General features: G+C 45.0%; 6 protein-coding genes and 2 long non-coding RNA genes across 33 annotated transcripts in view; 4 read left to right on the forward strand and 4 right to left on the reverse strand.

The window, feature by feature from the left end:
- Positions 1 to 588: 588 nt before the first annotated feature.
- Positions 589 to 5,540, reverse strand: LOC308484883. The gene is made up of 2 exons (XR_013990148.1): positions 5,451 to 5,540; positions 589 to 5,075 (listed from the first exon to the last, which is right to left on the reverse strand). It is a non-coding gene; the product is annotated as an uncharacterized lncRNA (long non-coding RNA).
- Positions 5,541 to 12,996: 7,456 nt separating this feature from the next.
- On the reverse strand, positions 12,997 to 50,016 carry INO80D (INO80 complex subunit D). Of its 2 annotated transcripts, none has more exons than XM_081016344.1 (11): positions 49,763 to 50,016; positions 34,740 to 34,814; positions 34,362 to 34,608; positions 30,593 to 31,347; positions 29,314 to 29,422; positions 27,722 to 27,949; positions 27,519 to 27,622; positions 24,251 to 24,384; positions 21,909 to 22,126; positions 19,752 to 19,909; positions 12,997 to 16,446 (listed from the first exon to the last, which is right to left on the reverse strand). In XM_081016344.1, exons 3-11 carry the CDS (start codon positions 34,577 to 34,579, stop codon positions 15,275 to 15,277), a joined length of 3,096 nt encoding a protein of 1,031 aa, XP_080872470.1. In that variant the 5' UTR covers positions 34,580 to 34,608; positions 34,740 to 34,814; positions 49,763 to 50,016; the 3' UTR covers positions 12,997 to 15,274. The 2 variants fall into 2 exon arrangements, with proteins under 2 accessions (XP_080872470.1, XP_080872469.1); XM_081016343.1 differs by having other exon boundaries at positions 34,719 to 34,814; positions 49,763 to 50,015.
- Positions 50,017 to 50,163: 147 nt separating this feature from the next.
- Positions 50,164 to 56,063, forward strand: LOC308484774. 2 transcript variants are annotated; one of them, XR_013990115.1, is made up of 3 exons: positions 50,164 to 50,734; positions 52,313 to 55,230; positions 55,589 to 56,063. It is a non-coding gene; the product is annotated as an uncharacterized lncRNA (long non-coding RNA). The 2 variants fall into 2 exon arrangements; XR_013990116.1 differs by lacking the exon at positions 50,164 to 50,734 and having other exon boundaries at positions 50,793 to 55,230.
- Positions 56,064 to 56,181: 118 nt separating this feature from the next.
- Positions 56,182 to 73,761, reverse strand: NDUFS1 (NADH:ubiquinone oxidoreductase core subunit S1). Of its 3 annotated transcripts, none has more exons than XM_081016803.1 (19): positions 73,604 to 73,761; positions 70,637 to 70,718; positions 69,351 to 69,442; positions 68,641 to 68,748; positions 67,194 to 67,270; positions 66,788 to 66,869; positions 66,565 to 66,695; positions 65,525 to 65,710; positions 64,470 to 64,604; positions 63,880 to 63,994; positions 63,200 to 63,345; positions 62,295 to 62,423; positions 61,144 to 61,273; positions 60,587 to 60,747; positions 59,864 to 60,018; positions 58,074 to 58,249; positions 56,921 to 57,055; positions 56,719 to 56,791; positions 56,182 to 56,525 (listed from the first exon to the last, which is right to left on the reverse strand). In XM_081016803.1, the coding sequence occupies exons 2-19, from the start codon at positions 70,698 to 70,700 to the stop codon at positions 56,434 to 56,436; spliced, it is 2,187 nt and encodes a 728-aa protein (XP_080872929.1). In that variant the 5' UTR covers positions 70,701 to 70,718; positions 73,604 to 73,761; the 3' UTR covers positions 56,182 to 56,433. The 3 variants fall into 3 exon arrangements, with proteins under 3 accessions (XP_080872929.1, XP_080872930.1, XP_080872928.1); XM_081016804.1 differs by having other exon boundaries at positions 64,470 to 64,600; positions 65,521 to 65,710; positions 73,522 to 73,747; XM_081016802.1 differs by having other exon boundaries at positions 73,522 to 73,745.
- A 484-nt stretch (positions 73,762 to 74,245) lies between these two features.
- Positions 74,246 to 85,771, forward strand: EEF1B2 (eukaryotic translation elongation factor 1 beta 2). 3 transcript variants are annotated; one of them, XM_081016882.1, is made up of 7 exons: positions 74,246 to 74,443; positions 76,141 to 76,263; positions 80,171 to 81,532; positions 83,006 to 83,129; positions 83,354 to 83,420; positions 84,072 to 84,197; positions 85,577 to 85,771. In XM_081016882.1, exons 1-7 carry the CDS (start codon positions 74,364 to 74,366, stop codon positions 85,729 to 85,731), a joined length of 2,037 nt encoding a protein of 678 aa, XP_080873008.1. In that variant the 5' UTR covers positions 74,246 to 74,363; the 3' UTR covers positions 85,732 to 85,771. The 3 variants fall into 3 exon arrangements, with proteins under 3 accessions (XP_080873008.1, XP_080873010.1, XP_080873009.1); XM_081016883.1 differs by lacking the exon at positions 74,246 to 74,443 and adding an exon at positions 74,459 to 74,605; XM_081016884.1 differs by lacking the exon at positions 80,171 to 81,532 and having other exon boundaries at positions 74,268 to 74,443.
- Positions 85,772 to 97,651: 11,880 nt separating this feature from the next.
- CMKLR2 (chemerin chemokine-like receptor 2) lies at positions 97,652 to 131,967 on the reverse strand. Of its 12 annotated transcripts, XM_081018845.1 has the most exons (6): positions 131,867 to 131,967; positions 131,048 to 131,131; positions 123,681 to 123,819; positions 118,615 to 118,713; positions 101,734 to 101,824; positions 97,652 to 100,756 (listed from the first exon to the last, which is right to left on the reverse strand). In XM_081018845.1, exon 6 carries the CDS (start codon positions 100,731 to 100,733, stop codon positions 99,669 to 99,671), a length of 1,065 nt encoding a protein of 354 aa, XP_080874971.1. In that variant the 5' UTR covers positions 100,734 to 100,756; positions 101,734 to 101,824; positions 118,615 to 118,713; positions 123,681 to 123,819; positions 131,048 to 131,131; positions 131,867 to 131,967; the 3' UTR covers positions 97,652 to 99,668. The 12 variants fall into 12 exon arrangements, with proteins under 12 accessions (XP_080874971.1, XP_080874966.1, XP_080874965.1 ...); XM_081018840.1 differs by lacking the exon at positions 131,867 to 131,967 and having other exon boundaries at positions 131,048 to 131,246; XM_081018839.1 differs by lacking the exons at positions 123,681 to 123,819; positions 131,867 to 131,967 and having other exon boundaries at positions 131,048 to 131,246.
- Positions 131,968 to 143,429: 11,462 nt separating this feature from the next.
- ZDBF2 (zinc finger DBF-type containing 2) lies at positions 143,430 to 169,874 on the forward strand. 2 transcript variants are annotated; one of them, XR_013989411.1, is made up of 8 exons: positions 143,430 to 143,718; positions 151,781 to 151,887; positions 152,548 to 152,599; positions 152,765 to 152,816; positions 155,436 to 155,535; positions 157,147 to 157,274; positions 162,154 to 168,577; positions 168,631 to 169,874. XR_013989411.1 is itself a non-coding variant. In XM_081016279.1 (7 exons), the coding sequence occupies exons 3-7, from the start codon at positions 152,548 to 152,550 to the stop codon at positions 164,969 to 164,971; spliced, it is 3,150 nt and encodes a 1,049-aa protein (XP_080872405.1). In that variant the 5' UTR covers positions 143,430 to 143,718; positions 151,781 to 151,887; the 3' UTR covers positions 164,972 to 169,874. The 2 variants fall into 2 exon arrangements, 1 of the variants encoding a protein (XP_080872405.1); XM_081016279.1 differs by having other exon boundaries at positions 162,154 to 169,874.
- Positions 169,875 to 201,171: 31,297 nt separating this feature from the next.
- The window catches only part of ADAM23 (ADAM metallopeptidase domain 23), a gene marked incomplete at its 3' end in the record, with an annotated part of 76,020 nt that continues 73,229 nt past the window's right edge, over positions 201,172 to 203,962 (forward strand). For 5 of the 8 annotated variants that reach the window (XM_081016592.1, XM_081016588.1, XM_081016589.1 and 2 more), the window contains exons 1-2: positions 201,173 to 201,654; positions 203,014 to 203,240. In XM_081016592.1, the coding sequence (XP_080872718.1) occupies positions 201,435 to 201,654; positions 203,014 to 203,240 (447 nt within the window). In that variant the 5' untranslated portion in view covers positions 201,173 to 201,434. Of the gene's footprint in view, positions 201,655 to 203,013; positions 203,241 to 203,962 lie in introns of all 8 variants that reach the window. The other 3 variants (XM_081016590.1, XM_081016587.1, XM_081016586.1) reach the window with 3 other exon arrangements.

The following is a 203,962-nucleotide window of genomic DNA, read 5'->3' on the forward strand; positions in this document are numbered from 1 at the left end:
GTGAGGATGGCAACTGGGCAACCACTGGAAATTCAAGATCATTTTGAAACTTCAGCTCAGTATCATACCAGAAATGTGGGGCTGCTGAAGTTCTGCAACGGGAAGGAGCTGAGCAAAACAGACAAGTCTGCATAATGTGTATAAATGTTTCAAGTGCTTTTATTCACCTGGGTTTTAAAAAGAATGTTCATTTCAGCCTTTTATAATCCCTCATGGAGTAAAAATGCCTCTTGCTTTGAACCACTATAGCTAATCTGCATTGTATTACATGCTCCTGAGGTGAGCCCTTTGTGCAAGAACATAAAATTTGCCCATACATTTTCCAGGTTCTTCTCCTGAGGGCTAGAAATTTGGAGAAAAACAAAAGAAAATAATGAAACCCCAAATCCTCAGGATTCTGTGAGGACTCCCACAAGGGAGTTCGAGGCCACATCCATAGGATTCTTTGATATAATCACTTACCAATGCATGCCTTGTACAATATGCATATTCTGAGCACTGCCATCCAGAGCAATACGACTGGCCTTCAAAGTAGCAGCTTATAAATCCTTTAGGTGAGGCTTTCACTCTAATAAAATAAACCAAGGCTACTTCACAGCAAGATTTATTAATACATCCGAAAGAAAGAAAGAAAGAAAGAAAGAAAAATCATTTTCTCACACTATATACAGATAATACATACCAGTGTTTTATACACATATTACATCCGTTTTTACACAAGAATATACATAAAAATGTAAACTTCTGTATACAAAAACCCTTAAACCAATTAAAACAAGGACCAGATAACCAAAGACCAATCTTATAATTTCATTGATTCTTTTTTTCTTTTCTCTTTTTAATGGTAATACAGTACATTCATTGAGAAGTAAGAGGAACATGTGGCTTTTCCAATTTAAAAAGCGCAAAGGGCAGCCTCGTGACCCACCTCTGGAATGCTGCCTTGGAACTTATGTTAAAATGCGGATTTCTAGCCATGCCAGAATTTTTCCAGGGATACAGGTGTTGTTCTCGATTGTTGTCCCCATCCACTCGTATTTAGATTAGGCATCGTATCTGCGGTTTTTTTGTGTGTGTGTGTATGCGTGCCACCTCAACTGAGTAGGTTCTCTTTAAACGGTTGCTTAAAGGTTTTCGTTGCTAAGAAAAACACAAATCAGCATGTGGCTGGGATGGGAACCGATCGGCGTAGGCTGCTAATCCTTGCTACCGTGCAGGAGTAACTCTGGAGGACATGTTAGCGTTAGCAAGCTGGACCACCCACAAGGCGGGGCTACCTCACCTTGCTTTTCCCACTGCAACGTCTTCCGTATTACAAGTGGCTGCCACAAAGCTGGTGTGTTAGGAGGCTTCTTCTGATATCAAGCTGTTAAGGACATTAGCTTTGGAATGACACAAATGCCCACTTTTTCAAGGACAACCTTAAGAATAGACGAGAGAACCCCTTCCCTTAGTTTTCTGGCCAGCCCAATTATTTGATGACTTCCTCCATTCCAGCTTCACCTGGATTGCGAAGGTATTTTGGCTTTGAACGGCTCAAACCGGCCGTGCTTTAAGCATATGTTATTAAATCCCCACCCCTGAACACACTCATTCGTTCTGTTTGGACATAGGGAAAGAGAGCTACATAAGATGGTGTAGAAAACGGGCCCAGAAATTCTTAGAAACGGTTCTCGCCGAAGAACTTTCCGACTGAATAAAAAGTATGACTCATTTCCAGACATTTCTTTGTAAAAAATAAAAAAGTCGCACCCTTGAAAGGGATGTTAATTGCGGTAGAACAATGAGGCAATATTGTTTTCCTGTAGAGGCATCAAAATATACCATCTCCTCAGTGAAACCAATGCTAATAAATGCGCAAGGTATACATTGATGGAAGCATGCCGGTTGTAGGAAAATTTGGAGGGAAACCTCTTCACAGCAAAATGGAAATCTTTACAATTTTAAAAATAGGGTTCAAATGAAAGGCAATTTATTACAATCAACGGGATCCCACACTAAGAAACAGGCACCTTCCCTTTTGACACCAGGCAGCATTTAACAAATCAAATTCCTTGTTAAGAGACAATTTCAAATGGCTTTTGATAATCATAAATATTTTCTTCTTTCATTTATGACATATAACTGCAACTGCAGCTTGGCTACTCCAGAAGGGACAGCATTTTGCTAAATGTCAGAATTGGACCAAAATCCACATAAAACATAGCTATAATCTCATGTATTCATGAATTTAGAATGAGATTGGGGGGGAAGGGAATTGCATACATATATATTTATGCCCTGAAATAGTGTGTTTTTTATATATACATATACAAATACAGAAACATTTAGCCCTACAATATTGACTCTTTTGTTGCGCATGGACACAAGGGGATGTCAGGGGCCAGAAGTTACTTTTAGTGCTGGGGGGGGGGGGGATACAGATTATATGGGAAGCCCTGAGCATTGAAGCCCAGAAAATGTAAAGGGGTAATTGTACTTCAGAAATGGTTATGAATTTTAGTGAGATTTATGTGCTATGGAACGGGCTGGATCGTCTATTGAGAACTACAGAAATCCAATTTAGAGGTGATTTTTCCATGACCGTTTGGCTCAACATTTAAAGCTTAAGGTGAATTACATCTGGCTGCATAGGGAAGTGGTCCATTGGACAGCCAACACAACTGAGCTCTCCTTTCTGCATGCATCCTTTGTCATGTGCTGAAAAATAAAGATGGATAAGCCAGGGACCACTAGGATGAGACCCGCTGTAATGATGTATTCTGAACCATCCCTGACCTGCTTTGTCCTTTTGGCCATGCGAACAGGTCTTTAGTTTAAAACGAACACAAGAGGGTCTAATATGAAGAACATATTTGCAGACAAGCAGCTGTGTAACACTAAACTGAACCATATTAAACATCAACGACCCGGACTTTATATTGCCTCCATTCAAGGTGGAATTTCAGGTCAACTTCCAACATCCCAAGCAATGTATTTAGTAGGTAACTGTAAGAACTGGGAATTTTAAGAGGAAAAAGGCTGCCCTCTTGCACGCCCTGAAGAAAACAAAAGGGAATATAGAAACAAAAACATCTGAAAATATAGATAGATAGATAGATAGATAGATAGATAGATAGATAGATAGATATATGGGTTTATTTATGCTTTGGCATAATAAACCAACAAGACATATGCTTTGAAAATTAAAAAAAAGTTGATTGGTTAAAGTGACTGGCTTTAAAATTAGCTGCTTTAAGAAAGGAGTAGCAAGACTGGACTTACCATATTTTTTGCTCAATAAGACTCACTTTTTCCCTCCTAAAAAGTAAGGGGAAATGTGTGTGCATCTTATGGAGCGAATGCAGGCTATGCAGCTATCCCAGAAGCCAGAACAGCAAGACGGATTGCTGCTTTCACTGCACAGCGATCCCTCTTGCTGTTCTGGCTTCTGAGATTCAGAATATTTTTTTCCTTGTTTTCCTCCTCCAAAAACTAGGTGCGTCTTGTGGTCTGGTGCGTCTTAGAGAGAGAAAAATACGGTAACTTGGACTATACTGAGTGGAAGCTCCTGTCTGGTTTGTCAGGGCAGGGCCAGGGCCAGATGAAAGAGGGGGCAGTGAGGGAAGGGCCAGAGCTATGGAAAAGGAGGGGGGAATCTGGAAAATAGCTTAGAGGGCTTTCATATTAGAAACGAAAGCAAATACAAAAAGAGAAGTCCATGCTAACAAAAGGAGTGGCCATCAAGGAGTTTTAAGTCATCCCAAACCCCTCAAATGGAACTACAATTTCGGCTTTCTACATGTAGAGCTTTATCCCAGACACATACTCATTGTAACATATCTTGTATATGTGTGCCGCATGTATATCTAGCATGTGGACACAAACCTGCACACATCTATAGAACTAGAAGTCTCACATTCATATTATCTTTTCTACATGGAAAGGGCAATTCCACATTCAGCGAAGTGCTGCCACATCTGATATACAACTCTCTGTACACGTATACACAAAAGGAGTCTACACTTCCCCATAAATAAATTTACTCTGGTACTTCCCGTGTTCTCCAACTCACAGGAAGCAAAGACCATAAACAACCCCACGTTTCCTCTTCTCGCTGCATGCATATGTACAAGGAATATGATGTTCATAAAAATAATTGGGGGGTGGGGTATTGGAAGGGGGGGTAATCAGGCTTAAGAAATATATATCTCCTGTTTTGCAATGAAATCTGTCCTCAGAAACCCTGTAATATACATGTGTGTATGAAGAGTAATTTGGGTGAATGGAGATATTTTAATGACATGATTTTCACAGCACCAGAAACTTGCAGCATAAAAGGCATAGCTGTTTTCAGCTTGGGTGTTACAGTTTTGTGTATCCAAATGAGAAAGGGACTGAGCAAAAATGGTTCGGGTCTCTTGCGCACAATTTTTAAGGACCGTGCAGATGCAGTACAGTCACACCTCGTGTTGCGTTAGGTTCATGTTGCGTCTTTTCGGCTTGCGAACGCGGCAAACCCAGAAGTGTATACTTTCGGGTTTCGCTGGGCACGTGTGCACAGAAGCGTTCTGCATGCTTTGCACATGCGCAGAAGTGCTCTATCGCACACGTGCGTAGAAGCGGCGCTCTAATTATGGACTTTTCAGGGTGCGAACGGCACCCCGGAATGGATTGAGTCTGTAACTAGAGGTACCACTGTATTGGCTGCCTGCAAAGTGAAACTAACAATGTCAAAAATGGGCCTTGGGATGCACTTTTCCTCCCCACAATCTCCCTACTCTCTAGAGTGACCTTCTACATCCTTCTACAGCACTTAAGCTGTCTGTCAGCACATAAAGAAGCTCCGTTTCCACAAAACACTAGACCATAATTCATTCTTACATGCACGATCCCCAGGCGTGGCTGCTTCCTTTCCCCCTTTTGGCACAGCCAAGAGTAAATGATCAGAGGTATTTGATTCCACTTTCAACAAACTGTGATTTGTCATCATTTCTGAACCTGGACAAACCACGGTTAGCATATAGTTAATGCAATAAGTCGGTTTCAGACCGTGTCTGAAGTAGTCGGACATGCACTCTGGAGTTTTAAGAAAGCTGATTTCATAAAGTTTAAGGAACTACAAGGTGAAGTCCTGTGGTCAGAAATACTCAAAGAGAAGGGAGTCCAATATGGATGGGAGTCTCTTACAGGTGAAATGTTGAAGGCACAAAGGCAGACAATTCCAACAAGAAGGAAAAGTGGGAGGCAGCTAAAGAAACCAGTGTGGCTGCATAAGGAGCTTAGAGATGAGAGGAGATTTAAGAAGGGCATATATAAGAAGCGGAAGAAAGGGGAAATCACAAATAAGGAGCAGCCAACAGTTACAGGATGAATGTCACGCAGGCTCAGAATGAGCTCAGGCTTGCAAGAGAGGTTAAAAATAACAAAAATAACATTTATTTGGCTATGTTGAAAGTAAGAAGAAGAACAAGCAAGTGGTAGGTCCTCTGCGTGGAGAAGGTGGAGAAATGCTATTGGGTGACAGAGAGAAGGTGGAACTGCTCAACATCTACTTTGCCCAAAAGGACATCTACTCAACATCTACTCTTGACCCAAAAGGAAAGTGATGCCCAACCTGGTGACAACAGAATAATGTAAGGAGGGAGCTGCAGCCCAAGATAGGAAAAGAACAGGTGAGGTCCCTGCAAAATGGAAGCAGGCAAAAGGGGGGTGGGGTGGGGAGAAGACTACCAACCAGTGAGCTGGCCATCGATACCAGGAAAGGTTGTAGAACAGATAATTGAACAGTCTTTGAGCACTTAGAAAAGTATTCTGTTATTAGTAAGGCCCAGCATGGGTTTCTCAAAAATAAGTCATGCCAGAAGAATCTCATTTCTTTTTTACAGAGTTGCATGTTTGGTAGATCAGGGGAATGCTATGGATGTAGTTTATCTTGACTGCAGTAAGACTTTTGACCATATTCTTGTGGAGCCATTGGTAAAATGTAGACTGGACAAAGTAACTCAGGTGGATTTGTAGCTGGTTGACTGACTGAACCCAAAGTGTGCTCAATAATCGTTTCTCGTCATCCTGGGGAAAAGTGACAAATGCAGTGCCGCACAGTTCTGTCCTGGGCACACTGCTCTGCAACATCTTTATAAACAACTTGGATGGAGGAATTGAGGGGATGTACAACCAATTTGCAGATGGCATCAAACTGGGAGGGATAGCCAATGTGCTGAAGGCAGAATCGGGATTTCAATAGGGACAAATGTAAGGTTCTACACTTAAGCAGGAAGAAGCAGCTCACACGTATAAGATGGGGGACACCTGGCTTATTTAGGAAAAGGATCTAGGGGACCTTAGTGGACCACAAGCTTAACATGAGTCAACAGTGTGTGGCAGATGAAAGTGATGGACTACATGGAACTGGCTGAGATGACCGGCAGAATTCGAGACCAGGGAGAAGGGTCGATGGAAGAAGATTGGAAAAAATTCAAAATATATCTTCAAAAGTACTGCAATATAAAAGAATGTTAGAAAGAGGTTGGAAAAAGAATATTAGGTCGTTCTGGTAGATATGATATAATGGACTAAGCAAAAATGAGTTGATGAAATTGATGAATTAGAGGAGGTCTAATCACATTATTTTAATTTTAAAATACGTAAATGAAAATAAGGTTAGAAGGATTTGCTGGAAACACGATCTGAACTAGAATACAAAACTGGGAGGTGAGAGGAGGTCATGGAAATAAGTAAAGGGAAAAGGCTATGTAAAGGTTTAATCTGTTTTTGTTTTATTTTAACTCAATGTATTTTTATATTTTTTGTTAAGTTCTCTTTTTTATTCTATCTTATTGTTCTTGTTCACGAGAGGGGTTAAAAACCGAGATCTTTCATCTGTCCAGTTAGGACAGAAGAGCATTACATGTTCCATAGTCTCCAGGGCCGTGTCATTACAGGTGCATGTTCTATTTGCGATGGGAACTCTTGAATAACGACCCGACAGAACTGCTGTGGGAAAACAGTTGAGACGGGCACAGGTAAAGGCCCTTCGCTTAGCCTCCGAAGAAATTGTGAAGCAATATAGAGGGATCCCTTCAGGGGGTGGAATAGCTAGGGCTAGGCTTGAACACGGCCCTCTTGCATAGGAAGCTGTGTTAGAGAAGTCAAGTTGCTGTAGTTTCTTTTTAATTGGAGGTAGGGCCGCCGGGCTGATATACTCTCCCAATCCAGCCTTGGATAGTGTCCCTTTTTTTTGCAGGATTCTGATTGTTGGATTACCGAGATGACAGCCAACTTCCTGCTTAGTGTGATGAAGAGGAAAGCGGCACTAACCTCTTCCTTAACACCACAGCTGCAGTCGATACGCCGCACAATCGAACGAAGTTCCAAGTAGCCTTATTGTACAAGGACAATGGAGTTAGGACAAATCTGAGGAGCTGAAGGACCCTTTAACGGTCCTCCTCCAGCCTCAGCAGTTTTTTTTTTTTTTTTAAAGTATTTGCCCAGGACGATATCTACCTTTACCTCCCCACCCCCATTTTATGTTGTTATTTCAATGTATATCATGCTATGGCCACACGGCTAATGCAATAAAATAAAAAATAAATATATCTTATTGTTCTTTTTTACTTGTTTATTTCTTGCTTTGTTATGGCTAAAGTTTTCTTTGTATTTTGTATGGTTTTTCTTTTTCTTTTTTGGAACTTTAAATCTGGAATAAATATTATTTAAAAAAAACAAAACATGAGTCAACAGTGTGGTGCAGCAGCAAAAAAACAACCCCTAATACTATTGTAGGCTGCCTCGACAGTGGTGTCCAGATCATGGGAAGTAATAGTTCTGCTCATTTCTGCCGCCTCACTTGGAATACTGTGTCCAATTCTGGGCACCACAATTTAAGAAGGATGCTGACAAGCTGGAATGTGTGCAGAGGAGGGTGACCAAGATGATCAAGGGTTTGAAACCAAGCCTTATAAGGAACGAAGAGAATTGGGTACTAAGCCATCTTCAGATATATAAAGGGCTGCCACATGGAGAATGGAGCAAGCTTGTTTTCCGCTGCGTCAGAGGGTAGGGCCCAGAACAATGGCTTCAAGTTACAAGAAAGGAGATTGCAACTAAACATCAGGAATAACTTTCTGGCAGTAGGAGCTCTTTGACAAAGTAATGGATTCCCTTGGAAGATGATGGACTCTCCTTCCTTGGAGGTTTTCAAGCAGAGGTTGGATGGCTATCTGTCATGGATGCTTTAGCTGAGATTCCGGCATTGCAGGGGGTTGGACTAGATGACCCTTGGGGCAGATGGGGCCCTTCCAATTCTACAGTTCTGTGATTTGATGGTTCATAATTCTGGTTTGATTAAATAGATGATACTTACTATCATTCCAGATTTGAACATTGGCCAGTAAGTCAAGATATAAGTAAGTATTTTGCCCAGGCATATAGCTCTTCCCTTCCAATTTATTGGGGGTTTGTCATTGACCCAGTTCAGATGTCTGTATCTCGATAAGCCAAGATATGAATGTTTTTGTCTGCATCCATAGCCCCATTAATTTTTTCTTCAAGAAGACTCTAATTAAGCATAGTTTCCTGCTTCATTCAAACTGGACAACTACAGTTATTAGCTTCAGAACAAGCCAGGATCCTAAACCATCTCCAGACCATGGTTTAACTCCTCATTTGTTCTGAAGCTGCTAACAATAGTTTCTCCGTGTGGACCAAACAGTAAACTGAGGTTAATTAGAACCTTCCTGGTATGGTTGCTTAATCTGTGGAACGAAACATCTGTGTACATGGGCAAGAGGCCTGTTCATTTCTTGGCTTATTAAGTCAAGATATGATCATCCCAATCAGATGATTTACAAACTGCAGTTAGTTGAAAATTGAATCAGGTGCTTCCAGCCTTGTTCTTGTGCCTGTGCTGGAGGAGAAGAGAGCTAGATCATGCACAAAATGTTAAATTACAGTTTAGTGTGACACGCAAACCACATGTTTGTGTTTAGTGATACGGGCAAACCACATGCTTTTTTGTGGTTAAGGCTATCTGCAGTTTCCTTTAAACTAGAAAGGGTGCCTAGTGAGTTTGAGAACCTGGCTCAAGGCAAATCCTGGATGTGCCTTAACAGTGATCAGTACTGGTGCTGACAAACTGCTTAAATGCTATGAATGGAGGTGAGGCATGCAACTTTTCTCCACGATGGGATGTGTCGGGGGAAAGAAATGTGCACAGTCTTCTGCAAACCATGGTTAGCAAGGAGCCAGAGTTACACACACATTGGCCCAAGTAAGAATTCCAGTCCCCTCAAATTATCAGTAACTAAGTGGGTTTCTTTGGGATTGAAAGTAGCATCAGTCCTGTATAAAAGCCCCAACCAAACATTTTTCAGACACTTTATCTCCTTCTGAAATACACTATATAGAGCTTTGATGTGAACATCTAATATGGAGACAAAAACCCATCTACCATGAGGGTTCAAAATAATCTGATAACAAGGACAGTGTTTAAAAACGGGAGGAAGAAAACTCTAGAACTACCCTGAAGTAGTACAGCAGGTTCCCATGGCTGACATTCCCACTAGATATATATCCATTTTAAATTCTCCTTCATCAGCGCACGCTTTATTTAATCTATATCTGTAAAAGGCTGTCTTGGAAAAATGGCATTTTCTGTCATTTAAACGGGGCTCAATGCAGTTGGGAGTCAGAGATTAGAAAACAAACCAAGCAAACGAGCAACATGATATCAGAGTTAGCCTTGGAACAGAAAACTGTATGTAGTTTGGTTATTTGAACAACGGTGAGCACGAGAAGAGCCCCCAACTAAGTGATCACATTTCCACGATATATTCTATCACCCCTCAACTACTTTTCTCTTTACAAAGCAAAACGAAAACAAAAAAGCCCCGTAACCTACATACAATATACACATTCATGTATCACACATACAGTTCCCCCAATGCATATTTTGTGTGTATACAGTAAACATACGTGCACAAAAAATACCTAAGTTCTATTTATAAGTCACAGTGGGAATTCCTTTGAGAGGAACGGAGGGGGGGGATTTCCTGAATAAGACACTGTGGATCCCTAGATTTTAACATTTCAACCTTTGAACTTCCAACTTGCAGAGCTAACTGGAAATGAATCTATTTGAAGGTCAAGGGGAAGGGAGTCTTACAAACTTGGTTCGCAATTCCCAGCTGCAGTAATTGGATTTCAAATTTGATCTACTTACCCTGTAACTAAAAGCACCTAACCATCATAGGTACAAACCACAGATAAATTATTGCAGAATAACAAACGTCCTCAGAGGAAGAATATATGGGTCAAGAAGGGTTTTATGTTTTGTCAATGCAAGATACCATTTCCCCCCTTATATGTTTTAGATTTTATTTATATATTTATATCTGCAAGGTAGCAAAGAATAGCTGTACACCTTGACACGGCAAAGTTCCAGTGTAAAAAGGTGCTTCGTTGAGGGTAAGGGCAAATTGTTCTTCTTTTTTAAAAAAAATGTGTATAATTTCATAGCTATTAAAACACATATGCAACATAATTCATTACACTCAATAGCTTTTTAGTATAAAACTTATAATTTATGAGGTGATGTTAATAGCATAAATTAATATACCTTTTCTCTTAAAAATCTACAATAAGTATTCTGAACACACGTGGTGCAGGCAGGGAGGAAGGGGAAAGGGGTGTTCTTAAATAAAAGCTTAAAGCTAAGCATTATGGGATGGGGTGGGGGAATATTTTGTACGGTGGACTTGAGCACAGCTTCCACAAGAGAACAGCCACCAGGCCATGAGACCCAGAAACCAATTCACTTTCTGGTGTTCATGCTTCGATGACGCTCTCCTGCAAAAATTTCTTCTTCGCAACTACTTTTATTTTAACTGCCTTTATTTCCACAAGGAATCCCTGAGACATGCCCAAAACTGGACAGTGATAATCACCATTCAGAGAAACTGGTTCAACCCTCTTCTCTCAACAGAAACGAGATACTCCTTAGCATAACACAACTGACCATCTTTTTCAGGTTGGGTCCATTTCCTAGTTTGTTTTAAGATGCTAAAATCCAGGAGTGAGCTGCACTGTCTTTTTTTTGACAACATAGATTTGGGGACAATGACTGTGGGATTAAAAAAATTGGGGGCCCACCAACCAACAAGACGGTGAAGACACACCAGCAGACCAAGTTCAATGTATTAATCCAGCTCATACAATTTAAGAGTGTGTGTGTTTATCTGTGTGTGTGCGCGCGCATGAACACATACATGCATGTGTGTTGTAAGGGGTTAGAAAGGAGGAGTTGCACTGAATTGTTATTTTTCTCTTTTTTTCAGCCCTGAGTTTTCTCACTCTAGTTCTCACATTCTAGGAAAGATATTTCATAATTATAGACTGTGTGTTATAGACTTTCCTTATGCTGCCCTCCAGTGGCAACGCAAAGCTTTCTTTCGCATTACCATTTGTTCTTAGTTCTAAACTGGAAATCTACAATGTACACAACCAAAACAACAGGGTTCACGCAGCAGATTGCTCACAACAGACATAAAATAAAGCAAGTCAATAAGTTCTTACTTTCAAACCTGGATATCAAGAGGAGAGAACCACCGATTCTACCTCTTTCTTTTTCTTAATGCATAAAATACTAGCTTACACAAACAGTAGGTGTGTTAAACGTTACTATTTGTCTTTGTTCATAAGGCAGGGTTTATTGAGAACCAACAAACAGTTAAGCATCCTGGAATAAAGATTTTGGGGGGGGGGGTTTCATACAAGAACCACACCTTAAGCAGGCATTCTTTTCAAGCGATTTCATTAAACTTTCTGAAATGACGTCCCCCAGGGACATTCCTACTTTACGGGGAAATTACTTTTAGAGGATTTTATCCTCGCACATCATCTTGCTTAACCACATATGGAAACATCATGTTCTCTGTTAATGAAAACCATGTCATGACACTAGGTGCGATCAAAACTCCTTAAAAGAAAACGAATTCACAAGAAGAAGAGATGTGAATTAAAAGCGAAGAGTCATAAACCGAATTTTGCTAGGAACCCTGAAAATTCCAGCCTCTTAACAATGCAGAATTTAAAGAAATTATAAATGCAGTATATTTCTGGCCCATAATTTAGCTACAAGAGAACACAAGGGCGATGTTTTGAAAGGGAAGGGTTAGTAACGTAAGCAGCATTAGGAAAATGCAATGGAGAGATAGGATCTGTTGCAGGACACTTTTGATACGAACAATGGTGTTTCCTTAAGGGAAATATGGAAACTGTAAAATCCTGCTGTGAGATCAAAACAGGGACCTGCGCTTCCAAAGCTGACTTGATTATAGTCTCTCTTCCGCCTAGATGTGTACCTGCCGTAGCCTTGTGCATTTTCCCACTATGTCACATGCAGAAGGCTGGCGTCTTTGTGTTAAGTTATGCATGCAGGACTTTGCCCTGAATGTGAGCAAGAACCACGCTGGCTTCTTTTTAAAGACAGGCTGTGAACATCACTGAGAAGGAGCAGAAAGGTTTGCTGCAAATTTTGCAGCTGGTCTGTTTTGCACTCCCAGCCTGTGCATTTAGCCTTCTGGCAGCAACCCCTCAAACTGCATGGAATGTGGTCTTGGAAGGTCCCCCAAACTTTAAGAGGCTGCAACAGGCATGGGGAGGCTGAAAAGCCCTTGCACACGCCCAAAAGACATCAGTCTTCAGATCCCAATCATTCTGCCGTATTTTCAGGTACTGGAATAATATAGCACCAAATGATATTTATAAAGAGGAGTTTTGTAGTTTGCCAAACCAATTTACTTTCCTGTTGGAGCTAATCACTTGTTCAATTTGATTGGAAACAAAACGAGGGAACTGAACGGGGCTTCCCCCCCCCTTTCCTATTTAGCACAAAAGCCAGGGGGTTTTTTGGAGGGGGGAAATCATTTCACAATACATTGTGCACTAAAGTAGAATAAAGAAAAGGCTTTCCTTCATCTCGTTAACTGGCTTAAAACAGATACATTACAAATATAATTTGGAACACACTTAGATGTTTATTATACAGTTCAATTTCAAATGCAGGGAGGGATTTCACAAGGTTAAAAAGCATAAAAATGTTTTCCAGCAACATGTACTTTTATTTCCAGGGGCAAACTCCCTGATCCTCTCAAAATAATAAGCACAGCTTTTTAAAAGAAGGCAATAGTTCAAATTTATGGGATTCAGACAGGCAATTCCTGGAACCCTCCCCTGCCCAAAGGTCTGGGAGGAGGAGGGTGCCTGTACCAGATTCTCACTTGAGCACCATTTGAAAGCAGAATAGAAAAGCTAGACAGGAAACAACTGCTTCAGTCACAAAGAGAAAGTTGAGCTCCCTCTTCATCCCCCATAGAAGCCCAATTAAAATACTCTACTAGAGTGTGCCTGCTTCTCTCTTTGTATCTTTTTAAATATATTATAAAAAGTAGATGAAATTATGTACAGTCCAAACCTCTTACCATAAAATATAACAAAGCCCTGCTCTTAGGAGTAGATAGCCGTTCCTTCCATGTCTACTCCAGAAAACAAGAAATGATTGCAAGGAGTGGCCTCCACTGAGCAGAACTGGACTTCATGAGAAATAAATGTCATAATCTACTTTTCTTTTGAGAATCAGCACAGCTACAAGCCCTGTTTAAGGGGGGGGGGGAGCAGCAGAGACCTTGTAGCTTGCTTGATAAAGAACTTTTTGTGGGGGAAGCAGTCCTTATTCTGACAAACTCCTTACAGTTTGATTGCTGTGGATCTTCAGGGGGCATGAAGTGATAAAAGTAGAATCTCTGACTTTGAAAACGTATTTATTAGCAAGACCACTGATTAGAGATAGGAGAACGCCAGCACTTTTCTTTTTTTTTTTTTATTAACTTCAGTAGCATGTGTTGTTTAGCATGCCTGTTCTTTCTTCTCAGACCTCACTCTGCACAAAAGATTTCTAAAAATATCTAAATATTCCCGAAGTATTATGGAGCACTGTAAGGGCTCACGGCTGCTGTAGGAATCCCCAGAAGCATCAAGTATCTGGAGACGGCTACAACTTTGTAAGATCACTCAGCAGTTCTGATCTCACATTGGTTTGAGTGGGAAAAGGGGCCCATGACACAATTCTGCCAGTTTCCGCTGAGACTTGGCTATATTAAAAGTAATGCTCCATTGGAAAATGCCAACCCAACAACACTACTGTAATAATTGATCAGCTTTAGGAATTAGCATATGTTTTATCTGAGCAGGTACACCATTGCAATTAATTACAGTACTCAGTTCTGCTTTCTGTTCTACATACCAATGATATATATATTTTATTTAAAACTCCACACCGTCATAGATACTCTGAACCAACAAGTACAATCTCATGTCCTACAAATTCATCCTTTCTTCCATCCAACCCAACTTCAAAAACCAAATTAGCTTGCAGTATGAACGGTCGCTGGTTTCAAGGTGGTCTTTCAGAACAGGAAAGAAAGGGAGGGAAACAACCTGTCATTTACCCATCAAATACACGCACACACACAAATACACACACAAACCCCTGCGCTCACAGAGGAGGTTAAGAGCCCAGTGTTAAGCTGACAGAATTAACAATTGAACTATGGTGTTGGTTTAAGTCTGCAGTGCCCAGTTACCAAATCAAAATGATAATCCCCCTTTCATGCCATTTGCATTCTTTGAAATAAATCAGCTCCTCACCTCTTGCCCAGATGCTCACGGGACTGGATACTCTGATTTGAGCCTTAGGAACTTGCATTAGTTATATTTGAGGTATCATCTCACTTTTGGGTCTAGAGTCCATTGTATCTAACTTCTCATTTATCAGTCTAAGGCAGGACTAGGGAGTCTGCGGCCCTCCAGAGTCGCTGGGACTCCTCCCAATTTGCACCGGCAGCAGGCAGGATGGCCATTGGTCAAGGACTATGGGAACTTGAGCGCAGCAACACCTAGAGGGTCACAGATTCCTCATCTATGGTCAGTTACATCCGGGACCTGTGCTGTATTCTTTTATCTGGGATATTTAACTGGCTAAGTATAACAAAATCTGAAAGGGGTAAATGAGCACCAATACAGAAACCAGCACATAAGATCAAGAGAGCAGAGCAGAGCAATGGGGAAACCCTGGTCTGCACTGAATCAGGACTTTTTGCCCCCTCTTTTTGTTTTAAATTTAAACGAAGTCTTTAAAAAGGAGATGACAAAAATCAGGAAAAGAGAAGTGGGCCAGGGTGGGGTGAGAGGGAACGTAAGGTCCCCCCAACTGCCTGAATTTTGCAGACAGACGAGCTCAGCTGGAGGTGGTGAAGGGAGCAGATGCGTTATTGGTACTAGTAGCTGTGGCACCTGTTACTGTGAAGCCTGTGGGAGGCGCTATGGAGCTGTGGCTTGGCTGCAGGTCCTTGGGGATGCCGCTGTGGGAGCTCAGCTGGTGGCCAAAGGCGGCGCTGAACTGAGGGAGCTGTTGCTTTGGGGAGGTGGAGGCCATGAGTTCAGAGGACCCAGGGCCCATGCCGCTGAAACTGGTCTGCGGCAACCCCGGGAGCACGCTGGAGCTGTTGGGGGTGACGGTGGCGAAGGCAGGCTGCGTGGTCTCTGAGTGCGACGTGCTGGGTGGCGTGGACAGGGAGGTGGAGAGCAGGTGTCCGTCGGCACCCAGCAGGTTGCTGAACGGAGAAGGGTCGCCCAGGCTGACGGGGAGGCTCCCCCAGTGAGTTCTGGGGTTCACCACGCCACCGAGCGGCACCTCCAGCTGCGAAGGGAGCAGATGTTGTGCTATGATGGGCATCTCTGCGGAGAAGGTAGCTGCCAAGTTCTCGCCAGAGTAGGAGGCGCCATGAGGGGACGTGATATGGTCACTGTAGGGCGACGGCACATGCTCGCTGTCGTAATGGCTTCCATGGGGTGAGGAGTGTGAATGGTCACTGCTGTATTGCTGTCGTGAGGTGATTAGGTCGTCTGCCTTGCTTAGCAGCTGGGCAGGGTGTGGCCTCTGGGAGGCATGGCTGCCATCGTGAAGTCCTTGAAATTGTCCGGGGAAGGCTCTCTCCCCAAGCCCACTCTGACTGATCAGAGTGGCAGAAGTAAGGCCAACGTTGGCTGGGGCAGAGAATTGCCCCTGAATCTGCCCTGCCAGGGGCGTAGGTGGGTTGGATAAGGTAGCAGAGCGGAGCAAGCTATCCTCCAGGTCCAGGCTAGAGAAATTCTCGTCATGCACTATACGCCCATTCAGCAGCTCACCTAGATCCGTGTTGACTTCCCGGCTCAAGGACTGAATTCCTGAAGTTTCAGCACCCGTGGAGAACACCCCTATACCTCTGTCCGATAGTTCCTGAACCGGCACGCCGTCTGTCTGTGTGAGCACTCCTATAGTACTCAGGCACTCAAGAGAAGTCACAGCCTGCAAGGCCCGTTCCAGCTCCTCTGCCTCTTCGGTCGTAGGGAGGAGGTCTCCATTTTTACCTGCGTTAAATTGAAAATATGTTAAGCAGTTGGCATACCTCTCGTAGGTGCATTCTTCCACAATTCATACAATGGCTAGTATAACATCCAGTTTGACCTTTAAAGGTACGTAAAGGTAAAGGGACCCCGACCATTAGGTCCAGTCGTGACCGACTCTGGGGTTGCGGCGCTCATCTCACTTTACTGGCCGAGGGAGCCGGCATACAGCTTCCGGGTCATGTGGCCAGCATGACTAAGCCGCTTCTGGCGAACCAGAGCAGCGCACGGACACGCCATTTACCTTCCCGCTGGAGCGGTACCTATTTATCTACTTGCACTTTGACGTGCTTTCAAACTCCTAGGTTGGCAGGAGCAGGGACCAGACAATGGGAGCTCACCCCGTCGAGGGGATTCGAACTGCCAACCTTCTGATCGGCAAGTCCTAGGCTCTGTGGTTTAACCCACAACACCACCTGTGTGCCCTAGTTTGACCTTTAGCTGTTCATTTTTTAAATTAACTTTATATGTGAGTGCATGAATTTATTTCCAGCCCATTGGAAGTGTTACCAGCCTGTTAGCATGAACCTACATGTCATAGGGTGGCTGGAGTGTATGTCTACCAAACAAGGCCATGTTCACGCAGACAGGTTGATTACTTGATGACTGCAGCACCAAGTGGCAACTTGCATGTGTGAAAGAGCTGCCAAGGCAGAACTTTCATACCACTTCATTTTGCCTTAACAGCAGGCTCTGTTTCCGCCACGGCGTGCTGCAAGTCATCAAATGCATAAAACAAAATAAAACTGAGCTGTGGACATGCAAGCCCCTGGTCAGAAAACTTTATTACTGACAGGCAAGGCCCACCACAGTTCAGAAAGGAAGCTTAAGTGGGTTTAATACAAAGAAGAAAGCTTTCCCCTCTCAATTGACATTAAGAGCTTCAGAGAATCATTTTGTTTTAGAGGAGATGGCATTCTTTTAACTGAAAATGCAACAGATAAAAACAAGCAACATACATTGGAACATTATTTGTCAGGGCTATGTTTCTTCCATGGGATTGTTGCAAAAAATATGTAATACGCTATCCACTAGAGAATTTGGTATCCTGAGACTCTGTTGGATTTTTAAATGCTGAGGGGCACGGTATACAGAGCCTTACCTACATACTATAGTATAGGCCCTGATAAAGGATGGCCGTACATGGACAGAGCTAAGATAACAATCAAAGACATAAATAAAGGAGCCATAGTAAAAGCCAGCACCAGCTCTAAGCAAATGTTTATGTGAAGTTTAACAATTGGCACTGCACGCCAACCAACAACTGCACGCTGGTTCGACATACTTCTGTAAGGATGCAGGCACACAAACACCCCAGTGTGAGTAAGCCATAATCTCACAATCTATACATCGGAAGTTCAATTTACATGGATTTTGTGGTTTGGACCTACTTCTGTTGGGCTCACTTCAACTTCTAGCCCCAGTCCTATTAACGTCGCTGACCACAGTGGAATGATATGTGATGTGTAATGAAAGAGGAAAAATCCCTATGCTGCTTCCAACAAAAGATTAAAAATGATACTGGACTGCTCATATAAGATATTTCCAGATTGGGAAAGATTTTTTATTATTATTCATAAATGGGTCAGAGAGAGGTGGAGATGCTCAGTTGTTTCTGGAATTGTACACTGCCTGCATTTGTCTCTGAACTGCTTTTATTTATTTATGTAGTATATTTATATCCTGCTCTTCCAACAATGCCCTTCAGGGCACCTGATAATGAAAAAATAAAAACATGCAATGAAAGCCCTCAATAAAATACACAGAAGGATTAAAAAAGAGCGTGTTAAAATTGTATTAACTGATGGTTAAAACGGGCTTGTAAAATGAAAATGGGATGGTATTGAAGTAATGGGAGAAAAAGAAAACACAAGGAGCCTCTAGATTTGCAAAGACAGGGCACTGCAGCTAAAAAGTCCCTGTCCTTAGTCACCCCCACCTTAGTTCAGAAAGTGCGCAAGGGAGGAAAATACCCAGATAAAAGACTGTTGTTCAGATATTTGAGTAACGCAGCGTGGAATTGTTATGTTTTTAGGCAGTGGAGCAACATGGACAAACACTCCTGGATTTTTCAGTTCATAATGTAGGAAGCTTCGTCTTTTAAAAGTTAATATAATTAGATAGTTGTGCTCTCCTCCTTCAAAAGCTGCCCTTCCTAATAGCAAGTTTGTAATCCTTTTCAGTACACTGGGTTGTATCCAACACTGTCGTTCCACTTGCAGAACAAAACTTCCCCCTGCTCTCCCTGTAGGCCCTCAAATTCTGCTTCACGGGGTTGGGGGACCCTCCAGAGCAGATTTTAGGGTTCAGAGAGGAGCAGGAATTCCCATTGCATGAGCAGAACTCCGCCCACGCAGTGTGGGATACAACCTGTGGTTAACCTTGTCATAACTGCTTAGGAGGCTGGAGTTTTTGGGGGGGGTTGCCCTTTAAACATTTTTTTTTTAAGTCTCTTCAAATTCACAACATTTAAAATTCCCCCACAAATACAAAAATTAATCACCAAGTTCAAATTCTGGTGCTTAAACAAACATAAAACTGAAAGCTACACAGTATTTACATTTATGTATTTAAAAAAAAAAATCCTTTCCACAAATGGCTCTGTGGAATAGAAAAGCGTTAAGGGTATATGATCGTGCAATAATTGCACACCTTTGAGTTCTCTGCAAAATAGAATTGAAGCAATTGAAACGAGAAAAGTATCTGCCTGACATTCAGAAATACAACGCACGGTGGTACCTCGGGTTAAGTACTTAATTCGTTCCGGAGGTCCGTACTTAACCTGAAACTGTTCTTAACCTGAAGCACCACTTTAGCTAATGGGGCCTCCTGCTGCCGCCACGCCGCCGGAGCACGATTTCTGTTCTCATCCTGAAGCAAAGTTCTTAACCTGAAGCATGATTTCTGGGTTAGCGGAGTCTGTAACCTGAAGCGTATGTAACCTGAAGCGTATATAACCCGAGGTACCACTGTACAGGCGAAGACCATTTCACACAGGGGTTCTGTTCTCAGTTCCCGAATGTGCATAACTATGCCCTTCCCTCACCTACATGTTGGCAATCACGTGTCATTTGGACACACCTAAAATGGTCACGTAGAATCCTGGCTGACAGTTTGACTAGAAATCTGAACCATCGTTTTTCATCCTTGCACGTTTCGGCATTTTCCTTAATTGTACATTTAAAAAAATAAAAATAAAATGAATGTCAAAAATGTTGCCATTTCCTGCCACAGCACTGAGTTTTGTGTTTAATCGAGAGAGAAGGTACCTTCAAAGAAATCAAAGTCTTGCAAGTCATCCGGCAGCCGTGGCAGGACGTCAGAGAAGTCCTCCTGATTCAATTCGAGGTCGTGTGGAATGTCTGTGATTTCATTGGCGATGTCATCTGGCAGCTCATCTGTACTCAGCTCCGGTGTGGAAGGGCTCCTACAAAAACAGGGAAGACAGTCACCCCCGCCCTTTGGTCTGGCACGTGCTGGGCTCTGATCTATTCTGGGATGCATAGGCCCTTTCTCCACCCCACCCCCCTTTTTTGTTTTTTAAACTGTTCCCTCACAAAACTCAACTCTGAATGTATGGAGCTGTTGGAGCTGCCATAGATAAAGCTACTGCAGGATCTGGTATGGCTACAACTAAGATTTATGTCTCTTTTCTACCTCTGCTAGTGTACAAAAGATGGTATGGGATATTCTTGCTGGTGCAAGAACACGGATGGCACACAATCCTATGAATGTTTACTCTCACGCCGTGCTGGGTAATGGCTTTACTATGACAGAAGAAATCACTGCACAAATGTGATTTCCAAGAGGGGCTTAAACAAGCCTTGAAACTTAAAACAAGTTGCATGCTTCCAATCCTCAACGTTCTTTGGAAAACAGGGAACCCAGGCAGCAGGGATTCCTCCCCCCTGCTTTATCCACTTTTGGCTAAAATATGAGCAGCAAGTGATGATCTGCTGGGATTCCCTAACTCAGATCCTTGAAATGTCTGCATTGCTCTGAAAGCATAGCTCCATCCCAGGGCCCCAATGGTCTTAGTGGTAGTATTGGTTCCAAGGCGGTTCCCTCATTGCGAGAAGTGAGTTTACAGGGAACCAGACAGAGGGCCTTTTCGGTAGTGGTGCCCACCCTGTGGAACGCCCTCCCTTCAGATGTCAAGGAAATAAGCAGCTATCTTCTTTTTAAAAGACATCTGAAGGCAGCCCTGTTTAGGGAAGTTTTTAATATTTAATGCTGTATTGTTTTTAACACTTGATTGGAAGCCGCCCAGAGTGGCTGGGGAAACTCAGCCAGATGGGCGGGGTATAAATAATAAATTATTATTATATAAGGAGGATGCCTGACCCAAGGTTCTGGGAGTTGACCTAGAAAATGCACACACACATCTCTCGATCGTAAGAATTAATTGTTATCTCCAGTTTTGAAACCCAGGATATAGTTTTCCCCTGGATTAAAAGTCTGAGAGACCCACTTTTAAACAATCTTCCTTCAAACCATAGTTTGCGGACAAGTGTGAATACATCCACTGACTTGCATAATGTTCTTCCAGCTCAGTTAGTATTTAGACTGGCTTATTAAAGTACTAGAAAGGAGCCATTAAGCCGAGTTCTTTCACACTAATTTGTTCTACAGACTCTTCTGGAAAGATGTGAATCAGTCACTTATTTTTCACTTTTTCAATAATCTGAGACAGTTAAGGGCTGTAAAAAATGCACCATTCTGGAGCAAAAGTCTTCTTACTTGGTATGTCAATTTATTCAGGTAGAAGAGAGCTCTAATGCATGAAAAGCGCCATTACATCAGTAGCAAAGTATATTACGTCAGGTCATAAAGACTGGCCAAAAATGTCCACAAGTTGGTATGATAAATGCCCCCTGGGGACCTGGCCAGGCAGCAAGGCAGAGCAAATTGGAAAACAAACAAGTGATCACTCTGCAAGTGTGCAGAATGAGTGCGCACAACCTTTCCCCCTCTCTGCCGCCAGCCATAACCCAGCATTGGTGTGAGAGTAAATGTTCATAGGATTATGTGCCATGTAAGACCCACTGTCCTCAAGAGGGCTTGTTTTCAAGCATGTGTGTACAGAACATCGGAGTTGGTTTTCCTATTCGTCATACAGGTAGCGTAGACTATGGCTGGAATTAGAGCTAAGGCAATAGTTCTATCAGCGCAAGTGTTTTTGCTTGCCAGACAGAATTATATACCCTCTCCTCACCCCCATGTGCTGTTCTGCTGGGGGGGGGGGGGTCCCAATCCTGCAGAGCCAATTTAGTGGGGAGCACAAGGGGAGGAAAGCCCTGTCACTCGTTCTGGCTCTTGCTAGCACAACTATTTAGCTGAATCTGGACCAATACTCATTTACTTGGCCTATTCTTTTCCAACACTACGCTGTCAGCTTAGAAAATTAATCATAGCTGGGCTCTGACCGTATATGGGAGATCTCCATTGGCAGTGAGACACTGGTGGGCATACTGAGGTTTCCTTGGGGCACAGCAGGAGGAATCGGTTTTTGGGGACGTCGTGGCCCTCGCCTTCTCTTTTTCTTGTGTTTTTTGGTAAGAGCAGGTGGCTTTGTTTTTTTCCTGGGTTTCCTCTGCTGCTGGTGCTGGACTTTGCGGGAGCTGTCTCCTCTCAAGAAGTTATCCTTTTCAGAACAAGAATGGAAAACACCAACACTGAACTGAGAAGCACTTTTCTTTCCTTGCCATTCCAAAGTGTGAACATCTCTATAGCATGCAAGTCGGAATAGACAACGCCTGACACCTTGAAAAGGGAACCATGATGCTAAGCAAACCGTACTGCCTTTTGTACCACAGACGGGAAAGAATCCAAAACACATTCAGACCAAACTATTTCCAAATTCAAATCATACGAGTTTAACATGAGGCCACCAGGAAGTTTAGGATGGCACTGAATCAGAAAGAATGTTCATCAGAGTTGAAGGCGAGAAATGGTCAATTACTTCTCTTTGAAAACGGCTTGGAGCATCACAATGCCATGTCACCAGGAATCACAGAATTACACACACGAATGCAAAATACAGTGGTGCCTTGCAAGACGAAATTAATTCGTTCTGCGAGTTTTTTCGTCTTGCGAGTTTTTTCGTCTTGTGAAGCACGGTTTCAATTTTTTCAAAAAAATCTTCAAAAACCTCAAAAAAGGCTACCACACGGCGTGCTATGAGTTGCTCCTTGAAGTCAAGTCGCAACTGCACCTCTTCAAGCAATGCACTCTGTATTACTGTAACGGTTTTAAGAAAAAGGAAACAAACTTGCAAGACGTTTCCGTCTTGCGAAGCAAGCCCATAGGGAAATTCGTCTCGCAAAGCAACTCAAAAAACGAAAAACTCTTTCGTCTTGCGAGTTTTTCGTCTTGAGAGGCATTCGTCTTGCGAGGTACCACTGTACAGAGAAGGTATTACTTCCAAATGAGTTAACAACATTCGGATAATGTAATTTTTCTTAGATGGCGTTTGCCTTCTTGATGTTGCAAGGTTTCACAAGGTGCTATAATTCAAAGGGGTGGATCTTCAAAGTGGATTACATTGGGGTGGCTCCCAAGGGCTGTATTCCCTGTGGCCAAGCTTCCATGGGCAGGAGAAAAATGAAAGTGAGTGTGGGTAGAGCATATTGGTGGGGAGGGACCCACAATACACAAACACACACACACCCTAACCTTCCCCCGCCCCTTGCCAAAGTTAGATATGAAAAGCCCCCCGTTAGAGCCAACTGGACCTCCATGAAAATGCCCCATGTTGCATTTAGGCTTGAAAATCTCCTATTGATGGTGCGCAGAGGCAAGGAGGAAACACAGTGGGTATGACGGGGAGCTTCCATGGGTTGAATTTAGCCCACAGGCTAGATCCCCACACGTAGTTTAGGGCAGCCAAAAAACTGAGCTTTGTGCCAATAAGAAACTGTCTGATGACAAAATGTGAGTATCATCTGGGAATTAGCCAAATTCAGATGCCAGCTATTAGCTTGAGGGCTATGGTGTATGACTCTTGTGCCTAGCAAAAGGGAAAGGTAATGTTCAAACCTTTGTGAGGCGGTTTGGAGATTGTCTGGGGAAAGGAGTTAAAATGAGGAGAGCTTCCGTTTCACTGACCGACGCAACTGGCAAAAATAAACTGTGTGAACAAACTGAAATGCTCACGTTTCCACCTTGACAAGGCATTCCAGGAGAATAACCTATAAGCCTATGAGAGGTATCCCAACTAACTTCATCCATCAGTGCAAGGATTTCTGCTTGTGCAACAGAACTCCCCCTACCCAGTCTTCTCCCACTGTGTACTCCCTGAATCCGCCTGGGGGCTACCCAGAATCAGGAATGAAGATTTAGGGAGGGGGTGGGAAGAAGTTCCACAGTGCAAGCTGAAATCCTTGTGCTGATGGAACAAATTAGTTGGACACCGCCAACTATGTTCTCACGGCAGACATGACATCACAAAAGAGGACTGACATCATTCTTAAATGCGATCCTATGCACCCTTAACTGGGACTGTTAAATTCAGGGAGACTCTGTTCCGCATAAGCTTGCATAGGATGAGCGAAGGAGGATCTTTGAAACATTTCCCCATAATCCTTTAGATTAGTTCAGTCAAAGAAAGGCTGCTGATATAGCATTTTTCTTTGGTTATCATCAGAGCTCACCTTACAGCTTTCTGAAGTGGCCAGAAGCGAAAGCTGCATGCTGATGTCATTCCCCGGCTTGCTGGAAATACTGCTGCTGCTGTTCTTCAAGTATTCTGACTAGCAAATATACTTACCATTTTTTTGGCGTGTTCTTCACACAGGGGGGTCTGGTGCGTAATGTCAAAAACTGGCACAGAGCATTGCTGTCCGTCTGCAAACTTGGCTGTGCAGCTTGAGAAAAGCTGCTGGGACCGGTTCAAGAGGATATCTGGGTTTCTCTGTAGTCAGGAATAACACACAAAGGAGGGGCAGGAGACTGCATGATTTACACAGAGAGAGTAAGATACTGAACCTTGAATTCTATTCCCAACTAATATCTCACTTTGAAGCAATTCCTTAAATGTCATTCATGCTGCAGCTACAGAAGATGCAAAGTCAACAGTTAAAAGCAAAAAAACCAAGACACACACACACACACAAAACAACCTGCCATCAAGCAGAATTACTAATGATTTTATAATTTATTAAGATGGGTTTATGGAAGCAGCTATTTTGCTAATGAGTTTGTGTGTCTTGTTTCCTGGAGATTCTTAATCAATACTGTGATTTTTGGGACAATGCAATCAATAGATTTGCTTTCTAACCAACTAATGAGAATCCATACACAAATATTAAAAAGAGGATTTCTGTCATCCACATATGAGAGCACATAAAAATTGTAAATTTCTTCCTGCCTTTTTGACAGATGACGCACAGAGGAAGTCAATACAGTGAATCCTGATTCAAAATTATTTTGTTCAGAAGAGATATATAAACTCAATGTGTTTTTAGTCTCTTTCTCATCTATTCCTCCCCTCCCTAAATCAGCAGTAGGCATTTTCCTTCAACATGCAAGTTTACATGATGCAATTTCCTGAGATACCCACTTCACTTGTTTTCTCCCTGTGTTTATTCACCACCATCGTTCCCGCCATTGAGGGACACGCTCAACTTTCTGCTTAAGGCAACCTTTCTCAACCTTGGGTCCCCAGATGTTGTTGGACTACAACTCCCATCATACCTAGCTAGCAGTTGTAGCCCAATAACATCTGTAGACCCAAGGTTGAGAAAGGCTGACTTGAGGCATTGGTGGGGCACCTACAGCCTTACACTGTTGAAATTCTAGAATGGCCAGTGTTCAGGGATGGTGGCCACTGTAGCCCAGCAGAAGCTGCAAGGTTCCTGGTTCTCCTTCAACTCTTTAAGAAGCAGTCACAGCCCTAGTCACTCACACAGGGCAGGAGTGGGGAGAGCAAGGCTGAGCTTTCGGCCCTACCTCTGATGCTGCAAATTTTTCTTCCCACAGCTGCCTGCAACTTTGTGATGAGGAAGACCAATGCACAAGTCCCTGCTTCCACGTAGGGGCTCTGCATGTTCTGGTCAGCAGCACAATCAGGCGTCCTGAACATGGAGAAACCTCTACTCACCATGAACAGAAACTTCTGCATTGTTTTTTCTTCTCACACAACCAAGCACAACTGGGAGAAAGAAGATACGATGTTGGGTGTGGAACTAAAGGCATGGCTTAATGAGAGCAACGCCTGAATGGAGCCAATGCGATCAAGGGAATGATCATTATTGCAGGTATACAGGGAGCATCATACCCAGGGACTCCTTAGTGGGATAAACACGGAGCAGTGATTTAGGAGAGACGCACTGGTGAATTATCTCTATGGCAGCTCAAGCAAGGGCCTACGCTGCCTCCTTGTGGCAGTGCTGGCTCATTACAAATGGAGCTTCCTGCCTGTGAGCTCAGTGGCCTTGTGTGGTGTCCAATCCCACAGAGGCTGCAAGATAAGATATGTCAGTGGACTAACTCACATAACTCGCCAACTCTAGTCTGCAAACAGCCGTACCAAGACCAGCACTTGAAAGCATAGTCAATATTCTGCATGGCACTTTTCTTTCAAACGCTCTGCACTTGGCGTATCTACAAAAGTCCTTTCATTGATCCCTTTATAATTCTCAGTTCTTCCTCAATGCCTTAGACTAGAGGAACCTTAAAATTAAGGCTAAAGTTGCAATTAGGAAGGGGCAGGGGGAAAAGCTGCAAGAGATTTAAGTGAACTTTGAAGCTGAGGGAGGAGTGGGAAAGAGAAAACTCATTAAAATTCCGAGCTTGCAGCATTTGGAAACTTTCCTTTCTTTCCTCCTGCAATTTCACGTACTCACGTATTTCATTGTAAGGGCTTCTAACATAAGGACTTTCATTTTCCCTGATCTCTGCCTCTTCTGTCGATACTGCAGAATTATAGGTCTTTCATCTCTTATTCATTCTAGGTCATTGTACTACCTCACAGTGCAGATTTCACACCCTGCTGAAACCTTTATATCAATTTAAGCTGTACAGTGGTACCTCGCAAGACGAATGCCTCGCAAGACGAAAGAGTTTTTCGTTTTTTGAGTTGCTTCGCAAGACGAATTTCCCTATGGGCTTGCTTCGCAAGACGAAAACGTCTTGCAAGTTCGTTTCCTTTTGGATTTTCAATGCATTCCTACGGGAAACCGTGCTTCGCAAGACGAAAAATTCGCAAGACGAAAAAACTCGCAGAACGAATTAATTTCGTCTTGCGAGGCACCACTGTATGATAATTCAGACTTTCTGCAGAAACTGACAAACCAACCTCACACAGGGCAATGCCAGGTGCATGTGTCCAGTACAGGGACATTTCTAGAAAGCTGTTTGTTCCTCCACCCTGAAGGTGTACCATAGCCCTAACCAAACAATTCTGACCTGATGCCAGTGATTCGAAGTGGGGACAGATTCAAATGCTGGCTAGGCCCCAGGATTCTACCTTTGTTTCAGGGTCTCTCTGCTGCTTCAGAGCTGACACAACTGCACAGGCTTAAGAATGGATTTACCAAGTCTCTCCCATAAGTTGCTAGCTTGAAAAGAAGAACCAGGCCAAGAAGTTAGCAGGAGCGCCCTCAGAAATACTCGTTGGAAATGGGAGATGGCCATAATTAATTACAGTCGTACCTTGGTTGTCAAACACATTGGTACTCTGACGTTTTGGCTCCCAAACACCATAAAACCCGGAAGTGAGTGTTCCGGTTTGTGAACATTTTTTGGAAGCCGGACATGGCTTCCACGGCTTCCAATTTGAGTGCAGGAAGCTCCTGCAGCCAATCGGAAGCTGTGCCTTGGTTTTCGAACCGTTCCGGGAGTCGAACGGACTCCCAGAACGGATTACGTTCAACAACCAAGGTATGACCAAGGAAGCTCCTGCAGCCAATCGGAAGCTGTGCCTTGGTTTTCGAACCGTTCCGGGAGTCGAACAGACTCCCAGAACGGATTACGCTCAACAACCAAGGTACGACTGTATTACATTTTTAGGAACAGGAACACAGTGAAAAAGATACGTTGAAAACAATGTTTAGTGAACGGAAGAGCCTTGCTGGTGCATGGTTCGCCCTTTGTTGTCCCTCTACATGGTGACACATCCCTCTGCTTCACTTGGCTTGTGCTGAAAGAAAAGGACACCCAAGAAGATTAGGACCAAAAAAACGGAGAAGGCTGGAATATAATGTGCGTGCTGTACTGCCAGGTGTGTGTGGTCCCTCACCTGTTCCGAGTACACGAAGCTCTTCGGAGCTCTCGTAGCAGCTGCCCAGCGCACTCCGGCTCTCGGCTGGCTGCCCGCAGCAAGGCTTTCCGGAATGTATGTTGGCATTTCCTCTGGCGAGATTCTGCCCGCTCCAGCCGGCAGAGGTGCTTGTATTTCTGCTGAAAGTAAGTGCAAAGTTGGGAAATGCGGGAGCTCCTGCCGCTGGCGTCAGCGTCGTCATCTGGCCTGTGAGATTGCGTGGGGAGGGAAAAGCAGGTGATCAAGTGGCTGGCACTCAAAACCCAACGTCATCATTCCGCAAACTTGCACTACTGCTATCTTGTCTGTACAGCGCAAGTCCCGAGTACCTGAAGAAATGTCAGTTTCCACGTCAACTTCCCTGAGCTCTGCATTCATTTTTGGGATGGTTTCCCCACACATACATTGGCTGGCAACTAGGGAGAAGGCTGCGGCACCCCTTTTATGAAAACATCCCCTCTGACAATCTAGCTGACACTAGAGTCCACGCTAATGTCTTTCTATTTTCTGAGGCTTCTAGTATTTGAAAAGTTTTACCGTCTTATTTTTTTGCTGCTTCTGCCCTTCATGATTTAACTGGGGTGTTTTACTGAATTTGTCATTAATTTTGACTTGGATCCGGAGTTGTCCCTCCATATATGGAGCTTGAGCACCACTTTTCATGCTTTTCCAAAGGGTTTCCCCTCCCTCTGGAGCAAATTCTCAGGGGGAGGGAGTCAAGGGGAAGAAAACTGACTCCCCCTTCCTCACACCAGCAGGAGCATCCTGTAAGCAAAGTTCTGCTGATGGGAGAATAGGATCTAAGCACTGACATTTTTTTATTGTCACTATAAAATTGTAATTATTGTAAATATACCTTAAGAATTACAGAACTGATGGGAAATATAGAAAATAAATGGAATCGTACCCCCCACCCACTATGAACAAACTGTTGTTGTGGTGCAATGGCCATACTAGTGAAATACCACAAGTTGTGATACCATGCAACACAGCAGTTCTTGTGACCAATCCTCTGTTTCTTTGCCATGGCAGCTGCTCCTAAGAATGGACTATAAAATGATGCTTCTGAGATAGGCAAAGCAAACACCTCCACCGAGGACAAGATCACTGATCAAGTTTTGTTATTCTGATTCCGGCCTCTGTTTCTACATTATACATATCTTTTTTTCAGGTTCAACGGACAAAGTCCACCAGCCATTTCTAAAATGTTTGGAGTAAAAATTCAGTGCACGAATGAACTTCCTCTTATGCCACGGGGCTTCACCACCCTCTCATCTCACCTGCAACCCACTGTGTACCCCCAAAACCTGCGCCAGAGAGCCCCCAGTGCTCCAGAGAAGATTTTGGAGGGTTTCAGGGGAGGACGGTGAAGTCAAGTGACACAAGTAGACCTCCATTCTGCTTACAGACAGAAAGCTTTGGGGAAAGAAACCCAAGTTTTTCTGAATACCCTCTTCCACTGTACCTACCCTCACCTACAGGTAACAGTTTAAAAAACAGCCTGATCTCTGTATTATTTCATATTCTGCACTTAATTACTCAGTCTTCTGTTCTGAGTTGTATGCACTTACTCATTCCTATCATATCTGAGGGCTTCCCGAATAGACCATGCAACCTGGTATGGCGAGGTTTGTTCCAGTTCTTCCAATTCTTCTCCACTGTCTTCTGACCAGTCCAACCCTGGAAAAGCATGGAAGGAAGTGAATATTTGTATTTTTAGCCAAATAAAAAGCACTGTTGTGATAGCACAACAGAGGGCCTCATCATAAACGGGAACCTCATTATAAGTGCATGAATTAGAACAAAAAGAGATGTACCACGCCTATGGAAGTTTCCCAAACTGTGGCCAGCATGACTAAGCCGCTTCTGGCGAACCAGAGCAGTGCAGAGAAACACCGTTTACCTTCCCGCCGGAGTGGTACCTATTTATCTACTGGCACTTTGACATGCTTTCGAACTGCTAGGTTGGCAGGAGCAGGGACCGAGCAACGCGAGCTCACCCCATCGCGGAGATTTGAACCGCCAACCTTCTGATCAGCAAGCCCTAGGATCTGTGGTTTAGACCACAGCACCACCCGCGTCCTTTTTTGTCAGTTAAAGGTAAAGGTAAAGGGACCCCTGACCATTAGGTCCAGTCGTGGCCGACTATGGGGTTGCAGCGCTCATCTCGCTTTATTGGCCGAGGGAGCCGGCGTACAGCTTCCGCATCATGTGGCCAGCATGACTAAGCCACTTCTGGCGAACCAGAGCAGCACACAGAAACGCCGTTTACCTTCCCGCCAGAGCGGTACCTATTTATCTACTTGCACTTTGAGGTGCTTTCGAACTGCTAGGTTGGCAGGAGCAGGGACCGAGCAACGGGAGCTCACCCCGTTGCGGGGATTTGAACCGCCGACCTTCTGATCAGCAAGTCCTAGGCTCTGTTATATATCCATAATTGCCATTACACTTTCTGCTACTTCGGATTGCCTAACCACCAATGTTTGTACCATAGCAACAATCTGAATATCCTAAATTCCTGGTTTATGTACATGACAAAAGCTAGAACTGGTCCTCTAGACTTACAGCCATGCTCCCTTTTTTCGTGTTTTTAAAAGAACTGCCTTGAAAACAAAATGGCAAACCATGTGATTTTAGTAGTAGTAACGAGCTGAATTTTACGGGACTTAGCTATGAGGCAGGATGCAGAAACACCTGCCCATGGCCTAGTTTGCCCTTTTGCATTAAAAAGCACACACTCGCAAGGATACAGTTTACTCAAGTACTTCACTTGCGCACTGTTACCAATCTACGGCAAATTTACTGGACCGAATGATCAGAACTTTCAGGTACCATTAATTCTCCACTTACCTAAATGCGGAAACAGGTCAGCATCCAGCTGCTGTTTCTGAGTGCACAGTTTCACCAGTCTCTGTAGCCGGCTCATACAGGATGAGTGCGGAGAGAAGGCTGTGGCTTTCATAAGGATCCTGTCCACCCCGGGCGGGTCTGGGCCAGGAGCCCTAGTAGGGTGCAGGGGGGGCAGCGGTCTTTTGTTAGACAGCTGCCTGGCTTGTGCTATAGTGTACGTGGTGGGAGCCACTCCCTGCACTGGTAGGCTGGTGTTCTGAGGTTGAGGTGACTTGCAGACTAAGCCCTGCTGTAGCCCTGCTGGCTTTAGAGAAGTTGGTAATGGCGAGAGATGGGAGTGCTGTTGCTGCTGCTGCTGCTGCTGCTGCTGCAAAGGTGCAGGAAGAGGGCTAAAGTGCTCTTGGCGAACTTTCAGAATCTCTGTTTCTCTCTGGCGCTGCCGGTTCTGGGCTAATTTGCTCTGCAGCTTCTTCTTCACCGTTGCCCCTTTCTTGAGATCTTCATCTTCCTCGTTGAAAGCAAAGGGGTCTTCCAGTTCTGCTTCCAAGTAGTGGAGAGGAAGCCTGGCACCCGGTGGAGAGAGGGACATCCCGTCTAGTCCATTGGGCATCTTCAAGGCCAGTGGAGGAACTGTCAGGCTGAAGGCCACAGAATCCATCTGGTGCCTAACTTTTACCTCCTCGACGGGGTCATTCTTTTTCTTCCTCTCCTTTTTCGGTAAAAAGCCAAGTACTTGCAGATGACTGTTGCAGTACCTTTGAGAAGCAAGACCATCAGAATTATTTTCTCCTCGCCAGCTCTTAAGCATGGTGAAACTAGAAACTAGAATTCATGAGAAAGTAGCTTAAATGGCATAAGTATATTTTTTTTGTGAGAAACCTCAATGGAGAACGTTTAAATGAGTATCTCATAGCCAATTATAAACTTTCAAATATAAAGATATTATTTGAACTGCATATTACATTATCTATATTATAACTATAGATACAATGTACTTTCAATTGAACTGCACATCAGAACATTTGCAGAATTACAGTCTGCATTTCAGTGGAGTCCATATATGGAAAAACTGTGACATAAAAGCACAGCAGACATCTTTCAAGGCGATCTCTTTTCTTACCCTAATAAAAATAACTGTGTTAGGTTCTACACGTTTCTGTGAAAAGCTTGCATCCCTAACACTTCAATCTTATGCTTGAAAAGGATGCAAAGCAGAAATTTTATTAGTAGCCCAAGTGACAGAAAATGGTTTAACAAAGAACAAGAGTGGGTGGTTTTTTCCTTTGAGAATTATGAAGTCAAAGAGCAAAGAGGGACTATGTTTTTTGGCTTGAGGCAAACAATTTTAAAGCTGGAAATATTGGACTTGGGAACAGGAAGACCAGGGTTTAAATCCTCACTCAGCTATGAAAATCACTGGGTGTCTTTGGGCTACCCGCTTTCAGTCTAAGCTTCCACACACAGCTGTTGAGAAGATAAAAAGTAGATAACCTGTACACTCCAGCCAGCCTTGGATGGAGGGTGGGTTGTTGTTATAATCATCACTGTGGAACACTTAATGGGGAAACACATTAATATTAGGCCAGTATATTAGCTGTGCTGCTTTCAGCACCCACTAAAAACTTTTTTGGGTTAGGCAAGCATGCCCCCAAACATATTTTTAATATGTAATTTTTATGTGCATATTCCTTGAGAAAAATGCTGATTTTATATATGCTTCAATACATTTTACATCAATTTATTTTTAACATTTTATTTTATTGGTAGTTTAAATATACATTTTATATTGTTTTAAGTACACCACTTGGAGGCTGGGGTCAGTTAAGCGGTATAAAAATCTTTTTGAATAAATGAACAGATTACACATTGCCTTCACCTCATTCCAATTTTCAGCAGAAGGTGCAATTTAAAGTTCAGTATTAAAAACAGCTTAACACTGACGCTAACTGGGGACTTGCAGAATTCAGATTTCCCAATTTCAGAATTTAGGGTTCTGGCTTACAGATATAATTCATTTCTTTAAAACTGTGTTTCTTTTGAATCCTTTTCAAAATCCTTTGAATCCTTTTGAGTAGGAAGCCCCCGCTTCAATCACAAATCTTAAGGAAAAATAACTCTGAAGGGAAAAACACCATCTTTTTATACACCTCTAGTTATGAATAAGTCCACAGTCTGCTTCTTTAATGTGTTAAACTGATACGCTTATGCTGCTTTCTTCTTGCTGTCCTCCATTTTCCAATGTTGTGACATGATGCTTCACACCTAGTTAACTTCCCTTGCCTTCCCAAAACACACATGTTAGAAAGTTATACACTTCATCTTGTGAGCCACAACAAAGCATTCCTACTGCCTATCGCATCAGCCTCCCCAGAAAAACTGGCAAATTATGCTAATTCAAAGCCCAAAGTATTCGCTGCTAACTAAAGAACAATCTGAACAGAAAAATATAGCGGGGGGGAGGGCTGCTTTGGAACTGCATAGGAGGTGGCACAGAGGGCTGCTGGATAAAAGAGGAAACAGTGAAAATCATTTCCTCCCATTTTATTCATGGGAACCTCCATGGGACCAGAGAGCACTTCCATCACTAGAGGGCCACACCTGGATACAACCCTAGGAAGGCAAGGCTGGAATTCTACTTGGGAGCAAAATTCCTTCATTTTGACAACCTGCAATGTCATATTAGAAGAACTGCTGCCAGGTGTCTACAGAAACCACTGTGTGCTCAGCAGACAGCGTTTCTCCAGTGATTTCCGAAGTCACTTTTATTAATGTTGGCTCACTGTCAAAACTTGTGGTACTCTGCCTCACAAGTTATGCAAATGGAACAACTGGGCAAATATTGCCTCAGTCTGCATACTTTATTCTGCTCCTATTCATGAGGGGCAATGAGATATGAAGGGCTGCGCTACAGTTTCACCCCACAGATACTCTACATCAGGCATCCCCAAACTCGGCCCTCCAGATGTTTTGGGACTACAACTCCCATCATCCCTGACCACTGGTCCTGTTAGCTAGGGATGATGGGAGTTGTAGTCCCAAAACATATGGAGGACCGAGTTTGCCTATGCCTGCTCTACAGAGAGGCCCTGTTTTTAAAGATTTCATCAGGTAATATCCAAGCACTTCAAAGAACACTTAATTCTCTCTTCTGCACAACTAGTGGAGATGTGGTACTTGCCCACTTTCGCATCCGGCACACCAAACACTGAAGTGCCCTGATCTAGTTGTCTTAGCAACAAGGGACATATTCCTTTCCATCCTCCTTAGCAAGAACAATATGGTCAATTGCCCTCAGTGACGTTGCCATGTAAACACATCTGATTATGGCACAGCACGACATTATCAAATTCGCATGTGATTCCTGATTGGCTGGGATCATATGGTGAAGGACAATTTAGAAACATGGGGTGGATTTCAACATATATGTACAGGGTCTGCATATGCAATGGGACTCCCTTTCCCCCTTATTCCCCAACGCATCCCTTAAAACTATTCTGGGTTTTTCTCAATGCTCCAAAGATTGGGGGGGGGGGGGAGAGGGAAAAGTCTCACTGTGAGAGTGGACCTTATTCTGCACACACAACAACTTAAATTGTACGCCACCCAAGGTGATAAAATGAGGCAGTGAGGGGCGATCCAAGTGGTCTCCCATTCAAACTGTTGACCAGATGTTGACCTGGGGAGCTTCTATCATGTGCCTTCAAACCATGCTTCAGGCCACCCCTGAGACTGTCGCTGCTGTTTTCAAAACTGTGCGCCCATTACTTACCTACGGTCCTCAGATTTGGGGATGGGGTTGGTGCAGCGTTGGCTATTGTACTTGGCCACATATTCACATTGCTTGAAGGGAGCAGTCTTATCCTCCAGAACGTGCCTGATACAGAAGGCGTAGCCGTTAAGTCGCCTCTGCTTGCACAGTTTGGGGCTGTACGAGCACAACGGCTTATTGTCAACCTCAGAAAAGTGTATGTGTTTGCCTTCATACATCACGTGACTCTTTTCCTTGTGAACATCAGCTGAAACAAGACCCACCACCGCCAAAACAACAAAGAGTTAAAAACGAGTTTCAAAGTCAATGAAGAAGATAAAAGTTTTAGTTCTAATCTATCTGAAGAGGACCAGTTACCCAATTTTAAATCTTCTCTACCATGTCAATGTCAGCAAAGAGCCCCGCAGACACCACTATCCCGGAATGATGACGAGTCAAGATGAAGCAGATTGTCTAAGAGGAATAACACAGAGAAATTGTGTTAATGAAAATGTATGAAACTGCTCACAGAGCGCAAATGAATCAATTTGATCTCCCCAGAAAAATCATCAGCTGGAACACCAACTTAACAATTTGAATGTGAAATACTCTTTGCACAGGATTATCTCTAAGGATATGATCTCCATTTTCTGAAGAATTTGCTATGGTGAATTCTACCAGCAACGTATGGGAAAGCGTTCACTGATGTCCTCCCTTCTAGGTACACTGCAAGTTTTAGAACTGTTTTAGCTACAGCCACTTTAGCGCCAAATCATGGCAGAAAGCTGGCAAAATGGGGGTAAGCAAATCCCAACACCCTCTGCCAAACCTTCTGGAAAAGCAACGTTGTAAAATTAGCAAAGATATATCATAACTGTGACAATCTATGTTGGAAATGTAAAGAAAAGGAAGGAACCTTTTATCATATGTGGTGGACCTGTCCCAAGGTGAAAGACTTCTGGGAAAAGATTTATAATGAATTGAAAAAAATGTTGAAATATACATTTATAAAGAAACCAGAGGCCTTTCTTCTTGGAATAATAGGTTTGGAATTGCCCAAGAAAGATGGTAAATTATTCTTGTATGCCACAACTGCTGCTCGTATTTTGCTAGCTAAAAAGTGGAAAACCCAAGAATTACCAACGACAGAAGAATGGCAGGTGAAGATGATGGATTTTTCAGAGCTAGCCGACCTAACCGAAAAAGTCCGCGACCAGAAGGAGGAGGAGTATCAGGAAGACTGGATTAAATTTAATGATTATTTAGTTAAATATGTTAAGTTAAATTAACTGAAAACAGCTTGCAGATACTTAATTGGCATAGGATTTTATTTAAGTTAAGTGATGAATTAATATGTTTAATTTCATAATGTGAAGCTCTAAGGATGTTAATGTTTAAGTTAAATTTTATAAGAACTGTGATTTGGAAAACCGTTAAAAGGACATGCAATGAAATTCAACCAAGGGGAAACGAGGAAGTCACTTAACAATGTTAATAAGAGTAATTTTTAATAAGGCTATGATTTTTGTTTGTTTGTCTTATGTGTTTGTTTGTTTATAATGTTGTGAAAACTAATAAAAAAAATTGGAAAAACAAAAAGGAAAAGCAACGTTGAGAGAGAGCAATATGGAGCAGACTGACACTAGGTAAGGGCAGGGGCACTAAATACTTTCCCCACCCATCGCTTCTCAGCTTTAAATCTCCCCTTCAGCTGAATTTCCACCTTCAGAGATCAAAACATGAGTCTATGCTTGACATTATATTCAAATTGTTGCTTTTTAAGGTATTGGTGCAAAACCCAACTATCTATCATTACAAGTGAGCAAAAGAACTTGGCATGAAATTTGGACTGATAGCAAAACGTGTATCCTGAGGTACAGTTAAGCTCCTATTTTACACTTAAATAATAATCTGGTTTCCACACAAAACATGCAGCTGGTGACATTCCTTTTGCAAATCAGCAGCTCGGAGGTTCATAAGAGGTTTAAAATCATGGTCACAAATCGACAAACACCTTGCTCCAAATATGTTTTGATTCAGCAATGTCTATGGTGGCTTGGCCATGTCCACAGAATGGAAGATGGCATGATCCCCAAGGTTAAGTTCCTTGGGGAGCTGGCTTCAATCAGCTGGCCCGTTGGGAGACCAACTGTGTTACAAAGATGTCTGCAAACATGACATGAAAGCCGACAATATTAACACCACCGCGTGGGAATCCCTTGCAGACGACCGCAACACCTAGAGACCATCTGTCAGGTCATGTATCCACAGCAGTTACTGGAGGAGCAATGACAGCTGGGAGGAGCGCAAAAGGAAGAAATGCCATGGTGCATCTGCAGAAGCACAACTGGACGCCTTCATCTGCTCCAGCCGCAACAAAACTTGGCTCTCCCACATCGGTCTCTACAGCCACAGCAGGCGCTGTAATTCTGATGGTTTGACTTCACCCCCAAAGACGCACTCTTCCATTATCTCTTGAGACAGGCGGATGCCAACCAACCAACCCCGCTTGCCCAACCAGGCTTCCTGCCTCCCAGACAGGGTTTGAAATTAGCAGGGTGCCAGGCGCACTTTGCACCTAAAGATTCTCCATTTGTGAGCACCTCTAAAACTCTGGGTGCCATTTTTTGTGCCTGGCTGACACTCAAGGGTTACTGAAATGTATGTGCTTTGAAGCCTCCAAGTATATGTTAAAGATAGACAATATGTTAAGGAGTTTAACAATAGAGAGTAGAGTGTTTTGAACACTGAAGTATGGTGCCAATATTTTTACTGTAAACACCAAATTACACTTATGTATTAACAATTTCTGCTAAAAATGTGATAGTAACAATGTGACTCTTATGTGAATTGTGTATTAGTTCACGCTTAGTTCAAAATAATAAATAAATAGTGTTGCCGACCCACCCCCACCCCCAAATGGCAACTAGACATTCTGTTTTGGTGCCCACAACCCAGGTCCCAGGATCCCAGCCGGCACCATGTAACACCGGTCTTGAAAGACCTACATTGGCTCCCAGTACATTTCTGAGCACAATTCAAAGTGTTGGTGCTGACCTTTAAAGCCCTAAACGGCCTCGGTCCTGTATACCTGAAGGAGCATCTCCACCCCCATCGTTCTGTCCGGACACCGAGATCCAGCACCGAGGGCCTTCTGGCGGTTCCCTCATTACGAGAAGTGAGGTTACAAGGGAAACAGACAGAAGGCCTTCTCGGTAGTGGCTCCCACCCTATGGAATGCCCTCCCATCAGATGTCAAGGAAATAAGCAGATACAGTGGTGCCTCGCAAGACGAAATTAATCCGTTCCGCCAGTATCTTCGTCTAGCGGTTTTTTCGTCTTGCGAAGCAACCCTATTAGCGGCTTAGCGGATTAGCGCTATTAGCGGTTTAGCGGCTATTAAAGGCTTAGCGGCTTAGAAAAGGGGGGGGGAGCAAAAAAAACCCTCAAGACTCGCAAGACATTTTCGTCTTGCGAAGCAAGCCCATAGGGAAATTCGTCCTGCGAAGTGCATTGAAAACGGAAAACCCTTTCGTCTAGCGGGTTTTCCGTCTTGCGAGGCATTCGTCTTGCGGGGCACCACTGTATCCTATTTTTAAAAGACATCTGAAGGCAGCCCTGTTTAGTTTGTAATATTTAATGCTGTATTGTTTTTAACACTCAATTGGGAGCTGCCCAGAGTGGCTGGGGAACCTCAGGCAGATGGGCAGGGTATACATCATCATCATCATCATCATCATCATTATTATTATGCTCCTAGCTTTTTTTACCCCAGTTTCTAACACTGCATTCAGATGCTCTCAGTATCTGACCCATTCACATACATGGAGTTGCAAGAATGCTCCATACAACTGATGATTCCCTCAACCTGCTGCCATCTCATGTGCCCCCTTCTACCTTCCTTCACTGCTACTCTCTCACATGTTGGAAAAGGGAATAATAATAATAATAATAATAATAATAATAAATTTTATTTATACCCCGCTCTCCCCAGCCAAGGCCAGGCCCAGGGCGGCTAACAAGCAATAATAAAAACAAGTTGAATGAATACAACTTAAAAACAAAATTAAAATACAACATTAAAATATTGAAACATTAAAATATTAAAATGCAGCCTCATCACAGGAGGAGAAAGGAAAAAGAAAAAAGAAAGAAGAAAGAGGGGGAGGGAATCAAATTGGCTCCAAGCCAAAGGCCAGGTGGAACAACTCTGTCTTGCAGGCCCTGCGGAAAGAGATCAGATCCTGCAGGGCCCTGGTCTCATGAGGCAGAGCGTTCCACCAGGCCGGAGCCAGTGCTGAAAAGGCCCTGGCTCTGGTTGAAGCTAATCTAACTTCCTTAGGGCCCGGGACCTCTAGGGTGTTGCTATTTATGGACCTTGAGGCTCTCAAGAAGGGTCAGACATCCTCTTATTTCTGAATAGTAAACAAGCAGAGCATGGTTTGGGATAGTTCGGAAAACTGCTCAAACTTTGTCACCAGGGGACATCAAAGCCTCCCTCTCGACTCCTGGCTTATGCAGCGTTACCAGGGTCCAAACTGGAGGCTGGACAAGTAAACTGCGTAGGGGTGGTCTGGAGCAAAAGCTGGAAGGGGAACTCTGGTCCACTGTTGCCAAGCAAATGACACATGTTCCCTGGTCACACAGCAGGTGGGAGGCAGCATTTAAAGGCTACTGATCAGCCAGGCCAGATAGGATTCCTTCAGCGGATGCAAGGAATAAAGAAAGCTCAGGGGTGGCTTAAAAAAAAAAACTCCCTGTCTTGATGTCAGCAGTGAGCACCCTGGACCAAAAATCCTGCACACCTTTCTGAGTTGTGTGGAATGGCCTTAAGTGAGCAGGGCTGGGTAACTAAGAGCGGAAGAAGTCAAGCTGGTTGGCAGCAGCTGCAAGAAGTGGAGGAGGGGGGTGCAGGTGTGCTGTCAAGTTTCCCAAAGGATGGAAGGCAAAGCCCCAAGAGCCTTGGGGTGGTTTTGCTACAAGCCAACTCAACTGCAGACAGCCAAACAACACGGAAGAATGTAAGCCTCTATGCCAGCACAAGGGATCACCTCTACTCTCATGCTGCAAATTCCTGGTGCCATTCTCACAGGATGGTACTTGTATACTGATACTCATTATGTATAAGAATACAAGGAACCAACGAATAATTTTTGATATGGTTTAGGAAGCTTGATGGCAACACAGTCTAATTTCCATAGTGGATGCCCTCTTATTTTCCAACCATACAAGGTTACCTTTCTGATCTGGTAGCCCATGGTTCTTTCTAATGATTGTTTCACCGTGTGCCATGGCTAACCGTGACAATTTGGCACCCGCTCACCTATATTTTAGGGGTTGAATATAGTTTACGCTGCAAAATAATATTGCAATTAGCAATGATTCAAGAATCCAAATTATGAGAGCATTTATTCCACAAACCTTTTAAAAGACTCAGTAGTATAGATACAGCAAATCCAAGCAGCAACCAAATCTCACTTCAGTATGTGTGGTTCCTTAAAATACAGTGGTACCTCGGGTTAAGTACTTAATTCGTTCCGGAGGTCCGTACTTAACCTGAAACTGTTCTTAACCTGAAGCACCACTTTAGCTAATGGGGCCTCCCGCTGCTGCCGCCACGCTGCCGGAGCACGATTTCTGTTCTCATCCTGAAGCAAAGTTCTTAAACTGAAGCACTATTTCTGGGTTAGCAGAGTCTGTAACCTGAAGCGTATGTAACCCCAAGGTACCACTGTATAGCACTTTGTAGGCCACTGTTTTACTTGAAGATGACAGTGGGCTGTTAACATGTTTGTACGGATTTCATGTTTTATATGGACAATAAACATTCAAATCAAACAAAAATCCTTGTCAAGAGAGCCTGGGAGGATAGATAGAAGGGCAATTGCCAAAGTGGGGAGACCAGGCCTGCTTTTCAAAACCGTATACCTACAAATTAAAACAAATTTGTTTCCAGGTCCTGAAAAGGTGAGAGGAAACACTTGCCTCCTTCCCAAACAATATTCCTGGGTGGGGTTTTTTTGCTGGGGGAGGTGTTGGAAACAAATTGCATCTCCTCCACAACTCTTAGAACTGTCTTCAGAAGAGATAGGCAGAACATTATTCTCCCTTGTGGCCTACCTGTCAGTGGTGGCTGTGGACCAGGGGTAGAAAGCAGGATTTCCCTCACTTCAATACTGTCTGCAAGTGCAATGATTTACATTCCCCCAACAGAAACGAACGGCATGCAGGAAAAAGTGATATGATGCACCTGAAGGGGTAGGAGTCAAAACCTGTCCCCTGTCTCTGTGACCACAGCAGCCAATTGAAAGACACATTCTGACCGGGTTCTGTTGCTTGGTCACGCAGGGGTGCTATGAGCTGGTTTTCATATGAACAGATGCTGAGCATTGTTCCTTGATTTAAAGGCCAGAAAGAATATTTTTACTCCTCAATTCATAGCTTTTTTTATTTTTACAAATTATGACAAACAAGATTAGACTAGCTTATGTGTTCTGGGAGTCATGGTTCCACGGTCGATTCTTTTTGGTTCAATTCGTGATTAGCAATTTATTAAGGTTTTCAATCGTACAAAAAGTGCAAACAAAAACTAGGTTATTCCTGCATATAACTGAATCCCATCTCTCTCCTCACCCTCATGCTCATCCTCTATGTATGTATAGTAGGACTGAATATTCTCAGGCATGGAAAAGAACAAATTAAACAAGATAAAATCTTTTTAAAGAGAAGGATAGTACATAAAAAAACCCTGCTTCTCTCCTCAGCCACTATTCAGCTCAAAGTAATTGCCCTATAGTACTGTAAACCGGTCTTCATTCCCCCTTCACATCCATGCCACTCACTCCTGAGTGCCAACGGGAGCAAGTTTTGTAGCTAACAATTCAACTCTGGTGGCTTCTTTGAGTCCTGGACCAACTGCTTCACCACCAAAGTTGCTCTACAGACACACACTTGCCATGTTCAGTCGCAATGCTGACCATAAGCCATAGTTATGCAAATTATTCTATGCACACTGCTCTACAGTCCCTGTTTTGCTCCTCCCTTCCTAGAGCTGGGAGGCAAACCACAGAGTGCCTGGCTTAGCATTAACATCCAAGCCAGCACTTGTGGTTTGTTTCTCCAAAGCAAACTTGCTTAGGCATTAATTGACGTCTTACCAGATGATTAGCAGCAAGGGACAATTCTGCATCATATGGTGCAGTCTTGCCCTAAAGTATCGCAGCAACAATATTTTGGAAACATCTGCAAACTAACAGTACTTAAATGTTGTATGTGTGTGTTTATGTATGGGGTAGTACCTCTGGTGGGGGGGGGCATGTTGTGCCCCTTCTGAGGTAGTTTGTCCACCTCTGGTCCCCACCCTGCACTCAGCTCTCACTTGTGGCTCCTGTCAGCATGCAACAGCAGACACATCCTGGGAACAGCTTCGACCGGCTAAACCAAGTGAGGGGAGCCAACGGGTCTCAAACCCTTGGTGAGCTAGGGCTAGGGACTTCCCCTGCATGCAAAGACAGACTCCAGCAGATTGAGTGGGCAAGACCAATAGTGGGTCCAATGGTCAAGAAGGCAGTTTCTGCACGTGATATAGAGGGAAGTGAGGGGCAGATGGGGCTCATCAACCTGGAAAGGTAACCCATGTAGAAGGAACACGGATCCAAACCTCCACTGTCTTGCAGGTTATCTTTAGAATAAAAGGTTAAGGAGTAATCTCTACACAACTGCAGAGTGGAGTCCCTAAGATGGTTGGATGGCACCTTGCACACCACCTTCCGGCAACTCTTGGAGCCAAGCTGGTTCCAAACGTATTGCTCTGTGTTCCTTTGGACAACATAATCGAGGCCAAGAGGGGTGTCTAGCTGTCTGGTCAGCCCAGGACCTCCATACAAACTGCCCAGACTTGCACCCTGGGGAGGTCACTTTGATGCTGCTAACACATTCATTTGACTTCACCCCCAGAGGAGTACTCCACTGTCTTTCAAGACAGATGGATGCCAACAACTCTCTTCTCTCTACACACGCATACACTTGCCTAAGGCTCTTGTCATACAGCTTGCTTGACTACCAAGAAACGGCGACTTGAACTACAGTGCAATGGGCATCTGAGAGCTTCTGGCCATCATAGTAGCGTTAAATGGCCATGCTGGTGACCAGCCAAGGTAAGCTGCAGAGGGACAGTCATGACAGCCCAGAACAACTCCTCAACAATAATCCTGTCCTTTAGTACTCTTCCCAAACACTGCTTCTTTCCGACATAGTTCAACTTACAACTTACTTTTTAACCTATATGTGTCTCTATATCCAAGAATTGAGTGCACAGGCATCTACTACAATCTCCACCCACCCAACCCCCCAAAATTCGGAGCTCATATAGAATCTTACTACAGTGGTACCTCGGGTTAAGAACTTAATTCGTTCTGGAGGTCCGTTCTTAACCTGAAACTGTTCTTAACCTGAGGTACCACTTTAGCTAATGGGGCCTCCCGCTGCCGCCGCGCAATTTCTGTTCTCTTCCAGAAGCAAAGTTCTTAACCCGAGGTACTATTTCTGGGTTAGCAGAGTCTGTAACCTGAAGCATCTGTAACCTGAAGTGTCTGTAACCCGAGGTACCACTGTATATGGAAGGAAGCAAGGCAGGTCCATGGAAGAATCTTTTATCCTTCCGTGGTAGGAGCATTTCTAGTGGTAATCCCTGCTGTAAATGGTGGAGGAATACAGTGGTAATCCTCACCAGAGATCAAGAGAGTTAGTAAACTATTGCAGCTCTGAAAAAGGAAAGATCTGAATACATTCCCAAGCCTCCACAACTGTCATGTGTGACAGTTCATTGCGCGAACGAGAAATTCAGTCACAGTACATCTAACCAATTGAGATCTAGCTTATGCTACATTCTGACAGCATGATCCTAACTGTGGACAATTAAAGCAGTATCATATCACTTTTAACAGTCATTCCTTCCCTCAAAGAATCCTGGGAACTGTAGCATGTTAAGGCTGCAAAGAGCTTTAGGAAACCTCTATTCCCTTACAGACCTACAACTTCAGAGTGGTTTAACAATCAATCGCTCACCCCAGAAAACTCCGGGAATTATAGCTCTGTATGGGAAATAGGGGGTCTCCCAATCAATGTTAAAAACTCAGGTATATAAGTTTATCACCAAATGGCACTACAACAGAAAGTCTAGGTACCTTTTTTGCAGTGGTATGTATGTATGTATGTATGTATTCTTTTCAATTCATTTCTATACTGCTTTATATTTTTTTTTTAAATATCAAACCAGTGTACAGCACATTAAAACATCAAATAAAACAATCCAGAATAAAACAAACAAATTCAAGTTTCAAAGAAATTATTTCAGATCCTTCTCTAAGAGACAGTTTGCCTTCCCCATATTTATTTACCTACTTAATTTATAGAGCTGCCCCATAGCAGAAGTACTGTGCTCTAGGAAGTCATTGTGGTGTAGTGGTTAAGAGTGTTGGACTAGGACCTGGGAGATCAGGGTTCAAATCCCCACTCACTCACAAAGCTCAATGGATGACCTTGGGCCATTCACAACCTCTTAATCTGCCTCGCAGAGAAATTGTAGGGATTTAACTAAGGAGGGAGGTGAACCATGTACTCCTTGGAGAAAAAGGTGGAAAACTGATGCAATAAATAAGATCTTCTGCTTAGCTGCTTAAGAAAGCTGGAGGGGCCAGCCAGGTGGAGATGTCAGTCGCCAACCTTGCATCCAGACATCTCCACCTGGTTGCAATTGGGCGTGCGTCAGTCACAAAACGCACCTGGCGCCTGGGAAATCTTGAACACTATATCAGCATCCTCCCAGTAGTGATGTATGGAAGTGAGAGCTGGACCATAAAGAAGGCTGATCGCCAAAGAATTGATGCTTTTTGAATTAAGGTGCTGGAGGACTGCAAGGACTGCAAGAAGATCAAACCTCTCCATTCTTAGGGAAATCAGCCCTGAGTGCTCACTGGAGGACAGATCCTGAAGCTGAGGCTCCAATACTTTGGCCACCTCATGAGAAGAGAAGGCTCCCTGGAAAAGACCCTGATGTTGGGAAAGATGGAGGGCACACGGAGAAGGGGATGACAGAGGACGAGATGGTTGGACAGTGTTCTCAAAGCTACCAGCATGAGTTTGACCAAACTGTGGGAGGCAGTGGAAGACAGGAGTGCCTGGCATGCTCTGGTCCATGGGGTCACAAAGACTTGGACACGACTAAACAACAACATATCAGCATCCTGAACAAACTAAACTTCCCAGGGTTCTTTGGGGGAAGCCATGACTGTTTATAAAGTGGTATGATACTGCTTTAAATGCATAGTGCAGATGGAGCCCATGCTTACTAAGAAGATCCACTGAATTTAATGGTGCTTCCCTACTATTTGCTTAGAACGGCAATCTTTGTTTTCAAGGTGCTAGTTATCAAGACAGAAACCCCTTCTACATCATGTTCTAGAGGTGACGTGAGGAACTTTCTCAACCCAAGGGCCACGGTTCCTTCGCCGAAAACTTCCAAGGGCTACACACCTAAACATTTGGGGTGGGAAGTAGAGCCAGTGAGGGGTGTGCTCTGGGAAGCATTTAAGGGCCGAATAGAGATGTTCAGAGGGACACGGGTGGTGCTGTGGGTTAAACCACTGAGCCTAGGACTTGCCGATCAGAAGGTCGGCAGTTCAAATCCCCGCAACGGGGTGAGCTCCCGTTGCTCGGTCCCTGCTCCTGCCAACCTAGCAGTTCGAAAGCACATCAAAGTGCAAGTAGATAAATAGGTACCGCTCTGGCGGGAAGGTAAACGGCGTTTCCGTGCGCTGCTCTGGTTCGCCAGAAGCGGCTTAGTCATGCTGGCCACATGACCCGGAAGCTGTACGCCGGCTCCCTCAGCCAATAAAGCGAGATGAGCGCCACAACCCCAGAGTCGGTCACAACTGGACCTAATGGTCAGGGGTTCCTTTACCTTTACTAGAGATGTCAAGAAGGCTGCATTCGGCCCCAGACATTCCCCACTGATTTCTAGAGATTTATACTGAAATCACATAATAGTGTCAGATATTAATAACGACCTGCTGCTGAGCATTTTATATCCCATCAGCCATGGCCTAGACACAGCATCCCCATTCCCTTTGCCCAGGGTTTCTGCTGAAATCTTCCATGGCGGACGCTAACTCATGTGAATTTAGGGTCAGCCTTTCCTTGGTTTGCTATGTTTCAGGAGGGATCACCTAGGAGCCAATACTGGTGAAACACAAAGCCCTTTGAGCCACCACATTTCTCTCCTCCATGGACCTTGGGATCATGGCGAATCGAGTCCAATCTTATGGACATTGACAGCACTATCCTATGGAATGTTTATTCCAAAGTAAGCCCGGTGCGTTCAAGGGGGCTTGCTCCCAGGTACGTGCAAAGGACTGTACCCCTAATGTGAAAACAAGTTCCCCTGAAAGTCGTTGCAACTTACTTCCACATCCTGCATTTAGGATCAGAGTGAAAGTGACTCATATCGTCTTGCTCTCAGTATTAACACCCACATATCAGAAAGATGTTAATTTAGTCCCAGCAGCATTTTTCTCATTATCATCAGTAATTCTATATTTGAACACTTTGAGCCACTTTTTAAAAAATCTCCAGAAGCTAGATGTGAAAAAACTGCTCCCATTCTGTCTTTCTAAAACTGATACAGCTTTAGAATCTGAAGACAGGGTAGGCTGGTGGAACCAAAATATTCAGTACTAAAGGGGGGGGGGAGCATGTGCTACCTCACTGAGAGAGCTGTCAGATAACCCTTATTTTAGAGTTCCTTCCCTCAAGCCCCCCGCCCGCCCAGGAAATATGATAATACTCATTACTCTGAAATATTGTATTTATGTACCACTTTGCAGAATGAAACCTTCAACTTTAGATTGTCTCTTATTTTAAAATTGTAGTTCTCTCTGCTTTGGAAGAGTAACTACCACTTACTAAGTCATAACATTTCTCAGTGCACATACACCCATGTGGTGAGATTTTTACCACCTCCTGATTGCCTGGATGTCTGATTGAATGTGGATAGTAAAGGTTCTTCGCTCCATGCGGACAGGTGGCAAAAGCAACTGGCTATGTGGTAGTTATTTGCCACTCATGGAAATTAACTACTTTATAACAGTGAACTGTATTCAACCCACATTTTGCAATTATTTAAGATGTACTGGCATTCATGAAAAGCTAGCTTTAATTCTGCTGAAATCAGTAAGACAGGCAGAGCAATTATTTGGAGGCATGCAAAAAGCTACCTAGGTAAAGGTAAAGAGTAAAGGACCCCTGGACGGTTAAGTCCAGTCAAAGGCGACCATGGGGTTGTGGCGCTCATCTCGCTTTCAGGCTGAGGGAGCCTGAATTTGTCTGCAGACAGCTTTCCGGGTCACGTGGCCAGCATGACTAAGCCACTTCTGCTGCAACGGGACACCGTTACGGAAACCAGAGCGCACGGAAACACTGTTTACCTTCCCGTCGCAGTGGTACCTATTTATCTACTTGCACTGGCGTGCTTTCAAACCGCTAGGTTGGCAGGAGCTGGGACAGAGCAACAGGAGCTCACCCTGTTGCGGGGATTCGAACCGCCAACCTTCTGATCTGCAAGTCCAAGAGGCTCAGTGGTTTAGACCACAGCGTCATCTGCTAACTAGGGCCCCCTAGTCAGCACCCTGTGCTGTATTTGGGGTAAGGAAGGGTCTTAACATTAGGTAGTTGTGTTTTAAATCGTAATGTTCATATTTGTATAACTTTTTTTTTGCATTTCCACCCTAAGCTACTTATTTAAAAGTAAAATTTACTTATTTTAATGGAGTAAGAGTCCAGTATGAGGGGAGGGATTTAAAAGGTAGTTCCTATGAAGATAAGGCCATGTTCACTTTTACCAAAGCTAAGTGCAACTACTGAAATACACTTAAGAAACGGTTGCTGCTGGTGATGTTAAAATTGTAAGCTCCTTGGAACAAGAAACTGTCCTCTTATACTTTGGAAAACACCCAAACACATGGTGACTTTTTTAAGAATGTGTAGACTAGGCCTCAGCATTGAAGCACTTACGGTAGTACAGACAAAACGGCTTTAACAAAACACCACCAAATAATGCATAGGGTTATAGTGTCACAGGTTGCAGTTTTGGTCCATCATTCTACAGAGTGACAAAGTTGTTGTTATCTCACTCAGCATAACAGCACTCTTGAGCGTTGGGAAGTCCATTCAAGGTACAGTTCTGTAATGCATTTATAACAGAATGCTTGCATGAGTGCTTTGCAGAACAGACACTTGAAGCCACACTCTTTGCCAGAACTAAAACGAAAATGTCCCACCAATCATCTAAGAATAATGGGAAATTGCCTATATAGGTACTGTATTCCATTGGAATCTCAGAAAAGCTCACCTGACACATCTGATTTCAATTCCCCCATGCAATGGGGCTTCTATTCTGCATACAAAACAAGGACAGAGATCCAAAAACATACTTTGAGTGCAGCCAAGACTTTAAACTCGAGCACTGTTTTGTTTTGTTTTTAAGCCTTTCAATTTCTGTGAATGGCAGGTCCCAATGGCAAGTCCCAAACTGCATTCTAAACTCCTTTCAGTTTCAGAAACTGTTTTGACATGTGGCTTGAAGAGGCACGCTATGAGAAACACAAATCCAAAGCTCCCTTCATGGATACACAGAACTAGATTCACAGCTCTTGCAATCCTGGCCAAAAGTTCACCTGGAGATGGAGGAACTGAATGTACTGTAAGCATTCAAGCCCAAGTTAACTTTTTGCAACATTGGCCTAGGAATCTGGCCATTGCAGACCTCTGCATTGATACAGTCCAGCCTCAAGGACTTGAGTTTATGCCTACACACAATTATCTTAATCTAGCCACATTTCTGAACGGACATTCCCGAAACTCATCTCTTCTGCAACAACTATCTCCTGAAGATTTTACGCTCAAACACTGACCATAGAAACAATATAACAACCATTTACAGAACGCTATCTGCGTCCTTGATTATGTGTTTATGTCCTAACACACCCCCAAGACCCTGGCTTGGGTAGTAAATTGTTTCCAGGCCAAGAAACGACGAGGCTAGCCTTTACAATTCCCACTCATTCACAAAAAACCGGGGTTTCATACAGAAACCCAGCATGCCTTTGCAAGTCTCTGACAGCACCTACGAAAGTACTGAAGTGGTAAGATCTGGTAGCCCTGGCCAAACGGGCGCCAGAAGTATGAAGCTGGGCACACCACCCTCCACCCACCACTTCCCACTCCCCTGGAACAAATCTTAAAACTAACCAAGGTTGTTTCTAGGCTTTTCCCTTTCTTTCTTTCTTTCTTTCTTTCTTTCTTTCTTTCTTTCTTTCTTTCTTTCTAGTGGGACCTTGCAACCAACACCACCTCTGCAGCATGATGATGCCCTTCCTCGCCTCGACTTGCGAGCCTTGAACCCTTCGCCTACCCCGCCAGCACCACGGAAAAGTTCCCGCTGCCCCATAACCATTTAAAATCAGGATTAACGTTCGTACTTGTGGGGCAGGAGGAGGAAAAGGTGGGCTTGCAAAGCAGCGTTTGGAAAAGGGGGAAACGCTTCTCCCCGCCCCCCCCCCCCCCAGCCAGCCACCTCTTTCCCAATGCAATTCAGGAGGGAGCGCCAAAATGTTCTTGCACTCATTTCAGGTCGCATTAAAACCCAAATTGAAGGAAGGGTCCGAGGTGGTGCTGGAGGGGGGCTCGGCGATGTCCAAAAAGCAAAACTTTAAAAGGCCGGTGGTGGCGTCGGAGGAAGCGGGGGGGGGGGAGATCCCGGCGGACGCGCTTCCCCGGGACCCCCCCCCCACTCCCCCAGGTCTAAAGGGGGCGAAGCGCGCCCCAAACTCGGGAGTGAAACCGTAGTGGAAAATAATAACAAATAGCCCGCTTCCCCCTCTCTCGCCGCCACCCCCCTCCACCACCGTCGCGCCCCGGTGTCTCTGATCCGCGGTCCGCCGGCCTCCCGCCGCCTAACCCCCGCCCGGGCTTCGGAGCTCCCTGGCCGAAGCGCCTTCCCCGCCACCTTCCGAAACCCCCTCTCGGAGGCCTGAGCCCGGGGCCTGTCCGGCGCTAGGCCGGGCCTCGTCGCGGGGGGCGGGGAGCCGCTAGGCCACAAGGCCCGTCTCTCTCCCGCCTCGGCCGGGCTCCCCTCCCTCCATCCACCGGCGCCCCTTTCCCTCGGTTCCCAGACGGGCCCGGCCACCCGCGGGTCCGGGAACTCCCCCCCCCCCGTTTCCACCCACCCCCCCTTTCGAAACCCGCGCGGCCCGGCTCCCTCACGCGCATCCCCGGCCTCGCGTAGCCCACCCGGCGGCTGTCCCCGCGCGCGCGGCGCCGCCTGCCGCCCTAGGCGAGCCCGGGGATGCAGGCCGGGCCTGGCTTACCTTTCCAGCTGGCCCTTTTTTTTTTTCTCCTCCCTCCTCTTCTCGGCTCTCTCGTCTCTCCCCCCTTTTTCTCCCCCTCTGTTGGGCTGGCAGAAGCAAGAGTTTCCTCCCCAGCGGAGGGAGCGGGGAAATGGGTCTCGGAGCTGCTGGAAGCGCTGAGGAAGCTTCGCTGCTTGGGTTTGCTGCTGCCCCCCTGGCTCTGAGGAGAAAGATCCCTGCTTTTTCTTTTTTTTTTTTTCTTTTTAGGCTTAGAACGGGAGCTCTTTTATTATGAGGATGATTTAAATAAAATAAAAAAAAATTTATTTTTAAAAAAAGCAAAATAATAAAATAAAACAAACAAACAAACGCTTACGAAAGTGCTCGGAGAGGGTAGGTGATTATGAAGTTGGGGGTGGAGGTGGCGGGGGGGGTGGGTGGAAATTCCCTGAATATATTCTCCAGCAAAGAAGGCAGGGCTGCTGGGGCTGCTCTCGAGAAAGGAAAAAAAGAGAGCTTTGCAGCCCTCCTACAGCACCACTACAGGCACTGAGAGGACATAACACCAGAGAGAGAGAGAGGCTCCTCTGCCCGGCCAAAAAACGACAACTTCCCTACCATCTTGGGAGGGTCGCAGGACAGAGAGGAAAGAGGGGAGGTCATGACCAGGGGGAAGAAGGATGGGGTGCTCGGGGTTCCCCTTCTTTTGGGGGGGGGCGTGGAGAAAATGCAACATTTTGCAAAGGCTCGATCAATGCAACGTTTGGGAAAGGCGAGGCCAAATGTCGCCGGGATGGTGGGTTTCCCTCCGAAGAAAAAAGGAAAAGGGGGTGGGCAGCGTTTTAAGGTTTTGTTTTTCCCCCCCCTCCCTTTATTTTTATGAATTTGTGTGTTTTAAATTAAAAAACCAGGGGCAGGTGCCTCGCCATCTTCTCCTCCATCCTTCTCCATCGCATCTCGGAAGTTTTGGACGCCCCAGGAGGTTCTGCAAAGGTAAGTCCCAAAAAGGGGCGCACGGTGGGTTTTTTGGGGGGGTTGAGGGGCACAGAAAGAGATCTTTTCTTCCATGGAGGTGAGGCAAAAAAAAAAAAGGATCGGGCTCCAGGTGAGGGGGAAGATAGGTCGGAGAAGATTAAATATGTACTCAAGTGCAACTTAAAAAAACAAACAAAAGTAAAAACAAACTGCTTATTTTTTGTTCATAGCAGTTTTGTTTCCCCCTCTGGTTGCACTGGGATCAATAACTTAAAAAAAGAGAAAAGGGCTTTTATTATATTTTCGGGGTGTTGTTGTTGTTTTGCAGGTGCTTGAGCCCTTATATAAATTTTATTTAATCTGACTTACGGTGTTGTGCCTGAAGTTTGAGCCACTAGTTCTGATGTCTTTCTCATAGTTAGCTTCCTGAACTTAACAGAGGCTGCTTTTTCTCAGAAACCAAACTGAGGATGGTTGTCTGTGGTAAGAATGTGTGCGCAAGATATAACATTGCGAAATACTCTTATATCGTACATTTCGACTTAATCTTTATAGGTCGAAGCACTGCAAAAGCACTTCAGACTGTTTCCAGAGATTTCTAGTACACAGTTGCTGATTTTGTCACTTTTTTAAAAAGTGCTGCTGATTTAGCTGAAAACCACGTGGTACATGCAGTAGCAACAGTGCAGTGGTTTTAAACTGGCATTTGCGGCAAGCTCATCTATCAGGTGTTCTTTTTTCACCAACTCAGCATTGACTTAATGTTTCAGAATTTCTCAGATGAACTATGATTATAGATACTGGATTTTTAAAATACGCCTTTTTTAAAGCACTGAATAGGACACCTAAGATATTTGAAATTACTTCACATTCATTCCCATGAAGCTTTCTTTGTGTCTCAGTATTCCGAGAAAGAAGCCACTATTCTGCAAACCTGGATTCTTCTCCTGGAGCAGAAATCTTTTCCCTCCAAATTTGGCAGTGTTACCTGTTACTGCTGAATATTCTTGTCAAAGGAACTGACAAACTTCCTTTCAGTTCTGCATGTTTGGCAGGAGTACTATTCCTTTCCTTGATAGTTTTTGTCCATTTGAGGGGAAATTCTCTTACTCCTTAGTAGGATTATAGTGTCTCTACTTTTAGGCAGCACTGGGTTATTCTAACTTCATATAATGTGGCCAGGCAACAAATATCTGGGGACAGACTTAACTTTTGGAAGCTTTTGCATTTTCTGTATTCGGATCCATTAAATACAAACTGGATCTTTCAGATCATCTTATTATTCTTTAAACTAGAAATTTGCCAAACACTTACTGACTTAATTTAGGTTTAACAAAATCTACCATCTGCAGTATTTGTCTGCTGTATATAGGCAGTCTGCGCACTGTCATCTTCATTGATTGTATGTGATCTGCAAAACGCTGTCTGTGCTGTGGCTCTTGGTAATATAATGTTCAGTAGTTCTCAGATATTCCAGATCCACTATTTGTTAGTACCCTCTGTTGAATGCGAACAATGTAAACATAAGGATAGTTGAAAAAGTGATGTAACCAATTTTTAAAAACAATTTTATTGTTATATTATTAAACTTTCTAGCCAAGACAGTTAACATCAAACGCCTCTCATTTAAATTGGAACCAGTGAGGACGGTGAGTGTCTGAAGGCAGTCAGAGGATGAATGATGGCTAATGGATTGAGGTTGTATCATGACAAGACAGAAGTCCTGTTTTGGGGGGACAGGGTGGGGAATGGGTCCTGAATGGGGAAACTGCCCCTGAAGGACCAGGTGCACAGCCTGGGGGGTCATTTTGGACTCACAGCTGTCCATGGAGGCGCAAGTTAATTCTGTATCCAGGGCAGCTGCCTACAATCTGCTGGTACACCGGCTGAGACCCTACTTGCCTACACACTGCCTCGCCAGAGTGGTACATCTGCTGGTTATCTCCTGCTTGGACTACTGCAATGTGCTCTACATGGGGATACCTTTGAGGGTGACTTGGAAACTACAACTAATCCAGAATGTGGCAGCTAGATTGGTGACTGGGAGTAGCAGCCGGGACCGTACAACACAGGTCCTAAAGGATCTACACTGGCTGCCCGTACATTTCCAAGCACAATTCAAAGTGTTGGTGCTGACCTTTAAAGCCCTAAATGGCCTCAGCTCTGTATACTTGAAGGAGCATCTCCACCCCTATCATTCAGTCCAGACACTGAGATCTAGCTCTGTGAGAAGTGAAGTTACAGGGAACCAGGCAGAGGGCCTTCTCGGTGGTGACACCCACCCTGTGGAATGCCCTCCCATCAGATGTCAAGGAGATAAAGAACTATACAACTTTTAGAAGACATCTGAAGGCAGCCCTTTATAGGGAAGATTTTTTTGATGTTTTATTATACTTTTATATTTGTTGGAAGCAGCAACCCAGTCAGATGGGCTGGGTACAAATAATAACATTATTATTATTAATTATTCAGCTCTGTGAAACTCAATGAACCTTATTTCTGAGGAAATATGTTTATAGGATGTCACTGTAAAAACTGGGTGGAAATCAATGTTGTGCTTACATATGTTCTGTCTATAGAAGCCTTGCAGCTTGCTAGACAGAATTATTCCCCTTTTGTTCTTTGGGAGGTTGTCAGTTTTATGGGGCGGAGGTGTTGTTGTCAGGAAACCCCACTGCACAAGTGGAAAGAATCCCACTCATTGTGCAACTTACAGTTCTTGTTCCAAAGCATTTACTTGACTAGATTATTAGATAAACAGAATCGAAGTCTTCCTGTGCTTATAAGATATTCCTAGTTGTTCAGAGTAACAGTCAGTCAGTTTCCCACAGTAGTAAGAGTAACAAAGTGCTTCAGAAAATTATTTTGGCCCACTTGTAATATTTGCAATCTAACTAATTAAAATGTTGGACAACTAAATTATGGTGCAACAGAGATTTTTCCTCATATTCCCTCCTTTAAACTCAGGCTTATGCCTATTATCTACTTAGTGGTTACATCGTGAGCCTGCAAGTACCACTCTGCATCCTAGCATGGGCACAGGTGCCCATTTTCATAATCATGCAATACTCTGTAGATAAGATTAAAAGGAATTCCTATACATGAGCAATGTCTATGTAGTATTTTGTTCATTGTAGCCCTCTGGTGCTGTTATTCATTCATTTGTTCCCCGCCCTAAGGTACCAGGGTGGGTTACAACATGTTAGCCTTATGGAGATTAGAAGGGGTAACACTGCTACTACAAATGTGGGGAATAGGGAAGATTCTACTTTCTATAATGAAGATGGATGAAATAAGTTGTATAATTGGGGTGGTAGGGATCTTTCTCTTACAATACTTAAGGACCACCTTCATGTTTTTTAAAAGTACCTGTAGCACATGATGGGATATAGGAAGCACATTGGGATAATATCAGAACCTGGGCTGGCTGTAGCTGCTTCAACATACTTGTTCTTGCTGCTTTTTTGAAAAACAGCTTAAATTTATGTTGACTTGTCAAGAGGCAAGATAAGAGGTAAACCAGTCCTTTTAGTAGCTGGTGAACTAAGCCAATGCTTCCTGGCTGTCTTTTGACAGCACCGGTTTACATTGCCTACAAAGCAACATACATCCCCCACAAAAGGAACAGACAGACATGCTTTAATAGGTCTGTAAGCACGTGATTTTTACTTTTTTTTAAGGGTCTTTCCAATACAGTACTTCTGCTGTGTGGCCACAAGCAACAGTGCTGGCATTGGGTGAGAGAATATGGGGCAAAGGCAGCAGGGAGGGAAATTTTGGGCTGGCATTTATCCATACTCATATATATTTCTGCAGTTTATTGGGCTTGTACTAGTAACTGCAAAAATTAAACTGTCACATTAGGGCCAGTCTAAGAAATAATTAAACCTGTGGGCTGGCACTTTTAATCCTAAATAACATTCAGATTATTGTCAACGAGTAGTACATAATTTCATAATATTACGATGTTAATATTTAGCATTCAAACAAATTATCTAAGAGCTTGCCGTTTCTTCCTCTAGTTGTTTCCAGGGATTTTTGAGAAAGTAGTCACCAGTACAGCAACTTTTATGAGAAAGCTACTTTAAACCACAGTTATTTGGCATGTCAGTTCTTATGCTGGACGGTTGATCAACAAATAGTGCTAAAATTAAGTGTATGTTTTGGTGCAAATAAGAACCACTACCAGCTGGTAGTGAGAACTTCTAGTAACAACTACAACTGGGATTCTAGACACTGATTTGTGCATCACTATTTCCCACCTTACAACCCCCCCAAAAAAAATTTTTTTTCCCAAGAACGTGTTAAAATGGTATGCTTGGGGATGTGCCACCCCCTAGACTGCAAATAACACAGGACACTTATGGACCTCAGCCTCTCTTACTCAAAACAGTAATTCAAAAATCAGACAGGTTAAGGTCTAGTAATGCTAAACCAGAGAGCAGCATTACATAGATGAGTCTACAGATGCCTGTACAAGCTGAAGTTGGCTAAAACTGACCATTTAAAATACAGTGGTGCCCCGCAAGACGAATGCCTCGCAAGACGGAAAACCCGCTAGACGAAAGGGTTTTCCGTTTTTGAGTTGCTTCGCAGGACGAATTTCCCTATGGGCTTGCTTCGCAAGACGAAAATGTCTTGCAAGTCTTGAGGTTTTTTTTTCGCTCCCCCCCCCCCTTTATCTAATCTGCTAAGCCTTTAATAGCCTTTTAGCAGCTAATCCGCTAAGCCTTTAAGCCTTTAATAGCCGCTAAACCGCTAATAGCGCTAATCCGTTAAGCCGCTAATAGGGTTGCTTCGCAAGACGAAAAAGCGCTAGACGAAGACTCTCGCGGAACGGATTAATTTCGTCTTGCGAGGCACCACTGTAAGTGGCTTTTTGCATTTTTGAATTTTAAATAAGTTTCTGCAGTACCCACAGTAGATAATATTAGAGCTGCCACATTCCCGTTGTGCCTTAGGAGTAAGCTATTTAATGTGTAAGTCTTATTTTTGGTTAGATGGAACAAGTCCAAACTACTAGGTAAAGGCTACCATGTTAGTTGAAGGATATTAGGATAGAATTAAGATTGTGCTGCACGGTCAAAAGCCATCTCTTGTTCTGCTGTACTTTTAAAATAATACAGCTGTGAGCCATTGTAAAACAAAACTCCTATATCACTTTTCCTTATTTTCAAAGTTTTAAGACGCACCCAAACTGTAAAGTCTAAATTTCCTTTGAAATGAAATAGGACTGGAAAGGAGGGGGGAGTACTTCTAAAGGAATCTTTAACCTGTTGGTGAGTTAGTTGTACAAACCCACCAATGTCACATTAACTAAATGTTTCTGCAAAAAAAAAAGGAACAAGACGCTTGCTACATTGTTTCACATTGCAAGATTTCACCTCTGTCCAAAGTTTGCCATCTGTACTTTGAGCGAATTTTATATTTAACTTACTGGAGAAACACAGTGCAGAGAAACAGTATTACATATGTAAAACTGCTTTAATTTTACATCATGTTTGTACACAATCAGTATACATAATATGTATTTCTAAATACATTTAAGCTGTGCTGAACATAATTAGCAAATGAACACTGGACAGCTGGCTTTAAATAAACTTTCACCCGCATTCATAAAGAAAGTGGAAACCATTAAATAGACCACCACAAAATTATTATTTTTGGGAAAAAGTCATAAGAATGCCTGATCCGACACTGGTAACTCTAGGATTTCCTTAGCAGATGGAGGGTTCTTCAATAGCCTTGGCCCCTTCGGTAACAGCTTTAACACATTTAGCCATTGTCTGTGATGCTCTACTAATGGGATCTGCAAAGAAAAACATGTCTATTACCTCTAGAAGTTTTAAGACTTACAAGTCTTGTTCACTGAACATGGTATCTGCAATTAAAGTATTTTACACAGAAACAAAATTGGTATGCCTCTCAACTGAAGAAACGGGAAATATTATGTATCCATGTATCAAGTAAGACACACTATTGAGATCATGTACTGCTGTTACCTGTCATATAGAAGTCTTTAACTGTGAGCTGGGGTGGAACAAGAGGATCACCAAGAAGTTTCTGATTAACTGCCTGTATTGAAAAAGAATAAGCAGTCATCTTTATGAAAATAATTGTTCTCACTTGCCCTGTGGTACCTTTTTCAGCAGGACACAAGACACACTTATTTTGCTGTCGCTGCATAAATGTGGAACCCCATACCTTTGACAGCTCATTTGCTTGGCTAAAGTAGTTTGCTTCCTCCACATCATCATATCTGACCAAGTTAGGAGATACTTCTTCTAATCTGCTCCTCACTTGATCAAGTGTGTCATAGGGGAGGGTCATGCCAGCTATCTGAAAGAGAAAAGTGGGAAGAAGAACCTCAAGACTGGGTTCAGATTTGTTCCTTGTTGGAAAAGACACTACCTTTGCAATGAACATGCTTAAAAGGATACATCTTGAAAGGTACAGGATTGTATCCAACTTAGTTATTCAGAGTAGGATGCCCCCTTGAAATCAATGGACCTCAGTTAGTCACATCCATTAAGTTCAATGAGTCTACCTTGTGTAGGGCTAAGAAAAGATACAATCCGAAATTATTAGGATAAATAGGGCAACCATTTATAAAGTAGGATTTCTGATTGGCTCAAGTACAAGAGAAAACGAAATGGCTGGCAAATTTGTTTATGCCTAGCATCCCACGCAGGTTTGTTAGAATTTGTGCAGTTCCTAACGGTGTGTCTTAACTGATTCAAACCACTGAGCAAAATCAACAATATGTTACCATCCTTCTCCAGACAGTCAAGCATGCAAATAAAGTCAGTCCACACACACTTTTAGCAGGACTTGCCAGATTCAACCGAAGTCCTAATTCAAGAAAATATATTTCACATAAATGGTCTATTTCTAATATTTGCATTTCATAGCAATTCATTTCGGAAGACTGCAGTCCAGTGGAGCCTGCAAATCAATATAGGATGTCCAGGCCACAGTGCTCATGCCAGAGTTTGGTTTGTCATGACATCTGAACAAAGGCATGATTGTGTTCCTCAAACCAGCCAGAAGCATTAAGCTAAGAGCAAACTTGGTTACTGGTCTCTGGATGCTTGGGGAGAGAGAAAAAACACAAGCCTGGGTTCTGGCATCACAACAAGTCAGACTAATTTGTTTCCCAGCAGTACCAGGAGCAGGAGAGGAATCAATTGAGAACCTCTTAGCAACATATACCAGCATACTGCTTCTTCATATTCAACCACAGCTTGTTTTAAAATGTGTAGTGACATGACATGAGAACCAAGCCGGTATACAAATGCAGTATAATAATAAAAAAGACTGTTACTGGAAAGCTCCATTTCTGCTATACTTGCAGTACCTCAGAGATTGCTCTAATTATTCTCCAGTCTTCTCTTGCCAGGCCAGGCGGTGTTACAGCTACTCTGGTTTGCTGAGCTCTACCTTCAGTGTTCACGTATGTTGCAGCCTTTTCTGTATAAGCTGCTCCTGGAAGAATAACATCCGCCATAGGAGCGCCTACGTCACCATGGTGCCCTGAAATGGAATCCAGTAAAAGTGTCAGTAGCAATGGGAAACTTCACAGTGTGACTGTACTGTATGTTTAAATTTCTGTATCTATAAAAGTCTAGATTATGTTTCGATAGTTAGGTGAAAATTGCACTCCAAGAACTTCGCTAATTTCTCTTTTCTGCTGTCTTGGCTTGATTAGTCTCCTTCAGTTCTACTTTTGACTGGCTGAAGTTTGCTTTTTCGGTATTGTGCTTGGATATCCTGTTTTTATCTCTAGCTACAGCTTTGAAGAAATTGCTATACAAACTACTATTTTCAAGCGATATGCTTGCTGACATCACCTTACAGAGACAGAATGCCTTTTAATACTTTGTATGTATTTATATATTAAAGCCATACTGTGCCCGTTTTCAAAATGAAGTTCTCAGTTTAAATTTTCTCAGTTGTGGTACCAGAAACTTCCCCAGTGCCAACAGATATACTTCCAATATCATCATGTATCCTAACTTTACACCATGCACTGCTAAGTACTCTTTTTATTTTGTACTCTTATTAATCTTGTATTCTTTTAGCTCTTTCTATCTTTGGGTTACAAACTGCACACTTTTGATTCAGCTTTGGTTCATGGTTTATATGTCTTAGCCAGGACATTGTAAAAGCGTATACATATTCCCTCAAGAATTTCCCCATTATCAAAGGCTTATCATTTTACCTGCTGGGATTATCAGACCATTTCTTCCAGGTTAAATAGCTCTTCACTAATTTGTTCAAGGTAACTTACATTTTAAGCAACTATAAAGAATTCTACCAGTTTAGACAAATTAACTGTGCTAGCTGATAGGATTCATGTAAGGATTCTTTCCTGGTTACACCAAGTTTCTATGTTGCTTAAAATAACTTAGTTCTCCCAATTTAAGAAGTAATCTGGCTCTCAAACACGAGCCACCCACTCTAGTCATCATAGAGGGCACAGCGCAAACACTGACATTTAGGTTTAGTTTATTAGGGATAAAGTCCCCTTAAAACACAAATCAGCATTCAACACTTTCCATTTCTTCTGTGCCAAAGTATACTTCTACTTAACAGCTACTTCTGGCCTTCAAACCAGGAAACAGAACAGAAAATGTACAGCTTTAACATAAAACAAAAATCCCTCAAACAAGTTTTTGGGAAAGGCAGAGGGCTGCGAAAATGATGCTTATTTTCTACGCACTTATTTGATGCCTGGTATATTGAGCCTGAGGCAATAGGTATGTGTAAAGGCAAACATTTCAAACAACAAGTAGAAACATCTGTAATAAGCACAGGTACAACTGGGAGTTAAGCCATTCACCTGAAACATGACACATGTGCGCATTGCTTTAGGTAGCTTACTCCAATTCTTCATTTCTTAGGGATGGATTCAACTAAATAGTTGGATGAGCGGGAGCCAGCACAAGGAGTCCTGCTAGTGAAAAAGGACTCTCCCCACCACCACCAAATTGGCTTGAGAGGTCAGGAGAACCCTCACAGTAGTGGCGGGGGCAGAGAGGGGAGATAATTTTACCAGGAAAGCAGAAATGCTTGTGATGAGGAAATGATCCAAATAGAGCAACATTAAATTCCTCCCTTGATTTGTGATCAAATGGTGCTACTTACCCTGATAAATTATAAAGCAATTCTGAGGCAAATCTTGCCGAGTAACACAGCCTGCATCAGCCCCTAAAAGGTACAACACTTTAGGAGGGTTCTTCCGGATCGCATCCACTCCTGGCTTGTAGCCTAGGTCAAGGGCAGCTACTTGGCTTGCAACCCTGTCGAGGAAGAGATGACAATTTCACCCGATTATCTAAAATTCCTCTCTCAAAATCCAAGGATTTTCTAAAATATCCAGGGGGTATAAATCCTAAGTTATTCATTCAGATCCACAGCTATAAAACATGCTGAAAGTTACCAGGGCAAAGCCCAATTATTTGAAGCACTTTCTAAACTGTAACAATGCATGAAAACACACAATCACTGAGAAATGTGGGGGGGGGGGAGGCTAATTTGGGACATGTATGTATAGTGTACACACACACAAATGAGCTTTTACCTGGAGTTAGTGTTCCATGCTCAATTCTGAAATAAGTTTCTATTTGGCTCTGAATGCATATGTGCATGTCCTGCTAATCCCATTACCGGACAATACCCCCTTTATAGATTAAGTTGACAAAATGCTAGGTTCTACAAACAAGCAACCCTTTTGCGACACTTGTTTCCCAGTAAATCTCTATCTTACACTTGAGCCAGATGAATGAAGCCAACAGCTTTGCCCTAGGAAGCCTTTAAACCTCACCATACATAGACAATAAAAAAGGGACAAAGACATGTTGAGCAAACCTATGAAGAATGTTCATGACTTTCCAGCTGGGATCAGCTCCACTTTTTGTACTTGCATTTTGTGCAATGGTGGAAATGGCTGCATGAATGGCTGCCCCATCACCACGCTGAAGTGCTGCACTGCCAACCACGACCATTGGCTTTTTAGCCTGGTTCAGGACCTGTGTGGAAGTTGCAAGAGAGCAGGATGTTAACCTCAGGGCTAACATACTGAATGAAAAGGCCAACTACAGCTTTTAAAAACAAATATGTGGCATCATTTGCAAATGCGCTGTTAGTAGGCAGTTCCCCTATCTGGATGAGGGAGGTGGAATCTGTTTTAGTTGGGGGGTCATGCTCCCCCAAAGGTATCCAAGCTTGGGGGTGGTCCTGGGTCCTTTATTTCCATTGGAGGAATAAGTGGCCTCTATGGTGTGGAGTGCCTTCTACCAGGCTGCTCTCAAAAGCATACTAAATATGAACCCATACATGAGTACTAAATATCACCACCATTTTACAAAATTTAATACCTTGATTATAATCTACCACTCCAAAGCACTGCATTTTTTTAAAGGTACCTTGCTGAATGGGTGTTTTTCTGAAGCAATGTCCAGGAGTATCTGTGGGGAATCTCCCAGGTGATCATATGTGTAAGTCAAGTCAACTGGGCTGCCCACAAGAGCCACTTTAAGTTCATTGTGTAGCCAGCTGAAAATGGAGCACGAAAAATGCTATTAAGGTTTTATAATGTGCAGAGAAATCAGTGCATGGTCATTTTATTTTTGCACAATATATTCTTGCAAAGAGTTCCTTGTACAGAAGCTGCTGAAACTTAACAGATGCGCTGCACCCCAAGACAGGTACCAGAAGTGCTTTTTTTTTAGGGGGTTCTCAAGGGTACGCAGTACTGGCACCTTTTTTTTGTTGTTGTTAAAAAGTGTGGCCCTTGCTGTAACAACTTCATGGTGAGTACCGGTACCTATCTTTCTAGAAAAAAGCACTGAGTAGGAGCCCTACTTTTTAAGACATAAAACAGATGCAACACCTTAAATGTATTCAATTGACTTTCTCCTCTCCTGATTCATTGCATCACAGAATGTTGTGCTATTTCCCAGATTTTCAGGGACAGGTTGCTAGGCAGCATGAAGACAACTCTAGCAAGGAGATTGCATCAACTGCTTAATGAATTGAAGATCTATGATCTTATGAAATGCAGTTTTGGAGCCCTTGCATTTTTTTATTCTGAAAGTACTCCTTTTTCTTAGTACAATAACCACAACAGTCACAGTCCCTTAATGTGTATGTTGCATTAGCACAATGCACAGCAAGTGATATAACTACAGTGGTGCCCCGCAAGACGAATGCCTCACAAGACGAAAAACTCGCTAGACGAAAGAGTTTTCCGTTTTTTGAGTCGTTCCGCAAGACGAATTTCCCTATGGGCTTGCTTGTTTCCTTTTTCTTAAAGCCGCTAAGCCGTTAATAGCCGCTAAGCCGCTAATAGCCGTGCTTCGCAAGACGAAAAAACCGCAAGACAAAGAGACTCGCGGAACGGATTAATTTTGTCTTACGAGGCACCACTGTACAGCCATCAAGACATTGTCCAAATTAAATAGTTCCCAGTTTAAGTTCATACGTAGCAGGACCCAATATTCCACTTTCAAGATGCAGTTTCTCATTTGCATAGAGCAAGCCATTTAACATCTGCTACTTTCATGAAGCTACAAACCTCTTTCGGATTCTGGCGTTGAAGAGAGGTGCCTCAAAGCGTGGATTGGTACCAACCAGGAGCAAGACATCTGCCTCTTCCACTCCTGCAATCTTGGTATTAAGCAAGTAATTAGATCGCAGGTCTGTTCTGTAACAGAATACACACAAAAAAGGAAAATATGACTGGGGTATTCCAATGGGAAGGACTCTGAAATACCTCTGTTAAGAATACTTTTATTTCATAAAAAATACTAGATCTCAAAATAATAAATCCAAATCCTGGTCCTGGATTCCACTGTGCATTAAAATAAACTAATAGGGTGATATGAGCATTTTCACTTTCTTCTGTGAAAATGGCTCTATGCGTACTTTATACCTGCCTCTACTAAAACTTATGTGGCCCTCTTAATATATACAGTTCTGATATGTCAAAATTGACAACTCACAGGCTGATCTGACATCTAAAGGCAGCCCTGTTTATGGAAGTTTTTAATGTTTGATGTTTTATTGTGCTTTTAATTCTGTTGGGAGCTGCCCTGAGTGGCTGGGGAAACCCATCCAGATGGGTAAGGTATAAATAATTTATTTAATTATTATTATTATTATTATTATTATTATTATTATCTGAGAATATGCTTTTCAGGGCCAGCCCTACCATTAAGCAGAATGAGGCACTCCCCTTAGATGGCAAAGGCTGGGCAGTGGCAGCAAGGAGGACAGCCCAGCCAGTACCCTCTAAGCTAGCCTGCTGCCCTCAAAAAGACACAGCCTTATCAATGTCAAATAAAGATTCAGCTGCCTGTCCAATCAGCTTCTGAACATGATATTGGCCTCTTATCTTGTCCTAGTCTCAAGCAGAAAATGACTTGGGCTGTCCCTGAGGCTTTTAGTCCAGTAGCAGTACAGCCGTTAGCATTAACTTACCCAGCTCCTGCAGTAGGGAAGACCTCTTCAGTACACAAGTTGTCAGAGTTTACTCTATTCAGCAAGTCTTTAAGAGATACAAGTGCTTCTGCATCCACAAGTCCTCCCGCAATTGCAGCTACATCATTACCTTGGCTCCCCTGAAGCTGCAAATGAGGAAACAGAAGATGATATGAGATATTATATTAAAATTTTAGCAGCAAATTTGGTATGTTTTGTTTAAAAAAAAAAAAAGTGGAAAAGCTTTCATCTTCAACAACTAGAAAAATAGAGAACGGTAAGCCAATTTCCTCTACCCCCCCCCCCAAAATGCAGGTGGGACACATTGCTTATTCTTTTAAATATTCACAAGATTGCAGAGGAGGAAGCAAAACTATCCTGATATGTAAAGATGGCATTCAAGATATAATATGGCTCTTCATAGTCCACAATGCAAAACAAGTTCCTGAGCTACACCTTAAAATTACAAGATGTGTAATGCAATTAACCCCTGAATTCTAAAGTGAAGAAAGCATGACTTGAGTTCAAATTTCACTCCCCCAAATTATAAGAACTTTAGTTAATGATTGCAGTGTAGTCATTAGTAATGATTTCATTAGGTTCAGTACTACTGTGAAAGCAGTCGGTCGAGCACCTTAGCTATGGTCAAGAGTACACTGTAAGAAACAATATTTTCTTACCACTCCTGCCACACGGCTCAAGGCCTCTTCCCAAGACACGTAAGTGAACAGCCCTTCTTCATTCTTTATCATTGGCTCAATAAGACGCTGACGTTTCAAACCATCATAAGCAAATCTGGAGTGAAGATCAAGATAATGATGAAGCAACTGCTGAAGGAACAACCCAGCTATCAGCAGCTACTTCATTAACTGAGATCTATCGGCATACCACCTTTTCAGACAGTTTGAATTACTTTGTCATTTTCTGTGGCACATATACTTAAGTGTTTTGTTCATAACCAGCCCTTCTTAAGTGGAAATGGCCAAAGAAAGTTTTTTTAATCTACAATTTTAAAATTAGAAAAATACAAACATATTAGGCATAATCCTATTGAAGAATATGCACAGCTAAGCCCCAAAAATTTCCAGAGCAGATAGCAGTGATTTTTTTTTTGTGCTGCAACAGAAGATGATCAACATCCATTTGCAAGTAATTCTTGAACTGTTCCTAAATCTTCAAACATGGAATGAAGAAAGTGTTGTAACTGTATATTTGTGTACTAAAATTCTCTTCTGAGAATATCATGTTTTACATACATGTTAAAGCATACCTTGTTTTATCGGATATCCATTCCTCATTGATATCTTCATGTAGTCTTGGCAAAATCCTCATCACTTCTCCAGTTCGAGTGCTTACCACAATGTTACTCCCTACTGCATCAAGAACATCAATGGATTCTGTCTTCCTAAGCGAAAAGAACAGAGTCCTTCAATTGCAAAACTTCAGGATGCTGTTATCTGGAAAACAGATCTCGCACTAAACATTCCCAAATGCTCCCAAGTTTCTAACAAGTCTAATCATGGACGACAAGTATGACTAACCTCCCATAATATATTGCAAATCAGAAGTCAGCAGCTACCAGCACTTAATATAAATTCAGCCTGTAAAGGACTACTGCCTATCTCATTACTACCATTCTTTCCTCACCCTTCCTTTCTGTTCTGCATCCTGAACAGCCTATGCCAGCAGCAGCAATTTTTTGTGCCCCACCCACCTGACTGGGTTGTCCCAGTCGCTCTGGGCGGCTTCCAACAGCATGTACAGAAACAACACAACAGAACATCAGGCATTAAGTGTCGTGATACAGGGCTGCCTTCAGACATCTACGAAAGGTCGTATAATTATTTATCTCTTTGACATCTGATGGGTGGATGTTCCACAGGGCAGGCAGGCATGGCCCACTGCCTGGTTCCCTGTGGCAAGCAATTTTGCTTCAAGAATGGCTGAACTGGAGTACCAGAGCACTGTTGCTGGTGCCACCATCTGACATGAAGCAGAAGCTACATGGTTCTGAAAGAGACCAGAATTTTCCAAAATTGGTGGAAATGCTTATTATGGGCAAGTTATCCCAGGTCAACACACCACCAATGAATGTGCTCTATGGACACATTCCTGAACCATGATAAATTTTATTTATATTAGCTTTTGTATTATTAGGATTCTTAGGACCTTCAAAAGGTTCAAGGTTACAAATCCAGTCCAAAAGCCATGGGGGAAAGCTACATTCCCATGTCTGAATTAATCTGAATATTTGACACCTAACATATAGCACAATAAAATAATTATATTTAAAGTGACACTTCAAGTGCCAGTAAAGACACATGCCTTGTCTCCCAGGGTCGAGATGTAAAAGCATACGGCTTGGAGGTAAGGGCACCTACTGGGCAGATATCAATCACATTGCCGGATAACTCTGACATGAACATTTTCTCAATATAAGTGCCAACTTGCATCTCATTTCCTCTTCCTGTGGTTCCTAGATCATCAACTCCTGCAATCTCACTTGCAAACCTGACAAATGAAAGCAAAAAGAAAACACAGCAATACATGAAATGTCAGTTTGTCTTTCCAAGAAAAAAAAATCTTTTAAAGAAACAATCAAAAAGAAGGATTTATAACTGAGCACTTCTGAACTAGCAATTGTTCAGATGAATGAAAAGCATTTCTAGCCTCACATGTACAAGTAATTTTCGGCAGCTCTAGCCCCTGTAAAGTGTTTATTATAATGCAACCCACACCTAGCTATCTGACCTGCCTCAACTCACAGGTTCAGGGAAAGTAAAACTTAAAAGGAACTATGAAGTCTACTAAGTTTCCGTTCAGTGTAAGCCACTGTACCACATTAAAATCTCTCTACATTAATTTATCTTAGCCTTGTGGTGCTTCCACAAACAGTTCAGGCACTCCTGTTCCTCTACAACAACCCAATGAAGACTGAGCATGCTAAGTGGGTAACTGACTACTGGGAGATAAAACAGAACACTGGGGGGGGGGGGTAGAGAAGAGGGAATGAAGTGTCTGGAATCCAAACAGGGAGCACTCCATAGCGCACTTTGTTACAGCAGCCAGGTATCCTATTTCTAACAAGTGACCCGACACAAAGCTAAAATGACAGATTTTCACACAAGTACATTTTTATTCCAGATCCTTGTTTGTGCCCACCTGATTTTACATTATGCAATAGTCAGCTGCTCATGTGAAAAATGTGTGGACTCCTTCGGTGCTTCCAGAGAGAATTCAGCAGTGGAATAGAACTAAAGAATGATCTTTCATAAGCAACTGAACACAAGCAACGGGCTGATGAATGTCCCCGATAAATAACTATGCATACACGCTGTTTGTGTACAAAACAGGGTAGCAGTTACCTAATGCATCGAGTACATTGTATGCACCGGGTCATAATAGTTTTCACTAGTGGGCCGAGGTTCTTGTCTTCCACTGCACGTTTGCCTTCTAGGAATCTGCTCCTATCACTGCCAAACATCATTGACTGGTCCTAAAGACAAATAAACCCAAATAAATGAACATATGTGACTGAGAAGCAAAGTTTTACCCCAAAGGCCATTTTTAAAATCCAAGACGCTATACCTGAAGGTCACATTCGCCTCCCTGATCACAGATGGGGCAGTCCAGTGGATGGTTTGCCAACAAGAACTCCATTACGCCTTCTCTGTTGGAGGTCAGTAAAAGAGAAACCACCATCTATATTTAGCATTTAATGTACGCTAAAAACACTTTATAGACTAGTAATACATGAATTCATTTATTTTAATACAGCATGCTATTAATAATTATGTCCTCCATTGAAAGTGTGTTCAAGCATTAACATTTCTGTTAAAAACGAGTCTTAAAAAAACAAAACATGCCCAGCTTACTGTTGTAATGTTGAAGACTAAAGATGCACCCTGCTGCACACTTACTTGGCAATAAGTCACACTGATCTCAGTTCTGAGCAGCATACATTGCAATTTGCACACAATTGGATGGAGCTTACCTTGCTTTCCTAGACTTCTCAGAATTTGTCAGAATGTTCCAACCCTTCATTACTGGCATGGCACAAGCAGCTACTGGCTACAAACGCATAAGAAAGCTACATCAATAACAAATTTGTATACATGGATGCTCACATAGTGGCAGGGTATTATCAATTAAATGCCTCAACTGTTTGCCTTAGTTTCATAATAAACTTATTGATAAAAATCAACACCAAGGCTTAAGTTCAAAGCAAAAATAAGGAAGTAACATTCACGTAATACATAAATTAATGTAGTCACGGCCAGCAGCTTAGAGGGCTTTAAAATCTGATCCAATTCATGGACAGTAGGATTTATCAGAAGCTAACAGCCATTGTGATTCCATGGACCCTCCATTTTAAGATGCAATTTACTACTGAATAACAGTTATGGGGGAAGGTGGAGGGTAACAGCATGAGATGACAACTGCCTTATCATGGAATCATAGAATTGGAAGAGAGCTGGAAGGGACCATGAGGGCCATTTAGTGCAGTCCCCTGCAATGCAAGAATCTTTTGCCCAATGTGGGGCTCAAACCCACAACACTGACATTAAGAGTCTGATGCTCTACTGACTGAGCTATCTTTCATGCTCTCCTTCTGGTCTTCCCCAGAAACATCTGACTGACGTTTGCAGGAAAACAGCTATCCCTTCCTCCAAGGGCTGGACATGTGAACACTGCAAGCATTTATCAACATATACCATAGAAATATTTAGATGTTTTTGCCGATCACATGGACTGCCGGAACAAGGAAAGGCTTTCAAGAGACAGTAAAGAACATATCAACCTTAAATGTTCTAGTCCAGCTGCTTGCCTGTATTTTTTCATCACTGAGTGCTGAGAGATTAAATTCTCAGGCACCAGACATGACACACAAGGTAGGTAGAGCTGCAATCCTATAGGGTTCTCAAGCTCTGGAAAAATGGCATAAGTCACAGTATAGGAATTACATTGTTTGGTTAGGTTGGATTCAGCATGTTGCCACCCTGCAGTGGGTAAAAGCCCATGTGCGCATGCCAGCGCTATATGTTACTGAATGCCCTAACTGCCTGTTTTCTCAATGGAAACCAAAAGCTGATGCTCCGCTATCATCAATGTGTTTGATAGGATGTCTACAAATATGAAAATAAATGTGTGTAAAATGGTAAAGGACCCCTGGATGGTTAAGTCCAGTCAAATTTGACTATGGGGTGTGGTGCGCGTGCACAAACACACTATGCCAACAGCTTTATGTAGGCGAACACAACATTCACAATAATGTCAAAAAGCAACTGCTAGCAGTGGGCATATTGCAACTTGTAATTTAGATGCCAGCAAGGTTGTCATTAGCTGTTCTGCTAAGCGCTTTACACTTGTCTTTAACTGTCCTGTTGGCTCTTTACACTTCTAGAACACAACAATTTATGAAAGATAAAAGTATTAGCAACCTTGGGAGCTTTCTCTATCTCCACGAGACACATCCTACAATTTCCAGCCACTGACAATCTGTCATGATAGCAAAATCGAGGGATCTGCATTCCAACCTTTTCACAGGCCTACAGAAAAGACAAAACAAAAGAGAAAAAGTGTCAATGTACATGTTAGGAACTTTTTAGCATGTTCCATACAAATATGACTCAGGCTGCAAGTCTATAAGCATTTACCTAAGAGAAAGTCCCATTGAACTCATCATTAATTATCATTATTATTACCCTTCCCTTAACCTTAAGGTCCCAAGGCAGGTTACAATTAAAACACAACAGGTCTTACTTCCAAGTAGATATGTTAGGAAAGCACTGTCAGTCTCTCATTTATAAAGAAAAGCTATTATTTTTATCCAAGTACAGTGGTACCTCTGTTTTTGAACGTAATCCATTCAAGTTCTGAAACGTTTGAAAACTGAAAACTCAATATGGAAGCCACGTGGCATGTTCGACTTCCGAGGCATTTGAAAACCAAAATGTTCATCAACAGAGACGTTCAAAAGCTGAGGTACCACTGTACTTATTTTTCTTTGCAGTTGGTTTGCAATGCTATAAAGGAATGGAGCCATGAGAAGCAAGGTCCAATGTGCTTTAAAGAGATATTACAGCAGGTACTGGAGGGGATGTGAACAAAATGTGAATAGAAAGAGACAGTGTATACAGATTTATTCTACCTGAAGTACTGTGGTTCCTGGAGGTACTAATACAGAATTCCCATCAACGAAAACCTCTATCAGGTTGCTGGCTGCTGTTGCCGTTGCACGCACTGAAAGACAAAAGAATAAAATATGGAAAATGTGATCATTTATTGCTCAGAAGTCAGATTAAGTATTTTGGATTCATTCACTAGTAACTTGCTGAAAGGATAAACAGGGCACACAAGCTCATACAGGGGAATCCCCGCTTACACAAGGAGTTCTGTTGTTGCACACGCAAATCCCATCCCTCCCCTCCCCTCCTGCCCCGCCCCCTTTCAGCACACATGCTGATCATGTGAGAGGAGCCTGTCCTGCCAAAAACCCCAAAGCATAATATGAATTTAAGTTGTCAGTCATTTAGGTGCTGGAATATAATATTTTATTCATTTTAACCTATCAAACTGACCTTACAAAAATAGAGAAAAAACATTTAATTCCCTAGGATGGAATTATCTGCACAGTGTGTTTTATACCACGGATTGTTCAGACCATAATTTACCATTACAAGAATGAGCCACAGCAGGTCCTAGGTTTCTGCGCTCCCCCACTGTGATGAGAGTTCAGTTTTTATTTCCTTTTAGGATTAACTGGAGCTTGCCATATAATCTCAACCTGGACAAACTGGATTAATCTTAATGGTTAGTTGTAATATGCCAACATCAATTCATACTTTTTAAAGCCTGCTTATTTGAACCAACCATTAAGATTAGTCACAGTTTAGGGTCTGACTGATATGCTAAATTGCAGTCAATCCAAAACAAACTTGATTCCTTCCTTGCCAAGGGGACGTGGGGGATGCATTACATTCATATACAGCAAGAAGCTGATTCCAAGCATCAAAATGAAGTATTTTCTCTAAAAGGAGGTGTGTTTAAAAGCATGACATACTTTTTAAAATTTCAGGTATTTTTTTTAAAAAGGATTCCTGTTGGTGTGTTATTTTTATGACAATTCATTATAGCCTTTACTTCTCCTCTAAATGACTTTGATAGAAATCTTTTTAAAAAACAATACAGTACACTGCAGACAATTTTTTTTAGAATTCAGTAAAAAGCCAACAAGTTTGTATGAACTTCATTAAGACTTCAAAAAAGCCTTACAAATTAAACAGAATGGATTCTCCTTCCCCAAAATGGAATTTGTCTTCATTCTAAGTCCATAATTAAACTTCAGACATCTGAATTATCGAGTCTATAATGAAAATTACAACAAAAACTGGAAAGAGTTACTATATAAATGGACTGGATCTAAAGGCAACTTACCACATCCTTTAGTAATCTGAGTGGCACCAGCTAAGGCCTTGTGGACAGCAGGGAGTCGCAACATGGTGCCGGAAATAAGGTGCTGGCGATAAGACATTAAAATTTAAAATTTAAAACAAGGTTCAAACAAGAGCTTGTTAAATTTAAAATGAATGAAAAATAGTTTAAATTTATAACCCAACATTTCTGACACCCAAGCATATGAACACTTGCAGATATGGTCACACATGCAAGAATTACATAAGTCCCATTCAGGTGCTCACTCCCACATTACTGTCACATTCCTACTGCCCTCCATGCATTGTAAGGAAGGTCTGAAGCAGGGAACATGCTCTGTACCTGAAGGTTCCCCGGCCTCCAGCCTCTGGGCCTAAGGTTCCCCACCTCAGCTTACAGCTTTTACAAAATTTAAAAAACCTTAAGTACAAAATGTGAAAGGTAAGCAGAGTACATAAACGTTTCACACAGTATACATTGTGTGTAGGTTGTCGCCGCACCTACTGAAGAGACTTCTTCACAGCTCTTAAAAGTGCAGGAGCTCCTTTGCACTCAGTCCCTAAATCTGCACACTAACACAGAGAAGGATCATAAGAAAGATGCTAGAATTACTGTGGACACTCCCCCGGGGCAGAATATGGTGACAATTACTCCACAGTAAATGGCAAAAATCCTAAGGAGGTAGATTTTGAGTCTCAAATAGTTCCATAAGCATTGCCACTAAATCTGTAACATAAAAAAGGGAGGTAGCTTGTAACTGTGCTGTCTATACATGTAGTACTTCTGTCAAGTGATGCCCTGCAATGCTCTTATGCTGTCTTCATAAGGGGAAACGGGCTGGGAAAGCATATAAAATTGCAACATAAGCAGGGCTAGGATCACATTGTGAACCTGCTGCTGTTCTTGTAAACAGGTGGGTTTGGTGGGCCTCTTTTCATAGAAATTTAGAGTTGGAAGGGATCCCAAGGGTCATCTACTCTTGCAATGCAGAATGCAGAAATCTCAGCTAAAGCCTGAAGCCATTGGTTTGGGTCCTACCCTCTGCGGAAGCAGAAAACAAGCTTATCGCTTCCTTCATGTGACCGCCCTTCAGATAAGATGGCTATTGTATCTCCTCTGTCATCTCTTTCCCAGCCTAAACAGACCCAACTCCTTCAATTGTTCCCTCATAAGGCTTGGTTTCCAGCCCTTCATAACCTTGAGCAGCCCTCCTCTGCACACATTCCAGCGTGACTAAATTCTTCTTAAACTGTGGTGCCCAGAACTAGACACAGTACTCCTGGTGTGGTCTGACCAAGGGAGAAAAGAGTAATGCTATGACTTCCCTTGATCGGAACACTCTGCTTATGCAGATGCCACCTACAACAGCATCCCTTTATTTTTGCTGCTACATCACACTGTTGACTCAAGTTAATTTTGCGGTCCACCAAGACCCCCACAAGAGACTTTTCAAATGTACTACTGGCAAGTCAGCTGCCCGCCCCCCCCCCAATTCTTATACTGCTGCATCTGGTTATTCCTTCTTAAGGGCAGAACCTTTTTTTAGTTCAGGCCCAGTTCTCCGATCTGTAAATGCCTTATTGAACCCCAATTCTCTCCTCTGTGCCATATTAGCCACGGCTTGGTGTTATCTGGCCCTTTCCCTTTCTTGTCCTTTTTTCCATGTTATGCATGCCAATCGATTGGAAAGTTGAATGGGTGGGATGGGAAGATTGCCGGAAGAAATATCAACAACCTCAGATATGCAGATAACACAACCTTGATGGCAGAAAGTGAGGAGGAATTAAAGAACCTTTTAATGAGGGTGAAAGAAGAGCGCAAAATATGGTCTGAAGCTCAACATCAAAAAAACTAAGATCATGGCCACTGGTCCCATCACCTCCTGGCAAACAGAAGGGGAAGAAATGGAGGCAGTGAGAGATTTTATTTTCTTGGGCTCCATGATCACTGCAGATGGTGACAGCAGCCACGAAATTAAAAGACGTCTGCTTTTTGGGAGAAAAGCAATGACAAACCTAGACAGCATCTTAAAAGGCAGAGACATCACCTTGCCAACAAAGGTCCGTATAGTTAAAGCTATGGTTTTCCCAGTAGTGATGTGTGGAAGTGAGAGCTGGACCATAAAGGCTGATCGCTGAAGAATGGATGCTTTTGAATTATGGTGCTGGAGGAGACTCTTGAGAGTCCCATGGACTGCAAGAAGATCAAACCGATCCATTCTGAAGGAAATCAGCCCTGAGTGCTCACTGGAAGGACAGATCCTGAAGCTGAGGCTCCAAGACTTTGGCCACCTCATGAGAAGAGAAGACTCCCTGGAAAAGACCCTGATGTTGGGAAAGATGGAGGGCACAAGGAGAAGGGGACCAGATGGTTGGACAGTGTTCTCGAAGCCACCAGCATGAGTTTGACCAAACTGCGGGAGGCAGTGGAAGACAGGAGTGCCTGGCGTGCTCTGGTCCATGGGGTCACGAAGAGTCGGACACGACTAAACAACAACAACAGAGTTGAAAGGGGTCCCCAGGAGTCATCTAGCCCAACCCACTGCTCGAACCAGCCACCTGCCTGGTGAAGCAGCCAGGCGCCCTCACCAGCTGCGCCACCTGGGCACTGGCTTATTTCTGCCGCTGCATCGCGATGCCCGGCTCCTGCTTACGGCCCCCTCCCTCTCGGCCCCCTCTGCCAGCTCACGAAAGGTGACCTTTGGGCGCCCCTGAGGGCGACGGGACACCTGCCTGCTACTTCCCGAGGCCCGGCTCGTCTCCAGTGCAGTAGGGAACCCGGCGTGGGGAAGAGAGGGAAGCCGGCAAGGGGAGTCTCGGCCGCGGGGGCGCAGGCAGCCCGACGACCCGCTCAAGGGCGCCGCGAAGGCGAAGCGGACAGCGGCCTACCTACGCGCCTCCCTTCGGAAACGGGACGGAAAGCACCGCGGAGGCCCTTTTGCCCGCCGCGCCGCGACCTTCCTCCCGTTACCTCCTCCTCTTCGGCCCGGCGTGGGGGGCGGGCGGAAACCCGGTCCGGCCTTAACGACCCAGGACGCCTCCTCCGCCGCTGCCTCCTCAGAAGCGGCCTCCTCAGCACTCAAGATGGCGGAGGGCCGTCGGCAATTTCCGCGACGCGCTCGGCAACATTCGGCGAGGACGCCGCCGACGTCCCGCGGCCCGCACGCAAGTTCCGCCGTCAATTGAAAACAAACGAGGCGAACCAACCGTCGATTTCCCTCCTTGATTGACGTGAGCGATGACCCGCCTCCTCCTAGCGTAGCTTCCGGCTTTTAAAACCTGCGGAGGGGCGGGGCCGTTCCGTTAGAAACAAACGGGGAGAAGCACCGCCCCTTCCTTGATTGACGTGAGCGATGATCCGCCTCTTCCTAGCGTAGCTTCCGGCTTTTAAAAACCTGCGGAGGGGCGGGGCCGATCCGTTAGAAACAAACGGGGAGAAGCACCGCCCCTTCCTTGATTGACGCGAGAGCTGATCCCGCCTCCTCCTGTCATAAATCTGCAACTTTCCAAACCGGCGGGGCTGGGGCGTGTCCGTTGTTCCGCCCTTGAGCGGCGGAAGGACACGTCGGCGGAAATGAGTCCCCGTGGCGGAGGGATTTGCGTGCGTGCGTATATATAAGCGCAGCGCAGGCCGAGCGCCGCCCTCTTTCCCCGACGGCCGTTGTGGTGGCTGTTGTGCGCGCGCAGCCGGTCTCTTCCCCGCCTCCCGCTCCTGAAACTTCGGCGCCATCATGGGCTTTGGGGATCTGAAATCTACCTCGGGGCTCCAGCTTCTCAACGCCTTCCTAGCCAGCAGGAGCTACATCGAGGGGTGAGCCGCCCTCCGCGCACCCCGAAATATTCACGGTTTCCGTATCCCTGTTAAACGCCAGCAGTAGGTTCCGCTTTTCCCATTCATTGGCCTTCGCTTCTTCCCGCGTAGGCCCCACGTTGCTGCACGAAGAGGGCGATTTGAATGAGGACTAGGAACTTGGCAAGTCTCTTTTGGAAACCATGCTGTCCTTTGCGCGCGCGCGCGTGAGAAAGGAGCGATAGATGGTCGTAGGTGTATCTCTTTTACACCCTACGACTGAAGCCACGTTATTCTGAGTTATTATTTTAATGTATATTAATAATAATAATTTTTATTTATACCCTGGCCAGAGCCGGGCTCAGGGCGGCTAACCCCAATAAAATCACAGTAAAAGCATAATGGGGGAAAGAGAAAGGGGGGGGGGACCAATTCAAAGTACAGGCTAAAATTCAATTTAAAATGCAGCCTCATTTTAAAGTAGCCGATAAATCTTAGCCTCTAGTCTTCCTACTTTCTGAGGGGCATCATAAGGCAAATCATGGTTACGAATACCAGTCCTAGGAGTGGTATTTGCTTTTCAGGTCAAGCTTGTCTCCCGCAGAGGCCCACATTAGTTAAAAAGAGAAGAGGGGCTTGCAGGCACAAAGGAAAGGAGAGTTCTTCAAGGCCCCAAAGCAGCCGCCTTCTAACAATGAATTTATATATGAATAGCTGCTGGTTCCTGTTCCTTTGGGTGGTGCAGGGTGCAGGCTGGTCTTTACCCCCTTCCTCAAAGATAGGCAGCGAGGCCTTGCACTATCTCTTGTTCCCCCTGCCTTCTACTTCCCTTCTGCTCTCTAGTCCCATAAATTATTCTTTTGCAGATTTTGGGCTCTAGGAGAAGTGGCTTGCCTAACAAATTGATGGTTTATGGGGCATTTGAACCAGCAGCCGTCTGATTTGCAATGCTCTTTCCAAGCCGTTGCCACGTGCCCTTTACTAACACATTTGGCCGTTGTTGGGTGGTTTTGGGATAAAGCTATTCTGGTTCTGACTTGGGCTGGGGGGTAAAAATGCAAGGATGGGTTAGAAAAGTGAATGGGAGAAAAATACAAAGATGGGTTGGAAGAGTACATGTGAGAATATGTAAGCTTAAAGTAACTTGTTCCAAGACCACATGGCAGTCTTTGTGTGTGGATCATGGGATTTGCAACCTGCCATAATGCCCAAAAGTGAGACTTTACATCATTTAAAAAATACATCAGTGCTAGATGTGTTGGGCCTACTGGGAAATGACGGGCTTTTGGAGATTCTGTATGGGCTTTTGTTGTGGTTCTTGGGTGGTAGAGTATTAAGACTCTAATCCAGAAGTAATGGATATGGTTAATTAACCATAGTTAACCATTTTGTTCAAACTGGGAAAGTGGCGGTTATCAGTTCTGGAACAATGCATGATATGAAAGTTTGAAGTTGGTCTCTTATATTGCTGGAAGCTGGCTTGTTCTGAAGCTGGTCTGGTAACCATAATTTATTGGTTCAGGGGAACAGGAAATTATAGTTAATAAGAACCTTCCTGGTTTATTTGTAGCTTGCACAGAGGGGCTTTAAACTCTTGTTCATACCTGCTTATTTGGGAGACATCTGAGTGGCTTGCTGAGATGGATTTCACTTTATATCTGTGGTGCTTCTCGTTTTGCTGAATGAAACAAATTTTAACCTGAACATGTTTTCTGTAGGTATGTCCCATCCCAAGCAGATATTGCAGTTTTTGAAGCAGTTGGTGCACCCCCTCCTCCTGAGCTGTTCCATGCCCTCCGCTGGTACAACCACATTAAGTCTTTCGACAAACAAAAGGCAAGGTAGGGCTCAATTTGCTGTCATTTACAGGTTTGTATTCAATGTAGCATTAAGCAACAGTGATTTCTCTCTTATTGCCCCCCTTTTTCTGGGAGTTCCCCCAACTCTCCAAAGCAGATTTGGAGATGGCATAAGAGGGGTGGGGAATCCCATTGTGCTAGTGCAACTATGTAATGACACCCAAAAGCTTTAGAACTCTTTTGTCCTGGACAGCCATATACAGCAGGTGGAATTGAGCTATTACAAATGTTTCATCTGCACAAGCATTCTAGCTTTTCAGACAGAACTAGTCCCCTTTTTCAGGGGGAGAGGGGAAAGTTTCATTGTACAAAGGGCTACCCATCTTGCTGTTGGATAATAATAATAATATAATTTTATATTTATATCCCGCCCTCCCCAGCCAAAGCTGGGCTCAGAGCGGCTAACATACAAGTAAGACAATGCAAAATAACGAGCAATCAATAAATTAAGATACATCCCACAGTTAATTCAAACAAGTTAAAATTAAAACTGGACAGGTTGCAATCTTCAGGTTAAAATTGAGGGCAGTTACCAACTGTTTCCACTGACATTATAAGCACCTGTGAGTGGGCTGGGAACCTCCTTCATGCTTGTTCTTATACAAGGAGAAAATGAGTCAGACTGAACCCTGACCAAAGGCCTGGCATAACAGCTCTGTCTTGCAGGCCCCGTGGAAAGATGTCAAATCCCGCAAGGCCATAGTCTCTTGTGAGAGCGCGTTCCACCAGGTCGGGGCCACAGCCGAAAAGGCCCTGGCTCTGGTTGAGGCCAGTCTGATCTCTGGGGCCCAGAATCCTTAGGATGTTGTTATTTGCAGACTGTAAGGTCCTCTGGGGCAAGGTTAAAACCAGCACCTTAAACCTGATCCTGTACTCCACCGGAAGCCATTGCAGCTGGTATAGCACTGGGTGAATGTGATCCCACAGCGAGGACCCCGTAAGGATTCTCGCCATGGTATTCTGCACCCCCTGGAGTTTCTGGGTCAGTTTCAAGGGCAGAGTTACAGTAATAAAGCCTGGAGGTGACCGTCACATGGATCACAGTGACGAGGTTGGGGCGAGAGAGGTAACGGACCAATTAGTACATCAAAAATGTTACAAATTTTTACAAAAATGGTACAAAGCGTGTCATAATGGCCAGTTACGTGATTAAGTTTCTGTTGCCTTAATGGACCTTATACTTGCTGTAGTGTATATAGGTGGGACTATGGTCTAAACCAGGGTTAGTCAACCTTTTTATACCTACCGCCCACTAATGCATCTTTTTTTATGGTAAAAAATCCTTACCGCCCACCAGTGCTTGATGGAAGGATTAGCTTGTGCCATAGAACCCCTACCGCCCACCTAGAAAAGCCCACTAGTGGGCAGTAGGGACCAGGTTGACAACCCCTGGTCTAAACCATTGAGCCTCTTGGTCTTGCCAACCTGAAGGTCGGTGGTTCGACTCCAAGGGACAGGGTGAGCTCCCGTTGCTCTGTCCCAGCTTCTGCCAACCTAGTAATTCTAAAGCACACCAGTGCAAGTAGATAAATAGGTACCACTGTGGCGGGAAGGTAAATGGTGTTTCCGTGCACTTGTCATGGTGTCCCATTGCACCAGAAGCGGTTTAGTCATGCTGGCCATATGACCCAGAAAAGCTGTCTGCGGACAAATCCTTCTCCCTTAGCCTGAAAACGAGATGAGTGCCGCAACCCCATAGTCACCTTTGACTGCACTTAACCGTCCAGGAGTCCTTTACCTTTACTTTTATATAGCACACATACACTGTGTGAAGTGCATAAATTAAAACCAGACTAATTCAGCATGATTCAAATCTGCTAAACCTCGGGGAATCAGGATGTTTTTGGAATGGCTTAGTGAAAACATTCAGATGGCTCACCCCATGATCCCTGGCTGAGCATTATGTTTGAACCAGGAATCATGGTTTGTTTTGCTCCAGACTAGATTTGCCTGAGTGAAACAACAATCCCTGGTTTGGACATAATGCTAAGCTAGGGAAAATGGTTGGTTACTTGCACTAGGGGCAGCTATGTATGCATTACTGTAGCATGCAAACTGAAGCAGAATCTTGTAGCACCCTAATTTATTTGTGATAATTATTGTGAAAATAATAAAAAACAAAGCTAAGCCACAATAATGCCAACTCCAAATCTCATATGTAAGGGGAAATGTGAAAACCATTTTACCCATTTTTTTTTATTTTTTTTAAGAATGTTATTGCGCACAAACAATGCTTCTCCTGGAAACAGGTCTTCACATACAGTGACTTTTCTCTGTTCCCGCCATGTGTTCTTCAGTCCCTTTTTAAAAAAGCTTTCTATCAATGAAAAGTCAGAGCTGCCAGACAGATTTTGTTGTTGTTTAGTCTATTGTGTCCGACTCTTCGTGACCCCCTGGACCTGAGAACGCCAGGCACTCTTGTCTTCCACTGCCTCCCGCAGTTTGGTCAGACTCATAAACAGGTCTCTTAAACGGGTGACGTGCAAGGATTAGAGTCAGTGTGATTATCGCCAAAGTTTTGCAATCTGATTTCCAGAAATCCCACCCTCTTTGATGTTGTTGTTGTTTAGTCGTTTAGTTGTGTCTGACACTTCGTGACCCCCTGGACCAGAGCACGCCAGGCACCTGTCTTCCACTGCCTCCCGCAGTTTGGTCAGACTCATGCTGGTAGCTTCGAGAACACTATCCAACCACCTCGTCCTCGGTCGTCCCCTTCTCCTTGTGCCCTCCATCTTTCCCAACATCAGGGTCTTTTCCAGGGAGTCTTCTCTTCTCATGAGGCGGCCAAATATTGGAGCCTCAGCTTCAGGATCTGTCCTTCCAGTGAGCACTCAGGGCTGATTTCCTTAAGAATGGGTAGGTTTGATCTTTTTGCAGTCCATGGGACTCTCAAGTGTCTCCTCCAGCACCACAATTCAAAAACATCAATTCTTCGGCGATCAGCCTTCTTTATGGTCCAGCTCTCACTTCCATACATCACTACTGGGCAAACCATTGCTTTAACTATACGGACTTTTGTTGGCAAGGTGATGTCTTTGCTTTTTAAGATGCTGTCTAGGTTTGTCATCGTTTTCTCCCAAGAAGCAGGCGTCTTTTGATTTCGTGACTGCTGTCCTCATCTGCCGTGATCATGGAGCCCAAGAAGGTAAATCTGTCACTGCCTTCATTTCTTCCCCTTCTGTTTGCCAGGAGGTGATGGGACCAGTGGGCATGAACCCCCCCCCCAATAGTTTGCTGTGGTCGACAGAGTCAAATGCTTTTGCATAGTCAATGAAGCAGAAGTAGATGTTTTTCTGGAATTCTCTAGCTTTCTCTATAATCCAGCGCATGTTTGCAATTTGGTCTCTGGTTCCTCTGCCTCTTCTAAATCCAGCTTGCACTTCTGGGAGTTCTCGGTCCACATACTGCTTAAGCCTGCCTTGTAGAATTTTAAGCATAACCTTGCTAGCGTGTGAAATGAGTGCAATTGTGCGGTAGTTGGAGCATTCTTTGGCACTGCCCTTTTTTGGGATTTGGGTTTTGACTGATTTCCAGTCCTCTGGCCATTGCTGAGTTTTCCAAACTTGCTGGCATATTGAATGTAGCACCTTAACAGCATCATCTTTTAAGATTTTAAATAGTTCAGCTGGAATGTCATCACTTCCACTGGCCTTGTTATTTGCAGTGCTTTCTAAGGCACATTTGACTTCACTCTGCAGGATTTCAGGCTCAAGGTCAACAGCCATACAATCTGGGGTGTCTGGGACATCTTTTTGGTATAATCCCTCTGTGTATTCTTACCACCTCTTCTTGATGTCTTCTGCTTCTGTTGGTCCTTACCACTTTTGTCCTTTATCATATCCATCTTTGTGTGAAACATTCCTTTCATGTTTTCAATTTTCTTGAATAGATCTCTGGTTGGAGAAGTAACCAGCAACCCCCTCCAGTATCTCTGCCAAGAAAATTCCATGGACAATAACATCAGGCATATAAAAGTCATGACGTTGGAAGATGAGCCCCTCAGGTCAGAAGGCGTCCAACATGCTACTAAGGAAGAGCGGAGGACAAGGACAAGTAGATCCAGAGCTGATAAAGCGGGTGGGACAAAGCCAAAAGGACACTCAGTTGTGGATGTGCCTGGAAATGAAAAGAAAGCCGAACGCCTTAAAGGAAAATATTGCATAGGCACCTGGAATGTAAGATCCATGGACCATAGTAAGCTGGATGTGGTCAAACAGGAGATGGCAAGAATAAATATTGACATCTTGGGCATCAGTGAACTAAAATGGACCGGAGTGGGCGAATTCAGTTCGGATGACCATCATATCTACTACTGTGGTCAAGAATCCCATAGAATAAATGGAGTGGCCTTCATAGTCAACAAAAGAGTCGCGAGATTGATACTCGGATACAATCTCAAAAATGATAGAATGATCTCGATACGATTCCAAGGCAGACCTTTGCACACCACAGTAATACAAGTTTATGCACCAGCTACCGATGCTGAAGAAACTGAAATTGACCAATTCTATGAAGACTTACAATGCCTTCTAAAACTGACACCAAAGAAGGATGTTCTTCTCATTATGGGGGATTGGAATGCTAAAGTAGGGGATCAAGAGATAAAAGGAACAACTGGCAAGTTCGGCCTTGGAGTCCAAGACGATGCAGGGCAAAGGCTAATAAAGTTCTGTCAAAAGAACAAGCTGGTCATCACAAACACTCTTTTCGAACAACACAGGAGACGACTCTACACATGGAAATCACCAGATGGGCAGCATCGAGATCAGATTGATTATATTCTCTGTAGCCAAAGATTGAGAAGCTCTATAGAGTCAGCAAAAACAAGACCTGGAGCTGACTGTGGTTCAGATCATCAGCTTCTTATAGCACAATTCAAGCTTAAACTGAAAGCAGGGAAAACCACTGGGCCAGTAAGAGACAATCTAAATCAAATCCCTTATGAATACACAGTGGAAGCGAGAAGCAGATTTAAAGATTCAGATTTGGTGGACAGAGTGCCTGAAGAACAATGGATGGAGGCTCGTAACATTATACAGGAGGCAGCAACGAAAACAATCCCAATGACAAGGAAATGCAAGAAAGCAACGTGGCTGTCCAATGAGGCCTTACAAATAGCGGGGGAGAGAAGGCAAGCAAAATGCGAGGGAGATCGTGAAAGATACAGGAAATTGAACGCAGATTTCCAGAGAAAAGCAAGGAGAGACAAGAGGGCCTTCTTAAACGAGCAGTGCGAAAAAGACAACTTAAGGCATGAATTATATACTTGTATCAGTGCAGGCTATTCCTTGTACAGTAAAGATCTAATCGAGAATGACATGAAATTGCTGTAACTCCTGCTCCTCAGAAATAAGTTGGTGCATATAGAATAAACCTGTGAAATTGAGTGTTGTGTACCCTATTCAAATTTTTCAGGCAGCAGGTGGAGCTCTTCCAATGTTTTTCAAAAGGTTTTATTCCCTTTTCCCCTCCCCCAAATTAAAAACACTTCTGGCTAGCGTTGCATGGGAATATGGCTGTTTTAAGAGAACTCCAGGCTTGTGACAAAACACTTAATCATACTCAGTGGCTGGGCTTAATGAACTGACAGGCAGCGGTGAGATGGAGGGCACCTCAGGTTGGCCATTTATGAAGAGTCAGGCTTAGAACTGCGGCTTTTGCGTGGTGATCCCTTGGCCGCAAGCGCACAAGCAGTTTGCCAGAGCAGCTGCGAATCCAGGTTCCGGCCAAAGATTTATGATGGTTGGGAGAGAATACGGGGGGGGGGGGGATAGCAGAAGGAAATATTATATCCCGGTTAGACAACTTGCTTAGGTCTGGTCCTTTTCATGCGGCAGACTGATGTGAAGGAATGGACTGTACCACTTTAGGCTCCGGGGGGCGGTATCATCTTCGTTATTCCTCTGCTAAGAACTCCCTGGAATTCGACGTGGAACATAGCAGGGACAGGGCTGAATTGGAATCTTTCTGCTCTAAGAAAGATTTATTTGCAGTGAGTCTTTTCAAAAATGGGAGAGCACATACGCTTCATTATAATATAATAATAAATGAGCACATTTGGGTAAAAAGATTTCAGTTCATTCTATCACCTTATTCGAACCTCATTCTGTGGCAGGCATAAACCCAATCTCCCATGCTTGCATGTTTGATTTAGTGACTAGCCCGTTGGGTAAAGTAAAGGGGCCCCTGACCATTAGGTCCAGTCGTGACTGACTCTGGGATTGTGGTTCTCATCTCGCTTTATTGGCCAAGGGAGCCGGCATTTGTCCGCAGACAGCTTCCGAGTCATGTGGCCAGCATGACAAAGCCGCTTCTGGCAAACCAGAGCAGCGCATGGAAACGCCATTTACCTTCCTGCTGGAGTGGTACCTATTTATCTACTTGCACTTTGACGTGCTTTGGAACTGCTAGGTGGACAGGAGCAGGAACCGAGCAACAGGAGCTCACCCCGTCGTAGGGATTCAAACCGCTGACCTTCTGATCGGCAAGTCCTAGGCTCTGTGGTTTAACCCACAGCGCCACCCGCATCCCTGCCCGTTGGGTAGCAGGTGCTTTTTCAGCTGGCATCTGGTATCTTGCCTCTGAAATGTCTCCATGGTTAAGTGGTGGCTGGTTTGTTAATTAGTTGCCCAAACTGGGACACACTTTTGCAATTTAATTCTGGGTCGTATGTAGTTAGTAGAAGGGCACCATATAAGTTCTGTCTGGGTTTTTTTTTTCCTAGTCTGCCTGGAGTGAAGAAGGCGTTGGGAAAATATGGCCCTTCAGATGTTGAGGACTCAACAGGCACAGGCGGAGACAGCAAAGATGACGATGACATTGATCTCTTTGGCTCTGATGAAGAGGAGGTATCCAGAATGTTTTTTCTTTCAGTTTCCAGTTGCAGAGAGGTCTCATGAGCCCACATGCATTTAAACAAAAAAGAACCTGGCAACATGATGAACAAAACCAAATCACCATCTTTCGGCTGAAAACATGATGATTTGTTTTACCTGACCTGTCCAGTTATACTTGATCACTGTTTGGGAACAGTTGCTTTCTTTTGTCCAACACAGTCTCTTTCTTTTCATAGGAAAGTGAAGAAGCAAAAAGATTAAGGGAGGAGCGGCTTGCTCAGTATGAATCAAAGAAATCCAAAAGTACGTTATCCAACTCCTTCGCCTTTGAATTTATGCACTTTGAATTGCTTTTTTGATTAAGGTTATTGTGAATTAAAATCAGTATAAATAAGTGACAGCGGAACTTTCTTCCAGCTATTTCCAAAGTGTCCTAATAAGTTTTGAGTTAAAATTCCTAGTTTTGACCAATGTTTTTTCCAGGCTGTGGAATAGAAGCCATAGGAAACAATTGTTTACAATCAAATCCTGTGCTGTGTTGCTGAAGGGGAAATTCTGACTCCTAATTCTAACCAATGCAGGATCCCACAGCTACTGGCCTGAAACTGCTCTGTACTGTAGCAGTTGCAGTATTCCAACTGTGGGAGATTAGCAGTTACACTATGCAATGCTCCTTTCTCCACCAGGGAAGAGAATTTCAGTGTAACAGACAGGACCGTGTCTTCCACACTTCGTATTCTTGTAATAGCCTAGTTGGATAGAGAAATCAATGTTCCGTTTAGCAGTACTTAACGTTTCTGTAATGTATTACGCCTCTGTGTAATCTTTTTTTTAATGCTTTTCTTAACCAGTATAGGTTAAACTTGCAACTAGGTGCATTTGTAGAGAATTCCTGGTTTTAATCGGAACACTCTGTTTTGCTGCTTTTCCTGAGCTATCCTTTGGTTTCTCTAGAGCCAGCGCTCGTTGCCAAGTCATCCCTCTTGTTGGACGTGAAACCTTGGGATGATGAGACGGACATGGGCAAATTAGAAGAGTGTGTCAGAAGTATTCAGGCGGATGGCCTTGTTTGGGGATCTTGTAAGTAACTGGCCGACAATAGGAGGCTCATAGCTCTCTGGCAGAGCACACAGTTTATATGCATAACATCTCGCTCGATTCAGATGGCTCTTAAATTGTAGTCCGAAGGACTTGATGGTGCCACTTACTTCAATTCCCAGGGCAGTGGAACCTTGCAAGTAAGAAGATCTGGAGAGCTTCCAGTGGGTGGGCTTCAGACTGCTACAGCTGCATACGGCCTCCCAGTAGTTCTCTGAGTTTGAGAGAGTAAAATTTTGGCGTTCCATCACAGCTGTTGAATAGATCGTGGGGTCCAGAATGGCTGACGTAATGGGCTCCACAATCACATTCCATTTGTGCATTTGACAGGCGGGGGGTTGCATCTAAATATTTGCCCCCTTGGAGGAAGGTTGGGGAAAAGGAAGGGTAAGAAACCATCTCCACTAGCGGAGGGGTAGCACTGCCAGGGTGGTGCTTGTATGTAGCAGGCACCGAATACATGTGTGCAAAGCAATTCTTCTAATGCGCAGCCCTTTGAAACAGCAAGGATTTTGCCCTTTGCAGAAAAATCTAGAAAAACCTGGTGAACTGGATGAACTCTGAACTCCCACAAACACCCTGTCCTCATTTTCTTTGTGATGTATTCAACAGTTAAAGAAGTGATTTGATGAAGGTATCTGTGGCTGGGGAAACCCAGCCAGATGAGCGGAGTATAAATAGAATTATATTCCCTCAAAGATAATAATGTCTCACTTCCCCACTGTCAGTCTAGGAGAACGGACTCCTTTAATCTGTTCCCTTTATGGTCAGGGGTATGTAGCTTCCACTTTGAGGGCCTAATCCTGCCCCCCCCCCAAAGATCCTACCAATTTTGGCAGCAACTAGAGCAGGCAGATGCCAGCACCCTGATGGGGATGCAAATTGCCCCTCCCCCCAGTCAGATTGAGCATTTGATGAGCAAGGAGGAGGCAGTGATTCTCCTCAGCTGATCTGCATGGGAAAGCTGGGGGGGGGCAAGCAGGTGAATGAGAGTGTGGGGTGGCAGCACCCACTTCTGGGCACATCCATTGCTGGGTGGGGCCTCCACAGGGTTGATCCAAGGGTGGACGTGGTCCTTGAGCCAAAAGTTAGATGCCCCTTTTCCTTTTTTAAAAAAGTCTACTTTTTCCCCCTTTTGCATTCCACCGTGGGGGAATGTAAATGTTCACAGCTTGCTTGTGTATTAGCTGTTGCAGAGAGGTCAGGTTTAGGCCACTGGCTATGCTTTCTCCCCATCAGAAGCCCCGACAGCAGCCAAGATTATGATGGGGCGAAATTCTTGTCAGTCCATAACCCTGAGTTTGCCTAGATAGAAAAGAGGCGGAACCTCGCTTCTCACAGCTCTTTTGATTGCTTTCTAGCCAAACTGGTTCCAGTTGGTTATGGAATCAAGAAACTTCAGATTCAGTGTGTGGTTGAAGACGATAAAGTTGGAACCGATATGCTGGAAGAGAGGATCACTGCATTTGAGGATTATGTTCAGTCCATGGATGTGGCTGCTTTCAACAAAATCTAAGCCCCAATAGCACCAGGAATAAAACATTTGCAACACTCGAGGCTTTTGTGTGTGTTTTGTATGTCCCAAACTGCCGTTTAAAATAATGGCCTTGTAGCTAGGGGTGATGGGAGTTGTAGTTCAACATCTGGGGACCCACAGGTTGAGAAAGGCTGGTGTAGATCATGGATAGGCAAACTAAGGCCCAGTCGACTTCTCAATCCGGCCCACTGACAGTCCAGGAATCGGCGTGTTTTTACATGAGTAGAATGTGTGCTTTTATTTAAAATGCATCTCTGGGTTATTTGTGGGGCATAGGAATTCGTTCATTTCCCCAAAATATAGTCCAGCCCCCCACGAGGTCTGAGGGAGAGTGGATCGGCCCCCTGCTGAAAATGTTCGCTGACCCCTGATGTACTAAGCTAGGTGGAGGAAAGGGCCTGATTTGGTATAACACGGCTTCCTCTTGTTCCCACTGCTCAGAGAGGAAAGTGAACTCCACTGTGCTAGGACAAGATAACAAAATTGGGGGACGTGGGTAGCGCTGTGGTCTAAACCACTGAGCCTCTTGGGCTTGCAGATCAGAAGGTTGGCGGTTCGAATCTCTAACAGGGTAAGCTCCCATTGCTCTGTTCAAAAGCACACCAGTGCAAGCAGATAAATAGCTACCACTGTGGCAGGAAGGTAGATGGCGTTTCCGTGCACTCTGGTTTCCGTCACGGTGTCCCGTTGCACCAGAAGCGGTTTAGTCATGCTGGCCACATGACCTGGAAAGCTGTCTGTGGGCAAATGCCGGCTCCCTCTGCCTGAAAGGGAAATGAGTGCCGCAGCCCCATAGTCGCCTTTGGCTGGACTTAACCATCCAGTGGTCCTTTATCTTTTACCTTACAAACTTGGATAGTTGACTAGGCTACAGCAGTGGAATACTCCTGGGAGGATACTTTCCAGGGATAACATGAGGGAGACCATTGTTTTAGGCTTGATTGTCTAGAGCAAGACTTGATGTTACCATAGTGGGTTTTTTACCATGGCATTGCTTCTTCCATTTGTAGGGTGTTTGGTGCAAAACGACACAATTCAAAGGGGTCTCGTGCAACTTTTGGCATTGGCTCCAAGGCTCTGGGTGCTAAAGAATTCAGGGTCTTGATCAAGCGTGTGCCCAACCTGGTGCCCTCTTATCTAGCACAGCCGTCTTAGTACTGTAGAGGTACTATGTGGTTTCTCAGTTTGGAATGGAGGAAATACATCATTCACGCATCCTTGCGGTCTCATGCCTGCTAAAAAGAGGATGGCAAATGCTCCTGTTCATAAAATCAGTGTGTGCCTGCAATCCAGGCTGCCCTTTGTGATAAGTCCAGTATTTGAGCTTCTCAAGTAATATGGTAGCCTTTTGGATTGAGGTGCTGGTGAAACACAAAATGACAACTAAACAGGCTTCCTTGGATATCTGTTTTGAGTATGCCTGACAACCTGGTTCTCTGGTGGCAACCCATTAGCTTGCACAAAGTGTGATAGATATAGTAATAATAATAATAATAATAATAATAATAAATTTTATTTATATCCCGCCCTCCCCAGCCGAAGCCGGGCTCAGGGCGGCTAACAACAATAAAACAGTACAAAAGTACAGCATAAACAACAGTCTAAAATCATTCGTTATAAAATTAATTAATTCAAGCCACTGGCAACTATTGGGCCAGAGCTCCGCGAAGATTGCCGAGGGAGGGAGTCAGGCTGTGCCCTGGCCAAAGGCCTGGTGGAACAGCTCTGTCTTGCAGGCCCTGCGGAAAGATGTCAAGTCCCGCAGGGCCCTGGTCTCTTGTGACAGAGTGTTCCACCAGATCGGAGCCACAGCCGAAAAAGCCCTGGCTCTAGTTGAGGCCAGCCTAACTTCTCTGTAGCCTGGGACCTTCAAGATGTTTTTATTCGAAGACCGTAAGTTTCTCTGTGGGGCATACCAGGAGAGGCGGTCCCGTAGGTACGAGGGTCCTAGGCCGTATAGGGCTTTAAAGGTTAAAACCAGCACCTTAAACCTGATCCTGTACTCCACCGGGAGCCAGTGCAGCTGGTATAGCACCGGATGAATGTGGTCTCGCAGCGAAGACCCCGTAAGGAGTCTCGCTGCAGCATTCTGCACCCGCTGGAGTTTCTGGGTCAGTCTCAAGGGCAGCCCCACGTAGAGCGAGTTACAATAATCCAGTCTGGAGGTGACCGTCGCATGGATCACAGTGGCTAGGTCAGGGCGAGAGAGGTAAGGAGCCAACTGCTTAGCTTGGCGGAGATGGAAAAATGCCGCCTTTGTTATAGCTGCAATCTGCGCCTCCATGGAAAGGGAGGTGTCGAAGATTACACCCAAACTCTTAACGGACGGTGCTGGCACTAATTGAGCCCCCGCAAGAGATGGGAGTTGCCCTCCCAATCCCATATCGCCCCGTCCCAGCCACAGGACCTCTGTCTTCGAAGGATTTAGCTTCAACTGGCTCCCACGTAACCATCCAGCCACAGCTTCCAAACATCTGGTCAGTGTGTCTGGGGCCGAGTCAGGATGGCCATCCATCAACAGATAGAGTTGGGTGTCATCAGCATACTGATGGCAACCCAGCCCAAAACTCCGGACAAGCTGGGCGAGGGGGCGCATAAAGATGTTGAAAAGCATCGGGGAGAGTATCGCACCCTGAGGTACTCCACACACCAAGGAGTGGCGCGATGACAATTCCCCCCCAAGCGCCACCCTCTGTCCCCGACCAGAGAGAAACGAGCGCAGCCATTGAAGGACTGTGCCCTGGATCCCCACGTCGGCAAGGCGGTGGTCCAGAAGTTCATGATCGACCATGTCAAAAGCTGCTGACAGATCTAGAAGAATCAGCAGCCCCGACCCGCCTCGATCCAGCTGTCTACGAAGATCATCTGTTAGGGCAACCAGAGCCGTCTCGGTCCCATGACCAGCGCAGAAGCCGGACTGGAATGGATCCAGAGCCGATGTTTCATCCAGAAAACCACCAAGCTGTTCAGCAACCGCTCTCTCAATCACCTTACCCAGGAACGGAAGATTCGAAACCGGGCGGTAATTGGATAGATCTAAAGGATCTAATGATGTTTTCTTTAAGAGCGGGCGCACCACTGCCTCCTTCAATTCCCCTGGGAATGTCCCCGTGCCAAGGGACAAATTGATGATATCCCCCAAGAGGGCCCGCACCTCGTCTGGACATGCTCTAATCAGCCAAGACGGGCACGGGTCGAGAGGACAGGTGGTGGGCTTTCCAGCTCGGAGGAGTCTGTCCACATCGGCTGGGGATATCCGGTCGAAGTGGTCCAATACTGGACCCGAGGACAGTCGAGTAAATATTGCAAAGCATGCCTTCTATTGAAAAATGATTGGGGGGGAGTAAATCTACCTAATTTTAATTGCAGCCAATCTCCCTGGCTATATTCGAAGGTTTCTTCTATGTACGTATTGAGTTAATGCTGTTCCACACCCCTGGATCTCTAGGAAAGTGGAAAATAGTTTCTGAACCAGCCCAGCATTTGGGAACCTTTATTGGGAAATAACTTTAGTTGCACAAATTCAAGATTCCTTCAAATGCACATCACAAATGCAAGATTCCTTCAAAGATTTAAATGTACAATACTCAACCCAAACTAAAGTTGATGTGTTATGATTAGCCCTTGTAAAATTGTTGTGGATGACCTGATTCAGACAGCATGGGAGTAGCAGATATTCATAGTCCCAAGCCAACCTTTTGTGGTCAAGGGCGATATGAGCTGTAGCCCCAACATCACCTAAAGAGCCACAGGACCTCCTGCCTCACTAGGTGCTGAATGGGTCTCAAGGGTCATTGGACAGCTGAATCGACATTTTAAATAGGTATACTGCGCATGCTGCTGCTCTTGGATTGATGGACAATTGGGGGGGCATAAATGTGCCTTGGTGTGGATCAGAAATCTGTCCCCTAGAAATGGATTCTTACCAGCACATAGGTTTTTAAGTTGCAAAGGAGTTGAGAAAAGCTGTCTCACACTGGGATTTTGACAGTTTTGAAAGCGGACTGAGCAATGGGCAGTAAATCTCCATAATGCTGTAATTCAGGTTTCGTGGAGTAATGGTTTGCTTGACAAAATGTGTAGCCTTTCTGTTCTGTGAAGATAACTTGGAAGCCCTAGGATGGGAACAATAGGGTTTGTCCGTTTGAATTGGGGTGCTAAATGTTGAATCCTGGACATACTGAATTCACAGTGGCTGGCTTGTTTTAGCAAAACTATCTCCTATCTCCATGTGCTACTCTGGGATGCTTTTGTTTGAAAGCAAGAAGGCACTGTAATCTTGCAGGTGATGTCATGTTTTGATTGATGAATGAGCTTGCCAGCTCGCAGTCGATGCAAATTAGCAAAACTTTCGTGTGCGTAACCTTTTGCTTCCTAGCCTCGAGCTGTTGAGAAACGGTAAGTGCTTGGTCATGGCTCATTAGCCTGGTTATATCCACGGCACACTTCATCTTTTGCTTTTGTGGCCGCCAGTTGTGTTTCCTGTCTCAACTACATGAGAGAGCGAACACAACGATTTTCATCAAGGAAAGGCAGGTTCAAATGCTTTGCCAGCTGGGCCATCACATTCCTTGGATGACCTTAGAGTAGGATTGTGAGACCTTTGGCCTTCCAAACGTTGGATCTGAGTCCTAGCCAACATGGCTGATGGTCAGAGATGATGGGATTTGTAGTCCTTTTCAGTGCTTCCTTTGTGTAAACAATGAGAGGAAGACAAGGAGAGACTAGCACATTGGGAGAAGCTAAGGAGATTCTAGCCCTCTGTTGTATTGGCTTTCTCTTTGTATTCTGTTTTAAATGCAGGGGGGTGGCTTAAATGTAATATAACCTATTTATAGTGTGGATTGGTGTGTAGTCCATGTTTTCTCCCCATACTCTGTGCTAACAATTGTACATTTACAATATCGTATCAAACTGCGGGAGAAGTGTGAATTGACCTAAAAGTATGAAACTGCATGATGACAAAACACTATTGTAAAACTGCCCACCTGAGATTCATGCCCACTGGTATTCAGAGACTTAGTACCTCTGACAGTGGCGGTGGAAAGTAGCTTATTGCCCTGAATATAATGTCTGCAGGACGCGGGTGGCGCTGTGGGTAAACCACAGAGCCTAGGACTTGCTGGTCAGAAGGTCGGCGGTTCAAATCCCCACGACGGGGTGAGCTCCCATTGTTCGGTCCCTGCTGCTTCTGCCAACCTAGCAGTTCGAAAGCACATCAAAGTGCAAGTAGATAAATAGGTACCGCTCCAGCGGGAAGGTAAATGGCGTTTCCGTGCGCTGCTCTGGTTCGCCAGAAGCGGCTTAGTCATGCTGGCCACATGACCCGGAAGCTGTACGCCGGCTCCCTCAGCCAATAAAGCGAGATGAGCGCCGCAACCCAGAATCGGCCACTACTGGACCTTACGGTCAGGCGTCCCTTTACCTTATAATGTCTGCACTTAACCTGAGGGAAACCGAGCTATGGAACTCTTTGCCACAAGGAAAACACTGCATCAGTTCCCAAAGCTTATGGATTAGATCTCGGTGGAAAATGGTGCCCGTAACTGCCAGCTGGCTGCCAAACACTCCTTCCATCTGCCACCATTCTGTGATGAGCTCTGCCTCTCCACCAACATTTTCTGACTGATTTCAGCCATCTCTGGTGGACCTTGCAGGGTAGAACGTTCTGGGGCGATGCATTAAACAAGGTGACTGCCATGTGTCAAAACATACAGTGGTGCCTCGCAAGACGAAATTAATTGGTTCCGCAAGTTTTTTCTTCTTGCGAGTTTTTCGTCTTGCGAAGCACGGTTTCCCATAGGAATGCATTGAAAATCAATTAATGCGTTCCTTGGCAAACCGCTTGCCAGGCTGGCGGTGCGGAGAAGGGCTTTTCTCCCCACCGCAAGACTTCAGGACAGGTACGGGAACAGAGGGGAAGGCGTGCAGCGCTTTCCCTCTGTTCCCGGGGCTTGCGTGGGAGGAGGGTTTTTCCTCCGCACCGCCAACATTCAGAACAGCATTCTGAATGTTGGCGGTGGGAAGGAAAACCCTCCTCCCACCCCAAGTCTTCAGGAAAGCCATCCGAAGCTGGGCGGCGGGAGGAGGCGTTCCCCCCCCGCCCGGCATCGGAGCTTCGTTCCGATGCCGGGCGGGGGGAGGAGGCGTTCCCCCCCCCGCCCGGCATCGGAGCTTTGTTCCGATGCCGGGCGGCGGGAGGAGGCATTCCCCCCCCCCCGCCCGGCATCGGAGCTTCGTTCCGATGCCGGGCGGGGGGAGGAGGTCCGAGGACAGTGGGGAAGACGCGCTGCGCTTCCCCGCTGTCCCGGAGATTTCCCTATGGGCTGTCGTCTTGCGAAGCCCGCCCATAGGGAAATTCGTTTTGCGAAGCGCCTCCAAAACGGAAAACCCTTTCGTCTAGCGGGTTTTCCGTCTTGCGAGGCGTTCGTCTTGCGGGGTACCACTGTATTTTTTGAACAGCTTGCCTTTGGCTTTTGTTTTAATTACTTGCATATTGCTGCAAAACTTGGTGTTTCTTTTTAAGTCCCGATAAGTAGTGAAAATGTCCTCCTGAGAAAGGTGCTGAGTTGAGGCATGTGAAGAGCCAGGTGCAAGGTGTCTGCCTCAGCAGTTCTCTTTTTCAAGCACCAGGAAACAGTTTCTCAAACACCCAACTGGGGGGAAAGGAAAAGACATATTCCAGCAATTTGCTTAAGCAACTGCCCTGTTGCATAAGCTTCGTGGATCAGTATAACGGAAAAGCGTACAAAACAAATAGCATTTTAGTGAATGTGGCTTTGCAGGAAACAAATACTTGTTTGAAGGAAGTGCTGCTCACCTCAATGGCTCTTACTTTGCAGTCCAAATGCATAGGACTGCACTGGGAAAAAATGCTTTCAAAATCTTCCTTTGATATCAGTGGTTTCTATTAACCTCACAGAAATGAACAAAACGTGAAAATGAGTATCCTTTGCAGGGCCTTGTTCAGGACACTGGTACCACCACGTCACAGCCTATAACAGGGATTGGGGGAGCCCGTGGTCCTCCAGCTGTTGTACTTCACGTTGGGCAAAAGGTTCCTGCATTGCACAGGGTTGGACTAGATGATCCTCGCAGTCCCTTCCAATTCTAGGATCTGTGAACTCCCATCAGCCTTGACTCTTGGGAGATGTAGTTCAGAAACATCTGGAGGAGCAAAGGTTCTATACGCCTGGCATAGAGGCAATGGCCCTTGATCTATTGCTCAGCAGCTGAGCCGTGCACATAGTTATCATCATAGCTGTCAACTTACAGATTTGAAAGTAAGGGACCAGCAGCCTCGAAAATAAGGGATCAGCAGCCAAAATAAGGGATTTTCCAGGCACAGGTATATTCATCTTCTGAGCCCCTCCGAGCCAAAGGCAGAAAGCCCAGCCAGCAGCCAAACGAAGCCTCAAGCGGTGGTTCCCACAGCGCAGCAACCCGGCAAAGGGGATGCAGCAAGATAAACCACCGTCACCTCTCTGCTGGGAAGCGCTGAGCAAAGGCGAGTCCCCAGGCAATGCAACCAATTTGATTGGCACAAGGCATGCAAGCTCCACCCCCCAGTCGTTCTTAGACTCCTTATTGGGTGAGCAACGCAGCCAAGCAACACAGTTGGAGCCTCCCTCCTCCCTGGCCGGCAGGGAGGGAGGGAGAGGAGCTGCTTCCTTTGAAACCCTGGAAATTTAAGGGACATCATCAATAAGGGACAGCAGCGGGACACGGCGCTGGGATAAGGGAGTTTTCCGCCAAATAAGGGATGGTTGACAGCTATGGTTATGACTAGTAGCTTTTGATCCTCTATAAGCGGCAAAGTATTACTGTTACTAAATATAATAGTAAATTTTTATTTGTATCCATCCCTCCCTGGCCGAGGCTGGGCTCGGAGCGGCTGACATCATAAAAACAACACAATATGCATAAAAACAGACATCAATTAATTAAAATACATCTTAAAATTAATTCAGACAAGTTAAAATCTGGGCAGGTGGCAGTTATCAGGTTGGAATTGAGAGTGGCTGATACTTCCCAGGACCAACTGTTTCCACTGATCATACAAGGACCTGTGAGCGGGTTGGGGGCATCCTTCGGGCTTGTTTTATACACAGGAAAGTAAGTCAAACTGCATCCTGCCCAAACTCCTGGCGGAACAGCTCCGTCTTGCAGGCCCCACGGAAAGATGTCAAATCCCGCAGGGCCCTGGTCTCTTGTGGGAGGGCGTTCTACCAGGCCAGGGCCACGGCCAAAAAGGCCCTGGCTCTAGTCGAGGCCAGTCTAATTTCTCTGGGGCCCGGGATCTTCAAGGTGTTGCTGTTAGCAGACCTCCGCAGGGCACACCAGGAGAGGCAGTCCATAGGTACAAGGGTCCTAGGCTGTATAGGGCTTTAAAGGTTAAAACCAGCACCTTAAACCTGACCCTGTACTCCACCGGGAGCCAGTGCAGCTGGTATAGAACTGGGAGAATGTGATCCCGCGGCAAGGACCCCATAAGGAGTCTCGCCGCGGCATTCTACACCCGCTGGAGTTTCTGGGTCAGTCTCAAGGGCAGCCCCACATAGAGTGAGTTACAATAATCAAGCCTGGAGGTGACCGTCGCATGGATCACAGTGGCAAGGGCAGGGTGAAAGAGGTAAGGAACCAACTGCTTAGCTCGGCGGAGATGAAAAACATGCATGCTGGGGACGTTTGGAATTTTCAGCTTTGGCCTGTATTGGGCCGTCTCTTCCTTCCACCCCTTGACATGTAGCTCACACCAAAATGTTTTTTAAAAAGCATGGCAGATGATGAACCAAGCTGAAAAGGGTTACTGAAATTAGCTTGAGCCAAAAATTAAAGCATGTCTAAGGATGATCCGGGGACGCGGGTGGCGCTGTGGGTTAAACCACAGAGCCTAGGACTTGCTGATCAGAAGGTCGGCGGTTCAAATCCCCGCAACGGGGTGAGCTCCCGTTGCTCGGTTCCTGCTCCTGCCAACCTAGCAGTTCGAAAGCACGTCAAAGTGCAAGTAGATAAATAGGTACCGCTCCAGCGGGAAGGTAAACGGCACTTCCGTGCGCTGCTCTGGTTCACCAGAAGCGGCTTAGTCATGCTGGCCACATGACCCAGAAGCTGTACGCCGGCTCCCTCGGCCAATAAAGAGAGATGAGCGCCGCAACCCCAGGGACTGCCATGACTGGACCTAACAGTCAGGGGTCCCTTTACCTTTAAGGATGATCCAATAGTCTTTGTTCACAGCATCTGCAACTGAGACCTTCACACCAGCACACCAAATAACGACAGACAAGGGGTGGAGGAATCTCTGGCCCTCAAGTCCCATCATCCCTGACCATGGTCTGTACTGCCTGAGGCAAATGGGAGGGGGAGACCAACAACATCGGGGGGGGGGCACAGGTTAGCTACCCCTACAGAAGAATAAGATCATCCAAAGTGGCAGTCGGCCAGGGCATCTGAGGTCCCACACTGCTTTCAAAGAATGTGCCCTAGAACCACCATGCAATAGGGTGTTTGTGTGCATTGGAGGGGTGCCTTTGATAATGCATGCCTCCATCTTCAGATATTGCATAACCTTGCCTAGGAATTTACTAGCAACGTATTCTGTGATCTGTTAGGCGAACCTTCATGGAGGCCAGGCCAGCTCCCAAAACAGCCCGATTCCAGTTTTGCAAACACTCCACAGTAAGTTTGGCATGCATTTTGTTTTCTGCAAAGCCAGTTGCTCAGTCACGAGTGCCAGCTGTTCTGCAGCCATTTGCAGCCCACACACACTTGCAGAAACAAATCACGTATATTTCACTAAAGTACTTTTCCACAGTACATAAATTTTGCTGGTGTTATTTCTCCCATAAGAAGAAAGGAGCGAGGAGCTGTGAGCGAAGGACAAACTGAACGTGACACACACAGGCAGGTGTGTCTGAACACGGGGACTAAATCTTACAGAAAAAGCGGGCTGTCCGCACAGATCAACCTAATACAAATCTATTTGCGGGCACACGCGCTAAACCCTGTCTGTGGTGCCTACCCCTTTCCCCAAATGATAAGACAAGAGACCAGAGTATGGGTTCAAATTGGCCACAACTTTATTGAACTTCAGAAGTGGGAAACTTGGCACACGCCTTGGCAGGTAACCCTCTCAGCCCACCTGGCTAAGGATATGCAGGCAGTTGAGGCCCAGTGAGAGGGGACTGCAAAGCGCAAACTTACACAGCATGCCCTTCCACTGACCTTGTCCAGGGAGTTTGACCTACATGCTGCCACTCTAGGGCCAGTGACTCCCGGTTTTGCCCTTTAACGGGCCCTGCAAGCGCCGCCGCATGGGGAGGGAGAATGAATGCTTCCTCCCCAACTTGATGTTAGACTAAAGGCTACCTTGCCAAGTCCCACAACCGAGGACCAATCAAACCCCACCATCTATCCAGTCCCCAAGGGCTCGTCGCAAGTCGTGGAGCCAGAAGTCATTGCCCAATGAAGTCATTGATCCTGGAAGGAAGAACGGCAAAAGAGGCTTGAGCCCAGGAGTCACTCTCTTTTCTTTTGGCCTTAGGCCCGCCCCTGGCTGGCCGTAAATTGTCCTCCCTGGCCAAGGGCGGGTCAAAGGCCAGCTCAAGCAGGTGGGTGGCACCCGCCCAGGTGAGCCTTGCTCGGTGCCGCAAACCCCGCCCACCTGTGGGGAAAGGAGGGCGGATATTCACAGACACAAAGCAAGAGCTTAAATGCAACTCAAAGCAGGTGAGCCCGGCTGTACAGCACACGACAACATGCAACACACGAGGCAATTCCATTTAGAAGACATTCTTGAAACCCATTTTACAGATGGGAAACAACTGAAAGCTAGAAACTCCGATCAAGAGAACAGATCACTAAATCTAGGACAATTAATTCAAAACACAAAGCAACCCGCACCATGACTACAACAAATTCATTGAATTTATGGAGAAAAGTCATCTGTCCCAACCAATACAGAACCCATGAAGAAATGAGCTAAGCCACATGAGAATGCATGGTGAAATAATAAAATAAGGTCTTATGTATATAATAAATGTTCATAAATGTACCAAGCAAACACGTACATATATAAACCACATGTCTGAAGCAGCACAGGAGAACAGCCATGAAGTTGTTTTGACTCCCAAACTGACCAGGTGTTTTCTCTGCAAAGTCAAATGGAAAAGCCTCCCCATTGTCTTTTCCTTCACAAATCCTGTCTTAAGGGTATGTCTGTGTATGAATAGGGTGAGCCTGTGACTTGGCTCAGGAACTAAGTATTTATCATTACAAAAGTCTGGCCAGGCTCCCCAGGGTATCAATCCAGTAAGCATTAACAGGTAACTTGCCAGACAGGAGGTAAACAACCCACTCAGATTTCTGCTTTAGCCCGCCCTTTCTGTGATGTATGTATGATGTTTCTGGAGGTGGTCTTGGACTCCAGGGCTGGCAATTTTAAATGTCTATATAAGGGCAGACACACCTTGGTTCTGGGTCCTCCTCCTTTCCTGCGTGTGAGGGGAGCACCCTGATGCAATAGTTCAATAAAGATCAGGCTTACAAGCTGCTTTGCTTCTCAGTATTCTCTGGTTGGCCTCTGTTCTTTCCTCCGACCGATGGAGAACCTACAAAGGACTCTGTAAGGGCTCTTGTGTCCCCCATAAGGAAATAAGGGCAGATTTTCATTTATTACAGAGGCAAGGAACACAAAACATGTACAGAGCTGATTGCTCGAGAAAGCAAAGCAATTAAGTATAATGTGGCCAAGGAATTAAGTATCTAGAAAGCTTTTGCTCATTTCACATCCCTCGCCATACATACAAACACCATTATTTCCTACCCAGAGAGGCTGGCAAATCTTCCCAGCTCACCACATTTGTAATGGCATTATGAGTCAAAACCAAACCAAACAAAATTAATCTGAAGTATTTATTTCAAATGCTGTTTCCTTGCTTTGGCAATATTATGATTTTAAAATATGGCTACAACACATTTGCAGCCTACATCAATGTAAATAATTTCTACCATACGTCGCAAAGAAATGTAATGCACAGTCAATTACATGTGAATTGTTTTCTACAAACAGGATCCAAGCATGCTTTTACAAACAAGTCCCACTGGAAATATACATTCTGTCCTCCTTTCATGGATCGCTACTGCAGTGGCGAAGCCCCTCACACCTTTCCGAGCTGCTATGATATCCACAAACGCCCCTCCCTGCTCAGGGGAGAAAGCTGTCAGCATGTTTTCCGTCCAGAGTTTGCGAGAGGAGGGGAAGTTGGGATTTTGAGGTGAAACGTTAATCTAGAGGGGTTTCGTAGATGAAAACATTGCAAGGGGAGCTTTCCGGTGATGCGAAAGACTGGGAAGACCTTTCAGGAGACAAGGCAAGGGACAGGGAGCCCAGAGGAAGACAGGATGGGGCACACAAAACAAAGGGGAAAACAAAAACCCGAGAAAAAGATGTGTTAAAGAAAGAGTTGCGCAGTAATAAAGCAAAGGGAAGAAGGGATCAATTGACTGGGGTGGCAGTGCTGAAGAAACCAGCAAATTTAAGGTCAGAACAGGCAGTATGCTATAATTTGAAAGGAATACAGTGGTGCTACCACTAAATATTAGGCAGCTAGGCTAATATCTGACTGAGATTAAGTGAAATCAGGTAAAGTGGCTTGATCTCTGAAAGCCAGTCTTAGTGAATGTATTGCTTTGCTTTTGTAGAACAAAACTGTTTGCCTAAACCCTCTGGAAGTGCAAAATACCCAGATCAATGTGTCTCTGTGCAAATCATTTCAGTGGACCAGAAACCTCACGTGCAAATGTCCTGCTCTGCCAAATTCTATAACTGGGACTGGTCCTACTCGGAGTAGACCTACTGAAATTAATGGGTTTAATTAGTTCTGCCTCTTAATTCCAATGTGTTGAGCCTGAAGAGGACTATTGTTGGATACAACCTATAGGATTAAGGAGCCAGGTTTACTGAAAATGTTGATAAAGCTCACTAGCAGGCTTACAGATTAACCTGCCTCATTGGAAGCAGTGCAATCCTTGCATTTAATATATATAATCTTAGACATCTTCAGCAGAAACTAAGCAAAAAAAACCATAAGCAAAGGGGAAGAGAAATTGTCAGTTTTGTTCAGCAAGGCTCTGTGCGCCAAAAATATATATATAATAAAGTATACTTGACTACTTTACAAGATTGCAAAGGTACTATGTTTTTAAAAGCACATGAAAAAGTGCATTTGCATGTTGTTTTGTGTGGCATTTCCTTATGCGGTTACTTCAAGGGGGAATCAATGTCTTTGTTTAGAGTCTTTGAAGGACAATGTTTTGATACTGAAGAACTATAAAATAAGAACCCTCCATGACACACACTGTCTTCCATGATCCTAAGTCCCTGCACAAACATCTTTCCTCCCTCAGTAGCTTGAATTTGGGGTGGGGGAGATTATCAGGCCTTCTATTGTGTCTTTTAACAGTAGCTTGATGTGCAGAAATTGGCAGATAAGCTTTAAATGGCTCTGGGATAAAGATCACAACATTTTAATGATGGCTCCTCAGAAGCATGTAAGTTTTGGATGCCTAAAAGTTTGGCAACCCTACGAACAATTGAAGTTGCTTATGAACTTCTGTTGTTTTGACCTCATTCAGACTTCCAACTTCTATCATTTGTGGCCAATGGTCAAGGATGAGGAGAGTGGCTGTACGCAACATGCGGATGACATCACAGTGGCTACTAAACATGTGTCCTTTTACTAAAGAAGTTTTACCAGAAAAAATATGCAGCTCATGGCAGCTGAATGGGGTCAAAGGAAAAGGAGTTCCACCTGGGGAGCGCCACCTTGGCTACTCTTGTGTAGTGACGGCTGGGTTACAAACACTTCTGATGTCTAGATCTTAATAAGGTGGGCATATTGCAGAGTGAGTGCCGGTCAGGGAGAGATTTCACCCAGAGAAGTCTCCAGCTCAGACGCTTCGCCCTGCTGTAGACTCAAAGAATTCCAGACTTGTTCGCTGACTGTCCCAGACCGGCTGACTTCCCAGAGGGTGTGCTTCACCAGTTCTGAAAACGTCACACTGAAACAGGACTGGAGTTTCTTGCTGAGGAGGACGTAAAGAATGGGGTTAAGGCAGCTGTTGATGAAAGCAAAGCTGACGGAAAGAGGAATGGCGTCGCGGAGCAAGTCATGCCAGTAGTTATCGTGGTGAGCAGAGAGCTCAAGGATGCTGAATATTTGGTATGGGGTCCAGCAAACGAAAAAAACCACCACCACAGCCAGAACAGTCCAGAAGAGCCTGCTGGAGGTCAGCGTGGCAGTTTTCTTCACCTGGCATACCAGAAGAGAGTAACAAACAATCATGGTCAGCAGAGGAAAGAGGTAGCCGCAAATGAACCTTACCCAGGTCAGAACATGGTGTCTGAGGATAATAAGATTAACGTCCGTGGGATGGAAGTTGTTGTAGCAAATGGTGACATTGTTGTGTAGCGTAAGGGTATCTCTGAAGTACAGCGCCGGGCTTCCAATGAGCGTGGCCAAAACCCAGATGAAAGCAATCATAAAGAAGGTGTTTTTGAGAGTCCGGTGCCGGTAGGAGAAGACAGGGTGGATCAGATGGACGTAACGGTCAAGGCTGATGGCTGTCAGGAAGAAGACGCTGGCAAACATGTTGAAGAGAGCAATGAAGGAGTTTGCTTTGCACAGCCACTTCCCAAAGGGCCAGTGGAAGCCCGTGGCCACATAGGTGATGTAGAGAGGGAGGAAAAGGACGAAGATGAAGTCCGCAATAGCCAGGTTGAGGAACCAGAGGGAAGTGACGGTCTTGTCCCATTTAAAGCCCATAATCCAGATGACGATCGCATTGCCAGGCACCCCCAGGAGAAAAGCCACGCCGTGGAACACAAGCGACGCCACCTGTGCGTGAGTGAGGTGGGAAACGGGGGGATCGTCCTCTTCATAAGTCCCAAAGTATTCCGTGAAGTTGTCCTCGTAATCCATGAGATCTGCAGATGCCACGGTTGCTATTTGCTGAAAGGAAGGGGAGTGAAAAAAGGGTGGGGAAAACAAGAGGGGAAAACTAGCGCTCATCAAAATAATTAATTTCCCCTTGAATGCGCATAGCAATGGCCTTTTATAGCAACCTGCCAGCATCGATCTGCCATCGGTCCCGATCAAAGACCCAGCAATTCATAAGCTATTTTACCCATCAAAATGTTGCTTTCCAAACCGAGACTTTTGGGTGTTTTAGTTTCACCCACACCACACATTTAAAGCACTTTGGGTTCCCTCAAAGTATTATGGGAACTGTAGTTTAACAAGGGTGCTGGGCATTGTAGCTCTGTGAGGGGTAAACTACAATTCCCATGAATCTTTGGGCGAAGCCAAGTGGTTTAAATGTATTGTGTGGATGTGACCCAAATCAGTGCAAATGGCCAGTGTCGGGATGGGCTAGTTGGAGAACTATGGTTGTGCAAGATGTGTCCTCCAACAAGATCATAAATAACTGGTGCTTTGACCAGGTCAGGGAAGACAATTCAAATTGAATTGTGGGATATGGAGATTTGGGGTTGGTTGGGGAAAGGCCCTGTACCTCCCTAAAATTCCTTGCCTTACTGCCTAGAACAAGGGTAGGCAACCTAAGCCCAGGAGCCGGATGTGGCCCATTCGTCTTCTCAATCCGGCCCACGGACGGTCCAGGAATCAGCGTGTTTTTACATGATTAGAATGTGTCCTTTTATTTAAAATGCATCTCTGGGTTATTTGTGGGGCATAGGAATTTGTTGATTCCCCCCCCCCCAAAAAAATATAGCCCTGCCCACCACATGGTTTGAGGGACAGTGGACCGGCCCACGGCTGAAAAAGGTTGCTGACCCCTGGCCTAGAATGATCAAATTAATCACCTCTTTCTTTTCTTATATGTTATCTCCTCTGGAAAAGTAAAAACGTTTCAAAAAATAAATGTAATTCAGTAAAAATGGCAATATGGAAAGGGCAAGACCTTCCTACCTTTCAGAACGGCTGAGAAGCTCCTTATTGTCCGTCCAAAGTTTTGAGTCAGCAGCTCTGGCTGGGCACTTTGCTAATGAAGTCTAAAACGGAAATCAGAGAGGAAGAAAAGAAAATAGCATGAATGCAGGATGGAAAACATACTGGTAACTGGAATGTCAGAAAGCAACAGCATGTGAAAACACATCACTATCAATCATCATCAAATTAAGAATTGGAGTCTCCCTGGAAGCTTGGTATGAATGGTTTGTGCGACAGAATTGTTCTGGGAAACTCAATGTAGCCCCATTAAAAAGGCGTAATTGGGGAGGAAATAGGTCATGACTGGGATTTGACTGTAAGTGTAATACGGTGGTACCTCAGGTTACAAACACCTCGGGTTACAAACTCCACTAACCTGGAAGTAGTACCTCGGGAAGAAGAAGAAGAAGAAGAAGAAGAAGAAGAAGAAGAAGAAGAAGAAGAAGAATTTGGATTTGATATCCCGCTTTATCACTACCCAAAGGAGTCTCAAAGCGGCTAACCTTCTCCTTTCCCTTCCTCCCCCACAACAAACACTCTGTGAGGTGAGTGGGGCTGAGAGACTTCAGAGAAGTGTGACTGGCCCAAGGTCACCCAGCAGCTGCATGTGGAGGAGAGGGGAAGCGAACTCGGTTCACCAGATTACGAGACTATTGCTCTTAACCACTACACCACCCTGGCTACTTTGCCCCAGGATGAGAATGGAAATCGTGTGCTGGCAGCAGCGGGAGGCCCCATTAGCAAAAGCGTGCCTCAAGTTAAGAACGGTTTTGAGTTAAGAACGGACCTCCGGAACGAATTAAGCTTGTAACTCAAGGTACCACTGTATATTGTGAGTATCAGCCTCTGACAGTCTCCCACTTTACCTGTAGAGGTAAAGGACAGCTCTGTTCAACACCTGCGTGCAAACACAGGCAGGTACTACCACCTCCCCTTTTAGTCAATAAATTGTTTCTCAAGCACGCCTATTTGGAAGTATACTGCATTCAAAGAAAAGGGATTTTTAATAATAATAATAATAATAATAATAATAATAATAATAATACATTTTATTTACATCCCACCCTCCCCAGCCGAAGCCAGGCTCAGGGCGGCTAACAGCAATAAAATAATACAACATTCTAAAATCATTTCATTCTAAAATTAATTCAAATCTAATTGATGGCAACCATTGGGCTAGAGTTCTGTGAAGATTGCCAAAGGAGGGAGTCAGGGTGTGCCCTGGCCAAAGGCTTTGTGAAAACAGCTCTGTCTTGCAGGCCCTGCGGAAAGATGTCAAGTCCCGCAGGGCCCTAGTCTCTTGTGGCAGAGCGTTCCACCAGATTGGAGCCACTGCCGAAAAAGCCCTGGCTCTGGTTGAGGCCAGCCTAACCTCTCTGTGGCCCGGGACCTCCAAGATGTTTTTGTTTGAAGACCGTAAGGTCCTCCGTGGGACAAACCAGGAGAGGCGGTCCCGTAGGTACGAGGGTCCTAGGCCGTATAGGGCTTTAAAGGTCAAAACCAGCACCTTAAACCTGATCCTGTAATCCACCAGCAGCCAGTGCAGCTGGTATAGCACCGGGGGAATGTGATCTCGCAGCGAGGACCCCGTAAGGAGTCTTGCTGCAGCATTCTGCACCCGCTGGAATTAAATATGCTTAGGACTGGAGTGTAAAAGGTGAGCACCAGAGACATCACCCGAAACGCATTAAGTGTGGCCCACAGATCAGGCCCAAACAAAATAAAACACAACTTTAGAGATTTCGCGCATCCCATTCAAGCATCTAGATTCACTCTACATAGATTTTCCACATGCCACTCAACATCATTAACTTTAATTAACTTCATTTCTAATGAAATCAAAACACGCCGTGCAAATGTTCTTAGAACAGCATGTACAAGAGCGGCACGTTGGATTATGCATATAGGAGCAATTGATGGGGCCATTCTGCAAATTAATGTTAAAAAATGTTGATGATCAAACCCAGCTTGAGATAACTGAAGATTCATTCTGTTCACAGCGGGGAAGGTTTCATCCTAGGTGTTTAGTATTTACACTAGTCTCTGCAGAGACGGAAACCTCTGAATGAAGCCGGTGCTAAACAGCTTGTACAGAGCATGTTTGAATGAGAATCTCTGCCACCCTCCTGAGAAAACCATCTAAGCCACAGATACTGTAAGAGTTTTATCAGGGTGGCCTGCATGTGCTGAACTTTACGGAAGACGGCCTTCTGCTTCTCTGCTTGCACGGCTGCCCAGTTGAAATCCAGTTTTGAGATTAAGAATCCTAAGGGAGAGAGCCAGGCGGGAGGTTTCAAAGTCATCCATCAACAATGTTGGATGGGACTTTTATTTTAAGAGGTATTTTATAATGGGACCCAATACCACCCATAGGGATCTTAAAAGGTAAAGGGACCCCTGACCATTAGGTCCAGTCGTGACCGACTCTGGGGTTGCGGCACTCATCTCACTTCACTGGCCGAGGGAGCCGGCGTACAGCTTCCGGGTCATGTGGCCAGCATGACTAAGCCGCTTCTGGCGAACCAGGGCAGCGCACGGAAACGCCGTTTACCTTCCCGCCGGAGTGGTACCTATTTATCTACTTGCACTTTGACGTGCTTTCGAACTGCTAGGTTGGCAGGAGCTGGGACCGAGCAACGGGAGCTCACCCCGTCGCGGGGATTCGAACCACCGACCTTCTGATCAGCAAGCCCTAGGCTCAGTAGTTTAGACCACAGCACCACCCGCGTCCCATCTTACTACCCAGCAAATCTGGGTAGTAAGTTCGCTGAAGTCTCCTCACCTTCTGACCCAAGCTGTGATAGATCAGACAAGTTCAAATTATTTCAAAACTGATTGTGCTTTAATAACTTTGTCGGAATAAAGAATGAATAAGAAGCAACAGAAGACAAACAACACATACCAAGATTTCTTGCGTGCCTTGCTTCTTTCCTGCTCTTCGTTATTTAATCCCGCCATTCCAGATTTTACCCATCTCTCTGCTGCTTGCATCTATTGGACCATAGCATTTTTCATCACTTTTCTCTATCTCCATCCAATTTGGGGTACCTCTTTCTGAATAGCTCTCCAGAGTTTTGCCTGCTCCTTGCCTTGGTGATAATCTCTCACCTAGTTCCTCATCTTGTTCTTCCAGCTCGATCAGCAAATTTGGTTCCTCATTTGGACATTTGTCACATGCTGCCCTTACCCAAACCCTTGCATTCATCAGCTTTCTATTTAGACCTATTGCCAGAGCATGCTTGGTGTGCCTTGCTTTGCTTCTCTTGTAAGTTCCTGTCTGCTTTTAGCTACGAGATGCTGATGGACTCATGATTCCATGCCCCCATAATCTTGAACCTTCTAGATTTCCCCTTGATCAATCCTAAAATGACCTATCAACTTTATACTTATATTTATATATGGGCATGTTATTTTATGTAAGGGACGCGGGTGGTGCTGTGGGTTAAACCACAGAGCCTAGGACTTGCTGATCAGAATGTCGGCGGTTCGAATCCCTGTGATGCGGTGATCTCCCATTGCTTGGTCCCTGGCTCCTGCCAACCTAGCAGTTTGAAAGCACGTCAAAGTGCAAGTAGATAAATAGGTACCACTCCGGCGGGAAGGTAAATGGCATTTCCATGCGCTGCTCTGGTTCGCCAGAAGCGGCTTAGTCATGCTGGCCACATGACCTGGAAGCTGTACGCCGGCTCCCTCGGCCAATAAAGTGAGATGAGCGCCGCAACCCCAGAGTCGGTCACGACTGGACCTAATGGTCAGGGGTCCCTTTACCTTTACCTTTTTATTCCTGTGATAGCATCTTGATAGCACACTCAGCAGTCATGCAGGTCACCTGGTCAGCCTTCTCAACTATGATGGACTGGTAGGTAAAGGGACCCCTGACCATTAGGTCCAGTTGTGACCGACTCTGGGGTTGCGGCGCTCATCTCACTTTATTGGCCGAGGGAGCCGGCGTACAGCGTCCAGGTCATGTGGCCAGCATGACTAAGCCACTTCTGGCGAACCAGAGCAGCGCACGGAAACACAGTTTACCTTCCCACTGGAGTGGTACCTATTTATCTACTTGCCCTTTGACATGCTTTTGAACTGCTAGGTTGGCAGGAGCAGGGACCGAGCAACGGGAGCTCACCCCGTCACGGTGATTCGAACCACCGACCTTCTGATCGGCAAGCCCTGGGCTCTGGTTTAGACCACAGCGCCACCCACGTCCCACTTTACCCATTCATATTTGTCTGTCCTTCCATCTATCTGTTCCCCCACCCCCAATCCATTCATCTCTAAACACATGCATCAAGAATGATTGAGCTACATTTGGCCTTTCTCATCCAAATTGAAGAAGACACTTTCCTTTTCTAGAAAAAGAGGTGCCACAACTCACCACGAACGCCTCCCTTGTTCTCTCATAAATGGTAATGGTGCCCCACCGGAGAGGTGGCGGAAGTTCTGGCTGAAAATAAGCCCCGGCTAAAATAATTTTGTTTGGGTCCCTCCCTGCTCTGGATAAATTCAACATTTGCAAAATATTTCTGTTCCAGATTTAATTGAGATACACGCAAGTCATCATCTCTCCCTTGGGGGAGTGAATTCTGCTCAAAATAACAGCACCACCCAGATGAGTCATTTTTTAAAAAATATTGTAAACATGAAGAAGTCTTCTAAACAGCTGCAGTTAAAAAGCAATTTTGAGCAGAAAGGGAAGTTTTTGGTGAATATAAAGGGAAAGTGAGGGGAAATAACTATATTTGTCTGTGGACTTCAAAATATTATATACCTGGGAAATAGACTTTTTGCCCACTTAATTTAGAGCTAGCTTAAATAAAGATATAGGCATGGCCCTATAGACGGGCTGCTGCTGCTGCTGCTGCTGCTGTCTTAGACTTAGGTAAAGGTAAAGGGGACCCTGACCATTAGGTCCAGTCATGACCGACTCTGGGGTTGCAGCGCTCATCTTGCTTTATTGGCCGAGGGAGCCGGTGTACAGCTTCCGGGTCATGTGGCCAGCATGACTAAGCCGCTTCTGGCGAACCAGAGCAGCACACGGAAACGCCATTTACCTTCCTGCCAGAGCGGTACCTATTTATCTACTTGCACTTTGATGTGCTTTCGAACTGCTAGGTTGGCAGGAGCAGGGACCGAGCAACGGGAGCTCACCCCGTCACGGGGATTCGAACCGCCGACCTTCTGATCAGCAAGTCCTAGGCTCTGTGGTTTAACCCACAGCGCCACCCGCATCCGTAGTCTTAGACTTACTGGGGTGCAAATGATGTTTGGAGAATGTAAGCTGGAGAGGGAAGTTTCCGAAGATCAGTCCTGGGGTGAAATCAGGTCTAGGACAGAGACAAGGCTAGCCTTGAATCCTGAAACAGCAGGGCAAAGACTGGGAAAGAGGAAAACAGACAAAACTGGGAACAGGCAAGAGATGCAGCCAGCAGGCTAAAGTCTGCAGAGAGGGCACAGAAGGCAGAAACCAAAGACAGGGTTGCCAACAGGATTTCTGGGCTCAGAACACTGGACTGCACTGGATTGAGCCTTCCGCAGAAGAAGACACAAATTTGCATACTATTTGCATTTGCGTCATATGCAGATCTGTGGATCAAGGTGGAGGACACAAATAGAAATCAGGCACAAGTATTGAGATGTCTGATGGAAAGAGTATCGAGAGGCAACGTTTTCCCCATACAGTGGTACCTCGGGTTACATACGCTTCAGGTTACATACGCTTCAGGTTACAGACTCCACTAACCCAGAAATATTACCTCGGGTTAAGAACTTTGCTTCAGGATGAGAACAGAAATCGTGCTACAGCAGCGGGAGGCCCCATTAGCTAAAGTGGTGCTTCAGGTTAAGAACAGTTTCAGCTTAAGAACAGACCTCCGGAACGAATTAAGTACTTAACCCGAGGTACCATTGTAACTGTATTTCCATACAGGAAAACGCTAAGCCTGTTGGGCTTCTGCCTTCTGTATAGCTGTTAAAAACACAAGAGCTCTGGTCTCCCCACAATTTGAACCCTACACTATGCAAAACAAAAAACACAACCTCATTTCATGAGTTGGGAAAGAGCTAGGGTATTTCGTAAGTTGTTCTTAGGCTGGCAATGCTACAATCACTGCAAGACCAAGGTCGACATGACCATGCTTGGATAAATTAAAGAGAAAATTTCGGCCGTTGTAGTTTACCCCTCACAAGAGCTACAACTGCCAGCAACCTTTAACAAGCAACAGTACGCAGAATTCTCTGAGAAAAAGAATGTACTCCGATTGTGATTAAAAGATATAATGTGCCCATGGACCAGAGCACGCCAGGCACTCCTGTCTTCCACTGCCTCCCGCAGTTTGGTCAAACTCATGCTGGTACAGTGGTGCCTCGCAAGACGAAATTAATCCGTTCCGCGAGTCTCTTCGTCTTACGGTTTTTTCGTCTTGCGAAGCACGGCTATTAGCGGCTTAGCGGCTATTAACGGCTTAGCGGCTTTAAGAAAAAGGAAACAAACTCGCAAGAACTCGCAAGACGTTTCGTCTTGCGAAGCAAGCCCATAGGGAAATTCGTCTTGCGTAATGACTCAAAAAACGCAAAACCCTTTCGTCTAGCGAGTTTTTCGTCTTGCGATGCATTCGTCTTGCGGGGCACCGCTGTAGCTTTGAGAACACTGTCCAACCATCTCGTCCTCTGTCGTCCCCTTCTCCTTGTGCCCTCCATCTTTCCCAACATCAGGGTCTTTTCCAGGGAGTCTTCTCCCTGGAAAAGATATTAGATATTTTTGATATTAAAAGATATGTTTGATATTAGAAAGGGGAAAAGATAGCTGCCCAATAGCAAGGCTTAAATGCTTTCTTTTTCTTTTTCTTTTAAAATTTTCACCTTTTTCAAATATTTTTAACGAGAAAAACAAAATCTTTACAAATCTAATTTACCTTCCCCTCAACTTCCCTCCCCTCCTTTCTGCGGTTACTTATTTTATATCTTTTTATTACCGCATAGCCAATTCGAAGCCAATCCGAAGAGTCGGACACGACTAAATGACTAAACAACAACAACACAATATCAAACATGTTCCTGCTGCATCATAATATAGCATAGTTCTCATTCTCAGTTATGAATGCTGCCAAGCCAGAGACACACTGAAAGACGGCAACTCTCAGCCACCCTGTACCCCCAAAAAACAATTCCCCCCCAACCCCCCGCTCTGTTTCATGGGATATGAGTGGACTTTTGGAAGTGGGGACCAAGCAGCCTATGTCAGGAATAGGATTGCACGGCAAGCCTTTGACGCTGGGCATGTCTACTTAGGTGTAAGTCCCAATGTCAACAGTAGGATCAAACTACAGGGTTACATACACTTCAGGTTACATACGCTTCAGGTTACAGACTCCGCTAACCCAGAAATAGTACCTCGGGTTAAGAACTTTGCTTCAGGATGAGAACAGAAATCGTGCTCTGGCAGCGGTGTGGCGGCAGCAGGAGGCCCCATTAGCTAAAGTGGTGCTTCAGGTTAAGAACAGTTTCAGGTTAAGAACAGACCTAACCTATCCATTCTCAAGGAAATCAGCCCTGAGTGCTCACTGGAAGGACAGATCCTGAAGTTGAGGTTCCAGTACTTTGGCCACCTCATGAGAAGAGAAGACTCCCTGGAAAAGACCCTGATGTTGGGAAAGATGGAGGGCGCAAGGAGAAGGGGACGACAGAGGACGAGATGGTTGGACAGTGTTCTCGAAGCTACGAACATGTGTTTGACCAAACTGCGGGAGGCAGTGGAAGACAGGAGTGCCTGGTGTGCTCTGGTCCATGGGGTCACGTAGAGTCGGACACAACTAAACGACTAAACAACAACAAGAACAGACCTCCGGAATGAATTAAGTACGTAACCAGAGGTACCACTGTACACAGCTTCCATTCTAAACATGCACTCTCTTGGAGATAATTTCCATTGGCACAACTTAGTCTTCTTCCTGACTTGAACCGCACTGCCAAAGCTTCCCCTAAGATTCCTGGTCTATCAAGTCACACCATTCCAGGTACTAAAGATCATCACAGATAGAAAGGACTTGTGGAACTTGGAAGAGGTTCAAGAGTTGGCGAGTCTACAGGAACAGCGAGAGTCTCTCTTGCCTTGACTGAAGAGTGAAGCCAGAACCTTCTTTCTGTATCCCAAGGGTCTCTGGGTTCATCATGTTTTAAGGCCCAAAGAGAGCGAATGGAAAATGTGTAAAGGCAGCAAGACATGATCCCATCTCTAATGCTGCAGCCAAGAGAGAAACAATCAGTTCTGGGCTACTTTTCAAAACTTTGTCTTGAACAACCCAAGGCCTGCCACACAGAACGTGGAAAGGAAAACGTGAGGCATTTTGACAGAGCTGCATCCCTGAAATGAACGTCCAAATTCTGTTTTTCCTAGCTTGTTGCATACCCTTCAACATTCTTCAGATGAAAATAGGGACATTTCTCTTCTTGGTCCTCCCCTGCACAGCATTTTCTATCAGAAGAAGGGCAAGTGTCACCACTACAACACTAACGGGGTGCAGCAAACAGACCCTCCACCATCTTAAAGAAAAAAACCTTATCCCTGGTGTGTGTTTTTTAAATTTATTTAATCATTTTTTCAATACAAACAAAAACTGCACAAGGCACATACAACAAAAACCATAATAACACTACTAACACAATTACACAATAACCTAGACAGCATCTTAAAAAGCAGAGACATCACCTTGCCAACAAAGGTCCGTATAGTTAAAGCTATGGTTTTCCCAGTAGTGATGTATGGAAGTGAGAGCTGGACCATAAAGAAGGCTGATCGCCAAAGAATTGATGCTTTTGAATTATGGTGCTGGAGGAGACTCTTGAGAGTCTCATGGAGTGCAAGAAGATCAAACCTATCCATTCTGAAGGAAATCAGCCCTGAGTGCTCACTGGAAGGACAGATCGTGAAGCTGAGGCTCCAATACTTTGGCCACCTCATGAGAAGAGAAGACTCCCTGGAAAAGACCCTGATGTTGGGAAAGATGGAGGGCACAAGGAGAAGGGGACAATGGAGGACGAGATGGTTGGATAGTGTTCTCGAAGCTACCAACATGAGTTTGACCAAACTGCGGGAGGCAGTGGAAGACAGGAGTGCCTGGCGTGCTCTGGTCCATGGAGTCACAAAGAGTCGGACACAACTAAACGACTAAACCACAACAACAAAACACAATTTGACAATTCAGATTTGAATACTGATATACCTATGACTACACCTTTTTAACAACTTCCCACCACTCCCCCTACTTCCCACCACTGTCCGCCTTATCGCTTAAATATTTCTTCCAGATTTCTTCATATTTATCCATTCTTAATTTGCGTCAACATGCAATTCACTCATATGTAGCTAGTCTGTCCATATCATCAATCCACGTGTTAAACGGAATCTTTTTGCAGCTCTTCCAATTCATCAAAACAAGTTTTTTTGCTTCTAATACGGCACGGTACATGCATTATTATTTTTTTACCCCTTGTAATCTCCCACGTTTCCGGAATATAATTTAGAATTAAATTCAATCCCTGGTTTTATTTTATTCTTTGGTAGATTTACAAAAAGGAAAACACGCACCAATAAATAAATTTCCAGAAAGCATTATACAAAACAAAACACAAAACAAAACAAGGCCCCTTGTGTTCTGCTCCACTCCCTTTTTCTTCCCTCCCAGAGCAGTCCTGCCCTCTGCCTGCCCCTCATGAAGGACCTACCTATCTAGGCAGGTCCCTATCTGTTACTAGGAGCATCAAGGACGCTGCAAGAGTCAAACGACAGCAGGAAAAAAGATTTTTTTATTTTGTTAAGCAATTGCTTGGACACAAAGGCACAGACCAGCTCATGCTTGGAGTCTGGCCCCTAATTCTAAGCAAGCCAGCTTTTTATACATTTGCAGAATACAATACCACCTGATTTATTGTAAACCACCTGATTTCTGGGAAATTGAAAGTTATAGTAAGTTCCTATTACCATGTAAGGTCTTGCCCCCCTCCTTCCTGCCATGGCCTCACTACACCACGGCCATGTGCATTCCTGAGTTTGCTTATCTCTTTACAACCTTGAATAATAAACATTTGAGCCTGTTCCATCAATGCCAGCTTTGTTCTCCTGACGGACCTCTCCTTTCTAAGAAAGGCCTTTGGGGGGTTTGCTATGGCCCTACACTCAGACCCCTAAATGTATTTTTCTGGAAACTTCCAGAACAGAAGAGGAATGGGATGACACTTGTCCTTGCTCATGGAGATGTCTGTGTGGATTTTCAGTGCCATTATGACCTCTATATGCAGTCCTGCACAGGAACTGGTCCTGCGGCAGGTAAAAGGATAGGAGAGGAAACCTGCTCTATGAGAAGTCAAGGTTAAGACTAACTACAAAGAGCAGTGAGCTCTAGGTGAGGCTGGCCGTAAGGACAGTTCAAAAACTATGATTGTTCCAGCTGCCAGGGATTTGGCACAAGCTTGGAGATCGGAGTACATTGCTCTGATCCTTAATAACAGAGCTAGCCAACCATTTTTTTCTGGGCTGAACTGGGGTGCTGACTTTGCAAGAGCAAAGTCCAAAACCAGAATATGTTTGGAATGGCCTTTTTTGGCTTGTGAAATCTGGGTGCTCTCCTCTACTGCAGGGGGCCCCAAACTTTTTTCAAAGAGGGCCAGATTTGATGAAGTGAACATGCATGAGGGCCAACCAAAGTTGTTGAGCCGCGGGGGCCGGATTAAATCGACCGCCGGGCCAGATTGGGCCCCCCAAATGGACTTTACACATTCCTGCTCAAATAAAGTGTTCCAGGTTAGCCTCTTTTATGACATTGCTTTCTTATTTTTATGGATCTGCTAATTTTTTTTTTTGCTATTCGTTGTGAACTGCCTTGAGTGAAAAAAAGGTGGGGTTTCAAATGGTTGCAATAAATGGGGGGGGGTGTGCAATGATTTTGCTTGCTCCCTTCCCCAAGTGCACAATTTGCTGAAAAACCTTTTCAGCCATTCCTTCTCAAATCCCTCCTTTTCCCCCAATGCAGTTTTTCTGTGCACACTCTATAAGCATAGCACATTTCAGTTTCAAATATTCTGATTATTTCTACTGGTAGTTAAGTGTTTTTATTTATTGGCTTGATTTGGGGTGGGCCAGCTGCCACCCCACCCCCCATCTCCCTGCAGTCCCCAGCAGCTGGCATTCAGGGACTTATTGCCTCCAACCGTGGAGGTAGAATCTAGGTCTCCCAGGGTTAATAGCTGCAGATGTGAGCATGTTCTGTACAAACCTCGGCTGTGTACACACCATATACCGTATTTTTCACTCTATAAGACGCACCAGACCATAAGATGCACCTAGTTTTTGGAGGAGGAAAACAAGAAAAAAAATATTCTGAATCTCAGAACCAGAACAACAAGAGGGATTGCTGCGCAGCGAAAGCAGCGATCCCTCTTGCTGTTCTGGCTTCTGGGATAGCTGAGCAGCCTGCATTCACTCCATAAGATGCACACACATTTCCCCTTACTTTTTAGGAGGGAAAAAGTGAGTCTTATAGAGCAAAAAATACGGTATTTAAAGTACCCCATGCACTGACCCTTCACACTGATTTTGGTCACATCCACGCCGTATATTTAAGGCACGTGGCTTCCACCCAATAATTCTGGGAGCTGTAGTTCACCCTTCACAGAGCTTCTGTTCCCAGCACCCTTAAACTACAGTTTCCGGGATTCTTTCGGCATATGCTTCAAATGTCCGAGGTTTGTGTAGCCCCATCCGCAGTCCAGAGAAGCTGGGCAAGGAAATCCTATTTGCTTGCCCGAGTGAGCTTCCCAGTGGATCAGGCCCACAGTGGAGCACGTGCGTCATGTGGGGTAAGGCGTGCCAATTGGGTGTCTTGATTTAAGTGACAGAGGGAAGGGAAGAGGTTATCCAAGCCAACATTATGCCATCGATGATGGCGCCAAAAAATGTCCTGGCAGTGGGAGAGGCTGGGAGTTGGAAGAAGGTTCTTGGCTGGCAGCCAGAGGTTGGGTGGGGAAGCCAGGTTGAGTTCAGGGACAGCAGAACGGTCTCTGTGGGAAGGGAAACATTCAGAATATTGAAGCCAAAGGCTTTTGGTTCTTCGACATGAGCACAATTCCCTTGCAAATCCTTTTACTTTAGGCTACAAAAACTGAAGCTCTGGTGAAAGCAGGCATGTCCAAAGTCCATTTCGGAGGCCTAATCCGGCCCACCAGATGGCCCCTGTGGCAGTTTATTTCCTGGGGTAAAATCCGGAAAAAAGCTCAACAACTTCAATCCAATAAAAAGCTCAACTTTGGCCGGCCCTTTAGTCGGCCCTCACACATGTTCACTTCATCAAATCTGGCCCTCTTTGAAAAAAGTTTGGACCCCTCTGAAAGGGGTGCTTTCTAGGGATTGTTTTTTAAAAAAAATTTATTGATAGAACAAGAAAAAAGAAAAAACACAAATACCAAATTACACACAGGCAGTGGCGTAGCGTGGGTTGTCAGCACCCGGGGCAAGGCAAGTAATTTGCGCCCCCTAACCCGTGGATTTTAGCACTCGAGTCTCTTCCACTAGATTAGCGCGCCCCCCCAGATGTTGCACCCGGTGCGGCCGGGCCCCCCCCCCGCACCCCCCACGCTACGCCACTGCACACAGGAATAACTATAGACACATAATTTTCTTAGCAAACAATATGACATATATTGGTCTGAACACTAAAGACCCAACCTCCCGTCTATTCCATATTTCGATTTCATGATACTTATTGCCAATACACACTTTTATTATAATTAAACTTATTCTTAATATATCTAATTTCGTATATCTATCTTGCAACTATTACTGAAGTTCCTCAAATGCTGCAACAGAATTTAAACTACTGTATTTATTTTTCAGATATTCTTTGAAAACCTCCCATTTTGAAACAAATTCCTGTTTTGATTTATTCTTTATTTTTTCTGATAGACCATCTAATTCGGCATATTCTGTTAGCTTTTGGATCCAATCTTGTATAGAGGGGATTTCATTACTCTTCCATGGAAGGAATTTTTTTTTTTTTTTAAGGAAACAAGCATTCCTTCCTTATATAAAAACCAACAACAACGAAACCAAGTCAAGTATTGCATTTGTTTGTTTTTAAATGAACAATGGGATTTGGCACCATGAGTTGTAATGGTGAACACCATAAAGGGGGGTTAGGCAAATTTGTGGAAGATAAGGCTTTCATTGGCTACTAGTGAAGATGGCTTCCCATATTGGGCAGAGTTCAGGACACCAGTTGTGTAGAAGAGTGTGATTGCCCTCATGTCCTGCTTGTGCAGCCTTCCCATAGAAGTCCCTTAGAATCAAAGAGTTGGATCATCAAGTCAAGCCCCTCTGCAATGCAGGAATATGCAGCTGTCCCTTAAGGGGATCAAACCTGCAACCTTGGTGTTGTCAGCACCACGCTCTAACCCAGGCTTCCTCAACCTCGGTCCTCCAGGTGTTTTGAGACTACAATTCCAATCATCCCTGACTACTGGTCCTGCTAGCTAGGGATCATGGGAGTTGTAGGCCAGAAACATCTGGAGGGCCGAGGTTGAGGAAGTCTGCTCTAACCAACTGAGCTGTCCACCTGGTCTGGTTGGTCAGTGGAGCAGATGGGCCTTTGGCTGCCTGATCCACCGGGTCTCTTAAACGGGTGACGTGCAAGGATTAGAGTCAGTGTGATTATCGCCAAAGTTTTGCAATCTGATTTCCAGAAATCCCACCCTCTTTGATGTTGTTGTTGTTTAGTCGTTTAGTTGTGTCTGACACTTCGTGACCCCCTGGACCAGAGCACGCCAGGCACCTGTCTTCCACTGCCTCCCGCAGTTTGGTCAGACTCATGCTGGTAGCTTCGAGAACACTATCCAACCACCACGTCCTCGGTCGTCCCCTTCTCCTTGTGCCCTCCATCTTTCCCAACATCAGGGTCTTTTCCAGGGAGTCTTCTCTTCTCATGAGGTGGCCAAAGTATTGGAGCCTCAGCTTCACGATCTGTCCTTCCAGTGAGCACTCAGGGCTGATTTCCTTCTGAATGGAGAGGTTTGATCTTCTTGCAGTCCATGGGACTCTCAAGAGTCTCCTCCAGCACCATAATTCAAAAGCATCACTACTGGGAAAAACATAGCTTTACCCAATGCTAAAATTGAAGAAAAGGCAGCTGTGGCTTCTGTTTCCTGTTTCCTCAGCTACCTGACCTGCAGTACACTTGGATTCTTGTTTGTTATGACAGGCAAAAGAGGGCAATAGGTAAAAGGAAGATGGGGAGGGAGAGGAGAAATGCTGTGTTGCCTTGCTTCCTGATTCACAGCACATCCAGGCTTCCCTTATATTAAAGCGGATTTGGAGGTCTTGCACAAGAAAGCTGCCCCCAAAAGATCAGAGCTTTTGCAATAAAGGGGCAGGGAATATTCAGTGGAAATAGGATTTGCTCTGATGCAGCGTCATCTAACCTCCCTCAACTTTTTCAGAATGACTGCTTATTAAACGTCCAACATTATCTCCTTTCCCTGCTGACAAATCAGGATGAATGCTCAGTAAACCATCTGAAGTAGCTTCAGATACAGTGGTACCTTTGTTCTCAAACTTAATACGTTCTGGAAGTCCGTTCCAAAACCAAAGCCAAGGTGCGCCTTACCATAGAAAGTAATGTAAAATGGATAAATCGGTTCCAGACTTTTAAAAACAACCCCTAAAACAGCAATTTAACATGAATTTTACTATCTAACGAGACCAGTGATCCATAACATGAAAGCAATAAACAATGAACTGCTGTCACACAATCAATCAATCAGTAGCTGAACTGGGTTCCACACAGTCACAAAAGCAAAACAAAAACAGCCGCAAAAACAAAAACGCATAACACCGTATTTTTCGCTCTACAAGACGCACCAGACCACAAGACGCACCTAGTTTTTGGAGGAGGAAAACAAGAAAAAAAATATTCTGAATCTCAGAAGCCAGAACAGCAAGAGGGATCGCTGCGCAGCGAAAGCAGCAATCAATCCCTCTGGCTGTTCTGGCTTCTGGGATAGCTGCACAGCCTGCATTTGCTCCATAAGACGCACACACATTTCCCCTTACTTTTTAGGAGGGAAAAAGTGAGTCTTATAGAGCAAAAAATACAGTAAATAGCAAAGACAGACAGACCTCAGCGTAACACTCAAAACGGAAGTGTGGCACTCCAATTGGAAGCATAACACTCAAACCGGAGCACGTTCAGCTTCTGGAAAAAGTTTGCAAACTGGAACACTTACTTCCGGGTTTGCAGTGTTTGGGTTCCATGTTGTTTGAGTCCCAAGGCGTTTGAGAACCAAGGGACCACCGTATAAAGGTGGAGATATCTGGAGCCCTTGATATTTTCTCATAGGAGCAACCTAGGATTTATTTGTTTGTTTTACTATTTTTGGCTGAGGAGGATGAGGATGTGGCAGAACGGACTGCACCACTTCAGTCTACAGGTGAATTTCCCCTTTTGTCCAATGAAAACAAAGAAGAAGAAATCTCTTTGCAAGAGAAAACTAGCACATCAGCTCTGTGCCACATGTGCTAGCATTCTACCTGCAGGGAACTTTTAATGTAGGGAAGCCTTTAAACAGGTGAACCTCTGGGTACAGTCTAAAACGACATGGTTCATGAAAATCTCTGATCTGCAGAGAATATTGGGGTGTGCATTGACAAAAGGCATCCCCACTTGTGGCCCTCAGAATGTCACCTCATTCTCTAGCATATGCGGTCTAGGACCCTCGTACTTACGGGACCGCCTCTCCTGGTATGCCCCGCAGAGGACCCTAAGGTCCATGAATAATAATAGCTTAAAGGTCCCGGGCCCTAAGGAAGCCAGACTATCCTCCACCAGGGCCAGGGCCTTTTCAGTGATGGCTCCGACCTGGTGGAATGTTCTGTCCTCGAGACTAGGGCCCTGCAGGACTTGATCTCCTTCCGCAGGGCCTGTAAGACAGAGCTATTCTGCCTGGCCTTTAATCTGAATTAGCCTGATCCTCTCTTCCCTTTTCCCGTTCCTCTTCTATGAAGAAACCCTTTCTGGGACACCACATTTAAATTCTTCCCTGGTCTCCTTGCTGGCCCTAGTAGGACCAACTTGTCTGCTGACTGGGGTGGGTTTTTTCCTTCCCCCTGCCCCAAATGACCCCTGAATTAGTGAATTTTATTGCTATTGATGCTGCATTTTATATTGTATTTTATGCTGTTTTATGCGGTTTTTAAGTCACATTTTAATCAATCTTTTATATTTGCTGTTAGCCGCCCTGAGCCAGGAAGGTAAAAGGTAAAGGGACCCCTGACCATTAGGTCCAGTCGTGGCCGACTCTGGGGTTGTGGCGCTCATCTCGCTTTATTGGCCGAGGGAGCCGGCGTACAGCTTCCAGGTCATGTGGCCAGCATGACTAAGCTGCTTCTGGCAAACCAGAGCAGCACACAGAAATGCCGTTTACCTTCCTGCCGGAGTGGTACCTGTTTATCTACTTGCACCTCGTGCTTTCGAACTGCTAGGTGGGCAGGAGCAGGGATCGAGCAACGGGAGCTCACCCCGTCGCGGGGATTCGAACCGCCGACCTTCTGATCAGAAAGTCCTAGGCTCTGTGGTTTAACCCACAGCGCCACCCTTCTGATCCGGGAAGGGCGGGGTATAAATAATTTTTTTCTATTATTAAAATTATTATAGCATGTGTTGACTGGACCTTACAAAGCTCTCTTGCCCGAAAGAGAAGAAAGTGTGAGCATGAGAACAGAAGACAAAGCAATAGGGCGAAAAGGAGCAGGAAGAAGGGAGATGAGAGAGCACACTTAGAGCAGTTTAATTGTGTTGAGCCAAAGCCCTACCTTACACCTGGAGGTCACCCCCGAGTCCAAAAGGAAATGGAAATTTTGGATTCGGCTCAGCAGGAGCTCTTTCCTACCACTTTCTTCTTTCAGATGATACTGGAGACAGAAGGGAAATAACCGCCGTGTTAATCTGCAGCGGCAGGGAAGATGTATGGAAACACTTGCTTAGCAATTTGCAAAGCTGTGCAAGCAAATCCAAGCCCCAAGGATGAATGTGGGTCAGCGCTGGTGTGGAAGAGGAAACCGCGAGGCAGGCAGACTATTCGACGTTGCATCCTTTTACATAATTAGGGCTGGGAGGTAGAGGTCTCCCAAGAGGTATGGGAAGGAACCGGAGAAGTTTGTCCCCTCCCACCCCCCGTCCAGCAATATAGAAGCCTAACAAAACATGACATTCAGTAAGGTTCAGTGGCTGTGCCCCCTTATTGCTGTCCAAAGGTAATAAGCACTAAGGCTTGCTTCTGTCAACAGATGTGTCCCTTCACGTTGCAGATGTGAGCAACCGTCTGAACACCGAAAGCCAGGGAGAAAGGATCAAGTGCAGCTTTCTGTTAATATGCCACTTTTCTACATGCAGTGGAATAACGTTTCATCGTATGAGCCTCTACAGTGGTACCTCGGGTTAAGTAACGTATTTTTCGCTCTATAAGACGCACCAGGCCACAAGACGCACCTAGTTTTTGGAGGAGGAAAACAAGAAAAAAATATTCTGAATCTCATAAGCCAGAACAGCAAGAGGGATCACTGCTCAGTGAAAGCAGCAATTCCTCTTGTGTTCTGGCTTCTGGGATAGCTGCGCAGCCTGCATTCGCTCCATAAGACGCACACACATTTCCCCTTACTTTTTAGGAGGGAAAAAGTGAGTCTTATAGAGCAAAAAATACGGTACTTAATTCGTTCCGGAGGTCCGTTCTTAACCTGAAACTGTTCTTAACCTGAAGCACCACTTTACCTAATGGGGCCTCCTGCTGCCACCGCGCTGCCGGAGCACGATTTCTGTTCTCATCCTGAAGGAAAGTTCTTAACCTGAAGCACTATTTCTGGGTTAGTGGAGTCTGTAACCTGAAGCGCATGTAACCTGAAGCGTATGTAACCCGAGGTACCACTGTATTTGCAATCCGACATGTATGCCCCTAGATCAGGGGTCAGCAAACTTTTTCAGCAGGGGGCCAGTCCACTGTCCCTCAGACCTTGTGGGGGGCCAGACTATATATATATATATTTTGGGGGGGAGAACAAATTCCTGTGTCCCACAAATAACCCAGAGATGCATTTTAAATAAAAGGACACATTCTGCTCATGTAAAAACATGCTGATTCCAAGACCATCCGCGGGCCAGATTTAGAAGGCGATTGGGCCGGATCTGGCCTCCAGGCCTTAGTTTGCCTACCCATGTCCTAGATCATCTTCCATTTGTGAGGGCTATTATGCCCAGCCCTGCTCCCAAAGTACAGTGGTACCTCAGGTTACATACGCTTCAAGGTTACATACGCTTCAGGTTACAGACTCCGCTAACCCAGAAATAGTACCTCTGGTACTTTGCTTCAGGATGAGAACAGAAATCACGTGGTGGCGGCGTGGCGGCAGCGGGAGGCCCCATTAGCTAAAGTGGTGCTTCAGGTTAAGAACAGTTTCAGGTTAAGAACAGACCTCCGGATCGAATTAAGTACGTAACCAGAGGTACCACTGTAACTGCTTTAGCCCAACATGATCACTCTTTTTTTGCACAATAATAATAATTTTATTATTTATATGATGCCCATCTGACTGGATTTCCCCAGCCACTCCAGACAGCTTCCAACAAAATACTAAAACACAAAGAACCCCTCAAACATTAAAAACCATTGTCGTTTACCAACCGAAGAAAGAGGATCGGCGATTAAAGCCAAAAATAAAAATATAGTTGCCCAGTTGCAAAAACAAACCAGGCTTCACGCGCAAAAAATAATAATCAAGGAGAAAGAGATCCAACCCAACTTCACAGTGTAAAGTGTCCCATAATCTGGGGCAACCTCTGTCTTCCAACCCAAGAATGCTTCAACCCTTGATGGGACACAGAGAAGGACTTCTCATTGTGATCTTAGGGAATGGACAGCATAGTATCGGAGGAGGCATTCACCAATCTATCCTGGACTTTAGCCATTTAGAGTCTGAAAGGTAGTCATCAACACTTTATAGAAGTGAAATATACTCAGAGTCGAGAGTGGATTTCATGCTCTTTATTCAGCTCATAGTGGTGAGGAGGAATGAAAGTTTCCCCAAAGTATCTGCTTTATATACATTATTTACACAATGGGCTGCACGTGATTGGCTGATTCTGGAATTCTCCTGTAGGCCAATCAGGTTGTGGATTCACTTCCATCTGGAGCTGGATTGGGTGGCTCCTGCAGACCAATCATACTGCTGCATTGTTCTAGGACCAATCAGACTGCTGCATTCTGAATCCTATTGTTCTAGGGCCAATCAGACTGCTGCATTTTGGATCCTATTGTTCTAGGACCAATCAGACTGCTGCATTTTGGATCCTATTCAACTCAGTACATAACAGTTTTCAAAGAGATCATCCATTTGCCCAGAAGCAAACAGGGAGGTAGCCACCAACACATCCTTGCAGTTGCATTTAGTATCTCCATCGGGCTCCTGGCCACAGCTGCCACCCGGTCATCCAAGTGCAAAACCGAGTCCAGGAGCAGAAGAATCCAGTTCTTCAAGGGGAGTTGCTAACTCAGAGCCCGGCTCCTTCCTGACCAGGAGCACCTGCCTTGGCATACTTGACTGTAGTCAGGGCTCTCCAGATGTTGTTGGCCTCTGGATCTTCCAAAACATTCATCTCTTCGCAAATGATGAAGAATATCCTCCACAACTTGCTCACCTACATATGCAGTTCTTCCGAATGAAAGGAACGCTCCTTGATGGTTTTTCCTGAAACCAGAGGGCAGCCTTGAAACGGAAGACGGATCTGCGCTCTCCTAACGAAATACTTCCGTTCCGATAGCTTTCATAGCCAAGGTTGTGTTTCACCAAATGTATCAGGAAGCTGCCCACACATCGCTTCACATACACAGAAGAGGAGCATTTCCAGAAGGTCACTGTTTTCGGGTGTGATGCAATCACAGGCCAGCAATTTCAGGTTGCACAACTAAAGTAGACTTATAACTTTTGGGCAACAAACCTGCTCCTCCGTCCCCAAATAATACAGACCTTTTGCCATAAAGAATGGCCAAGTGTGAAATAGCATTTGCTTGATGCACCTCCTCACAAGTAATTAAATAAATAAATACAAATACCTTGGGTACCTTGGGTAAATACAAATACAAATAAATACAGTGGTACCTCGGGTTAAGTACTTAATTCGTTCCAGAGGTCTGTTCTTAACCTGAAGCACCACTTTAGCTAATGGGGCCTCCCGCTGCTGCTGCTCCACCAGAGCCCGATTTCTGTTCTCATCCTGAAGCAAAGTTCTTAACCTGAAGCACTATTTCTGGGTTAGCGGAGTCTGTAACCTGAAGCGTATGTAACCAGAGGTACCACTGTAAAGTTGTTGAATCTCCCAGAACAGGGGCGCCATCTCTCCCTTCAGGATTGTGGGTGCCTATCACCATAATATAGATGTGCAACATCACATGCACACGGTTGCATGTAGTGAGTGTGGTGTCACATACTCGATGTGCAGGTGTGCGCGTGTGATGTCAAATGTCTGCATTGCTGTGGTAGCTCCTCTTCTTCTCCAACTCTGCAGCCAGCGAGGCACCCTTTTCCGCAGGGAGGGGCTCGGACTTGGAGGCAGAGAGATTCTGCCTCCACGTCTGAGGCCGCCCCCCCCCCCCCGAAAAGGGTGCCTCGCTGCGGAGGACAGAGCTGAACTTTCTCGAAGGCAGCATCACAGAGGCTGGCTGGCTGGCTGCCTCTGCCTGCCGGCTGCGCTCATTGACTTTGTGGGTGCCCCCGTCCCCACAATTATATTATTCTGGGTGCCGAAGCATCCACAGCCCCCTGGAGTTGGCTCCTATGTCGCTGAAAAAATTAATCGGGATAAATGTTCTATGAACAGATAGCCTGAAAGCAAACCAGGCTATAGAAAGACATCTTTAGGTCTGATTTGAAATTATACTTTGACTACTGCCTGCTTAAAGGTAAAGGGACCCCTGACCATTAGATCCAGGCGTGGCTGACTCTGGGGTTGCGGCGCTCATCTCGCTTTATTGGCTGAGGGAGCCGGCGTACAGCTTCTGGGTCATGTGGCCAGCATGACTAAGCCGCTTCTGGCGAACCAGAGCAGCGCACGGAAACACCATTTACCTTCCCACCGGAGCAGTACCTATTTTTCTACTTGCACTTTTGACATGCTTTCGAACTGCTAGGTTGGCAGGAGCTGGAACCAAGCAATGGGAGCTCACCCCATCGCGGGGATACGAACCGCTGACCTTCTGATCGGCAAGCTCTAGGCTCTGTGGTTTAACCCACAGCACCACCTGCGTCCCACTGCCTGCTTAAAGGCACTGAAATAGACTTGAGGAAACCCATTAGGCTTTCAATTGTGTTATCAATCAAGTAGCATCTTTCAATGAATTATATAAAGCAGGGGTGCCCAAACTTTTTTCAAAGATGAAGTCAACATGCGTGAGGGCTGGCCAAAGTTGTTGAGGATTTTAGGATTTTACCCCAAAGTTGTTCAGCTTTTTTTACAATTTAGCAATCCCAGGAATTTGAGGGATTAGGCCCCCAAAACAGACTTCAGACGTGCCTGAGGTTTTGCTCCTGGAGGAAATAGCGCCTGGCTTAGGCACTCTCCTAACTCTCACTAGCCATTAAGGACCCACAGAGGCACCCCGTCATAGCTGGTAGGATCCCAGTTAGAGAACCACAGGAATACTTTCAGGACTACCCAGTACTGGTTCCGTTTGTGTCATTACTGACTTCCATATGGCAAGCTGACACTCATTTGTCTTCCCTGTGTTTGAAGGGACTATGCACAGAAAAACTCAGTTCTAAAAGGCAGCCCAGATGCTCTGTCCTGGGTTTCAGCTAAGGCATGCAGCAACAGCAAAGTAGTGCAAACATACCTGCTTGCAGCGCTGAGGTCACGGCAGGGCAAATTTTTATAGGTCTTCGGCAGGTCCTGAAGCAGCTGCTTGAACAGCAAAGGAACAACTGTTTCTAGTCCACCAAGATTGGTCTTTCTGGAGGAAACTCTTCTTTCTACTGTGGCATAGGAGGCATGTGGGTGGGGTTAGGGTGGGTGTTGGAATGCTATAGAACACCATCAATTATGGGCAGGCCAAAATAGCTCCCAAGAGACTTGTTCAGATGGTGTAAATTATTATAGCATCGCAGCTGTTCCTAAACCTGCGCACAGAGCCAGGCTGCATTTGGACAGCTTGCTGTCTAATTCGGGGGTTGCCGACCTGGCACTGTGGGTGTCATAGCACCTGTGAAGGCCTTTGCAGGTGTCCCGGGGTCTAAACTTTCATTTAAAATAAAATGTAAGGCTCTTGGCCGCCTAGGAAGAAAGTTACAAAGCAAACTGTGCAGGCACTCTTCGAAGCAATCCAAGAGAAATGAGCCCGCCCTGGCTGTTCACACCTGATGGGGTGTTTAGCCAATGAGTGAAATCAGAGTTATGATTGACAAGTGAGTTGTTTGGACAGCATGCAATAGGGATCCCAGGGGTCCCAAAACTCTTCTCTTACCCCCTGGCCTTAAGTGCACTTTTCCTGCTAGACTCCATAGTTTGTCCTTCTGTTTCTTCCTAGCAACTGGGCTCCATCTCTCCTATGGTAGATTCATCTGTGACTAGATACTCCCTAGAAGTTACAGTGGTACCTCAGGTTACATACGCTTCAGGTTACATATGCTTCAGGTTACAGACTCTGCTAACCCAGAAATAGTGCTTCAGCTTAAGAACTTTGCTTCAGGATGAGAACAGAAATCGTGCTCTGGCAGTGCGGCGGCAGCAGGAGGCCCCATTAGCTAAAGTGGTGCTTCAGGTTAAGAACAGTTTCAGGTTAAGAACAGACCTCCGGAACGAATTAAGTACTTAACCCGAGGTACCACTGTATTTTCTGCAAATACTACTACCGTACAGTAGTTGCAGGTTGATGTTTAAGAAACCCCTCTCCAGATGGGGAAAGGGGAACATTTGCAAAAAGTCTTAGTTATGTCCCGTGTTGTGCAGGAGCTGATGCCCAAGCACTCATCAAGTACTCACTGTATAGCATAGCTGTCAACATTTCCCATTTTTAAAGGGAAATTCCCTTATTCTGAATAGGATTCCTTGCAAGAAAAGGGAAATGTTGACAGCTGTGCTGTATACTTATACTCATCTATTTCAGAAGTAAGTCTCTTTGTGCTTAATGGGGCTCACTCCCAGGTAAGCAGGCACTTTGGTTTAGGAGTGGCACTGGGGAAAACAAGACTCTTGTGCCTTTAACAGATTTATCTTTGCAATCGGGACCAGCTGCCTTCCTATTTATTTATTTAGTCATTGTATTTCTATCTCACCTTTTGCTCCAAGGAGCTCAAGGTGGACTACATGGGTCTTCCTCTCTTCACAACATCCCTGTCAGGTAAGTTAAGCTGAGTGGCAATGACTGGTCCATTGGTCATCCAGCAAGGTTTGTGGCTGAGTGAAGATTTGAACCCTGGTCTCCCAGGTCCTAGCCCAGCACTCTAACCACTATACCACACTGGGGAATGGCTATACAGCTGCAAATAAAATGTTTTAGGTGTGTTGTAAAGTGCAATATACAAATCTGACACTAGATGGCGAGAGTGAGCTATGTATTTTTCAAAACTTTTTTTTAAAAAAGCATTTTCACAGCTTTTTTAAATATGTGTGAAGATTCCACCTGGGTCTCTTGGCAAGTGTGAGGTTGTCCAGGGGCAGAAAGTGGAAATTCAGCAATGACTATATTCTTCCTGTGTTATGTCATGTCACCCCCACCCCTGGGCAGTAATTTTGTGGCTGGTACCCTCAGCGCTCACTCACAATTTGAAATGTGCCCCCCAGAACATCCTCTCCTTGGAAATACACCAGGCACTCGCCCCTGTGATATTTCAGTACCAGGCTAAGATAAGACCTATGATTTTGCCCTGCGTTCTTCTGGGATGCAAGTCAAACTCCTCGGTTTTGTGCTGTAATTTTAAAATCATAATTTTCACCTGCTCTTATTTATTTTGTTGGGAGTATTGTTGTTGTTTTACATACTGTAACCCACTCTGAGATTTTGAATGCAGGGCAGGCTAAAAATATTCTGGAACAAATAAATGAATAGTTTGAGGAAAGAACAATTAGACTCTTTGTTGTCCGAAGCCACAGGACGAAGCAATCTTGGTAACACTAAGCAGATCTGGTCAGATCTGAGGAACCCTGTCCACAAACACCTAGAGTTTCATGGAAGAATGGCAGGATGCTCATTATATGTACCGTATTTTTCGCTCTATAAGACGCACTTTTTCCCTCCTAAAAAGTAAGGGGAAATGTGTGTGCGTCTTATGGAGCGAATGCAGGCTGCACAGCTATCCCAGAAGCCAGAACAGCGAGAGAGATCGCTGCGCAGTACTCCCTCTTGCTGTTCTAGCTTCTGGCTTAGCCCCTCTGTCCCTTCCCCCACCTCCTGGAAAAGCCCCCAAGATCCGTGCTCCCTTTAAAGAGCCGCGTGGAGCATGTGTGCTCCTTGGGGGCTTTTCCCCGAGGAGGGAGAAGGGCACCCCATCAGTGACAGATACATGCTCCACGAGGCTCGTGAAAGGGAGCGCTGAGCAGAGCTTGGGATGCATACAGGCTTTGCTCAGCGTTCCCTTTATTTTATTTTTTCTTGCATTCCCCCTCTAAGAACTAGGTGCGTCTTATGGTGCAAAAAATATGGTAAATAAAACTGCACATTTGCTAGAAGATTATCGCCTGCAGGAATCCTCTGAGGCAAAGCAAAGCAGAAGCTGTTCAGTTCTGCCTTGCCTCCTCACACAAAATGCCAGGGCAGCAACCACAATGCAAAGATCTGCAGGAGTCCCAAGACAAAATGCTGCAACATGGAGGGCTTCTCATTCTGGATTCCAGCCACTCCTTTTCCATTACCCCATTTTCTCCCCTTCAGTCAACGCTTGGTTGGGATTCCCTGGCCAATGAGCATGCTCAGTCCTTTGCTGTTTTGCCCCCACCCCCCACCGCAAAAAAAAGAGATTTTTGCAGACTTCCAAATCTCCCCAAGCCTACCTGATACTTCCCTCTCCTTCATGGGTGGTGCCATTTTGCTTATATGTGGAGTAAAACTCACAGCCTGAACATTGGAAACAAAGGAGATTATAGCACCCAGTAGTCAAAGCTCTTATCTGGCATTTCGCTCCATGAAAGCATCCCGCAGAACTAGCTGAGATCAGTATTTTCCCCATGCTCAGGTCTACTTCCGGTGTAGCTTGAGAGTCTGCGTGTTCTTACAACAGAATGGCTCTTTGCCCAGCAAACAGCATCCACCCTAAAGAACAACAACAGTAATCCTACCTGATCTCTCCCTGACCCATTTGTAGAGCAAAAATGTCGTTTATGCTCATTCTGGAACCATTCATACCCATCCTCAGCATGCTGCTTTCAGTCTAGGTCTTGCTGTCCACAAGGACCTGTGTGGCTACTTGATATCTGCACCGTTTCGCCCCTGCACACGCCCCAGGTAACATGAAGAAAGAAGTCGTGGTTGTGATTTGCGAGCTTGGTGTGCGCCTACCTACGAGGTTATTGGCAGGTGTGGCTACACCCCATCCGTTGCTGGGACCGCCTATAAGCATTTTCCAATGGACAGACTGCAGAGTAATGCAGAATCAATCTGCAATGAACTTTTACGATCAGAATGAAGTCAGATTCTCAAGTCAGTAAGTGCTTTTCTGGGGCAAAAATGATGCAAGAGAAGAAGAAGAAGAGTTTGGATTTGATACCCCGCTTTATCACTACCCGAAGGAGTCTCAAAGCGGCTAACATTCTCCTTTCCCTTCCTCCCCCACAACAAACACTCTGTGAGGTGAGTGGGGCTGAGAGACTTCAGAGAAGTGTGACTAGCCCAAGGTCACCCAATAGCTGCATGTGGAGGAGCGGGGAATCAAACCCGGTTCCCCAGATTACGAGTCTACCGCTCTTAACCACTACACCACTGTGTAGAATAAAATAATCACACAGTTTCCATTGATTCCAGAATAAAATGTCATGTGTACACGCTATACCTTTAAAGTTTACCTCTCGCAAAGTACAGTGCCCATAATCATTTGAGGGAAGGAATAAGCTGTGAATACAGTGGTACCTCTGGTTACGTACTTAATTCTTTCTGGAGGTCTGTTCTTAACCTGAAACTGTTGTTAACCTGAAGCACCACTTTAGCTAATGGGGCCTCCCGCTGCCGCGCTGAGATTTCTGTTCTCATCCTGAAGCAAAGTTCTTAACCCGAAGTACTTTTTCTGGGTTAGCGGAGTTTGTAACCTGAAGCGTATGTAACCCGAGGTACCACCATAATGCTCAAAGGTATAGTGTGTACACATCCTTCGACTTTTAGACTCAAGGGTTTTGCCATGGCATCTGTGACCCTCCGATGCAAAAAAGGGGGGTCTTGGATGCCAAAAATACATTGTATTCCTGAACCACATTGAATAGGTCTTTAAAAAAATACGAAAGTACAATAGCAAGTAAATAGCAGGTGGCAAGGAAATGAAAAAGTATATTTCCATGCAAATGATAGACCCAGGACAGCTGGGTAGTGAGGTCTATTGAAAAGCAAATTACTTCGGAGGCGTCAGTTGTTAGGTTATTTTCCTCACAATATCCTGAAGTAAAATGAGAGAGAGAGAGAGAATACAGATGGGGAAACAGCCTTCCAAGGAAAAGGGGTGCCCTTTTTAGCTATATGACCTTGTAACTTCAAATAATGCACCTTCGATTCACAGGAACACAGGAAGGTCAGACCTACCTTGAGATACCAAGAGATTGAATGAGAGATATTCTGCATACAGAACAGATGCTCTACCGCTGCGCTTAAGCCCTGCCTCTCCGTTTGCAACTGGCATAACTCCTGAGCTGCCATTTTTGAACAAAACAGCAAGGGCAATGAAAAAGTGACGAATTAATCCAAGGAATACAGTGGTGCCTCGCAAGACGAAATTAATCCGTTCCGCGAGAGTCTTCGTCTAGCGGTTTTTTCGTCTTGCGAAGCAACCCTATTAGCGGCTTAACGGATTAGCGCTATTAGCGGTTTAGCGGCTATTAAAGGCTTAAAGGCTTAGGGGATTAGCTGCTAAAAGGCTATTAAAGGCTATTAAAGGCTTAGCAGATTAGATAAAGGGGGGGAAAAGCGAAAAAAAAATCTCTAGACTCGCAAGACATTTTCGTCTTGCGAAGCAAGCCCATAGGGAAATTCGTCCTGCGAAGCAACTCAAAAACGGAAAACCCTTTCGTCTAGCGGGTTTTCCGTCTTGCGAGGCATTCGTCTTGCGGGGCACCACTGTAATACATTCAAAATCCTAACCCAAGTTACAGTATATTTTACCAAACAGAACTCTGTTATCATCATTATCCTTATACAATAAGTACACAAAGTATTTTACAGTACAATATACGCACACAAAAACCAAGTCCATGCCTTGGAAGAACTTAAATCTGCTAAAAGTGGAGGAAACAAGTAAGAGGAGGGAGAAGGAATGGTGCAAGCGCAGTGACATACTTAAGCTGCAATCCCAGCTCCATTTAGGTAAAGGGACCCCTGACCATTAGGTCCAGTCGTGGTTGACTCTGGGGTTGCGGCGCTCATCTCGCTTTATTGGCCGAGGCAGCCGGCGTACAGCTTCCGGGTCATGTGGCCAGCATGACTAAGCCGCTTCTGGCGAACCAGAGCAGCGCACAGAAATGCCGTTTACCTTCCCGCCGGAGCAGTACCTATTTATCTACTTGCAATTTGACGTGCTTTCAAACTGCTAGGTTGGCAGGAGCAGGGACCGAGCAACAGGAGCTCACCCCATCACGGGGATTCGAACCACCCACCTTCTGATCGGCAAGCCCGAGGCTAAGTGGTTTAGACCACAGCGCCACTCATGTCCAGCTCCATTTATCTTATTTACAGGTTGACAGATATAGAATAGCAGTGGGAGGCTACATTTCAGTTGGGAGTGACTAAAGCATGGGTCGGCAAACTAAGGCCCAGGGGCTGGATCAGGCCCAATTGCCTTCAGAATCCGGCCCGCGGACTGTCCATGGATCGGCGTGGGAATTCTGTTCGTTTGGGCTGCGCCATTTTTTCCCAGCGCCATTCCATTTCCCCACACACACACACTGCAGCGGCGTCTCCTCCCTCCTCCCGGCTTCTCCCTGCCCTGCCTAGAGGAGGAAGGGGGCTGGGCTGAGCTGGCTGAGAGCCATTTTAAGCAGCCCCTCTCCGCAGCCAGCCCTTTCGAGCCGCTCATCTTCCCATCACCGCTGCCCTGGTGCTCCTGTGGGCCAGAGAGCAGAGCAGATGATCTCCCTCTGCCTACCCACGAGAAGCAGTGGCAGCGGCGGCAGCTGCCCCTGGGAAGGTAAGCACAGCGGCTGGGGCTGGGGGGTGGGGGGTGGGAAGGAGGACTATTTGCCCCCCTCGCCTCTTCTTCCAGCTCCCCTCCTCCTGGTGCCGCTTCTCTCGCCTGCCACAAGATCTGAGGGACAGTGGACCGGCGGCCCGTGGCTACAAAAAATTGCGGACCCCTGGACTAAAGCATAGCTCCTATCCAAGTTTACTCTGGGTTTAATGAGATTTCCTCCCAAGTAATTATTTAGAGGATTGTAGCTTTACTAACAGCAGTCACGAAATTAAAAGGTGCCTGCTTCTTGTGGGGATAGCAATGACAAACCTAGACAGCATCTTAAAAATCAGAGACATCACCTTGCCAACAAAGGTCCGTATAGTTAAAGCTATGGTTTTCCCAGTAGTGATGTATGGAAGTGAGAGCTAGACCATAAAGAAGGCTGATCACCGAAGAATTGATACTTTTGAAATATGGTGCTGGAGGAGACTCTTGAGAGTCCCGTGGTCTGCAAGAAGATCAAACCTCTCCATTCTTAAGGAAATCAGCCCTGAGTGCTCACTGGAAGGACAGATCCTGAAGCTGAGGCTCCAATACTTTGGCCACCTCATGAGAAGAGAAGACTCCCTCGAAAAGACCCTGATGTTTGGAAAGATGGAGGGCACAAGGAGAAGGGGACGACAGAGGACGAGATGGTTGGACAGTGTTCTCGAAGCTACCAACAAAAGTTTGACCAAACTGCGGGAGGCAGTGGAAGACAAGAGTGCCTGAAGTGCTCTGGTCCATGGGGTCATGAAGAGGCGGACACGACTAAATGACTAAACAACAACAACAAAGCCTTACTAACACACTTTTGTTTGAGAGTCTGTTCCATCGAACAAGGAACCAAGCCAACACTTACCTGGGAGAACAGGAGACTTCTTGGTGTCTGTAGTTGAAAATTAATCTGACCTGCTGCTCTGACAACTCAGCATTGATCCAAAAGCTGTAAAATAAACACAGTGCTAATGCACTTGCAGCTAAGAAATGATTAATTTCCTCTTTCTATCCTCACCAGGAAAACTGGTGCTAGTACATTCTGAGTTTTAAAAGAAATGTATTTGCATTAGCAGCTGAAGTACCCATTAAATAGTTGATTCATGGATAAACGAGGTGACACCATCCTTGGCTCTGACTAATGGCAAGTAATCTAAAACAGCTGACAAAGGCAATTTGGGTCAGTAAGCTGTGGGTCCACTCCCAAAGTCTGATCCCACTAATGCAATTCAATCTTTTCAAGCCTGATAAACTGACTAATCTATGACCAACTCTGAAGAAGATCCAAGTAAATAAATTGTCACTTTTGATCAACATACAAGCGTAAGTGAACTTTTTAGTTAATGTTAGGTTGAGATTTTGAAAGCCCTTAGGATACCGGCCTACGGATCTTGCCTTAAAATTAACCAGGTCGTTGACAGCCTAATCAGTTGCTGGGGGAAATAGTAAATCTAGATCTGTATCTGTAGTTAATAAAAGAATTGGCTGGCTCCCTAGCATGGGGTAAACACACTCTCCAGCAAGAGAGAACCCCTAGCAGAGTTCAAAGACACAAAATCATGCAACACAGTGAAGTGTGAGGAATATAGGCTGTTAGACCCTTTAACTACCCCATTCTAGTCGGCTTACAGTGCTTCCTGTACGAGCATACCACATCATTAGTAAGTTTAAATGCTTTACTTACAAATGCCAAAGGTCAGATTCATGTGTGATCCCATGCAGCAGCCAGAAGAACACAGATAGAAAGCTTGGGATACAAAATATAGTGGAAAAGCACACAGCCTGAGCTTGGAGCAATCTAATTCAGGCACTCAGTGAGTTCACATAATGAAAGAGAATGAACAAAGGAGGAAACATAATTTTCTTCATTCCAGGTGAGGGGCATGACCTAGCTGAGTCTAGGAATACAATTCTGTGGTCATGACCTCTTCATGCATTAATTAGCCCTAAGCTCGCTAGTCATGTTTGAATACAACATGACACACCAGTGAGCCCTAGTAAAAAGCACAGCTCACAGCAACATCTGGAGGGCAAATGGCTCCCCACGCCTGTCCCAGAGAAACGGAGGCTTTAGCAGGCATCTGACTTGAATTTCAATTGCTTTTATGTATGTATGTGCTGATGTTCTTTTATATTGTTATTAATGGCTTAGATTAGAATGTAAATGGCTTTGCGATGCCTCGTGGGAAGTAATTCATGTAATAATAATGATGATAATTGCACTCTAGCAACCGTAGGGAAGATGGTTGTTAAACCCACTAGCACTACCAGGAATTCAGCCAGTGGGACTCACCTTTAAAGAGAACATTTAAGCCAGGTATTAGCAAACCTTTTCAGCAGGGGGCCGGTCCACTGTCCCTCAGACCTTGTGGGGGGCCGGACTAGATTTTGGGGGGAAATGAACGAATTCCTATGCCCCACAAATAACCCAGAAATGCATTTTAAATAAAAGCACACATTCTACTCATGTAAAAACATGCTGATTCCTGGACCGTCTGCGGGCTGAATTTAGAAGGCGATTGGGGCCAGATCCGACCCCCGGACCTTAGTTTGCCTACCCATGATTTAAGCAGTAATGTATTCCACCTGCGTCTTCAGTTTACACCCCACATTGTAAGCAGCGTACACAGTTCAGAAGCTTAGAGTTTTGCTACAGAATACAGTGGGGCCTGCTGCAACAAATTGTTGCAGGGTGGACTGCTCCTGTTCTGGATACTCCTTTCCCTTCCTTCCCAGTTTTCTGCTTCCCGTGTTCAGCAGTCAGTGGGCCACTGAAAACGCTCTGTCTTCATTGTGCTTTTTTCGGGGGGAAGGGTTGGGGCTCCTCAGGGACTTTGGTTCCCCAAAGATATTGTATATTTTGTACTTCTGCAAACCTCAGGGTTCTCCTGAGCCCGCTGCTACCTCCCTCTTGTGCGTAGGATGCTGTTCTGGTTACATAAAGATCCACACAGATAATTGATGAGTGCGCCATTGGTATATGTAATGACTGCCAATGTCCCTTTCATTAGTATCCGCAGGAGGCTTGTTACAGTTCTGTCCCTGCCACGCTCCTGTGTAGTATTTGAGTGGGCAATGTACAGTCGGAGACAAAGAATGGGCTCGACTTAGCTGGCATGGCACGGCTTTCAACAAAGGAGCATCTCAATCACGGCAGCTTTCTCTTCTAAGCAACAAGTAGCACAATCAGTTTCAAAAGGTCCCCCCAACCTTCACTCCCAGGCCCAAATTTCGGTTCCTTTGTGTCACAAACCCTGAAGTACATGGCTTGTCTTACCAATATAGTAAAATCTGTACCTGGGTCAGCTGGGCGGCACTTTAAACTGCTTCACATAACCGTGTGCTCCTCCATAAAAAAGAAAATTAAAAATGCAGTTGCACCTAGAAGGCAGCTTTCTTTCTTTCTTTCTTTCTTTCTTTCTTTCTTTCTTTCTTTCTTTCTGTATAGAAAGCAACTTTCAAGGGACAAGGGTTAGCTAGATGAACCCTTAAATGGTATGCTACTTCTCTCTGTAGGGGATGCGGGTGGCGCTGTGGGTTAAACCACAGAGCCTAGGACTTGCTGATCAGAAGGTCGGTGGTTCGAATCCCTGTGACGGGGTGAGCTCCCGTTGCTCGGTCCCTGCTCCTGCCCACCTAGCAGTTCGAAAGCACGTCAAAGTACAAGCAGATAAATAGGTACCACTCCGGCAGGAAGGTAAATGGCGTTTCCGTGCGCTGCTCTGGTTCGCCAGAAGCGGCTTAGTCATGCTGGCCACATGACCCGGAAGCTGTATGCCGGCTCCCTCGGCCGATAAAACGAGATGAGCGCCGCAACCCCAGAGTCGGCCACGACTGGACCTAATGGTCAGGGCTCCCTTTACCTTACTTCTCTCTGTATAGGACATTTTTTAATACTGTGGAACATTACATTACATTAGGAATGAGGAACCTGCAACCTCTCAGTTGACGTTGGGCTCCAACTCCCATCAACCCCAGCTAGCATAGCCAAAGGTAATGAATGATGGGAGATAGAGTCCAAAAAGTTCTGGAGGGCCACAGGACGCTCCCTGCCCTTCCATAATTTAAATGAAACATCACTTGCAGTCTGAGGTGGTTTAACATATCAGGTTTAACATATCAGCTAGCAGGAGGTCTAAGACAAAGTGTAGGCTTAGTAGAAGCTCCTCAGGGTTGCAAGAATAATCTTTCCCCAGTTTCCCCATTTGTGATTCTTTCCTTGGAGATGCTGGGGCTGGAATCCTGGACCTCAGATATACAAATAACAGCATCTTCTGTCGAAGTAGGAAGGAAGGGAAAGAGTGAAAGAGAGAGCCATCCCTAACACCTTAACTCCTGGAACATCCTTTACCTTAGATCAGATCTATGGCAGCACAAATGAAATCAAAGATGTATGCTTTTGTAACATCTCGGAATATATTGGTCTGTACTCCAACTGCTGTTGCTTATTTTTCGTTATCTAACCCTCCTCCTTTCTGCCAGCTGTCCTTTATTGAAGAAACCACACCTTGTGGATGTTCCAAAACTTTATTCACATCATTGCTATTTATTTATTTTTATAGGTCAAGCGAAGCATTTTTGGCATCCACAAGCTGTTTTTAAGATACAGCAGAGGAACCGAGTTGGGAAATTGTGTGTGGGGTGGTGGTGGTTTCTTGGTGTGTTTTTGTAGTTTTTGTTTTTAATCTTCTATGTTTCAGAAGGCCAGCTGTAGCACAAACTGTGACTTGGGGAAATTACCACATAGGCTAGGATCTTCAGCTGGTGTGTTTTGGCCCAGTTCCATTTTTACATCAGTGTAAAAATGAGCCTCTTTCCAGCATCTTAGGACTTGTACATTGACAGGGGGGGAAAGCATGCCAGTCTGAAAATTAAGGGAGGTAGTAGGGAGAAGCTCCATAAATCAGTTGGGAACATTGATTTGTGAACTGAAACTAGGACTTAAATAGATGAGGTACGCCATCATGGATAGGTTCCAGGTGCCTATCCAGGGTTTGTGTTTGTTATAGGAATCCCAAGGTCAAAAATTAGATAATTGTACAAGGTAAACACACATACACCTTGCCAACAAAGGTCCGTATAGTTAAAGCTATGGTTTTCCCAGTAGTGATGTATGGAAGTGAGAGCTGGACCATAAAGAAGGCTGATCGCCGAAGAATTGAAGCTTTTGAATTCTGGTGCTGGAGGAGACTCTTGAAAGTCCCATGGACTGCAAGAAGATCAAACGTATCCATTCTTAAGGAAATCAGCCCTGAGTGCTCACTGGAAGGACAGATCCTGAAGCTGAGGCTCCAATACTTTGGCCACCTCATGAGAAGAGAAGACTCCCTGGAAAAGACCCTGATGTTGGGAAAGATGGAGGGCACAAGGAGAAGGGGACGACAGAGGACGAGATGGTTGGACAGTGTTCTCGAAGCTAACAGCATGAGTTTGACCAAACTGCGGGAGGAAGTGGAAGACAGGAGTGCCTGGCGGGCTCTGGTCCATGGGGTCACGAAGAGTCGGACACGACTAAACAACTAAACAACAACAACAACAAGAAACATAAGTATATAAGCCACATGTCTAAAATAGTACAGGAGAGCAATCCAAAAGCCATCTTGGCTCTTCTAAAGACTCTCAATATTTCCTCTGCCTCCTTAATTCCCCTTACCTGAGAACAGGTAGGCAACCAGCAATCAGGGGAAGTTCCTGAAGGAATTCCTCTCCTATATCTATGAACCTCCTTTGTATTAATTGTCATGGTTTGCCCAGATGCTCTGCATTGAGGGATGTCTGATGGGCATCCTGATGGTCTTATCAAATGTAATATTTTGTGTAAACTGTGTCTGGAACTACGTGAAACTTGCTAAATCCTCAGGAACATCACACCTTGGCCTGCCTGAGCCACGGTAACCCCGCCTTGTGTGTGATGTAATTTCTGACTGTTTGTAGAGGGGATGTCCTTCTTTTCAACACCAAAATGAAAACCCTGAAAAGAGATGTTTCTTCTTGGTTTGGGGTCTCTCTCACCTCCTTGCTAGGAGGGGAGAGAACTCTGTTGTAATAGAAAAATAAAGATCTGCTTTGCTTTCATTGCATCCTGCCTCCATCTGATCATGGACTTAGGGGACTCAGTCCGTTGGGGAGTTGGGCAGAAAAAGCCAAACACCCTGTTTTTCTATATCATGTTTCCACTTCGGAATGAGGCCCAGCTGAGACTGTGGTGTCTTTACAATACGTTGGTACCTTAGGTTACAGACACTTCAGGTTACATACACTTCAGGTTACAGACTTCGCTAACCCAGAAATAGTACCTCGGATGAGAACTATTGCTTCAGGATGAGAACAGAAATCATGCAGTGGCAGCGTGGGAGGCCCCATTAGCTAAAGTGGTGCTTCAGGTTAAGAACAGTTTCAGGTTAAGAACGGACCTCCAGAATGAATTAAGTTCTTAACCTGAGGTACCACTGTATATGGTTTATTTATACATATTTACAACCTGAGCCTGCACTAGAGGGATTCACAGCATGAAACCCAAGAAGTGTCTTGTTTCTCCCATAAGCACAGACATGGATTCAAACAGAAATCAAACGTTGCACTGACTCTCTCCAGCTTGCTGCTTCCCTTCTAGTTCATAGAGTCCTTCTAGGTCACCGCCAAATTCTGCTATCAACTCTGGCTTTCTCTGTTGGCGGAGGCAACCCCCACCCATTTGCCGCCTAGCACCAAGCCCCTTGACCCCCCTTCACCTCACCAGGAAACTACAGTGGTACCTCTGGATGTGAATGGGATCTGTTCCGGAGCCCTGTTCCCATCCTGAAGTGAACGCAACCCGCGATTCGCCGCTTCTGCGCATGCGTGTGAAATCATTTTGAGCGTCTGCGCATGCGCGAGCGGCAAAACCCGGAAGTAACATGCTCCATTACTTCCGGGTCGCCATGGAGCGTAACCCAAAAATATTCATCCCGAAGCATATTTAACCTGAGGTATAACTGTACCTCCTAGAATTAGAAGGCTTGGTTAGATTTTAACACTTGCTGGATCTCAAGATTCAAGCAGTCTGGTATGTAAGCAGCCTCCGACCCTGAAATGAAATCAGACTATAAGAAGAGCCTGCTGGATCAGGCCAGTGACCCATCTAATCCAGGATCCAGTTTTCACAGTGGCCAACCAAATGCCTATAAGAAACCAGCAGGTGGGATCTGAGCACAAGAGCACTCTTCACTCCTGTGCTTTCCAGCTGCTGGTATTCAGAATCATTGCTGCCATCATAGCTAGGAGTCCCCTCATCCATGAATGTGTGGTTTGATGGGGCACGGTTTAGGGGTGCCACAGGCAGGGTTAGGAGGGCACCTGGCAGATTGGGCCTGCCAGTGCTTTAAGAAGGATTTGCTGTAGTTGTTACGAGTACTGGGGCAGCATTGGGGAGACCCAGACTCAAATCTCTGTTCAGCTTCAAAGCTCCTTGTCACGCTGCCTCTCAGCCTGACAAGGTTGTTAGAATAAAATGGGGGTGGGGGAGAAACATATGTCCGCACCCCTTTGTTAATCTGGACTTTGCTAGGCCTGCAGAACCAGCAACTGCAGCAAACTTCAAGCACACTGTGTGGAGCACCCACGATGGATCAAAATGGGTGTCATTTCTGTGCAAGAAATGCATGGAACATATTGTGCTCGACTTCGCTGCTGATATATGAGACCTTGGCATTCTGAAGGAATGATAAGATTAGAAAGAAACCTCACACAGATGAGATGTTGCCTATGGGATAAAGGCAATAAATATGAAGCCAAAATGAAGGTGAAACCGTAACATATTTTAGAAAGTCTGGTGGAACATGTTGAAGTGACCTGCATGAAGAATTGCTGATGAAACAAGGATCCCAGCTACACCCATCCCCTTCCCAGATAGATTATGGAATTTGTTGTCTATATATTTAGTGGGTCTGCCCGTGTAAATAATGAAAGTAATGCAGAAGTTGGACAAGTCTATCCTTCTGCTAGAATTCCAGATCAACATGAAAGGTGTTATGAGAACCATTTTACTGGAGGGAGGGAGGGTTTCTTCTTCTTTTCCTGCCCAGCTCTTCCTTGTATGCTTTTGCCCACCTGATGGCCACAAGATCCTGCCCTACTGCCTTGGACTGGTGACTATGAACTTTATTCCAACCTGCTAATATACTAGGGGAAATGTATGTTATTAGTTGGTCTGTTACAGGTGCTAACTGTGGGTTGGCAAATCCAGCATCCCTCTTTCTCTCCCTTCTTACCTAAAAACCTTCTTCATCCCTTATATACCCATTTGATCACTGTGCTCTGCAAGAGAGGTCCTCCTACAGATACCATATCATTAGGACTGCACAGTATACGAATTGGGCCTTTAGTGTTGTGTCACCTATCCTTTGGAATCTCACCCCAGTACATATCAGGCAAGTTACTGTTTTTATTGTATTTTCAACACCAGCTGAAGACCTTTCTTTTCCCACAAACTTTTTAAGTTGGTATCTTCATCCCAGTCTGCATTTGTTTTAAAGTTGTTACATTGTTTTTTGTAGGTGGAATCTTTTTACCTATGGAATAGTGTGTGTGTGTGTGTGTGTGTGTGTGTGTGTATTTATTTTCATTGCAAAATTGTTTTGAGGTAAGTTATGGGAAGCAATCCATAAATGGAATAAAATAAAATAATGGTTCTATCTCTTTAAATCAGACTAGGACTGGGCAGCTCTTCAAATACAGGTCTTGCCTCTCTCAATTACAGCTTGTGGCCCCCTGGTGGATGCAAATTGCACGCACCCTTGATTTAGTTGAGGAATCAGACACACTGGAGCAGCAACCTAATGCTGACATCACAGAAAAAAACTCGGTTGTTGCAAGGCAAATATGCTTGCACAAATGGCTAGAATCAGGATGTTAGGCCAGAATACTTTATTCATAGGAGTCACGCCATCCCGTGATCATTTTTACGGCCTTTTCCTGAAACCTTTCCAATGCTGCAGAATCCTTGAGGTGAGGCAACCGGAACTGCACACAGTATTCCAAATGCAGTTGCGCCATAGATTCGTATAACAGCATTATGATATCAGCAGTTTTATTTTCAGTTCCTTTCCTAATGATCCTAGCATGAAATTTTCCTATTCCACAGCTGCCGCCCAGTGGGTCACCATCTTCATGGAGCTATCTGCTATGACCCCAAGGTCTCGTTCCCAGTTCAGTTCAGAGCCAGTTCAGACCCCATGAGCGTATATGTGAAATTAAGTCCTTTTTTGCCCTGACATGCATCACTTTACGCTTGTTTACACTTAATTGCACATTCCATTTTACTGCCCATTCACTCAGTTTGGAGAGGTCGTTTTAGAGCTCTTCACAATCTCCTTTTGTTTTAACAACCCTGCACAATTTAGTATCATCAGCAAACCTGCTCATTTATGAACAAGAAGCACAGATCCCAATACCAGTCCTTGGGGGACTCCACTTTCTAGATATCTCCATTCAGAGAACGATCCATTTTTTCCTACTCTTTGCTTCCAGCAACTTAACCAATTCATGATCTCTCCTTTTATTCCTCAAGTGCTAAGCTTACTCAGGAATCTTTGGTGAGGTGCTTGAAAGCTTTCTGTAAATCCAAGTATACTTCATCAACCGTACATGCTTGCTGACACTCTCAAATACCTCTAATAGGTTTATAAGACAGCAGCCATGCTGCTCTGCTTCAGTAAGGCTTGTTCTTCTTGCTTATTTTATTTTTAACAATACTCTCCACCAGTTTCCCCAGGACAGATGTTAAGCTAACCAGTCTGCAGTTTCCTGGATTCCCTTTTAAAAACTGTTCTTAAATTGCCTGCATTCCAGTTCCTCGGGTATGGAGGTTGATTTGAGGGGCAAGTTACATATTTTTGTTAGATTAGCAACTTCACATTTGAGTTATTCAAGGACTCTTGGGCGGATGCTGTCCAGACCTTGCAATTTGTCAGTTTTTATTTTGTCTATTAGGCCTAGAACTTAATCTCTTGTCGCCACTATCTGCTTGTGTTCTCAAGACTCGCCTCCTGCAGTGCTGCTGCAATCGGCCCTATTCTCTTCCTCTGTGAGATGCAAAGAATTAATTCAGCTTCTTCACAATCTTCTTATTCTCCTTTAGCACTCCTTCGACTCCCTTGTCATCCAAGGGTCCGACTGCCTTCTTAGATGGATTTCTGCTAGTATTTTAGGACCATTGTCCCACAATATAAGTAACATGGAATGTTATTTTTAAAGCATTTGAAGGCTTCTTAAAGAAATGTTGTAGCACCCTGCTTGTGGTTAACGCTTAGCTGGAATGAAATATTCAACGCAGCAATAGAGAAATTAAAATAATAATTTATTTGTCAGACAAATAAATGAGAGACACAGTGGTATATGGATACCAAAGCTCTGCCTACTCCAGCCCTGATGGCCAGCACTTATATTTCCTCAGCCCAGCCCCCTTGCTCCTCCTTTGGCTGCCTCTATCCAATCAGCCTGGTTGAAATTCCTATTGGTTGTTTGCTAGAACCAATCATAAAAGATACACCCATTTCCTATTACCTTTTATGGAAGACAAAGAGCTATATTTCCTTCTATCCATAAATGGCAGACAAGTAGCCATATATCTTACATTTACCTCGACCAGGCACCTCAATTACCAGATAACCTTTGGCCCCTGTTGCCCTATTCACTGCAAACCAGATGGCTAAAGCAGATGGTGCATGGTTTTTAATTTTTTATCTTAAAGAGATCTTGAGTTCACCTTCTCACACACCATAATAAGAATCTAACATTTCTTACTTTCTAAATCCTTTGCATAATTACATTTAAGCCAATATATTTCATACATAACATAGATAGATTTTTAGAAGGAAAGGCCTTTTCAAATTAAAAGTAACTTAGTGAAAGCTAAGTTCTCTAAATTCTCTGAAGCTTCAAAACAGCTTGGAGAGAAGCCTTTTTCCCTATCCAGCTGCTGTTTCTAAAAGCAACCTCTTCAATTTACCCTTTAACCTTATGAAAATATGGCTCGAGTCTTCTGTTAAACAATAAATTTCACTATTTACCAGCTCTTAATTGTGTTTTTGCAGCTTGATTGTATTCTGTAATTTGTATGGTCAGTGTGACCTTTTGCTCTCAGCCTCTAATTTCCTTTTACAACCCTGAAATACTGTTATAGATCAGTGGGGCCTTTGAACAGCTGCCAGAGTATTCAGCTGGTCTCTCCCTGGCATGAGAGATATAAATATTTACAAATATATTTTTTAAGCTCAAAGCAGATCTTGATCAGATGCCTCAATGTTAGGATATGTCCGGGGGGGGGGGGGTGTTATAGAAAAAGCAGGTTTTGAATCTGCTATTTGCCTACACAAATAAGATAAACCTCACTTGGTCAAAATTCCATTCAATAATTAGGACGTTTAGGAGCGGAATCATAGTGGTTGCCTTATGTTCTAATTCTGATTTATAGCTGAATTTTACAGCTCTTTGGGATGACAGGGGTCACAAACATTGCTAGCACCTCATTCACAAACACTGGCAATGAGGGAAATCATGCCTGAGACAGCCTTGTGCAAAACAAAAAACCACTCCACTTTGATCCAGGGTTTGGCATCTTAAGAGGAGACAGTCTTATGGCGACAGGGGTATATAATTTGCGGTGGCTATTTGGGATTGCAGAAATGTGCTGACCAGCTCCTTCCTTAAGAACAGGGAATAATGCATGGTCAAGAGGCCAGAGATAACCCTTTCCTTACAGGCTACTACAGTAAACCTCCTCACGTTGTTAAGCCGCCATGGAAAGCTAGCACACAAATAAAACGAGTTTATTGATGATGGTAGGAGAGGCAAAGAAAAAAGGCGGGCGCAGAACTAATTCCTCACGCACACGAAACACCCAGTAATATAGTCCTTGCTAGATTTCCTCTCATGTTCTGCAAAGGCTAAAAACTCCCCGTCTCATGTTTGACAAAAGAAAATAACAGAACACCTCTAGTCATCACATACAGCTCCCAAGTTAAAACAGTACAACGCATCATCAGAGATCTACAACCTCTCCTGGACAATGACAGTTCTCTTTCTCAAGCTCTGGGAGGAAGACCTTTCATTGCCTACAGACAGCCACCCAATCTTAAACAACTCCTAACCCACAATAATACTACAACCAGACTTAACACGGACACTGGCACCAGAGCCTGCAATAAACCCAGATGCCAACTTTGCTGCCACATACACCCGGACAACACCATTACTGGCCCCAACAACATCACACATACCATCTCGGGACTATTCAATTGCTCATCATCTAACATTGTGTATGGCATCAAATGCCAACAGTGTCCTTCAGCTCTCTATATTGGACAAACAGGCCAAACCTTACGCCAAAGAATAAATGGACGTAAATCTGACATCAAGAATCACAAAACAGAGAAACCAGTAGGAGAACACTTCAATCTCCCAGGACATTCTATACAAGATCTCAAAGTAGCTGTTTTACTACAAAGGAATTTCAGAAATAGACTGGAAAGAGAAGCTGCTGAATTGCAACTCATTACCAAACTTAAAACCATGGAGAGACCTGGTTTGAACAAAGACATTGGATTCTTATCCCATTATACATGACTAAGCCATTTCTCACCTTCTCACCCCTTGCCTTTTCCTGTTAGACCTATTACAGCCGTTAAGAGTCGTCAGCAGGCTCATCTCAGCTATCTGCCAATCTCCCATTCCCACCACCCTTCTGAGTAATACCCCTCCCCACCTTCTCACTATATAGAAGGATCTGGCAACTTCTGTTTCAGTGTATCTGAAGAAGTGTGCTTGCACACGAAAGCTCATACCAAGAACTAACTTAGTTGGTCTTTAAGGTGCTACTGGAAGGATTTTTTTTATTTTGACAAATGAGGAAACCTTTTTGCCCCTCAGGGTCTACAAATGTGAAAAACTTGTGTTGTTGTTTTAATGAAAGCTGGGGATCTGAGGTTTATGGTTCACACAGGTGTAGAGCAACTGCTCTCCAACGACTCAGGCGCCCGCCTTTAACGCCTTCCCGAGGCCTGAGGTAAAAAACGGTCCTTTGCCCCTCCCTCAGCGAAGACCTCGCGCGACGCCTCTCGCCGCTAATTCCCGCCTTTCTGGCCGGACGACCAATCGCGCCAAAGGCTCAGGAGGCGAAGGGAGGGGGAGGCGCGGTCGTGCGTCGTGGACGTCACCGACGTCGTCATCCTGGTCTGACGGAGGGAACTGGCGCGCACGCGCACTCCCACCCCACCGTTTGCGCCGGCCCCGGCCGACTCTGCAATGCGCGCTCCCGGCCGCCCCATAACCAGCCGGGGACGTGGAACGCGTTTCCCTCCCTTCACGCTTCCCTCCGCCTCCGCCAGGCCTCTCTAGGAAACACCCTAGCCAGGGCCCCCCTCCCTCCCTCTCTTTCTGTGGTAACCCGGAAGAGGAAGCGGCGGCCGCGCCCTTTGACCCAGTTCTTAGCGGAGTGGGGGAGGGGGAGGAAAAAAGGCAAAGTCGCGACGGAGGCGAGGAAGGAACCCCGGAAAGAAGGTGGGCAGATGAGGCGGCGGGGAAGGGGAGGGAGCCGAAGGCGGCATGGAAGGAAGGGCGCGCAGATTACGCGCAGGCCGCGGTTTTAATCCCCGTGCGCGCGCGCGCGGCGCAGGGGGAGGCGGGGCCTCCTGGCTGCTTCCGGAGCGCGCCTTCAACCGAGAGTTTGCTCTTTTTATCTTTTATTCCTCAAAACTCCCCCCCTTCACGGTTCTTTCAAGAGACCAGGTGGGGTGGGGGGAGGGGAAACCCGCCGGGCGTCCTCTGAACAGCTGCGCGGGAGGCGCGGGCCCCCGTTTGGGGGCGCCTCCCCTCTGAGGAGGGGTCCCGCCGCCGGTGCTGCGGAGGAGGAGGAGGAGGAGGAGGAAGAAGAGGAAGGAGAAGCCGCGCGAGGCTTTTGCGCGACGGGCCCGGATCCGGCCCAGAAGTGGCGAAGCTGCCCTGCTTCAGGCCGCGCGTGGAGGGGGAGGCTCACGTGGCTATGTGCACCCCGCCCCCCAGCTCAAAATAAAATGATTTATATATATAAAGCACGTAAAGCAATCGGGCTAACCAGCCTTGGCCCTGACTGGCTTGTGTCCATGCTGTAGGAACTATGGTCTTCCTTCCCTAGCCTTAATTCTACTGGAGGATCATTCTTAACTTCCACTGGAGTACAGTGGTACCTCGGGTTACATACGCTTCAGGTTACAGACTCCGCTAACCCAGAAATAGTACCTCGGGTTAAGAACTTTGCTTCAGGATGAGAACAGAAATCATGGTCTGGCGGCGCGGCAGCAGCAGGAGACCCCATTAGCTAAAGTGGGGCTTCAGGTTAAGAATAGTTTCAGGTTAAGAACGGACCTCCAGAACGAATTAAGTACGTAACCAGAGGTACCACTGTATTTCTTTCTTTCCACTGGAAAATCGTCAGTTATTTCCTTCCTTCCTTCCTTACAATGGAAGTTGCTCCTTTCCTTCTGCAGCTCATTCTATCCTTCCCTCAACTGAAGGCTGGAGTTTCTTCTATCCTTTCACTGGAGGATCATTCTTTTCCTTTCTTCCTTTCACTAGAAGATCATTCTATCCTTCCACTTGAACAGTGGTTCCCAGTTAGCTAAGTACTGCAGACCCTCTGTTTTTCAAAAGCCAAGCTATGGGTATTTTGAAAATGTTGTGATATCTGTGGTAGTTTTTGTTATGTGAAAGATGCCACCATACCCTCCGGCATGTCACAGCACAAAACCATGATGCATGGCTGCACTTCTGTGTGAGAGACGGCCTCCAAAATGGGATGTCCCGGACAGTTGACAGTTTGTGATACGGACCCCCCTGCCTCTGTCCACCAGTTGGGAACCACTGCACTGGAGGACCATTCCTTCCTTCCACTGGAGGATCATTCTGTCTGTCTGTCTTTCCATGGTAGGGTCATTCTGTTACTGAGCTCCAGCCTTCAGGGTGAAGTGGGACACACAGGCTAAGTGCCCTGGGAGGCCTAAAGAAAACAATTCCTCATTCTCCCTTGTGCATTAGTGTGTTGCAAATGTTATGCATAACCCTCCAAAGGGAAGGAAGCCTGTGGGACTGTGTGTTTTGTGTGGAGAAACAGCTTGCATGAAGCACCCAGACACTGTATCGCTAGCTGTCACCATAGTTTGCCCAAACTAGCTGTTCTTTTTCGTTGTTCAGTTGGTGAAGTTTGTGTAGAAGTTGACACAGCTTTTAGCATAAGAGACTAATATGGGCAGGAGGATAGTGAAGAAAGATGCGCCTCAAGCTGGTGCTAGAAAAAGATATTTTTTGTTTTTATGAAATATCTTTCACAGGTTTTGTTCAGTGGCAAAGAGTCTGTGTGGCATATTCTAGTGCAGAAAAGGAAGGCAACTAAAAAATATACTGTATTACGTATACAAGTGGGGATTCTGCAACAAAATGCTTCCATGTGTCTCCAGTTTTTACACGTGGTCTTTGAGTATCTTTTTTACTTCCCTGCCTGTCTTAAGAGCATACAGTTAAGTCAGGGGCTCCCATTCTTTTCAGACATAAGGAAAATTGAGAAACAGTCAAGGGCACTACCTGAAGTAAAAAAGGATGCCCCCGACCCCCCCTCCCTTTAAATTGGGATAGGCATGACCATTGTATGCCATGTTGCAGATTCCAGGCTCAGCTGCTGGCTGTGAGCCCCAAGCCATATGAGCAGAAAGCTATACTGCTACATGGGGAGGGGCAGTTTCTGGTAAAAGCACAATGGGAAGTGTTTTTTCATGAAACCTGGTAAGGGGAGTTTTTTTAACCTCATGGCACTAAATCTTCCCCAACTTAATCCCACCTTTGAGAACACAGAAGCTGATCCTCTTTCTCCACCATTTTCCTTATTAAAAAAAGCAGACAAACTGAAGCTCTCAATACTGTATTTTGTAAGGTCCTTACCTGGTCCTTTTTGTGGGTTTTAAAAACCGTCCCCCCCCCCCTTTTGATTTACAAAATACAGTGGTGCCTCGCAAGACGAAAAACTCGCTAGACGAAAGAGTTTTCCGTTTTTTGAGTCGTTCCGCAAGACGAATTTCCCTATGGGCTTGCTTCGCAAGACGAAATTTCTTGCGAGTTTGTTTCCTTTTTCTTAAAGCCGCTAAGCCGTTAATAGCCGCTAAGCCACTAATAGCCACTAAGCCGCTAATAGCCGTGCTTCGCAAGACGAAAAAACCGCAAGACGAAGAGACTCGTGGAACGGATTAATTTCGTCTTGCGAGGCACCACTGTAATACACTAACACACATCTGAGAAACCCCACTGAATCTGTAGGAACCATCATTTATGTCAGGTGTCCCATTTTGACTTTCTAGCTGTCAGGCACTTAACCATCCAAGACTGATATTGGAGGGAAGAGTTGGAAGGAAAGATTACAATACGGATACTACTGAGATACATTTGGCGTAGTGAGTCAACAAGTTGTATGGGTCTGTTCTGGTCGGGGACAGAGGATGGCGCTGGGGGGGAACTGTCGTCGCACCACTCCTTGGTGTGTGGAGTGCCGCAGGGTGCGATACTCTCCCTGATGCTTTTCAACATCTTTATCTGCCCCCTCGCCCAGCTTGTCTGGAGTTTTGGTTTGGGCTGCCATCAGTATGCTGATGACACCCAACTCTATCTGTTGATGGACGGCCATCCTGACTCGGCCCCAGACACACTGATCAGATGTCTGGAAGCTGTGGCGGGATGGTTATGTGGGAGCCGGTTGAAGTTAAATCCTTCGAAGACAGAGGTCCTTTGGCTGGGTCGGGACGATATGGGATGGGGGGGGCAACTCCCATCTCTTACGGAGGCGCAATTAGTGCCAGCACCGTCTGTTAGGATTTTGGGTGTAATCTTCGACACCTCCCTTTCCATGGAGGCACAGATTGCAGCTACAACAAAGGCGGCATTTTTTCATCTCTGCCAAGCTAAGCAGTTGGCTCCTTACCGCTCTCGCCCTGACCTAGCCACTGTGATCCACGCGGCGGTCACCTCTAGACTTGATTATTGCAACTCACTCTACGTGGGGCTGCCCTTGAGACTGATCCAGAAACTCCAGTGGGGGCAGAATGCCGCGGCGAGGCTCCTTACGGGGTCCTTGCCACAGGATCACAGCTGCACTGGCTCCCGGTGGAGTACAGGGTCAGGTTTAAGGTGCTGGTTTTAACCTTTAAATCCCTATACGGCCTAGGACCCTCGTACCTATGGGACCGCCTCTCCTGGTACAGTAAGTCCCACGGAGGACCTTATGGTCTTCAAATAAAAACATCTTGGAGGTCTCGGGCCACACGGCGGTTAAGCTGGCCTCAACCAGAGCCAGGGCTTTTTCGGCCGTGGCCCCGATCTGGTGGAACGCTCTGTCACAAGAGACTAGGGCCCTGCGGGACTTGACATCTTTCCGCAGGGCCTGCAAGACAGAGCTGTTCCACCAGGCCTTTGGCTGAGGCACAGTCTGATCCCCTCCTTCAGTAATCCTCATAGAACTCTAGCCCAATGGTTGCCATTAATTTGACTCTGAACTGATTTTAGAATGAATTGATTTTAGAATGTATTCCAGTTAATTGATTATGATTTTATATAAACTGTTATTTTTACTGTTGTTAGCCACTCTGAGCCTGGCTTCGGCTGGGGAGGGCGGGATATAAATAAATTATTATTATTATTATTATTATTACTGTTATTATTGTTATTGTTATTATTATTATTACTCCTGTCTGAAACCTCTTGTTCCCTGGAAAAAAATGCCCAGCTGCTGCAATGGATGTAGGCATCCAATATGTGTTTTGTGAAAGCAACACTCTGACCTACTCTATTAAGATGTATGTGTTTTCAACTGTTATCAAACCTCATGGTGGGACTGGTGTTGCGGAAGCACTTGGCTGATTTGAGTGATATAGGAATATCACCAATATGCTTTCTGGCAGCTGTCATCTTCATACTGTGAAACCAGATTATGTTACTGGCAGTGGGTAAGGAACAATGAGTGACTGTAACAGGCCTGTTTGCTTAAATTCAAGGCTGCCCCAATAATGTATACAGAAGGAGTGGGGATTGTTTTGGAAGCAAAAGGAGGATATGGGTAAGAGGAGCTGAACTGTCCGTGCTCCTGTGACTTGCCCCCACTATTCTCCCCTTCTAGGCATATTTCCTTCTGGTGAACTCAGTTTCAGAATCTGGAGGTGGGAGTTCAGGTAATAGCTTGGGGAGATACGTCCCTTTTGCTTGTAATGTTCAGCCCCCGCTTTCCAATTTTATACATGCTGAGAGCTGTGTTTGAAATTCACCAGGCACATTTTGCACCTGGCTTTCAGCCACTTGCAACCAAATGAAGATGCCAGGATGGCACCTGACATCTCCACCATCGGGAGGTGCATGCCTGGGGATCCTTGGATCTTGACTGTGTGCACGCACTAGCAACACATCCTGTAGAATTCTATCCATTATACAGTGGAACCTCTACTCACGACCACAGTCGGTTCCGGAGGCCTGTCTGGAAGTCGAAACGGGTCGCTGGGAGAGGCGCCGTTGTGCGCAAGCGGCTACCACCCGCTTCTGCACATGCGCAACGGCAATCGCCGCTCCTGCGCATGCAAACCCGCCGGTTACTTCCGGGTTTGCCGCAGACGTGGGGCGAAATGGATGCGAGCCGAGGTGGACATAAGAAGAGGTTTGACTGTATTTTATCTGCACAAGGAGAATGAATTTCAAGAACTAAAACGTTGTTTTGAAAAATACCACTTTTGAGGCATCTGCTCTAAAAATGGCAACTAGGCATTGTTTTGGTGACTGTAACCCTCGTTTTAAGGAGCCTTTTGGTGCTTAGCTTGTATATCTGAGTTTCTGACACTGGCTGAGAGCAGAAGTGATTGCTTTGACTGTTTGCGCAACAGTTTATAGCTTTTTGAATTAAGTCCACAGGTCAATTTATTGTTGAAGGAGTAACTGTCTGGAAAGTTGCTCCAGAATTTTTGTACAGTGGTACCTCGGATTACATACGCTTCAGGTTACATACGCTTCAGGTTACAGACTCCGCTAACCCAGAAATAGTGCTTCAGGTTAAGAACTTTGCTTCAGGATGAGAACAGAAATTGTGCTCCGGCGGCGCAGCAGCAGCAGGAGGCCCCATAGGCTAAAGTGGTGCTTCAGGTTAAGAACAGTTTCAGGTTAAGTACAGACCTCCGGAACGGATTAAGTACTTAACCCGAGGTACCACTGTATTGCTCATACAAAGAATGATACAGACAGTGAGACTAATAAAGAAGGCAAATAATAGTCTAATTGAGTCATTCTTTTTTCTATAGCTTAACTGATGACTTTCCCCCTTTTTTGTGGGAGTGTAAACTGAACCTCATCCAATTAATTACAATTTGATATAAACATGAATAAGTTTGCCATGTTTTGGTGAGTGTTTGTGTTTCTTGTCTGCCAATATTTTGTACCCCGTAATACCTGTGGTGTGATTTATCTCACATTCAATATGAGCTGGAACTTAGCTGGAAGGGTGCCTCATGCTCTAGCATCATCAGGTTTTTTGGGTTTGTTTTTTATTGACCACATGAGACCATGCAATTAACGATACTTGTCTCATTTGCAGCCCAAGCCTATTAATATTTACTTGGAAGTGGGCCTTGCTGAATTCAGTGGGGATTATTTTCCAAGGGAGTGTGCGTAGGATTGAAGCTTTAAGATTTGCACAGGATTGATATGTAGAGTCCAGATGGTAGACACCATGCAGTCTATGTTTATGGTTCTTCACAGCGTAAGCAAAAAAACACAAGATGAGAGGGATGAAGACCCTTAGAATTGTGGAATCTGACTACGTCCATAGCAACACTGAGCATTGAATACGCTTTAGATAACTAAAAGAGAAGACTGATAATCTGATGGTTGTCAAAAGGGACCCGGATTCAATTAATTAATTAATTTGTTAGTTGCGTTATGTTGCCAAGGGCAACCCAAACAGCCAGCCAGACAACCCCCACCCCCACAGTGATACATGGAAACCAAGAAGGAAAATAAATACATTAAAAGCATTCCACCTGCTTCTAAAGGGCCACAGATACTTAAAGGTCAAATACCTGGTTCTAGAGGAAAGTTTTTGCCTGGCGCCTAAAGATATATAATGATGGTGGTGCCAGGCGAGTCTCCTTGGGGAGAGCATTCCACAAACGTGGAGCCACTGCAGAGAAGGCCCGTTCTCATGTTGCCTCCCTCCAGACCTCTCATGGAGGAGGCACACAAAGAAGGGCCTCAGATGATGATCACAGGGTTCAATTTGGTTCATATGAGGAGAGGTGGTCCTTGAGGGGTTGCGATCGTGAGCCATTTAAGGCTTTATAGATCAAAACCTTCCTTTCCAGTTGGGCTCATTACTCTGTAACCTCTGTTTGCTGTGCAGTAGAAATGGTGGTATTTATCTTAATTTTCTGAGATACTGTTAGCACTTAAACTGCTTTGACTTTGAACCATTAAAAAAAACTTCAGTGGTTCAAGTGGCAAGATGATAAACTGTTACATTAATTCTGGAATACAGAATATATATCAATAAATCCAGTCTTTGATATGTGTAATAATTGTTTTGATTTTGAGAAGTTAAAAGTTGATGCTTTCAAATTCATTTAGTTTTAAAGTTGTGATTTCCCATACAGAATACACGATGTGCTCCTTCATTGTTTTGCCAATAAATTTTTATTAAGTCTTAAATCTCAGATTAACAACTTTTAAAAATACAAATTAATTTCCAGTTTAATATATCCTTAGAGGTTGAATTCCCACCTGTCGTTCCATGGTGTTTTTAATGCCCGCCCTTTCCTACAAAGAGATCTTCTCTATTACACAACCTGATAATCATTATTATAATCTTTCTTCCGTTGATTAAACCTCAAAAAAAGAGCTGCACTCTTAAAAAAGTTCGTCTTAATCTTTTACTTTACTGTTTTCATATAATTTTACTTTTAAAAGCCATCTTTAATCAAAACTCTTTTTCCTCCCCCTTCGTTCCATTGCTGCGGGTGCAAAGATCTAGTTGCAAGTTATTGCATCCTCTTTGGAACCTCCCTCTCACTGGTTGTTAGCATGTTGGGAATCTTCTTTATTACTTTCTAACTTAGCATCACTGCCCCCGACATTCCACCCGAATCCACAGCAAGTCCTTACATTCCAGTCATCCCCAACATTCTTCTCTATAAAACTGCATGGCTTTCTCTTAATTTTGGTAGATCAGATCCGTAAGTCCAGCCACAGTCCTTCCGGGTCAGATTCCATTTTGCATTTCTCATTCAACCAGACAAAACGAGTTTATGTTTACATTCTTCACTTCCTAACTCCCACTCAACAGTCTCTTCCACTGGGATTTTTCCTGTTAAAACTGTTCTAGCAAAGTCATTGCAGTTTTTACATTATAAAAGTTGCATTGTATCCAAATGTTTTGTTTTGTTTTGATGCTCCTTATTGCAACTTAATCTTGATGCTCTTTACCCTCTGACAACAACAGGGAAGGTAGCATTTCTCAACAGCTTTATAACTTTATGAACTATCTTCAGCTTGATTTTGTTGTTGGTTTTTTTCCCAGGCTGTCAAGAACAATGAAAGACGAATCCTACTCAGCAAACAACTTTTTACGTGAGAGATAGTGTTTGAATCCTGCTCTTCAAGTGGATGTGAAGGACAGCAAGAAGGGTAAATATTCAAAAGTGCCTAGTGATTTTTGTTACGTTTATCACAGAAAGATTGGAATACTTCAAGTCATCCTTGTATAACTGAAATTTGGTATTATCTTCCATCTAGACTCTAGGATAGTCTAGTCCCAGTACTGATTTGGGGGTAGTGCCTGCAAAGGCGAGCAAGAAGGGATTTTTGGCCATTCCCACTAGAGACAATCTTAGCGCCTTTTATTAAGGTTTGCTGCCATTTTAAAATAAGAACCAATGATAGATTCAGTCCTATAGTGATCCCATAACCATCTTTGACAGGCTATTCCCTCAACTCATGTCTCAGTTTGTAATTTAGTTAAGCCTGTAAATACCTTATTTATAGGCATGGCCTATCGGTTTTTTGTTTGCTTTCCTTGCCTTCCAAGATCTAATCCTTATGAAAGCAGTAATATCTCATGACAGCAAAGGTCTTAAGATTCTTAACAAAAAATAGAGTGAGGAAGAGAGTAAGCTCATTTTCTAACTTAAAAATGCAATTCATTTTGACTTTTTAAAATAACGTGGGAGGCAATTTTAAAGTTAATCTGCAGCAGTGTTCTTGATATGGCAATGTTTTACTGAGCAAACATCTTGGAAGTGCCTTTGTGCGTGCTCAGCTTTTCTCTGCATCGATTTTATTTTACAGATGTTTGATCGAAATAAACAAGCCGATGAAGCCTCTGCTGCTTCAGCACAAGGTAAGACTCTTATTTAATGGGGAAAACCCACATAATCAAATCATTAGCATCTGCTTGCAATGTATCTTTACTGCATTGACAGTTAATGAAACTTGGGGAGGAGGGATATTTGTTGGCTGATTTCCCTATCTATAGATTATCTTTTCCCCACCCTCCTTCTTGCAGATATAGAAAGAAGAGGTAATGAAGGCTCCTTGCAACAGGAGAGAGGTAGCAGGTGAGTAAGATTAACGTGGAATTACATTGAAGCTGTATTCTTAATACTTTATACCAGGCATAGGCAAACTCGTCCCTCCAGATGTTTTGGGACTACAGCTCCCATCACCCCTGACCACTAGTCCCGTTAGCTAGGGATGGTGGGAGTTGTAGTCCCAAAACATCTGGAGGGCTGAGCCTGCCTATGCCTGTTTTATACATTAACTAGAATTTCCCATTTGTGGTCACTGTCACCCACCGACATATGGTCGACCACATTGAGGATGCTGGACTAGATGGCCTGATCCAGCAGGCTCTTCTTACACTCTGTTCTATTGAGTTAATGCTCAGATTTCTTATCCAGGATCTGATTAAAAAAAAAGGCAGTGGTACCTCTGGATGCGAACGGGATCCGTTCTGGAGCCCCTTTCGCATCCTGAAGCGAACGCAACCCGGGTCTGCGTGTGCCTGGGTCGCGATTCGCTGCACATACGCATGACGTCATTTTGAGCGTCTGCGTGTGCGCGAGCAGCAAAATCCAGAAGTAACGCGTTCCGTTACTTCCGGGTCGCTGCGGAGCGTAACCTGAAAACGCTCAACCTGAAGCATATTTAACCTGAGGTATGACTGTACAGTCATACCTCGGGTTGAAGTAGCTTCGGGATGAATATTTTCGGGTTGCGCTCCACGGCGACCCAGAAGTAATGGAGCGCGTTACTTCCGGGTTTCGACGCTTGCGCAGACGCGGCCTACGTTTACTTCCAGGTGTGAATGGGGCTCCGGAACGGATCCCGTTCGTATCCAGAGGTACCACTGTAATTAAATATTTGCACTAGCACAGTGGGACTCCCTCCCCCCTTGGGTCCCTTACAGCATCCCCTAAACTGCTCCAGTATGTACATTCAAGGGAACCTCCAGATCAGATTTAGTGGGTGTGCAGGGAGGAGGAGAAAATTGCACTGATGGAACTTTTTCCTTAGCACTACATTGAAAGCAACCCAAAGTGTGTGCAGGTGGGGCCTCCTTGAAACAGCCCCATTTGACCTGGATGCTCAGAGGCCATAGAATGATGACTGACTGTTATGGCAGGGGGAGAAAAATAAAAGCAGAAAACTGGGTGGGAGAGGGGAATGGGATGGAGTGTCATGGAAGAAGGTATGTCTGGCTGCCTCTCTGGAATACTGAACAGGAGCACTCCACACTGCAACATTTTGTTGCAGGTTCTGCCTGTATTTTATAGTAATGCATTTGGAATATGGGGAGGCTGAAGGAGACGGCGCTGTTTAAAATATAGTAGTGGGAATAGGGAGCAGAATGGAAAAAAATTACCGTATTTTTCGCTCTATAGGACGCACCCAACCATAGGACGCACCTTGTTTTAGAGGGGGAGAACAAGAAAAAAAAAATCTCCCCCTCTGCGCAGCGCCCCTTCAGCGAAGCGGCAGGAGAAACGGAGCCCCTTCCATTTCTCCTCCCGCTTCGCTGAAGGGGCGACTACCCTTCAGCGAAAGGAACCCGAAGCCTCCGGAGCGCAACCGGAACTCCTGCCGCGCTCCAGAGGCTTCAGGCGGCTATCTTTGAAGCCTGGAGAGCGAGAGGGGTTGGTGCGCACTGACCCCTCTCGCTCTCCAGGCTTCACTGAAGGCAACCCAAAGCCTCTGGAGCGTGGCGGGAGCGCTCCTACTGCGCTTCGGAGGCTTCACGTTGCTATCGCTGAAGCCAAGGAGCCTGCATTTGTTCCATAAGACGCACACACATTTCCCCTTAATTTTTGGAGGGGGAAATGTGTGTCTTATAGAGCGAAAAATACGGTATTTGATAGAATTATTTTTGTTTGCATGCATATTCCATGACTGCTTTTGCAGTCCGCAAAAAAATGGATGATTGTATGCAGTCAACAGTGAATTGTTCTTGAAGCCTTTCTCCCAATCTGGTTGACTTGCTTGCACTGCTTGGAAGCTTCTCCCCTAACTGACTGAAATTTCGCTGTTCTGCATTTGTTACAGTTCTGACTCAAATCTACTTTCTTGACACTTCTATCCTAGGAAATAATGCAGGATTAGCTTAAGCTACTTTCATTAACAATCTTCTTAGTGGGAAGCGTCTTAATGGCCTGTGATGTTGATCAGCATTGATAAATGATTTTTGTGAATTAATTTTAAGAGCCCATCTCTTTGGGTCTCTGAAATCCTTGACAAGTGCTGTATATGAATAATGTAGTGTAGCTGTAATGCATCTCGATATGTTACCGGTTCATAACAATCTGAAAAATGTGTACGTTCTACAGAGTCGTTAGTAAAAAATGCTAAGTGCTTTCTACCTCCCCCATGGTCAAAATGAGGTTTAGGAATGCTTGTTCAATGCAATAACATCTTTTAACCATTTCAAAAGTGTAATGATTCTGAACCATTACTTTTTCACTCATCTAATATAGGGATGAATATTTCTTGGGTCAGAAAATTTTATATACGTAGAGGTGAGGCCATACTGAATTTTTCTTATGTGTGGTTCATTTTGACTGAGTGTGGAAAAAGTAACATGAATGTTGTTTTAATAGCAGCCCTCATCCGGGTAGGAGTCTAACTTCTCTCTCCCTCTGAAAACAGCTGGTTATATGAAAATTTCTATTTTTCATTTTAAGCACGCAAGCACCAGAGCTGGCTGGGCCTGGAGTACCTGTCGTACAGAACAGGCAAGGCTATTGCAACTGTTGCCATGTACACTACAGTAATCTTGAACAGGTAAGGACTTAACTTCAACTGCCATTATGGGAACCTTGGTTTTCCATTATCTGTCAAAGGGCTTGATCAGCTGTTAGTTTTACTCGATTGGATCTAAAAGTTTAAAAATAAAGGATGGGAACATTGTTTGACACAGCCAGTTTCATTTTTAATCTTCAGCTTGAAGGTGTTTGCTCTAAAAAAAATTTTTAGGTAATAGATCTGTAAACGGTGGCTCACTCTCACATTCACTGCAACTTAAGAAAAGCGTGTTTGTGAAAACGAGTAGAGTTCAATATGTGCATTAGGTGTAGAGAACAGCCCCTCTGTCCAGCAAGTCCCACTTTTCCTCATCTTCCTTAGCGCTATCACCTACAGTGGTACCTCTGGTTACGTACTTAATTCGTTCCGGAGGTCTGTTCTTAACCTGAAACTGTTCTTAACCTGAAGCATTAGCTAATGGGGCCTTCTGCTGCCGCTGCCGCCGCCACCGCGCGATTTCTGTTCTCATCCTGAAGCAACGTTCTTAACCTGAGGTATTATTTCTGGGTTAGCGGAGTCTGTAACCTGAAGCGTATGTAACCCAAGGTACCACTATATTTCTCACTGCTATCATTACAATTCTTGGGCTGGGCTTGAGCTGTTGAGAGAACTTGCATTCCACTGTACAGGATACCATGGAAGAAGATGCTCATGTGGCTAGTAGAACACTTAGGCAAGGAAAACCTGTGCCTTGGAAGCTGGGGGTAGAGAGGTTAAATACATCTGAGAAGTGGAAAAACTTCCTTAAACCTTAGGAGGGAAATTCCATTGGCCTAAAGGGCAGAGATGCAGAACCTCCTGCTGCTGTTTCTCCAGTACCCATTCAACTGTCTTTCTGTTACCATTTCTTACTCCTTAATTTTGGCCACTTCCACACCTCACCCTTGTTTCCCCCAGTTATGTGCAGTCTCTTTCTTTTGTCCCCCATCCTCTGCTGCAACTGCCTCCTCCCACCCAGGTTTCTTTGCTTCTAGTGCAGGGGTCAGCAAACTTTTTCAGCAGGGGGCCGGTCCACTGTCCCCCAGACCTTGTGGGGGGCCAGACTATATTTTGAAAAAAATATATGATGCAAGAGCATCACGAGCCCCGGTGGCTGCTTACCTGTGTCTTGCGAGCGGCAGGGGCTGGTGGCGGCGGTGGAGGGACAATGAGCGGCCTGCGAAAGAGCTCCGGAGAGGGGCTGCTTAAAATGGCGGCCGCTCGAGCGCTGCTGCTGCTGTGGCACCAACAAAGCCCAGCCCCCTTCCTCCTCTAGGCAGAGCAGGGAGAAGCCAGGAGGAGGCACCACCGCCGTGTGAGGGAGAGGGAGATCCACACAGCGATTCCCGGACCGTCCATGGGCCGGATCCAGAAAGCAGTTGGGCCTGATCCGGACTGCGGGCCTTAATTTGCCAACCCATTCTAGTGTTTGGTTGGGAGGGGGAAAGGAGAGATGGGTAGCTCTGTGGCAACTTTATCACACGTGTTCAACTGGCATCTTTTTCTGTTCATTTTTTTGGGAGTTGCCCTTGTCTTGTATATTGTAATGAAAACAGTTGTTAAGTTTTGATAGCTGATTAATATAAAGCATCGTCTTCTTCCCTCATTCAGCACGTGCACAGTACCCAGCACAGGCACTTTGCCACTTACTGCAGGAATCGTACGGGCACAACTAGCCTGATGGAGCGTTTCCTGCAAGATGTTTTGCGGCACCATCCCTATAGATACCATGATAACAGGTAAAACGCCCAGGTGTTTTTTTGGCTTGTCTAACTTTTATAATATATATGCAAGGTAGTGTGTTAAACTTCTTAAATTATGGAATTTGCAGCAGGTTTGGCCCTCTGGAGAGGGAACTTTACCTGGAGACCCTCGCTTCATACAAAACATGTATTTGGCTTAATGGGTTGTTTCATATATCTGCACTAATTACAGAGCTTTTAAATTTAATTGGTAGAATAAATCAGCACAATTCTATGGTTGTGCAATCGTTGCATGATACAAGTCATGCAACAAACCACATCCACGGAAGCATTTGTGCAAAAGGGCTTTCCCCTCTTCTCCCTCCACCCTACCCCCCCAATTTGACGTAGGGGGAGTTGGACTCAGAAGAACCCTTCAGAACAGCACAGGGTGGGGGGGACATTCTGTCTGGTAGAGTGCAATGCTTGCACGGACAGAATGATTGCAATAGCATGAGATTGAATTCTACTCAAAGAGATGTTGTGTGCAAATTTGGCTCCAGATCCCCGCATATATTTTCTGAGGTCTTTCAGTTTCTCTGGATGGTGTTATTTCAAATGATACCTGGAAGGAATATCTTGGCAGAGAGAGTTGAATGTCCAGATCAAGGTCAGCAAAGGTATAATGTGGGGATTTTGCTGTGAGAAGTGACAAAGGACCGAATATTAATCCTGATTCTGTTTTGGAAAACTGAATTGTGAAAATTTATTCTGTCTGCTGTGGACTAGGTTCTGCCATTTTTGATGAATTGATGAGAATGCAAAAATGAATTATGGGTGTGTGAGGGAAGTGCACAATGGCTGCAGTTCGGCGTCACATTAAACCATAGTTCAGTGTAATACAGGCTGGAACAAGCTGCGGTGAGCCTTGGAGGAGGAGTTTGGAAGCGTTGGCATATGCTTTTGCTTAACCACATTTTTTTCATGTTACCTGTGATTTGTTTGAAACAAATTGGCTTGGAACCATAATTACAGAGGCATTTACTTAACTGGGTGGGGGAACTGCGCAAACCTGAGGCTCACTGCAACTCATCCCCGTTTGTTCATGTAATTTCACCAGTATAAATGGAGCTGCAACAGACATCCTGAAGAGTGAAGGAAATGCATAGGTCTCTCTATCTTATTTGTATCTGTCTTCCCCCCAAGGAGTATCTTTTCTGCCTGGGGCTTGAGTGGGGATCCTGAGCCCCAAACCCAGTGTTCTCTTCTGAGTCCTATCAGGATTCCCCGTCAAGCAGCTAGAATGTGCCTTGTGGGCTGTGTTTAGCACAGTAGGGAACCAGTTGTGCAGGCCCTGAAGCGGAGCTCAAACATAGCTGTCAACCGTCCCTTATTTGGCGGGAAACTCCCTTATCCCAGCGCCGTGTCCTGCTGCTGTCCCTTATTGATGATGTTCCTTAAATTTCCCGGGGTTTCAGGCTCACCTGGTTCGGGAGGGAAGCAGCGGCTCGGGGTCCGCCACAAGAGAGAGCGTGCGCTGGCGCTGTCGTCCTGGCGCGAGGAGTTCCATCGGCCCTTCCCCGCCTGAGGAGGGGGGAGGGAGAGAGACTCTTGCCCACGCCGCCCGTGAGCCCGGAGGCAGCAGCGGTGGTGGCAGCTGAGGAGGTGGCCTGAGGGAGGAGGAAGAGGAGGGGATGGGGAGGGATGCAGAAGGGCGGCGCTTCAGCAGCCACGGCAGCGCTGCAACCGCCTTATGCCGGATTGACAGCATCTGTCAATCCTACCAATGTATGTAACTTTACAACAGCAAAATCCCTTATTTTGGCTGCTGATCCCTTATTTTAGAGGCTGCTGTTCCCTTATTTTCAAATCTGTAAGTTGACAGCTATGAGCCCAAACAAAGCTACCCCATCTTTTTGAGGGATGCTGTATTGAAAACAGGGGGCTATATCCAGTGAGGGTCTTCCAACCCCACCAGAGCTTGTTCTGAGGGGGCAGGAAAGGAAGAGGAATTTCCGTTGTGCACAGTGAAGTCTCTTGCCCCAGCAGAGCTGCAGTGATGGACCCAGCCCTGGGATCCGGTGCTTTCATTTTCCTTCTTTCCGTTTGATTTTCAAAGTATGTCAAGAGCAAAATCCCATCTGGGCATCAGCTGTGAGGTCACCATTGGAACTTCTTAATAATAAACTCCTGGAGTGAAATAAACACCTGACTATTCTGGGTTAGCTATAATCACATCACTCACATGTGGCAGCCACGAGCCAGGGAATAGGTCGTTCTAATGAGTGCAGACTAAAATAGTATTTTGCTCTGGTACCTGATATATTATTTATAAAAGTTAGCGTAGAAGGTTTTATTCCTTGGTGTTTCATCCATCATACTTTTATGTTATGTGCTGTATTGATGGCAGGGAGGATATTTCTGAAGACTGCTGTTTCATGCTGCTGCTATTTCCTTTCTGAAAAGACAGTGCATCAATTCTTAGACTGCAGGATGCTACCAGAACATAAGGAATGTTCTTTGGTGTCTGTTGAGAAGCTAGTATTTCATTCACTGATATGGTTTATCAAAGACTTGAAATTAAAAGATACAAAACGTCAAAAAGTCCAGGACAAAACCAGCTTTTCTGCCAGAACGCATTTCTGAGCAGCTGCCATGCATCTAAACCTTTCATTCCACTTAGATGGTTAGTGGCTGCTATGAGTGCTCCCACACACTCATAGGAATGTGTTTTGTTTTGCCTTTGTTCATTTTTCTGCTTGAGAGGCGTTTGAATTTTTAACACATCTCCCCTTTGCTATGTTGATTTTAATGGAATTTCAGCATCTTGCAAGGCTATCTTGATTCTAGCTAGTATTAGAACAGTATGGGGACAAGGAAGCTGCTGTAAAAGCTTCTTTCAGGGCAATCTGAATATAAACTCAGACATATAAAATGCACACGAGAGCATAATTAGTGCAAAGACGAACCTTTGCTCAACCATTAGTGCAAAGCAACACTGATGGTTAACTGCCTGCGTCCGTGGTCAGAAACATCTGGCCTTTATTCAGGTAAACTGTTCGGTATGAAGAAAAATATCGACCCTTTAAGTAGGATTTCCCCTCTCAGATCTTTTGACATTTGAAAGCAACCATGGACCTGTGTACCTAGTCACTGAATGGGGGCACGGTTAGTAATCAGTTGAGAATCTCATTAAAAAATTAGCCCATATCATTGCGAATATTGGTTGCAATGACAAGAACACTCCGGGTTAGTTTACAGAAAGGGCAAGGACAAGGGGCGAGAAGAATTCATCTACACAGCTGTGGATTAAGTTTATGCGGGTTTTACAGACACAGTGGCTTGGATCCTAATTTTTCATTCTGTAAACAGAAGCTCCTTCTGTTCATGGAATAAGAGAATTAGGATCCTAACCAGTGGCTGTACAATAATATACACACAATACAGGAATATTCATGTTTTTGTCACAGGAAGATTATTCAGAATAGAAATTTGCGCTGTCTTAGGTGTCTAATGCAGTTCATGTCTGTGTATAAACTGATACTGGGTATAGCTTATTTATGTTCTTGTTGATACACTTTAAAAAATCTGTCTTTCTTTAAATTGAAACCTATCAAAGTAGCATTTCTAATTCTACAATGTAAAGATGTGTATGCATTGCTTCTGTGCTCTGGTCCTCATAGGCAGCCATTAGCTGCATTATTACATTAAGCTTTCCTGCCTCAAAGAGTGTCTGCTATAACAAAGGCTGCCCAGCTGAAGGCTCATATTCTTTCTTTTATTTTTATTGTCTCAACATATCCTTCCCCAGCGCTCCAGTAGCTCAGAAGAGTGTTAATCATTGTGGCAGAGAGTCTTGGCACTAGTAGTAGTTCTGGGAACAGTGCTGCAGTTTTTCCTATGCAGCAGAATCTCAGTGCTTCCCTCCCTTCCCTCACCATTATACAGTAACATTAAAAGGTAAAGGTACCCCTGACCATTAACAGTACAGTAACATTAATGGGCTTTAAATAAAACATTACCGTCCATGAAATTCAGAGTTCAAACCTGTAAGTTATGGGGCAGTTATTAAGGAGTGTTTTTGTTGGTGGCCCAATTTGACTTGCAGCTGAAGTTCTGATTGTACTGATAATAATAATAATTTTAATAATAATTTTTATTTATACCCCACCCTCCCCAGCCAAGGCCGGGCTCAGGGCAGCTAACAAGCAATAATAAAATCAAGTTGAATGAATACAACTTAAAAACAAAATTAAAATACAACATTAAAATATTGAAACATTAAAATATTAAAATGTAGCCTCATCGCAGGAGGAGAAAGGAAAAGAAAGAAGAAAGAGCGGGAGGGAATCAAATTGGCTCCAAGCCAAAGGCCAGGCGGAACAACTCTGCGGAAAGAAATCAGATCCTGCAGGGCCCTGGTCTCATGAGGCAGAGCATTCCACCAGGCCGGAGCCAGTGTTGAAAAGGCCCTGGCTCTGGTTGAAGCTAATCTAACTTCCTTAGGGCCCAGGACCTCTAGGGTGTTGCTTGGACCTTGAGGCTCTCCGTGGGGCATACCGGGAGAGGCGGTCCCGTAGGTACGAGGGTCCTAGGCCGTGAAGGGCTTTAAAGGTCAAAGCCAGTACCTTAAATCTGACCCTGTACTCCACTGGGAGCCAGTGCAGCTTGAAAAGCACTTGGGTGAATATGCTCCCATGGCAGAGACCCCATGAGGAGCCTCGCTGCTGCATTCTGCACCCGCTGGAGTTTCTGGGACAGCTTCAAGGGCAGCCCCGCGTAGAGCAAATTACAGTAGTCAAGCCTGGAGGTGACTACTATAAGAGTAGTTCCTGTTTTATTAACTCTTGGGGCTCTTAATCCCATAGCTGCAAACCCCAGTTTTGTGTTAAGTGTATTTACAACGTTTACGTGAGTTTTCTTCTCCCTTCCCCAGACCGACTCACGACGACATACCTATCGGCAGCTCCCAACCTCTTCCCAGGAATGAGGCTCTTTTGCCGGTGGAAGTGCTGGAGAAGGAAAGTGCCATTAGCAAGGGAGAAGAACCGAGCACCAACAGTGCATTGACTGCAGAGTCAGGCTGCTTCACTTCCCAGAGGTCACACGAGGAACTGAAGGAGGCTCCTGGGCCAGTCACACTTCTCCATACGCTAGAAGAAAGGGGAAAAGTGCACAGCCAAGGAACTTCGCGGCAAACTATAGACATCTCTAGCAGTACAAGAAATCATGTTGCAGCAGATGGAACTCCGACTGAAAGTAGTAGCCATAAAACCCCACTTGCAGCAGTGAACCCCTTACCCTGCCCATCATCCATTAGCCACTCACCACCCCCTCCAACGCTTGCAAAAAATGTGAGGCATTCAGTAATACCAGATTTGGCTTCACAAAACAGGTGTGAGCAAACCAAGCAGAGCATATGCGATCAAGATGGATTACTGATTCCAAATTTGAGCCCCGTTTTGCAGTCTCCCCAAAGAACTGTTTCACATTCACAAGATGGATTACCGATTCCAATTTTGAGCCCCGTTTTGCAGTCTCCCCCAAGAACTGTTTCACATTCACAAGATGGATTACCGATTCCAATTTTGAGCCCCGTTTTGCAGTCTCCCCAAAGAACTGTTTCACATTCACAAGATGGATTACCGATTCCAAATTTGAGCCCCGTTTTGCAGTCTCCCCCAAGAACTGTTTCCCATTCACAAGAGAGTCCTGTGTGTAATCAAGGCAACTCTTTAATCTCAGGTCAGGTTTTTTTAAAACAAGGTGGCTTACAGGCTCAGGATGAAACTCAGATCGCCGACTTCTGTCTCAGGGACACCAGCAACCCTGTGGGTACCGGTAACTCGCAGAGTGTTCAAGCAGTTCCCCAGTTTTCAGGGGGGAAAGAAAACCAGCTGAGCAGAAGCGCGGAAACTTCTGTAGATGAAATCATTGACGAAGTCGTTCTGAGACACTGCTGTGAAACTTCTCCCAAAGAGTCGCCTCTCAGAGACGAAGAGACGGACCCATGCGTAAATATCCTGTCGCTTCTGGACCACAACAGTGTTCATGGATCTGATGTAAGCTTTGATTGTGATGCAAATGCTCAGTCAGGAGGACACCTGCCTAAGGCAGCTGTTAAAAATATAGAATTGCTCAAAGAGGTTCAAGTAAATTTACAAGATGAGAAGTATGGCTTCCAGCTCAGTTCCATTCTTCAAAATAACTCTGTGCAGCAGACAACAGAACCAGAACCAGAACCAGATGTGTCCATTCATCATCAAGAACCAGTTCTCCCAGCTTTGCCCCATGTGCCTCCTTCCTTTGTAGGAAAGACGTGGTCCCAGATCATGTACGAAGATGATATGAAAATTGAAGCCCTTGTGCGGGATTTCAGGGAAGGTCGCTTCCGCTGCCACTTTAATTCCAAGTCCTTGGCTAATGGTGCAACAACAAGGAAGAAGAAGGAAGAAGAAGAAGAAGAAGAAAGGAAAATCAGTGCAATTGCAGCGGAGGAATTGGAGGCTGTGTCGGATAAAGGCCTTCCGGAATTTGGCTCTGACTTCAGCAACTCTCCTGCTGCCTCAGAAACACAACACATTCCAGAAACAGTAAAGAAGCCTCAAAAAAGGACTTGGCGCCTTGCCTCAAGATGCCAAGTAGTCAAGGTTAGCCATGGCACACAAACTAGCTTGCTGAACTATCCCATAGTGAAACACAAAACCATTAGAAGGGACCATGAGCAGCCAGATCCGAAAGGTTACTTTGTATGGTCAGAGAATGAGAAGACACCCACCATGAAAACTAGACTCTGTGCCCTCAAGCTTCCTGAGTCTTACACCAAAATTCTGAACCCCTTACAGCCCCAAACCACAGTCTATGTTCTTTCCTGTCCAGAGATGAAATTGTCTAGGAGCAACACTGAAGACATTCCCAGAACGAGAAGATGCTACAACTCCACAGATAGTAAGGACTCCATAAGGTACAAATACAAACAGACTTCTATTAAGTATTATGACCCACTGACGAACCGAGTTTTAAAAACTCCTCCCAGGAGTGTCGCTGGGGAAAAGGCAAAGAAGGCTTCACATGTCCGGCAGCTATTCAGGAGTCTCAGCCTTGATGCAAACGGGAAGAAGCGAGCCGATACGCAGTATGAATGCATAGCACCAAAGTCCTTCAATTCGCCAGATTTCAATGGTTCGTCAACACCTCTCACGCTGGATCCAGTTAAGGAGAAAGATAAGAATTCAAGTCATAAGACGGATGACTCTTCTGTTTCCCCGGAGAAGTCTGAGTGTCTGGTATGTAGCAGTTCAGAGAAATCCTATAAGCACCTAGTTCTTTCACCACTGAACTCCCACCGATCCCAGCGGGACGGTGACTTTAGGTTAACTCCCTTCAATAGGCAGAGGAGAAAGGACAGTAGTCGAGAGCAAGGGTTTTCCAAAAAAGCTGCAGGACTAGCCATTGTAAGGCGTTGCCTCATTCGGAGAGGGATCCGGAAGCAGCCACCCAGGACTACAACTCAGGCAAGGGAGGGGAGGATGAGAAAGATTTATTGTGCTGCAAAATCCTCTGGCTTGTCCATTTCCAGGCATCAAACAAAGAAAGCTACTGTAGCAAAGCACCTTAAGAAAGAAAAGCTTGATGCTAAAAAGTTAAAGGTGACAAGCAAACCCAAGGGGACACTTTTGAATGACGCAGCCATTGTGGGCGTGGACATTTCTGAAGAGAGGCAGGGAACCACTCAAGGGCTTCATCCAAAGTAAAAAAAAAAAAAAGGAAGTTACTGGAGGCAAGAATCTGCTTTGCACTGTGAAGTGTTTCCCAAACCACACCGACATGGATGTTGATTTTCCCTACTAAGAGGCACTCGAGAACAGGCTGAAGAGGTGGAAAGTGGGAGGGCTTTTCAGAAACCTTTTGCTGCGCCAGAGCTAGAAACTGAACAAGTTCAAGGTCCGACAACAAGCCAACATACCTACAAACTGTTCACGTTGCTGCTCTGTGGGCACTCTGCACATTGCACTGTTCTATTATGTAAAAGTTACAAAAAATAATAATGTGTATTTGTTTGTTTGAAAGCACTAAAAGGTCCTGTTTAATAGGCTCCCTTGCATCTTTGCCACAGCAGAGAAAATATTGAACTTGAGTTGTACATTATTCTACCTGAAGGGAATGTAGTGCACTAAGTTTTGGAAGTGAATACATTTGCCTTGTACATAAGATTCAGCTTTTCATACCTAGCTGACAAGAAACCCACCAAAACTTTACTCCACAATGGCTTGCGTCCCTTGAGCAGAAGACATCCCTTGCATGTGTGCGCGAGGATCACCAGTCCCCCCCCCTTCCTTGTCTACAGATCTACACAGGCACCCTGCTGCTCTGGAGGATCCCTAACATCTGGAGTCAGTTTGGGGGGAAACCGCAGTTGGGAAATTGGACGCCCTCACGACGTTAGCAGAAGTGCCTTCAGCTTGTAATGTGTGGTCTTTGGATCCAAGCTATGATCAAAAAATTAAATGGAATTGTATTTCAGTGTAATCTGTGACAAGCCATATAACACAGGGGAAAAAATCACAGTAGGACCTGCATACTCCAAAGTAAATTCCCGTTGTTTTCAGTGGGGCTTATTCTCAGGTAAGTATGCATATAGGATTTTGCTGTCCTGGACTAAGCGCACTTTCCTCGGGGTAATTCCCACCGAACACAACGGGACTTGCTTCTGAGTAAGCATGCATGGGATTACACTGTAAATTATGGGAAGAAGACTAAGTAGAAGGTTTGCAAAATTACTCTCTAACCCCCCCCCCCAAATTGTGTTGGTTTTATCTCTGCTGATGTGCACTCGTTCGTGCTGTTCCCCCCTCCCCACCTCTACCCCTTTGAAAGCAGATTAATCTACGGCTTCCCAGGGCCACACAGAACCGTTCATCCAGAATGCTGCACGCCAGCAATATTTCTGTCCCCTCCTTGAAATTAAAACTACACAGGGATTTTAGAATGGAATAGATCTCTTATGCCTGGTTTCTCTGTCACCCCACAGCATAGTTGTGAAAATATCGGGAATGCATTAAAATAAAGCTGCCGCAGACAAAAGTTCTGAAAGATGCTACTTCGCATTTTAAGTCCAAACAGATCTACAGATATCGGTTGAGGAAGAAACGTAGGTTTGCCTAAGAAAATAATGGACAGGGATTTTTGTTTGGCTTTTATTTCATTTAAAAGCTTTTTTTTTTTTTTAAGTGCATATCCCTGGAGATAGAGAGTTAAATCCAGTAGTGTCCTTCCACCTGTGGGACAGACAGAATTGATGAAACAGATTCCCCCCCAGATCTGCTTAGGTGTGCTGCAGAAATTTGTCCCAGAAGGTTGGTGGATATTCCAGAGCAGGGGTGCGTTTGTGTGTATGTTGCTTGGGAGGAGGAGAGGAAGTCAAAGCCTCACATGGCATTGAATGCTGCTCTTAGGCTATTGTGGTTATGCAAAACATTTTTTTTAGATTAGCTTCCCTTCTCTACATATGACCCACCTGGATTTGTTTTAGTCGATAAGTCTGTTTTCTGGGAAGAGACTTTCCAAGCGGGAATTGACATGAGACTGAATGTTGGCGCTGTCTTTGACACCCCTGGCTGTTAGGACATTGTTTCCATGTGAAGTACAGCACCCTGTTCAGTATTAGTGCCTCAGTCATTTGATAATTCTGACTAACAGAAAAGTAATTTTTAAAACAGAAGTTCTTTCACTGATAATTTTTATAACAAAGTTACTTTATAAATAAAAAAAGCTTATAATGCAAAGGTTTCTTTTTCAAAGTCAAGTTTATGTGTTAAACCAAATTTTACGGTTATCACTTACAAATTTCAAGTTAGCCTAGTTTTATTGATAAGAGTGTCCTTTCTACCTAATGTGCCAATTTGGGTTTTTTTAAAAAACAAAATGATGTATGAATACAGGTATACATAGTTCTGTTTGTTCATAACATTTTATTAACTTTTTGTTTTTAGTGCATTGGCTTGATTTTGACTATCACTAAAGAGTTCCACATATTCGTAAGTTGTGCTCTTCTACGACACTCATTTTTCCTCACAACCTCAAGCAAGATGCACTGGGCAGAGTTTATCTAACTTCTAAAACTTTTGAATATTTGCATGACTTTCCTTTGTAAATAGGGTCTTCAACCAGAGCAATTTTTTTAAAAAAGAAAATGGCTATATTTAAGGAAATTTTTCCAGTAACGATATATTTTTTCTTTAAAAACAGAATGAAGATTAACATCTTATTTTTTGTAAGGTAAAGGGCTTAGAGTGTAAGTCTTGGGAAAGCTGTTCAATGTTTAAAAACATCTACGGTTCTTACATGTGTATATGCCTCCCCCATGTCTGTTAAAATATCTCTATGTATGCTTGATGTACATGAAAGTTGGGGTGACCATGACATTTTGGTTATGGATTCATTTTATCCATTAAGTGGATTTTATGTGTATGTGTTTAACTTATTATTCTCCAGCCTAGGCACATGGAGTAGAGCGGTCATATAGATCAGAATAGATCGGTCAGAATCCAAAGACATGCTGGCTAAGCATTTTCTCTTGGATATACCTATTTTCAGTTCTAAAGGTGAGCCCAGTTTTCAGTTCAAGTTCTGATGAGGACTGCCAGGTTTCAGGTTTCGAGATGTGAAAGTTTTACGCACTTCCTGAGGTTTGCCAGGAGAAAAATCTCAGGTTGAAAGCTCTGGATAAAAAACGCAAGCTGTTTTCTTCTTGGCTTATGACATCGCTCTCCCCATCCCACACCTGTCACAGGTCCACGTGGCTCGTCCACCAGACACTTCCCTTCCCTTCCCAGGTGCCGTTCCCTTTCCCAACCCAATACCAGTTCTGCCAGGCCCTTCATCTCTGGACCTGAGTCACAGAAGATCAGGCAATGTATCATAAGACTGCAGGTCTTTCCGCTGGCAGCAGCTTTTGTAGGCCTTGGAGTGAGTGCTGTGAGATGAAAATGGAGGACAGCTGGCTCAGGAGTCCTAGTGGGCATGCAAAAGCTTCCCTTTGTATATTGGCCATTAAAATTAAATGAGCAACGTTTTTGAAACGGGGAGGGAAGCTGCTAAGGAAACGTGTGTATGATAAATATTTTATCACCGCTTCCTGAGAAATTGTGTTAAATGTCAGAATCAAGGTTTTAAGAGGAATCCCTAGGAAGTTGGGGCAGAATTATTATGCGTGAAAAACTTACTTCCCCAAAGCACTGCCACTAGATCCAAGACCCACCCTGGCCGTAATGGCTTTTCAGATTTCGCTGTCTTTACAGTAAACGTTCCCCTATGCTATGTGTCATTTAGTTGGGAAAAGGCTATGGTAGCAAAATCTTGTCTGGTGATATCTTTGTACTCAAGTCTGCAGAGAGAACCTTATATGTTTCAGGTCACTTGCCACCGAGACAAATGTGGGAGCAAAATAAAACCTGCAGGGATAATAGAAATACTGGTACCCTTCCAAAATAAGTGCAGTAGACGGCGGATCCAGAGAGGTGAAACTCCATATTTGTGGCAGTAATGTCATGATTCTCATGCTGTGCTATAAGAGTTGCAGCAAGAGAGCTTTCAGGCAGATTTAATATGCAATTACTACAGATCTCTGGATAGAACCAGCTCCCCACCCCAGCACCCACAATCATGTTGAAAAACAAATGTTCTTTATGAGAGTTGAGAAATCCCTGCTTCCTCCAACATTTAAAATAAAGGTTCCCTCTTCCTCTCCAGCGATGTTTTAATGTACTTCTAACCTTCCTTGTTTTATTACCCCCCTTTCATTTCTTTTGTCCAAATTTGCCTCTTGTGTTCACTATTAAAAGTGTTAAGACTTTTTTTGTGTGTGGGTGGGTAGGTTAAACCTTTATTCTGAATTTTGGTGCAAAAGATTTCTTGAACAAAGTACATTAGCAGTATTGCCAATTGTAGCTAAATTTCACTGTACTGAGCACAGGAGTTGGAGCTCAATTCTTTCCTGCTTGGGATTTCTGTTTATTGCAAGAGAACCCATCTGTGCACATATATGTAGATGTTTAGCATTTCCAACTCAGGTACTTTGGTACCAAACTTTTAAATGAAGATAGCTAAATATATTTTGGGTTGAGGGTCCCAGGCTGTGAAACTTGTTTAGTTTCCCATATTTCAACATGTGCTCAATGAGGTACTTCCTAAAGATTATTGGGGTTGCCAAATTCAGTCTTTGACTGCAATCACCTATAACAATGAGACAGAGAAGAAGGATAAAACCTTACTTTCAGGATCTTCAATTTCACACTTAATTAAAAGCAACTTTATGGGATCATTAGGAGTCCTTTTTTCCCCACTGCTCCAATAAACAGGACCGTCTAAACAACTAATTGTTCCAGACTGTAATATGATTGCTAACTTTTGAACGCTAATTGATAAAAATAGGCTGGATATTTAAAAGTACCTAATTCGTAGGGTAAGCTGAACTTCACATTTTATATGAAAAGTTTGCTTCAAGTCATACATTTGTCTCACTGATAAGCAAGCATATGCAGAATCAAAGGTTATTATTTCTCCTTTACTTGTAATAGTTTACCGTTCTTGTTCATTTCTTTCACAAAATCTGGAAGAAAAATCATTTTTCTTTGAATAAAATAAAGATCAAAGTTGGTATTGTGTAGTTGGTTTTATGTTTTATTTTTAAAATCCCAGAAATGTGTTGTATGTTTCCTGTTGTTGCTACCTGTTTGGCAGAAATCCATGCCATTTATTTAAGCTTTGTTTAGAATAGTGCCTACCTTAGAACAAGTTGTTCCACGGGGAACATACTGCTATAATTAGGCCAATTCCCCTCCCATTACAACTGCATAATACCCTTGGAATGGTAGCAGTTCTTGTAAGAAGCTATCATGGGGAAATACAGACAAATTTCTAGCTCTTTCAAATGATCCCCACCCACCCAACTGGGCTAGATGCTAGGAAATCAGTTTATTCTGTAAGTACTCACAATAGGCCTTAAGCTATCAGTTAGGGACTTCTTTGGAGGGGCCTGCTACTAATGTAAACAAAAAACAAAAATTGGGCAGGATTGACATTATGAAATGGGAATTTCATTTGACTTGCGTTCTGTCAAATAGAACTGAACCACTAGCAAATTTCTGCAAGCTGAACTGCAAGGCCTTTCTTGATTTGCGCGTCCTCTCAACTTTGTTATAACTAGAAACACGTCCCTATGAGAGACCTCTCTAGTAATTTCCTGCCACAGAACAATTGCCTTGTGTATCAAGGTAGAATAGGGACATGGGTGGCGCTGTGGGTTAAACCACAGAGCCTAGGGCCTGCCGATCAGAAGGTCGGCGGTTCGAATCCCCGCAACGGGGTGAGCTGCTGTTGCTCGGTCCCTGCTCCTGCCAACCTAGCAGTTCGAAAGCACAAGGTGCAAGTAGATAAATAGGTACTGCTCCGGTGGGAAGGTAAACGGTGTTTCCATGCGCTGCTCTGGTTTGCCAGAAGAGGCTTAGTCATGCTGGCCACATGACCCGGAAGCTGTACACCGGCTCCCTGGGCCAGTAAAGCGAGATGAGTGCCGCAACCCCAGAGTCTTCCGCGACTGGACCTAATGGTCAGGGGTCCCTTTATCTTTATCAAGGTAGAATACGCTGTTTGGAACGGGGAAAATGTGGATCGTTATCATGAGCAGGTGGGCGTAAATCTTCCAAAATGGTTGCAGGTGGCCCTCCTCTAGCGCATCTGATGGGCTTCTAAAGGGTGAGGAGAGCATTGCCTGAGATAAGGTTTGGTATCATTTTGGTTTCTTCCTTGCTCTCAGGCATTCGTGGGACGTATAAAGCCCAAATGTCTTTAACTGTGTTCTGATGGTGTTTCCCCATGAAAAGCTGCAAGAAGCTCCCAATTTGAGTGCAGAAATGGAATGGGGGGGGGGCTGCTTCACCCTTTCGCTTCCAGCCAAAAATCGTAGCCAAGTTGCTTTTCCATCAGCCAAGGGCAAATATGGCTACATGCATCCCACCACCCTGTAGAGAAGCAGAAGGGGAAGGTTATTTGAGCAGAACAAGACTGTGAGGAGGGTGTTAAGATGCCCCCTTCACCACCCTTTGCTTAAACTTGCAGCTTCCCATAGCTGAATTTCATTCTAAAAAACATAAAAACGATTGAGTTGTTCATGCTCACTTCAGCTGAGGTGACTAGCTCCTGGTGAGATCCTGAAGGGGTGGGGTCATAGCTGTCAACGTTTCCCTTTGTGTGTGTGTGTAATATTTTTTATTAATTTTAGCATACAAAAATATTAAGACATACCACACAAATTATTATACATATATCCTTATTTGGACTTCCTTCAGCAACTCTGATCAATTCCGTCAATTATTTCTCCTGCAATTCTTAACTTAATATTGCCTTTACATTTTCTAACAAATCATTTCTTCCTTTCCATTTTTACAATATTTCTTAAATTACTCCTCACACAACTTCTTGTAGTCCTACAAACGTCATTTGATCATCGCAAATACTTTTCAGATACTCAGTAAATTTAGTCCAGTCTTTGGTAAACCTCTGGTCTCGCCGGTCTCAGATCCTTCCTGTTAGCTTATCTAGTTCTGCGTAGTCCATCAATTTCATCCTCCATTCTTCTAATGTTGGTAGTTCTTCTTGCTTCCATTTTTGGGCCAATAATATTCTTGCTGCTGTGGGGTCATAGCTGTCAACGTTTCCCTTTTTTTAAAGGGAAATTCCCTTATTCCGAATAGGATTCCTCGCAAGAAAAGGGAAAAGTTGACAGCTATGTGGGGTGGCCACATGAGTAACAGAAGGGACTTGTCTTGGAGAGACTGGTTTTTTGCAATGAAGGATGCGGGATGGATACAACACATCACTAAAGGGAAATGGTAGAGGGAGCAGCGATGTGGTCATGTTTTGTAGCTCTTGGCAGGTTAAGGCAATTAGTTCAAATGGCAGGATGGAAGATTTAGGCACCATTCCTTCTTTTGCACCATTTGAGCCCTTGGGGGGCTCCCATATGTTATTAGGGAAGGAACTGTCTGAGCTGAAGGCATTCACCCACCAGCCATGGTCAGACTTGGCAGAGCATATTTCAAGTGGGGAGTAAGTGGGTTTCAATCAGCCCCATAATCAGACTTTGTGTCTTTTCCGTAGCTTCTTTTTTTAATAAAAAAGTCACTTTTTGTATAACTTGTCCCTTTTCAACGTGTGCCTGTGTCTCTTAACTGCAGGCTGCATATCATCTTGTTCCAGAACACGGCCGTTTCTGAGCTCCTGCCAGAACCGTGTGCTTTTTTTGTTTTGTTTTATGGAGTCTGCAGTCCAGATAACATTGCAGCCAAAGTCAGCATATTTTACCCCTCTCCCCACTGTAATTAGTTAATGTTCACAGCCGCCTTGAGGACATAAAGGACTTTTTAAGTAGTGAGAAGTGTTGGGATTCTTAAAGCGCCTTTACGCTTCGTTTGCTTTATCACCCCCAGAATTAAAACCACAATATTATTAGTATTGTGTACATAACTGATGACACAGAAGGTGATTTCTGACATCCTACTTGGCTCTGGAGTGAAGCATGCTATTTTTAGAAGGCTTCCCTGCTAGTTTTGATAGAGTGCATTGAATGCTACTGCCCCCCACCCCGCCTTTTAAATGTTACTCTCTTTATTTTCTTCTTCTAAACAGTAACTGCCCCTTCCTAATGCTCTTCTGAGGGTGATGATATTAAGGAGTCTTCTCCCTGACTAATGGGAGACAAGTCTGTGAGCAGAGGAATTTAAAGAGACAGGCAGCTGTGAAGGAGAGATTGTTGCAAAAGAGAAAAGGCAAGCAATCCCACAGGGAATGCAGGACAAAAGCATCACCGTTCTTATTTTATCTGTAAGCTGCCTTGAGTCCCTGTCAGGGGAAAAGGCGGGGTATAAATAAATATAATAAAATTATTATTATTATTATTATTACAGTGGTACCTCGGGTTAAGAACTTAATTCATTCCGGAGGTCCGTTCTTAACCTGAAACTGTTCTTAACCTGAAGCACCACTTTAGCTAATGGGGCCTCCTGCTGCCGCCGCACCGCTGGAGCACGATTTCTGTTCTTATCCTCAGTGGCGTAGCGTGGGGGGTGCAGGGGGGGCCGGCCGCACCGGGCGCAACATCTGGGGGTTAGGGTTAGGGGGCGCAAATCCACGGGTTAGGGGGCGCAAATTACTTGCCTTGCCCCGGGTGCTGACAACCCACGCTACGCCACTGCTTATCCTGAAGCAAAGTTCTTAACCTGAGGTAATATTTCTGGGTTAGCAGAGTCTGTAACCTGAAGCGTATGTAACCCGAGGTACCACTGTAATTGTAATCCAATACAGGCACGACTTTCAGTTAGCCTCATATCTTAGGAATTTGTCCATACCCACCTACCGGCGTTTATTTACCAAAGCTAGATTAAATGTATTTCCTTCAGAAGTGCTAAATGGTAGACTGAGAGGCATCCCCTATCAGAATTGGCTTTGTTTATGTTCCCAGGACGTCGATTGCATGAAGCATATCCTACTACATTGTGGGCAGTACAAGAAAGCAAGGGATCAACTGATCAAACCCTTACCAGCAAATCTGCGGGGAACATCTGAAGCCTCCCATATTAAATACCTTCTGGAGGATAGGTCAAATGAGATTACAGTGACCGTGGCAGTTTCTTTCGGACGTCACAAGAAACAAAGACCATCATGCTCTAGACATAACAAAATGACTACCCGGTCTCTTTCACCTGTTGTTTGGTTGTTTTAACTGTATCTGCCTGGACACTGTGGTCCAGCGCCGAGGGCCTTCTGGCGGTTCCCTCACTACAAGAAGCCAAGTTACAGGGAACCAGGCAGAGGGCCTTCTCGGTAGTGGTGCCCACCCTGTGGAACGCCCTCCCATCAGATGTCAAAGAGAAAAATAACTACCAAACTTTTAGAAGACATCTGAAGGCAGCCCTGTTCAGGGAAGCTTTTAATGTTTAATAGGTTATTATATTTTAGTGTTTTGTTGGAAGCCACCCAGAGTGGCTGGGGAAACCCAGCCAGATGGGCGGGGTATAAATAATAAATTATTATTATTATTATTATTATTATTATTATTATTATTATATTGTTTTGAAACTGTTTCGTGGGTATATGGACGACAATAAAGATATTTGAAATAAATAATTGTTGCTTTTGGGTTTTTAGGAATAACTCTCCAAAAAAAGCACACAGATGTGAGTTTTGATGACTCCTACATCTCTTCCCAGGCCGCCCCAAGACATGCTGCCTCTTGAGTTGGGTAGGCCTGTCTCCTCCTGTCTCCCCCTCCATCTCCATCATCTCATCTGGCTGCTTTCTCACCATGGCAGTGAAGGCTTTCCATTCCTTACTCTGCTGACTAGTTCAAATTTTTTTAAAGATCAGATGCTACCTTGGCACAGGAATTTGCAGCGGCGTCGAACTTCTGTAGCTGCCATCACAGTTGGCTGCCATCAAGTGAATGAATACTGTGAGCGCCATTGGCTAGCAACAGAATGACCTGAGCTCATCTTCCATAGCCAGCAGTGCTGGCTTGGCCTGCTAGGATTCATAATTCTCCCAGAAGAGTTTGCTAGTTAATATATTGTGATATTATAGTGGCAGGATTGCCAGCACTCTTCCATTTACCCAGTTAGTCCAGAAGCCTCCAGGATTTCTTTGGATGCATATCAGAATCAAAGAGTGTGATAGTGGGAAGGTGTGATAGCCTGGGACTCGGGCTCAGACTCAGAGCCAAAGGAGTCTCAGTCCGCACCGGATCCTTTGCCTCAGGCGGCAGCTGAACCTAGTCTGGGGCCTGATTCTGAAGATCCCAGTCTGCACAGGTTCCCCTGCAACAAGCACCAGCTGGGCTGAGTCAGGGGCCTGAGCCTGCCCTGGCTCCAGATGCGGGGATTACTTCGTTGCCTCCAGCTAGGCAATCACTTACAGCTGCTCCACTACCAGTTGGGTCAGGAGAGGCTGAGGTGGCCTCTGGGTCTAGTAACCCACCGACATCTCCTGAGCTGCAGAGACTGAGGTCTGAGAGAAGGAGAGACCTGAGTACTTGCAGGAGGAGTGCTTGCCTTTGGGCGAGACAGGGAGGTGAGTCACTGGGGGATCAGGACTGGCCGTTACCCCGACAGAGATAAAAGGCTGCAGGACTCCGCACCAGGTTGTGGGAGCAACGTTGCTGTTTGCCAGAACCCTCCTGTGATCCTGTGCCTGACCTCGCCTGGTTTCCTGCCTCGTGTCCTGCCTTGGCCCTGTCGGACTGACTCCTCGTGGAACCCTTGGACTAGGGACCAGACCTGGACCACGTTACTCGGGTTACCCCTGGGCCCGGCAGAGTATACAGGGAAGCACAACTCCAGGACTATCTGTTCCCCGACCAGGAATAACAATGTCGTCTGCCATAGAGTCCAGGTAATTGATGGTGATTGATGGACTCTCTGTGCACTGGCAAGAGAATGAGGTGATAACAAAGCTTTCACCTTTGACAATTGTTTGAGACATAACTACCACCGAACAAGTCGGAGAATTAGGCAGCTTGCCATTATGTGGCCTCATCTGCACTATTGGTTTATGGTAGTAGGGTGTGTTGAATTTTTCAACTTTCAATTTCCAAAAATCAGGGGTGCTGAAAAGTTTTTTTGAAGGCCCCTCACTGAAGAAAGATGGAAAAATTAAGTTTCACTCCCTAAAATGACACACCTTATAATAGGGCTGGATCATCCCATTTTAAACAGTCATGGCTTTTCTCAAAGAATCCGGGGAATTGTGGTTTGTTAAGGGGATTGAGAGTTGACCTCTTTTCCCTCCACTGAGTTACAGTGGCCATGGAAGGTTGAGGCTGGCAGGGTGGAAGGCCAACACAACTGTTTTTGTGAAGAGCTACTGAATGCAATTATCACTACAGTGGTACCTCAGGTTACATACACTTCAGGTTACATACATTTCAGGTTACAGTCTCCGCTAACCCAGAAGTAGTGCTTCAGGTTAAGAACTTTGCTTCAGGATGAGAACAGAAATTGTGCTCCGGCGGCGCGGTGGCAGCAGGAGGCCCCATTAGCTAAAGTGGTGCTTCAGGTTAAGAACAGTTTCAGGTTAAGAACGGACATCCGGAACGAATTAAGTACTTAACCCGAGATACCACTGTATCTGCCATTTTCTGCATTTCCCTTCCTACCAATGTCACAATTTACCGTATTTTTCGCTCCATAAGACACACTTTTTTCCTCCTAAAAAGTAAGGGGGAAAGTCTGTGCGTCTTATGGAGCAAATGCGTGGTCCCTGGAGCCAAATTGCCCAGGGGCGAAAAGCAGATTGTGCTTTTTATTTTTTTAGAAAGAGGAAAGGGGGTGTTGAAATGAAGCTGCTGAGCAGCTGATCGGCAAGCGGTTGGGAGGGAGATAAGGGACACTAGCGATAAAGGAGGCTGCCAGGGGAGGTAAAGACAGCGAACTTGCAAGGAGAGGAGACAGGAATACTAAAACAAGGAATGAGGAGAGAAATTAGAAGAAAGGGAGGAGCAAAAAACTGCTCCAGCTAAGGAAAAGACACTAAGGCAAACAAGAGGGAAGGGGGTGTTGAAAGGAAGCAGCTGATCGGTGGGATCAGAAGAGAGATAAGGGACGCTAGCAATAAAGGAGGCTGCCTGGGAGGGGGGAGGTAAAAGCACATGGATCCTCGGGATTTTTGCATTGGGTCACCCCAAATTCACCATCAGATCACATAGCATGTCCATGGCTACAGCCTGCACACACAAAAACCACATCCACTGTTTCCAGGGGCCGCAATGGCGCAAAAACGTGGTTACAAAGCATGGATCCACATGGATTTTTGCATTGGGCTACCCCAAACTCACCGTCAAATCACATATCATGTCTGTGGCCACAGCACGAACCACAAAAATCATACATCCACTATTTCGTTCAGAATATTTTTTTTCTTGTTTTCCTCCTCTAAAAACTAGGTGCGTCTTATGGTCAGGTGTGCCTTATGGAGCGAAAAATATGGTACTTCCCCCACATCTGCCAACTCTATACCCAAGCTCATCTGATGAAGTGGACTGTAGCAGACTGTAGCGCACAAACGCTTACCTTCGACCAAATGTGTTTGTTTGTCTTTAAGGTGCCACACGAGCCTTTGTTCTCTTTGCCGTGGCTACCCTTCCCCCTTTGATATTGTTCTGAGCAGTATACCAATGGCAATTGTGGAAGGCAAGATGTCCTTGTGGCTTTTAATTTCTTTTTCAACAGAAATGATCCGCTGGGTCTGTATACAAAAGGAGAGAAACAGAGATGTGCCCCCTATTTTGCCGTTGTGCAAGAGGGTCCCCAAATCCTCCCTTACCCATGAAGTAAATCAAGTTCCTTTTCTAGGGAGCCTATAGGCTACGCCAGCAATTTAACCGTTTTCTTCAGTAAACACAGCCCAGACTGGTAGACTAATCTGCCCTATAAATAAGCAGGCTCTTTAAAAATAAATGCCACTGTACTGCATTTAGTACTGTCAGATCACTTTGTTCAATTATTTATCGCTCTTTTTATCATCTGCAGGAGAATTTTTATAGAAAAGGGAACGGGATCTCTTATTCACTGGTTATTTATAAAACACATCAGTCTGAAGGATTTCTGCCCCTGACAGGGCTACCAAAGGCTGGCGGAGCAACTAGCGGCACTCTGGATTTTTAATGGAGTCTCGGAAATGGGAAGTGGGAATTAAAAAGGAACGGCGCTCCAGCCACCGCCTCTGTACGGCGTCGCTCAGTGTCGTGCGTTCCTCCTTGTTACCAGTGTGTGTCTCAGATCACCGCCTGGGTAGACATCTTTGAAATCCGTCACAGGGCTGGACTGACTTGGAACGCTCTTGTAATAAGAAAAGATTCTTATGACATGGAGGAAAGGAACCCTGGTCCATGAAGCCTAGAAATCCAGGCAGAAAGTGGGGGGAAATGAAGAGGAAAGAATTGCAACAGTGGGTGAGCAAAGGATTTCCTGGATAGGGATACATCTTCATTTTCTTCACGTTGAATGAGCATTTGCCTGGGGTGAGGGCAAAAGAAGAAAAACTAGTTATGTTTTCTCTGAACCTCCACATTCTGCCCAGGTTGTTCCCCATCTCTCTCTCTCTCTCTCTCTCTCTCTCTCTCTCCCCGCCCGCCCCAAGCCTGGCTTGAGCATTTTTGATCACAACCCTTGCCCAGGGCCAGCTCTAAAGTGAGGCAGCTGCCTCAGGCGGCAAATTCTGAGGGGTGGAAAGTGACTAGAAAGATGTGTCATGTGCTCTGCCCTGCAGCCCTTAAGCTAGCTTGCTGCCCTAAGATGGCTGGCATACCAATGAGGCGATCTGAGGCAACCCACCTCAGGTGGCATGCTTCTCCCGCCCAGATCTATATCAGGTTGGCCCTGCCCTTGCCTAGAGAGGTATGTGTGAAAATTTCTGGCTCTCGTGTGGCTTCAGTGCAGCCTGCCCTACAGAGGTTGGAATCATATCCTTTGTTTTTCCCTCTTTTGCCTTGCGTCCCCAGGAAGATTGTTGTGCTCCCTTTCTGCTCCGCAGTCCTGGGAGGCGAGGAGGGCAGCTGCCTAAGGACCACTCCACCCCCCGGCCAATGACAGAAGCCAGAGCATGCTTTCCTTCTGGAGTCCCTCTCTGCGTCTTCTCCAATTTGAGCACATCACGAAGGGGACGTTTAGATAATCGATGAAGGTTCCATCTCGCTGTCATTACTTATGCAGGAAGTCCTGATGCAAACTGCCTCCTTCCAGGACTGTCAACCCCTAAAGACCTTTGCTTAACAATAAATCCTATTGATTCCGCAGGCAAAAGAACACCAAGGTGTGCGGAAATGGATCTCTTAAGAGGTCGGTCCACAACCAATGGAGATGAAGTGCTGATTCAGGGATGGGACTGGGCAGTGATGGTGGAAGGCACATGCCAGCTTCTAGCAAGGGACCCCCTTTGGCCACCTCTCCAGAAGAACACCGCAGAAAGCCTAGCCCCTTCTGTTGGGGCCGGGGAAGGAGCAACGGCCCCAAGGTTGGCTTACCTCTTCTCTCCTGCTTTGATCAGGTCATTGAAAAATATTTATAACTTGCCCTTCATCAATACAGACACCAGGGCAGGGTACCGTGTATAAAATAAGCTCAGCCCACCAAACCACAAAACAATCAACAATATATGCTAGGATACGCCATCCAACTAATGCAGTGGTTAAGGACAACAGAGCAAGCAATTCCTTCTGCTATTATTGGTTTGATTGCGGGCATTGTAGGGATTGCTTTTTTTCTTTCTTTTTATACCTGTACAGCACTATGACCGTTTTGGCTGCTATATAAGTACCATATTTTTTGCTCTATAAGACTCACTTTTTCCCTCCTAAAAAGTAAGGGGAAATGTGTGTGCGTCTTACGGAGCGAATGCAGGCTGCGCAGCTATCCCAGAAGCCAGAACAGCAAGAGGGATCACTGCTTTCGCTGCACAGTGATCCCTCTTGTTGTTCTGGCTTCTGAGATTCAGAATATTTTTTTTCTTGTTTTCCTCCTTTAAAAACTAGGTGCGTCTTATGGTCTGGTGCGTCTTATAGAGCGAAAAATACGGTATTTAAACAATGGCAGTGGTGAAAGGGAATGCGCCTTACAGAGGCCTTGTGCTCGATCAAACAACAGGGGAGGGGGAGCTGCAACCATTCTTGTACCCTTGCTTGCAAGCTCTGGGTCTCTGGATTCTCATGTCATAACAACGGACCAAGAGGAAAGGTGAGAGTTGAGGCCAGAAGCCAGCAGTGTGGAATGGTCCAGTCTGTCAATTTGGGTTTCTCTTAGTTTCCTCCCCGACCCTCCAAGCTTAAATGCAGTACTCCACATTTCCAGTTTGCAATTCCTTTTTAAAAACAGGTCCTCATAAGAATTCACCAACATTTTAGGGAGACTTTCACTCCTAATATATGCATTTTTGCATGCAGTATTCTCAATATATGCATTTTTGCAAAGTGCGTATGCATCTTTGTGGTTTATTTTCACAGTTGTATGCATAATTTACCCCACTATATGCATTTTTGTACACATTACTTGGCTGGGAAACTGCATTGCAAATTTCAGATAAATGCATATTTTGAGTTCCTGTTACCTTGGACAAAGCTGCATTTTCCTGAAAAACCTATGCCTTGCGTGCTTTGACACCTCATTCAGATCTCTGCAACGGCTGTCCATAAATCCCCAAACAACCCAGTCAATTTGTTGCTTTTAATAGACTTTCATGATACGCAAGGTCATGGTATTATAATTACTGCCTCTATCATTTTGTTTGTCTCTTTTTAAATTGCTTCCACTAAAATGAGGGTTCCCTAATTACTGCAGAGCTTCTGACCACTGCATTATGGTTTAATCTGCACCGAGGTTTCAAGCTGTCCATGAATGTGGTCTGATGGGAGGAGTTTGTCTAATTGGAAAGGAAAAGCAAGATGTCGCAATAAAACTACACAGATTGTGCACCCAAGCTTCGACACTGAGCAGTATTCACTTTGGCCACAGCTCAAGTTGTGGTTCCAGTTAGAGGAAACATGCCAATAACTTTTTGCTGATAAATGCCTATTCATTTCAATGGAGAAGATAACCCACATGTTACACGAGCTGTAAAAACAGAACTATTCCTCGCCCAATTGCAGGCAAGAGCGCTCCGTGTCCACCTAAGAAGACAAGGAATCACTGAGCCAATGGACTTCCCCCAACCAAAATCACAAGTGAGGCAGCAGACATCAGCGCGCAGGAAATTATGCAAGAATGCTGTCTCTCGCCAACTCAAATGGCATAGCCGGAAAAGTTCTAATAATTCTTGGTAGCTTCATGGTTGGAAGTCAAATCCATGTACCTGAAGTTTTAAACAGTTTGCCCTGATCTGATTAATAAATGAACTCCTCTTGGCTATTGTTCACACCCTGTCCATTATGTGGGATGTTCAGCCAGTCTCATACTCTTTTCATGAGAAGGCGGAAAATTATTTAATGTAGTTTTCAACATGAGTACTTCCTATGTGCTATTCCTCCAGGACCTTTCGGCAGTTAAGGTACTTTCTTTTGTGCAACCCATCTCTTTTGTTGAGTTTATCCCGTTCTGTTTTGGTTGAGATCGTTGCACTTATTTTTATACTTGTGTTTTACCTGTTTGCTTGTTTGTTTTAATAAATCTGCATTGTATCTAATGAAGTTGTTATGCCTGTGCAAGGACTTCTGCTTGTGTAGGGGAACTTCCTTTCCCTCTCATCTCCCCCAAACCACTGTGGAGGGTTGAGGAAACCCCGAGAACAGATTTCAGCGGCATCTGGAGAGGAGGGGAAGGTCTGCCGTGGAACTGGAAGTCATTATACAGGCAGGACAACTTTGTCGGATGCACTTCTTAAAACTATTTTCGCCCGAGGGAAAGGGGTTTCCTTAGGGATAGCAGTGCAAAAGGCCTGATCCTGACTGGGACCTGCGGTGGCTGCTATGTAGCCTTTAAAAAAACAACAACCGCATATATAGCTCCAAACTGCATGTTCAATGTCATCTATTGATTGGTCCTGTTTTGGCCTCTTGGGCAATGCCATGTAGCCTTATTAGACTTTCCCAACTGGTGGGGTCTGCGTTGCTCCCGGGAGGGAGAAAGGAAGTCAAATGACACCAAGGTTTATTCAGAGAAAGAGTTTATTCTGCTCTCCAGATAGCAGAAGGCACTTGCATGGTCAGTCCACAGCAAGTCCAAAGAAATGAGAAATTTCATGCAGTATATATATCCTCCAGGCACCCTCTCCCCCCTTCCCCAGGAATCCAACCACATCAGCTCATACACGCAAGTTGACATCCATGACCATAAACAGATATTCCTGTTCCAGTACTCTTGACCATAAAAGGTTGTTCCTGTTCCTATACTCTTATCTTGGGGCAGGATGTCACCAACTCTAAGAACACTCCTGGCACTGTTCCCGGGTCTCTTGTCAGACCTGACAAGGTCTGTGCGTCTTTTTGTGGTCAGGATGTAAGATAAGACCCAGACGTGCCATCCCTGCTCCACGGAACTGGCAAGGTCATCGGTTGCCGTCACGGAGAGGGCTTTGAGCACTTGTTTATACAGCTGGCTTTCTGTTTATACATTGATTCAAGAGCTCAAGTTAATGCATTTTAGAAATGCTCCCTTGGAGAAGGAAAAACAGTGATTTTGGGTCCCATTTCAGACTGACTGCACAGAACCCATTCCTTCCCCCTTCAGAGGGGCAGGGCAAACAACGAAAAGCAGAGCCTGAGACCTGGGCAAGAGTCTGTAAAGTATACTCTGCAAGAGGGGTGAGGAAGGTTTGCAAGTGAAGGGGGCCACATCCTAGTGAGGTCGGCTTGCAGACCTAAGTTCTTAAATGGGGATTGCAGGTTGAGTCAACCTCTCCCCAGTACCAGAGAGACTGGGTTACATGCTTAGGATTCCGAGATAAAGAAGCAGTGGCGACTTACCCCATTGTTTGAGCAAATAAAACCTGCAGGTTTTGTAGCACCTGGGGGGAGCTTACTCAGCTAGCACTCTCTATATTTGTGCACACTGGATTTACAGCATCCAGACAAGCGTTTCTCCTTTTCGTTTTGCTCCACTATACCCCTTGCTTTGGGTAACATCGTGCCCAATGAAGAGTTTGGAGAATTCAACAAAGGGCCATATTTTTGCAGTTTGGGGTTGGAATTGCCTGGGAGTGGAACACAAGCCTGCTTTGACACATCCCCCTTGGCTTTGATCTTCTTGCAGAGGAAGGTTCTGCAATTGGAACACCCTGTACAAGAGCAAAGCCCTTTCTCCACCCAGCTGCTCCTCGCTAAACAGCTGGTGCACGGGAGCAGGGTGCGCAGAGCCTGATGAATCTGTCTGCGGGTGGCATCCGGCTCCCTACCCCTGCTCTGCAACCACATGGTTTCTCTTTTTGCAAATCCATCCTCGCACACACCGAGGATGAAGTTATCCAATGGATAAGGTCACGCATTAATTCACACGGCACTGCTCCAAGCAGTCACATCTGGGTAAAGAGGAGTTATATCTGCATGCTGGAAAGGCATTCGTTCTGCTCCCAAGTCCCTAGTCATCTTTGTGCCGGGGGCGTTGGGGAGTAAACCCACTTCTCTAACACACTCCAGTGAGTTCGCCCTGTGCACTGGATGTAATGGTTGTGAAACAGTGGTGGGCTTTGGTCTTTCAAATTTCAGTGATGCTGAAAATCAGTGCACTCCCTGCCCCCCGCCTTCTGTTCTAAGTCATTGTTGCAGTGTCCCCTTGATTTGGCGCCCAGTGCAGTCAAACTGGTCACATTCCACTAAATCTGCCTCTGTTGCCAAGGGGCCACCCCCATGTGCAGAACTAAATGAATGGGCACCCCAAAATTCATGTGGGGTCTGTATGGGTTAGGATCTATGTGTGTAGGCTCTTATGCAAACATGGTGTCTTTTGTGCAGAAATCATTGTCAGGGTGTGTGTGTGTGTGTGTGTGTGTGTGTGTGTGTTGGAAAAGGGCAGGTTGGCAAGTGTGGCCGCTGATCCTTTTTCAGTGCATCTGTCCAAATGGGATAGTGGAAACCACATATCTGGAAACATAGTGAATGCAGATAAACAAATAGCTTTTGATAATTCTGGTCATCTTTCAATCATGGAATTTTTGGACCAAGCTACACTCAGTCAGTTATATCCTTGTAACTCCGTTGTAAAAATGTGACACCTAATAGTGCTGTAGAGCAAAAAAACTTTATGCAATTTTACATAGGGTTTTTTTTTCCTTTTGTTATAACAATCTAATGGCTTGTTGTTGTTTTTCCATGTGTGTAGATCTAGCCCTTGTCTCCTCCTGAGATTCTGAATACACTAACAAAGAGAGGGATGTTTGACTGGGAGACCAAATTCCTTTGGGAGGAAGGATGGGAGATAAATTTAATAAATAAACAGACAAGATAGGCCATGCACATATGTGCACGGGGAACACATGGATGCTCACTCTGGCACACTACTTGCTCTCCTGTGCACAGTGTGTGCCCTGTTCTTATACTCACAGTTTCTCCCTTTCAGCAAGGGAGAAGAACAAGAGAAGACAACTCTGGTCCTTTCTTCAAGGTGGGTGAAAGGAGAATGGGAAGCCCAAAGGGCTGGGTTGGATCTGATGGAAGTGATAGTCCCAATCATCTGGAGGGCACCAGGTTGGCAAAGGCTGGTCTACACAAATGAGGCTAGGAGCTGTCCAGTTTGACAACAGGATATGGGTAACAGCAGAGGACAGGTTGCATCTGACCAAGCACACATCTTATCTTCTGATGAGCTAGGAATTTGCGATCTGCTGAACAAGAAATGCGAGGGGAGCATGTTGTTCTCAGCGAAAGCGAAAGCAGAACATCTCAGACGACTGTGTAGGTGGCCAAGGCTCATGTAACTGTTCTGCAATGCCAGGGTTGAAAAGGAGAGGTGGGAAATTAGCCTTGCTTTCTCACCCATAGGGTTTGGTTAGAGCTGGTTTACAGATGTGTAGCCAGAAAACATTAAGCTTTTTCTGAAGCAGTGTAAGAGCAAGTGTCCACAGCTAGATTCCAACCACCCACCCCAAAAAACCCAGGCTTATGTAATATTACTAGGGGCTGTACTCCTGCTCACTCCATTCTCCAGCCTCCTGCCATTTTCTGCACATTAACCCCATAGACTGAGCTTTCTGTCCCCATGTTCCAAACCCATTTCTGAAGCCACCTCTCTTCTATTCAGCAGCCCTGCTTTGCACCCCCGTTTCAACTTCACCCCAATGTCCATGCCTCCCCCTTCTATTGTGCAATCCCCACTAGCACGCAAACTTCTGTCATTGTTTTAGGTAATGGTAAAGGGACCCCTGACCATTAGGTCCAGTCACGGACGACTCTGGGGTTGCGGTGCTCATCTCGCTTTACTGGCCAAGGGAGCCGGCGTACAGCTTCCGAGTCATGTGGCCAGCATGACTAAGCTGCTTATGGTGAACTAGAGCAGCGCACGGAAACACCGTTTACCTTCCCGCCGGAAGGTACTTGCACTTCGTGCTTTTGAACTGCTAGCTTGGCAGGAGCAGGGACCGAGCAACGGGAGCTCACCCCGTCGCAGGGATTCAAACCGCCAACCTTCTGATTGGCAAGTCCTAGGCTCTGTGGTTTAACCCACAGTGCCACCCACTGTTTTAAATCACTTTTTGCCACTCAGCATACCTCCACCCCCACTTTGCTCAAACCTCTGCCGCTGCTTTAAAGTTTAAACCACCCCTTTCCCCCTCTCGGTGTGTCTCCCTTCCTGTTTCTGTGCCATGGCTTGTTCTGTTGCACAAGCCTCCTTCACGTTTGCTCCCCTCTCCCCTCTCCCCATCATGCAAATCCAGGATTGTGATAAAGTGCTACAAATCCCCCAGCGAGGGCTGCGCAATGACATTCTTACATCTTCAGAGAGATTATCCTTCCTTTAGTTATAGGTTAGTAGAAATTGCCTCTTTTCCTCGTCTAGCTGAGCAAGTCTTAGGTAGCACAAGAAAATTGCTGCCGCTGCAACTGAAGTCGTCAGACTGATAGAGCACAAAGCGGCAGCTCAGAAACTTCTTCCACTTCCATGGGGTATATTTATCACAGGAAGGAAGCAAAAAAGAAAGCACTGTGCAGCACAAAACAAGGTCGATGGACAAGTGCAGGTAAGGATAGCGTTTCTGAGGCTATTTATATAACACCAATTATATTAGAACCATTGATCAGGTTCCTAGGTCTATGGGTTACATTTATTCTGCTAAACCAGGCATAGGCAAACTCGGCCCTTCAGATGTTTTGGGACTACAACTCCCATCATCCCTGGTCACTGGTCCTGTTAGCTAGGGATCATGGAAGTTTGGGTCCCAAAACATCTGGAGGGCCAAGTTTGCCTATGCCTCTGCTAGACCTCCTGGTTTAAGACCCGTCACTCTGGGAACCTAGAACCTCAATGTATACATTGGCAGTATATGCAATGTAACACACCTGAGACATAAGAACAAGATCTACTATATATTTTGGGAAATGGTTTGTCTGTCTGTCTGTTTGCTTGTTCTGTTATGTGTTTGGATGCCTCTTGAGAGATCATCAACAGACTTGGTGTGAAGGCTTCCAATGTGGCATGGCAGTTGTCATTGTCATTGTGCCACCACCGGCATTTTGAATCAAGATAGCAGGGCCAAACATCACGTTGGTGTGACTTTGTCTGGTTTTTTTTGGGGGGGGGGGGTTAGGTCCACCTATACTCCATGGGAGAAAAGCAGTGACAAACCTAGATAGCATCTTAAAAAGTAGAGACATCACCTTGCCAACAAAGGTCCCTATAGTAAAAGCCATGGTTTTCCCAAGAGTGATGTATGGAAGTGAGAGCTGGACCATCAAGAAGGCTGATCGCCGAAGAATTGATGCTTTTGAATTATGGTGCTGGAGGAGACTCTTGAGAGTCCCATGGACTGCAAGAAGATCAAACCTATCCATTCTGAAGGAAATCAGCCCTGAGTGCTCACTGGAAGGACAGATCGTGAAGCTGAGGCTCCAATACTTTGGCCACCTCATGAGAAGAGAAGACTCCCTGGAAAAGACCTTGATGTTGGGAAAGATGGAGGGCACAAGGAGAAGGGGACGACAGAGGACGAGATGGTTGGACAGTGTTCTCGAAGCTACCAGCATGAGTTTGACCAAACTGTGGGAGGCAGTGGAAGACAGGAGTGCCTGGCGTGCTCTGGTTCATGGGGTCACGAAGAGTCGGACACGACTAAACGACTAAACAACAACATAGGTCCACCTGCCTCTTAAGATACTACTGTCAAATTGGCATGAGGGTTCCTGAAGTGGGGGGGGGGGGGAGGATTACGTTGACGGCTGCCATTCTGAATCAAGATGGTAGGCCAAAACATGTATTTGGTGTGACATCGCCCAGATCACAATTCTTCTGTCGCTCTCCATATGGATGTCGCATTCCCCATAAGCCACTTTGAGACATGGAGGGTCTGAATTCTTTAAATAAATAAACCGCCTTTGACACCTTGAACATTCCATTCAAGGTTAAGGCAGGCAGTGCCTGCAAGGACATACAGCACCTTCCACAACTTCCACAATTGCACAACTGCAATTATTACAAGCATCATTCTTGCATTACCAATTTCTTGTATTGTCCCTGCATTTAACGACACTACTAAACGTGCAAATAAAAACAAACCCTACCCAGCATTGCAGATTCAGGTCATCCTATACGGTCCATTCTCCTGGCAGTTTCCCACCAGCAGGTGGCGGCTACAATTTTAAGGCTGGCCACTTTCCCAAACTTTTACATTTAGGATACAAGTTAAGCATTAAACCTTTAAAACAAGAAAAGTGACAGGGGGTTCTTGATCAGAATAGTCACAAATGGGAGGGGGTGTTTTTGTTTAATTTTTAAAGAGCAGGTCTTTTATCTGCTTATTTTGACCTCTGTCTTCTAAAGCAACAAGAAAGCTTATTGATCCCAATTCCTGCAGGACACGAAAGCTCATTACCATTAAATGGAGAACGTCCATTTTGCCCCAGTTAAGTGTAAATATTTAATGGGCATTCCTCTTTCTTCCCACCTGACTGGAACTGATGAATCAGCCTGTCAGAATTTGGATATGATCTTTAAAGAAACTCCAACCTATTGGCAGGAAGTTATTTTATATAGATAGGATTTCTTGGGAGCATCCTATGCGAAAGATTATGTGGAATCTGTAGATTACTGAAGCAGCATATTCAGAGTTTTACTATCTACATACTGGCCATATGGTGCAATAACTAGAATGTTAGGTTCAGAGATGTGAAACCTCTGTACTGGTAAGTCACTCACAATGCAATCCAATACCTGTGTACTTGGAAGTAAGTCCACTGAGTTCAATGGGACTACTCCCAGGTAAGTAGATAAAGGAATTCAGGCAGGGTGACCTTGGGCTGTATTCCCTTGGGAATAATCTGTTAAGGGCTACTGGCTGCTGGTGGTGGGTGGGACTGCAGTCAAGAGGTAGGTGGGAGCAGAGCTCAAAGTGGGTCATGCACCCCTTCCCTCTCTGCCACCCCTCCCCATGTTCTCTCTTCTTGCCAGCTGCATGTAATTAGGCCAGAGGCTCCAGGAAGTTCTTGGGCCACAGACTCTAGCAGCCACTTCCCTCAACTTTGTGTCTCTTTCCCTTTACTAGGCCCTCTGCTCTCTTTGCCTCTTCCTTCTTTGACCCAAAGCTACCCTCAACAGCTATAGCCTTCCCAGCCTCTGTATGACTTCAGAGCAATTCAACCAATGGTCTCCAAGCAAGAAACTGCACCAGTTCCTGTCCCCATTCTACTCTGGGAATTATGGTGCTGCGCATTCCAGGTAGCCTAGCTGACCAATGTGTTCATACTGGTCACGGTTTGAATACTCTGGAGAGCAGCCAATGCATGGATAGTAACTTGTGTTGTATTGCCAAAGGCAGAAGCCCCTCACTGTGCGTCTGTTGTATGCCAAGAGCTTCTCCAAGGAATTTTGTTTAATTATTCCTGGTTTTAAAAGCCAATATATAAAGCAGTCTTGATGGAAACCCTCTTCACAAAGACTGGGAGATGTGACAGTGGTCTTCAAACATCTGAAGGGCTGTCCTGGAAAAGATGGTGCAGACTAAATCTCTGCTGCTCCAGAAGATCAGTGAGGGGGCAGAAGAAGGGTCCTTGGTCGTGTGGTAGGGTTTGCTCACCCAGTGTAGGCCTAGTCATCTGTATTTGTTTATGTCCACTTCTCTAATAAACAACATTTCTGGAGAATAGGTTTTCTGGTTATCTTTCTGGACACTGATAAACAAGTTATATAACCCCTCGTACCTGTCTTTGGGAGGACATCCGGATAAACATCCCATCTGATCTTTCACTAATTAAACTTGAGCACTGGATCTGTCCACTTTGGGCTAATCAGTACATGTTCAGCTAAGAGTAGTTTCTTCGCCTAGATAAATTTACTTGTCAGTAAATCAGATATATTGGTAAATAAGCACAATGTGCCTCATTTCCAGGAAAATTCTTCCTAAATATGTTTACAAAAATACAAAAAAAACCTGTTAGGGGACAACCTCTTAGTAATGGATAAAGCATGTTGCTTGGTGGCCTTCCAAATGTTTATATATGATAAGTGCTGGTGGCAACATGTCTGAGGTTTTGTCAGATACTGCCACAGTAGCTGCAAACTCCCCAGATTAATGCAATACCAGTTTTTAAGGCCCTGCTTTCTAGACTGCAACACCTCTCCTGCCTTAGGAGTTTGGGATGTAGGAGAACAAAACTGTGGCTTAATCCAGACAAGGCAGAAGAACTATTGGTTATTGGAAATGCTCACCTGAGATTGGAAGTACAACCTGTTTTGGATGGGGCTGCACTCAGTTTTCAAGACTAAGTTTTCAATTTGGAAGTGCTCCAGGATCTGTCTTTACTCAACGGGGGGCTGTCGAGACTACATTTGTGTGCCAGCTGCATCCTTTCCTGGAGAAAGTGGAACTAGTCAGTCACACCTGCCTTAGTCATATCAAGTTACATTATATAGTACCAATAATATACTCATATTCAGAGCACATGGGGCTGCACTTTAAAGATGTTTGGAAACTACAGCCGGTGCAAAATGCTGCTGCCAGAAGAATTTCTGATGCTTGTTAACCCATGGTTTGTTAAACAAACCATGAGTTGATGGTTTAGCCTGGAGATGATCAAGCAAACAATTTGTTTTGTGAAGGCTTGGTTTATTCCCCATCTCCTGTTCCCATTGCCTTCTTGATATCCCAAACACCTTGTCCATTAGTTCTTCTTGGTCCTCTGATACAGATGGGTTGATTGTTGCTTCTCTGGAGATGCAAAAGATCTGGAGTGTTTTTTTGTTATGTTTTTTGGGATCTTCATCAAAGGAAGTCATCCTGGCTGATTTAACTGGACAGAGAAGCTGGCCACCATCCCAGACGACACTTCAAATACTACACCATCCAGTGTAAAATAGGACACGTGGCAACCTTAAAGTGGGAGAATATGTAACTTTGTGATTACTTTATCTTTGTGACTATCTTTGTGATACTTTAGTCCCAAGCTATTTGGGGCTTCAAAGATTAAAAGTGGAACCTTGACCTAGATCTGGAAACAGACCAGAAGACAGTAAAGTTGTTTTTTTACGATTTACAAGATGCCTTACAGTTCCAGTAAGCAGTTTTGCTGCTGAATTTTGTACTAACTTGAGTTTCCAAAAAAAAGGGCTCTTGAAGGGCACCCTCACACAGTAATGTTTCTGGAAGGAAACATTACTACAGCATGCCTAACTCTGGCCAAACAATCTTTGTCTAGGAGAGGATGCAGCTGGTGTACCAGCTTTAGCAGCTGGGAGATGTGACGTGCTACCAAAGTCACTTGGGCTTCCAAATATAGGCCTGGATTGAATAGCAGCCCCAGAGTGTAAAGCTGCTTCCTCAGGGAGATTGCAGCTCCAACCAAAACAGACAAAGTCCAAGCACCTGCCATCAGCATCTCTGCCTTCTCAGGATTGAGCTGTAGCTCACTGTCAACCATCTAGTTCAATTCCAATCATAGTACTTCCACAGAATCTCCTGAGTCTGACACACAAAAAGAGCAGTAGTCTTGGGTGTTAGCAATGTACTAATGTTGAAATATACTAAGAGTCAACAGTGGATTTCATGCTCTTTATTCAGCTCATAGCGGTGAGGAGGAAATGGAAGTTCCCCCAGAATGTCTGCTTTATATACATTATTTACACAATGGGCCCCACATGATTGGCTAATTCCGGGATTCTCCTGTAGGTCAATCATGTTGCGGATTCACTTTCACCTGGAGCTGGATTGGGTGGCTCCTGTGGACCAATCAGACTGCTGCATTCTGGATCCTATTGTTCTAGGACCAATCAGACTGCTGCAATCTGAATCCTATTGTTCTAGGACCAATCAGACTGCTGCTGTGATGGCCTGGGATTCGGATTCGGATGCTGAACCTGAGGGATCCCAGCCTGCACAGGATTCCCCGCCTCCAGAACCAGCTGAGCCGGGGCTGGGGCATGAGCCTGAAGGGTCCTCACGTGTGCTGGTTCCTCAGGTGCAGGCATCAGCTGAGTCTGCTCTGGCTCCTGAGGGGGTGGAGGACCCATTGCATGCAGGTGCTCCACTCTCAGCCCCGTCAGGGGGAAAGTGAGGTTGCCTCTGGGTCCAGTAACCCTCCAGCTTCTCCTGAGCTGCAGAGGCTCAGGGCAGAGAGTCGGAGGGAACTAAGTTCCTGCAGGAGGAGTACTCACCTCCAGGCCAGGAGAGGCGAGTCACCTGAGGATCAGGGCCACCCTATGCCTCGGGGCAGATAAAAGCCAGCCAGCCAGGCAGCCTCAGCCCCAAGTTGCAGGAGCAACTTCGTTGGTTGTCAGTTCCTGCCTGGACCCTGTCCTGCTATCCTGCTGGAGCTCCTGACCTCACCCGACTACCTGCCCTGCATCCGGCTTCAACTTTTATGGACTGCCTCCATACTGCACCTTCGACCTCGGACTGGACTCGGGCCTCGCCTCTCGGTTAGCCCACGGGACCAGCACAGCTGCATTCTGAATCCTATTGTTCTAGGACCAATCAGACTGCTGCATTTTGGATCCTATTCAACTCAGTACATAACAAATGTCATCACACCTAAGATGCCATATAGATTTTAAACAGCATGGAGGGCAGAAACAAAGATGCAGAATATCATATAGCTAACCAGTCACAGAACAGTAGAAGTTGGATAGCACTACCTTCTGGAAAAAGCCACTGAGACAGGAAAGGAATACTATGCACTTAATCCCTATCCCAGATAGCTGCTTCACATGGTATTGAAAGCCTAAAGGTAAAGGTAAAGGGACCCCTGACCATTAGGTCCAGTCGTGGCCGACTCTGGGGTTGCGGCACTCATCTCTCTTTATTGGCCGAGGGAGCCGGCATACAGCTTCCGGGTCATGTGGCCAGCATGACTAAGCCGCTTCTGGCGAACCAGAGCAGCGCACGGAAACGCCGTTTACCTTCCCGCCGGAGCGGTACCTATTTATCTACTTGCAATTTGACGTGCTTTCGAACTGCTAGGTTGGCAGGAGCCAGGACTGAGCAACGGGAGCTCACCCCATCGCGGGGATTTGAACCGCCAACCTTCTGATTGGCAAGCCCTAGGCTCTGTGGTTTAACCCACAGTGCCACCAAAAAGGGGGGGGGGGGGATTGCACCGGATGCAGAAAAAGCCAAACAGAGAACAAGTTTGCAAAGTGCCCCCAAAATTAATGCGCTTGAATCATTTCAGAATTAAGAAGTTCTCTCATCAGGGGAAACACTTCTTACCAGTGAATTCAGCAAACAACAAAGCTACAGAAGTTTATATTTGCAGGTTACTGGTGAGAAGTGTTGCCCTTGTTGAAGGAATTTCTTCATTCTGAAACATGGTGGGCATAATAAAGCAGTCTGGCACCTTGAGACCTCATTATCTCTGATCTAGAACGTCATTCTCCCATTGTAAGTCATCCGCCAGGGGAACCAAAGCTGTTTTACTGCCAAATCCTGACCCCAAACCAGAATAAATTCAGAAAATGAGCATCCAAGAGAATCAGGAATTATCCAGTAACCAGCTGCTTAAACATGGTTATCTATAAAGGGCATAATCTCTGGGAATGGCTTTTTGACTGCTTCTTTTAAGATGGTTGACAGGCACCATCCCTGTTTGCAGAGGGATATTATCACTTCCCAGCTCAGCCAATTATATATTTGATGCTTGATTTTATGAGCCAGGAAGGGCAGGGATCAAGCAGGCAGGTGGTAGGCTACACTTCTCTAAATGTCTTGTCCACATTCCTCATTATAAACAACGAAACATCCCACAACACAGGACTAGATGATGCTCAGGGTGTAGTCACTAAAATGTACCAACAAAGCAGACAACACAGGACTAGATGACATAGCTGTCAAGTGTCCCTTATTTGAAGGGACAGTCCCTTATTCCAGCGCCATGTCCCGCTGCTGTCCCTTATTGATGGATGTCCCTTAAATGTCCCTTAAATGATGTCCCTTAAATTTCAAAGGAAGCAGCTCCTCTCCCTCCCTCCCTGCCGGCCAGGGAGGAGGGAGGCTCCAACTGTGTTGCTTGGCTGTGTTGCTCACCCTATAAGAAGTCTAAGAACGACTGGGGGCTGGAGCTTGCATGCCTTGTGTGTGGCTAGTTAATGCAAGCTGAGGGGTTTTTTGAATGCTGGATGCCATTTTGTTGCACGTGCTGCTGCAAACTTTGCAGTGCAAAGCCAGGCCGGGGAGCCATCTTAAGTTGAGGCTGTATAGGCCCTGTGGTGCATGTGATTCAGATTTTCTTCAGTTGAACCTCTGGTTACAAAGTTGGTTGGACAGTGTTCTCGAAGCTACCAGCATGAGTTTGACCAGACTGCAGGAGGACAGGAAGACTGGAGTGCCTGGAACAGGTGAGGCTGCAGGTCCCTTATTTTGGCTGCTGGTCCCTTATTTTCAAGGCTGCTGGTCCCTTATTTTCAAATCTGTAAGTTGACAGCTATGCTAGATGATGCTCAGAGGATGTAGACACTAAAACGTACCAACAAAGCAGACTCCAAATCATAATGGATGCAAACATTTTTTCCCTATATATCCTTGAAATGTTTTACAAGCAAACCATATTGGGCGTTCAAGGGGCTTACAGTATTATCTTGTTGGCCAAACTGGGAAAGCCGATGTACTATTTGTAAAAAGTTTTGCTGGATGGCCCTGTGAGGATAGTAGAGAATTATTATACCCCCCATATAATGAAATCCACCCCGAGCCAGGAATATCTATTTTCAGATGCTATAGAAGTGTTTACTCTATTTTTTCTCTCCAAAGGAGGCAGTACCTACATGTTTCCTGATATCTGTAGCCATAGAATGAGCACAAAAAGAGGTTGCTTGCAGTGTTTCTTTGAAGCTAAATTTATCTTTTAAAATATTCATTACATTGGTAGCTGTTTCTGAGAATGAGCTGGGCTGTTGTACGAAGACTGAGGAATACTTCAAAGGAACTATATGGAACTGAGTTAACATTCCTGCGCTCAGTTGGCACCTTTGATGGAGCCATACGTGTTGAGGTCTGCTGAGCAGATTCATATTTGTGGCATATAACTCATCTCACATGTAAACACACACTAATGAAATACTTGTTTCCATAACCAAAGTTTTGGGGTGCTTTTATTTCTGGCTCATGAGCCTTTAGGAGATATTTGTGCCACGTACTTTGAAGATTTTCTGCATAGCAAAGAAGACTAGAATAGCTGCATACAGCTTGAATCCAGCACGGTCCAGCAATATTCTCCCAAAGGCCTCCTAGCACAAAGTAGAAGTGGAACAAAGGGGTATCTAGTCCAACTCTTTGCCCAAAAGGCAGGATCATCTTCAGCTCCATCTGTAAAATGTGGATGTTACGTGTGTACAAGAAGTAGAACCTAGCTGATCACAGAGCTAATGGTTACTCCACTAATCAAACCAAGCCATACGCTACAAGGACACATGGCTCCTTGCCTCCAGGGCCACTGGACATTCTTGACCTAAAACAAGGTGATTAGCCCAGATCTCAAGCATGAGCAAACTGTACAAGGAGGTATCACTTGGAAATGTAGTTGGATGCAATTCATGCCAGTAAGTATGAAGGGAACTCCAAAGGTAGAATACTGTAACATATACCAGTAGACACATGGCTTTGTTTTTTTGTTTTGAAAAGTTTTTATTATTAAAATAATTCAGCATTAATGCACACATATTGCGAATATACACGCATACAAACATACCTTTCATACAGTCCTTAAAAATATTTAAACATACCTACACTCAATCCCACAGATAATTCCTTTTCCCATCGCCGGCAGAAATTGTCGTAGTGAAAAAATTAAATATGAAAGAAAATTGGGCTACTTATAAAATTGTATTTAAGGAAGAAAATGGAGAATTGGAATTAAAAGATTATACAGAAATTTTACGCTCATATTAGTGACTGGTTCCAATATATTGAAATTAAGTATAGATTAGCGAAAGACAAAAAGTTAGGATTTGAAAAAGAAATATCAAAATTCTATAAATACTTCATACAAGAAAAATAAAAAAAATATTTAAACTGTATAATCTGATCTTAGAGTGGGAAACAAAGGATGAACTGGTGAAAGCATCCATGATTAAATGGGCGCAACATATTGGGAAGAATATTATGTTTGAACAATGGGAAAAATTGTGGAAAGATGATATGAAATTCACTATGTGTTATATATTGAAAGAAAATTACCTCAAAATACAACATAGATGGTATTTAACACCTGAAAGAATAGCAAAAATGAATAAAAATTGTAGTGATATCTGCTGGCGATGCAACACTGGAAAAGGTACTATGATGCATATATGGTGGAATTGTTTAAACATCAAACAATTTTGCGAAACAATATATAACGAAATGGAAAAAAATGTTCAGATATTCATTTAGGAAAACACCAGAAGGTTTTTTATTGGGAATAGTACCAGGAAGTCTAAAGAAAGAAGACAAGACATTATATTTATACGCAACAGTAGCCGCAAGGCTATTGATTGCGAAAAATTGGAAAAGCGGTATTATACCAACAAAAACAGAGTGGCTTGCCAAATTATTGGAGTATTACAATATATCCAAAACAATGGGAGAAATTGGAAGGATCTCAAAAGAGAAGATAGACAGGGACTGGAAGGTGTTTAAAGGATACTTGCAAAACCATACTGAAAAATCAGAACTCCTATTAGAGTAAACAAGTTCAGTTTTAAATACTGAAATACTAAATAAGATGGATAACAATGTGTAATAGAAAAAGAAGCATGAAATTAGGTTAAAGGTGTGTGAAAGAAAGTAATAGAAGTGGAAAGAAATTGCAATTGAGTAGATTGGAAGTCTAACACAAAGGTGGGATGAGGGGTGGTGGATGGTGATGGGACACATGACTTTGTATGCCCACATATTACCTTCTCTCTTTATCCCACCCCCTCTTGTTACATACTGATTAATATAATCTTTAAACTCATTTCATGCAAGATTACCAAGCTGTGTGGAATTTTGGAAATGTGCTAGTCATTAATTGTGTCAGTAAAGGCTGGTGTTTAGTGTGGGAATGAAAGGCACAAGAATTCCACAGCTTTCATCTGTTCTGTTGTTCAATCTTCAGAAAGAGGGAAACCTGGATCTCTTTGGGTTCAAGATCCACCTGTCATAGATTCGTTGTGGAATGCTGGGCAAGGTATACATTCTGCGCTTCAGTTTCCCTGTCTGTAAACAGGGAGCATCCTCGCCTACCTGTGCAGTTTGTAGGAAGAATGAACATTAAGGGCACTTGCAGGCTGTTACTATTTTGGGGTGGGATTCAATCACATACCAGCAAATGCAGGGTGATCTGGAGTTGCTCCACAACAATCCCATAATCCCCCCATTGGACATTTTGTGACAAGGAAACATTTGCTTGATGTAATATTGTCTAACCTCCCTGCAAACAAATGCTCAATACAGGGGCATCTTACCCATAGAGGCTAGTGGTGCGGGACACCAAGTTCTGGAGGGCGCTAGGGAAGAGGCAGAGGCTGGACGCGGCGCCTCCCGGCATCAGCTCGCCACTCTTGCCCGCCTCTGCCATGCCAAAGCAGCGTCGCACCCGGAGCCTCCATCTGCCATCTGCACGAAGCCACCAGCTGAGCCGGAAGGCGCCGCGTCCAGCCTCTTCCCCACCGGGGGAGCCATCCTCCAGCCGCTGCCCGCCTCCTTCAGCCCCACCGGCAGCACTGTCCTCCCTAAAAAACTCTGGGAAAATGGGGGGGGCACCAGAGGGAGCTTTGCACCATGGTGCTGGATATGCTTAAGACGGCCCTGGCTCAGCTTCTTGCTCAATACATAGCTTATGTTCGCATTACCACCTTTGTTGTTGTTTAGTCGTGTCCGACTCTTTGTGACCCCATGGACCAGAGCATGCCAGGCACTTCTGTCTTCCACTGCCTCCCGCAGTTTGGTCAAACTCATGCTGGTAGCTTCGAGAACACTGCCCAACCATCTTGTCCTCTGTCGTCCCCTTCTCCTTCTGTCCTCAATCTTACCCAACATTAGGGTCTTTTCCAGGGAGTCTTCTCTTCTCATGAGGTGGCCAAAGTATTGGAGCCTCAGCTTCAGGATCTGCCCTTCCAGTGAGCACTCAGAGATGAATTCCTTATGAATGGATTGGTTTGATCTTCTTGCAGTCCATGGGACTCTCAAGAGTCTCCTCCAGCACCATAATTCAAAAGCATCAATTCTTTGGCGATCAGCCTTCTTTATGGTCCAGCTCTCACTTCCATTCATCACTACTGGGAAAACCATAGCTTTAACTATACAGACCTTTGTCGGCAAGGTGATGTCTCTGCTTTTTAAGATGTTGTTTAGGTTTGTCATTGCTTTTCTCCCAAGAAGCAGGCGTCTTTTAATTTCGTGGCTGCTGTCACCATCTGCAGTGATCATGAAGCCCAAGAAAGTAAAATCTCTCACTGCCTCCATTTCTTCCCTTCTATTTGCCAGGAGGTGATGGGACCGGTCACCATGATCTTAATTTTTTTGATGTTGAGACCATATTTTGTGCTTTCCTCTTTCACCCTCATTAAGAGGTTCTTTAATTCCTCCTCACTTTCTGCCATCCATGAAGGAGATTACTACATTAGAGTGAAGTAAAGGAGTTCCCCCCACATTTCATAGCTCTTTCCACTAGCTTTGTACACAACCAGGGGGCACTGTCTGGTAAGGGATAGTTTTACCCCATGCAAGGTGTTCATACCTTGGCTAGAGCCAAATTAGGAATGGCTTAAGGACTCCATTTGGTGTGAAGCTGGTTTGAGAAACAACACATCAAATGGTAGCATCTTCTAAACAAAGTTATTTATTTATTTATTTATTTATTTATTTATTTAATGTATTTATATCCTGCCTTTCTTCCAAGCTGGGATTTTCCCAAGTACAGGATACATATGCATTTTGCCTAATGTCATGTCAACACAGATTAAAAACCCAGCACTGGAAACAAAGCAAGTGACCAGCAAGCAGGAGTGTGAACACAGCTGATTTGGTCTAATGTCCCTGTAAACTTTGTGCAAACAAAACAGAATGGAATGCTTAATAAGTAGGTTGTCTAGAAGTGATCTAAGTATTATAAAGCACTTTGCTCCCTCATCTTTTCTAATTGCATAGAATTTCAGCAGATGCCGCTTCTCCTACAGCAACAGCAATATGAAAAAAGATGTTCAAGAGACCTTTTCATCTAACTTAACTCTTATTTTTCATTGATTTGTATCCCATTCGTCCTCCGAAAGATCCCATGGCTTACAGCTTCACCCAACTTTTCTGACCTTTTACACTGGGAGTGGAACCAGTATGTTGACCAGTACCCTAGAATAAATTGTTTCTACTCCCTACACAATATTTTACAGTCTTACCAGCGTCATTCTTTTTCTGGACAGCTTTCGGGTAATCCCTCTAGTCCCTATAATTTACTCTAAGCCAAATTGAAATAGCCACACATTCTTCCCCTTCCCCCATTCTCTCTCTTTCCCCTGGGTCCATTTTAGATAGCAAAGAGGGGTATGGTACCTCTCATATCTGTTTTTTGCAAAGCACCATGTGCATAGAGGGCATTATACAAATTAATACATAGGAAAGTGTCTGTCCCTCCCTGCAGTTCAACTCCCTCTCTTTTTACTAACAGCACATATCCATTCCTCCTGCTGGTGCAACTTTCTCATCATTTCTACATAGCAGCATTTATAAACCAGTGCCAGAGAAACTGGGTGAAAGGAAGGTGAGAGGGAAGAGATACGAATATTTATGTGTGTATATGTATACATACATACACCTACACAATTACAGGTTTGAAGCCAACTTAAAATAAAAAGAGCTGGTAAGCAAAGGAATCTGTGGTGCTTTCCATGGGATCTGGGGACATGTCAGCTAATACTCTTCCCTTTCTTTTTCATTTGCTTGTCTCTGCAGCAAATCTCGAGGGGGAAGGGAGAAGGGCAGGAACTGCATAGGCGCGAGAGAGCGGGGGAAATCCCGCATGCAGGATTTTGGTGCCTAACCACCCCCCTCCCTCTGCAATTGCTCTCGCGCTCCCCCGCCTCTCTCTGAGGCCGAGATGCTGCATCACGGCACCTGCTGGCTACCTCTGTTCCATTATTGGGAAGGGAGGAAGCTCATGCGCCCTGCTTGCCTGTATTTTGCAGGGCGCTGCTGTAGCTTTGGAGTTCAGTACGTACCAGCATCTCTCTCTCTCTTCCCCTCCTCCCTCTCTCACAGGGCGGCCCACCCATGAGGCGAGGTGAGGCCGCTGCCTCGGGTGGCAGGATCCACAGGGGCAGCAGACCCCGATGTAGCTCTTTATTCAGGGCTGTCCCACCCATGAGGCAAAACAAGGCCACCATCTTGGGTACCAGCATCCACAGAAGCAGCAGGTCCCGATGATGTAGCTCTTTATTTGGGGCCGGCCCACCCATGAGGCAAAGTGAGGCAGCCCACTCAGGAAGCTGGATTCACAGGGGCAGCAGACCCCGATGATGTGGTTCTTTATTTAGGGCCGGCCCAGCCATGAGGCAATATGAAGCTGCTACCTCGGGCAGCAGGATCCACAGCGGCAGCAGACCCCAATGATGTGGCTCTTTATTTGGGGCCGGCCCACCCATGAGGCAAAGTGAGGCAGCCCACTCAGGAAGCAGGATTCACAGGGGCAGCAGACCCCGATGATGTGGCTCTTTATTTAGGGCCGGCCCAGCCATGAGGCAATATGAAGCTGCTGCCTCGGGCAGCAGGATCCACAGCGGAGCAGACCCCAATGATGTGGCTCTTTATTTAGGGCTGGCCCAGCCATGAGGAAAGGTGAGGGAGCCCACTCAGGCAGCAGGATCCACAGGAGCAGCAGACCCTGATGATGTGGCTCTTTATTTAGGGTCGGCCCATCTATGAGGCAAGGTGAAGCAGCTGCTTCAGGTGGCAGGATCCGCAAGGGCAGCAGACTCCGATGACGCGGCTCTTTATTTGGCGCCGGCCCACCCATGAGGCAATCTGAAGCTGCTGCCTCGGGCAGCAGGATCCACAGCGATAGCAGCAGCAGGAGGACCCCCCTCCTCATGAGGCAGCCCACTCAGACAGGAGGATCCACTGGGGTAGTGGACCCTGATGATGCCCTCTTTATTTGCGGTAGGCCCACCCATGAGGCAATATGAAGCTGCTGCCTTAGGTGGCAGGATCCACAGGAGCAGCAGACTCCGATGACGCGGCTCTTTATTTAGCGCCGGCCCACCCATGAGGCAATCTGAAGCTGCTGCCTCGGGCAGCAGGATCCACAGCGATAGCAGCAGCAGGAGGACCCCCTTCTTCCTGAGGCAGCCCACTCAGGCAGCAGGATCCACTGGGGCAGCAGACCCTGATGATGCCCTCTTTATTTGCGGCAGGCCCACCCATGAGGCAATCTGAAGCTGCTGCCTCAGGCGGCAGGATCCACGGGGGCAGCGGCAGCAGGAGGACCCCCCTCCTCCTCACTGACGTAATTCACCCCTTCCTCCCTGACAGGGAGGGCGGGCCCATTTTGAGGTTCACCTCAGGTGCTCTGCCTCAACTCGGGCGGCCACTCAGAAGAAGCAAGGCACGGAAAAGGCCACCCCTCACACAAAAAACCCCCCGCCCCGCCATTTCCCTCAGAGCGCGCGCGCTCTCTCTCTCCCCCTCGCCTCAGGTGCCTCGCGCGCGGGGCTGAGGAGAGCGTGGCCTGGGTGGGCGGCTCTCGACGTCACGCGGCGCGGCGGCGCGCGGGGGCCTGAGCGCGGGCGGGCGGGCGGGCGGGCTGCCGCGCCGGCGAGAGGGAGCGCGCCTGCGTGTGGACGCGCCTGTGTGTGGCAGGTGCCGGCGGTGGCAGTGGCAGTGGCAGCCGCGTCCACCTGAGGGGAGAACCGCCGCTGCGCCCTGGCGCGCCTTCCCACCGCCGCCCTCCTCCTCCTCTTCTTCCTCGCTCCCTGCACCATGAGGGAAGAGGCGCCGCCGTCGCCGCCGTGAGCTGCTCGGCCGCTTCCTCACCGTCCTCCAGGCGAGGCGTCCCCCTCGCCGCCGCCGCTCGTCCTACCCCGGGGGAAGCTATGAGCCATGAAGCCGCCTGGCAGAACTTCCCTCCGGCGGCAGAAGCAGAAGCAGCAGCAGCAGCCGCCCTTCTCCGGCCGCCGCCGCCGCCGCCGCCTCTCGAGCTCCGCCGCCGCCGCCTTGCTTTGCCCGGCTCGGCTGCCCAGCTCCATCCCCTTCCTCTTTCTGGCGCTCCTGCTTTTCTGCTCAGGGTCCCCCAGGATCTGTGGGGTCGCTGCGGACGCCGGTGAGTGCCCGCTTAAGCGGGGGGGGGGGGGGAGAGAGATCCTGGAGGGATCCTGTACTGTGCGCGTGAGCTTGGACAGATCCTGGATCTCCGTTACACGCGCAGCCCTCTCTCTCTTTTGCGCGCTCGTGTGTGGTGCCAATGCGCTAAGAAATAAACGGGGGTGGGTGTTCTCTTTTTTTTGGGGGGGGGGGTTGGCATGTGGTGCCAATGAACTACACATAACGAACCTCGGAGCCTGTTTTAGTCTGCGGCTCCCACCGCCCTGGCTTTTTAATGTTGGTTAATAACAGAACCAGAAAAGAAAAAAAAGGGGGAGGGGGGGAGAAAAATCACCTTTTTGCCGTGTGGAGTCTTCGTGACAACCGGCGAGAAGTTCTTGTTCCGCACCGTCCGCACCGATTTGTTTCGGTCTTGACGCAGTTCCTTACCTCCATGGCATCCTGCCTGGTCTTGGGTAGGAATAATTGATCGTGACTGCAGCCGGATTCCTCCTCTGATCGCTCCCCCCCCCCTCCCCACGTCTAGATCATATATGTGTGTGTGTCTTTGCGAATATGAAATTGTTTTTACATGGCAGACCTGTATATTTACTGTGTTACGGCGACTGGTGCTTACTGGTTTATAAGGATGGGCATGAAATGGTTTCGGGAGCTCTCTGATGCAGCAAAACGCTGCTGGCAGGCTTTCAAGGGTGCTGTTTTTGTGCAGGGTCTTAACGCAAAATAGAACAAGACAAGCAGGATAATGAGGGTTTTGGATACTGCCCGTTCTTGCACTGCTCATCCGAGGGAACCTACCTTTTGCGAACAGAAGGGGGGGTTGCGGTGTTCTTTGAGAACCCTGGGGTTTGTCTGCAAAAAGATATGTGCTTGTTACTTATCCCATGAAGCATGTTTATACGGGAGTTTATTTGAGACTTTCTCTCTGGTAAGTGTGCTTAGGAGTCCATCACTAAAGTTAAAGGAATAGTGAAAAGTTGCCCTTATGTAAAGGGAATTGATTAGCATTCAGTACACATGGGTTCATGGCTTGAGTTGCGTGCAGCAGAATCACTGATTTGTACATAGCCAAATTTATGTGGAAAAGTGGCAGAAATAGGGTCATGAATGGCAGGATTGTCCTTAAAAGAACTTGTTTCAAGGGTTCAGATCCCTGCATTTTGAATTTCATGATGCAAAACTATATAAAATCAAATAAGGAATTATATGTACAAATAAGTACAAAATCTAATCAAATAAATTGGTTTCATGAGGGTTACTGTATATTTATTTTAGCAAATTAGCAAGATGCAAAACATATTACAAAAAGTGTTCTGTTCCTCTGTGAATTCATGGTAGGTTTGTCTGTCTTCCCCAGCTCTGCATTGGAATGAAACTGCAGAAGAAATAGAAAAAAGCCAGGCAGACGAAGATACTGCATTTCAACAGACTAACAGCAGTAGCTACAAAAATAACAGTCGAAGCAGTGCATTCCAGAAAGAAATCACATTGCCTTCAAGACTTGTATATTATCTCAATAGAGACTCTGAAAGTCCTTATCATGTCTTGGATACAAGGACAAGGCACCAGCAAAAACACAATAAGGTAAGGTGTTTTTAAAAAAATAAATAAAAGCAATACAGTTCTGTGACTCAAAATAGTCATGTCTCTTGAGGGATTGTCTTACTTTAAGAATGTTTATTCAGCATGTCTGTAATGCTTCAGAATTCACTGCACAGTTCTTGGGTCTGAAAGATGCGTCAGTCAAAAAATAGGGTTCAAATACCAAGAGACTTTGCAGGTAACACACCCTTGTCAAATTTCAAGGATTATTACTGCTACCACAGAACAAAACTTGAAGTTCAAACCATGGTTTACTTGTTTCTTTAGAGGCCTAAAATATTTTCCCCTCCATCCAGCTTACCTGATTGAGAAAAATAGAATCACATTGGTAGAATGACTATGTAATATTTCTGTGTCACAGACACAGGGACCCCAGAGAATTACAGTTCTAATTTCTTTATCTTAAACAGGAAGCCATTTTTTTAAGCAAAGCACAAAAGGCAAGATTCAACTGTCATGCCAGTGGTTGTGACAGGACTTCCTATCCTCCCCACTGCAGCCCCCTGCGCCTGCCCCCAGTCTGCTCTGGAGTTCCATTTAACCTTCTGGAGCAGATTTGGAGGCATGGGGATCTGCAGGGGGAGATGAGGAAAGATAAGCCATGTTCCAACAAGTGGAAGTCCATTGTGCAAGTGGATACCACAATTGTGTATCACTCACAAGTCTTGATACAGCTAAAATTGGTCATGGCTATGTGCTTTTGA

Source organism: Podarcis pityusensis, assembly GCF_964106645.2.
Source record: "Podarcis pityusensis genome assembly, chromosome: 1".
NCBI lineage: Eukaryota > Metazoa > Chordata > Lepidosauria > Squamata > Lacertidae > Podarcis > Podarcis pityusensis.

Bases quoted from the DNA above. Each gene is read 5' to 3' on its own strand.
- INO80D (XM_081016344.1), bottom strand. From the start codon at position 34,579: ATGTATGAAGGCAAACACATACACTTTTCTGAGGTTGACAATAAGCCG. The intron at 22,127-24,250 runs GTAAGTATATTT...TGTTCTGAAAAG, and splicing joins AAGAACACGCCAAAAAAATG to GATAACTTCTTGAGAGGAGA. The intron at 16,447-19,751 runs GTACCTTCTCTC...AATTTAACGCAG, and splicing joins AGACTTTGATTTCTTTGAAG to GTAAAAATGGAGACCTCCTC.
- NDUFS1 (XM_081016803.1), bottom strand. From the start codon at position 70,700: ATGTTGCGACTCCCTGCTGTCCACAAGGCCTTAGCTGGTGCCACTCAG. The intron at 63,346-63,879 runs GTAAGAAAATAT...CCTCATTTGCAG, and splicing joins TGAGCCGTGTGGCAGGAGTG to CTTCAGGGGAGCCAAGGTAA. The intron at 56,792-56,920 runs GTATGGGGTTCC...TTTTCAATACAG, and splicing joins AAGCAAATGAGCTGTCAAAG to GCAGTTAATCAGAAACTTCT.
- EEF1B2 (XM_081016882.1), top strand. From the start codon at position 74,364: ATGGGCTTTGGGGATCTGAAATCTACCTCGGGGCTCCAGCTTCTCAAC. The intron at 74,444-76,140 runs GTGAGCCGCCCT...TGTTTTCTGTAG, and splicing joins AGCAGGAGCTACATCGAGGG to GTATGTCCCATCCCAAGCAG. The intron at 84,198-85,576 runs GTAAGTAACTGG...ATTGCTTTCTAG, and splicing joins TGGCCTTGTTTGGGGATCTT to CCAAACTGGTTCCAGTTGGT.
- CMKLR2 (XM_081018845.1), bottom strand. From the start codon at position 100,733: ATGGATTACGAGGACAACTTCACGGAATACTTTGGGACTTATGAAGAG.
- ZDBF2 (XM_081016279.1), top strand. From the start codon at position 152,548: ATGTTTGATCGAAATAAACAAGCCGATGAAGCCTCTGCTGCTTCAGCA. The intron at 152,600-152,764 runs GTAAGACTCTTA...TCCTTCTTGCAG, and splicing joins CTCTGCTGCTTCAGCACAAG to ATATAGAAAGAAGAGGTAAT. The intron at 155,536-157,146 runs GTAAGGACTTAA...TCCCTCATTCAG, and splicing joins ACTACAGTAATCTTGAACAG to CACGTGCACAGTACCCAGCA.